Source organism: Amyelois transitella, chromosome W, assembly GCF_032362555.1.
Source record: "Amyelois transitella isolate CPQ chromosome W, ilAmyTran1.1, whole genome shotgun sequence".
Taxonomy (NCBI): Eukaryota; Metazoa; Arthropoda; class Insecta; order Lepidoptera; family Pyralidae; genus Amyelois; species Amyelois transitella.
In genome coordinates, this window is record NC_083536.1 from 178,191 (window position 1) to 466,548 (window position 288,358).

The 288,358-nt window shown below is 37.1% G+C and overlaps 16 protein-coding genes and 3 pseudogenes across 16 annotated transcripts in view; 10 read left to right on the forward strand and 9 right to left on the reverse strand.

Moving 5' to 3' along the window:
• Positions 1-419: 419 nt before the first annotated feature.
• Positions 420-1,974, forward strand: LOC132904323 (uncharacterized). The gene has a single exon (XM_060954251.1). It carries the CDS (start codon positions 1,006-1,008, stop codon positions 1,972-1,974), a length of 969 nt encoding a protein of 322 aa, XP_060810234.1. The 5' UTR covers positions 420-1,005.
• A 29,230-nt stretch (positions 1,975-31,204) lies between these two features.
• LOC132904034 (uncharacterized) lies at positions 31,205-32,005 on the reverse strand. Its single transcript, XM_060953962.1, has one exon. The coding sequence runs from the start codon at positions 31,940-31,942 to the stop codon at positions 31,205-31,207; it is 738 nt and encodes a 245-aa protein (XP_060809945.1). The 5' UTR covers positions 31,943-32,005.
• An 8,421-nt stretch (positions 32,006-40,426) lies between these two features.
• Positions 40,427-41,577, reverse strand: LOC132904324 (putative nuclease HARBI1; annotated as a pseudogene).
• A 16,690-nt stretch (positions 41,578-58,267) lies between these two features.
• LOC132904325 (uncharacterized) lies at positions 58,268-66,642 on the reverse strand. Its single transcript, XM_060954252.1, has 3 exons — positions 66,540-66,642; positions 62,897-63,583; positions 58,268-59,244 (listed from the first exon to the last, which is right to left on the reverse strand). The coding sequence occupies exons 1-3, from the start codon at positions 66,640-66,642 to the stop codon at positions 58,268-58,270; spliced, it is 1,767 nt and encodes a 588-aa protein (XP_060810235.1).
• Positions 66,643-67,905: 1,263 nt separating this feature from the next.
• Positions 67,906-143,629, forward strand: LOC132904326 (uncharacterized; annotated as a pseudogene).
• Positions 71,567-82,787, forward strand: LOC132904252 (zinc finger protein 239-like). The gene is made up of 3 exons (XM_060954179.1): positions 71,567-71,592; positions 81,506-81,709; positions 81,920-82,787. The coding sequence occupies exons 1-3, from the start codon at positions 71,567-71,569 to the stop codon at positions 82,785-82,787; spliced, it is 1,098 nt and encodes a 365-aa protein (XP_060810162.1).
• On the forward strand, positions 113,367-117,377 carry LOC132904307 (uncharacterized). The gene is made up of 4 exons (XM_060954235.1): positions 113,367-113,463; positions 113,505-114,734; positions 115,023-115,255; positions 117,309-117,377. The coding sequence occupies exons 1-4, from the start codon at positions 113,367-113,369 to the stop codon at positions 117,375-117,377; spliced, it is 1,629 nt and encodes a 542-aa protein (XP_060810218.1).
• On the reverse strand, positions 124,208-124,970 carry LOC132904308 (uncharacterized). The gene has a single exon (XM_060954236.1). It carries the CDS (start codon positions 124,946-124,948, stop codon positions 124,208-124,210), a length of 741 nt encoding a protein of 246 aa, XP_060810219.1. The 5' UTR covers positions 124,949-124,970.
• LOC132904309 (uncharacterized) lies at positions 136,627-137,625 on the reverse strand. The gene has a single exon (XM_060954237.1). The coding sequence runs from the start codon at positions 137,623-137,625 to the stop codon at positions 136,627-136,629; it is 999 nt and encodes a 332-aa protein (XP_060810220.1).
• Positions 143,630-162,391: 18,762 nt separating the features above from the next.
• LOC106139484 (putative nuclease HARBI1) lies at positions 162,392-164,526 on the forward strand. Its single transcript, XM_060954214.1, has 5 exons — positions 162,392-162,701; positions 162,840-163,030; positions 163,123-163,255; positions 163,480-163,621; positions 164,041-164,526. The coding sequence occupies exons 1-3, from the start codon at positions 162,477-162,479 to the stop codon at positions 163,238-163,240; spliced, it is 534 nt and encodes a 177-aa protein (XP_060810197.1). The 5' UTR covers positions 162,392-162,476; the 3' UTR covers positions 163,241-163,255; positions 163,480-163,621; positions 164,041-164,526.
• Positions 164,527-164,536: 10 nt separating this feature from the next.
• On the reverse strand, positions 164,537-166,212 carry LOC132904286 (myb-related transcription factor, partner of profilin-like). The gene is made up of 5 exons (XM_060954215.1): positions 165,978-166,212; positions 165,722-165,792; positions 165,450-165,582; positions 164,925-165,107; positions 164,537-164,712 (listed from the first exon to the last, which is right to left on the reverse strand). Exons 2-5 carry the CDS (start codon positions 165,781-165,783, stop codon positions 164,608-164,610), a joined length of 483 nt encoding a protein of 160 aa, XP_060810198.1. The 5' UTR covers positions 165,784-165,792; positions 165,978-166,212; the 3' UTR covers positions 164,537-164,607.
• On the forward strand, positions 166,143-167,162 carry LOC132904327 (uncharacterized). Its single transcript, XM_060954254.1, has one exon. The coding sequence runs from the start codon at positions 166,143-166,145 to the stop codon at positions 167,160-167,162; it is 1,020 nt and encodes a 339-aa protein (XP_060810237.1).
• An 882-nt stretch (positions 167,163-168,044) lies between these two features.
• LOC132904243 (myb-related transcription factor, partner of profilin-like) lies at positions 168,045-169,720 on the reverse strand. The gene is made up of 5 exons (XM_060954167.1): positions 169,486-169,720; positions 169,230-169,300; positions 168,958-169,090; positions 168,433-168,615; positions 168,045-168,220 (listed from the first exon to the last, which is right to left on the reverse strand). Exons 2-5 carry the CDS (start codon positions 169,289-169,291, stop codon positions 168,116-168,118), a joined length of 483 nt encoding a protein of 160 aa, XP_060810150.1. The 5' UTR covers positions 169,292-169,300; positions 169,486-169,720; the 3' UTR covers positions 168,045-168,115.
• Positions 169,651-170,670, forward strand: LOC132904328 (uncharacterized). The gene has a single exon (XM_060954255.1). The coding sequence runs from the start codon at positions 169,651-169,653 to the stop codon at positions 170,668-170,670; it is 1,020 nt and encodes a 339-aa protein (XP_060810238.1).
• Positions 170,671-185,684: 15,014 nt separating this feature from the next.
• LOC106142193 (uncharacterized) lies at positions 185,685-187,701 on the reverse strand. Its single transcript, XM_013343872.2, has 2 exons — positions 187,502-187,701; positions 185,685-187,424 (listed from the first exon to the last, which is right to left on the reverse strand). The coding sequence occupies exon 2, from the start codon at positions 187,353-187,355 to the stop codon at positions 186,264-186,266; it is 1,092 nt and encodes a 363-aa protein (XP_013199326.2). The 5' UTR covers positions 187,356-187,424; positions 187,502-187,701; the 3' UTR covers positions 185,685-186,263.
• Positions 187,702-240,507: 52,806 nt separating this feature from the next.
• LOC132904267 (uncharacterized) lies at positions 240,508-245,798 on the forward strand. Its single transcript, XM_060954194.1, has one exon. The coding sequence runs from the start codon at positions 240,754-240,756 to the stop codon at positions 241,948-241,950; it is 1,197 nt and encodes a 398-aa protein (XP_060810177.1). The 5' UTR covers positions 240,508-240,753; the 3' UTR covers positions 241,951-245,798.
• A 3,915-nt stretch (positions 245,799-249,713) lies between these two features.
• LOC132904329 (uncharacterized) lies at positions 249,714-260,398 on the reverse strand (annotated as a pseudogene).
• A 12,867-nt stretch (positions 260,399-273,265) lies between these two features.
• LOC132904330 (uncharacterized) lies at positions 273,266-274,444 on the forward strand. Its single transcript, XM_060954256.1, has one exon. It carries the CDS (start codon positions 273,266-273,268, stop codon positions 274,442-274,444), a length of 1,179 nt encoding a protein of 392 aa, XP_060810239.1.
• A 13,371-nt stretch (positions 274,445-287,815) lies between these two features.
• Positions 287,816-288,358, forward strand: part of LOC106133093 (uncharacterized) — a 720-nt gene continuing 177 nt past the window's right edge. Inside the window, exon 1 of the mRNA XM_013332698.2 lies at positions 287,816-288,358. This exon is cut by the window's right edge and continues 177 nt beyond it. Within this exon, the coding sequence (XP_013188152.2) occupies positions 287,816-288,358 (543 nt within the window).

Sequence of the window (288,358 nt, forward strand, 5' to 3'; positions counted from 1 at the left end):
GGCGCCATCATTCTCTTCTTCACGAAAATAGAGAAAGCAATGAGAATTCAGGTGAAACATCGGGCAATACGGAGAAGACTAAACAAACCCATGTAGCACTACATACAAACATAGAGAGCTGCGAAGAAGAAGAAGAAACTGATATTACAATGCTGGCGTCACATGTAGTTACTAAACAAAACACAGCATTATTAGCAACAGCGCTTGTGCAAGTTCGAAGCGAAGATGACAATATAACTACACTCCGCGCACTAATTGACCCAGGCTCGCAAGCGAGTTTCATAAGCGAGCGAGCTACACAACTGCTTCAAGTCAAACGGTATCCTGTTAAGGGTACAGTAATAGGCGTTGGTTCTACAAAGGATGATATCAAATATGTTACTCATGTTAATGTAGAATCAAAATGCGAATCATTTAGTATGAAGGTCAAAACATATGTTATGTCAAAGCAACTAACCACTAAAATTCCCTCACGATATATCAATGCAAAATGTTGGTCACATTTAAATGGATAAGTTCTAGCTGATCCAAGTTATTCTATACCGGGTCCCATAGATTTACTGTTAGGAGTAGATGTTTACGCTCAAATTATACAGCCTGACTTAGTAAAGGGGTCGCCAGGTTCCCCATGTGCACATAAAACAAATTTAGGTTGGATATTATTTGGGACAGTCGAAGACAAAACACAACCAACATCTGTAATTGTTATGCATCATCAAATTATAGAAGAAGATTTTTTGAGAACGTTGTGGGAGATAGATAGTGATCTGAAGAGAAAGCAGACAAAGGAAGAACAGCTGTGCGAAGCATTTTACGAAAAAACCTATACAAGAAACACTGAAGGAAGATATGTAGTCAAACTTCCTTTTAAATATGACAATTTATTAGCGCCAAATGGTAATACTAGACAAGTAGCAATGAAACGTTTGTTACAACAAGAAAAGATTACAAAAGTCCCCTGATTTAAGAGAAGAATACGAAAAGGGTTTAGAAGAGTACCTGAGAATGGGGCACATGGAAGAAGTTCCGCAAGACGAATTAGACAATAAATCTGTCTATCTACCGCATCATGCAGTGGTAAGGAGGGACAAAGAGGCTACCAAGGTTAGAGTGGTATATGACGCCTCCTGTAAAGGTGAAAATGGGATTTCTTTAAATGATGAACTGTTGGTGGGACCAGTTTTACAAGAGGACTTGCGGAGTATAACCATGAGATGGCGCATGTACAAGATTTGTTTTGTGAGTGATGTTGTTAAAATGTATCGAATGGTTGTAATGCATAAAGAACATAGAGATTACCACAGGCTGCTTTGGCGGCGAGTTACAAAACAAGCAGATAATCAAACAAATGGTAACGATGACATTAAAGATTTCAGGTTATGCACGGTTACTTTTGGTACTGCAAGCGCCCCCTATCTTGCGATCAAGACATTCATGAAAATTGCAGAAGAGGAAGGTGCTATGTACCCAGAAGTTTCTAGAATTATTCGAGAAGATACCTATGTTGATAACATAATGTCCGGAATGGACACCGTAGATCAAGCAATACAAGTTAGTAAAGATTTGATAAAGGTTTTACAACGAGGAGGTTTCAAGCTACAAAAATGGGCATCCAATAATGCAGATTTTTTGAAATCTCTAAATGCTGAACAAATCACTACTAAAGTAAATTTGGACATGAAGTTGGATGGCATCCTATCATGGAACATCGGTAATGATGAATTTCAATATCAACTACAATTAGAACCAATGACAGAAAAGGTCACAAAGAGAACTGTACTTTCAGATTTACAAAAAATATTTGATCCTTTAGGTTGGATTGCACCGACTATTGTCACCGCAAAAATTTTATTTCAAAAGCTTTGGCTAGAAGGTGTTGGTTGGGATGAAGAAGTAAAAAGAGAATTAAAAGAAGAATGGCAAGCAATTAGAGAAGATTTAGAGAATGTTTGTAAAGTAAAGATTAAACGATGAATAAACACATTGAGCTCTGAAATCAACCAAATTACATTACATGGATTTTGTGATGCATCTATAAGGGCATATGCTGCTGTTGTGTATTGCAGAGTTATTACAGAATGCAATGAAGTGAAAACACATCTGATTGCTGCAAGAACAAAAGTGGCACCTGTTAGAACTGTATCATTGCCACGTCTAGAACTGAGTGGAGCATCATTGTTAGCCAAATTATTGCAAAAGGTAAGTCATGCCATGAGAGTTCCTCCAAAGAATGTTTTTGCATGGACAGATTCCACAATTGTCCTTGCATGGTTATCTGGAGAACCAAACCGATGGAAACCATTTGTAGCAAACCGGGTTGTTGAAATAATAGAACAAGTCAGCAGCAATCACTGGTTCCATGTGCAGTCTTCTAGTAACCCAGCAGATGTTGCATCTAGAGGTTCATCTATTTCTGAATTACAGCAAAATAATATGTGGTGGTATGGTCCTGCATGGCTTCTGAATGAAAGCATTGAATTCACTAAGCCCTTGACATCGTCAACAGATTTAAAAAAGAAGAACAATATACAATCTTATTTAAATATTACAACACCAGAGGAGAAATGCATTAAATATGAGAATTAAGAATCACTTACCGAATTATTGAGAGTGATAGTACATTGTAAGAGATTTCTAAATAGGAGAAGACATCCAGACAAGTTAAATCACGCTATAACAACAGAAGAAATACAGGACGCGTTAGATATTTGTATAAAGCAAAGTCAAGAAGAATTCTTAAAATATATTAAAAGGTTAAGGGAAAACAAGATAGTAAGCAAAACAAGCAAGTTAAAGACTTTAAATCCGTATATTGATAAAAATAATATACTCAGGGTGGGCGGTCGATTGAGAAACGCAAACGTAGACGAAGATATGAAGCATCCTGTGATTTTAGGCAAAAGGAATGAACTGGTACCGTTGATTATAAAGGATGCACACCTGAAAATAATGCATGGAGGTATAAAATTAATGATTACTTACCTGATGAGCAAATACCGGATCATTGGCTGCAAAGGTTTGGTCAAATATTATATTCATAAATGTCTTACCTGTGCGCGCCAGAGAGCAAATAATACTCAGCAATTGATGGGTGACTTACCTGAATCACGTGTTACACCTGCACGTCCCTTCTCTCGATGTGGAGTCGACTTTGCTGGACCTGTTCATGTACTTAATCACAAGGGAAGAGGGGCCAAGACTAGTAAGGCCTATATTTGTATATTTATATGCATGGCGGTGAAAGCAATACATTTGGAGTTGGTGAGCGATTTGACATCAAGCGCATTCATTGCAGCGTTTAAACGATTTGTTTCGAGAAGAGGTAGGTGTCATGAAATTTGGAGTGACAATAGATCTAATTTTGTGGCATCGGATAAGGAATTGTCAGTCATGTTCAAAGAAAGTGGACTTGAGATCCCAGGTCAGGTTGCTGATAAACTAGCTAATGAGGGAACACAATGGCATTTTTTACCACCATACAGCCCCAATTTTGCTGGTCTCTGGGAAGCTGGAGTCAAATCTGTTAAACAGCATCTCCGTAAAACGTTGACTGCTAATTTGACTTTTGAAGAGTTTGCTACAGTGCTTACACAAATCGAAGCCTGTTTAAATTCTCGGCCATTGACGCCTATTAGTACGGATGTGGATGTATCAGATGATATCCAGGTGCTCACTCCTGGACATTTCATTTGTGGGGAAGCTTTGGTTACAGTTCCAGACCGTGACTACTCTCAAGCTAATATGAACTTATTGACCAGATGGCAACATACTCAAAGACTTGTTCAATTATTTTGGAAACGTTGGCAAACTGAATATTTGTCACATCTTAATCAGAGGCCAAAATGGTTAAAAAGAATGCCAGAGTTTAAGATTGGTGATATTGTTTTGTTGAAGGAGGAAAACACGCCACCAAGCAAGTGGGCTTTGGCACGAATAATGGAAAAACATCCTGGACATGATGACTTAACGAGAGTTTACACTGTACGTTACAATGGGAAGTTAACCAGGCGATCCATTTCAAAGTTGTGCCCCTTGCCTATTTCAGTACATGACGAATAGAGTTTTATTATATATTTTTTCTTACATTTATCTTTGAGCATTTTAAACTGAGCGATTGGATGTTTTGCATTTTATTTTAAGAGAAGTTACTTATATGTTAAGAAAAGGCCTCATAGCCCTTTTGGTGGGCGGTATATGTTAGTCTAGTTTTATTTGTTTTTCACATTATGTCAATGTCATTTCTGTACATCTAGTGTCAAATAGATTGTTGAGCAAAAATCATGTCTTTTATTCCAAGAAACTCAAACACAAGCAAATATACACATTTTATAACAATTTCTACAAAAGGTCTAACTCCTTTTTCTGAAAATTCGTGTCCCAGAAATTGTATTTCAGTCTTTCTAAACAAACATTTATCTTTTCTTAACACCACATTATTTTCTTCTAAAGTTTCTATCACTTTCTTCAATCTTCTATCATGTTCTTCTATATTCTTCCCATGGATTAATATATCATCAATAAAATTGATGGTTCCTTCACATCCTAACAAGATCCTTTCCAGTGTCTTTTGGAAGATTTCAGGGGCGCATGCTATTCCAAACATTAAACGTTTATACCTGAACAAACCTTTGCTCGTAATGAAAGTAGTAATGTAGCGACAATCGGGGTGTAGTTCAAGTTGATGAAATGCGTCTTTTATATCCAATTTACTAAAATATTTTGCCTCCTTCATTTTGGGTAACAGTTTGTCCATTGTTGGCAATGGGTGGTTTTCTCGTAAGATTGCAGCATTCGCGCGTCTCATGTCGACACACAGTCTAATTTCTCCGTTATCCTTTTGCACCGGCACTATTGGAGACACCCATTTAGACGGACCTTGTACTTCTTCAATAATATCCCTATCTATTAGTTCTTAAATTTTATTGTCCACTTTTTCTTCTAACGGTATGGGAATTCTTCTTCTTAATTCTCAATGGGAAGGTTGAGAAATTGGATGTATTTTATCATCAATAGATATGTTGATTTGGACACCTTTAAGCTTAGGAAACGGTGCCTCCATTTCTGTCTGATTTACCTGTAATCCAATCCTGAGAACCCCCATGCTGATAGATGTCTCTTTGCCTAATAAATTTCTCGTGCCATCTTTTATCATGTAGAAAGTTGCTTTCTGCGATTTGCTAGCAATCCTAATATTTGGTTCAAAGGACTCAATAACATTCAATGGTTGATTGCTTCCGTATCCATAAAATGTTTTATTTGGATTTTCAATTCGATTTTCCATTATTGCATTACTGTCTTTTAAAATTTTCTATGTTTTGCTTGTCACTAAATTGCATTTACAGCCTGAGTCGACTAACATATTAACTTTTGTACCCCCAAGTTCACATTCTAACTCATTGTCTTCGTCTATTCTAAAAACATAGTTTAAGCCGTCTTTCGGTTTACTCCTTGTCTCATTATCTTTATTTTGTCCTTTGAATCTCTTGTTTTCAGTTTTATAATCATTTGTATCATTATTTCTTTTTATAGGTATCTAGTCCGACAAAACTGACGAAAATGTCCTTTCAAACCACATTTTAGACAATTTTTGTCTTTAGCTGGCAGCTGGCTCTTTAGCAGTATTTGCTATCTTGAGACCCATGGTTCCTATTTGCACACCTACTACATTCAATGTTACTCCTCCGTTTTTTATAATTTCCTCCGGTACTTCGTGTTCCTTTTAAATCCACTTTGTTAACTTCTTGGCTTTTATTTGTTTCCTTGCCAAAATCTTCAAGCTGTCGGTTAACTGCCTCAAGAGCGTTAGCTTCGAATATATAGTGTCAAGTGTTATGGAATCTCCTGTTTGTAATATTTTCTTCCTCAACTTTTTTAACGAACATTTTTCCGTTATTTGATCTATAATTTGTTCATCTTTATCCTTAAATTGGCATTTATCTGCTTGTTGCCTTAGGCGAACCAGAAATTTTTCGAATTTTTCGTTTGATTCTTGCGTGATTAATCGAAATAAATGTCGTTCATAAACTTTATTTTGCTTAGGTGCAAAGTAAGCATCTAGTTTATTTATTGCTGCTTTGAATACGTCTGCGTCGTCCGTACTGGTATCAGGAATGTTATAAAATACCTCTTGTAATTCTAAGCCACCGAAATGCAATAGACTAGCTTTCTTCTTTTGGCTTGTATCGATACCCGCAGCGTCTAAATATATAGAGAGTGCTCGCTTCCAGCGTTCCCACCGTACACTAAATATATAAATAAATATATACGGGACAAATTACACTAACTGATGTTGATTCTCCTTCGCAATCGAACTTTTCAAGCATAAGATGCGACATTGTAGGGTTGTATCTGGAATGAACCAGTAAATTGCAGCTAAGCGCTGAGCTCCGAAGGGCCCGCTCGGTCGCCACAGAAAGGGCCAACAGTTCGGCCTGATACACCGTGCACATGTTGTCGAGCTTCAGCTTCTTGGTACTGGTCTCCGCAGCGCCTTCCCATACGGTCAGCGCCGCGCCGACTTTCCCATCGTGCTTGCTCCCATCCGTGTAGATGTGGAGCTGCGCGTGCTGCTGCTCGTCAACCTGCGCTCGGTCTTCCAGGCACGAAAATTTGAGTCCCAACCTTCCGGCCGGGTGAGGCGCTTCCAGAAAATCGACGGGTCTCTCTATCTCCCGGTCTCCTACCACTCGCTGAGATATACCCTTCTTCACTTCGTTAAGAAGGGCTGCCTCCCTGATCCTCATGTCCAGGGGAAGCAGTCCGGCGAGTAGCAGCGCCGCGTTCAGAGAGACGGTGCAATACGCTCTGACGATCTTCTGTGCGAAGCCTCGCTGCACCACGTTTAGTTGCTTCTGCACCCCCAGCTTGTGCGTGGCCGATGCCCACACGCTAGATGCGTACATGATGACCGGCTCGACCACCGCCACGTATATGGTCCTTATCACCTCCGAGTTCAAGCCCCAGCCAATCCTGGCCGCCCAGGACAGCTGCTTATACAAGTTTAACGCCTTTCGGCATATGTTCGCCACATGGGCGTTAAAAGTGAGCTTGCTGTCCAAGGTGAGGCCGAGGATTTTGATTTCCTGGGACATATCAATGGATACCCCGCCCATGCTCAGAATGGGGGTGTCGTATTTAAGTTTGTTGGTGAGCACCATTGCCTTTGTTTTCAATGGTGCAAACCTCAACTTATTTTCGACTCCCCATCTCCGAACATATTCGAGGGCTCCATTGGCACGTCCCTGGACTTCCTGGGCCGTGTCCCCGGAGAATACGAGGACCACGTCGTCAGCGAACGCTTGACAGTAGTCGCCCCGGCCATCTAGCCCCACAAGCAACGGGTCCAGAAGCAAATTTCAGAAGGTCGGGCCCCCTATTGACCCTTGGACACATCCCTTCGAGGTTTCGCTGACACTCTCCGCTCCGGCATATCTAACGCGAACCCTCCTATCCCCCAAATAACTATCAACCATTCGGCGTAGATTAGGAGGGCACTGCGTCTCCGCCAGTCTGCACTTAATGGCCGGCCACCACGCGTTGTCGAAGGCTCCCTCTATATCCAAGGATACCATCAGGACGAGTTTTTTATCTTTAATCCTCTGCCTGATGTGATCCACCAGGACATAGAGGGAGTCCTCGGTACAGCGCTGCGGCATGAAGCCGTACTGACGGCGGCTCATGCCGGGGAGGACGTGCCAGCGAATCCTCGCCATCAGCATCTTCTCCAAAATCTTACCGAGCACCGGTAATAATCCGATGGGTCGGTAAGACTTTGGATTTGCGTAGTCATCCTTTCCCGGCTTCCGCAGGACGGCGACCACCGCCTCCTTCCACGCAGCGGGGAAGTCACAAGGCCGCCCCCAAGTGCATCTTGTGCGCGGGGGCAGGCAAGCCGACGGGGCACCGCGTGGGGAGCAAGGCGTGCTCCAGCACGCGCCAAAACAAAAAAAGGTGAGGTGGGAAGCGGGGTGCGTCCGCGGCTACGGCCCAGACGCAGCCTGCTCGTGCGGCTCAGAGCGCCGAGGCGATGGAAACGGGGGCCTCTGAATAATTATGGCCCCCAAAGTTCTCCAGGCGAATATCAACCATTGCACTAGTGCACAGGACCTGTTGTGTCAGAGCATGGCGCAGTGGTTGATAGACGTGGCGGTGGTCTCTGAGCCGTACTTTGTCCCGCCCCGGGATAACTGGGTGCGAGACGAAGACAGTGCGGTGGCGATCGTGTCTTCGGCGAGCTCTTCGCCTCCTACATGTGTCGTGCGAGGTCATGGAGTGGTCTCGGCTCGTCTGGGTGACTTGGTTGTGGTTGGAGTTTATTTCTCGCCCAACCGTCCGCTCAACGAGTTCGAGTCATTCCTGACCCAGGTTGAGGCGCTGGTCCTGAGGAGTCACCCTCTCCCCGTGCTGGTTGCTGGAGATCTCAATGCCAAATCAACGGCATGGGGATCCCCCGCAACAGATGCGCGGGGTGCACTTATCGAGGAGTGGCTCATCACTAACGGGCTAGCGGTAGTGAATCGGGGGACGGCACCCACGTGCGTGCGATGGAACGGTAGCTCGCGTCCGGACGTTACGTTCGCGAGCCCAGTCCTAGCGCGCCGTGTCGAGGGCTGGAGCGTGTTGGAGGACGTGGAGATGCTCTCTGATCACCGTTACATACGGTTTGATCTCTCCGCGTCCTCGGTCGCTCCGAGCGGCCCAAGCCGAACTCCGAACGAGGCTGGCCCAAGGTGGCAGCTGAAGCGCCTCGACAAGGAGTTTCTCCGCGAGGCGGCCATTGTAAAAGGTTGGTCCCGTGCGCCGGCGAATGTGGTGGTAGAGGACGAGACCGAGTGGTTCCGGGGCGCGTTAGCAGAAATCTGCGACGCCTCAATGCCCCGGGCCAGTACTCGTCCTCCCAGAAGGTGGGTGTACTGGTAGTCGCCCGAGCTCTCGCGTCTGCGAGAAGCCTGTTTCAGGGCTAGACGCCAGTACGCCCGATACCGGAGGAGAAGGCGCAGGGACGAGTCCGAAGAGGCCGCTTTGTGCGCGACACTAGTGGAGGCGAAGAGATCGCTGAGGACAGCGATAGCGTCCGCCAAGGAGGCAGCACGCGAGGAGCTGCTGGGTACCTTGGACCGCGATCCTTGGGGGCGCCCATATCGACTGGTCCGGAATAAGCTCCGGCCATATGCGGCCCCCCTGACGCGGACCTTGGATCCGCAGTTCCTCGGTGAGGTGGTGGCCGCTCTGTTCCCGCAGGGAGCGGCCTTTCAGCCCCCCAGTATGGCACCGCCACTGGCGGAAAGAAGCGAGGGCGTGGAGGCGATCCCGGAGGTGACCCGGGATGAGTTTGCTGCGGCCGTTACACGGCTGCGTGCGAAGAACGTCGCCCCGGGTCCTGATGGAGTTCCGGGTCGTGCCCTCGTCCTCGCTCTGGACGTTCTGGGGGAACGGCTGAGGGGGCTGTTCATAGCCTGTTTCGAGCAGGGAAGGTTTCCCGCGGCGTGGAAAGTGGGCCGACTAGTCCTACTGCAGAAGGAGGGACGTCCGGCGGATTCTTCGACCGGGTTCCGTCCCCTCGTCGTGCTCGATGAGGCCGGCAAAATGCTGGAAAGGGTCATTGCTGACCGCCTCGTCGAGCACCTGGAGAGAGTAGGGCCGGACCTGGCGGATCGCCAATACGGGTTCCGCCGGAGGCGGTCGACGATTCACGCCGTGCTGAGGGTGAAGTCAAATAATATTGTTTACAATGTTTATGCGCATTTATTAAAGTTGTTTACAATTAGATGCACCAAGACTCACCGTAGTCATGGAATGATTTTATACTACGAGTATAATACTAATAAGGAGGGGCTCAACCTATTGAATAGATTTAAAGATTTTAAGAATCCGGATTATTAAATGTAAACATTATTGTGGTTTTCAACGATAATATAATAAAAAAAACTTCGTAAATATGTTAAAAAAAAGGAAAAAAAAGGCAATTACGTTAAGGTTTAAGTAATAAAGGATGAGGTACATTACCTACATTCCTACATGGGTAGAATGCGTGAGCGCGAACGATGAACGACAAAGATATTTAAATAGGCGTTGGGTTCGATTCCCAAGAACAAATACCCCTCGTAGGTTTTCTGCCTTTTCCTATAGGTTTCAACATTTTTCTTTTGTATGTGTATTTTTATATTGTATGTTACTCATTAAAAACAACAACAACAACGTTTCATAAGAAAAAAAAAAATTTGCTTACCACTTTTACATGAATTGGAACATTGCTGTTGAGCAACATGGTTTATTATATAATTAAATTCAAAAAAATTCAAAATTCAAAATTTTTTATTCATTATTATAGGATATTATTATATCGCTTAATAATTGTCGTATGGTTTAACAACTTGGTTGACGTCAAATAAATTACTTAAAAACTAAGTTTACTGCCGCTTCCAAGGCGTCAGTGCAGAAGAAGCGGTAACAAACTGCACTGCAGCATTTTCATCAACAACGTCAACTTCACAATATTAATAAGATGTACGAAACAAGGCAGCATTGCTGATCATTAAATTGATATGAAACATGGCAGCATTGCTGATTATTAAATTAATATAAAACAAGGCAGCATCGCTGATCATTAAATTGATATGAAACAAGGCAGCATTGCTGATCATTAAATTGATTTGAAGCAAGGCAGCATTGCTGATCATTAAATTGATATGAAACAAGGCAGCATTGCTGATTATTAGATTGATATTAAACAAGGCAGCATTGCTGATCATTAAATTTATATGAAACAAGGCAGCATTGCTGATCATTACATCATAATCTCTTTCTTAAAGTATATCCGCCGTTGTGATTCCATAGTTAGCTGAAATTCATTGAAGATTTTTTAAAAAGTTACATAGATTTATAATAATAAAACTGTTTTACTCACTTATGTTTTCCTGGGCACTTTCCCCAGTAAAACATGATGTGAGCGCTAGCTGTTTTAATAAGTATGACGGCGCGTCCAAAGATATTGTTCATTTCGTACATTCAATACTAACTGTCAAGCGTTGACAGTTGACGTAACACCGAACACTGGGGAGGCGGCCATCTCGATCGTGGCATTGTCGATTGGACAGTTGAAGAGGCAATACGTTGCGCGCGCGCCCCGCGTGTTCGGTGGAACATCTTGATTTTTTATTGTTCGCATAAAGCAATTTAACTTGTGATTATTAATTGTAGAATTAATAAAGAAGCATAACGTTAATCAATACGGTAGTTCGTAATTTCTTTTATAAACTATATCTCCTCGCCTGACTACCCACGTAAAGAAAAATATGAAACAGACACGCGAAACCTCTGATGAGCCTTTATCAGAAGTGGGACAAAGAGAGGGCTTAACACTGAGGAGACTGCCACCGCTGGTCCATCTTCAAATACAGGCTCCGAGGCGTCAAGCTTCCTGACTAGTATGGAAGCGCTCTTATCCCGTCTACTGACGCCACGCCACGCCTCAACTCATCAAGTTCGACCCAGATGAGCTGATTCGGATATTGAAGGTTGGTGTAATGTAACTGAAATAATCGTGAACAGTCGCAAGCTGGAAGGACCCGAACTGCTGCTCGCTCTCACGCATGCCCTAAAAGGGCGAGCCGCAAAATGTCTAATTAAGTTAAGTAATGCAGAGATCACATGGGCGCATGTCAAAGAAATTTTACTTGCGAAGTTCGGACGCCCTATGCTAATACAGGACTATTTTGATGAAATAATAAGATTTCAAAAAACGAACAAAGAAACCGCTAGTGAAGCTGGCTTTAGGCTCTGGAATCTCATTGAACGCGTCCCGCGGCTTGGAATGGCTGAAGATATCACTACCGGGTTTGCTATTTCATTATTGTCACAAAAGGACCCCTTGATACGCAGAGAGCTTAACTCGCACGTTGTAACTACAAGGGCTCAATTATTCAGGATACTTAATGGCGTTTCCCTCAAACGACACCACGACGAATTTGAGGCTTGCGAAACTGATACTAAGCGTGCGCGTATCACAGATTACAAATTTAACGGAAGTTGCCATTTCTGTGGTAATAGAGGCCACAAAATAGAAGACTGCCGTAAGCGCCGCGACACCATGAAACTGAAGACTTCTGATAAAGATAAAGAAAAGACCGTGACCTGCTTCACCTGCGGAAAATCAGGGCATCTTAGCCCTAGCTGTCCCGATAAGAAACTAGGAGCGGTGCAAGCAACGCGCAAGGAGGTCCAGATCTGCACGCGGCGTACAGTAAGAGGTACCCTGTCGACGTCATCTGGTGAGGTCATTTTTTTTCTTTTCGATAGCGGATCTGCATGCTCCCTTGTTAAACTCTGCTATATCACGAAACTTGCTGGTACTGAACGCGACGACATTGTGTACCTAACCGGGATCGGTGGGGAAGACTTGAAATGCACCAAACAAATTCTTAGTACTGTAACTATTCAAGATATCCCTCTGTCAGTATTATTCCATGTAGTACCCAATAACGCGATTTCAGAATCAGTTATAATAGGAAGGGATGTTTTCGAGCAAGGTATTCATGTCGAAATTGATAGTGACCATCTTACTTTTACCCTTCGTAAAGATATCAATTTATGTGAAAACATGACCGGATTTGACCTTAGTGCTATTGATACCGACCTAGTTGATGAAGAAAAACTAGCCTTGTTTAATGTGTTAAGAAAGTATAGCGAATTCTTTATCGATGGTGTTCCTACTAGACGTGTATCGACAGGTGGTCTCAGAATTGATTTGATTGACCGTTATAAGACTGTGCAACGGCGTCCATATCGATTATCTCCATCCGAGAAAGAAATTGTAAAAGGTAAAATCCAGTCTGTTCTTAAGGCAGGCGTCATACGTGAAAGCTCTTCGCCATTCGCGAGCCCTATCCTTTTAGTTAAGAAAAAGGACGGAACAGATAGAATGTGCGTCGATTATAGGGAACTTAACGCGAATACACGTCCCGAACACTACCCCTTACCCAGAATAGATGAGCAAGTAGATAGACTGACTGGGGCGCACTTCTTTTCTTCGCTTGACATGGCATCTGGATACCATCAAATTACTGTAGAATCCAGCTCGGTGGAACGAACCTCCTTCGTAACACCGGATGGACAATATGAAAATCTAACCATGCCGTTTGGGTTAAGAAATGCGGCTTCCGTTTACCAGCGCTGCATTAATAAGGCACTAAAATCCCTTAAAGATACCGTAGCTCTTGCGTATATGGACGATGTACTCTCTTTCTCGTCAGGCGTAGCCGAAGGGTTACAGCGTTTAGACAATGTGCTTGCAGCACTGTCCGAAGCTGGGTTTTCTTTTAACTTCCGCAAGTGTTAATTCTTAAAAAAGGAGATCGATTTTCTGGTTACCTGATTCGCGCTGGTGAGGTTAGACCCAACCCGCGGAAAATTCAAGCCCTCGTTGATGCCCCAATACCAGCTACAGCTACACAAGTAAATATAAATATATAAATAAATATAAATGTATACGAGACAAATTACACAGATTGAGTTTGCCTCGAAGTAAGTTCGAGACTTGTGTTACGAGATGCTAACTCAACGATACTATAATTTTTTAATAAATACTTATATAGATAGACATCCAAGACCCAAGCCAATCAGAAAAAGTTCTTTTCTCATCATGCCCTGACCGGGATTCGAACCCGGGACCTCAGGTGTCACAGACAAGCGTACTACCGCTGCGCCACAGAGGCCGTCAAAAGTGAGGCAATTCCTCGGTTTTGCCTCCTACTTCCGAAGGTTTATCCCTAATTTTGCCACACTTGCTGGACCGTTATACCCACTCACGAAGTTAAAAGGGCCCATTACCTGGTCCGATAAACACCGTGCAGTTCATAGTAAGATAATTGCTATTATAACCTGTGAACCGGTTCTTACAATCTTTAACCCCGAAATTCCGATAGAACTCCACACGGACGCGAGCTCTGATGGGTACGGTGCTATCCTAATACAAGGAGAGAATAATACACCACGGGTTGTAGCATATTTTAACCGTCGCACCACGGATACAGAGTCTAGGTATCACTCCTATAAATTTGAGACATTAGCCGTTGTGCGAGCGGTTGAAAACTTTCGTCACTATCTGTATGGCCAACATTTCACGGTTTTCACAGATTGCAATTCCCTAAAAGCCTCAAAATCTCTCTCCGCGTGTTCACCGTTGGTGGGCATATCTTCAAGCTCACGATTTTGACGTTGTCTATAAAGAAGGCCGTAGCATGGAACACGCCGACTACTTGTCGAGAAATCCGCTTCCTTTCTCTACTAAGACCTCCGATGAACAAGCAGAAATCAAATCAGTACCATCTACTTCGCGTAAACTAATTAACTTTGTTGAATTGCATGATAGCTGGCTTCAAGTTGAGCAAAAGAGAGACCCCGAAATTCTTGACCTCATTTGTAAGCATTCTAATAACGAACTCCCGCAAGCAACGTCACAAACATATGATGTCCGTGATGGTATACTTTATAGGAAAGTTGAGCGCAACAAAATCAGCTCATGGTTGCCAATAGTACCGCGATCTCTAATTTGGACTTTGATCAACCATGTCCATAGCGAAATCATACATTTGGGTTATGAGAAAACACTCGACAAAATTTACGAGCAATACTGGTTTCCACAAATGTCAAAGAATGTTCGGAAATTCGTTAACTCTTGCATAGTATGTACCTCTTCAAAGGGTGTTTCAGGAGCCCAGCAATTACGTATGCATCCTATCCCAAAGGTATCGGTGCCTTGGCACACTATCCACATTGACTTGACAGGAAAACTTAGTGGCAAAAGTGACCGAAAAGAATACGCATCGGTTATAATAGATGGGTTTACCAAATATATACTACTAGCTTTTGCCCGCGGCTTCGCCCGCGCAAATGTATTTTAGATTATAAGGATATGCCATAAAATTTCACCCATTTTTTAATCCCGTATCGTGCGGGACTGTTTAAAGTTAATATTTGATTTAAATTCATAGTGGCTTATCCCGTCTTGTCCCGTCTCTTCTCGTTCTGTTCCGTCCCGTCCCAACCTGTTGTGTCTCGTCCTGCCCCGTCCAGTCCTATCCTGTCCCATCCCATCCTATTTAGTGCCATCCTGCTTTCCGCAACTGATACGTATTTTTTACTCACCAATATTTAAGACTTCTCGCACTTCGACACCCATCAAAAAACGAAGTTTCATACAAACTTCCAACCCTCATTTTTCGCCCTTGAGATGCAGTTTTCAAAATCCAATGTTTTAATGATTATTTCATACTAACCAAAATTTAATTCTAAAATTTCATGTGCCCAACGTTAAAATTGTCGAAATTCCGCGATAGGAATGGAATTTTTAAATCTTATTACTGTATTCGAATTTTTTAATAAACAAATCTTACATTTCATGTGTCCAACATCAAAAATGACAAAGTTTCATACAAACTTACTACCCCTATAGGAATGCAATTTTCAAAATCCAATAAATGAATCAATATTTTAATCTAACCGTGAATTTAAATCAAATTAATAATTCAAAAAAAAAATCTACTAAACCAAATATTATAGAACTTAACCTACTTATAAACCTATAATACTACAGAATTGCAGATCTAAACCCTAAACATGAATACCTCTAATCCTATAAATAAGTACTATATAAATACAGACCTAAACAAATAAAAATAAACAAATTCAAATTAATATTTAAACCAACCAAAACAACAACTCAAAATCAACCAATGAACATATTTCAATTTTCAATACAAATGAACAAAACACAACGAAACGTCTTCAAGCATAAATACGAAACGACTAACAACTTATTAACTAAGGTTGAAAATGCTTTCAAAATCATAGAAGTCTTATTGATTGTCGAACGACAAACGATAGCGACTTTTACATTACATGGTGGCGCCATCTATTGCTACATTATCAAACAAATTGTTCATTGAAGGAATAAATTTTCTAATCTTTTGCATATCAAAAATTAACACTTATTAGGGTTCCGTCGTACCTTAAGGGTAAAAATGGGACCCTATTACTCGACTTCGGTGTCCGTCTGTCTGTCAGTTCGTCTGTCCGCTCACCCATCCTCCTGTCACCAGGCGTGTCTCATGATCCGTATTAGCTAGACAGGTGACATTTTCACAGATTATAAATTTCTGTTGACGTTAAAATAAAAATACATAAACTGTATACATACCAAATTTCATCAAAATCGGTCTAGATAGGCCGTAAAAACGGAACGATGATTCACCCCCCCTTTAACTGTTTTGGGGGTTATTTTTTGAAAAAAAAAGTAGCCTATGTTTGAACGCGTATCTTAATCAATATGCATTTCAAATTTCATTAAAATCCCCAACCCCCAAAATACTCAAATGGGGGGGTGAAAGTTTGTATGAAAATCATCGTTCACTCGAACATCGCTGCACTGTCAGCGGGTCAGGCGTGAAAGCGGAACGATGATTTTCATACAAACTTTCACTCCCCCCCACCATTTGACTACTTTAGGGGTTGATTTTTGAAAAAAAAAATAGCCTATGTTTGAATGCGGGTCTTAAAATATATACATACCAAATTTCATCAAAATCGGTTCAGCGGGTCAGGCGTGAAAGCGGAACGATGATTTTCATACAAACTTTCACCCCCCCATTTGAGTATTTTGGGGGTCGATTTTTGAAAAAAAAAACGTAGCCTATGTTTGAACGCGGCTTTTAAACTATATACATACCAAATTTCATCAAAATCGGTTCAGCGGTTCAGGCGTGAAAGCGGAACGATGATTTTCATACAAACTTTCAATTCCCCCATTTGACTACGTTGGGGGTCGATTTTTGAAAAAAAAGTAGCCTATGTTTGAACGCGGGTTTTAAAATATATACATACCAAATTTCATCAAAATCGGTTCAGTGGTTCGGCCGTGAAAGAGGAACAGACAGACAGACAGACAGACTTTCGCATTTATAATATTAAGTACGGATACCAAATGTAAGTATTTTTAACAGACTTTAAAAAAAGAAAGTTCTCAGTTTGATTATTAATTATTTATATTTATTATTTTTGAAAAAATAGTTAATAGTGTAAAAAACAATGCCTAGACGTAAAAGAGGAGGAGATCTTGCCAGTTCTGCAGCGAAACGGCGGCAACAAAAAGAACATCTCATCAAGAAAAAGAATTTCTACATTACATGACCGGGAAAACACAAGAATCAAGACACTTTCTTTAAAATATAAGATCATATAACTCCTGCTTCCAAATGACTTCTTTCGGAGTTACTTCGACCAACACTAATAGAAATGAATTTGAATATGTATTTTCAATTCAGGGGCAAATTTATCACAAAATAGGATCGTTACTGCCAATGCCTAACGAAGATTATACATTTCTGCAAGTATATTTCATCGGAAATGAAGAACAAGAAATTTATCAACGATGCACAAATTTTAATGGATTGAGTCGCGAAATAATCCGAAATGTACAGAAGATCTTACACAAATACAATCAATTGATTTACATATTCAAAACAACATTAGACCGCATGATTTCTGATGACTATAAAATTGTAATTCGAGCCGATAATAAAAAAGACCACCTGGAGAGCACGAACGTAGATTTAATGCACCTCAGATAGATGAAGTTGCCATCGTAATTGTAGACAATGAAAATACAAGCCGTGACATAATTGTACAACGAAGAGGAAAAGGACTACAACGCATTGCAGAGACACCGTTTCTATGATGCTCTTCAATATCCATTAATATTTCTGCACGGAGAGGACGGATACCATTTCAATATAAAACAAGTGCATCCTGAAACAGGCATAGAAACAAACAAAAAAGTCACTTCCAAGGAGTTCTATGCTTACCGCTTATTGATCAGAGATAATGAAATATACAATCACATACTCAACACTCGCCGTTTATTTCAACTATTTCTGGTAGATATGTACGCAAAAATAGAAGCAGAACGGATGCTGTACATAAGACTGAATCAGAAGAAACTACGCACAGAAGAATACATCCATCTTCGAGACGCAATCATGAATGACGGCAATATTGATGATATTGGAACAATGGTAATATTACCTTCATCATACACAGGAAGTCCAAGACATATGCACGAATGTACTCAAGATGCCACGACTTACGTAAGAAAATATGGACGACCTGATCTCTTCATAACATTTACATGCAACTCATCATGGCCAGACATCAAAGAGCAACTAAAATACGGACAAACCTCCATGGATCGACACGACATAATAGCCTGAGTTTTTCGACAAAAACAAAAAAGATTTATTAAAGATTTATTAACCGTTCGATGCTGAATGTATACAATTGAGTGGCAAAAACGAGGATTACCTCACTCGCACAATCTCATATGGCTACACGATAAAATTTATCCCACGGATATTGACAAAATCATCCAAGCAGAAGTTCCCGATCCACAAAAAGATCCGGAACTGTACAACATAGTAGTGAAAAATATGATTCACGGACCATGTGGATCATTAAACTTCAATGCACCATGCATGAGTGATGGAAAATGTATAAAAAAATATCCAAAACCATACTTGGATGATACAAAAACTGAAGAAGACGGCTATCCCAAATATAGAAGACGATCACCAAAAAACGGTGGCTTCACAGCAGAAATACGAATACAAGGCAAAGACGAACTGGAAATAGATAACCAATGGGTAGTACCATATAACCCACTACTTTCGAAAATGTTCCAAGCTCATATAAACGTTGAATCAACACTACAAGAAGCTACACTCACAGCTTCAGCTGAACAACTTCGGGAGTTATTCGCCATAATTCTAACAACACGTAACCGATCAAACCCAAAACGACTATGGTACGCTTTCAAGAGGAGTATGTCACTCATACTCCTCTTGAAAGCGTCCCATAGTAGTTTTAGGTAGTACCATATAACCCACTACTTTCGAAACTCACATAATCGTTGCAAGTTCACATAAACGTTGAATACTGCAATTCAGTAAAATCTATTAAATACATTTGTAAGTACGTAAACAAAGGTAGTGATATGGCAGTATTTCAAATAGTCCAAAATAGCGAACAAAATAACAGAAATGATGAGATTCTCATGTACCAAATGGGAAGATACATCAACAGTAGCGAAGCAGCATGAAGGATTTTTAGTTTTCCCATACATGAACGCGCACCAGCTGTGCAGCATCTAGCAGTACATTTGGAGAATGGACAAAGAGTTTACTTCACAAGAGAGTCGGCTAGAAAAATTGCAAGCGAACCACCTGAGAACACAACATTAACAGCTTTTTTCCAACTGTGCCAAACGGATTCATTCGCAAAGACATTACTGTATGTTGACGTCCCTATTAATTATACGTGGGACAAAACAAGGAAAATTTTTCAACGACGAAAACAAGGAATACCAGAGGAGGGTCATCCAGATATCATGAAAGCTGACACAATAGGTCGAGTATACACTGTACATCCAAACAATGCCGAATGTTTCTATTTCCGGATGTTGTTACACGAAATACGGGGACCAACAAGTTTCACAGATCTAAGGACTATTAACGGCTACCTATGCCAGACGTACAGAGAAGCATGTCAACGCTTAGGATTATTGGAAAACGATAACCACTGGGAATTAACACTACAAGAAGCTACACTCACAGCTTCAGCTGAACAACTTCGGGAGTTATTCGCCATAATTCTAACAACATGTAACCCATCAAACCCAAAACGACTATGGGACGCTTTCAAGAGGAGTATGAGTGATGATATATTGTACTAAATCCGACAAACTAATCCAGAACTGACTATAGAATTCAATGATGACATCTTCAATGAAACACTCATTCGCTTAGAAGATAAATGTTTAGCAATAAATAACCAGGCTTTAGTAGAACTTGGAATGCCAGCACCACAAAGAAATGCTTTCAGTGTGTTAAACTACGAAATTACAAAGGAAAAAAGCTACAACATCAATGAACTGCTTGAATACATTGCTCACAACAAACCACTCCTCAATGACAAGCAAAAAAAGTTTACAACGTTATAATGGACCGGATAATTATATGATGATTACCTTCATGATAAAAACATCTGGCTCGAGCTTGGCACAGGAACCTCGTAATTAATTGTAGTTTGATTTGAACTTAAATCAAAATTTCATTACACTCGGTACATAAATCTTTTTAAAATTGGCAATCCATAAATATATATTTTATATAATATAGTTTAATTTTTAAACAATGTATTCTCTCGTCCACATTCTATTCTAAGTATAATTTAATATTGTGAAGTTGACGTTGTTGAAGAAAATGCTGCAGTGCAGTTTGTTACCGCTTCTTCTGCACTGACGCCTTGGAAGCGGCAGTAAACTTAGTTTTTAAGTAATTTATTTGACGATATATCCTATAATAATGAATAAAAATTTTGAATTTGAATTTGAATTTGGATTTGGATTTGGATTTGGATTTGGATTTGGATTTGGATTTGGATTTGGATTTGGATTTGGATTTGGATTTGGATTTGGATTTGGATTTGGATTTGGATTTGGATTTGGATTTGGATTTGGATTTGGATTTGGATTTGGATTTGGATTTGGATTTGGATTTGGATTTGGATTTGGATTTGGATTTGGATTTGGATTTGGATTTGGATTTGGATTTGGATTTGGATTTGGATTTGGATTTGGATTTGGATTTGGATTTGGATTTGGATTTGGATTTGGATTTGGATTTGGATTTGGATTTGGATTTGGATTTGGATTTGGATTTGGATTTGGATTTGGATTTGGATTTGGATTTGGATTTGGATTTGGATTTGGATTTGGATTTGGATTTGGATTTGGATTTGGATTTGGATTTGGATTTGGATTTGGATTTGGATTTGGATTTGGATTTGGATTTGGATTTGGATTTGGATTTGGATTTGGATTTGGATTTGGATTTGGATTTGGATTTGGATTTGGATTTGAACAACACTGGTGGAATTATTTATTTGGACGCACCAGGAGGCACCGGTAAAACGTTTCTACTAAATCTAATACTGGCAGAAATACGTGTTAAAAACACATCGCACTGGCACTAGCATCATCCGGCATTGCAGCCACACTTATGGAAGGAGGACGAACTGCCCATTCTGCTTTATAACTACCGTTGAATATAGCAGAACAACAATTCCCGGTATGTAAAATCTCAGGAAAATCTGGACGGGGTCAATGTCTAAAACAAGCTAAAGTTATCTTATGGGATGAATGCACCATGGCCCATAAAAAATCACTTGAAGCAATGGACAGAACATTACAAGAATTGCGAAAAAACTCTGAAATAATGGGAGGAGCTCTACTCATACTGTCGGGAGATTTTCGACAAACACTTCCAGTTATTCCCAAGTCAACACCAGCAGACCAAATCAATGCATGCTTAAAAAAGTCACATCTCTGGTCACAAGTACAAATACTGCAATTAACAAAAAACATGAGAGTTGAATTATCAAAAGATGAAACAACAGCACATTTTGCTAAAATACGTTTACAAATAAGTAGGTGAAGATACATATCCTACTAACCAAACGACCGGCCTCATTGAACTCAATAGTGATTTCTGTAACATATCCACTACTGAAAACGATCTAATCGACAAAATTTATCCAAATATTGTTCAAAACTATACCAACGTAGAGTGGTTATTTCAAAGAGCAATTATGGCCACTAAAAATAATGTTGTTGACGATATCAATTTCAATATTCTAAAGAAAATACCTGGTGAAGAGAGAATATACACTACCCACAAAAAGTTTGGAAGCACTTGTGATTCTCGGGATTAATTAACAAATATTAATAGATTAAGTTTTAATTTATGAATTGTAATCAGGTATTTGATTAAAATAACTATCAAGCTATAACTTCAAATCAAAATATTTATTAGTACACACACAAATAATTTATAATCGATTTTCGTTTATATGACCACCCTTTGCCTTAATAACAGCGTGGCAGATTCTAGGCATTTTCTCCTATAATTTGTTCAAGTACTCTGCGCCAATTTCTTTCCAAGCTTCCTGTAGGTATTGCCACAGTTGTCTTGTATTCTTTGGCAAACGTTCCTTGGCTTTCCGGTCCAATTCATCCCATAATTTCTCAATAGGTGATAGATCAGGTGATTGTGGGGGCCACTTCATCAATTCAATAATACCGTTTGATTCTTGTACTTCTAAGAAGGCTTTGCATATTCGTGCCGAGTGCTTCGGGTCATTATCTTGCTGAAACACGAATGGTTCACCACCGTGTTTTACTGATGACACTAAACAGGCCTTAGACATTTTAATTAATTGAAATTTTCGGATCTAATAGGAGATTCTTTGTCCGCCGCAGATCAAATGAAAGGGTCATTTGATCTGCGGCGGACAAAGACTCTCCTATTAGATCCGAAAATTTCAAATTTTGATTCATCGGTCCATAACACTGTTTTCCACTGTTCAATTGTCCAATGTTCATGTTATTTTGCCCACTGCAGACGTTTCTTCTTGTGTATGGGTCGTTATAATGGTTTTTTCGCAGCGACGCACCCCTTCAGACCAGCAGATAAAAGACGGTTTGTCACGGTAGAAACTGACACTTTTTTTGTTCGCATTTTATTCAACTCCCGTTTGATGACTGGTGCTGTAAGTCGACGATCTCGCTTCGAGGTTTTTATTTATTTATTTTATTTTATTTGGAAAACATACAGTCATTATCATGTACAAAATCTTACTTAGTTACTCTAGACCATTTACATGTTTTCGCATAAGTTTATCAAAATACTGGAAATTTTAACACATAAAAAAAAACAAAAAAAAAAAATAATAATTAAAACGAAAGAAATATGGAAGGTACCAGATAGCACCTTATTATATATATATTAATTATTGACAGAATGAGAACCGTCAAACCAAGATTTGGTAACAAAATTTTTAAAACGGGTGGGTGTTGAATTGAAAAGGTCGAGCTCCGAGGAGACAACCAGCCTGTTCAACTCCTTAGCTGATCTAATAAAAAAAGAGTTTTGCCTATAGTTGGTCAAACTGGAAGGAATAGCTAGCAGTGAAGGGGCTCGAGTAGACCTATTACTTGATTTTAGTTGTATTTTTGCCAGCAAACTAGGGGTATCGAATGAACTTTGAGCAATTTTAACCAACACAGAAATATCAGCAATCCCACGTCTAATGTCAAGAGGGAGGGTGTGATGCCTACGACATATATTATCATAATTTGAATCATAATAATTTGTCTTAAACTGCACATAATTTAGGAATTTTTTCTGAATTGTTTCAAGCCTATCCACATAAATATTATATTTAGGGTTCCAAACCTGCGAGCAATACTCAAGGGAGCTACGTACTAACGCACAATATAGAATTTTAAATACTTTGATATTCTTAAATTGGGAGCAGGTTCTTTTCAAGAATCCTAGTGCTTTATTAGATTTTTTAACTATATGATTAATATGATTTTCATAAGTCATTTTTGAGTCGTGAATAATTCCCAAGTCACGAATTTCTTCCACTTTTTTTAACTCTTGACCTTTCAAATCATACTTAAAATCAATAGGTTTTATCTTTCTCGTAAAAGATATACTGAGACATTTGTTAACATTTAAATCTAATCTATTGATTGCACAATAATCGTCTAATCTACTGAGATCTTCCTGTAATAGCTCACAATCAAATATGTTATCAATTTGTTTATAGATTTTCATGTCATCAGCGTATAGAAGTATGTGTGAATTAATAAAACAGGTTTTAATGTCATTAATGAAAATGTTAAAAAGTAGTGGCCCTAATAAAGAGCCCTGAGGGACTCCTGATGGTATGCTTCGCCAGGTAGACGTGAAACCATTAACAGTTACAGCCTGAGAACGATTTTCAATGTATGAAGTGAACCATCTAAATAGGTTGCCATGAATTCCCGCAAAAAGAAGTTTTTGTAGTAACTTTGTATGGTCAATGCGGTCAAAAGCTTTACTATAGTCCGTAAATATAGCATCAACCTGGCCTCCACCATCCATACTTAAAGAAACAAAATCAATAAAATTAAGAAGATTAGTTGTGGTGGACCGTTGTTTTAGGAAACCGTGTTGCTCTTCAATGAATAATGATGATAACACATTATAAACTTGAGTGTGTACCAGTTTTTCAAATATTTTCATAAAAATACATAATTTAGAAATCTGTCTGTAATTCTTTATGTCACTTTTGCTACCACTCTTGTGAATAGGCGTGATGAAAGCACGTTTCCATATTCTAGGCACTAAGCCTTCTTCGATTGATCTAGTAAAGAGGATTGTCAGTGGTCGAATTAGGGCACTCGCACAACCTTTAATGAATTTTGAATCAATGTGATCCGGTCCTGCCCCTTTGTTAACGTCTAAAGATTTCAATAGTTTGAAAAGTGTTTCGGGATTAATTTCAATATCACATACAGAAAATCCATGAGATGGAAGATCTTCTTTACCATGCGGGTTAGAATTATTAACACTGGTATTGGATGGACTCGAGAGGAAGGTAGAAGAGAAATAATCAGCAAAGAGATTGGATACATCTTCACCGGTATAAGCGGTATTATCCTCGTAATGTAATGCTGAAGGAAGTGAATTAGAACAATTCTTATTTGATTTTATAAATGACCAAAATAATTTAGGTTGATTGATTAGCGCTTCTTCTGTTTGTTTTAAAATAATTATCATAACATTCTTGCTCTAACCTTTTACCTCTTTCTCTTAATAAATGGTATGTATCACGGTCAGCTGTATTTCCATATACTTTGTATTTCTTGAAATATTTAAATTTTTCCTTAAGCAATTTATTTAGAGGTGAAGTGTACCAAGAAGGAAACAGGCGTGATATCAACATTTTTCGTGGTACGTATTTATCTCTAATGTAATATAAATATTTGTAAAAAACATCTACTGCCTCTTCTAGGGTGTTATTGTACAAAATCGAATCCCAATCCATTTCATCAAGCGATGAATTTATGACGTCAAAATTAGCTTTGTCAAAGGAGTACTTATATCTCGGTTTACTTTTAAGCATACCATCACGTGAGAAGTTTATATAAATTTCTAGTGATTTATGATGGGGATCTTCTGGTACTAGAGGATCGTTGGCAGATGAAGTAATATTTATCCTTTCCATGCTACACAATACGTAGTCGAGAATGCGATTATTGGTGCTATTTTTAATGAAATTAAATTGTTTAAAGTTGCATTCCACTAATGTGTTAAAAAATATAAATTGTTCTTCACCCGTTATCCCACTTGGTTGCAGGCTGCAGCAATCGCCACGCCAATCTACATTGGGCAAGTTAAAGTCACCCATAATTAAAAATGAGTCATTAGGGCACGAGTTGTAAATAGAAGAAATTTTCTCGGAGAAGTTTCTCAATTGTAAATTAAAAGAATTACCAAAATTTTCCTTACACAGATAAACTGTACACACGTGTAATTTATTAAAGATCCTATTTTGGTTTTTAGTGTTAGAGGTTAAGGTAACCCATACATCTTCGGCTGATGAATGCCATTCAGGCCGTTCAACAGCCGCTAAATCACGATGAACCGCAAGAAGAACTCCACCACCGTATTGTTGCCCTGTCCTTTTATAATTCCTATCGCGCCTAAAAACAACATACCGATTATCAAAAAGCTCGCTACTGCCTATCTCATCCATCAACCAGGTTTCCGTCAAGGAAATAATATCAAAAGAATTTTGAAGGAGATTTCTTTTAAAAAAATGTGTCTTTGTACGTAGCCCCCGCGTATTCTGATAAAATACATTTAACTCATTAGAGCACATGATGTGATAATAATATATAAAAACTCAAGTGAAACCTTATAACTGAGAAAACATAAATTGTAGGCATATATTTTAAAAATACTAGTATATTTAAATTTAATATTTCTTATATTTATTGACCAACGAAATAATTGAAAATACAATATCAGGATATTAAACTGCATTATATTATGTATGATAACTGAGAAAATTACGGGCCGACGCAATTTCGTAATACATAACAGTACATTGTTATCGTAAGGCAGTGGTATGCAAAAAAATAAATACAAGCGTATGATGGTCGTGCACAATGTCAGCCTACCCCCAAGCAATAACCAACCGATAAGCAAATCGGCACAGCTAAATGATTGGAATGCAAGCGCGGTTCTCAAACTGTTTACATATAATAGAGAGTAGAAAAATGAATGATAATTTGTGTATAGTTTGGTGTAGAAAAATGAATATTGGAGGACAATAAACAATGAGATTTTTATTGGAAAGTAATAATTTATGGTTAATTGAACTTACCTAAGTGAACTTCAACCAAAATTATACGAGTTGCTGCATCCGTAGAGATTTAATAAACTTTGTAGTCCGTTTCCTGTGGTACTGCATCATCACACGATATTTAGATTTTTAAAATAAAAAATAAATAAAAGTCCTTGTATTGACCACATGTTTCGGCCGATCTCCGGTAGGTGGCGCCGTCAGCTCTGCAATCATTTATTTTAGAGAGACTGTACGTACATATCTTATCATTCTGCAAATTAAAGGGGGTGAACTTAAAATAATCTCGGGTGGGATGGGAAGTTAAATCTCTACGGATGCAGCAACTCGTATAATTTTGGTTGAAGTTCACTTAGGTAAGTTCAATTAACCATAAATTATACTTCGTTGCTGCATCCTATGAGATTTAATAAACTTTGTAGATGTTTAGCGCCAAAAATGCAGAATGATAAAATTTATTCAAAAATAAAAAATGCCTTGAATAAATCAAACGAATATTTATTATTGATAATAACCTTATTAAAATTTCAAATCAGGAAACACTTATAGTATTTTTATATACTTATAAACTAAATTATTGCACTATCTAAATTAGTTAATATCAAAAACTGCTTCAGCGAAGGCTCTGTCTGGGCCAATATCTGACAACGGTAAGTTATAGAATTTAGCAAAACAGAGAGATGAGCCAGTCCAGCCAGCAGAACGCTTGATGACGTCGACGGAGACACCAGCCCGGCGGGCCGCTGACGTCGAGGCGTGTCGCGTGCTGTGAGCTGAGAAGACACTAACGTCTAAGCCGCTGTCTCTGAGCACGCTCTTTATCCAGCGGCTTATAGACTGAGAGCTGGCGTTATGGAAAGGTTTTTTAGTAGTTAAAATAAGCCTGTCTGTAGCTGGCTCACTTCGCAAACCACTCGTCATATCTAAACAGAGAGAGCCCTCGCTGGACAAATACAGGGCTTTTCTTGAAAAAAAATGGAATTTGCAATTTTGGGTTATTTTTATTAGGTGCAGATGTCTTAAGGATCTCATCTATACTTATATCAATGCGCGTTTCGCAAATGGAAATATTACACAATTTTATTAAGGATAACGTCTGAACGCGTTGTCCCGTAGACAAAGCGAGCAGAGTCACCAATTTTTTAGTAATCAATTCTAATGTTAATGATTCGTTAGGAAACTGATTAGAAAGATATGACAATACAGTGTTAGGGTCCCAACAATTTTGATATTTAGGAAAACTTGGCCTATTTTTAAAAACGCCCTTAAAGAATCTTATCCCATAATCATTGGTACAACTTTCTTTACCAGGAATTAATGATAGCGCTGATCTCATACAATTTAATAAACTATAGCTAGCTCCATTTTTAAACTGATGTGACAAAAATTTTAGTAAAATTGGGACAGGTACCTTAAAAAAATCCAAATTGTTATTTCTAGAGAAGGAAAACCATAACTTATACGTAGAGTTATATTGTTGCAACGTATTCTTGGCTAAAGATTGTAACATTACATCTGGGCTGGGCCATAAAGGGTGAGGAGCCCTGGAAGGGGAAAGTAACATATTCCTATCGGGATACAAGTATAAAACATTAGAAACCGTCAGAGACGTAAAAAGTGGAAACCATGGTTGGCTCGGCCAGTATGGTACAACCAATAACCCGGCAGCTTCGTCATTGATGATTTTTCTAATACATTTTAATATGACTAAAAAGGGAGGAAAAGCATAAAAGAAAAATCAGCTCCAATTCAAAGTAAATGCATCAATTTCGAAAGCTTCTGGGTCTAGTTTCCAGGATACAAATTTTAAACATTTTCTGTTAATTCTGGAGGCAAACAGGTCGATATCAGGTTGGCCAAACTCTGTTACTAGGTCAAGAAAACAGGAGTCATGCAACTCCCACTCTGTGTCAATATTTGAAAATCTTGAGGCCCGATCGGCTTCGATATTATCACGAGACTTGATGTATGATGCAAAAATGAAAAGTCGTCTATCTTCGCACCATTGCCATATTTGGCTAGTTATATCATTAAGATGGGGGTATTGTACACCACCCATTCGATTAATGTAGGAAATGGCTGTAGTGTTGTCTATTCGTAAGAGAATTTCTGCTTTCTTCAATTTTTTACAAAAACATTTTAATCCCATAAAAGAGGCTAGCAATTCCAAATAATTAATATGATTTTCTTTTTTTTTTTTTTTTTTTTTTTTTTTTCATATGACCAAAACCCATTAACTGTCTGACCATTACAAAAAACTCCCCATCCTGAAAGTGAAGCATCTGAAAATATCTCATACATAAAATACCCGGTGCGAATAGGATTATCTACAATATTAATACTTTTTTCCCACCAAGAAAAATTATTCAACAACTCTTCCATTTTTGCATCATAATCTTGATAATTTAACAGAGCTAAATATTTTTCCTTCTCAAAGCGCTTTGTATACAGCCATAAAAGCCATAAGAAACGGCTGGGCAGGCTGCCGTCAAAATTCCGACAAACTTAGCGAAGTCTCGAATTTTTATTGACTTTTTACTGGAAATATTTCGGGTCATATCGTTTTCCCGTAGGCAATTCCAAAGTCATATTTTTTAAATTCAGTTGAATACCTAAAAATTTGCATTTTTGAGTAGGTAATAAACAACTTTTTTCATAGTTAATTACAAATCCTAACAATTCCAAAATATGGATAACTTCTGATACTGTATTGGTACACGAGTTATAGCTTTCAGCCATACACCAGATATTATCTAGGTATCCTACTATTCGATGTTGTGAACTGCGCAAATAGGTAAGTACCGGTTTTATCAACTTCGTAAAAACAAACGGCGCCGAATGGCAAGCAAGTTATTTATATAATACATTATCAAAACGAAAGCGTAGGTATTTTCTGTGAACCGCATGAATGGGAGCGACAAAGTACGCGTCCTTGAGATCAATGGTCGCCATGTAGGAATTATTAGATAACAATTTAGTGGCCTCCATTTTAAAATGTTGTTGTTGAATAAATTTATTAAGATTCTTTAAATTAAGAATAAATCTATTTGAACCATTACTTTTCGGTATTAAAAATATTGGGGATATAAATTGACCTTCACACGGTGAACATGACACAATCGAACCCATCTGTTTAAGTTTTTCAATCAAATTTAACATTTCATTTCTTGAATAAGGAGGATTACATGGTTCGACAACCTGTACAGGAGTTTGATTCAACTTGAGCTTGTATCCACTAACTATTTCTAGAATGTGGGTCCATTGTTATTTTTAACGAGTTACAAAGAAAATATTGAATACGGCCAGCAAAGGGTACCTTTTCTAGCGACGGCGGCTGCGAAAGTCCTGCGAGTGTCGCCGCGGGGGTGGCGGCGGAGGGCGACGCGCCGCCGTGGCCGGGGGCCTCCTGGCGGCCGGCGGCGGCGGCTCGGGGTAGTACCGCGAGGTCGATGGCTGAGCGCGCGATGTATGGGGCCCTGCATATTCGATTTTTCAATAGATTTAGATGTCTTGATGTTTTCGCCTAGATTGTCTCCAAAAAGAAATTGGTCGCGTTTCACATTCTGAATAAAATTAATAAACTTGTTGTCCAACATAGGTATGATCAATCGTCTACGACCCATGGTTTCTTCGAAATGGAGATCAAGTAATATTTGGTTCACCTCAGATATTCTTTTAATAATGAGCATTTTATCAATGTCCTTATTGATTAAATCTGTTGTAAGGTTAACCAATCCTGCGATACCAGATCCCAGCTGATTCTGCAACCTTTCGAGTCGCTTGTCCCGATTTTTTGCCGGATCGGTGAGTACTGACGCTACTTCGGGGTTTAATTTTAGTGCCTTTACAAGTTGAAAATTCTCTGGGATTATCAAAGTCTTAGTTAACAAAGTTTCCTTCTGTTCCTTTGCCAAACCCTCGATAAGGATTTTTCCCAACCGTTCAGAGACACCTTGCCTTTCCGAAGGTTTCTTCGGATTTCTTCGCTTCACCAAGTACTTCCATGATTTCATCAGGGACCGTAAATTCCTCCTCTGTTTGTGGCACCGCCGCGTCGGGAATAGGCACTGTCTTTGCATCATTCGAGTCATGAATATGCTGCGAGTCGTCGGCCATGTTTACCTCGGGCGACCGGGGTACAGACCCCGGTATTTCATTCTCCTCGCCAAGTGGGAGTACGTCGAGGTCCACTTCATCTCGATAGTCGTACGAAGAAGTGTGTAAGGAGTCCCAATCACGATCTATTTGAACAGTACAGCTAAATTAGCTTGGGTAAATATATATGTACTTTCCAGATGATATCACGTATCATCCCTTAGGAAAGTAGTCGGATTTATTTCCGGATGACATCGCGTGTCACCCCTGAGGAAATAATTATTTAATGTATACAAATTTCCGGATGACATCGCGTGTCACCCCTGAGGAAATAATTATTTAATGTATACAACAAAGTACAAAGGTATCGGGATTTGTAAAAGAAATAAACCCACCTTCATTCCGAAGGAAATTTGGAGGCGGCGTCGTCCATTTCTTTCGTTCACTCAATTCCTTTTCTAAACGTCTAATTTTCCTTTCAATTTCCTCGTCTGTCTTATCCTTGGTTCTTTCTCCCATTTTTCACTAGAAAAATTAAGTAAAAACCAACTTTTAACTCTAATTTCAGCATAAACAATTTTAATTTTAACGGAGCGCACGTGAGTGATGCAACACACGAAAAACGAATGATTGCAGAGCTGACGGCGCCACCTACCGGAGATCGGCCGAAACATGTGGTCAATACAAGGACTTTTATTTATTTTTTATTTTAAAAATCTAAATATCGTGTGATGATGCAGTACCACAGGAAACGGACTACAAAGTTTATTAAATCTCATAGGATGCAGCAACGAAGTATAACTTATATTATTTTCGTTAGATCTTTTTCGTTCTTTATAAGGAAAATAGGCGATGTATCTGACTTCCGGGCCATTATTTTCGAGTGCTTCACCCAGATGTAGCGAAAATCCTTTTCACGGGCTAGTGTTCTTGCTTTGTTTAATAGGGTTTTGTTCTTCAAAGTGAGATGATCATTAACATAAACCGGCCCCGACGCAGCAAAGCCCAGGTTGGAAAGCGTCAGCTGTTTACATTTTCGTGCAGATGCCACCAGATTCTCTTTGATGTACCGATTATTGAAAGCAATTACAATTGATTTCTCCGCACCTGCAATTCTAGTTGGTATTCTTGCTATATAGTTTATATCCTCCCTCCTAACAGGGTAGTCGCATAATTCACCGATTCTCTGAGCAAACTCGTAGAGGTTTTCATTCTTTTTTAGAGGAATCCCACGAATCTCCACATTATTGGCACGTGCCCACTGGTCCCTATCCTCAATATCCTGATTTAATTTGATAATCTCATCCTGTAAGGCAGGAACCAAGTCAGCTATCCTTTCAACGTGTGATACTCTGGCATCCAAGTCCGCGACTGTCTTCGTGAGGTTTTCCATAGTATCGTGCGCCATTTCAATAGATGCTTTCAAATCGGAAACTTCCGTTTTTATAATTTTCACGTCTTCTATAAGAGTTTTCAAAGGTACAAGTTGGAAAGCAATCTGATTAAGCTGTTCCTGGATTCTGTCTAACTGCGTAGGCATAGGGGAGGTTGAAGTAAGCGAAGGTGACGAGCCAGACTTGCATGTAGGACATCGCCAAACATTTTTCCGCTCACCCAATTTCCTATAGCCATTCTCCGAGATGCCAGCACAACCAAAATCATACTGCAACTTACAAGCACCGCAAACTGGTCCATCTGTATGTTTGAGCTTACAGCTTGCGCACGCAAACATCGTGACAAATCGAATTTACAAATAATAACAAACCAGCGCGTGCGTTCTCAAACGCTAACGAGTGATTATGCTGGTTGTTATAATAAACCGGTCTTCTGGTTCAGAAGTGATCTTTGGCCTGCCGCTCCGTTTTCTGTCCGATAAACTGCCCGTCTCCCGATGTCTTACAAGGGTATAATGTACCCCCTTAGGCGAAATACCAAGTTTTTTGTCAATTTCTCTCTCAGAAATGCTTTCATTTCTCAACGCAATAATAGCTGAACGAGTTTCATTAGGTAACTGTTTTCCTTTTCCCATTTTGAACGGAAAATATTTAAAAATATGAGTTACGAAAGAATACCGTCGTAAAAGCAGAAAAAACTAAATATAAACGCCGATTAATTAGTTTATCACAATCGGAACAGTACTCGCAATGAATACTGACTAAGTAAAACAAATACGAAGCGAAAATAAAATCATTAGAGGGTACTCAGCAAAATAAACCATAACTGTTAAATAATAGTTTTTTAATTTTTCTTAAATATTTACCGGAAATGATCACCGACTTTAATAAAAAAATTATAGAAAGATTTTAAATTATGGCATATTTAAGTATACCATAGATAAAATTGGTTATACCAAAGTTGTTTTTTTATTTAGCGAAATTTGCGGGTGCTTCCAAACTTTTTGTGGGTAGTGTTTGCGGGTGCTTCCAAACTTTTTGTGGGTAGTGTATAAATCGATGGACACGATGGTATCCAGTGAGGAAAGTGTCAACTTCCCTACAGAATTTCTGAACTCTTTACAAGTACCAGGAATGCTATTACACTGCCTTCGTCTCAAAATTGGATCTCCAATCATACTACTTAGAAATCTCAGCTCTCCAAAACTATGTAATGGAACGAGAATGATGGTAAAACAGCTATCGAATAATATTATTGAAGCTGAACTTATTTCTGGAAAGAACAAAGGACAAACAGTATTTATACCTAGAATACCACTGATCTCTTCTGAATTGCCATTTCAATTTAAAAGACTGCAATTTCCAATTAAATTTGCTTTTAGTTTTACAATTAACAAAGCGCAAGGACAAACTTTAAAATATTGTGGCATTAACCTCAAAGAACCCTGCTTCTCTCACGGTCAGCTATATGTAGCTTGCTCAAGGGTAGGAAATCCGAAAAATCTATATATATATACATATATATATACTCCAGACAATAAAATGAAAAATGTTGTTTATAAGCAAATAGTGTAAACAATGAGCGAATGTTTTCAATAATTTTTTTTACTATCGCGTCAAAGTTTATTTTTTTATTTCACCTACCGTGTAATCTTATATCAACTCCCGGGCGAAGCCGGGTATTATAGCTATTAAAGTATAAAAATTATCGAACGTAAGTAATCATAACTTTAATAAAATATATTTAATGGAGTTTTATATTGATTAGTCAAATTAAAGTCACTATGCAATAATTAACTGTGTTATATTTAGAAAAGTTACCTGTTTTCCTAATTTAAATATATAATTAAAAATTAAAGGCATACCTATAGAAGTAAAATGCGTACTAAAATATCTCTAGATATGGTTGTTATGGACAATTATGACAATATTTCTCTTTCCTCGTGTTGAAAAAAAATAAATGGGTATTTTCTCTGAAAATTAAAGCTAAGCTGAAATTGTAAATGCGCAAATTTTACTGTGTATTAAGAGCTATTTAACCAATTTATAAATAATATTCCGTAATCCCGATCTAAGATGTTGTATATTTCTGCGAGTGCCAGAATGAATCCAGTTCCTGAAAATGTCACTGGAGACGATTATCAACGACGGCTGACAACACCTACGCGAGGTCCGTCCGGAAGCCAGCAGAGGGGACCTACCTATCAAAGCAGCCGGGGGCGTAGCCGCAGCCGGGACCGTAGCCGTAGCACCCACGGCCGCAGCTGCAACAGGAGCCGCTCTCTAGAAAAGGAACTGGAGCAAGAACGAAGACGCCTTCGGCGTCTTGAAGAGCAGCTGCAAAGAAACTTCCATGTAGAGCGGAGACGACGGCACAGCGGGTCCCGTCAGCTGTCAGCGAGACCGCGCCGTGCTGAGTCACCGTCGCGCGTGGATGCTGAGAGGACTCCGCTCAACGACCGCCGCGGACATTCAAGGTCACGTAGCCCTTTTGCAACTAAAGATTTAATAACCATTTTTAATTCTTTTAAAAATGCTAACTCGTCACAACGTACAGACCAGAATGCACAATATTTTAACAAAAGCCTAGATTATAAAAATATTATTCCCGAATTTAACCCGTCTACCAAAAACCAACGGATTGATATTTGGATCAAAAAAGTAAACGAATGTGCTTCTGTGTACAGTTGGGACGAGAAAACCACGATCCATTTCGCGATGCAAAAACTCCAAGGACTGGCTTAGACATGGTACGAAAGTTTGCATTCCATTTTACAACATGGGTAGAGTGGCAAGATATGCTAGTTGCCGCGTTTCCTTGTGATCAGAACTATGGCCAGTGCTTGGAGGAGATGCTTCGTAGAAAGAGTAAATTTAATGAATCAATCGAAGTATATTATTATGAGAAACTTGCGCTTTTAAGTCAATGTGAAATCACAGAAAAAAAAGCTGTTGACTGCATTATACACGGCATTAGTGATAGAACTATGAGAGCAGGGGCGTTGGCACTCAGGTGTTCTGCTCCAGATCAACTTTTACAATTTTTGCTTAGCAACAAAGATCTAACTCAGCAAATATTCAAAAGTAGGAGTTTAAATAGTAGCTTGCCAGATAACAACCAGAATTCAAGGTCAAATTTTAAGCTGAGTAATTCTACGAGTAATTATCAGACAAATGTGTTTTGCTTTAATTGTAAAGAAAAGGGTCACCCTTATCTTAGATGCCCTAAACCCTTACTAAAGTGCAATCGCTGTCATAAGATAGGTCACAAAATCGAAAATTGCTCGACTAGTGTTTATAAAGGATCTTCAAATGATGACACGACAAAGAACACCATTTTCAACTCTAGCCCTAATTCTAAATTTGTAAAAAAAGTATTCGTGAATGGGTTTCCGATGACAGCATTTGTGGATTTTAGAAGTGAGGTTTCGTTGATTCGTCAATCTGTTTTGTCTCTGTTAGGTGTTAGTCATGATTCCCTGCCTTCTAATATGAAGGGTTTTGGCAATTGTATTGTGAAATCACTTGGTTCAGTTTTATTGACCTTATCGGTTGATGGAGTACTTGCGGAGGTTTTATGTAGGGTAGTCGATGATCATCTGTTAGGTTAACAGCTTTTGTTAGGTCAGACGTTTTCAGAATTACCTAATATTGTCGTATATAAGGATTCCAAAGACCTTCGATTTATTGATCTAGGAAATGAGATTCCCGATCCCGCCACTTACCTTTCTGAATCTGATAAACAGGAAGTAAGAATCAGTGTATCTGAACAATGCGAACTTTGTGGCATAGTCAGTGTTAAAGCTGTCACCGAACCAAAACTTACTGGTCATATTATGCTTAACACAAAAACCGTAGGTAAGCCGACTCAACAGTTAGTTGTCTACGGAGGTTTGTAACCAGTTAAAAACGGTTTAGTGTTCGTCACGATGGGACCTCTTTCAATTCCTTTTGTTCTACAGAAGCATTACATATTTTCTCGTGGTCAGAGGGTTAACCTGGTAAATCACATAAACGAAATATCGCCAGAAATATCACTAGACTTTGGAAATACTTTAGATAATATCGAAATAGATAAGCTTTGTCTGGGGAATAACGTGCCTAGTAATCTAAAATTAAAACTTGTCGACTTGCTTCAGCGTTATAAACATTGTTTTGCATCTGATCTGAAGGGACTAGGCTGCACAAACGTAACAGAAATGAAAATCGAATTTAATAATCAGCGGCCGATCGTGCATAGACCTTATAGACTATCACATCACGAGAGGGGACAAGTTCGAGAGATGGTAGGGGACATGCTAGAGGCGGGCGTCATTAGAGAATCTACGTCCAGTTACGCTAGTCCCATCATCTTAGTGAGAAAAAAAGACGGTAATACGCGCTTATGTATAGATTACAGAGGGTTGAACGAGGTAACAACTAAAGAACGTTATCCCATGCCTATAATCGAAGATGAGATCGCTAGATTATCAGGCCAAGCGTGGTTTATAAACTGTGGATTTATTTTCTGGATACTATCAGGTGCCTTTATCTGAGGAATCCAAACATCTTACAGCGTTTGTCACTCCGGACGGCCAGTTTGAGTTTAACCGCATGCAACCGTTCGGCCTGGCGAACGCACCTGCAGTGTTTCAGCGGATGATGAACCAAGTCCTTGGTTCGACGAGATATGAGAAGGCTATGGTTTATATTGATGACTTGCTGATTTTCGATACTACCGCAGAGAAATGATTGAGAGGGTTGGAGGAAGTACTGCAATTATTGGAGAGAGCCAATCTTAAGCTTAATCTCTCAAAATGCAGCTTCCTGCAATATAAAATAAATTATTTGGGTTATGAGATTACTGTCGAGGGCGTGAGACCAAGCGAGGGAAAAATACACTCCGTTGCTCAATTTCCACGACCTGAAAATGTACATGGTGTGAGACAATTTCTAGGGCTTGTGAGTTATTTCCGAAAGTTTATCGAAGGGTTCGCTCAAGTGGCTTCTCCACTTACAAAGTTGTTAAAGAAGGAATGTGTGTGGATGATCAGATGATCAAGAACATGCTTTCCAGTCATTGAAAGCTAAGTTAATCGATAGACCAGTGTTAGCATAGCTATTTTTGATCCCGCCGCGGAGACTCAACTCCATACAGACGCTAGCAAGGTTGGTATAGGTGGTATCCTTTTACAACGTAGTGGAGACAGCGAATCATTTCGACCTGTGACGTACTACAGTCGGCAAACAACCCCCGAGGAGAAAAATTTCCTTCACTCATTCGAGCTTGAAACGCTTGCGGTTGTTTGTTCCTTAAAAAAATTTCGGGTTTATCTTATGGGTCAACAATTCAAGGTTATAACTGACTGTAGTGTACTACGATCGACTTTCCAGAAACGAGACCTGTACCACGCATTGCTCGCTGGTGGCTAGCACTTCAAGAATTTAATTACACCAATTATAGGGCTGGAACGAAAATGACCCACGTGGACGCATTGTCTCAAAATCCAGTGTCAAACATAACCAGTACTTCAGCTGTTATGGTAATAGGAGATGAGGACTGGTTACTCACCCTGCAAAGGGGAGATTCTGAGTTGAACCGAATTCGCAACACGCTAAACAGTGACTTTGATTCGAAAGGATTAGCGTACATCAAAAATAATTATTTGTTAAGGGATAACAGATTGTACAAACGTGTTGGTGACGGTAATAATGATATTCGTTGGGTAGTACCTAAGGGTGCAAGGTGGCAGTTGTGCAAGATGAACCATGACGATATCGGACTTGTTGGCTTCGAAAAAACATTAGAAAAGATGAAAAAACATTATTGGTTTTCAAAGATGTCACGTTTTGTAAAAAAATATGTAAGCGCATGTATAGAGTACGCCTATGCGAAAAAGCAAAACTGTTCTCGTGAAGGACTACTACATTCAATTGAAAAGATAAAGACACCGTTTGACACCTTGCACATCGATCACCTTGGGCCCTTTGTTAAATCTAAAAAGGGTAATACGCATATACTAGTCGTGATAGATTCCTTCACTAAATTCGTATTTATAAAGCCGGTTCGGAATACAAAGACTCAGGGCGTTATCAAAGTCTTAGAAGAAATTTTTGACACTTTTCGCACGCCAAACAGACTTATTAGTGACCGTGGTAGCTGTTTTACTTCCCACACGTTTAGGAGATTCTGTCTAGATCGAGGTGTCAAACATGTTCTTAACGCAGTAGCCAGCCCGCGTTCAAACGGGCAGGTAGAACGTTATAATCGCACCATTTTGGACTCACTGACTGCGCAAAACTTAAGGGATAATGAGAAAGATTGGGATAACAAATTAGGTAAGATTCAATGGGGCCTAAATAATACTGTACAGAAAACTGTAGGTAGAACACCATCGGAAGTGATGTTTGGTACGGCAATCAATGCAGAACTTAATCCGGCTTTGAACGAAGTCATAGCCGAAACGCGTGAAAAAGTTGACCTTGCTACAATTCATGACGAAGTAAAGAATAAAATTGACAGAGTACAAGTGTACCAAAAGAATTATTATGATAAAGGTAGGCACCCGGCACGTATTTATAAGAAAGGTGACCTTGTAAAGATCACTAAAACTGCGTTTCAAAACAATGGTAGAAGTTGTAAACTCTTACCAGCGTATGAGGGGCCTTATCGAGTTGTCAAGGTTCTAGGAAATGACCGCTATAAGGTAGCTCCAATTTCCGGCTTTGAAGGCACTAAAAATAAAAGAAAAACCACTGTGGCTGCCGATAGATTGCGATAGATTGCCGATGGATACACATTAGGGCATTAGATGTTAATGATGATTCTGATAGTTTATTTATTTATTTAAACTTTATTGCACAAAAAACAAAAATGTACAAAAGGCGGACTTAATGCCGTTTGGCATTCTCTACCAGTCAACCAGCTGACCAAACAGAAAAAAAAACTTTTGGTTGGTGGTGCGATAAAGTGCACATGCATACTGACAAAATACATACATTACAAAAAAAAAAATGCGTAAATACATACAAGATATACATACAAGATATACATACATAATATACACTATAAATACATATACATACATAAAATATAAAATTAGGATATATAATTAGGATGACCCATCATTAATCTGCCGAAGAAAGAACCCCTTCACAGCATGTTTGAACGCAGAGCGACTAGGAGCTCTCCTAATCATTTCAGGAAGAGCATTCCAGAGCCTTATAGCCTGAACCTGGAAAGATTTCTCCAAAAAAGTAGACCGGAACAGAGGAGTACGCAGAGTCAGGTTGTCTGAAGAGCGAAGAGAACGGGAATGGGTGGAACTCAGAAGCGGGAATTTAGATTTTAAGTAAAGAGGAGAGTGAGCATCATTGAGTAGAGAGTACAACAAACAAAGAATTCTGGCTTTACGACGTTCAGGAATAGGAAGCCATGCTAACTGCGAACGAAAAGAAGAAATATGATCGTATTTACGGATATTAAAAATAAAGCGAATACAGTTGTTGGCTAATCTGTCGAGTTTAATGAGAAGGACTTGAGTAAGATCGCAGTAACACACGTCGGCATAATCAATAGTAGGAATGACTAAGGATTGGACGAGGGAGATTTTGGTTCTCAGAGGAAGGAAGTTCTTTAGTCTATAAAGAGAACGAAGCATACCAGTTACTTTACGGCAGACCTCAGTGTGATAGTGATAACTAAGAAATACTACTGCAGTGTAGTTTGTTCCGCCGCTTTTTCTACACATGCGCTTTGGAAGCGGTAGTAGTTATAATTAGATTTAAGTTATGTGACGTCAATAAGTGATACCTTGTATCCAATTTTGAAAATAAATCTATTCTATTCTATTCTAAGATAATGAGTACAGTTTTTCATAAGAAATTCAGATCATGTTTGTTTTAAAATTTATTGGCTTATGATTGTCGTGTACAGAAATAAATCGTATTTGTTTTCAGGTCAGGAGTGAGAATTGATTGGTTCGCACATATTTCTTAACGAGAAATTTTGGATCGGTTCGTTAAATTAGTATAAATAGCTCTAAGAAATGATTGGTTTAGAGCTCATTAGTAATATTCGTAAGAATTGATTGGTTTACGAATGATTTTTCCAAAAGGATAGAATTAATTGATGTTACAATTATGATTAACCAGAAAATGAAACCATGAATAGATGATCGATGATTGATCGAACATTTTTTTATTTTTATTGATATCATTACTTGATTTAAAATGTTATTGTTAACAACCAATTTTTGTTAGATAAATGTTTTTGGGTGTAATTTACTATTATTTTAGGGTAATAACAGAATATTGGATTTCAAAAAAATAAGCATTGTATAGATAAATATTTATATATTATAAGATCATACAGACTACCTCTTCAGCCGAGTGTAAGGTCTTCGACATATAGGTGTATGAGGACATACACGCTGTCAGGATGGACGAGTGTAAGGTGCCCTAATATTTGTCATTTAATCTCTTACAATATTTATTTTTAATTATAATAATCTAGTAGAAATTTGTAAATTCAAAATTGTAGTAGTTATTTTAAGAAAGGAAACGTTCGGCTGAAGGGGCAGTCTCTTTCGGACGGTGGTGTAGAAAAGTAAAGGAAATAAAAATATACTTAAACACTATCTTGGAGTTATTTAATATTGGTACACCTTACATATATTTAAGTCCGCATCACAGATCTGTAACAAAAATAAATAAATAATATATGTAGTGGTATAGCGGGCAACATTGTAGGCCCTTCCGGGGAGACATCGCGTCACCCTGCGCCCCCCTCGTCCATACCACGCCGTTCCCAGCGCCCGCGTCGAGGACCGCCCGTGCGCCTCATTGAACAAGTCAGTCTTTAAACAACGCGCGGACCGGTGCGGTGTGCACCTCTTATTAGCGAGCGAGTTTTGTATTTCTTTTTATAAGTTACCGAAGTAAAGTTGTTATCCCGTAGTTGGCTTTTACTTCTCAATCATCGCCCCGCTATAGTGGTAATATAAAATAAGCTTATTATGAACTTGTGTAATAAACATATAAAAGGGATACATACTATTAATACATTTCTTGAATGGAAATGTTTTCTGTTAAAATATCTTTCTTCATTTTCAGCAGGATGTACTATTGCCACATGGGTTCCATCTATGCATCCTATTACTCCAGGAATGCAAATTTTTTCATAAAACCTACAACAAACACAGATATTAACACACATTTATCTGCCAAATAAAATAAATTGTCATGTCTTAAACACAATTTACATACCTTCTTTAAATAACATTGCGTTCTGAAACGGTTTGAGGAAATTTTATGTATTTATGCAGGATTGTCGGGTGATTCAATGCTGCTGTCACATCCCTCAATCGAGATACTGATTACTGCAACATGGTAGTACCTAGTGAACATCTTGCTAGGCGTTGGTAGCTGCCAGTTGCATAGAATGAAAGTGCTACTAGTATCTGTAGACCAAAACCAATTAATTAAGCAATTAGGTACTTTTGCAAACTTGTTTGTATCACAAACTAACACAAAGTACTCACATAATTTAAAACAAAGTTACCTTGTATTTTGTACTGATATCACTTCTTCTTTTAGGCGCTTGCATCAAGGGTTTTAGCTCTTGATATAAATAATGGAACAATGCCTTGGTGACACGATAATTTCGCTTAAATTCGTCATCAATCATAGCAAATGTTTTATCGGCGGCATACCGAGCAATCCTACGCAAATTACGCGTTTCTCGCAAATCCTTTCTACAGGCATCACTGAAAATTACACTTTGCAACACCAAACGAGCCATTGTATGCACTTTTTTACAAGTAAAATGTATACGCAATTTTCACAAAGTTACTATTCCCTTATTGTGATAATCACAATAAATATTCAAGACTAACACAAGTTCAACGCAATGTCGAGCTGTCAAAATGGCTTCAAGAGTAACTAATTCCAAGTTCCAGAACACAATCTCAATATTAATTAGTTCACTCAATATCCGCCCGATTTCGCCCCAATGTGGCGCTAGTGTGAAATTCAAGAGTGCCAAATGACGTTTCTTGCATTGAGATTGGCATTATATATTGGCATTGCGAGTCGAGAGTAAGCCTGCAGGTCTTTTCATTGCGATGCATAGCCGAAAAGTTTTTGGCCAAGAGTCAAAAAGTCTATTGCATATTCGTAGATCTGGAAAAGGCCTATGGCAGAGTTGAGAGGAATGAATTATGGTCAACACTTTCTATGCATGGGGTGACCAGACTCTTAATACCAGCACTGAAATCCTTATATGAGGATTCGAGTGCTTGTGTCAGGATAAACGGAGCGCACACTGAGTGGTTTAAGATTGAGAAAGGCGTTAGGCAAGGATGTGTTGCGTCGCCGTGGCTGTTCAACCTATTTATGGATAGTTGTTTGACAGATTTGAAAGAGTCTGAAAGTGGATTAAGGATGAATGAGTTACTCGTCAAATGTCTGCTCTATGCCGACGATCAGGTTATACTGACGTCATCAGCGGAAGAGTTACAGGAGATGGTAAACTGTATGCATGAAGCTTTAAAAGAGAAAGAAATGAAAGTGAACGCAAGTAAAACTAACACAATGGTTTTTAAAATGGAGAAAGAAATGACAGCATGTAATATTTTGATTGGAGGAGAAAAAGTTGAGCAAGTGAAAGAGTTTGTATATCTAGGATCAAAGTTTATATCAGATAGCAAGTATGATAGTGATATTGAAAGGAGAGTGAACGCGAGGAACATGGTGAATGGAGCTTTGCATGCCTTTATGAGCAGTCAGAAACTATCCAAAAAGGCTCGACTGGCTGTGCATAGGGGCGTGTTGGTCCCGACATTAATGTATGGGAGTGAAAGTTGGGTATGGCAAAAGAAGCACGAAAGCAGAATAAATGCAGTGGAAATGAGAGCGTTAAGGAGTATGATGGGTGTGAAATTGAGTGACCGGATAAGAAACAGCGTGATAAGGGATTGTTGTGATGTGAAAGAAGATGTAGTTACAGGAATAGAAAAGGGTATGTTAAGATGGTTCGGTCGTGTGGAGAGGATGAATGAAAGCAGGTTGACTAAGCAGATATACAAGGAGAGTGTGGAGGGAAAGGTTGGAGTGGGAAGGCCTTTTTTTTTTTGTTACGAAGGGGAAATCCATTTACGGACGACCCTCCGGGTCTTCACCCGGGAGAGTGTGGGACTCCTGGCACCGAGTGTGCCAGACTACCGCACTAAAACCCCTCCGGCGCACTGTGGAAAATATGGGTCCGTTTCGGATCAAAAATCTGTAGAACCGTCAATTCAAAAGATAAAGCTATGAAATTTTGCACATATATGAAGTGATATATTTATTTATTTTATTTATTTAAACTTTATTGCACAAAAACAAAAATGTACAAAAGGCGGACTTAATGCCGTTTGGCATTCTCTACCAGTCAACCAGCTGACCAAACAGAAAAACTTTTAGTTGGTGGTGCGATAAAGTGCACATGCATACTGACAAAATACATACATTACAAAAAAAATGCGTAAATACATACAAGATACATAATATACACTATAAATACATATACATACATAAAATATATAATTAGGATGACCCATCATTAATCTGCCGAAGAAAGAACCCCTTCACAGCATGTTTAAACGCAGAGCGACTAGGAGCTCTCCTAATCATTTCAGGAAGAGCATTCCAGAGCCTCACAGTCTGAACCTAGAAAGATTTCTCCAAAAAAGTAGACCGGAACAGAGGAGTACGCAGAGTCAGGTTGTCTGCAGAGCGTAGAGAATGGGAATGGGCGGAACTCAGAAGCGGGAATTTAGATTTTAAGTAAAGAGGAGAGTGAGCATCATTGAGTAGAGAGTACAACAAACAAAGAATTCTGGCTTTACGACGTTCAGGAATAGGAAGCCATGATAACTGCGAACGAAAAGAAGAAATATGATCGTATTTACGGATATCTATACTTATAATAAATCTGTAGAGAGGTCAATTCTGTACATGGAATATATTTTCAAAATAACTATCAGGGGGTGATTAGTGATCGATACTGATGCTTAAAAATGCAATCAGTAAAATTTTTGTCTGTCTGTCTGTCTGTCTGTATGTTCTTTATAGAAACAAAAACTACTTGACGGATTTTAACGAAACTTGCTACAGTTATTCTTCATACTCCTGAGCAGGTTATAGTATACTTTTCATTACGCTACAATCAGTAGGAGCAGAGCAGTAAAAGGAAATGTTGGGAAAACGGGAGAAGTTACTTGATTTTTTAAGCTTCCGTCGCGTGTGCAGCCTTAATGGTTAAAGCTACAGCGAAACCATGTATTACGGAAATTTTTTACATAAAATTATTAAAAAAATATCCCAAGACAGCATAAGTCTATCTTTTATGGTTGACTCACAATAACTCCTAATAGCTTAGTAGTTCGGAGCTTTCTGATTATATTTCTTTACTCTGACGTTTATAATACCAATAACACTCACACTCATTCGTAATTCTTAAAAATAAATATAAGTACCTATTCAATAAAAAAAGAATCATCGAAATCGGTATAGAAACACCAAACTTATACATGAAATTAAAAACGCTAACAAGCCATCGCGTAAATGTAAATGCTGAATCATGCTATAAGGATTATTTTTGCGTAACGGTTGCCGCGCTCGACGCGGCGCGCGGCGGCAGGGTAGAAAAGAGGTGGGAGGCGAGCGCAAGCTTCATCCATACGCTCGCTATACGCCGCCAAGAGGCTGCAGCCCACACTGGATGCTCTACCGGGCTGGCTCTCCAAATGAAGGCTGTCGGTAAACGTCGGCAAGACTCAAGCAATCGTGACGGGGACAAGACCCCAGCCGCCTCCACTGCGACTGCTCGGCGAATCGGTGCCGTGGCGGCCGCACGTCAAATACCTGGGAGTGACCATCAACCGGCGTCTCACTTTCAAGCAACATGTTGGAGACGTCGTGGCGAAGACCAAGGCAGCCAGGGGGAGACTTTACGCAGTTCTCTCCTCCAGCCTCCCCCTGAGGACGAAGCTCGAGATCTACCAAACGTACGTCAGATCCCGCCTCACGTACGCGGCCCCGGCGTGGTACGCATACTGCTCTGAGACCAACAGGAGAAGACTCAGAGCCCAAGAGAACCAAAGTCTCAGAGCAGTCGTCGGAGCCCCGCGCTACGTGAGGAACTCGACGATCCTCAGGGACCTGAAGTGGGTGAGCCTAGACGACTTCGTGGCCCGGCTGGCCACGAAGATGTTCGAGAGGGCAAGGTCATCATACAGCCACGTACCGTACCCACCGCCGCCGATGGGAACTCCCAGTGAAGTCTTGAAGACCCAGGCCGCCACGGCCGCCCCATCGACCTGCCTACAGTCGTAGGCAGCGATGATGCTATTGAAGAGGGCCAAAAGCCCTGACCAATCTACTCCGACTCCCCTCAGGCAGTATGGCAAGACCCGAAGATGATGCAAGCTTCATTCAATATTTGGCTGTTGATGCCATCAGAGTGTTCGACTTTATTGACAGATAATAATTGATATTATTATTATAAACCGTGCTTTTCAGCGCGAATTTTAGTCTTTAAATTCATACATACATAAAATCATGCCTCTTTTCCGGAGGGGTAGGCAGAGACTACCTCTTTCTGTCTTTAAATATATAAGGGAATATTGATGATTTGATCAAGAGTATTCTTAGCTTAACCCTCGCTGCAAAAAAGAGATGAATAAGTAAAATTTTTGTCGGGGTTTTTCTTAAATTTTAAATCTTTATTGATATTATAAAGCTGATGAGTTTGTTTGATTGTTTGAACGCGCTAAACTCAGGAACTACTGGTTCGAATTGAAAAAATATTTTTGCGTTGAATAGATCATTTATCGAGGAAGGCTTTAGACTATATAACATCACGTTGCAGCTATAAGGAGCAAAGAAATAATGGAAAATGTGAAAAAAAAAACGGGAATATTATATATCCTTGAGGGCTTCAATGATGCCCAAAATAACTAACCCACGCGGACGAAGTTGCGGGCACAGCTAGTTAAAAATAAAGCGAATACAGTTGTTGGCTAATATGTTGAGTTTAATGAGAAGGACTTGAGTAAGATCGCAGTAACACACGTCGGCATAATCTATAGTAGGAATGACTAAGGATTGGACGAGGGAGATTTTGGTTCTCAGAGGAAGGAAGTTCTTTAGTCTATAAAGAGAACGAAGCATACCAGTTACTTTACGGCAGACCTCAGTGACGTGAGGAACCCAGCTAAAAGTTGAATCGATCTGCAGTCCAAGGTCTTTTACGCTGGGGCAGTAAGGGATCGTAGCATCATTAAATTTAACGGGATTGATAGCCTCGAAATTAATTTTACAAATTTGCCGGGAGCTTCCTATAATTATAGCCTGGCATTTACCCGGGTTTACAACTACTCCGTACTTAGTCGACCAGTCTGCAATAATGCTAAGATCCCTGTTAATGAGCGCAACCGAGGAGTCAATACACTCACAATCGCATGAGTGGTAGAGTTGCAGGTCGTCTGCGTATAGATGAAAAGAAGAAGAAAGGAGTAAAGTAAGAGAGTTGATGAAGATGGAGAACAGGAGAGGGGACAATATACCACTTTGGGGAATGCCAGAAACAAGGTCACGCCAACTTGAGATATTTTGCTCAACACGGACTGCTTGCTGTCGGCCACGAAGATAAGATGCGAACCAATCGAGAACCACTGGAGAGAGATTAAGGCGAGCAAGTAAAGCACGGAGAACATCGTAACCTACCGTATTAATAGCATTGGAGAAATCAATAAGTACAAGGATGGTCACCTTGCCGTGCTCCATGCCTCACCTTTCCACCAGTCAGGCGGAATCCCGATTGAAATTCACTGAGCAGTCCATTAGAAAGAACAAGAGAGGATAGTTGAGAATACACTGCTGCTTCAAGAATTTTAGAGAAAAATGGAAGAATAGAGAAGAAAAGATAGGACGATAATGATTTAAGCTGCCAGGATTGTTAGTTTTAGGTAGAGGAATCACAAATGCCTTCCGCCATAAGGGAATACACCTGAACTAAGGGAATAGTAATGATGTGAGTGAGAGCCGGAAGAATGAAGTCCAAAAGAAGAAGAATCATGCGGAGATTAATTCCATCGATCCCCATGGCTTTTGTTTTTATGGAAAGGACAATTTTTTTACGTCTTCAATGGTCACTGTAGAAAAGGAAAACGTGTCAGGTAGCAAACAAGGTAAGGAGTTTAAATAGGAAATAGTTTGCAACCTAGATGAAGAATCCAGAGAAGTAGTGGAAGTAAAATGATCATTTATTTCATCTAGAGAAAAAGAGGAATTGAATACCTTGGAATTACCCTTACCTACACCTTGGCTTTTGAGGAACTTCCACACATTAGCAGGAGAAGAATTCGATATGCTTTCATGGAAATACCGACGTTTCGCGGACCTCACCATACGATTACAAAGTTTTGGTGCCCTCTTAAATATATCCCAATTGTCATCAGAACGATCACGTTTAAATTTTAAGAACGCTCGATTACGTTTTGCCATGGCCATGCGCCCTGGTCATCCACGGACAAGGAGATCGTTTAATTTTTACACGACGGAATGGAGCATGACGATCAAAAAGAGAAACAATTGAGCTATTAAGAAGGCCGACCTTGGATTCCACGGTATCAGCAGCTAATATGGCACCCAGTCAGTGCCAGCAGCATCAGTACGCAGCGCTTCAATATCCAGCCCAGCAAAGTTGCGCATTAAAACTGACTTTGCCTTAATCTTAGTGGTGTGAATCTTGTAAGAAGCGTAGATAAGATCATGTCGAGAAAATGCTGGAGCAGGATGCTGACCATGAAGCATGATATTATCGAGTGATGAGGTAAATATGTGGTCAAGCCAGGTGTCAGGGGAGTCCTTATTGACGTGAGTGGCATTAAAAGGAAGAACCGAAAGATTGAAGGAGTCAACAATATCACGAAGTTTACAAGAAGAAGAGGTGTCGAGTAAGAGGTTAGTATTGATATCACCATAATACAAGGGAATGAGAGTATACAGAAGCAACAGGATCAAGTACTGTCTCAAGAGAAGAAAAATAGTTTATACCTGGTGGACAATACATAACCCCCAATACAATTTTCTGGTGGCTCACTTCAACTTCTATAAAGATGTATTCGGCTGATGCCGAGTAAGAAGAGGGAGATTGGAATAAAATTTTATAAGAAAGATTGCTGCGTAAATATATGGCTACACCTCCACCAACTTTATCAGTGCGGTCATTTCTTATCAGTATATAGCCAGGTAATGCAACCAAAAATGAATCAAGGCAAGGCTTCAGCCAAGACTCTGAAACCAGAATTGCTTGGAGATGTTCAACCGTTCCAAGTTCTAGGAGATCAGTGTAATGGGCTGCTACGCTTTGAGCATTGATGTGGCAAACATTAAAATATTTCCTAACGGGCATCAAATCTTTACGCACTAAATCACCAAGTGAGACGGCATCATGAAAAGAATCTTCCCTAGCCGACTCAAAAGAGTCATCCATAAATAAATAATATTAGTTATATACTACTTAAAATATAATAAGATATACCTACTTAATATTTTAAAACAGAATACAAGTCTTAAATAAGTGCACTACCACCAAATCTGCAATGGCCTGCCGGCTTACAACGTAAGTAAGTCAATTAATGTTTACATAGCAACTAACTCAATATATACATGGTATTATATATGTAACTTCCGTAAAAATAGAATACGCATTAATTTTTTTTTGTTAAGCCGAGTATCTTATAATGATAAAAATTAAAAAAATGCACGTTATTGCACGTATAGGAATAATAATATATAACGCTGAATAAAAAAAGTACTTGATAAGTTATGAAAAAAGTTATCGAAATATTATAAGCTTAGAAATAGTTTACATAAATATATCAATGTCTAAATTTTAATAACAAATTCTGCACTTCCTTCTTCTACCTGGCGAGCTTCAGGATCTGTTATAAGCTCTTAAACTTTGAGAAGATGTAGAGTATCTTCATCTAACTCCTTTACATTTTTTACATATAAAAAAAAAAAAAAAAAAAAAAAAAATTGGTTTTATTGACTCATTTCAGCAACATATTATGTACATTCATCGTTCTTATAAAAGGTGTTAATACATTTTCTAATCTGGTCCAACGCTCAGCCATCCACCATCAAACTAAGAATAAACCTGTATCTTGATTGGTAGAAGGCATCACGGAAGATCCGGTAGGATGTAATGATGTTTGTTTATTTAAGTTGAAGTAAAATGTACACTGATTTAATAATTCCCAAACTAGACGAATCTGTATTCTGGGAATTATTTTGAGTTACACAACAGTTAACTAAGGATAGAGTTTTATTAATATGAATAATTGAAGATAAACTTAAAACTATTGCAATAACGCTCTAGACCGCCTTGTGGTAACAATTTATGTACAACGATGTGAACATCGTATATATTAATAAGAAAAGATACGTGGACTAGGTATATTAAATAAATTTCATTAATTATTGATATTATTTAGGCAATAGATTTTCCGTGTCAGAGTAATTTAATGTCAAAAGCCACTCTTTAATTTTAAATTTGACAACACGTTTTGTGCAAGGGTATATTTTTAATATTTTATTGGCCTTATTATACAAAATACAGCTAATTACTTCAAAATGCCGTGCAGCAAAAACAGTCCTATGTGGTGGTGTAGAACATACTAGGTCCCATCTACGCTTTCGGGTATGTAGTGTCGGATCATACACCAACTGTGAGTGCTTACGAAGCAGCAACATGGAGATAAATAGTTGCCTGACTGTCATGATTGATATCTCTGAAAATAGTTGTTGAGTAGGGAACCGAAAAGGCTTTTTGATCATAACCTTAAGGACCGCTCCTTGCGCTCGCTCAAGCGGTAGCAGCGTTGTTTTTACAGCTCCACCCCATACTGCGATACAGTACGTTAAAATGGATTGGCATAGCGCAAAGTATACAACCTTAAGGGTACTTAAATCGGCAACAGAGTTTAAATTTCGGAAAACATAAATGAGTTTCCTTACTTTGTTTTTCAAAAAAGCAATATGTTGGTCCCACTTAAGATATTGATCTACAAATATTCCAAGATATTTAGCGGTTGTGGTCCTTGATATGACTGTGCATGTGCACTGGGAGTTATTATTGAATGCTCGGCATTTATGAGCTTTAAGTGAGAATTCATTATCTAAAGGTAGGGTAGAAGCATTTATAGCAAAGGTTATATAGTTGCTTTTGGCTAAGTTTAAAGTTAATAAATTTGAATCAAGCCAGGACATAACTGTGGACAGAGCTAATTCTGCATTTGAAAAGGCTTCACTCCAATCCCGACCGTTTATAACAAGTGCTGTGTCATCTGCATACGTGTATATTTGACAATTAGGTATGCTTAGTTTACAAAGGTCGTTAATATATACTAAAAAGAGGGTGGGACCGAGAATTGAGCCCTGCGGTACGCCGAAAACTAGTTCCTGTTCATCACTTACAATATCGTCTATTTTGACACATTGTGTACGATTTAGAAGGTAATCACGAAATATGGAGAGAGGGAGGCCACGTATTCCAATGCATTCCAGTTTTGTTAAGAGAAGTGGGATGGAAACGGTGTCGAATGCTTTCGAGAGATCGAGAAACACGCTGAGACATCTTTGCTCGTTATCTAAATATTTTATGACATTATTCAGTAAGCCATGCAAAGCGTCTTCTGTACTAAGGCTTCGTCTAAAACCAAATTGGTTATGCGCAATGATGTTTTTGGATTCCAGGTAGTTGACCAGTCGTTTATTTAGAACTTTCTCTAGTATTTTGGATAGAGTAGAAAGTACAGATATAGGTCGATAGTTTGAGACATCATCTACATCCCCGGACTTAAAGACAGGAGTAACTACTGCCCTCTTAAAGGCAGCTGGAAATACTCCTGATGATAAAGCAAGTTGGCAGATGTGTGTAACTACCGGAATAAAGATTTGACGTGAATCTTGCAGAATTCTCGCAGATATGCCATCCCAGCCAACAGAACTGTCCCTACGTAGGCTTAATAATAAAAGTTCGATCTCGCCTTCATCGACGTCTGTTAGGAAAATTGAGTCGCTCTCATATTGAGTGGTTTTAGAGGTTTTAGGTGGCTGTCTGCTGAGTATTTTGTCTGCCAAATCCTTACCGATGTTTACAAAAAATCTATTTACCTTATTAACAGAGACTCTTGGGTCTGAATGCAGTTTTAGAAGCCGTCGTGCACCGGATTTGGATTTATTAATATTTGAAATTTCTTTAATAGCCGTCCATGTATTCTTGGGATTATTTTTCGCATCTTGTAAAATCTTTCTGTGATAATTAATTTTAGTTGTTTTAAGGAGCTTGTTAATAAAGTTTCTGTATGGCTTTCTTATGCTCGTTATATACGGATCAGATGTATATAGCAGTGTATGAAACACATCTTCATATGTTTATATCTTATTATGCTCTTCGGGAACATTTTCGTGAATGATGAAGAAGAAATTTTTTAAAGTCCTTATTACGGGACTCTTGGGTATCTTCAGAAAGCTGTCCGATAGGTAAAATTGTTTATAATACTTTTCCGTGAATTAAAATTTTGTGAACAGATGATGGCATATAATACCAACTATATTTACTCACATATATTTTTGCAGTTTCCAATGCATACTCACCAAATTTCTTAGCATCTATCATTACACCAGATGATAAAGCCTGCAAAATGATGTTTAACCGTACTATCAAATCAACGTCTACTCCTGTGATATCGGCAGAACATGATGCATTGTGAAAAAATCTTCTGGCTGTATATCCGTCATTGCTGTTTCCCATTCCCTGACGTGGTTTATCAATGTTCAATCCCAGCTCTTCGTGAAATTGCTTTTGAACTTTAATTTTCTTTTCCTGCTTGAGTCTTTTTTACATCACTTGTGGCGGACCACGTTTGGAAAGATAGATTATATGATACATGTAATATCATTTCCATGCAACGATTCCAGGCATGTAAAGTGGATAGTCTGTATTGATAGGCATTTTTATTTTCAATCTTGGCTTTTACTTCCAACCCGACTTTTCGGTTTTTTTTTCTTTTAAATATGTTGATAGTGCCGTAATTGTTTTTCCGCCTTCTATGTAAGATATAATTAGCTCTCGTCTAGAATATTTAAAAGTAGACATTTTATAATAAAAAAATTGCCGGATTGCGAAACGTAAACTGAATTTGTAATGAAGACAAATTTTTTTTACTTTTATTTTTATACATTTTAGTACCGTGTGAATTATTTCAAATATCTATTTTCTCAAAGGAAATGAAACCAAAAATTATCAAATTTAATAAATTCAATTCATAAGTATACCCATATACATACAAAGCATTGATAAGACTCGTCAACCAATTAAACCGCAACTGTTGATTTTGTTCCCACGAAGAGTACTTTGTAGACGTTTTGTTGTTGTTTTTAATTTTCTTCGTAAGTAGCAGGAAGTAGCATATATAAATACAAAATAATAAACTTACATAAAATATGTACAATATATACCAAATTAGCAAGGCTTGGAAAGGTAATAATTTTTAATTAATTTTTTAAATTGGGACAGTGATTTAGAGTCACGTATCTCGGGAGGCAATGAGTTCCACAATCTAACAGCATGGACAGAGAAGGAGTTGGAGAAAGTGGCCGTACGATGCGTAGGGAATTTAAGCATGGTCCTACGATGAGACCTACATGGAGTATCGACAGGACAAGCAAAGGTGAAGCGGTTGCGCAAATATGAGGGGTAAGCAGGATTATAGAGAATATTGTAAAGAAGGCAAAGTATTCTCATATTTCTACGCAGACGAATAGGCAGCCAGTTTAGTTGCCTGCGAAACTCCGAGACGTGATCATACTTCTTGAGGCCAAAAATGAATCGGATACACAAATTCTGTAGACGTTCCAGTTTATCAAGGAGTTCCTCGGTAGCATCCAAAAAGCACGCGTCAGCATAGTCGAGGAGAGGAAGAATGAGGGATTGACATAAGGAAACTTTAGTTTGGAATGGCAAAAAATTTTGGAGACATTTCAAAGTGTGGAAGGAATAGTGTACCTTGCGACTAACCTCGTGAACGTGCTTCGACCAGCTAAGTGTGGAATCAAAAATAACACCGAGGTTCTTCGCAGTTTCCGCAAAAGATATAACCAAACCATCCAGAAGTAATGGGGGTAAGTCACACAGGTCAATACGACTGCGCAAATGCTTACCACCAATGAGCATAGCCTGAGATTTCGATGGATTTATTAATAACCCAAAAGAGCTAGCCCAGCGACTCAGCTTGTATAAGTCATCGTTCATGGAAGCCACAGTTGTCTCAACCTCATCAGCCAAGCAATGCCGATAAAGCTGCAAATCGTCTGCATAGAGATGTATACTAGAAGAAAGAATATTAGAAACAGTATTAATAAACACAGAGAAGAGCAAAGGAGAAAGAACACCACCCTGGGGTACACCAGCACTGAGCTCACGCCAGTCAGAGGAGATCTCTCCGAGGCGAACACACTGCGAGCGACCCCGAAGGTAGGAAGAAAACCAGGTAAGAGCAACAGGTGACACGTTAATAGACCGGAGAATTCCGAGAAGGACATCAAAATCAACAGAGTTGAAGGCACTGCTGAAATCGAGAAGAACAATCAAAGTTAGGGATTTGTTCTCCATAGCCCAGCGGATGTCATCGGTGACATTAAGCAAAGCCGTCACAGTACTATGTCCCGCACGGAAACCTGACTGATAAGGATTAATTATGTTGTTATGATTTAAAAAATAAGATAACTGCCTTTGAACAATCAGCTCAGAAACTTTAGATAAAAAGGGTAAGATAGATATAGGTCTAAGCTGTGAAAGTGATGAAGGATTAGAGACTTTAGGTAAGGGAATGACATGAGCTAGTTTCCAAGACGCAGGGAAATATCCGGAAGTTAGGGAGAAGTTAAATATATGAGTAACAACAGAAAGAATAGCAGGGAGAAGGAGCGTTATCATTTTTGCAGAGATCTGATCATCCCCAGCCGCGTTAGAAGTGACATGAAAAATAAATCTTTCAACTTCATCCTCAGTAACACATGAAAACTCAAAGGCAGGGTAAGGCGGAACAGGAAGTTTGGATAGTTGATTCAATGTGTCAGATTTAGAAGCGGAAGACAGAGCAACAGGCGGAAGAGAAAAATGTCTGTTAATGTCGTTTGGGTCTAAGTTACTGTGATCAAGAACCGAAGATTTACCAATACCTACAGATCTAAGAAACCTCCAGACATCAGCAGGGCTACGACCAACGAGAGAATCATGAAAATACCTTCTTTTAGCATCACATACGACTGCAGCGATTGCGAAGAACCTTGAAAAGAGAGAGATTGTGTTCAGTCGGATAACGCTTATACCTGCGCTTGGCTTTATCTCTTCGTGCCATAGTTTCTTTAATTTCGCTAGAAAGCCACGGTGCAGGGTTGCGTTTCGCCTTAATACGTCTGAGGGGAGCATGTAAGTATATTGTAAATGTTGATTACAGCATTGTTAAAGCATTCCACCTTCGCATCAACATTATCACTGTTATAAATAGGAGACCAGTCAATATTCATAGTCTCTTGATGAAATTTCTCCAAGTTTATACCCTTAAAATTACGACGGAAAATATAATGAGGAACCCTCTAAGGGGGAGAAATACAATAGGATAAATATAGAAGGTCATGATAAGAAAAAGGGGCAGTAAGTTGACCATGGCACGCCACCAAATCGCAGGAAGATACAATTATAAGGTCAAGGAGAGAGGGTTTACGGTTAGGCACGTGGTGGGTAGTCGAAAGAGGTAAAATGTGAAGATTATAGGATGTTAAAAGGTCTTGAAGTCGGTGAGTCCGTAAGTCATTTTTGACGAGGCATGTATTAAGGTCACCCATCAGAATTACATGCTTATAATTAGGGCAAAATTCATTGAGGAGATTGTCAAGGGAATCAAAATAATCAATGCGAAGGCTTGGACTGTAGTAAACTGCTAAAAGTATTTTTGTATGATGAAGATTTATTTCAATAAAAAGGTGTTCAGCAGATTCAGAGTGAGCAGGAGAGGCGCTAAGCAGTTGATAAGGAATATTATCACGTAGATAGATCGCAACACCGCCACATTGCTTACCCACTCTATCATTGCGCAACAGAATAAAACCTGGTATGACGAAGTGAGAAGAAGGGAGAGAAGGCTTAAGAAAGGATTCGGAAATCAACAAGGTGTCAAGATGAGCACAATCAATAGAGGCGATGAGATCAGAATAATGTCCAGGAACACTTTGGGCGTTGATATGTGCGAGATTGAGATTACGAGGGTAAATGGAAAAAAGGGAGGAGAGTTGGTCATGTAGACTGTGACTGTCAGATGCACGCGTGAAGGACTCGTTACCACCCGCGCTGACAAAACTATCAGATGAGGAGCAACTGAAATAGCTGTCATCAAAGTCAATGAGGATATCATCTGCCATGCTAGATAAAATATATAGAAAATAAACAAAAATATATAAAAATAAAATATAAAACAAAAATACTGAAAGCAAAAATAAAATAATAAAAACCCTGACACATTGCGGGCTGCCAAACTCACCAAATGCTCACGGGTATGTTGAAAGAGACTTAACAAAATGTAATAAAAAAAAAACACATTCATTGCCACAGTTGAAAAAAAAAAGCCAAGGAAGAAAAAAATAAAAATGACATGTCGGTGAAAAAGCATGTCACTGTCAACTAAACGTCCCGGATTATAAACAAAGTGGATACAATACTTTCATTAGTGAAACGGTTAAAGTAAAATAAATTACAAAATAAAAATATTTAAAGGTACCGTGCCTGTAGCAATAAAAGTTAAAATTACCTACTACGACGTAAATTGAAAATTCACAAAGGTAGTAAAGAACCACCCACATGGAGAAAAAGAAACAAGACAAAATGAAATAAAAAAAAATGCAACAAGTAAATAAAGATACAGGGTCCAGTAAAAGAAAACTGATGCACAGGCGAAGTATAGTAAATCACTTATGGCGCCGGGTTTTCCTATAGACCTGCTGTGAACTCTCGGTACCGCCGGTGCCAGTCATTCCTGTGGCCGATGGATAATATCTTTATATTTGTCAGTGGTAAAAGTCATTTTTGATATGCGTTTGTTCTATCATATTCCACAGTGCGGCGCTGCCTTCCTGCTATTTCGAAGGCATCTTGGGATCGACTATGCATTCTACCATGATGCCTTCTGGCTCCCCGGTGCGGCTTTACCGAGGATCTTGCATTTTGGATGACTAGTAAGTTGCTAGTCGCCCATTCTGTCCAGGACCGGTGGTCCTATTGGGGGAGTAGGTGAGCACGGTAGCGTGCTCGCCTTCTGCCACCCCGTAGTACTTCTGCCTGCGTAGGGTCCCCTCCAATTCTTCGCCCCAGACAGCGACCAACGTGTCATAGCATAGCATAGCAGATAACCGCCATCCGGGGCAAGAGGACCCCGCGGATGGCCCAATCATAGCCGATGTTCCACAGCAAGGGTCCTAGCACCGACCCCTGGGGAACACCGCAGACCATTGCCCTCGACGTTATACCACCGTCCTTATTTTCGTAGAGCACTACCCTCGCCGTGAGGTAGTGCTCCACGATCCTCCGTAGATAAAGGGGCACCCGGTGGAACCGAAGTGCCTCCTTTATCACCTCAAAGGGGATGGAGCCGAAGGCGTTGGCGATGTCAAGGGATACAGCCACGGCCCCACCCCCCCCTCTCAGTTGCCCTCTCCGAGAAATCCCTCAATGCCCCGATCGTGTCGATGGTAGACCGCCCAGTCTGGAACCCGAACTGGCAGCCCGAGATGTCAGGCCCCCTGTCTTCAAGATGCCGGATGATCCGGGACGCTATTACTCGTTCGAGCATCTTTCCGGATTCATTCAGCATTACAAGGGGCCTCCATCCGCTGGGGGAGTCCTCTGGCCGACCCTCTTTCCTCAGAAGGCAGAGCCGGCCTTCCTTCCATACCCTTGGGAACCGCCCTGTCTGGAGACAATCTTCAAACAGATCCCTCAGGCGATCCCCAAGGTGTATTAGTGCCATCGGGATGACTCGGCCCGGGACCCCATCAGGACCCGGTGCCCTTTTTGCTTCGATGGAGTCGGTCTGTGATCCGCTCCATCTCTGCGTCAGTGACTGGCGGCACTTCCATCATTTCGGAAGACTCCCGCTCCGGGGCAGCCATTCTCGGAGGGACAAATTCACGGACTTCAGGGAATAGTCCTTCCACCACGTTGCGGAGGAGCTCCGGTTCAAGGGAGGCCATCGGGGCGGCGCACTGCATTTTGTTCCGTACAAGTTTGTACAGCCGCCCCCAAGGGTCCCGGTCCAACGCGGCCAAGAACTCTTTATAGGACTCGTCCTTGGCCTTGGCGATCGCTTTGGACAGGGCTTCCTTGGCCTCCCTAAGTGTTATTCGCAGGAGCTCCTCCTCACCCTCCACAGTAGTCCTTCGCCGCCTACACCGGGTGTTTGCCCGGCGGGCACTATTGCTGGTGCGTCGGAGTACGGCGATCTCCTCCGACCACCAGTGTACCCGTTTTTTATTAGTTGCAGACGGCGACAAGCGACGCCCGAAAGCAGCAGGCTCTCTCCTCCACATCGAGGGACCGGTCTGGCGATGGTGTTCTCCAACTCTCAATCATGGCCACCTCTTCAGCTGAGTCAGCGTCGAGGCTGGCCAGGCTCCACTTGCGGAACCGGTCCCTCAGGAGATTGCGACGTTGACCGGGCGGCCGCACCGAAGCCGGTCTGGAGACCGACATCCGCACATATAAATGGTCGGAGAGGGTCTCCACATCCCCCAGGACACGCCAACCTGTGACACGTGCAGCGGCGGAAGGGGTAGCGAACGAAACGTCCACTATAGAGCCCCCATTCCACCGTACACAGGTGTTGGCAGTACCCTGGTTTAGGACACACAGCCCCGATGCCACCACCCAGTCGGAGAGGACCCTGCCGCGAAGGTCAGTGACGGGGCAACACCATACCGGAGACTTGGCATTAAAGACCCCGCCACTATCACTGGCGTGGGCGCCGCTCCCGCAACAATCCGCCCCACCTCCAGAAGCAGGGACTCAAACTCCCGTCGCGGTCTAGATGGGGCGAAGTACACGGCGACAAGAACCATGTCACCCCACCTAGCCGCAACGTAGCCCCGGCCTGCACTCTGCTTGACCAGAGGAGTCCGGTCTCCCAACCGGGGAATAGTCACAGCGACCTCTCCCTCCGTGTCCCTCACCCACGTAGGGAGTGGGGCAACAAGATACGACTCACACACAATGGCAGCACTAAAGCCCCACTCCGCCAGGTGCTGCAGCAAGAGGTCCTGCGCGCGGGCGGAGTGGTTGATATTGCACTGCAGCAGGTCAAGTGCTTGATGGTGCTGGTGTCTAGGCATCAGTGCTCCATTGTGTTGCCCACTCTGTTAAGCCCAGTAGGTTCCAGCTGCCCCCTGGTGCGCGGGGGGTTGCACGACTTCCCTCCCATGGTGTGCTTTGCCGGGAGCTTGGCGTGATGGCACACCGCACACCAGGGCTCCTTCTCTGTGCATTGCTGGGTGAGGTGCCCCATTTTCCCGCATCTGTGGCAGAGCTCCCATCTGTCCACCGGTGATGGGCACAGCGCCCTCGTATGGCCCAGACCCATGCACCTGAAGCAGCGCATAGGTAGGGGTTCCAGGACAGTGATTTTGGCGGACGACCAACCAATCAATATACGGCCGTCCGCCACGAGGGCGTTGGCCACGGCTACAGGGCAGATCACGATGACTGCCCCGGTGAAGTCCGGGGTCATTCGGATCTGCCCCACCTTAATATGTTCCGGTGGACATTTGCCAGCCTGGGACACCTCATTCCGCAGGGTCTCCGGCGTGACCGACTCGTCAAAGCCGGAGATTTTAATCTGGGCCGTTTTGTGCGGCCGCGTGACCTCAGCCACTTCCCCCACCAGCTCCCGGATTTTATCGGCAAGGTTGTCAGCAACGACGCCGCTGTCACTACCGGGAACCTCGATGATCCTGGCGGCCGTCGCTGTGCTCCTCACCGCCACATGGTCCACGCCCACAGTTGCCAGTTTTATTGTGGTAACCCTTCCCATCACTTCTTTGTAGTCGACTGTGGCACCCGACTTGAGTGTCACCACCACAGCCGTCGACTTGGGAAGGGCATACTGGCGCTTGACCGGCGCAGGGGCCGTAGGGCGAGCAGACACTCTATTCACTTCTGGAGGCGAGGATTTTCTCCCCTTCCCCTTATTTTTTCCCTTCTTAACTACCTCCGTCCAAGAGGAGGAGGGGGTGGGTTCCTCCTGAGGTGGGGCGCCAGAAGCATCCTGTGAGGGAGCTGGCGGAGCCCTTGCCGTTGCGGCTTTAGGCGCTTTTGACAGAATAGAATAGAATAGAATAGATTTATTTTCAAAATTGGATACAAGGTATCACTTATTGACGTCACATAACTTAAATCTAATTATAACTACTACCGCTTCCAAAGCGCATGTGTAGAAGAAGCGGCGGAACAAACTACACTACAGCATTTTCATAGGACGTCAATTTACAAATATAGATCTCTTAAATCTAAATCGTGGACGAATGCACATTGTCTACATTAAAAAACATGTATGAATGTAGAACTGATTATGTCAATATGAATATTTCGTCAAATAAAATAAATATAAAATTAAATATGTACATACTGTACAAATTATGTCAATATCATGTCAAAAATACACAAGCATTTAAGAGGCCATTATGTCCAGCTCGGGCCACACATGTTTATCATTAATATAATCATCCGTGCTGTAATAGGCTTTCCTACAAAGCTCAACTTTAATATACTGTTTGAATTTTCTATCATTCATTTCAAGAACACTTTTTGGTAATTTATTGTAAAATCTTATACAATTAATCAGAAATGACTTGCCTACCTTAGCCAGCCGATGTGCTGGGATCGACAACTTGTAATTGTTCCGCAGTGATCTACTAGTACATTCACCTACTTTTTTGAAAGCGTCTAAGTTTTTCCTAACATGCATGATGTTATCGAATATGTATTGGGAGGGCAAAGTTAAAATATTTAGGTTTTTGAAAAAATCTCTAAGGGAATCTCTAAGGGAATCTCTTTGTTTAAGACCGTAGATATATCGAATTGCCCTTTTTTGTAAAATGAAAATAGTTTGTATGTCTGCTGCTGATCCCCAAAGCAGTAGACCATATGACATTAAACTATGAAAATAACTAAAATATACTAGCTTAGCAGTTGCCACATCCGTCAAATGCCTAATACGACGAATAGCGTATGCTGCAGAACTAAGCCTTTTAGGAAGTTTTAAAATGTGAGCATGCCATTTCAAATTTGAATCTAATGTTATTCCTAAGAAAGTAGTACTATCAACAAAATCTAATCTTTTACTACTTATACTAATATCCACATTTGCCTGCCGCACATTGGAAAGTGTAAACTTAATGCATTGGGTCTTATTTGCATTTAACAGTAAGTTGTTGATTGTAAACCAGTTAGAAATGGCGGCTAAAGTGCTATTCACATCATCACAGATTTCGCTACGGCGGTTCATTTTAAAAATTAGTGACGTATCATCTGCAAACAACACGATGCCAGTCTGTTTCTCAATCATGCAAGGCAGGTCGTTGATATATATCAGAAAGAGAAAAGGTCCCAAAATGGAACCTTGCGGTACCCCAATTTTTACCGTCGCTCTTTTCGATTTTGTATTATTTAAATCTACCGTCTGTAATCTATCACTAAGATATGATTTAATTAGTTCAACGGCAGCAGTATCGAACCCGTAATGAGCGAGCTTGAGCAGAAGAGTTCTATGATCTACGCAATTAAATGCTTTGGTCAGATCGCAAAACACTCCGATGGCATCCTGTGAGTCTTCCCATGCATTGAGAATATGAGTGACAAGAGCCACACCTGCATCTGTTGTACATTTCCCCTCAGTAAAGCCGTATTGCTGACTATGAAATAATTTATTAGACTTAAAGTAACGCTGCATTTGATTAAGCATGATTCTCTCGAACACCTTGCTCAAAATTGGTAAAATTGACATTGGTCTATAATTACCAGGATCTGATTTTTCACCTTTCTTGAATAATGGAATTAGTTTACTATACTTCATTAAATTTGGAAATATCCCTTGGTCAACACAATTATTGAATATATATGCTAAGTCCCTAGCTATAATATTTATAATATGACATATCACAACAGCCGACATATACCAATAATCCTCAGACTTTTTCAGATTAACTTCTTTAAAGGTATTAATAATGTCAGTAGGGTCAATATTTAAGAATTCAAATTTGGAACTGCAAATGCTGACATTATTTTTAAGTAGTATTTCAGCTTCATTAGGGCATGAGTCAATATTAGAAGTTAATTCCAACGGTATATTTGTAAAAAAATGTTCAAATAAATTTACTATTTCTGTTGTAGAGGTAATTTTCCTATCATTAAATTTAATTTCATTAATATTTTCTTTAAAATTACTTCTACCAGTTTCCTTGTTTATAACACTCCAGGTTTCCTTTGTTTTGTTAGGAGCATTACTTATTTTGTTTTTAATGAACAAAGATTTTGCATGTAGACATACTTTTTTGAAAATTTTTGAATAATTCCTAACATGGTCTACGAAGCCGCTTTCAAATCGATACTGCTTTTGGGCATATAAATCGTACAAAGTCTTTCTACTTTTGTAGATGCCAACAGTAGCCCATTCATTGAATTTAAAGTTATTATTGCATTTCCGTTTCTTGTCTATAAATGTTTTAGAGTACACGTCTGAAATGGTAGTAAATAACTTATTATAATGACCATTAGGATCGCTGCCCGTGTAAGTTACTGCGCAAATTTTTTTTTCTAAAGAACTTGTAAATTTACTGATTTTATGGGCTGTGATAGGTCTGCACATAATTAGTCCATCACATGTACTACGTTTAGTGGAAAAGGTAACTAATTGACCGCAGTGATCAGAGGGTAATTTACTAAATACATTTTTATTATTTGGTTTTTGTTCACTAAAAACATTATCAATACATTTAGCAGATGTGGCAGTGAAGCGGGTTGGTTCCAAGAAGGCATTATCTAAGTTAAAACATTTAAATAGGTTAAGAAACTGCATTGTCACTGTGGAGCTAACTAATATGTCAATGTTGAAATCACCGCAAACAATTACTTTCTTATTACTTTTTGTAGCTACTATTAGAACTTCCTCCATTACATTCAGGAAATCCATAATACTACTGTTGGGTGGACTATAAATACAAATAACAATGTGTTCCTCAAGCTCGGCACAAGATACCTCAACACAGCGCTCAAGAGAAAGTCTGACTATGTCATGGCGCTCCTTACAGCGATGACCATTTTTAACATATATTACAGAACCGCCTCTGATTGCAGACCCTCTCCTGAAGCAGCTCACCGCATTAAAATTGTTAAGACTGGGCATCAGCTCACCCTCCAAGATCCAATGCTCAGTCAAACACACCATATTAACATCCATTTATTCATTAAATAGATCAATAATAAGTTCTTTGCCAGGAAGGCCCTGTATATTTTGGTGTACAATTTTTAATTCATTTGTCCTTCCTTTTGTCCTGTGGCTTAGTTTAAACCACATGTAGCGTCCACAGAATCATCATTACAAAAATTCTGTAGATTTTGTCAGATTTTGTAAACAATGTAGTTTACCACAATGTAAACTCGTCCGTTCTTTTATATTGTTTGCTATCAAAGTAGCAATTCTTTTTTTATAAAGTCTAGAAAGATAAATATTATCTTTAGTCAAAAAACAATTTTTTATGAAAAGATTTGTATAAAAAAATACAAACTTGTCATGACGACATGACATATTATGAACAATATTGTTCATCAAATGAATAAATTTATTCTTCTTTGGCGTCTGACAACTTATATAGGGAAAAGCACAAAAAAATATTTTACCTACATTTAAATTATTCAGAGTACCTTGACACCGGGCCAGGTCTTGCCGGGGGCATCAGGGTAGAACCTGCAACTGCCCCCACATTTCCAGGTTGTTTGACGGCCTCTGCTTTTTCAGCGTCTTTGGCCTTTTCAGCCTCTTTATTGCGGCGGTCAGCCGCAAGCGGTGGACGCAGCACCTCCTGAGGGGCAAAAATAGCCCTTTTCTCCAGCTCCTTAATGCGGTCGTTCACCATTCCCCCCAACGAGAGGAATAGGTTCCTGGTGAGGGACTCTCCGAACGACCGCATGGAGCGGTCAACTTGGGCCATAATGTTGGCCGTCGAGGCCAAGGGATTCGCATCAGGGGCCTTCCTCTCCGAGAATGCGGTACGGAGGGCTTTCGTCTCCTGCCTGAGCAGAGCCAATTCCTCCCGCATTCTCTTGTTGTCAGCCGCCATTTTGCGGATGACCTCAGACACTTCGCCTCGGTCCGCGATTTTGTCCGCCGCTGCAAGGATCTCTGCACAGGCGGCCTTCATTTTCGCCCAAGTTGTTCCCTTAAGGTTGCCCGACTTCTTGGCCTCCTCAAGGACGGTCCGAGCCGCCTTGCTCACCACCTCCAGCTGGCCGTCCACAGTTGAGTCCACAGTGTCGACAGTTGGGAGGGACTTGCGTCTCTCTGGCGGTAAGTGCCCCCCCCAGATACGGTGGGGCAGCCCACGCCCGAAGGCGTGGGGTGAGATTCTCCGACTCCTTGGGAGTCGGTACCCTCCTGGGGTATAGTAGTTTTCTTAGACGCTATTTCATTACTTTCCTTTTTTTTACAGGGTGAGGTCCCTGATCTCCTCCACCTCTTCAGTGGGCGCTTGGGACGGGACTGACGGAAAGGGTTAGGTCAAAAGTACCCGAAACCGCCGAGCTTGCATGAGGAGAGTTATGAATGTGGATGAAGCGAAGGAAGTATGCAGAGATCGTGGCAAGTGGAAAGAGGTAGTCTCTGCCTACCCCTCCAGGAAAGAGGCGTGATTTTATGTATGTATGTATGTGTGTTTTAATGTATGTATATATAGTTAAATAAATAATTTTGTTTACACATGAGATTGTACGTTGAGACACCATGAGTTATGTAAACTACAAGTGGGGGAAGGCTGGTTTTCTGATATACAAGCATCTGCTTAGTTCAGACACCAGTCTCACATAATTTTACCTATGTTATGTATTTTAAAAAAGAAATTCTATTAAAAAAACTATATTTAAAGTACGTATTGCAATCATCGATAGAGTTAATCATAAAAGAACAGTTAAAGTAAGGGAAAATGATCGACAATGGAAAAGGCCGGTTAAAAGACTCCCCGAAAACAACGAAAGAGAAAAAGTTTTAGAAAAATCACTTATCAGAATATTAGATGCTGAGTTTGTACGCAAAACTGAAGAATTGTGGGTTCGAGCAATGCAGCAAGAGACCTTTGCTATTGAAATAAGTGCTCTTGAAAATGGAGAAAATATTCCAAAGGACAGTAGACTTCGTCATCTAGCAATCATATTAGAGAAGTCGGTTTTTAAGTTAAAATCTAGAATTTTACATACAGAAAAAAGCAGTTGTAAACAAAAAAAACTTGCAATTTTAGATGGAAATCATAGATATAAACAGCTGTACATAGCATGGTTGCATAAGAAGCTTCATCATAGCAGTACTGAAGTGATAGTCAATGAAGCACGACAACATTATTGGATATTGAGACTTCGATCGATAACGAAAAAAGGCATTAAAAACTGTCAAGAATGTCAAATTAGAAAGGTAAAACCAACAATACCATCAAAAGGTGATTATCCCTACAATCGGTTGGCTCATCATTAGAGACCATTCACTTTCATTGGCTTGGATTATTTTGGACCACTCACTGTCATAGTTGGACGGAACCACATGAAAAGGTATGTCGCATTATTTACATGTCTTACAACGCTGTTCATTTAGAGATCGCAGCAAACCTTAGTGCCGACTCCGCAATTATGGCTCTAATACGAATGATAGCCCGACGTGGACTTCCTACAGATATAATAAATAAATAAATAACAAATATATACGGGAAAAATTACACAGAACTCAACGACACTATATTTTATAATAAATACTTATATAGATAAACATCCAAGACCCAGGCCAATCAAAAAAAAGTTTCTCATCATGCCCTGGCCGGGATTCGAACCCGGGACCTCCGGTGTCACAGACAAGCGTACTACCGCTGCGCCACAGAGGCCGTTATATGCAGACAAATAATTCAGACAATGGAATAAACTTACATGATTCGGATCGGGAACTGCGAGAAGCTCTTTGTGACGAAACTGCTAATACGCAATTATCTGGAAATTTATACCACCATCAGCACCTTTTATGGGAGAAGCTTGGGAACATCTGGTGAAATCAGTTAAAACAGCCCTTTATAAAGTTTTAGGTGAAAAAAGAAACATTAGCAACTTTACTATGTGAAGTAGAATACACAGTGAACAGCCGACCATTAACTCATATTTCAACAACACTAGAAGATGAAGAAGCATTAACCCCCAATCTTTTTCTTCTTAGAGAATCAGGAAAAATTCAACACGTAGGCACATTTACAGATACGGACTTAAAACTACGGGTTCAATGGAGACAGTGTCAACGATTAGCAAATATTTTTTGGGAATGATGATTGATAAACATGAGATAACTAAATGTAATGATCCCACGAATATTAGATAACGACTAGAATATACACTGGACAGCAAATAAACCGGGCCACCTGCTAACTTTGAACTCTAATTCGATTTTCTCAAAAAGTATGAAACTTGCAACTATCAATTTATACTTACTGAAAGTGCGTTTCATGACGATTAAAATGAGTATAAATTTAATCTTAAGTACCGTCAACTCACACTGTAATTAAGTAACAAACACAATGCTAACGATTTGCTCTGTTTTGAATAAATTCGCGTTTTGGGATCTTTTTTCTGCAGCGAGGGAAGTTGGATATTTCTTTTCATTTCTTTAGTTTTTGTGTATCGTTGGCTCAGACGCGTGTATTTTTGCTACTTTTTTCGATCAATAATGGATACGACACCTCAGGAAGCAGCTCAAGCTGTAGCGCTCCTTCAGGCAGGTATTGGGCAACGTGAGGTCGCTCGAAGACTTCGAATCAGCAGATCTTCGGTGCAACCAGTTTATAAACGATACCTAGAGACTGGAGCATTCAATCGCCGCCCAGGTACGGGCAGACCTAGGGCTACATCAGCAGCAGATGATCGTTATATCCAACTTACTGTTCTACGAATTCGTCGCCTCAACGCAGTTCAGGTTCAACAAAGTCTGCGTGATGAACGCCAAGTGAGCATAAGTACAGATACTGTAAGGAGGAGACTTGCTGAATGGAACCTGACTCCAAAAAGAGCTGCTACAGGTCCAGCATTAACCGTAGCTCACCGTCGAGCACGACTTGAAGTTGCTCGAGGGCATATGGATTGGACGTTAGAGCAGTGGGGTAATGTGCTCTTCACTGATGAGACCAGGGTGAGCCTACATGGTAGTGATCGACGTCAGAGAGTATATCGTCGCCTTGGAGAACGTTACTCTCAGTGTTGCATCGAAGAAACTGTTGCATATGGAGGAGGATCTCTAATGGTCTGGGGCGGCTTCTCGTTAACCGCACGTACTGCGTTGGTTTTCAACCGATGGGCCATACACGTGGACTAACGTCGCATCGGTACATTACTGAAGTCCTCGCAGACAATTTGGTACCTTACGCAGGATATATCGGCCAGGATATGCAGTTGATGCATGATAATGCACGGCCTCATGTTGCTCACGTGGTGACCCAGTACCTACGCGACGTCGGCATTCATACGATGGATTGGCCAGCTCGAAGCCCAGACTTGAATCTGATAGAACATTTATGGGATGAGCTGAAACGTCGGGTTCGAGCCCGGGTACCTGCTCCAACAAGGCTTCCAGAGCTGCGAATCGCAATTGAAGAGGAATGGAACGCAATTCCCCAAGATTTCATCGTCAGGCTCGTGAGGTCAATGAATACGAGGATGCTAGCAGTTGTCCGAGCAAGGGGAGGGAACACTGAATACTGACCAAAAACTTTTTTTCACTTTTTTCTTTGTTTCCGGATTAATTTTTGTTTTTTAACTTGTAATTACTTACCATTTGTATGACTACAAAACGACACTTCTTTGTAAAATCTTTAATAAACACTTAATTTGATTAATTGATTACAATGTGTTTCCATTTATTTTAATCGTCATGAAACGCACTTTCCGTAGGTATAATTCGAAATTTGTATATGTTATACTTTTTGAGGAAATCTAATTAGAGTTTTTAGGTAGCAGGTGGCCCGGTTTATTTGCTGTCCAGTGTATAATGGTACCGCATCCCCTCAGAAGTCAGTTGCATCAATCAGTTGCATCAATCAGTTGTATTAAGCAGTTGCACTCAGTCAATTGCAATATAACAGTGTCATAAAATAGTAGTGTATACCTAAGTGCTCACAATATAACTCTAGTAAGTATTGTTTAAGTCAAAGTGTAATTCTTGAATATATTTATAGTGATAAACGTTCAGTGTCTATTCACTGCAAGCACTTTCCCACACACCAAACCATCGCCAAACCGCTCGGGCCATTACAAATTGGTGTCTAGAAGTGGGATTGCTTCGAAAATAGTCCTGCTGAATAATCTTCGAGTGCTGGTATCCAAAGTGATCCTGCGAGCTTCATACCAAACACTACGCGTTGGTATCCGGGAATCCTGCGAGCCGTACTCACCTTGGACGATTCGGTGACCATCACTAATCGTTACATCGTTAAGAAGATTTCATTCAAGACACTATGATAACAGTAAGCAGCGTAAAGGTGTTATTCACGTGAGTACTTTGCCTTCTGTTAAAAACCCCGTAAAAAAAAAACCCTCCTGTACACGGAATATTGCCAGTAAGAGAAAAACCAAAATTGCCAAAATAAAGTGAAGTGAAAAAAGTGTTCAATCTAGACAAAAAAAAATAGTGTTCAACCCTACAAAATACTTAATAAGAACTATAATACATATTAAGCCGTAACCATGTCGCATTCCGAAAGCGTATCTACTTCTAAAAATAGCTGTTATATTTTTTTGGAAATGGCAGAAAGAATGTTAACCAAATTTGATGGCAATAAGGCGCGTATTCACAAATTTTTTGACAACTGTGACACTGTTAATAATTTAATTAATCCAAATTTAAAAGGAGTTGTTTTAAAAATAATAATAACCAAAATTACCGATAATGCTAGGTCCATGATTAGAAATAGAGAATTTTTAATTTTCGATAATCTAAAATCTTATTTATTAGACACTTATACCAAAAAACGAACTATAGGACAATGGCAGCTCGAATTGAGTAGTTGTAGACAAGAGCATAATGAAAATGTCCTAGGTTATGCAAAAAAAAGTCGAAAATTGTTATATAAAATTAATAAACTCTTTAGATTTGACCAACCAAACAATTGAAGCCCGTAAAGCATGTATCGAATTACTCAAATCACAAGCTTTGAGTGTATTCATCACAGGTCTTAATAAAGATTCAAACTTAAAAATTAAAGCCTTACAACCCAAAACATTAGAGGACGCTATTTCCATGGCAGTCTTAGAAGAACAACAATAGGCTATTTGACTGTTTTTTAGAAATGGTTTAAAATTATTCTTTATGACATAATAAACACACTTTATTTATATTTCCGAGAAATACGCAGTATCCATATCCATACATATAATAAAACTGTAACTGAACATTGTCTGTACATTGAAGATATTTAAGAAAAAATATTGTAAGGGATCTTTTTAGGGTCAATAGAAGCCAAAACAATTTTTTTTGATTTTTTGTCTGTCTGTCTGTCTGTCCGTCTGTCTGTCTGTATGTTTGTACGCGCATCACGCAAAATCTACCGAACGGATCTAAACGAAATTCGGCACAGATATAGTTAGTAACCTGGATTAGAATATAGGCTACTTTTTATCCTGAAATTCTATCCCAAGGGAATGAAATAGGGGGTGCAAGTTTGTATGGAACTTCGTCATTTTTGAATCGATATAAAAGCTATAAATAATTTATTATCATATTTATTACTAGCTGTGCCCGCGACTTCATCCGCGTGGAATTGTTATTTTGACCATCATTGAAGGATGGATAATTTTCCCCGTTTTTTTTCCACATAGTCCATTTTTTGTTTTCTCGTTAAAGTTGCAGCGTGATGTTATATAGCCTAAAGCCTTCCTCGATAAATGGTATATTCAACGCAAAAATAATTTTTCATTTCGAATCAGTAGTTCCTAAGATTAGCGCGTTCAAACAAACAAACTCTTCAGCTTTATAATGTTAGTATAGATTATGCAAAAAAATTGATGTACCTACGTGAGTGCCTGTTTGAGGATGCTATTCAATCACGCAAATTCTATTGGATAGATTTTGATGAAACTTACGTACACGGGAAGAATAATGCCTGGAATAGAACATAGTTTATTTTTCTTACAAAAGCAAAGCTCGGAAGCGCAGCTGTTAAAAAACGAATAAATTCTAAAGACAAAAAAAGGAAATTATAATAATGGAAAGTTAAAGTACCTATCTCTTTGTTTACAACATTTGCTGTCTTGCCCATTGGAGACATCACAAATTAACTGTCACAGCTGGTGACCCGCGAGCAAGCGACGTAGAGCTGTCCGTGTGAGAAGCAAATCGTCCTGAGGTCGACTCCGGCTGCTCCAAGTGTTTGACCTTGCGATTTGTTAATTGTCATCGCGAAACATATAGCCATTGGAAACTGTACACGCTTAATTAGAAATGGAAAGTTGTTGGGAATGAGGGGAATGCGCGGTATAAAAACAATTTCACCAGCTGCACAACCAGTAAGAATTTTAGCTTCTATTATAATATTATGAAGCGACACCACTTTAAGGCAGTCCCATTACAAAATGGAATGTCTACTTTTAGAGCAATTGTATGCGCGGGCAGTCCAGATGCCGAAAGTGAATTAAGGAACTCTACCGAATAATTATCTAATTTTGCCAGCGACTACAATCGCGTTATTTCTTAAATTCTCGAGGCGCCATCTCGTATCGGATGGTCAAAAAATAAATATCTAAACCACGGGAACTAAATCAATGGTGAAATGGTAAGTACTGGCGTTACTACATGTGTGTTATTCCTGCTAATCTTGAGGAGCGCAACCGTCGCCGATGCGGGGCGCGTCAAACTACCTACATAAAAAAAAATTCTTCTCAAAGATGTGGTGAAACGGTAAGTGCTGGCGAAACTAAATCAATGAATAAAAGAAGTTTAAATTTTTTTAATTAATTTTTAATTTTTTTTTAATTAATTAAAAATTTTGCCAGCGGCTACAATTGTGTTATTTCTTAAATTCTCATGAGGCGCCATCTCGTATCGGGTGGGCAAAAAATAAATATCTAAACCACGGGAACTAAATAAATAAACAAAGCATAATTAATTTAATCAATAAAATGCTATTTTTTCAATCATCCATACATATAATAAAACTGTAACTGAACATTGTCTGTACATTGAAGATATTTAAGAAAAAATATTGTAAGGGATCTTTTTAGGGTCAATAGAAGCCAAAACAAATTTTTTTGAATTAACAAATCGCAAGGTCAAACACTTGGAGCAGCCGGAGTCGACCTCAGGACGATTTGCTTCTCACACGGACAGCTCTACGTCGCTTGCTCGCGGGTCACCAGTTGTGACAGTTAATTTGTGATGTCTCCAATGGGCAAGACAGCAAATGTTGTAAACAAAGAGATAGGTACTAGTAGATGTTTATTGGGAATTCTGGGACACTTTTGTGTCCCAGAATTCCCAATTCCCAATAAACAAAATTCGATTCATTCTAAACACAAAACATTAGTCGAATGCACTCACCTGACTCCATTATAAAATTGATAAGAATCACCCGCGAGCTCGTGAAAAGATCACACACCGAACACACTTTTTACACATAACTGTTCACCGGTTGGAAGCACCGTGGTTAGTAAGTTCCTGCGAGCCCTTGGTAAGATCACGCACCGATAACACTTCCTAATTCCTAACTGATGATCGGTTGAAAGCACCGTGGTAAGTAACTTTCTGCGAGCCCGTGGTAAGATCACGCACCGACCACACTTCCTAATTCCTAACTGATGATCGGTTGAAAGCACCGTGGTAAGTAACTTTCTGCGAGCCCGTGGTAAGATCACGCACCGACCACACTTCCTAATTCCTAACTGATGATCGGTTGAAAGCACCGTGGTAAGTAACTTTCTGCGAGCCCGTGGTAAGATCACGCACCGACCACACTTCCTAATTCCTAACTGATGATCGGTTGAAAGCACCATGGTAAGTAACTTTCTGCGAGCCCGTGGTAAGATCACGCACCGACCATACTTCCTAATTCCTAACTGATGATTGGCTGGAAGAAACCGTGGTAAGTAAACTTCCTGCGAGCCCATGGTAAGATCACGCACCAACCACACTTCCTAATTCCTAACTGATGATTGGCTGGAAGAAACCGTGGTAAGTAAACTTCCTGCGAGCCCTTGGTAAGATCACGCACCAACCATACTTCCTAAGTTCACTTTGTTTAACAATAATAGCAGAAACTTTAAATTATAAATAAACAGACCGACATTATAATCTTAATAAATTATCACACACAACACAACATCACAACTTAGTTCTTAGCAACAAAATGGTCAAATGTACGAACGAGTGAAATACGCAAAGTAAGCAGATACACAGTAATTAAGGGTGTTTACACACTTACTGAGTAAACACTTTTATATCAATTGTAATTTGTTTGAAAGACAAAACCACCTTCAGGTATGTACTCATAGGTATATGTACTAGAATTTGGGCTACATTCCAGCTTTCTTATGGTTACGTACTATTGCTATATCAAGCACCGTGTTAGTTAAGTCTACGTAATCAATATTATTATTAGAGAATAACATGAATCCCTATTGAAACTTGTAGATGTAATTGGACAACCGCTACCTACTTAAGGATTTCATAGGTATGTATGTAACACAGAATATCAATACCATACTTTGAGTTTGTAAGTAAATTAAGTGTGTAGTCGTCCTAATAACAATATGCAAACATGCAAATGCAATATAATAAAAATTATGTTTAAGCATTAGCGGATGTGCTTTGTAGAATGACGATGATCGAATATCAAAGTAAGTTTTGTAACAAAATACATAATTTGTTTATACCGATCTCTCATCCGCCGTGTGGTTCCTGGCACCAATGAAAAATAGGACCTCTCCATCTCTTTCCCATGGATGTCGCAAGAGGCGAGTAAGAAATAGGCTTCAGCGTGGTCTGTCAGCCTTTCAAGGTTGTTGGCTCTGTCTACCCCGTCAGGAATGTAGACGTGATTATATGGATGGATGGACTATTTCTCATTAGAGCGTGTTCCTGGTTGCATCCTCAAGGGTATGGCTTGGGAGCCCGGGGTCCGCTACATTTTGTTTATACCAATATTAAATGTTTCTCAAAGCTTTCAACGCATACATTTCACATTAAAACCTTATTCATGAATTTCTTCATTTTAATCTAATTATTATTGATTTTGAATGGGGTATGGTAATAATTATAAATCCTATGTCTCCATCGTTCTCATAAATTATATAATCTATATTTTGAAAAAATTGTGGGCTCTGTCTACCCCAAAAGAGATATGGGCGTGATTATACATAATTATGTATGTATATCCTATATAAATCGGTTGAATAGTTTATGCGATAAAAATATTTTCTATTCATAACAAACAATATTATCTATGATGACTTGCTTTAGGAAAGAATTAGGCTAATAAAGTTGGAATTCTTTTTGTATATTATGAGCTATCAACTTGCTACTATTTGAATCTCTATTCTATCATAACCCTTACAGTTAAATGTGACCTTTCAGTCTTTTTAAATCTGTTAGCTCTGTCTACCCCTGATTAATGGTTACTAACATAGTTTACCCATTGTCAAAGACAACGACCAGGGTTGAAGACTTTTTTATGTTCAACCTACAATGTCTAATACAAGAAGAACAGCATCCGATGACCTCCCCCTTAATCACCTCTTACAATGCCCGCAGGCAGATATAGGGTGGTGTTTTTCTACTCTGTCAGCACCACACGATTCCTGATATTTTAATATTATTCTTGTACAGCAAATTATGTAGTCATTGTATTCGAATGCAATGATGACCCTCGTGACATATAGTCTAAGATCCGGCTGCAAATGTGAGTTTGATTAACTACGCGATGAACGTAGTGAACGTTCATCGCGTAGTTAATCAAACTCACATTTTAACATACATTTATGAATAGGATAATACATAGATAATAGGGTGCCAGTCAATAAGTGGCCGCAAGTAATTTTAATTAAATTAATGTCAATTAATTTTCCAAAAAAAATTTCGTTCACTTGTTTTTTAAATAAAATATCATCCACATCATAGAAATGTATGTAAAGAATTCGAAAATCAATGGGTGCCGTTACACACTCGGCCGCAACTACTACGCAGCCAGGTGTAAACAGGTAATATTTTGGTCTATTTATACGTTCATGTCGTACACGCATGTTTTTTATATCAAATTAAAGCTAATTTTTTTTTAATATGATGATATATCGCTGCCTGTGAATAAATGGCCGCAAATTAAGGTTGCTAGCTGTTAAAAACTCGAGGTATCCGAGATAAAGTGAAAGAGAGTTAGCGCGTAACGCCACTTCTTAGACAAGGATGGCGAGTACCAGCTGTGCGAGTATTTGAAGCCATTGCGCACGCGTCAATAGATTGGTTCTCAGCCAGCGATGCAAACAGTAATACGAACGACTTTACATTTACTCCAAAATTATAATTAAGTAATTAATATTCTGCAAAAAAAAATGAAAATAAGAAAATATTTATTTCATAATAAAACATTGTTTATTGATCAAGTAAAAATGAAAAAAGCGTACTTATAAAGAATAGAATTTTGAGTATGTTTTATTTTTTTTTTACAAAAAAGATGACTGTTGAGAACCCTATCTATACGCGTGCGCAATGGCTTCAAATACTCGCAGCTGGTACTCGCCATCCTTGTCTAACAAGTGGCGTTACGCGCTAACTCTCTTTCACTTTATCTCGGATACCTCGAGTTTTTAACAGCTAGCAACCCTAATTTGCGGCCATTTATTCACAGGCAGCGATATATCATCATATTAAAAAAAAAATTAGCTTTAATTTGATATAAAAAACATGCGTGTACGACATGAACGTATAAATAGACCAAAATATTACCTGTTTACACCTGGCTGCGTAGTAGTTGCGGCCGAGTGTGTAACGGCACCCATTGATTTTCGAATTCTTTACATACATTTCTATGATGTGGATGATATTTTATTTAAAAAACAAGTGAACGAAATTTTTTTTGGAAAATTAATTGACATTAATTTAATTAAAATTACTTGCGGCCACTTATTGACTGGCACCCTATTATCTATGTATTATCCTATTCATAAATGTATGTTAAAATGTGAGTTTGATTAACTACGCGATGAACGTAGTGATTTTGCAGCCGGATCTCGTACTAATAGTGGTTAACAAGTCTGCCCGTAACTTGAGGTCTCGGGTTCGATCACAACTGAATTAAGATATACTTACATTTTTTTTTTTACATTTAAATATCTGGATCTGGGATTTATATATTCTGCTTACATTATGATTCGATTTTATCTTCAAACCAAATGTTGGAGATAAGTATTTTAAAAAATAAATTGATAGTTGACAATATTATCATCTTTACTTAGTACTCAAATTATAAAAATTAAAATATTAATACATGTATCGGTTTGAACTACGTATTTTTTTTAAAATATAAACCTTACTTTTTTATCAAGTATTAAAAAAAATATATACCTTCACCGTTAGTTGTTAAGGTTCACATTAGTCTAAGATATTGATTATCAATAATTAACCCTTTAATTCGCAGCGTTAGATATACATAACACACACATTTCGAAAATTCTACCTTCAAAACAATATCGATTCTACAGCGGTTTTTTCGATAAGTTAGTTAAAGACATCACTACCCACCCATAGCAAAATATAAAACGTTATTAAGTTGTAAATTTTGAAATTGAGGTACAAAATAGCGTCCCGACCACGAACTGCTCCCGCGCACATGGTTAGAAATATTATTTTTATTTAATTAAAAGCATGATTTTTCGTTATATTTTACATTAAATATGTTTTTATGTTTGCATTCTACAATTATTAGTACAAAATATTACTAACAAAGTCATTTTGTGTTTTCTATAACATGTAAAAGTGGAATGTTAGCTACAATTAACATTGCGAAGCTAACGGTGATTGAGGCAAAGTTACGAATGTTAACAATAACTAACATTGCGAAATGATGAGCAATGTATTTAGGCTTTTTTATTTTAAATAACCATGGTGTTGGAGGGTGTTTGCATGAATGGTGGCTTGATTTTGTTCTAGCATAAGTTGCGCTTAGAGCGTGTGAAGAAGATTCTGGTCCTCATCTCTCTGGATAGCAGTATATCAGACGGTGACAAAGAGATAGTAAAAGACGAAACTGTTTATAGTTCTGCACTTCCCTCTCTAGATTCCTCTTTGGAACGTCTGAATATTATAGACGAGTCACATGATGATACGCTTTTGCCTGAAGACGTGATACCATCCACTCCGTCTATTTCCGAAGTTCTCGCATCACATAATTTACCACAAGATTTGCCTGCCATTCAATCAATATCATCTGTCTTGTCAGTTCCACCAACTCCTGAAGCTTCAAGTGTGCCCAAGATCACTCGTTCAAGAAAGAGACCTTTACCAACCTTGTTGATAAAAAAAAGACAGCATTCATTAAAAAAAACCCTTGAATTTTGAATGGGAAGGCGGCAGATTTAAATAAACTGCAATTTTGGATGAAATAACTTTTATTGAATTTGGCTCTGAATCAAAGTCGCCATCTGAATACTATTTCGATTTCTTTAATGAAGATGTTATAAAAATAATTATAGAAAACACAAATTTATATGCCGTTCAAAAATTTCTAAAAAGTTTCAATTTCAATTTGAGTTTAAAGCGTTATGAACAGATACGTCAATTTTTACACTTTGTCGACAATACCCAACCAAATGATGATCGTTATTTCAAAGTTCGGCCGATTTTTGAAGTAATACGTCAAAACTGTCTTAAAATAGAAGAAGAACATTGGTACAGTGTTGATGAAATGATGGTGCCCTATAAAGGAACCAGAGCAAAAAAGCAAAGAAGTGGGGTTTTAAAATATTTGTCAGGGCAGAAGTATCTGGTAAGTAAAAAAAATCAAAAGCCGACGGGACCGAGGCCTTCTGATGCAATTCGCCGTGACCTCGTGGGTCACATGCCTGACTTCATAGCAACTCCAGGCAGATGCAAATTTTGTAAGAATGGTATGACAACTGTTATATGTTCTAAATGTTATTTGAGATTATGTTTTGAGAAAAAATGCAACTGTTTTAAAAATTTTCATGATCAATAATATTTTTAGGTTCATGACAGTTTTTAAAAGAGTTCCATTAAACCATTCTATATTTTTGAAGATATAATAATAATAAATGTTTAAAAAAAATCAATAGAAATTTTATTTTTATTTTCCTGTAGCTTTCGCATTGTTAAAAATACATAACGGTATTTTTGAACACTTAAATGCTGGCCACTTCGTAATGTTACGTATTTTAAACATCCATTTATTAAAAAAATAGGGTAAACCAGAGAGTGATTGCCCACAGGCAGTGATTGCCCGTTTTTAGAAAAAAAATCTGAATCAAAGTTTGTGTTCTCACTTGTTTCGAATATAATTTACTAGGTTACTCTATGGTCAATTTATAGTAGATTTTAAAATTGATAAGTGTTAACATTGAAGAAAAAAAAACAGTAATGGTAGATTTTGTCAAGACGGGTGAACGTCTTACTCAAACAGGTAAGCATTTTAGCAATTTTCTTAAGGAATTACTTGCATAGAGGTTAATTTTTTTTTGCATTTTATTTGATATTTCATTATTGGTGTATGGTTATGACAAAAGCATAAGTGTTATGTTATGTTTTTAATGAAAATATTTGCAATCAGATTAGATTGAACGGTTTTTTAATGGTGGGCAATCGCTGTACGTATTTCGGCATATTTTTAGTTATTGCCCACCATAATTTTAGTGATTGCCATGGTTAATATGTATAGTTATTGCCCAGGGCAATCATTATCGGCAATTTTTTGATTAAGTCAGTAATGTTGCCGTCACATTTATTAGCTTAATGCAACGCGCAATAATATTGTTACAATAATATTGTCAATATTTTTGCCAAACACACGCAATAATATTGACAATGTAGCAAATATTGTTAGCATTATTTCGTAGGTGCGGGTAGCCAATGCTATGCACATCTTAAGGCAAATTGCTGAAAAATACTGTGATCCGAGGTCCAGTGTCCGCTACTATACAGGGTGACATAAAACAACTGCATCCTTTTAAACATAGACTATACCCGTGCTTCTGAGCCGTTTGAGTCTATTTTTATTTAAATTAAAAATCATCATTTTCACATTTAAAAAAACCCTCAAAAACACACGCTTTATTATAGACCAATACTACAAAAAGAAATTAAAACTAAACATGTAAATAAATGTCTTAAAAATTAATTATTTTTCTAGTATCAAGATCGAGTAAAGTACAGAGTTGTCGAGATCGCTCAGCTGAATGAATTGTGTCGTTGACCTCTGAATCTTACGCGTCGCTTTTCCGCCGGCGGGGGTGATATTACGTATTTAGGATCGTGGATTTTGATACTTTTATTTTTTTTCGTACTTTTTGAAATATGAACCGATATTTTTCTTTTAACGTTTTTAAATATCCTTAAGATGAGTACACTTAACAGTTAAATTTATGCAGTTGAATTAAAAGTCACCCTGTATTAAAAATCTGGGACATAAAACCAGTTTAGGAATGTAGGGATCACATTTAAATAGTTGTAAATACTATAAATAAATAAAATTTTATGTTAGTAACAAACGGACAACCGTATGTATAAAATCTCATACGCGGAACTCCTTCGTCCCGCCATAAATTCGGTGGACAAGTAAATTTTAAAATGTCTGTTTGACAAGAGTCAAGTTTATTGAATTTTTTGGCCCGTTTGTTCCTATACACTTAAAAAGTAATTTAAATCTTTCATTTTATCTTATATCCTTTCCCCTCTTCTCTTACTCTGACTGCGCTTCAACTTCAATTAAGTAAGCTTTAAATCTATTGCTACAGGACCATCTATACTAATCTATACTAATATTATAAAGCTGAAGAGTTTGTTTGTTTGTTTGAACGCGCTAATCTCAGGAACTACTGTTTCGAATTGAAAAATTCTTCTTGCGTTGAATACACCATTAATCGAGGAATACTTTAGGCTATATAATATCACACTGTAACTATAAGGAGCAAAGAAATAATAGAAAAGGTGAAAAAACGGGGAAAATTATTTAGTCTTGAGGGCTTCAATAATTCCAAGATAATTATTCCACGTGGACGAAGTTGCGGGCACAGCTAGTCACCTATATTAACTGTCTGAAGAAAGTCGTTTGGAGGATTGGATAATAATATCGGCTAGAAAAGGATTTCCTCGAAATAGACATTTTAGACTCCGTGCAAAAGTTTTTGGAAGAAAACCCGCGCCCTAATTAGTTTTTTTTTTAAATAGGCCAGGTGATGGTTGGTGGAAGGCATTTTTGAAGAACATCAGAAGGAGTGACAAAAGTTCAAAGTCTAATTTATCATTTTAAGGTACTGGGCAATTACTGTGCTGTGATGTGGGCAATTAGTGTAAGCAATGGGCAATAACTGTACATTTTTGGATAATTTTAAATTTGTTTATTTATTTTCTAAGCCATGTAAGTTTTAACTAAAAACTGTTAACACTTTGATGGAGATCTTATTTAGACATAAGAAAAAAATTATAAATGGTTGAAACTTGTAATACTTTTTTTATTGTTTGAAGCCAAAGTGTTTGAAGTCCTTAAGTGGGCAATAGCTATACGGTTTACCCTATATATAATTAAATTTTTTAAATATTTTTTAGATTTAGTATATACATACATACATACATAAAATCACGCCTCTTTCCCGGAGGGGTAGGCAGAGACTACCTCTTTCCACTTGCCACGATCTCTGCATACTTCTTTCGCTTCGTCCACATTCATAACTCTCTTCATACAAGCTCGGCGGTTTCGGGTACTTTTGACCTGACCCTTTACCAGGACGTCCTTAATTTGATTTGACGTTCGTCTAGGTCTTCCCACTCCGACCTTTCCCTCCACACTCTCCTTGTATATCTGCTTAGTCAACCTGCTTTCATTCATCCTCTCCACATGACCGAACCATCTTAACATACCCTTTTCTATTCCTGTAACTACATCTTCTTTCACATCACAACATTCCCTTATCACGCTGTTCCTTATCCTGTCACTCAATTTCACACCCATCATACTCCTTAACGCTCTCATTTCCACTGCATTTATTCTGCTTTCATGCTTCTTTTGCCATACCCAACTTTCACTCCCATACATTAATGTCGGGACCAACACGCCCCTGTGCACAGCCAGTCGAGCCTTTTTGGATAGTTTCTGACTGCTCATAAAGGCATGCAAAGCCCCATTCACCATGTTCCCCGCGTTCACTCTCCTTTCAATATCACTATCATACTTGCCATCTGATGTAAACTTTGATCCTAGATATACAAACTCTTTCACTTGCTCCACTTTTTCTCCTCCAATCAAAATATTACATGCTGTCATTTCTTTCTCCATTTCAAAAACCAGTGTTTTAGTTTTACTTACGTTCACTTTCATTCCTTTCTCTTTTAAAGCTTCATGCATACAGTTTACCATCTCCTGTAACTCCTCCGCTGATGACGCCAGTATAACCTGATCGTCGGCATAGAGCAGACATTTGACGAGTAACTCATTCATCCTTAATCCACTTTTAGACTCTTTCAAATCTGTCAAACAGCTATCCATAAATAGGTTGAACAGCCACGGTGACGCAACACATCCTTGCCTAACGCCTTTCTCAATCTTAAACCACTCAGTGTGCGCTCCGTTTATCCTGACACAAGCACTCGAATCCTCATATAAGGATTTCAGTGCTCGTATTAAGAGACTGCTCACCCCATGCATAGAAAGTGCTGACCACAATTCATTCCTCTCAACTCTGTCATAGGCCTTTTCCAGATCTACGAATGTGCAATAGACTTTTTGACTCTTGGCCAAAAACTTTTCGGCTATGCACCGCAAGGAAAAGACCTGATCAGTACATCCCATTCCCTTTCGAAATCCCGCTTGAGCATCCCATATTTTGTCATCAGTTTCATTCCTGACTCTATTAATCAATACCTTAGCATACAATTTGCCGACGACGCTAAGCAGGCTTATACCACGATAATTTTTGCAGTCCAGCTGTGACCCTTTTCCTTTGTAAAGTGGCACGATAACAGCCTTACACCAATCTTTTGGTACTCGGCCGCTTCTCCAACACAAATTGAAAAGGCAGTACAACTGACTAGCTACTACGCCTTTTCCTGCTTTAAGCATCTCGACCGACACTCTATCACACCCAGCAGCCTTTCCCGCTTTCATACTCTTAAGTGCTTCCACAATTTCGAACATTTCAATTTCGCCTTCCATCTCATTCTCTTTTTCTTCGCTATAGCAGAAATCTTTCTTATTTCCTTCCTTTTTTTCAAATAAACTTTCAAAATAGTCCTTCCATATCTTTAGTACACATTCTTCTCCTTTCACAACGCTACCATCCTGGCATCTGATCCTAGTCAGCTCTCTGGTTATAGTATTTCCTCGGGCTGACCTTACGGATTTCCAGAATACTTTCAGATTTGACTGAAAGTCTTCTGATAGCCTTTTATCAAAATCCTCTTTATACTCTTCTTTCTTTCTAATCACAGCTTTCTTAACCAAATCTTTCATTTTCTTATATTCCTTACGTGCTTCATTCACATCTTCATCTATAACCTCTTGCATTCTTAAGTTAGCTTTTGCTGCTAACAAATCCAGCCATGCTTTCTTCTTTAATCGCACAAGTTCTTGCACATCTTTACTCATCCACGCATTTTTGTGATTTTTTCCTTTCCTTCTTCTACTTACACCACACACTTCAACAGCTACTTTCACAATTCTTTCTTTAAATTCCTTCCATCCATCTTCAATATCGCTCATTTCCTCTAAATCTTCAATTTAGTATATTACATTACTAAATCAAATAATTAAAAAAATATAACAATTTTTAATACAATTCTTGTTGCGAACTAAAGGGTTAAATTCAGAATCAACCTACGCTTGACCAATTTTTTTGATGAGCAAGTGATATTTTCTGTTTAAATAGTCGAGCAATGAAGAAAATTAAATTATTATTTGTGAGTGCTCCGGAACCGCTGCGCCAAAAGAACTGCTATATAAATACTGCATATTTTTCATAAATTTGAAAAATGTTAGTAAGTATTAAATATGTATTTTCATCTTTGGTGAAATTTACATTTTTATTTTTCAGGTACTTAAGAATGTATCAAAACTTAAAATTTTAATATCTTTTACAGGTCTGACTCAGAATTCGAAGCCTCGTCAGTGTTATCTGCTGTAGCTCCCCCAAAGAAAGCGAGCAAGAAAACGAGCCAGCGCAAAACCGTTGCTGCGAAGCAGACCCGAGACATATCGCCTTATCCAGAAATTGTTCGTAGCTTGGCTGCTGGATCGAAGCGCAAAGCTACGTCACCACCACCTGATTTTCCCTCAACGAACAGGTAAATAATATAACTCCTTTCTTTTTTTGTCGCAAAAACATCGATTTACATTTGTTTCATCATTACTTTATTAATTTATTTTCTTGTTTAGGGAAAAATGTTTATCTTCATGCAGAACGAATAGAAGCCGGTCAGGGCTTGTTAACTCAACACAGTTTTTCCTATGTCTCTTACTTGCAAAAAAATAATTATTAAAATATTTTAAAAAATTATTGAACGCCCTTATCAATGTACGAAATGTGCCAAGTCCTACAGCCGCCACGATCAGTTGTTGCAGCATATGAAATGGCATGATGGGATCAAGCCCTACATTTGTAGCTTCTGCAGTAAAGCTTTCAATCAACTTTGTAGTCTAAAAGATCACATACGGACGCACACGGGCGAGACTCCATACCTCTGTTCTGAATGCGGCAAGAGTTTCACCAACAGTTCAAACCTGCGGCAACATTTGATGCGACACAGCGGGGTTAAACCGTTCAAATGCAATTTGTGTCCAAAATCATTTACAACCAAAGGTCAGATGACATCCCACTTGACAACTCACACCGGAGTCCATCCTTATAAGTGCGAACAATGCGAGAGTACATTCACTAAAGCTAACTCACTGAAGAAACACAAACTCATACATTTGGGAATAAAACCCTTTCCCTGTGACAGTTGCAATATGCGTTTCTCATGCAAGGAACACCTAAAGCGCCACAATCGTATACACACGGGCGAGAAACCCTACAAGTGTCAGTATTGCGAGCGCGCCTTCTCCCAGAGCAACGACCTCGCCAAACATATCCGCACGCATGTTGGACAAAATATATACCAATGCACAGTCTGCAGTATGAGATTCAGACTGATCAGTGAACTGAAACAACACTATCCTACCCACTACGTCAACGGAGATGACATTCCCAAAATACCCATCAGCAAAGGAGTGGAAGCTCCCGTACTGATGATCAAGCCTGAAGAATCTACGCCCGTAGTGACATGCGATCCGAGAATAACGATTACTATAAATAGCAACGGTCTGGATAAAAATGGTTTAGCAGGTGACATTACTATCGATTTGTCCCCTGGCAAGAGTTAACAATTTTTGTTGGTATTTACCAACAAAAATTATTAACATTAAAATTTAAAATGTTATTAACATATTATTAACATATTTATGTTAATAACATTAGTTTTAAAAAAAGAAGGCAAAGGCTAATGGACTTAAAATTCTTCTTTTAGGCGATGGGTAAGCAACCTGTCTCTATTTGAATCTAATTCCATCATTAAGTCATACAGCTGAACAAAGCCTATCAGTCTTTTCGAATATTTGGCTCTGTCTTCTCAGTAAGGGACAGATACGTGATTATATTTATGTATATACGTTAGGTAGTATAATGATTTAAAATACAATTAATGAAAATGATAAATAATATAATTTAGCTGTGAATATGTGTTATAAAAATATGATGTGTTTAATGAACATTTTTTGTGATAACTCGAATATAGTTACTAGATTTTAAATTAGAGGCTATATATTTATGTACACGATTTTAATTAGTTTGAAAATTATAAGTTCTTAATGCGAATCAGATTGAGCATGGCGCAATCTGAACATCTGAATAATATTAGTAAACATTCAATATTCAAAGGCCCATACTAACTTTTATTTACATACCAATACAATACATCACTACGCTATTAATATCTTTGAAAACAAAAGGAATCGAACTACGACAGTGTGGCGACGGAGTCTATGGCGCTTATTGAAGTTAAAAAAACTGTTTGCACTTGCACTATGTCGAAAAGGCGCTTGCTTACAGAACTTCCTTTCGCTTCATTTTTCCAGGGACAACGCTTGATTGCATACAAGTTGATGTAAAATAATAAATAAAAGAGTATGTTACAGTTAACGTGGCTTAAAAGTATTTTCATGTCGGTTGGCTCAGTCTACCCCGCAATGAATATAGACGTGACTATATTTATGTAAAAGAATGAAGAATATACAATCCATTCCCTTCCTTCAGTTATCAGCGGGCTTGTAATTTATTTTCAAACATTTATCGTCCAATTTTTACAGTTTAACTTAACGAAGTTCTCTTAGTGTAAATAAGTATCCAAGTCGTCGGAATGCCTTATTTACAATATATCTTAAAATGTAAACTTTTAAGAACTAAGTAGATAAGTACTAGGTATTTTATTCGTTTTCTTAGACTGATCAAAATTGTATTTACTTTTATGCTAAGTAGTTAAGTATACTTACTTACATTGAAGGCTGCTTTGAAAAAAGTTACGACGGAAGAATTATCCTTCGAAATAATAACTGCCGCCATTATATAATTATAAAAGCTTTGTGTCATTGAAATAAAAGTTTACTACAATTAAAGATATTGACAAATGCCAATCTAAGGTCTGCCGCGCCGATGGATGCATGGCTAGGGGCGAGCCTAGTCTCGAGCGTGCCACTTCCGCCATGGGGTTGGGCGACCCCCAGGTAATGGCTAGCCTTACCCTGGCATGCGGGGCTCTGCTGGGGCGGACAAAATTGTTCCCTTGCGTCTCGTGGGAATCGCATGGATGCAAAATTTTTGAAAGAGCACCTAAATGGCGGCGATGGTGTCCGCACCCCATCACGTCTCGTTCCCGGCGGGAGCGGTATGCGGTCTGCTGAAAGCCGCTTTGCGACGATGAATGTAAGAGGAGGAATGAAGGATAAAATTGAGGAAGTATGTCAGATGATGGATGAAAGACGGTTGGATGTGTTGTGCGTGAATGAAACGAAGCGGAAAGGATGCGACGCGACGCAGCACGGCCCTTACACGGCGTATTGGTCTGGAATTTCCAGTACCAGCCGAGGCTGTCAAGGGGTCGGTCTAATCCTTTCTGCACGAATGGCTGAGTGTGTGAATGAGTATGAGTGTGTCAGCCCTCGTCTTCTATGGATTAGGCTGAAAGTTGGAATCACTCGGATCTTCGTTTTAGGTGTTTATGCACCGTGGGATGTGGGTTCGAGGGGTACAACATCAGCAAAAAGCGAAAACGAGGAGTTCTGGAATAGTGTAAGAGAAGTATTGAAAGTTACCAAGCCAAATGAGAAGATTATTATGTTAGGTGATTTTAATGGATGGGTGGGGGTAAAGCGTGATGGATATGAAAAGGTGCTTGGTGCGTTTGGTGACGAAAAGGTGAATGATAATGGAAGAAGTGTATTAGAAATTTGTCTAGAGTGGGATCTTTTTGTGTCGAACTCAATGTTTCAACATAAAGAGATCCACACCTATACAAGAGTGGAAGGTATTTTAAAAAGTATGATAGACTTTGTGATTGTGGATGAAAGATTGAAGAACAAAGTGCTGGATACCCGTGCATATCGCGGTGCTGGCATTGACTCGGACCATTTACTGGTGATATCCCGGATAAGGGGTATCTTCAATCGCTGGCGGCACAGGGTAAGGGAGCAAACCAGCGCTTTGGAAAGAGTGAAAGTAGAAAATTTGCAAGATATGGATGTAGGTAAGAAGTATATTAATAGACTGAAGGATGAAATTGAAGATTTAGATGAGAGGAGCAATATTGAAGATGGATGGAAGGAATTTAAAGAAAGAATTGTGAAAGTAGCTGTTGAAGTGTGTGGTGTAAGTAGAAGAAGGAAAGGGAAAAATCACAAAAATGCGTGGATGAGTAAAGATGTGCAAGAACTTGTGCGATTAAAGAAGAAAGCATGGCTGGATTTGTTAGCAGCAAAAGCTAACTTAAGAATGCAAGAGGTTATAGATGAGGATGTGAATGAAGCACGTAAGGAATATAAAAAAATGAAAGATTTGGTTAAGAAAGCTGTGATTAGAAAGAAAGAAGAGTATAAAGAGGATTTTGATAAAAGGCTATCAGAAGACTTTCAGTCAAATCTGAAAGTATTCTGGAAATCCGTAAGGTCAGCCCGAGGAAAAACTATAACCAGAGAGCTGACTAGGATCAGATGCCAGGATGGTAGCGTTGTGAAAGGAGAAGAATGTGTGCTAAAGATATGGAAGGACTATTTTGAGAGTTTATTTGAAAAAAAGGAAGAAAATAAGAAAGAGTTCTGCTATAGCGAAGAAAAAGAGAATGAGATGGAAGGCGAAATTGAAATGTTTGAAATTGTGGAAGCACTTAAGAGTATGAAAGCGGGTAAGGCTGCCGGGTATGATAGAGTGTCGGTCGAGATGCTTAAAGCAGGAAAAGGCGTCGTAGCTAGACAGTTGTACTGCCTTTTCAATTTGTGTTGGAGAAGCGGCCGAGTACCAAAAGATTGGTGTAAGGCTGTTATTGTGCCACTTTACAAAGGAAAGGGTCACAACTGGACTGCAAAAATTATCGTGGTATAAGCCTGCTTAGCGTCGTCGGCAAATTGTATGCTAAGGTATTGATTAATAGAGTCAGGAATGAAACTGATGACAAAATATGGGATGCTCAAGCGGGATTTCGAAAGGGAATGGGATGTACTGATCAGGTCTTTTCTTTGCGGTGCATAGCCGAAAAGTTTTTGGCCAAGAGTCAAAAAGTCTATTGCACATTCGTGGATTTGGAAAAGGCCTATGACAGAGTTGAGAGGAATGAATTGTGGTCAGCACTTTCTATGCATGGGGTGAGCAGTCTCTTGATACGAGCACTGAAATCCTTATATGAGGATTCGAGTGCTTGTGTCAGGATAAACGGAGCGCACACTGAGTGGTTTAAGATTGAGAAAGGTGTTAGGCAGGGATGTGTTGCGTCACCGTGGCTGTTCAACCTATTTATGGATAGTTGTTTGACAGATTTGAAAGAGTCTGAAAGTGGATTAAGGATGAATGAATTACTCGTCAAATGTCTGCTCTATGCCGACGATCAGGTTATACTGGCGTCATCAGCGGAGGAGTTACAGGAGATGGTAAACTGTATGCATGAAGCTTTAAAAGAGAAAGGAATGAAAGTGAACGTAAGTAAAACTAAAACACTGGTTTTTGAAATGGAGAAAGAAATGACAGCATGTAATATTTTGATTGGAGGAGAAAAAGTTGAGCAAGTGAAAGAGTTTGTATATCTAGGATCAAAGTTTACATCAGATGGCAAGTGTGATAGTGATATTGAAAGGAGAGTGAACGCGGGGAACATGGTGAATGGAGCTTTGCATGCCTTTATGAGCAGTCAGAAACTATCCAAAAAGGCTCGACTGGCTGTGCACAGGGGCGTGTTGGTCCCGACATTAATGTATGGGAGTGAAAGTTGGGTATGGCAAAAGAAGCACGAAAGCAGAATAAATGCAGTGGAAATGAGAGCGTTAAGGAGTATGTTGGGTGTAAAATTGAGTGACCGGATAAGAAACAGCGTGATAAGGGAATGTTGTGATGTGAAAGAAGATGTAGTTACAGGAATAGAAAAGGGTATGTTGAGATGGTTCGGTCATGTGGAGAGGATGAATGAAAACAGGTTGACTAAGCAGATATACAAGGAGAGTGTGGAGGGAAAGGTCGGGGTGGGAAGACCTAGACGAACATATCTTGATCAAATTAAGGACGTCCTGGTGAAGGGTCAGGTCAAAAGTGCCCGAAACCGCCGAGCTTGCATGAAGAGAGTTATGAATGTGGATGAAGCAAAGGAAGTATGCAGGGATCGTGGCAAGTGGAAAGAGGTAGTCTCTGCCTACCCCTCCGGGAAAGAGGCGTGAGTTTATGTATGTATGTATTAAAAAATTAAAAATATTTTTTTTTTACAGAACAAAAAAGAACATTTTTAACATCCTCCAAGCAGAGGAAGCCGGTTGCAGCAAACCAAGGAATCGCGGTGGAGAAGTAACGTCAAGTTTCTCCAGCAAAGTTTCGACGGGGACCTCTCGACGTGCTTTGAAGACCGAGGGTGATTATTTTATGGATCTTAAGGTCTACAAAACACAGGATTACGTGAACAACCCTGCTGATGCTCGTTATAAAAAGGCTCTTATAACGGTGAAGCTACAGTGTGATGAATCCACAAAGTCTTGGGAATCACTACAAGCCTTCCTAGGTCGAGCTTGGAGTTTATTTGAGGAGGTAGAACCCGTGTACTATAGTCACAAGGTTAATTTTAAGTAAAAAATAAGATTCTTTCCTTCGGCATAAATTACCTATTACTTTTGTGTTAATTTTCGTCTTAAATGTTTTCAATGTCAGTAGTGTAATAAGTAATAAATCATTAATTATTCCTTTATTTTGGATTCAAGTTTCATCAAAAATCCTTTAACATGCCTTTCTGTACTGTGTGTAACTCATCTATACACAATAAATCATGGGTTGGTCATTTGAGAAGCAATTTACATAAAAAGAATAATCATACTATAAAATATGATGATGGTATAGAAATGGTCAGCACTGCATTTCGAAATCGTATTTTAACTTACAAGATAATAGCGAATACTGAATCTCAATCATCCTCTTTAGATGTATTTTTTAATGAAATTCATGATAAGTTAAAATCGCTTTTAGATAAATACCTGGGACAACACACGTGTGTGAAAGTGAATTTTGAATTATTTGGTACATTCGTACAATTCAAAGATAACTCGCAATCAGTTAAGTCATTTATTACCAAAAACAAAATATTATATTTTGATTATGATTTCAACAAATTGTATTTAGAGACAGTTTTGAAATTTAAAAAAAGTATTGAGGAATTCGAACATCGCGACAGTGGGTGGTCATTTTTAAACATTTTATATATGGAGGTCAATCTTAATACCAACCTCTAGCCGGTTCCAGGTTTATAAGTTTACCTAAATCAATTCAATCTAAAAAAGCATGTTTAAATATTATAAATAAGGATCAGTATTGCTTTTTATGGTGCGTGACAGCAGCTTTATATCCAACCAAGAAACGGCCTAACCGAACATCGTCATATCCACATTTTTACGATCTTTTTGATACAAGCGGTATGTCATTTCCTGTTACTTTTCATGACATAAAAATTTTTGAAAAAAATAACTCAAATATTAAGTTTATCATATATGGTTTAAAAAATAACAAATCTATTGTAGGCCCTTTATACAAATTAGAAATGGATAGGAACAGAAATTTCAAAATTATTCATTTACTCTTTTTAGAAAATAAAAATTCCTCTCATTATTGTTTAATAAAAGACTGTTCTAGACTTTTTAGAAGTCAAATCACATCATATCACGGTAAGGTTTATTTTTGTGATTTTTGTTTACTAAATTTTGGGACTTTAGAAGAAGTTGACACTCATCCATGTGGAGGTGTAGTGACCGTTTTGCCTGACAACGGGTCACTGATACAATTTAAAAATTATGAGCGTAAACAAAATATGCCCTTTTGTATTTATGCTGATTTTGAATCCATGCTCCAAACTAACGCTGACATAAGCTGCTCTTCTAATAACACTATGACTTTGAACAAACACATACCTATAGCGTTTGCATACCATATTGTTTGTTGTGACAATACTGACTATAATAGTTACGTATCATACCGCGGCCCAGATTGTGCTAGAAGGTTTGTAGAGTCTATTATCAAAGACGTAAAGAAAATATATGACATAGTTCCAGTCCAGTCCCAATGATATTTACTGATGATGATAAAACGGAGTTTATCAAAGCAACTCGCTGCCATATTTGTAACAACTTTGTATTTTCGGACCGGGTACGCGACCATTGTCATGTTACCGGTCGCTACAGAGGACCTGCCCACCCACAATGCAATTTGCAATTTAAACGTCCTTCGTTTGTACCCATCTTTTTCCACAACCTAGCCGGTTATGACTGTCACTTATTCATTAAAGCTTTGGCTGAAGTTCCTGGTGACATAAAAATTATACCCAAAACTAAAGAAAACTATGTTTCATTCACCAAATTTGTACCGGTTTCAAATGATCAGTTTTATCAGCTTCGTTTTGTTGATTCATTTAAATTTCTAGCTACAAGTTTAAGTAAATTATCAGACACTTTGAAACCAGATGACTTTAAATACCTTAAAAAATTTTACCCCTGTGATGAGAAATTTCAGTTACTTACTCGTAAAGGTGTATATCCGTACGAGTACATGAGCTCATGGGAACGTTATCAAGAAAGTCAACTTCCACCAAAAGAATTATTTTACAGTTCGCTGAATGACGAACATATCTCCGATGAGGATACCAGTCGTGCGAATTTAATTTGGTCAACCTTTAAAATTTCTGACCTAGGTTCATATACGGATCTCTATTTGAAAACTGATGTGCTATTACTATCAGATATTTTTGAAAATTTTCGTCGGACTTGCAAACAGCATTATCAGTTGGATCCAGCATTTTATTTGACCGCACCTAGTCTATCTTTTGATGCAATGTTGCTTAAAACAGGCGTTCAGTTAGAGCTTATCAATGATTTATCTATGATTCGAATGTTACAACAGGGCATTCGCGGCGGTGTGTGCTTATGTTCCCATAGACATGCTAAAGCAAATAATTCTTTCTTACCTGATTACAAACCCTTAGAGTCTACATCGTATATTACTTATATCGACTGCAACAATTTATATGGGTTCAGTATGTGTCAATATTTACCATTATCCAATTTTAGGTTTCTTAATCAAAATGAAATCAATACATTGGATATAATTCAAGTAGAAAATAAAGGTTTTTTTCGGTAAATAACAACTTTGATTAGAAATAATATTTAGTTTATTGCAAACACAAATATAGTTCGGTTACAAGTACCGCGGGAAGAGAATACAACATGGCAGACCATTTCTATCGTACCATAGACAGTTGGCGCCACGTAGTGGCAGCTACATGAACTAAACAAGGGTTGCGTTCAATTACTAACATCCACCCCTGAACGCAAGCCCATTCCATTTACACAAAACAAGAGCTTTTCTAAAGTTGTACCCTTGGTTAAAATATCGGCTACCATTTCACTACTTTTACAAAAATTAAATTTAACTTTACACTTATTAACTTGGTCTCTGAGAAAATGATACCTAATATCAATATGTTTGGTTCTTGGCAAATAACAATCATTATTAGCTAGTCTTATTGCACTTTGATTATCACAATTAATAATGATCGGGCTGGCCTGTTGCTGTCCAAGCTCCACATGTAGTTGCTGCAGCCAGAGAGCTTCCTGGGTGGCAGAGGACATGGACATGTACTCTGCCTCAGCTGTTGAGAGTGCCACAGTTGCCTGCTTGCGTGAACACCATGAGATAGCACCATTCTGTAAAATAAAAACATTACCAGTGTATGACTTGCGGTCATGCATGTCACTTGCCCAGTCAGCGTCGCAGTATGCTGCAATTGTTCCATCACCATCTTTGGTGTATACTAGCATTAAATCTTTGGTGCCCTGTAAGTATCTCAACACTCTTTTGACAGCAATCCAGTGTCCTGTCTTAGGTTCTTTATTATATCTACTTAACATATTGACTGTAAATGATATGTCTGGTCTTGTACATTGTGCCACATATAAGAGTGATCCTATTGCCTGTTGATATGGATTGTCACATACACTGTCATCTTCAGAGAACTTTAATCCCACTTCTACAGGGGTTTTTGCAGGCTTACAATCAGTCATTCCAAATTTAGCTAAAATTTCTTCAATATATTTCTTCTGATTCAACATAACTGCATTTCCTTTTCTTATTATGTGCAACCCAACACAATTATTGGCACTCCCAAGATCTTTCATATCGAAGTTAATTTTTAATTGTTCTTTAATCTTGTTTTTCACGGACAATTGAGATGTAAATAAAATCAGATCATCAACCCATACAGCAATGAATGTATTCTTTTCCATATTATAATAAACACATGGGTCTGTTTTACATTGTAACATTCCTATTTCAAGCAAGACTTTATTGAGTTTTATGTTCCAAAGTCTACTTGCTTGTTTTAGTCCATAAATGGATTTGTGCAAATAACATACTTGGGAACCTTCATTATATAATTCTGGTTGTTCCATATATATCTCTTTATCTATTTCCCCTTGTAGGAATGCAGATACGGCATCCATCTGATCAATATCAAAATTAAATCTAGCAGCCAGAGCAAATAAGTAACGCAGAGTAGTGTACCTTGCTACAGGTGAATAAATTTCTTCGTAGTCTATTCCTTTACGCTGAATATAACCTTTTATGACTAGCCTCGCCTTGTATCGAACAATATTGCCATCTTGATCTGACTTGGTCTTAAACACCCACTTTGAAGGCAAAGCTCTTTTGCTAGGAGGAAGATCAGTCAAGGTCCATGTCTTGTTTTTAATCAGTGAGCTATATTCCTCATCCATGGCCTTTCTCCACTGAGAAGCGTGTGGTGACGACAGTGCTTCCTCTACAGACTGTGGGTCAGACAAGTCAGTAAACATACAGTACATATTACTTTCACTTACATGCTTCTCTGCTTTGTTACGATTTCTCAGATTCATACGTCCAATTTGCTGAGGAGATATATTCTTTGGAGGCTGATAACTCTCATCAAGGTCACCAACATCAGTCTCATATTCACTAGAGTTGTCTTCATCAGCCTGCCCAATGCCGGAGTAAGTATCTGACTTCAAATCAAATCAAATCAAATCATTTATTTGTTAGAATACATTTTTTTACAATCAGATGGTCACGATATAATTAAGTAGGTACATGCATTCTGCCTTATAATCAGGCGTACAAATATTTGGATGTCAGTTATCTAAATCCTAATTTACAATCAGCGCTTAATTAATTATGTTACAAATAAGTTAAATAATTTAAAATGTCATCTTAATATCAATGTTAACTACAATAATATCACCGTTGGCGCCATTGGAAAAACTCATCAATAGTGTAAAAACATTTCTCTATGAGCCACAACTTTAGTTCTTTTTGAAACTTTTTTATAGGAAGTATTTTGATATCGTTTGGAAGTGCATTGAATATCTTTCCACACATTGCATAGCAGCTTTTGTTGTAAAAGACTGTTCTGGGTACTATAGGTAGCACTATTCTATCCGGATTTCTTGTATTTCTAAGATTTAAGTCCTTAGCTTTCACAAATAAGTCCCAATTCAATTTTACAAATTTACAAGTTTCAAAAATATACAGGCATGGCAACGTCATTAGTTCAAGGTCTTTAAATAGAGTCCGGCAGGAATCCCATGGAGCTTTACCACATATAGCTCTAATACACTTTTTTTGTACAATGAATGCTCTATTCACTTCCGTGGAATTACCCCACAGTATCAGGCCATACTTTAGTACTGAGCAGACATATCCGTAGTATGCGGTCAAGACTGTGCTTCTTGTAGATTGCTTTGCTAGTTTCCAAAGAACATATACAAATCTGTTGAGCTTCTTACAAACTTGGTCAATATGAGCCTTCCAATTACAGTTTTCATCCAATACCAGTCCAAGAAAAGTGGTCGTACTAACGTCAGAAATAACGTTGTTATTATAATTAATATTTAATTTGTCAACTTTTTTCTGAAAATAATGAAATTGTATTATGTTCGTTTTCGTGAAATTTATTTGTAAATTATTGTCCGTTAGCCATTTTGTCACTATGTCTATTACATTTTCAATGTCAATCGTATTAACTTTATCTGGAGATTTAATTATTATAGAGATGTCATCAGCATATAAGATACAAGAGTGCGATATTTTTTCAGGTAGATCATTAATATAAATGTTAAACAACAATGGTCCTAACACACTACCTTGTGGGACGCCGTATTTATTTGTTTTGTACGACGATTGAAATGATCGAATTTCCTTATTTTCCGTCATATTTGAAATTTCTACACACTGTATTCTATCTTTTAAATACGTTAATATCCAGTTCAAAGCTGGACCCCGGATACCATATTTTTCAAGCTTTTCTAGTAAACGCTCATGTGAGACTAAATCAAAAGCTCGGGACATATCGAAAAATAAAACTGTAGATGCATATCCCCTATCCATATTATCAAAGATTTGCGTAACAAGATTGTAAGCAGCAAGTGTTGTTGACTTCCCCTTTGTGAAGCCATACTGCTCTTCAATTAATATTTTATGTTTATTTAAAAATTCTAGCATTTGGTTACGGAAAGCTGCCTCAAATATCTTTGAGAAGATAGAGACCAGTGTTACTGGTCTGAAATTGTTGAGCCTTGTTCTGTCTCCCTTTTTAAAAATTGGTTTTACAATAGACAATTTGAGTAAATCCGGAAAGCATCCCTCAGAAAACGATAGATTAATAAGGTAGGTCAATACTGAAACAATTTCATCTGAGCAGGTTTTTACTATCCGTGTAGAAATCTCATCGAAACCGACCGCAATCGTATTCTTTAATGACATTATAATTTTTTTCGTATCTTCCTCATTAATAGGTTTTAAAAATATGCTGTTACATTTACTATCCTTACATGTATTCCGTGTCATATTATTTTTATTAGTTAGATTTATTAGATAATCATTAAAAGCATTAGCTATGTCATTAGGATCTGTAAGTTGATTTCCGTCTAAATTAATTTTACTTATAAAATCGCGTTTACTTGCTTTTTCAGATTCCTTCTTAATTAAGGTCCATGAAGCTTTACATTTGTTACTTGACTGCGTAATGAATTTGCTATTATAATTTTTTATAGAGCAGTCAATGCATCTTTTGAGGAGTTTACTGTAATTCCTATATTTCTGTTTTTTATCATTAGATCGATCTTTATAATACCTACAACGCAGATATCTTTTTGTCTTACAGCTTTTTTTAAGCCCTTTACTAATCCATTTATTTTTTTGAGCTCTATTGGAAATCTTTACCCTTATTTTAGGAAAACACAACTTGTAGAATAAGGTAAATAATTCATTAAATTTATTGTATGCCAAATTTAGAGATGGTTCATTGTAAACCTCTAAAAAAGAAACATTCTTTATGCAATGCCTAAATTTTTCAATGTTTTCCTGCGAATAATCTCTTAAGTAGATATAATAGTGATCATTAATTTTTGATTTTTGAGTTATAGGAATATTCACCATTTGTGCAGTATTATGATCAGATAAGTGTAAGTGAAGTAGTTCTCCTACACCATTACTGACATTACTTATAATATGGTCAATGCAGGATTTCCCTCTGGTAGGCTCTTTTATGTGTAGTATCAGATTAAAATTGCTTATCAATTCTATAAACATTTGAATACTAGTATCTGACTTCAGAGTATTTATGTTTATATCACCCGCTAGTATGATTTTTTTTGTACTAAATTTACAACGTAGCTTGGTGAGCAGCCTTTCCAATTTATTTAAAAAAACATACACATTTGAGTCCGGTGTCCTATATATTCCGATCACCAACATGTTTTGGGTTGGTATTTGTATTCCACAACATTCAAAAACACTTTCCATTGCAATATCGTCATACCTTAACTCATAAAAATCTATGCCGATCTTAATAAGAACACAGACACCACCTCGCTTTTTATTATTTTTCCTATAATAAGATGACGCCAAATCATATCCGTTAACATTTACCATACTTTCACATTCCCTTGTTACAAAAGATTCCGTTATTACTATTACCTCGGGAATTTTTTGTATTTTTTCCAGCTCTGTTAAATGAATTTCAAGTAAATTACTCTTATTAATTAAGCCCGCCATATTTTGATGCAAAATTCTAAAAAAAGTTACATCTACACTTTGAGTTTCGAAAAAACGTGCTTTCCGTGTTGGTTGTTACTACATAACTAGGTTCTGTATCAGTTTGGGTACTTTGGTCTTTAAATTGTGGTTCAGATCTTATCAATGCACTTCTTTTACCATAACTTATTTTCCTACTCAAACCTGACATATTTCTGCGTCCTGTTTGTACGTTTTTTTTAGGATTTGATGCAGTTTTTAGCATAAAAGGTAAATACTTCATATAGTAGTCATGTTTATCTATACAAGAACTTATTTTACTACACATACTCTCTAAAATATACAAATCATTATTCTCTTCAGTAATATCAACAAAAATAGAATTTGAGAATTGGTTACAAATGTTTTTTTTCATATTATTTAGTTTGTATACATTCAAGCTTAAATTATTCATTACTTTTAGGACAAATACAGGACATGACAGTGTTTTCAAAAAGGAACTTAATTCTGTCATAACTTTAAAGGGATTTATATCATGCTCGCCGACACATATGATTACCCTATCTCCTGTAGTTATATTGAATATCTTACAGCTAGTTAAAATGTCTTCAGCCCTTGCATTAGGTTTTACTACAGAAATGAACTTATATTTATTGTACGGATTATTAGTTCTATATTTTGTAATCGCTGCTGCAAGTCCAATGCACTGTTGTCCTCCAAAAATAAGGATTTTCTTCTTGTTTTCACAATGTTTCTCTATATATTTTTCCTTTAGGGTATTGCCTTCTATATTTATTCTATACTTATTGGGAGATGGTGAAGACACAGCTGACTCTTCGGAGTGATCATCCAATGGTGGATTGATGTTGGTAGCTTCTTGTGTTTTATTCTGTAATTTTTCAAAGAATATTACATCTCTACTAATGAGTATTTTACTTGATTTCAGATCAAATAAACGATATCCTTTGGAAGTCTCACAATACCCAACTAATATCATTCGGTTTGATTTTTTGTCCCATTTACGCCGTTTTTCCTTTGGTATGTGTACCATAGCTTCTGACCCAAATATTCTCATGTGCGACAGATTGGGTTTTTTGCTAGTCCACATTTCATAGGGTGTCTTATATCCTAAAGATTTGGTAGGAGATCTGTTAACAATATAAGCTGCAGTAGCTATGGCTTCAGCCCAAAAACGTTTGTTTAGATTTGCATAAAACAACATGCATCGTGCTCGCTCAACAAGGGTGCGGTTCATTCTTTCTGCCATGCCATTATGCTGAGGCGTATAGGGTGTTGAGGTTTGATGAGTTATACCACTGTTAGATAAATATTTTTCAAAGTGCACATTGCAATATTCTGTACCATTGTCTGTTCTAATGGTTTTAATTTTATAGCTTAATTTATTTTCTGCTTTTAACTTAAAATCCTTAAATATTTCCAAAACATTCAATTTATCTTTCATAAAATAAACATGCACCATTCTGGTATAGTCATCAATAAAAGTTATGAAATATTTCATACCTGCATGTGACAAGTTCTCCATGGGCCCACATAAATCCGAATGAATAACTTCCAAAGGTTGAGTTGCCCTGGTACCTGTATTTTTAAATGGCAGCCTGGCTTGTTTACCTTCACAGCATTGGATACATCTGGTGACATTACTACTAGCTGGAGTCAGAGTCACACCATCTGCACAGTCTGGTAATTTGCTTACAGCGGAAACATGCAAATGAGCCATCCTGAAATGCCACAAATCAATGCTATTAATATTTTCTCCATCTGAAGTTAAGTGAGCTGTTTCACAGTTACTTTTGGTTTCTAGTACATACAACTTGTTTTTCAATGTAGCAGAACACACATATTTTCCACTTATATCATGTATATCCCAGCCTGTGTCATTAAATCTTACTTTATGACCACATTTAACTATGGTACTCACAGAAAGCAGATTGGTTGCCAATCCAGGAACATATAGGACATTTTTTACCTGTATCTTATTGCCCTGTGACAGGTAAATATCTATGCAACCAAGTCCTTTTACCGGCAGTGGTTCTCTGTTGGCCACTGTGATGCTATTTACTGATGGTGCTGTGACGTTGTACATCCAATCAGCTCTGCTTGTCATATGCATGGATGCACCGGAGTCAATATACCACTTATCTTTCTCTTCTCCTACTGTAGCTGAAAAAGCTGCGACAAAACTTGACCTCTCTTCACTTTTGTGCTCATTTTTATTTGTTTTCTCAGCGCTCTTACAAAACTTGGCAAAGTGCCCATATTTATTACATTTGAAACACCGAGGGCCCTTATATTTTGATGGCTTTTGATTGTTATTGGTCTTCTTTGAGTTTGTAAAGAAAGCAGCGCTATTATCAGTTGTCTTTATTTCTTGTAGAAGTTTTGTTTTCACAAGATCAGCACTTATTTCAATACCCGAACTCTCCAGTCCCATGATCATGGGAGCATATACATCTGGAAGGCCTGCCAGCATGAGGGTTCCGAGCCACTCATCGTTTACTTCAAAGCCAATATTCCTGAGCTTGTGTGCTGTAGTCATGATTTTGCTTATAAAGTCTTCAACACCGCTGCATGACTCTAGAGATGTGTTGACTAAATCTTTTAGGAGACCAACTTTTCTGGTCAGTCCTCGGTCATCAAAGGCCTTAAGTAGATTATCCCACACTTGTTTGGCTGTTTGGCAGTTCTGTACATGTACATATATCTGTGGATCCAGAAGTAATATCAACTTAGCCTTGGCCTTGACGTCTTTGGTAGCATTCACACTTTTCTCGGGACCCGGTTCAACACATTGCCACAAATCTTCATGTTCTAAATAAGTTTTTGCTGCAAACTTCCATGTAGCAAAGTTTTCACGTCCAGTGAGTTTCTCTAAATTGAACATTTGACCATGAGAGCTCATCTTGAAAGATACTGAAAAAATTTCACACGTGTCTTGTCGTTTTTTCTTAACCTCAACTTGAACTCGGTAACTGTTTTGCCGGTAAACTTGCGGAATATCGTTATTTCTTATCTTTGTTATTTATTACAGAACTACGCTCTGCTACCATAAAGGTTTTTTTCGGTAAATAACAACTTTGATTAGAAATAATATTTAGTTTATTGCAAACACAACTATAGTTCGGTTACAAGTACCGCGGGAAGAGAATACAACATGGCAGACCATTTCTATCGTACCATAGACAGTTGGCACCACGTAGTGGCAGCTACATGAACTAAACAAGGGTTGCGTTCAATTACTAACAGAAAATGATGCTGACTATGGGTTTATACTAGAGGTAGACCTAGTTTATCCTAAGCACTTGCATAATTTACATAATGATTTACCATTTTGTCCAGAAAAATGTATTCCACCTGGTGGTAAAAATCACAAACTCATTCCGAATTTATATGATAAATTTTATTATGTAATTCATTACATTCATTTAAAAACTTGTTTAAAACATGGACTGATTTTGAAAAAGATACATAGGGTAATAACATTTAGACAAAGACCGTATTTAAAACAATATATTGATTTGAATACTACTTTAAGACAAAAAAGTTCATCCGCTTTTGAACAAGATTTTTTTAAACTATTGAACAATAGCGTTTTTGGAAAAACTTTAGAAAACAATGAGAAGCGAGTTAATGTGCACCTGGTTAATCAGTGGGATGATAAAGAAAATCTTACTAAAAAAAGAAATTGTGCTCAAAAACTTATCGCACGTCCAAATTTCCACAATGCAACAGTTTTTTCTGATAATTTAGTAGCTGTTCAATTAAACCCTGAAGAAATTATTTTGAACAAACCCATTTACATTGGTTTTACTGTTTTAGAACTTTCTAAAAGTCATATGTATGATTTTCATTACTCAGTTATACAACCCCAATACAAAAGTCATGTTAAGATGTGTTACACTGATACAGATAGTTTTATATATCATATACAAACAAATAACTTTTATTATGATTTAAAAAAATACTTTTTACATTATTTTGATACTAGTAATTGTGAAAGTAATGAATATAGTTTACCAATTCAAAATAAAAAAGTTCCTGGTCTATTTAAACTTGAAATGGGGACTAAAGTTATAACCGAATTTGTTGGACTTCGATCGAAGTTATATTGTATTAAAACCACCAATAGCACAATAAAAAAAGCAAAAGGAATTAAGAGAAATATTGTGCGTGATTTTAATGTATCGGATTATGAAAAATCTCTGCATGAAGGTAACGTAATTCGTAAAACAAATATTTTATTTAAATCAATTAAACATGAATTATTTACATGTGCCGTAAATAAAATTGCTTTATCAGCTGATGATGATAAGAGAGCCATATCAAAGAATAAGATTTCGACTAAAGCATGTGGGCACACAAGTATATTTAATTTTTAACAGGTTTTGAAAATGGATACTTATTTGTTAAATTTAAATGTTTTAAAAGAACATACATATTTGTAACATATTTCATATTTTGTTTATATTCTAAGTCAGAAAATGTCTGTATTGTTTGTAAATATGTAGGAAAAAGAATAAAATGGGTATAATAAAAAAAAAATTGTTTTATTAATTCATATTTTTAAAATAAAAAGTTTTATAAAGAAACTAATAACGAAAGAATACTATGAACATGCTCACAAGGGATAAATTACATAGATTGAGCCCTACAGTAAGTTGTAAATTTGAGTCGCAAAATACTAACTCAACAATACTATATTTTGTTGATTCATGTATAGAAAACCATACTCGGGACAAACTGAAAAATCAGTTCAGCTTGATAACCGCTGAGCCACGGAGCTCGTCAAACCGCTGTGTGGACGAAGCGTTCTGTGCATGTATTCATTGTAATAAATTTTATTGATAGACCTTGGTATCTAATTACAATATGAATGAACGTGTTCTAACGTGAACAGTAATTTGAACGACTATGACAGAAAACATTTTAGCAAGGACAAAATCGCGCTGCGCATGCATTTTTATTTGAATGCAGTGCGCAAACTGTATGTGACATGTATCACTTTTGTACGATCAAGCGCATAGTCCACACCACAGGACGTTGCTTCCAATAAATTTAAGTATTTAAAAACTAAAACAATGGTAAGTTGCTTTATATATTTAATTGTTTCTTATAGATATAAGATTGATTTAATATTATTCTAAATTTATGTTTTTTTACAGACGCCGCAATACGTAGATGATGTGACTGCGAATTCAGATAATGAAACATTTATTCCCGATTCTTTTGAACATGCTCAACGTCTATCAGATGGATTGACTGAGGAATTAATTAAAATACAAGCTTTCGAAAAATCAAAAGCAAAGGCGCGTGAACAGAAGGTACCAAAAAAATTCTTTCTTTATTATTAATTTAAATAAGATAAACACTATTTTTCCATGTTAGCCTGGTCGGGGATCAAACCCGTTTTATTGGAATTATTGTTATGTGTATTTTTATTTTTTGTTACAGACAACAGGACGCGATATCGCTATCTTTCCAGATAGTGAAACATTAATACCAGAGTCATTTCAATGTCCTCGAGATTCGTTTGGATTCTCCGAAGAACTTTTCAAGATACAGAGTCGTCCCACCGAACAATCAAAATTAAGTACTCATAAACGGAAAATGAAGTTAAAGGGGGGTTGCAATAAGGTAGATTTTTCCAAAAAGATTGTCAAATCACATGTTCCCCATCAATCGTTTGTGATAAAAAGTGCTCCCCACAAAGGTCTTAGACTGATCAAGATTCAAGTGCTTGACTTAGAGTGTAATCAATTAATAAGTGACTGTCTTCAGGACGATAGGGTCTTATTGAGCTCTCAATATGTGGTAAAAGATGTTGGTGATGAAATTATGGACCAGACGGAAAAAAATATTAGTAATATTTCAAAAAAAATTTGTAACTATAGTTATACCAATTGGTTTTAAAATTATATATAAATGTATGTCAATTAATGTAATTTCCTTTATCAGTTTTCATGTCATTGTGTTATTTTTTACAGATTTGTGTTATTTGCCTAGTATCAATAAATGTAAAATTTAAAAGATATGTGCCTTTATTTTATAGTTTAATTAGGAACCATAACCTAAATAAATAAAAAGAACACAGTATATTTTATTCAGTAAAATATATTTATTATTCGAAAAATCTTATTATAATTTAAATAAAGAATTAAACACAAAATTGTCTAGACGCCACTTTTATAAACAGAGTGCATTTTTCAAAGCACACCTTTTTTTATGATGAACACAATTTAAGACCTGATTATTCTCCTCACAATAATCCTCATATAATTTAAGTAATTTAGGACAAAGGAGCCTAGTCTCGAGCGTGCCACTTCCGCCATGGGGTTGGGCGACCCTTACCTAGCTAAGCTAATGGCTAGCCTTACCCTGGCATGCGGGGCTCTGCTGGGCGGACAAAATTTTTCCCTTGCGTCTCGTGGGAATCGCATGATGAACCGTAAAAAGCACCTAAATGGCGGCGATGGTGTCCGCACCCCATCACGTCTCGTTCCCGGCGGGAGCGGTATGCGGTCTGCTGAAAGCCGCTTTGCGACGATGAATGTAAGAGGAGGAATGAAGGATAAGATTGAGGAACTATGTCAGATGATGGATGAAAGACGTTTGGATATGTTGTGCGTGAATGAAACGAAGCGGAAAGGATAATATCCTGTAATTTCGTAGTTGTTCAACTCAGTCATATCTCTGAGCTGTTCAGATATACCAACAACATATTGATCTCCGATTATTATTATTTTAGGTTTCCTTTTCTTGTTTTGTTTGTCTGTATTTAAGCTTGTTGGTATTTTTGTATCTTTCGCCAAAATTTCGTTTGTAGCTGAGTTGTTAGCATCAGTCGCTTGTTTGGTAACGCTATAGGTTTGTGTGTGTAATATATTCGTTTGTCCGCTTTTAGAAATTGGAGTGCTTTCCAGCAATTGACAAACAGCCGGTGAGTACTGTATGGGAGAAGTTCTTGGGAAACCCATTTTGTAGTAATTTATTCTTTGATTTTGCGGAGTATGAAACATTGCAACGCTACGTGTTTGCTTGATTGTAGTCCTTCTATTTATTATAATGTCAGAACTTGTTACCTTTTTGTATAAATCTAGTTTATTTTCATACATAGATATTTTTCTTTTTAGGTTTTGGTTTTCTTCGTTGAGATTAGATATTTCTTCATGGGCTTGGTCCAATTCTATATGTAAATGTTCTATTTGTGATTTGAGAGCTAGTGTGTCGGAACTTTCAAGCATAGAAATATTTGGCTCGCTGTTAGGCTGTGTATCATCAATTAAAGTTGAGTTAGCTCTGTTGTCTGTTTTGGGTAAATCAAAGGAACACGATTGGCAGAAAACTAACGGCAAAGAATAACATAGGCAGTAAATATAATAAGACAATAGAAATTGACAATGTTTCTTTTCACGCTTTTATTGATTTTGGCAGCGAATGTTGCATGATTCGCATATCTGATTACAAAAGCATTCCAAACTATAGTGATTTTGACACTGAAGGACTACCATGTCTAAAAGGTTTTGGAAATTCGTCAGTTCAAGCGCTTGGTAAGCGTCAAGTCAGTATAGTTATTGATGAGGTAGAAGCTGAGGTAGAATTATTCGTTGTACCTGATGAAGTTATGACCATTCCAGTCATGATAGGACAATCATTCACAGAACAGCCTCACATACTTGTGTTTAAAACGAGTGAAAAACTACAACTATTACAGATTAGCGACGAAATAAGACATAATCCAAAGGTCAAACTTTTATGTAGTAATGATGTGACATTATCTGGAGGCACATCTGTAGTAGAGGTGAATTCTTGTCCTAAAATGGTTGGCGAGGTATATGTAGAAGGCAGCTTTCGAATATTAAATAATGTAAGGTTCTCTGTCCCCTCGGGGTTATTTTATTTAAGTGAAAGAGGTATTGGCAGAATTTTAGTTAGTTCCTTCAGATAAGACTGTTTCCTTTCCGAAGGGACATTTAATCGCTCGTGGGCGTATTGCAAGGGAAGAAAGTAACAACAACGGTACTGCCTCTAACCCGTCAGTTATGAAAGTATCTGAGACTGAGGGCAGTACAGGTATAGTTGGTAGTGACGTTAGAATCGGTGATAGGATCTCTGAGGAAGAAAGAAAACAATTGTTAGACCTTCTTAATAAATACCGAAAGTGTTTTGCATACAATTTGTCAGAGTTGGGCAAAACCACGGTAGGGGAAATGACAATAAGCTTAACTGATGATGGTTCAGTAGTTTACAGGCCATACAGGTTGTCTTTCAAAGAAAAGGAGGTTGTGCGGGATATGGTTACAGAGCTTCTAGACAATGGAATCGTACGGCCTTCTACCTCATCATACGTGAGCCCCATCGTCTTGGTACGAAAGAAAACCGGTGAATACAGGTTATGTATAGATTATCGTGCCCTCAATAAAAAGACTGTCAAGGAAAATTACCCTATGCCACTAATAGATGATCAGCTGGATGTTCTAGCTGGTCATCAATTTTACAGTACGCTTGACTTGGCATCTGGCTGCTACCAGGTCCCAATTCGAAATGCACATCTTGTGCACAAAACAGCGTTTGTGACGCCGGACGGTCATTTCGAGTTTACCCGAATGCCGTTTGGCCTTGCAAACGCTCCTGCGACCTTCCAACGCATTATGAACCAAGTGCTAGGTTCTGCGCGTCATAGAGAAGCTCTAGCGTACTTGGATGACGTCATAATTCCGGCAAAAGATTTCCCAGAAGGATTGAATAGACTAGAGAATGTATTAAAATTATTTTTGAATGCAGGACTAACTCTTAAAATGTCAAAATGTATGTTTTTTGGTAACAATGTCGATTACTTAGGGTTTGAAGTCTCTCGCGACCGGGATCTAAGAAGATCGAAGCTGTAAAACGGTTCCCAACTCCAATAAATCAACATAATGTAGAGCAATTTTTAGGACTAGCTAGTTTTTTCCGGCGCTTTGTACCTGGGTTTTCTATTATAGCCAAGCCACTTACACAATTGCTTAGAAAGAATGTAACATGGAGTTGGGGACCAGAACAAGAGAATGCTTTTCAGACTTTACAAGATAAATTGACTCAGAAGCCAATATTGGCCCTTTACGACCCAAAGGCCTTAACTGAGTTGCATACCGATGCTTGCAAAGTAGGTCTCGCGGGCACTCTCCTGCAGCGCAACACTGATGGTCTACTTTGCCCTGTTGCCTATTTTAGTAAACAGACTATCCCTGAGGAGCAGAATTACTCCTCTTATGATCTGGAAACTCTTGCGGTTGTGTCTTCTTTGCGTAAATTTAGAGTTTACTTAATTGGAATTAAGTTTAAGATAATTACAGACTGCAACTCCCTCCGCGCAACCTTCCAAAAACGCGATATGATACCACAAGTAGCAAGGTGGTGGGAGTTGATGCAAGAATTTCATTTTGATATCGAATATAGGGCCGGAGTTTCAATGGCACATGTTGACGCGCTTAGCCGTAACCCAGTTTCAAATAATTCAACGGATACATATCTTATTAGGAATATCAATGAAGAGAGTTGGCTTATTACTGTACAAAACGCTGATTCAGAGAAGTAGATGTTTATTGGGAATTCTGGGACACTTTTGTGTCCCAGAATTCCCAATAAACAAAATTCGATTCATTCTAAACACAAAACATTAGTCGAATGCACTCACCTGACTCCGTTATAAAATTGATAAGAATCACCCGCGAGCTCGTGGAAAGATCACACACCGAACACACTTTTTACACATAACTGTTCACCGGTTGGAAGCACCGTGGTTAGTAGGTAAGTTCCTGCGAGCCCTTCCTAATTCCTAACTGATGATCGGTTGAAAGCACCGTGGTAAGTAACTTTCTGCGAGCCCGTGGTAAGATCACGCACCGACCACACTTCCTAATTCCTAACTGATGATCGGTTGAAAGCACCATGGTAAGTAACTTTCTGCGAGCCCGTGGTAAGATCACGCACCAACCATACTTCCTAATTCCTAACTGATGATTGGCTGGAAGAAACCGTGGTAAGTAAACTTCCTGCGAGCCCATGGTAAGATCACGCACCAACCACACTTCCTAATTCCTAACTGATGATTGGCTGGAAGAAACCGTGGTAAGTAAACTTCCTGCGAGCCCATGGTAAGATCACGCACCAACCACACTTCCTAATTCCTAACTGATGATTGGCTGGAAGAAACCGTGGTAAGTAAACTTCCTGCGAGCCCTTGGTAAGATCACGCACCAACCATACTTCCTAAGTTCACTTTGTTTAACAATAATAGCAGAAACTTTAAATTATAAATAAACAGACCGACATTATAATCTTAATAAATTATCACACACAACACAACATCACAACTTAGTTCTTAGCAACAAAATGGTCTAATGTACGAACGAGTGAAATACGCAAAGTAAGCAGATACACAGTAATTAAGGGTGTTTACACACTTACTGAGTAAACACTTTTATATCAATTGTAATTTGTTTGAAAGACAAAACCACCTTCAGGTATGTACTCATAGGTATATGTACTAGAATTTGGGCTACATTCCAGCTTTCTTATGGTTACGTACTATTGCTATATCAAGCACCGTGTTAGTTAAGTCTACGTAATCAATATTATTATTAGAGAATAACATGAATCCCTATTGAAACTTGTAGATGTAATTGGACAACCGCTACCTACTTAAGGATTTCATAGGTATGTATGTAACACAGAATATCAATACCATACTTTGAGTTTGTAAGTAAATTAAGTGTGTAGTCGTCCTAATAACAATATGCAAACATGCAAATGCAATATAATAAAAATTATGTTTAAGCATTAGCGGATGTGCTTTGTAGAATGACGATGATCGAATATCAAAGTATGTTTTGTAACAAAATACATAATTTGTTTATACCGATCTCTCATCCGCCGTGTGGTTCCTGGCACCAATGAAAAATAGGACCTCTCCATCTCTTTCCCATGGATGTCGCAAGAGGCGAGTAAGAAATAGGCTTCAGCGTGGTCTGTCAGCCTTTCAAGGTTGTTGGCTCTGTCTACCCCGTCAGGAATGTAGACGTGATTATATGGATGGATGGACTATTTCTCATTAGAGCGTGTTCCTGGTTGCATCCTCAAGGGTATGGCTTGGGAGCCCGGGGTCCGCTAAATTTTGTTTATACCAATATTAAATGTTTCTCAAAGCTTTTAAAGCATACATTTTACATTAAAACCTTATTCATGAATTTCTTCATTTTAATCTAATTAATATTGATTTTGAATGGGGTATGGTAATCATTATAAATCCTATGTCTCCATCGTTCTCATAAATTATATAATCTATATTTTGAAAAAATTGTTGGCTCTGTCTACCCCGTCAGGAATGTAGACGTGATTACATGGATGGATGGACTATTTCTCATTAGAGCGTGTTCCTGGTTGCATCCTCAAGGGTATGGCTTGGGAGCCCGGGGTCCGCTAAATTTTGTTTATACCAATATTAAATGTTTCTCAAAGCTTTTAAAGCATACATTTTACATTAAAACCTTATTCATGAATTTCTTCATTTTAATCTAATTAATATTGATTTTGAATGGGGTATGGTAATCATTATAAATCCTATGTCTCCATCGTTCTCATAAATTATATAATCTATATTTTGAAAAAATTGTGGGCTCTGTCTACCCCAAAAGAGATATGGGCGTGATTATACATAATTATGTATGTATATCCTATATAAATCGGTTGAATAGTTTATGCGATAAAAATATTTTCTATTCATAACAAACAATATTATCTATGATGACTTGCTTTAGGAAAGAATTAGGCTAATAAAGTTGGAATTCTTTTTGTATATTATGAGCTATCAACTTGCTACTATTTGAATCTCTATTCTATCATAACCCTTACAGTTAAATGTGACCTTTCAGTCTTTTTAAATCTGTTAGCTCTGTCTACCCCTGATTAATGGTTACTAACATAGTTTACCCATTGTCAAAGACAACGACCAGGGTTGAAGACTTTTTTATGTTCAACCTACAATGTCTAATACAAGAAGAACAGCATCCGATGACCTCCCCCTTAATCACCTCTTACAATGCCCGCAGGCAGATATTGGGTGGTGTTTTTCTACTCTGTCAGCACCACACGATTCCTGATATTTTAATATTATTCTTGTACAGCAAATTATGTAGTCATTGTATTCGAATGCAATGATGTCCCTCGTGACATAGTGGTTAACAAGTCTGCCCGTAACTTGAGGTCTCGGGTTCGATCACAACTGAATTAAGATATACTTACATTTTTTTTTACATTTAAGTATCTGGATCTGGGATTTATATATTCTGCTTACATTATGATTCGATTTTATCTTCAAACCAAATGTTGGAGATAAGTATTTTAAAAAATAAATTGATAGTTGACAATATTATCATCTTAACTTAGTACTCAAATTATAAAAATTAAAATATTAATACATGTATCGGTTTGAACTACGTATTTTTTTTAAAATATAAACCTAACTTTTTTATCAAGTATTAAAAAAATATATACCTTCACCGTTAGTTGTTAAGGTTCACATTAGTCTAAGATATTGATTATCAATAATTAAATTCAGAATCAACCTACGCTTGACCAATTTTTTTGATGAGCAAGTGATATTTTCTGTTTAAATAGTCGGGCAATGAAGAAAATTAAATTATTATTTGTGAGTGCTCCGGAACCGCTGCGCCAAAAGAACTGCTGTATAAATACTGCATATTTTTGATAAATTTCAAAAATGTTAGTAAGTATTAAATATGTATTTTCATCTTTGGTGAAATTTACATTTTTATTTTTCAGGTACTTAACAATGTATCAAAACTTAAAATTTTAATATCCTTTACAGGTCTGACTCAGAATTCGAAGCCTCGTCAGTGTTATCTGCTGTAGCTCCCCCAAAGAAAGCAAGCAAGAAAACGAGCCAGCGCAAAACCGTTGCTGCGAAGCAGACTCGAGACATATCGCCTTATCCAGAAATTGTTCATAGCTTGGCTGCTGGATCGAAGCGCAAAGCTACGTCACCACCACCTTTTTTTTTTTTTTTTGTTACGAAGGGGAAATCCATTTACGGACGACCCCCCGGGTCTTCACCCGGGAGAGTGTGGGACTCCTGGCACCAAGTGTGCCAGACTACTGCACTAAAACCCCTCCGGCGCTTCCTTCCTGCCATTTCGAAGGCATCATGGGATCGGCTATGCATTCTACCATGATGCCCTCTGGTTCCTCGGTGCGGCTTTACCGAGGATCTTGCTTTATTGGGCGACTAGTAAGTTGCTAGTCGCCCATTCTGCCCAGGATTAGTGGTCCTGTTGGGGGAGTAGGTGAGCACGGTAACGTGCTCGCCTTCTGCCACCCCGTCCACGTCTATGTGAGGGCGCGTTTGGATCTTCCTCCCGCGCCCTCTCAGCAGCCTCCTTCTGCGAGATGACGGTCTCACAGAAGGAAGCAACCGCCACCCAGTTCCTCTCGCTGCATAACATCCTGTCAACGACGTTATGCAGCGAGAGGTCGCCATCCCCCAAAACTTCTACCAGGTCTTGCCGTTGCGCCGACCACCTTGAGCAGTCTGCCAGAGTGTGTTGGGCCGTGTCGTCCGGCTCTCCACACTCATGGCAGACCTCGCTCCCTTCCTTTCCAATACGGTACAGGTAATGACCGAAGCAGCCATGCCCGGTCATTACCTGTGCCAACCTGTACGACACCTGGCCGTGGCGTCGATCCAGCCATTTGTCCAGCGATGGAAGGAGTGCCCCGATGGTGCGAACTCCGAATTCGGAGTTTTCGAGGTCACTCCTCCATCGCTCCCGTAATCTAGCCACGACCAGGTCCCGCGTCTCCCTACCTCTGCCGTCCGCTTCTCTCGCGGCGGCAGGCAAAGCTCGCCACCTTGCCCTCTCCTTATAGGCCTCCATTTGGGCCAGCGCGTCCAGTTCCCACGGTGGGGTGCCAGCCAAGGCGCAGGCTGCCGCCCACGCCACCGTTATGTAGGCCCTGCATATTCGGATGGCTACCACTCTTTGTGGCCGCCGAAGCAGGGCCTTGTTGGCAGCGGAGAGCCTGTCCGCCCATATCGGTGCCCCGTACAGTGCCATGCTGCGAGTGACATTCGCATACAGGCGACGGCACGGGGCACCCGGCCCTCCTACGTTGGGCAGCAGTCGGCTGAGTGCTGACGCTGCACCAACGATTCGGGGAGCCATTCGCCTAAAGTGCTCCCCGAAGTCCCACCGTGAGTCCAGTATGATGCCGAGATATTTGATATTCGGCATCATCCGGACTCTTTCTCCATCTACCAGAATGGACGCGCCAGCCGGAGGACTCCAACCTCCTCCGCCGAAGGCAATGTCCTCTGTTTTGTTCAGGGCCACCCTCAGTCCCAGCAGCCTGATGCGGTAAACCATCAGGTCTGCCGCAACTGCCGCTCTGCGTAGGGTCCCCTCCAATTCTTCGCCCCAGACAGCGACCAACGTGTCATCCGCATAGCAGATGACCGTCATCCGGGGCAAGAGGACCCCGCGGATGGCCCAGTCATACCCGATGTTCCACAGCAAGGGTCCCAGCACCGACCCCTGGGGAACACCGCAGACCATTGCCCTCGACGTTATACCACCATCCTTATTTTCGTAGAGCACTACCCTCGCCGTGAGGTAGTGCTCCACGATCCTCCGTAGATAAAGAGGCACCCCGTGGAACCGAAGTGCCTCCTTTATCACCTCAAAGGCCAACTCCTCCCGCATTCTCTTGTTGTCGGCCGCCATTTTGCGGATGACCTCTGCCTCTTCGCTTCGGTCCGAGATTTTATCCGCCGCTGCGAGGATCTCGGCACAGGCGGCCTTCATTTTCGCCCAAATTGTCCCCTTGAGGTTGCCCGACTTCTTGGCCTCCTCAAGTACGGTTCGAGCCGCCTTGCGCACCACCTCCAGTTGACCGTCCACTATTGAGGCCTCACTGGTGTTCTCTTGGGGATCTTTTAAATAACCCGCCGCTCTGTCCGCCTCATCTTCGAATTCGGCGAATTCCGACGCCATTTGAGATAGCCTGGCCTTAGCCTGGCTCAGCCCCGCACTGGTCGCCTTTGCAGGCGCACGCCCCCCCTTGGGCTCGCCAAGTTTTGCACCCTTTTCAGGGAGCGTGTCCTCCTCAATGTATTCGGCCCTCCTCTTTGGTGGCGAAGTTTGTGTTCGCCGACCAGCGTGACGGCCCCTTGTGGCTGTATTGGCTTTGGGGCCTCGCGATCTTAGTGTAGGCCCCTCCAGTGCCTTCCGTTTGCGGGGAACACTGCCCCTGCCGTTCTTGAGGTCTTCCGTCGCTGTGGCTTCCGGAAGGCTGTCGTATTCCTCGTCGGATGTCGGCGCGAGGATTAGCGACCCTCGGCTCGTCGACCGTGTCGACAATTGGGAGGGACTTGCGTCCCTCTGGCGGTAAGTGCCCCCCCCCCAGATACGGTGGGGCAGCCCACGCCCGAAGGCGTGGGGAGGGATTCTCCGACTCCTTGGGAGTCGGTACCCTCCTGGGGTATGATTGTTTTCTTAGACGCCATTCATGAAATTCCTTTTTTAACAGGGTGAGGTCCCTGATCTCCTCCACCTCTTCAGTGGGCGCTTGGGACGGGACTCCCTCCCCGCCATTCATCCCATCGGCACGCCCGACCTTGGGATTAGGGTTATTTTTTATTGAGGTTTTCTTCCTCGCGACAAACGTCCTCGGCCCCATCAATTTGGGGTAACGAGTTGCCCGGCGCCGAGCCGAAACCTGACGCCGCGCGAGCCACATCCACTCACTGTCTGAGGGCAGACAAGAGGGAGCAACTGGTAGACGGACCTGGACGCAAAAGCGTCTGCCCAGAAGCCGGTTAGGCTATTCAGCCCGTCCATGTGTCAGGACATTTGCCGATGGATAATAAGACCCCTAATAGCGGGGAGTTATTAACCATCGCCCAGGGTGCACCAGCCCAGTGTCTTGTCAGCCCGCCGCTATCACCGGATCAAAGATCAAGCAACAGAAGCAAAGCTTTCAAGGTACTGAGCCAACGTGGAGGTTTCCTGACCGTAGCACCCCACGTCACCACCACCTGATTTTACCTCAACGAACAGGTAAATAATATAACTCCTTTCTTTTTTTGTCGCAAAAACATCGATTTACATTTTGTTCATCATTACTTTATTAATTTATTTTCTTGATTAGGGAACAATGCTTATCTTCATGCAGAACGTATAGAAGCCGGTCAGGGCTTGTTAACTCAACACAATTTTTCCTATGTCTCTTACTTGCAAAAAAATAATTATTAAAATATATTAAAAAATTATTGAACGCCCTTATCAATGTACGAAATGTGCCAAGTCCTACAGCCGCCACGATCAGTTGTTGCAGCATATGAAATGGCATGATGGGATCAAGCCAACTTCCACCTTCAAGAAAGTCAACTTCCACCAAAAGAATTATTTTACAGTTCGCTGAATGACGAACATATCTCCGATGAGGATTACAGGCATGCGAATTTAATTTGGTCAACCTTTAAAATTTCTGACCTAGGTTCATATACGGATCTCTATTTGAAAACTGATGTGCTATTACTATCAGATATTTTTGAAAATTTTCGTCGGACTTGCAAACAGCATTATCAGTTGGATCCAGCATTTTATTTTACCGCACCTAGTCTATCTTTTGATGCAATGTTGCTTAAAACAGGCATTCAGTTAGAGCTTATCAATGATTTATCTATGATTCGAATGTTACAACAGGGCATTCGCGGCGGTGTGTGCCTATGTTCCCATAGACATGCTAAAGCAAATAATTCTTTCTTACCTGATTACAAACCCTTAGAGCCTACATCGTATATTACTTATATCGACTGCAACAATTTATATGGGTTCAGTATGTGTCAATATTTACCATTATCCAATTTTAGGTTTCTTAATCAAAATAAAATCAATACATTGGATATAATTCAAGAAGAAAATGATGCTGACTATGGGTTTATACTAGAAGTAGACCTAGTTTATCCTAAGCACTTGCATAATACAATACAATACAATACAAATTATCTTTATTGCCCATAAAAAAAAATACAAACGTAGTAAAAAAACATACATTATGAACATCGCTCCTTCAATACAAAAGCACCACAAGTCAAAAAATTTCAAAAACGTTATTTTTGCATAAAATGCATCTTAAACGATGAAACTTTAATATTTCGCGAAAACAGCCATTGTTTTATGACTATAAACACCCGTAAACGCACACACGTTAGTTTTGTTTTGTACCGTTTTTGAAACTGAGTTCCGCGAAAAAGTACCATATTGTCAGTTGTCAGCAGTCATTCGGCACAAGCACACGCTTTTTTTGTGTAAAACTACCACATTCCAAACAACTGCTAAAAGACGCGTGAAATCATATATTTAAAAGTGCCACATTCAAAAATAATTACCTTTTGCAGATCACATACACGTAAGTATCTTATCATTTTTATATGCAATAGTACAATGTTTGCAAATTGGTTAGTTTTGAATTAATACATGTGGTATTTGCTCTTATTTTTGTATACAATACCACCATATTTTGAATTAAGTGAGTTTTGCAAATAAAATTCTTTAAGCTAAAGTATCGTATTTCGAAATATGGCATTTTAGTATTTGAAAGTAATCTCTAAATAGATGTTATTTTTAATTAAAAAGCAATGTTTAGTTTTAATGCTGCTATTTTGTCTGAAAGTTTTTTATTGTACACTATAAGCTTCAAGTGACAAATCCCACTTTCGTTGCGGGCTATACCTACTCGTTCCGTGTAGGTATCGCGCAAGCCGCAGTAGGGTTCAACAACCTACCTACTCACCTTACCTTTTTTTTTGTTCAGCATGACATCAAGAGCGTACCGTATTTTGAACTTGGTACCACCTGAGGAATATGATGCTGATGAGATAGAAGATAGCAAATCATCCGTACCAGATAGTCAATTTGATTTAGATATTCTCAACTCTGATGAAGAAAATGAAGATATTCCAGAAACGCCTCCAAAACACAGAACATTCAATAAACCATCTTTAGTCATCCTAGAAACAGACTCAGACAGTAACTCTTCATCTGATGAATCTTCTAGCTCTTCGAGCAGTTCTTCAAGTAGCTCCAGTTCTACAAATAGCCATAAAGATTTCTCATCCGATGATAGTGTCAAAGATCCTACGTATGAAGATCCATTTATTAAAAAACGCAAAACCCAGTCAGATTCCGAAGAAGAGCAACAACCACAAGCGCAGTTACCTGGCATTCAAGATTTTCCACAATCATCAGCCGTAGATAACCAGGAGTTATTCAAAATTAAGTCACCATTACCAAGAGTTGATGACCAGCCACCTAGCGTTGACGAGCACCCATCTAGCGTAGACGAACAGTCTCCTAGTGTTGATGTTGAATCGCGCCGTAAGTGTGGTAAAAGAAAAGCAGAACCGCTTTTATGGAAACGAAACCAGAGCAAGCTATTGAAAAATAAAGGTATGTCCTATACTTCTATGTCCAAGTCCAAAAAAGTTTATAATGCCAAAAAATTGGGTCCTGTATGTTCCGATAAATGTAAATTGAAATGTTCTACAGAGTTTACGTTTGAAGAAAGAGAACATATCTTTGAAAAGTTCTGGGATAGCGGTGATCTGGAAATCCAACGACAGTTTATTCACAATCACATGACCAAGATAGAACCAAAATATAGATACGTTCGTGAAGGTACCAGTCGCAAAAATTGTAATCACGCATTTTATCTGACTCGAAATAATATAAAAACTCGGGTATGTAAAGTTTTCTTCATGAATACCCTTGCAATCTCAGATACTGTAATTAGAACCGTTGTCAAGAAGCAGTCCGAAACTGGCGTGCAACTTAAAGATAAGAGAGGAAAACACGACAACCATAAGAAACTAGACGCAGAGCTGACCGATGGTGTCAAAGCACACATTAATTCAATACCCCGCATAGAAAGTCATTACTGTAGGGCGCGATCGACTCGGGAGTATATTGAGGGAGGGCTTACAGTCGCGGCGCTATATCGACATTATCTGGAGAAATGTGAATCTGAGAGTGCACAATACGTTTCATATCAAGCATACTACAACATATTTACACATGATTTTAACATATCTTTTTGGCAGCCTAAGAAGGACCAATGCGAAGATTGCATGGCTTACCAAAACGCTGAAGATAAATCGTTACTACAAGAGACATACGACGAGCACTTGAAGCAAAAGACTCTTGCTAGAAATGAAAAAGATAGAGATAAAGAGCTTGTGAGTAATACCTTCGTCGTCGCTGTGTACGATCTCCAAGCGGTGATGCCTTGTCCACGGGGTGATGTATCTAGTTTTTATTACACGTCTAAATTAAATTTACTTAATTTCACAATAACTGAGCTCGGAACAAAGGACACAACTTGCTTTGTATGGCATGAGGGAGAAGGCGCCCGAGGTATTAATGAAATTGGTTCCTGTGTTTTAATGTATCTGAAAAAACTGAATGATAATGCCACGGAACCTTGCGATGTAACTTTCTATAGCGATAATTGCTGTGGGCAACAAAAGAACAAATTCATGCTTGCAATGTACCAATATGCGACTCAAGAATTGCCAAACATCAAGAGTATTACTCATAAGTTCCTTATAAAAGGCCACACACAAAATGAAGGAGACTGTGTTCATTCGGTCATTCAACGTAATATTACTAGAGCATTAAAATCATCTCCAATTTACGTTCCAGACCAGTATATCACTCTGATTAAAACAGCGAAGAAAACTGGAAAGCCTTATACTGTTGAAGAACTGACACATGAGAATTTTTTTGACCTCAAATCTCTGTTTATAGGAAACTACAATATAGATGATAATGGCAATAAATTCAAATGGGCTGATATAAAGATTCTGAAGACAGATAAAGTAAGCAATGGCATATTTTTCTTTAAAACGTCCTACGAAGACGAAGAGTTCAAATCGGTATCTACGTTGAGAAAACGCCGCACGAAGTCGAACCCAGTACCTGATAATAATTTGACTCTAAACCAACTTTACACTGAAAAGCTTACTGTTCCTGAAGCAAAAAAGCAAGGGATTCTAAAGCTAATCCAAAAAAATGTCGTGCCAAAATTTTATGAATCTTTTTATAATAATCTCTAAATTCGTGCATAAGTTACTGTTGTGAACTGATTTTTGATGTTTTGTTTAAGTTTTTTTTATACCTTTACGAGCATTACGCTCCATGTAGTTGTAAGTCAACCTTTTATAAAAAATATATTTTTGTAAGAACACTTCTATACCACGTTTATGTGCTTTATACGGTTGTGATTAGTGTAGAATGTAGATTAGGGAAATAATTTTGGAGGTGTCTACTCCATAAGTAAAACAATACAAATTAGTATTATTCCATTGAAAAAGTCTGATTTGATCGTGACTAGGTATAGCTTAAAACATTATATTATTAAAGTATACTTATTTTTTACTTATTATTTCTTTAATCGGTTGTTCAAAGAGGTTTCAGTGAACGTAAAGTGAGAATAATTACAAGTACCTACATTGTTGTAACTGATAGTTGTTAAGTTTTAGGAGGCTAGTTAAATACCTGGATAGTGTATTTACTATTACAATAATTCTTATTATTTGTTTTGTTAATTCTATGCAAGAGTTTTTTGTTTTTATAGCTTAAAAGGTTTGTTTTGTTTGTATTAAGTTAAAAACTTAAATTTATTCCTCTTACCTACTAAAAAGGTAATATATTAATTAGAAGACTTAAATATTGATCTCATGGTATGTTTATTTAACTTGAAAACTGATAATAAAACTCAAATTTTCCTTATTATGTTGGTTTCATTTATAAAATTTGAATGTTCTTGAAGTCGAAGTCTATATACAAAACTAACTTATCTGCATTTTTTCGAGGATCTATTTGAGGTATGGTTAAGATTGCTTTATTTAAAAATAGTCTATTTAATTACGCGTCTTTTGATACCAAAAACATTACTTAATTACCCATAGATTATAAAAAAAACACAAAATTATCCAACTTATTTTTTCAAATGCCTCTCCTGAACAATTTGCTTATTTTGACTTGTGGTGCTTTTGTATTGAAGGAGCGACATGTTGAGCAAAGGCGGACTTATCGCTAAGCAATCTCTTCCAGCCAACCTTTGGGTAGTGAAAGGTAAAATCCTGGAACCGGGTGGGCAGCATACTTAAGATATGTTAGTAAGTGTATAATAAATAAACTACACACATACATAAACTATAAATATAAACTTACACAGACTACATACATAATATTACACAAAATAAATAAATACATAATAATATACATACCTATATAAAAAAAAAAAATATTGATTAAAATGAATATTACCATGAATAAAGTTAAGAAGAGAGATAGTACTTCTTCAAGTTCGTTTTAAAGGTACCTATTGTTTGTGAGGTGCGTATGTCAATGGGTAAAGCATTCCACAGACGAACGGCCTGAACTGTAAAGGATTTAGAGTAGGCTGCAGTCATATTAATGGGAGTATTGAGGCGAAGGGCAATTAGACTACGGGAAGTGTGACTGTTATTCTGATGAAAAAAGGTGAAGCGCTCTTTAAGATACTGAGGAGTAGAAGGGATGAAAAGTACAGAAAAAAGCAGTGTGAGAATGTGATAATTGCGACGTAACCTGATTGGAAGCCACTTGAGTTGTGCACGGAAAGAGGAGATGTGGTCATATTTGCGTAAGCCAAATATGAACCTGATACAGAAATTTTGAAGGCGCTCAAGTTTATTAAGTAGATCTTCAGAAAGATTGAGATAGCATGAATCAGCATAGTCAAGGACAGGCATAAGTAAGGATTGGGCAAGTGAAATTTTAGTTGCAATGGGTAAGAATTTTTTTAGTCTTGTGAGTGACCTTGCTGATGCGAATATTTTCCTGCTAACTTCCGCCACTTGAGGGGACCATGAGAGCTGACGGTCAAAGAGAACACCTAAATTTTTGACCCTTTCGCTATAAACAATGTTTACACCATTAAAGGAAATAGGAGGGAGGGAAGACCAATCAATTCTTGAAATCTGCCACGGGGAGCCTATAATGATTGCTTGAGTTTTGGTGGGGTTAACAATAAGCCCGTGATCCCTGCTCCATTTGGATATATGAGACAAATCGCCATTAATTTTTCCGATGCCGTTTGATAGGTCACTTAAAGAAGAGTGGCAGTAAATTTGAAGGTCATCAGCATAGAGATGATAGGAAGTGCAGAGCTGAAACGAGATGGAGTTTATAAATAACGCAAATAAGAGAGGAGAGAGCACACCACCCTGAGGGACACCAGCCACGGTATGGCACCAAGAAGAAAACTCGTCCTCAATGCGCACCCGCTGGCGGCGTCCGCACAGATAAGATTGAAACCAGTTAATAGCTGAAGGAGATATGTTCAGTGATTGCATCAGACCTAAGAGAACGTCAAAGTCCACAGTGTTGAAGGCATTACTGAAGTCCAGAAGAGCCAGGATTGTGACTTGTGAATTTACAATGCCATATCGGATATCATCTGTGATTTTTACTAAGGAGGACGAGCTGGCCAAGTGCCAAGCGTTGGAGAAGCGCTCGCTGCCGAAGAGGATCCGCGCGGAGCAGAAGGCGCGCGAGATGATGTTCCGCGAGTCGCTGCGGATCTCCGCGCCCGCCGCGCACGGGGACGCCGACCGGGAGAAGCTGAAGAAGTTCCAAGAGAACGAGAAGCGCCGCTACCGAGCGGAGCAGGAGAGACTCGCCACCAAACACGCCAAGGCCAGGGAGGAGCTGAGGGCGGCCGGGGAGGCGCAACTTCGGGAGCTGGAGCAGCTGCAGAACGAGAAGCGCAAGGCGCTGACCAACCACGAGAGCAACAAGATCAAGGCGGCCGAGGAGAGGTACTCCGTGGAGCTGCGGGAGTGGCGCGCCAAGCTCGGCGGCAGGAAGGCGGCGGTGGAAGAGGAATTCGCGGCTCAGCTTGAGGAACAGGAGAGGCAAGCCGCCAAGGCCGCGAGGATCCCCACGGCCATGCCTCAACACAGCTCCGCGCTGCACTCGTCCAGGACTAGCCTGGCGTCAAGCCATTACGACTAGCGGCTAGTCATCGTCATTGTAGCGTGTTCCCGCTCACATGATTACCATTTAAATGAAGATATCGAGAATAAATCATCGGAGTAACTTGTTATCGTCACCACAGTTTGTTCAAGTAGTTTACACGTCTTGAGATTATGTCATTCGAGCTTCGAGCGATGTTGCTTTACTGCCCGGGGTCTATTAATAAAATGATTAGACTAGGTTATAATATTGAGATTATATCGTATTAGGGTGGAAAAGAACATTTTAGGACGCACTGAGAATCTGTTTCTTTGTAGTCTGGTCAAAGTTAAATGACTATCAACGCAATTAATTCGTTTCATGAAATCATACAAGTTTAATGAATGGAAAAGCGATGAGGCGCTAGCGTCTGTATTTTATTGACGGTAAAGAATTGAAGCTACGAGTTATTTTACTCATATATTTTTATTTAGAAATAATGCGTTTTAAAAAATCTGGCAAAATGATATTATCAATGTGAAATTGCGATGAATTTGTATGTAGATAAAATTATGTCAAAAAAATATATGAAATGCGATATTTACTTATTGCACCTACAACAAAAGTTACTTAAAAGTCTCTAATTCAAAAAGGTATATTCCCGCCGTATATCAGCCGTGTGGTTCCCGGCACCATTACAAAAGAATAGGACCACTCCATCTCTTTCCCACGGATGTCGTAAGAGCCGACTAAGGGATAGACTTGGGATTCCTCTTTAATGTAAATCCCTGCCAATCTAAGGTCTGCCGCGCCGATGGATGCATGGCTAGGGGCGAGCCTAGTCTCGAGCGTGCCACTTCCGCCATGGGGTTGGGCGACCCCCAGGTAATGGCTAGCCTTACCCTGGCATGCGGGGCTCTGCTGGGGCGGACAAAATTGTTCCCTTGCGTCTCGTGGGAATCGCATGGATGCAAATTTTTTGAAAGAGCACCTAAATGGCGGCGATGGTGTCCGCACCCCATCACGTCTCGTTCCCGGCGGGAGCGGTATGCGGTCTGCTGAAAGCCGCTTTGCGACGATGAATGTAAGAGGAGGAATGAAGGATAAGATTGAGGAAGTATGCCAGATGATGGATGAAAGACGTTTGGATGTGTTGTGCGTGAATGAAACGAAGCGGAAAGGATGCGACGCGACGCAGCACGGCCCTTACACGGCGTATTGGTCTGGAATTTCCAGTACCAGCCGAGGCTGTCAAGGGGTCGGTCTAATTCTTTCTGCACGAATGGCTGAGTGCGTGAATGAGTATGAGTGTGTCAGCCCTCGTCTTCTATGGATTAGGCTGAAAGTTGGAATCACTCGGATCTTCGTTCTAGGTGTTTATGCACCTTGGGATGTGGGTTCGAGGGGTACAACAGTACAGTTTTAGGGGTCTTGGTGTTATTTTTTCCAACTCCTAGCGATCTAAGAAATTTCCAAATTTTGGCTGGGTCACCATTTTCGACGGATTTATGGATATGGCGGCGCTGTGCTTCCCTGCATTTCCTATTACTACGGTTACGTGCCTCCATGTATTTGTCCCGATATCGATCAGGGTCACGTTTAAATTTTGTTTTCATGATGTGCTTTATGTGGATAGCATTTTTGACATCTTCAGTGAGCCAGGGTGCGGGATAGTGTTTTACTCTTATCGGACGGATAGGAGTATGCTTATCATAAAGTTCTATAATCATGTTGTTGAAGTTTTCCACCTGCTCGTCGACAGAAGCTAGGTTGGATATCCTTTCCCAGTTAGTGTTGTTAGCGTCAGCCCGTAGAAAATCCACATTCATTGAACCAAAATTTCTTTGCATTAGGACTTTAGATCTGGCTTTGGGCGGGCGAAGTTTATAAGAGAGAAACAAGAGGTCATGGTAAGAAAACATATCAGCACTGTGTTGCCCGTGTCCTGCAACCAGATCAGCAGAAGAAACTAGGATGAGGTCGAGGAGTGTGGGTTCCCTGTTAGGGAAATGATGGGTGGCTTGAAGTGGAAGAACAGATAAGTTGCAAGAATTAACAACAGATAGGAAACTAGAAGAACGATGGTCATTCCTAAGAAGGCAAGTGTTAAAGTCACCCATGATGATGACTTGGCCGTAAGATGGTGCTAAATCTTCAAGAATGGTTTCGAGAGTTACAAAATAACGGATTGTATCGGACGGGCTGTAGAAAACACCTAAAAGAACTCGAGTGTGATTAAGAGTTGCTTCAATAAAAAGATACTCGGCTTCACAAGAAGGATTTGTATGTTGGGATACTCGGATAATATTGTATGGGATATAAGAGCGCAGGTAAATCGCAACACCACCACCGGTCGTATCTGTGATCCGGTCATTTCTAATGAGGATAAAGCCTGGAAGTGAGTAAGAGGTAGAGGGTAAAGCAGGATTAAGCCAAGTCTCTGAGACAAAAACGGCATGAATGTGTTTACTGTCGAAGGTGGTTAAGAGATCAGGGTAGTGTGCCGGAATACTCTGTGCATTAATATGAACCGCATTAAAACACTTACGTGACTCGGAGAAGGTATTGTGCAGAATTTCATTTAAGGGTGTGGGGATAGAATAAAAACTGTCCTCAGTTGAAGTCACTGTTCCAAAGCTATCATCACGATCAATATTCATTGTATGATACATACATACATACATAAAATCACGCCTCTTTCCCGGAGGGGTAGGCAGAGACTACCTCTTTCCACTTGCCACGATCTCTGCATACTTCTTTCGCTTCGTCCACATTCATAACTCTCTTCATACAAGCTCGGCGGTTTCGGGTACTTTTGACCTGACCCTTTACCAGGACGTCCTTAATTTGATCAAGATACGTTCGTCTAGGTCTTCCCAATCCGACCTTTCCCTCCACACTCTCCTTGTATATCTGCTTAGTCAACCTGCTTTCATTCATTCTCTCCACATGACCGAACCATCTTAACATACCCTTTTCTATTCCTGTAACTACATCTTCTTTCACATCACAACATTCCCTTATCACGCTGTTCCTTATCCTGTCACTCAATTTCACACCCATCATACTCCTTAACGCTCTCATTTCCACTGCATTTATTCTGCTTTCATGCTTCTTTTGCCATACCCAACTTTCACTCCCATACATTAATGTCGGGACCAACACGCCCCTGTGCACAGCCAGTCGAGCCTTTTTGGATAGTTTCTGACTGCTCATAAAGGCATGCAAAGCTCCATTCACCATGTTCCCCGCGTTCACTCTCCTTTCAATATCACTATCATACTTGCCATCTGATGTAAACTTTGATCCTAGATATACAAACTCTTTCACTTGCTCAACTTTTTCTCCTCCAATCAAAATATTACATGCTGTCATTTCTTTCTCCATTTCAAAAACCAGTGTTTTAGTTTTACTTACGTTCACTTTCATTCCTTTCTCTTTTAAAGCTTCATGCATACAGTTTACCATCTCCTGTAACTCCTCCGCTGATGACGCCAGTATAACCTGATCGTCGGCATAGAGCAGACATTTGACGAGTAACTCATTCATCCTTAATCCACTTTTAGACTCTTTCAAATCTGTCAAACAGCTATCCATAAATAGGTTGAACAGCCACGGTGACGCAACACATCCTTGCCTAACGCCTTTCTCAATCTTAAACCACTCAGTGTGCGCTCCGTTTATCTTGACACAAGCACTCGAATCCTCATATAAGGATTTCAGTGCTCGTATTAAGAGACTGCTCACCCCATGCATAGAAAGTGCTGACCACAATTCATTCCTCTCAACTCTGTCATAGGCCTTTTCCAGATCTACGAATGTGCAATAGACTTTTTGACTCTTGGCCAAAAACTTTTCGGCTATGCACCGCAAGGAAAAGACCTGATCAGTACATCCCATTCCCTTTCGAAATCCCGCTTGAGCATCCCATATTTTGTCATCAGTTTCATTCCTGACTCTATTAATCAATACCTTAGCATACAATTTGCCGACGACGCTAAGCAGGCTTATACCACGATAATTTTTGCAGTCCAGCTGTGACCCTTTTCCTTTGTAAAGTGGCACGATAACAGCCTTACACCAATCTTTTGGTACTCGGCCGCTTCTCCAACACAAATTGAAAAGGCAGTACAACTGACTAGCTACTACGCCTTTTCCTGCTTTAAGCATCTCGACCGACACTCTATCACACCCAGCAGCCTTTCCCGCTTTCATACTCTTAAGTGCTTCCACAATTTCGAACATTTCAATTTCGCCTTCCATCTCATTCTCTTTTTCTTCGCTATAGCAGAAATCTTTCTTATTTCCTTCCTTTTTTTCAAATAAACTTTCAAAATAGTCCTTCCATATCTTTAGTACACATTCTTCTCCTTTCACAACGCTACCATCCTGGCATCTGATCCTAGTCAGCTCTCTGGTTATAGTATTTCCTCGGGCTGACCTTACGGATTTCCAGAATACTTTCAGATTTGACTGAAAGTCTTCTGATAGCCTTTTATCAAAATCCTCTTTATACTCTTCTTTCTTTCTAATCACAGCTTTCTTAACCAAATCTTTCATTTTCTTATATTCCTTACGTGCTTCATTCACATCTTCATCTATAACCTCTTGCATTCTTAAGTTAGCTTTTGCTGCTAACAAATCCAGCCATGCTTTCTTCTTTAATCGCACAAGTTCTTGCACATCTTTACTCATCCACGCATTTTTGTGATTTTTTCCTTTCCTTCTTCTACTTACACCACACACTTCAACAGCTACTTTCACAATTCTTTCTTTAAATTCCTTCCATCCATCTTCAATATCGCTCATTTCATCTAAATCTTCAAATTCGTCCTTCAGTCTATTAATATACTTCTTACCTACATCCATATCTTGCAAATTTTCTACTTTTACTCTTTCCAAAGCGCTGGTTTGCTCCCTTACCCTGTGCCGCCAGCGATTGAAGATACCCCTTATCCGGGATATCACCAGTAAATGGTCCGAGTCAATGCCAGCACCGCGATATGCACGGGTATCCAGCACTTTGTTCTTCAATCTTTCATCTACAATCACAAAGTCTATCATACTTTTTAAAATACCTTCCACTCTTGTGTAGGTGTGGATCTCTTTATGTTGAAACATTGAGTTCGACACAAAAAGATCCCACTCTAGACAAATTTCTAATACACTTCTTCCATTATCATTCACCTTTTCGTCACCAAACGCACCAAGCACCTTTTCATATCCATCACGCTTTACACCCACCCATCCATTAAAATCACCTAACATAATAATCTTCTCATTTGGCTTGGTAACTTTCAATACTTGTCATTGTATGATATTTATATATATATAGATAAATACCTAGGCAGTATAATATAATATAAACCTAACCTTAAAGTATATATAAATATTATTTTATTATTTTATTAATAATTACCTAATAATATAGTGTAATATTCTATATTATGTATTCATATATCTACCTGCCAGCATAAGGGAAAGATTGCGGTGAATCATTACTTTGACAATTCAGCATTTTAAATAAACATAACCTTTAGAGTAGGGTAAGCGAAAATATAAAAAAAAAGGCATTACAAGTAATGTCCAATGCCATATCCACACTTTTATTTGATGGCACTTCTGACAATGATCAAATGTCATTGTCAAAGTCAATGCAAAAGAATAATTAAAAATATTTATAAGCAAATAAGCCAAAACGTATATACGGTGTGAAATAAACAAAATAAAAAGTGCTGTGAGTTAGGTACCTAAGTTGAAGTTATAAAAATAATGTGGGTACAATATAGTTGCCTATTTAACATTGGGCTATTACACAAAAAGTATACACAACGAACACTAAGCACAGTAAATAAATTAGGTACCTAGCTAATAACTTAGGAAAGTCACTTCTTGGCGACCACTGTTGCTTTCGGGGTAGAAATGGCACCGGCGACGAGACCACCGCCAGTCTCAGCGTTCGAAAATGAAAGGCTCAAGTGTTTTACCTCTGCACAGGAGTTCAGATGATGCCTCACCCCATCAGGAGTGACCACAAACACATAGCCATCCCGAGTCCAACACCTGTTTACGCCGAAGCTTTCACGTGCCGCCATAAATGTATCATGCCGCCCTTTAGTGAGAAATTCAGACATCGTCACACCGGCCCCCTTCAGTTGCGTTTTGGCAGCCCAAAACTTGTTCTTTATTGCAAGGGTACAAAATTCCACAAGAATAGGCCTTGGCTTTTGTCGAGATGCCTTGCCTAGGCGATGAAAACGGCAAAGATCATCTTCCCTGAAGTTGGAAAGCTTTAGCTTATTTGCTGTCAAACCAGAGATTATGGATACAATATCCTCCTTCGGGCTCTCAGACACTCCATGCAATAGTAGGATTTTCCGGCGTCCTCTCATCTCGAACTGGTCTTGTTGTATCTCCAGACGATTCTGCTGCTGGGCCAACAACTCAAACTGTTGCTGAAACTCCCTCATCATCGTAGAAACAAAATTCTTGAAAGCAACAAAATCAGTGGATAGTGCTTTGAGTGTCGGAGTGGGGCTGGCCTTTTGTAAATCCTTTTGAAAATCCGCCATTTTTGTGTTGAAATGCTCCATCATTTGTGCCATTGATTTTTGCAATGATTCCATAGTGCTAGATATGAGTACAATATGCCAGCAGGTAAATTAATTATTACTTATTAAAATTTCATTAAATTATTACCTAAAATACTACAAATATTATTTTTAATATATTTAAATTTAGAGAGTTTTAAAAATGCGTATTTAAAATTTAACTGCTACCCGCGAAAAAAAAAGTAATAATAATTTACATAATGATTTACCATTTTGTCCAGAAAAATGCATTCCACCTGGTGGTAAAAATCACAAACTCATTCCGAATTTATATGATAAATTTTATTATGTAATTCATTACATTCATTTAAAAACTTGTTTAAAACATGGACTGATTTTGAAAAAAATACATAGGGTAATAACATTTAGACAAAGACCGTATTTAGAACAATATATTGATTTGAATACTACTTTAAGACAAAAAAGTTCATCCGCTTTTGAACAAGATTTTTTTAAACTGTTGAACAACAGCGTTTTTGGAAAAACTTTAGAAAACAATGAGAAGCGAGTTAATGTGCACCTGGTTAATCAGTGGGATGATAATGAAAATCTTACTAAAAAAAGAAATTGTGCTCAAAAACTTATCGCACGTCCAAATTTCCACAGTGCAACAGTTTTTTCTGATAATTTAGTAGCTGTTCAATTAAACCCTGAAGAAATTATTTTGAACAAACCCATTTACATTGGTTTTACTGTTTTAGAACTTTCTAAAAGTCATATGTATGATTTTCATTACTCAGTTATACAACCCCATTACAAAAGTCATGTTAAGATGTGTTACACTGATACAGATAGTTTTATATATCATATACAAACAAATAACTTTTATTATGATTTAAAAAAATACTTTTTACATTATTTTGATACTAGTAATTGTGAAAGTAATGAATATAGTTTACCAATTCAAAATAAAAAAGTTCCTGGTCTATTTAAACTTGAAATGGGGACTAAAGTTATAACCGAATTTGTTGGACTTCGATCGAAGTTATATTGTATTAAAACCACCAATAGCACAATAAAAAAAGCAAAAGGAATTAAGAGAAACATTGTGCGTGATTTTAATGTATCGGATTATGAAAAATCTCTGCATGAAGGTAACGTAATTCGTAAAACAAATATTTTATTTAAATCAATTAAACATGAATTATTTACATGTGCCGTAAATAAAATTGCTTTATCAGCTGATGATGATAAGAGAGCCATATCAAAGAATAAGATTTCGACTAAAGCATGGGGGCACACAAGTATATTTAATTGTTAACAGGTTTTGAAAATGGATACTTATTTGTTAAATTTAAATGTTTTAAAAAAACATACATATTTGTAACATATTTCATATTTTGTTTATATTCTAAGTCAGAAAATGTCTGTATTGTTTGTAAATATGTAGGAAAAAGAATAAAATGGGTATAATAAAATAATAAATTGTTTTATTAATTCATATTTTTAAAATAAAAAGTTTTATAAAGAAAGTAATGACGAAAGAATACTATGAACATGCTCACAAGGGATAAATTACATAAATTGAGCCCTACAGTAAGTTGTAAACTTGAGTCGCAAAATACTAACTCAACAATACTACATTTTGTTGATTCACGTATAGAAAACCATACTCGGGACAAACTGAAAAAAAGATCGGGGATCGAACCCGAGGTCTCCGTGTCTCAGTTCAGCTTGATAACCGCTGAGCCACGGAGCTCGTCAAACCGCTGTGTGGACGAAGCGTTCTGTGCATGTATTCATTGTAATAAATTTTATTGATAGACCTTGGTATCTAATTACAATATGAATGAACGTGTTCTAACGTGAACAGTAATTTGAACGACTATGACAGAAAACATTTTAGCAAGGACAAAATCGCGCTGCGCATGCATTTTTATTTGAATGCAGTGCGCAAACTGTATGTGACATGTATCACTTTTGTACGATCAAGCGCATAGTCCACACCACAGGACGTTGCTTCCAATAAATTTAAGTATTTAAAAACTAAAACAATGGTAAGTTGCTTTATATATTTAATTGTTTCTTATAGATATAAGATTGATTTAATATTATTCTAAATTTATGTTTTTTTACAGACGCCGCAATACGTAGATGATGTGACTGCGAATTCAGATAATGAAACATTTATTCCCGATTCTTTTGAACATGCTCAACGTCTATCAGATGGATTGACTGAGGAATTAATTAAAATACAAGCTTTCGAAAAATCAAAAGCAAAGGCGCGTGAACAGAAGGTACCAAAAAAATTCTTTCTTTATTATTAATTTAAATAAGATAAACACTATTTTTCCATGTTAGCCTGGTCGGGGATCAAACCCGTTTTATTGGAATTATTGTTATGTGTATTTTTATTTTTTGTTACAGACAACAGGACGCGATATCGCTATCTTTCCAGATAGTGAAACATTAATACCAGAGTCATTTCAATGTCCTCGAGATTCGTTTGGATTCTCCGAAGAACTTTTCAAGATACAGAGTCGTCCCACCGAACAATCAAAATTAAGTACTCATAAACGGAAAATGAAGTTAAAGGGGGGTTGCAATAAGGTAGATTTTTCCAAAAAGATTGTCAAATCACATGTTCCCCATCAATCGTTTGTGATAAAAAGTGCTCCCCACAAAGGTCTTAGACTGATCAAGATTCAAGTGCTTGACTTAGAGTGTAATCAATTAATAAGTGACTGTCTTCAGGACGATAGGGTCTTATTGAGCTCTCAATATGTGGTAAAAGATGTTGGTGATGAAATTATGGACCAGACTGAAAAAATTATTAGTAATATTTCAAAAAAAATTTGTAACTATAGTTATACCAATTGGTTTTAAAATTATATATAAATGTATGTCAATTAATGTAATTTCCTTTATCAGTTTTCATGTCATTGTGTTATTTTTTACAGATTTGTGTTATTAGACTAGTATCAATAAACGTAAAATTTAAAAGATATGTGCCTTTATTTTATAGTTTAATTAGGAACCATAACCTAAATAAATTAAAAAAACACAGTATATTTTATTCAGTAAAATATTTTTATTATTCGAAAAATCTTATTATAATTTAAATAAAGAATTAAACACAAAATTGTCTTGACACCACTTTTTTAAACAGAGTGCATTTTTCAAAGCACACCTTTTTTTATGATGAACACAATTTAACACCTGATTATTCTCCTCACAATAATCCTCATATAATTTAAGTAATTTAGGACAACCCTTTTCACCCAGTTCTATAATTTCACAATCGTTGCATAACTCTTGAATCAATACAATCTTCTCATTTCCTTTAACTAAAGACATTTTTACTTTTTAAATATGGAATTATAACTCGCCGGAATTCTCGATAATCGATAAACCCTTCATACCAATGTAGTCCCCGATTATTTTCTAACCATCGAACTCGCTTTTTTTCTTCATCAGAAAGAGTTTTAAAAGAATAAGGTGCTTTAACCAAGAAAGTTTGTGTGTATTCCTTAGTTGCAATCGAAAATTCCTTAACAATAAAATTATTTTTCAAATCCTTAAACCCTTGTAAATCTATGATTATTGTATTAGCATTCATGATAACTTCTTAACAATATTGCTCAATGGCTTGTATTCAAATATGCAATCGTTTAGTATCAGACAATATGCAGCCGTTTGATCGGGTATGTCTTGGTCAGATTCGAATTCAACTCTCACATCAATTGATCCCTTTAACATTTCATGCTGTCGTGAACAGTCTATAACAAATAACGGAGCTATGTCTCTAAATTCTTTTAATCCCATCAACGGCTCCGCTCGGCGACTATGATAAGACTGATGAAATCTTGCGTATTGTTCATATATTAATGAATATCTGTTGTCTGCGAAACTAATATTTAAACCTTCATACGGATAATATGAAGAATTTAGAAATACTCTTACGTCTCGAATATGACAATGGTCGAACTCTGCCATCGACATTGTTGCATTACTTTTACGGTTTGTTTGTAAAGCAATAATAACAAATCTTGGTTTCTCCAACTGTGATGAAGTTTTAATGGACCAAGTATGTTTCCTGGTTTTGGGTAACAATGGGTACTCATACAAATCCCAGTTACGAAACGCTAAGGTTATCGCTCGATCTTTTTCTAAATGTTTAAGTAAATTGATTCTTTCACGGTCCGACACTCGAACATGAGGAACTCGCCAAACTATTTTATTTATAATTATATCTTCGACAATTTCTCCAGAACTTAGTAATAAGGAATTGAGATTTGTATTACTTCTCAATAGTACTAATTCATGTTTACAGTTCATTATGATTTTTTCATAATCTTCTGCAAAACCTAAAATTTTATTTAACGGTATATACACAGAAAATCCCCCATCAGAGGTAATGCCTGAAGGAGACCAACCCCAAACTTTTGCGCTTTTGGATTCATTTTCGTTCAATGATAGATAAGATTTAATTGTTGTGGTAATACCTGCATTTTTAATCTTATCTATTTCTATCCCATTTAGTTCATATCTTATATCTTGAAATAGAAATAGTACAGGGTTGTTTACGAAATGCACACTCGGTACTTTTTCTTTGCCAGCGTTATTTTGTTTATACACATCAACTCGGCCCTCAATATACAAACAGCTGAATGCAGGCAACACATACAAGTCTTGTTGATTAATCGGTATCCGTATTTCATCATTTTTGTTAAAACTTGATACATAAGGCTTATACGAATTATATTCAAAACTTTCTATGATATTGTTATAAGACGCGGGTTGGCATATATTTAAAATGTTCATATTAACAAACCTAGTAGCCTTAAAAAGTCTTTATTTTTTATTGTTAGTTTTTTTTTTAATCGCAGCGATGTTTCTTTGTGAGGTGTTTTTGGTTTAAAGTGCAAATACAACTGTACTTCTTCACCGCGTAAGTTAATTTGCTTATTTTCTGCGTCTAACAACCTTATATTGAGTGAATTTATTGAGCTCTGATTGACAGGAAAGTAAATTAAATTCTTAGGTATTTCAATAATTCTGTAACCAGGGGGTACGTTAGGCACAAATTCATAAATAATATGGCTTGCTTTTCCGTTTACAAATGATCCGCTGATAACATCACATTCGATGCGTACGATAGTTGTTGCTAAAATGCTGACAGGATGCTGAGATTCAGTACTTATATTAGCTTTGATTGATTCTCTATTAAATCCTAATATTTTTCCGATTGAATTATTTTTATTAAAGTGTACATCTTTGGAACAAAAAATTCTTGTTTTTAACGTATTATTATTACAACCCAATTTCAACGCTGCATTCTTTATGTTACTTTTCAGATAATCACAAATATCTTGAAACTCATACGATCCTTCAGGAATTTCAATAACTTCATCTTTTCCATAGTAAAATTTGTTATTTTTTGCGTCTATGTTAGGTATAGAATTAAATGTAGAAAAATACAAAAGCCCACATTCGTACTCTCCATTCAGTTAAATAAAATAAATAAATAAATATATACGGGACAAATTACACAGATTGAGTTAGCCTCGATGTAAGTTCGAAACTTGTGTTACGAGATACTAACTCAACGATACTATATTTTATAATAAATACGTATATAGATAAACATCCAAGACCCAGGCCAATCAGAGAAAGTTCGTTTCTCATCATGCCCTGGCCGGGATTCGAACCCGGAACCTCCGGTGACACAGACAAGCGCACTACCGCTGCGCCACAGAGGCCGTCGTAAGTAGTAGTAGTCGAGAGTTGTAATGTAGGGGAATAGTTAGTTGTTAAAAATTCTCCTCTGCCTGTTATTGACACAGTGAAAGACATTATTATACTGATACAAATATATTTTTATTACATCCATCCATACATATAATAAAACTGTAACTGAACATTGTCTGTACATTGATGATATTTAAGAAAAAATATTGTAAGGGGTCTTTTTAGGGTCAATAGAAGCCAAAACATTTTTTTTTTTAATTTTTGTCTGTCTGTCTGTCTGTCTGTCTGTCTGTCTGTCTGTCCGTCTGTCTGTCTGTATGTTTGTACGCGCATCACGCAAAATCTACCGAACGGATCTGAACGAAATTCGGCACAGATATAGTTAGTAACCTGGATTAGAATATAGGCTACTTTTTATCCTGAAATTCTATACCAAGGGGATGAAATAGGGGGTGCAAGTTTGTTTGGAACTTCGTCATTTTTGAATCGATATAAAAATCTATAAATAATTAATTATCATATTTATTATGATTGAAAAAATAGCATTTTATTGATTAAATTAATTATGCTTTGTTTATTTATTTAGTTCCCGTGGTTTAGATATTTATTTTTTGCCCACCCGATACGAGATGGCGCCTCATGAGAATTTAAGACATAACACAATTGTAGCCGCTGGCAAAATTTTTAATCCATACATCCATACATATAATAAAACTGTAACTGAACATTGTCTGTACATTGAAGATATTTAAGAAAAAATATTGTAAGGGGTCTTTTTAGGGTCAATAGAAGCCAAAACATTTTTTTTTAATTTTTGTCTGTCTGTCTGTCTGTCTGTCCGTCTGTCTGTCTGTATGTTTGTACGCGCATCACGCAAAATCTACCGAACGGATCTGAACGAAATTCGGCACAGATATAGTTAGTAACCTGGATTAGAATATAGGCTACTTTTTATCCTGAAATTCTATACCAAGGGGATGAAATAGGGGGTGCAAGTTTGTTTGGAACTTCGTCATTTTTGAATCGATATAAAAATCTATAAATAATTAATTATCATATTTATTATGATTGAAAAAATAGCATTTTATTGATTAAATTAATTATGCTTTGTTTATTTATTTAGTTCCCGTGGTTTAGATATTTATTTTTTGCCCACCCGATACGAGATGGCGCCTCATGAGAATTTAAGACATAACACAATTGTAGCCGCTGGCAAAATTTTTAATCCATACATCCATACATATAATAAAACTGTAACTGAACATTGTCTGTACATTGAAGATATTTAAGAAAAAATATTGTAAGGGGTCTTTTTAGGGTCAATAGAAGCCAAAACATTTTTTTTTAATTTTTGTCTGTCTGTCTGTCTGTCTGTCCGTCTGTCTGTCTGTATGTTTGTACGCGCATCACGCAAAATCTACCGAACGGATCTGAACGAAATTCGGCACAGATATAGTTAGTAACCTGGATTAGAATATAAGCTACTTTTTATCCTGAAATTCTATACCAAGGGGATGAAATAGGGGGTGCAAGTTTGTTTGGAACTTCGTCATTTTTGAATCGATATAAAAATCTATAAATAATTAATTATCATATTTATTATGATTGAAAAAATAGCATTTTATTGATTAAATTAATTATGCTTTGTTTATTTATTTAGTTCCCGTGGTTTAGATATTTATTTTTTGCCCACCCGATACGAGATGGCGCCTCATGAGAATTTAAGAAATAACACAATTGTAGCCGCTGGCAAAATTTTTAATCCATACATATAATAAAACTGTAACTGAACATTGTCTGTACATTGAAGATATTTAAGAAAAAATATTGTAAGGGGTCTTTTTAGGGTCAATAGAAGCCAAAACATTTTTTTTTTTTTATTTTTGTCTGTCTGTCTGTCTGTCTGTCTGTCCGTCTTTCTGTCTGTATGTTTGTACGCGCATCACGCAAAATCTACCGAACGGATCTGAACGAAATTCGGCACAGATATAGTTAGTAACCTGGATTAGAATATAGGCTACTTTTTATCCTGAAATTCTATACCAAGGGGATGAAATAGGGGGTGCAAGTTTGTTTGGAACTTCGTCATTTTTGAATCGATATAAAAATCTATAAATAATTAATTATCATATTTATTATGATTGAAAAAATAGCATTTTATTGATTAAATTAATTATGCTTTGTTTATTTATTTAGTTCCCGTGGTTTAGATATTTATTTTTTGCCCACCCGATACGAGATGGCGCCTCATGAGAATTTAAGAAATAACACAATTGTAGCCGCTTGAAAAATTTTTAATTAATTATATAATTAAAACTTCTTTTATTCATTGATTTAGTTTCGCCAGCACTTACTGTTTCACCACATCTTTGAGAAGAATTTTTTTTTATGTAGGTAGGGTTTGACGCGCCCCGCATCGGCGACGGTTGCCATGCTCCTCAAGATTAGCAGGAATAACACACATGTAGTAACGCCAGTACTTACCATTTCACCATTGATTTAGTTCCCGTGGTTTAGATATTAATTTTTTGACCATCCGATACGAGATGGCGCCACGAGAATTTAAGAAATAACGTGATTGTAGCCGCTGGCAAAATTAGATAGCACCGATGCTTGCAGCATCGGTACTTATTCGGTATAGTTCCTTAATTCACTTTCGGCATCTGGACTGCCCGCGCATACAATTGCTCTAAAAGTAGACATTCCATTTTGTAATGGGACTGCCTTAAAGTGGTGTCGCTTCATAACATTATAGTAGAAGCTAAAATTCTTACTGGTTGTGCAGCGGGTGAAATTGTTTTTATACCGCGCATTCCGCTCATTCCCAACAATTTTCCATTTCAAATTAAGCGTGTACAGTTTCCAATGGCTATATGTTTCGCGATGACAATTAACAAATCGCAAGGTCAAACACTTGGAGCAGCCGGAGTCGACCTCAGGACGATTTGCTTCTCACACGGACAGCTCTACGTCGCTTGCTCGCGGGTCACCAGCTGTGACAGTTAATTTGTGATGTCTCCAATGGGCAAGACAGCAAATGTTGTAAACAAAGAGATAGGTACTTTAACTTTCCATTATTATAATTTCCTTTTTTTGTCTTTAGAATTTATTCGTTTTTTAACAGCTGCGCTTCCGAGCTTTGCTTTTGTAAGAAAAATAAACTATGTTCTATTCCAGGCATTATTCTTCCCGTGTACGTAAGTTTCATCAAAATCCATCCAATAGAATTTGCGTGATTGAATAGCATCCTCAAACAAGGACTCACGTAGGTTCATCAATTTTTTTGCATAATCTATACTAACATTATAAAGCTGAAGAGTTTGTTTGTTTGAACGCGCTAATCTTAGGAACTACTGATTCGAAATGAAAAATTATTTTTGCGTTGAATATACCATTTATCGAGGAAGGCTTTAGGCTATATAACATCACGCTGCAACTTTAACGAGAAAACAAAAAATGGACTATGTGAAAAAAAACGGGGAAAATTATTCATCCTTGTGGGCTTCAATGATGCTCAAAATAACAATTCCACGCGGACGAAGTCGCGGGCACAGCTAGTTATTTATACAAATCATGTTTCCAAATTTCTTTTAAAAACTTTAAACAAAGGTGTCCGCAGTTTATAGTACCATAAGATTGATATTGCAAATAATTATAATTTGTAGTTAAAGGACTTAAATAATTTACTAGTTCCAATGGTGGTTTTAAATCACCAAAACTATCAAAATATTCACAGTAATTAATATATTTAACGTAGGCTACCCAATGTGTTCCAGGATTGTCAGAACTATCTAAATTTAATACAGCACACTCAATTTTTTTTGGTTTCCGAGGAAGAGTATCTCTCATATACACTCCGCGAAAGTAAGGAATATCAATAGCATGTTCCATTATATCTAAATTGGTTAGTGCTCGTCTGGGTAGCCGCTTTTTCAGTTTTTTGAAGGACTTAGATATAATCCTGCTCCCTTTTTATATGGTTTTATATACAAGGCCTTTCCTAAAGCAACAGATTCCATCATCTTGTTATGTCGTTTAGACTCTTCAAAGTTTTTCTGAGCTACTTTGTAATCATTAACAGCCTTTGCTATACCTGCCGCGCCACCAGCAAGTGAACCTAAAGCTGACAGACCGGCAAAGATGGGAATGAGCGGTAAAAAGCCTCCACATTTAGGAATGGGTATACATCGTGGTAAACGTGTACGTGATCCGTTATTTTTAGAAAATAGTCTTTTTGCGGTTGCATATGCAAAGTTTATAGTTGAACGCTTGTCCTTTGATTTAATATTTTTAAGCTTAGATTGTATATTTTTCACTACTTTCATAAATGAACGAACTCCAGCGCCAGCTTTGAGTTTTGCTTTCATTGCATTTTTTACAATCCATGAAGCCAATTTTTCTCCTTTTCCAGCACTCTTCGATTTTATTCTTTTCTTAGCCATATTCAAAAGGTCTAAATCTGCTTTATGTCGAATGTTTAAATCCTTATTATTGTATGCAATATCGTGGTACATACAAGCTTCATCCAATTTATTTATACCTCGCTCACCTCTTAATAATCGTTTTTGAAGTTTAGTACCTGGTCCACAAAACTGATATCCAGGAATATGTAGTTCGAAAGGTAAATTATTGATGACGTTATTTAAAATACCTCTTCCCTTCTTCATAGATATTCTTGAAATGAAGATATTTATTATGACGCTCACTTTATATTACAATAGTAATGCATTCTTGTCCACCCAACTATTTTCTTTTTCACTTAAACCTAACCACTTTACATAAAGTTTATGACCTTTACGTTTAATAACTCTTTCAATAAGATAAAGTTCTGGAAATTTCGTTTTTTGTAATTCATATTCATAAAAAGCTCCCAAAATTTTCTGTTTATGTTTGTCTTCTAATAGGTATGTTGGTGGATTCGTATCATTTACCTTGACAATAACGAATATTTCTGTCGACCAGTTGGGAGTGTATCCTTTATAAAAATCACCTTTAAATTTACTTATCCGAACACTATCACCAACGTGGAACGTAGGCTTGCGGTATAAAACTCGCTTTTGTGCACGCAATATGTTACATCTAACATGTATCTGGTTTACTTTATTTACGTCGACTGGTTTAAATTTAGTAGTACGGTGAGTAGTATTGTTATATTTGTCTACAACGGAATTTAAATTTGGTCCTAACCATTTATAACAACCATACAAACTAAACATTTTGTAAAGATTACATTTTATTGTACGAATAACTCTTTCCACAATAGAAGCTTTTTTGGTGGAGTAGGTGGAATAATGATTAATGTCATATTTCTTACACAATTTATTAAAAGCATCATTATAAAATTCTTTGCCTAAATCAGTTTGTAAATTTATAGGTTTTCGTTTTGAACGAGATACAATTTCAAACATTGCTTTTGTCACACATTTTTTGTTTTTTGATTTTATAGGACATGTCCACACATATTTTGTAAAAGTATCTATTACAACTAAAACATATTTATATCTTTTGTTAAAATAAGAATATTTCTGAAAATCCATAAGATCAGCTTGCCATAAGTCGTCTATTCCTTTTATAATTGTAAATCGACGAGGTAAATTTCTTCTTGCTGCTTTATGAATTTCATCCACTATGTTTTTTTTGCTCATTGTGTTGGTTCAATTTAAGTTCAATCAAATTATCTATTTCTTGTTTTGTATAAAACGATTTTGACAAACGGTCTGATGTAGCTTTTTCCAATTTTTTTAAATATACTTGTATATTATCATTAACCACTCTTATTTCTTTTCTTAACTCTTGTAGTATATTATCGACGTATGCTTTGTTCACTGCTTCATCGGCTTCATTTGGAGATGAAAGACCTTTTAATTTAGATGTTTTCAAATCATAGTGTCCAGCATCAGTTTTCACCAATGTATCGTTTAAAGTGTCGATAAATTCCAATAATCGCAAACGTTTATGGACGTGATGACCGAACTTATCTACATTCATTGCTGTCTAGATGATTAGAGATCTCGAATTATACTGGTCATTTTCTGTGGCGATAGCTGTTTATGTTCTATATTTATAATTCCAGCTTCTCGTAATTCTTCTATGACTGCAATAATTTCATTATCTACACCACTATTGCCAGCCGCTCGTGATCCTAACAACAATTTTAATCGTTCTACCAGTTCGTTGGGATCATCCCAATAAACATAATCAGTATATTTTTTAACTTTTTTCAGAAGTGGAATACCTTTTCCTTGAGGGAGACTTTCTACACTTGAAGTCATATTTTTTGAGAATTTAAATAAAGGCTTAATGACATTAATGTATTTAAAACCTTTGTTACTGTTTATTGGTTTAGATGACTCATAATTACGTCGATGTGCATTAGTATCAATTAGTAACAATTTATAATTTTGCAAGTCCTCCTCTCTGACTTTTTCTAGATCAGGTTTCCTTTTAAATAGTAACTCTCTTAAACCATCTGTCTTCTTTAAAATTCGAGTTCCTATTTTCAGAATGTTATCATTCTCGAAAACACGAATATTGCCAAGCATTAGTTTTCCCCGCTCATGTCTTACTCCAAAAGGTATAGCATCCATTACTTCTGATGATGTAGACCACGACAAAGTTTGACGATTATCTGGAGAAGACGCAATAGATTTGAACGAACCTTCACTGACATTATGATCTTCAGAAGGTGTGGAAATTAAAGTTTTGTTGTAATTATTAGGAAAGTCGCTTTCAGAAACAGTGTCATTCGATTCTTCATTGGATGAATAAGACGATGTACTTTCATTTTTACATTTTTTCCCAACAGAGGGAATGTAATTATTTTCATTCTCAACCCACTTTTCATTATTTTTATTGGCTATCAAATTAAGGGGATCAACAATAGGTTTGAAAATTTTCTCCAGTGCCATATTATTTACGTTTTTTGTATCGTTAATCATCCCCACTTTTCTTTTAACAGCTGCTGCTGACTTAACTATTTGTTTTTTAAATGTTTTTTCCATTTTACTGCTTGATATTGTGTTCAGTCGCAGATCACACTTTAAAGTGACCTTTCATTATCACTACATTGTATTAAGTATGTTAATCTAGAACTATAAAAGTGTCAAATGCTGACCTATAACATCCTTTGTTTTTATCACAATCCTTATTAATAACAAGATAATTAAAAGGCTTTTTCCAAACTTTTGAACACATTTCATGAAATTGATTCCATGACATATCAGACCCAACATGCTCATCATAAACATGTTTCAAATTAATGTCATCTTGTTTAAATAATACAATCAAATTGGAATTGTCTCTCACTAGTTGTTTAGGTATTTTTGTATATGTTTGATTAATATAAAAACAAATTTCCAGTACCAGCCGAGGCTGTCAAGGGGTCGGTCTAATCCTTTCTGCACGAATGGCTGAGTGTGTGAATGAGTATGAGTGTGTCAGCCCTCGTCTTCTATGGATTAGGCTGAAAGTTGGAATCACTCGGATCTTCGTTTTAGGTGTTTATGCACCGTGGGATGTGGGTTCGAGGGGTACAACTTCAGCAAAAAGCGAAAACGAGGAGTTCTGGAATAGTGTAAGAGAAGTATTGAAAGTTACCAAGCCAAATGAGAAGATTATTATTATGTTAGGTGATTTTAATGGATGGGTGGGTGTAAAGCGTGATGGATATGAAAAGGTGCTTGGTGCGTTTGGTGACGAAAAGGTGAATGATAATGGAAGAAGTGTATTAGAAATTTGTCTAGAGTGGGATCTTTTTGTGTCGAACTCAATGTTTCAACATAAAGAGATCCACACCTATACAAGAGTGGAAGGTATTTTAAAAAGTATGATAGACTTTGTGATTGTAGATGAAAGATTGAAGAACAAAGTGCTGGATACCCGTGCATATCGCGGTGCTGGCATTGACTCGGACCATTTACTGGTGATATCCCGGATAAGGGGTATCTTCAATCGTTGGCGGCACAGGGTAAGGGAGCAAACCAGCGCTTTGGAAAGAGTGAAAGTAGAAAATTTGCAAGATATGGATGTAGGTAAGAAGTATATTAATAGACTGAAGGATGAAATTGAAGATTTAGATGAGAGGAGCAATATTGAAGATGGATGGAAGGAATTTAAAGAAAGAATTGTGAAAGTAGCTGTTGAAGTGTGTGGTGTAAGTAGAAGAAGGAAAGGGAGAAATCACAAAAATGCGTGGATGAGTAAAGATGTGCAAGAACTTGTGCGATTAAAGAAGAAAGCATGGCTGGATTTGTTAGCAGCAAAAGCTAACTTAAGAATGCAAGAGGTTATAGATGAGGATGTGAATGAAGCACGTAAGGAATATAAAAAAATGAAAGATTTGGTTAAGAAAGCTGTGATTAGAAAGAAAGAAGAGTATAAAGAGGATTTTGATAAAAGGCTATCAGAAGACTTTCAGTCAAATCTGAAAGTATTCTGGAAATCCGTAAGGTCAGCCCGAGGAAAAACTATAACCAGAGAGCTGACTAGGATCAGATGCCAGGATGGTAGCGTTGTGAAAGGAGAAGAATGTGTGCTAAAGATATGGAAGGACTATTTTGAGAGTTTATTTGAAAAAAAGGAAGAAAATAAGAAAGAGTTCTGCTATAGCGAAGAAAAAGAGAATGAGATGGAAGGCGAAATTGAAATGTTTGAAATTGTGGAAGCACTTAAGAGTATGAAAGCGGGTAAGGCTGCCGGGTATGATAGAGTGTCGGTCGAGATGCTTAAAGCAGGAAAAGGCGTCGTAGCTAGACAGTTGTACTGCCTTTTCAATTTGTGTTGGAGAAGCGGCCGAGTACCAAAAGATTGGTGTAAGGCTGTTATTGTGCTACTTTACAAAGGAAAAGGGTCACAACTGGACTGCAAAAATTATCGTGGTATAAGCCTGCTTAGCGTCGTCGGCAAATTGTATGCTAAGGTATTGATTAATAGAGTCAGGAATGAAACTGATGACAAAATATGGGATGCTCAAGCGGGATTTCGAAAGGGAATGGGATGTACTGATCAGGTCTTTTCTTTGCGGTGCATAGCCGAAAAGTTTTTGGCCAAGAGTCAAAAAGTCTATTGCACATTCGTGGATTTGGAAAAGGCCTATGACAGAGTTGAGAGGAATGAATTGTGGTCAGCACTTTCTATGCATGGGGTGAGCAGTCTCTTGATACGAGCACTGAAATCCTTATATGAGGATTTGAGTGCTTGTGTCAGGATAAACGGAGCGCACACTGAGTGGTTTAAGATTGAGAAAGGTGTTAGGCAGGTATGTGTTGCGTCACCGTGGCTGTTCAACCTATTTATGGATAGTTGTTTGACAGATTTGAAAGAGTCTGAAAGTGGATTAAGGATGAATGAGTTGCTCGTCAAATGTCTGCTCTATGCCGACGATCAGGTTATACTGGCGTCATCAGCGGAGGAGTTACAGGAGATGGTAAACTGTATGCATGAAGCTTTAAAAGAGAAAGGAATGAAAGTGAACGTAAGTAAAACTAAAACACTGGTTTTTGAAATGGAGAAAGAAATGACAGCATGTAATATTTTGATTGGAGGAGAAAAAGTTGAGCAAGTGAAAGAGTTTGTATATCTAGGATCAAAGTTTACATCAGATGGCAAGTGTGATAGTGATATTGAAAGGAGAGTGAACGCGGGGAACATGGTGAATGGAGCTTTGCATGCCTTTATGAGCAGTCAGAAACTATCCAAAAAGGCTCGACTGGCTGTGCACAGGGGCGTGTTGGTCCCGACATTAATGTATGGGAGTGAAAGTTGGGTATGGCAAAAGAAGCACGAAAGCAGAATAAATGCAGTGGAAATGAGAGCGTTAAGGAGTATGTTGGGTGTGAAATTGAGTGACCGGATAAGGAACAGCGTGATAAGGGAATGTTGTGATGTGAAAGAAGATGTAGTTACAGGAATAGAAAAGGGTATGTTGAGATGGTTCGGTCATGTGGAGAGGATGAATGAAAACAGGTTGACTAAGCAGATATACAAGGAGAGTGTGGAGGGAAAGGTCGGGGTGGGAAGACCTAGACGAACATATCTTGATCAAATTAAGGACGTCCTGGTGAAGGGTCAGGTCAAAAGTGCCCGAAACCGCCGAGCTTGCATGAAGAGAGTTATGAATGTGGATGAAGCAAAGGAAGTATGCAGGGATCGTGGCAAGTGGAAAGAGGTAGTCTCTGCCTACCCCTCCGGGAAAGAGGCGTGAGTTTATGTATGTATGTATAAAAACAATCAATTTTCTTATGTCGACCCATAGCAAAATAATCTCTAATTCTGTTCTGATTTTCGCAAGCTACATCATCAAATATTATAATTGAATCAGGTAGCGCTTCGTGAGGACTCAAAATTTCACAATTGTGATTGTATTTATGAAAGGTTGTACCAGAAACCATGTTCATAACTTTCTCTAAAAATAAGTATTTTGCTTGATATAAAGATTTTGAATAAACATATAAGTTACAAAATCGTGGACCATCTGTATGTAACAATAAACTTATTACTAAGTTGATTTTTCCACAATTTGATGGACCACAAACGATACAACGTATTGTGTTCGGCAGAAGGTTTCCGTGTCGTTTTGGTTCTTGTGATGAAGCAGGACAAATACAATCTAATTTTAGTGAGTCTTTTTGTTTCACAAATTTCATTTCTAGTTATTAGCATGTGCTTAAACTCGTCTGCAGTACTCAACGAATTTGAGCGAAATGAATTTAGGTTTAACGAATAAACACGTTTTATAATTTAACATGTAAAATCTTGTTGGTAAAACAGGAATCAGGAAAGCACAACAAAATAATGTTTGATGGTTAGAATGAATCATGTGTAAAAAGTGTGTTCGGTGTGTGATCTTTCCACGAGCTCGCGGGTGAGTGCATTCGACTAATGTTTTGTGTTTAGAATGCATCGAATTTTGTTTATTGGGAATTCTGGGACACAAAAGTGTCCCAGAATTCCCAATAAACATCTACTGGTACTTTAACTTTCCATTATTATAATTTCCTTTTTTGTCTTTAGAATTTATTCGTTTTTTAACAGCTGCGCTTCCGAGCTTTGCTTTTGTAAGAAAAATAAACTATGTTCTATTCCAGGCATTATTCTTCCCGTGTACGTAAGTTTCATCAAAATCTATCCAATAGAATTTGCGTGATTGAATAGCATCCTCAAACAGGCACTCACGTAGGTACATCAATTTTTTTGCATAATCTATACTAACATTATAAAGCTGAAGAGTTTGTTTGTTTGAACGCGCTAATCTTAGGAACTACTGATTCGAAATAAAAAAATATTTTTGCGTTGAATATACCATTTATCGAGGAAGGCTTTAGGCTATATAACATCACGCTGCAACTTTAACGAGAAAACAAAAAATGGACTATGTGGAAAAAAAAGGGAAAATTATCCATCCTTCAATGATGGTCAAAATAACAATTCCACGCGGATGAAGTCGCGGGTACAGCTAGTTTATAATAAAAAATGAATTATAAAGTTTGAAATTAAAAAAAGCGCGCTAAAAACGCTCTCAAAGTAATGGCGGACGCTGTGTGACGTCACACGCAAGCAAACTGATGATTTTGATTATAATTCTCTCAATTTATTAAACAAAATTGTTTAAAAATGGTGTGTAGTACCACAATGTACAAATACTTCAATAAAAAACTCCGCAAAAAGTGTTTGTGTCTATTCCAACGAATCCAATAAGACGAAAGAAGTGGTTGCAGTTGGCTCGAAGAGATCCAAAGAGTATTTTATCGCATTCAAATGTTTTTATGTGTGAAGATCATTTTGATGTAAGTATGCTGGCAATATTTGAGTTATAGCAGCAATATTTGAGTTATAGCAAACAATAAAACAAATAAAACATACATACATACATACATATGATCACGTCTATATCCCTTGCGGGGTAGACAGAGCCAACAGTCTTGAAAAGACTGAATGGCCACGTTCAGCTATTTGGCTTAATGATAGAACCGAGATTCAAATAGTGACAGGTTGCTAGCCCATCGCCTAAAAGAGGAATCCTAAGTTTATAAGCCTATCCCTTAGTCGCCTTTTACGACATCCATGGGAAAGAGATGGAGTGGTCCTATTCTTTTTTGTAATAGTGCCGGGAACCACACGGCACAAACAAACAAATAAAACATAACCTATAAAATAAAATTCTGCGAAATTTTTTCGTGAAATGAAAGATTTCTAAATAAATAATTTCTTTAAAATACTTACGCAGCTGTTTTTACATTCTTAAGTTCTGCATCATAATAATCCGCGTTGTTTTTGAAGAAAAGTGCAACCATAAATGCATCAATCTCAGGTAGGTTTGTGTTGTCGGCACGCACAAAATATTTGTCCATTTTGAATACAAACACCAGGAATTTATTTCACTAAAGTAATAAAATGAAGCTGAAATAGTTCACTGTCACGAAATAGCTCAATATCTGGGATAAAACATTAATAACACACAAACTACACAGGAGGAGTTGACGTTTACTTGCGTGTGACGTCACCGGAGTTGTAACCAATCACAGAGCGTTCGGTCTTTCAAAAGTATTTAAAAATTATTGTATTTTTTAAACGATAAATCGCCAAAAATATGCTTATATTAGTACAAATGAAAGTAAAACACGTTCTGTTTTATTATTATCTAATAGGATTACCACAATTCGTAGCATATTTTCAATAGTGTCAAATAGCCTATTAAAAAGCAAAGCCGAAATAGCTAAGTTCCAAAATTTAAACATTTCTAATACGAAACATTGCTACCGATGTAATAAACCTGGTCATACCGTTATTAATTGTAAAATTAGAAGTTTCTCTGGACCACCAAACCAAAAATTTTGCAATTATTGCAAAAAGAAAGGGCATATCAAGGATGAATGTTATCATCTCAACAATAAAAATAAATTTGGAAATAAATCAAATGGATATAATAAAAGCAACTCAAACACGCGTTATAAAACTAAAAATCAAGTGAATGAAGCGGGTTCGTCTCAACAAAAAAAAACTAATTAACTCCAATGGTGTGAGCCAACCAGAGGGTGATATTATTATAGATGGGCTCATTACTAGTATAAGTAGTTGCTATACCGCATCATTGCAATTAAAAAACGAGTTACGAAATACTACTCTGTCAAGAAAGTAGCAGGAAAAGATCAATAATACACAAACTGTTTGTTATTCATCCAAATTTATTTTATCAGCTTCAAAATATGCTCCTTTAGAAACGATACACTTACGCCAACGAATAATCCAATCATCAAAACATTTTTTAAACGCTGTTTCCGGAATTGAGGTCAGTTCTCGCCGCGAATTCTCTTTTATGTCTTCTACCGATTGAAAACGGGTGCCACGAAGTGGTAATTTGAGTTTAGGAAAAAGAAAAAAGTCGGCTGGAGCCATATCTGGTGAATATGGTGGTTGCTCGATGGTATTTGTTGAGTGTTTGGTTAAAAATTCGTTCACAATGATGGCCTTGTGCGAAGGTGCATTATCATGGTGCAAAATCCAAGAATTTTCTTTCCACAAATCTGGCCTTTTTCGTCGGATTTGCTCTCTTAAACGCCGCATAACACTCAAATAATATTCCTTATTTACCGTTTGACCTTCCGGCAAGAATTCCGAGTGCACAACACCGCGATAGTCAAAGAAAACAGTCAACATTACTTTGACTTTTGAACGACTTTGGCGTGGTTTTTTCGGTTTCGGTTCAGTTGGAAGGCGCCACTCCGAAGCTTGTTGACTAGTTTGCATGTCAAACTCGTAAACCCACGTCTCGTCACCAGTAACAATGCGTTTCATGAATGTTGGGTCGGAATTGACTCGTTCTAGCATGTCCTCAGCGACTCTCATGCGATTGAGTTTTTGAAAAAAATTCAGGTCTTTTGGGACTAGCCGAGCGGCAACATGTTTCATACCCAAATTATTAGTTAAAATGGTACGGATCGACTCGTGAGATACAGAAAGTTCGGTGGCTATCTCTCTCAAAGTTGAATGAGGATTTTCAGTCACTATTTCCTTCACTTTTGCGATGTTAACTTCAGTTGCAGACGTTGATGGCCTACCAGAGCGAGGCAAATCTTCCATCACATCTCGACCGCTTTTGAACGCTTTGTACCACTCATAAGCACGAGTTTTTGATAAAGTCGATTCACCGTAAGCCTTCTGTAACATTTTCAGTGACTCCGAACACGATATTCCATTGGCAATGCAAAATTTAAGACAAACTCTTTGTTCGATGTTTTTATCCATTATGAAATTAGCAATACACACTAGATATGATATAACTAAAAATAGCACTGTATTTAATGTAAACAACAGATGCAACTCAAACTCTGCGCCAAAATGGAAAACAGTTGTGCCAATCTAACAACAACAAAAAAAACAAAAATTTGAATTTGGAACCATAAATAAATAATCCATTCCCGATACTTTTCTGACTGAATGTATTAATTTCTTAATAGACACTGGTGCCACTATTAGCTTGATAAAACAAAGCCTTATAAAAAGGACGCTAAAATTTATCATAATATTTTAGCTAACCTTCAAGGGATAGACAAAGTAGACAAACCTACCAGGACATTAGGTTGTGTCGAATTATTATTCATTGGAGATCTAAAGTTAAGACTCCATATAGTTAATGATGACTTTCCCATTGACGCTGATGGTATAATAGGGAGTGATATATTAGAATTTTATAAAGGCACAATTGATTATAGCACTAAAATATTAAGTCTCGGTGATAATGAATTTAACTTAAATTCAGAACAACAAAGCGAAAAAAATAAAAGAAATAAGTCAGATTCACTTATAACAATTAAAGCTAGAACGGAAAGTGTAATTCCGATAAATATTAATAATGAAGTATACATACATACATACATACATAACATCACGCCTCTTTCCCGGAGGGGTAGGCAGAGACTACCTCTTTCCACTTGCCACGATCTCTGCATACTTCTTTCGCTTCGTCCACATTCATAACTCTCTTCATACAAGCTCGGCGGTTTCGGGTACTTTTGACCTGACCCTTTACCAGGACGTCCTTAATTTGATCAAGATACGTTCGTCTAGGTCTTCCCACTCCGACCTTTCCCTCCACACTCTCCTTGTATATCTGCTTAGTCAACCTGCTTTCATTCATCCTCTCCACATGACCGAACCATCTTAACATACCCTTTTCTATTCCTGTAACTACATCTTCTTTCACATCACAACATTCCCTTATCACGCTGTTCCTTATCCTGTCACTCAATTTCACACCCATCATACTCCTTAACGCTCTCATTTCCATTGCATTTATTCTGCTTTCATGCTTCTTTTGCCATACCCAACTTTCACTCCCATACATTAATGTCGGGACCAACACGCCCCTGTGCACAGCCAGTCGAGCCTTTTTGGATAGTTTCTGACTGCTCATAAAGGCATGCAAAGCTCCATTCACCATGTTCCCCGCGTTCACTCTCCTTTCAATATCACTATCATACTTGTCATCTGATGTAAACTTTGATCCTAGATATACGAACTCTTTCACTTGCTCCACTTTTTCTCCTCCAATCAAAATATTACATGCTGTCATTTCTTTCTCCATTTCAAAAACCAATGTTTTAGTTTTACTTACGTTCACTTTCATTCCTTTCTCTTTTAAAACTTCATGCATACAGTTTACCATCTCCTGTAACTCCTCCGCTGATGACGCCAGTATAACCTGATCGTCGGCATAGAGCAGACATTTGACGAGTAACTCATTCATCCTTAATCCACTTTTAGACTCTTTCAAATCTGTCAAACAGCTATCCATAAATAGGTTGAACAGCCACGGTGACGCAACACATCCTTGCCTAACGCCTTTCTCAATCTTAAACCACTCAGTGTGCGCTCCGTTTATCCTGACACAAGCACTCGAATCCTCATATAAGGATTTCAGTGCTCGTATTAAGAGACTGCTCACCCCATGCAAAGAAAGTGCTGACCACAATTCATTCCTCTCAACTCTGTCATAGGCCTTTTCCAGATCTACGAATGTGCAATAGACTTTTTGACTCTTGGCCAAAAACTTTTCGGCTATGCACCGCAAGGAAAAGACCTGATCAGTACATCCCATTCCCTTTCGAAATCCCGCTTGAGCATCCCATATTTTGTCATCAGTTTCATTCCTGACTCTATTAATCAATACCTTAGCATACAATTTGCCGACGACGCTAAGCAGGCTTATACCACGATAATTTTTGCAGTCCAGCTGTGACCCTTTTCCTTTGTAAAGTGGCACGATAACAGCCTTACACCAATCTTTTGGTACTCGGCCGCTTCTCCAACACAAATTGAAAAGGCAGTACAACTGACTAGCTACTACGCCTTTTCCTGCTTTAAGCATCTCGACCGACACTCTATCACACCCAGCAGCCTTTCCCGCTTTCATACTCTTAAGTGCTTCCACAATTTCGAACATTTCAATTTCGCCTTCCATCTCATTCTCTTTTTCTTCGCTATAGCAGAAATCTTTCTTATTTCCTTCCTTTTTTTCAAATAAACTTTCAAAATAGTCCTTCCATATCTTTAGTACACATTCTTCTCCTTTCACAACGCTACCATCCTGGCATCTGATCCTAGTCAGCTCTTTGGTTATAGTATTTCCTCGGGCTGACCTTACGGATTTCCAGAATACTTTCAGATTTGACTGAAAGTCTTCTGATAGCCTTTTATCAAAATCCTCTTTATACTCTTCTTTCTTTCTAATCACAGCTTTCTTAACCAAATCTTTCATTTTCTTATATTCCTTACGTGCTTCATTCACATCTTCATCTATAACCTCTTGCATTCTTAAGTTAGCTTTTGCTGCTAACAAATCCAGCCATGCTTTCTTCTTTAATCGCACAAGTTCTTGCACATCTTTACTCATCCACGCATTTTTGTGATTTTTTCCTTTCCTTCTTCTACTTACACCACACACTTCAACAGCTACTTTCACAATTCTTTCTTTAAATTCCTTCCATCCATCTTCAATATCGCTCATTTCCTCTAAATCTTCAAATTCATCCTTCAGTCTATTAATATACTTCTTCCCTACATCCATATCTTGCAAATTTTCTACTTTTACTCTTTCCAAAGCGCTGGTTTGCTCCCTTACCCTGTGCCGCCAGCGATTGAAGATACCCCTTATCCGGGATATCACCAGTAAATGGTCCGAGTCAATGCCAGCACCGCGATATGCACGGGTATCCAGCACTTTGTTCTTCAATCTTTCATCTACAATCACAAAGTCTATCATACTTTTTAAAATACCTTCCACTCTTGTGTAGGTGTGGATCTCTTTATGTTGAAACATTGAGTTCGACACAAAAAGATCCCACTCTAGACAAATTTCTAATACACTTCTTCCATTATCATTCACCTTTTCGTCACCAAACGCACCAAGCACCTTTTCATATCCATCACGCTTTACACCCACCCATCCATTAAAATCACCTAACATAATAATCTTCTCATTTGGCTTGGTAACTTTCAATACTTCTCTTACACTATTCCAGAACTCCTCGTTTTCGCTTTTTCCTGATGTTGTACCCCTCGAACCCACATCCCAAGGTGCATAAACACCTAGAACGAAGATCCGAGTGATTCCAACTTTCAGCCTAATCCATAGAAGACGAGGGCTGACACACTCATACTCATTCACGCACTCAGCCATTCGTGCAGAAAGAATTAGACCGACCCCTTGACAGCCTCGGCTGGTACTGGAAATTCCAGACCAATACGCCGTGTAAGGGCCGTGCTGCGTCGCGTCGCATCCTTTCCGCTTCGTTTCATTCACGCACAACACATCCAAACGTCTTTCATCCATCATCTGGCATACTTCCTCAATCTTATCCTTCATTCCTCCTCTTACATTCATCGTCGCAAAGCGGCTTTCAGCAGACCGCATACCGCTCCCGCCGGGAACGAGACGTAATGGGGTGCGGACACCATCGCCGCCATTTATATGCTTTTTAAGGTTCATAATGCGATTCCCACGAGACGCTAGGGAAAAATTTTGTCCGCCCCAGCAGAGCCCCGCATGCCAGGGTAAGGCTAGCCATTACCTGGGGGTCGCCCAACCCCATGGCGGAAGTGGCACGCTCGAGACTAGGCTCGCCCCTAGCCATGCATCCATCGGCGCGGCAGACCTTAGATTGGCAGGGATTTACATTAAAGAGGAATCCCAAGTCTATCCCTTAGTCGGCTCTTACGACATCCGTGGGAAAGAGATGGAGTGGTCCTATTCTTTTGTAATGGTGCCGGGAACCACACGGCTTTCTCTTTTACATAACATAAACCTAACATATAATCTTGTCTTTTCCCTGCTGCCTGAAGGCCATGTTCAGCTGTTTGGCTTAATGATAGAATTGAGATTCAAATAGTGACAAGTTGCTAACTTGTCACTATTTGAATCTCATTACCTATCCCATCACCTAAAAGAGGAATCCCATGTATATAAGCCTATCCCTTAGTCTCTCTTTTACACCTTATATCTAAAATAAGAGGGGGAAGATAAGACATAATGTTCTATCATGAATAAAGACCCAGGAATGTAAGAATGTTGCTTAAAACTTGTAAATGGAATAAAGAAGTATCTATAGTTAATATATTGGATGGCAGAATAACAAATTATTAAATAATAAATGGGAACTTTACAAAAATAATTGGTGGTACCCACCTTTTTTCAAAACTTTTCTACAAGTAGGACACTTTCTTCCACCTGTTTTCAGTGCAGATTCTATGCATTTTAAACAAAACACATGGCCACATATTGTAGATGCCATAGTTTTATTTGCCAAACTGTCCATGCAAATAGGACAGTCGCCATAATTTTTCACAGGTGTTCTATTAGGTGAGGCTGCAACTGCTGTTCTAGTTTTTAGTCGTTTTGAAGCTGGTGATTTTCGTTCTTCATTTCTGCTATAATTTGACTGCTGAATACTTTTATGAATAGTGCTATTAGACCTTGAATTAGTTGGAAAATAAAAATGATGTTCACTGGTTGAATGATGTGCACTTATGCCATGCATGCATCTAGGGCAATCATAATGTATATAAGTCGAATATAACAACATTTTTTAATAAGCTAGACCAGCTGTTGAGACTTTTAACTAAATGTAACAAAAAAATTGAACTGGCTGGAGATTTCAACATTAACAATCTGGAAGACACTAAAGAAACATTAGAATTTAGATCACTTTTATTAAATTACAATCTCAAGCTCAAATTAAAGCAACCGACAAGATTAAAAAACAAAACTTGTCTGGACAATTTCGCTCATAACTTAGACCAAAAATGTAAGGCAGAAGTCAAAGAATTGGCTTTATCTGACCATACAGCACAGATACTAAAATGCCAAGTTCAGCGAAAATACCTGATTAAATCTAAGAAAATCAAACGACGTGACTATAGTGTAGAAAACATGACAAAATTTTTGAATTGTATTAAAGAATTAAAGTTTAATGACATTTATAACACAAATAATCCAAATGACGCATTTTACTTATTTATTGACGAATTTAAATTATTCTATGACTTATGCTTCCCTATAAAAGTGATTACTTAAGTGGATTTCAAGGGGCATTAAGCTGTGCTGTAAAAGAAAACGGGAGAATCTTTTTTTTTGGCGGCTGGCAACCCCGGAGCGTAATTGTCATATTCATTGCTCCGTATTTAAAATTTGTAAATTTAATTAAAATACACTAAAAATAAGTTAAAAATAAAATAAATTCATTGAATGCACATAGTGTAATTGTAATATTTAATTTTTAAGGTCAAATTCGGTGTATCTTGTGAAAAGATAGTGTTCAAAGTTGACGTTCTGTGGGTAACTGTTGCCGGTTTTATTTTACAACTTTTACAAGGTAAGAACTGTACAATAGTTACTTTTCCTCACGAATTTATATCAATCACCGCGTCCTTGTGCACTGTTTTGCGTAATTTTTATTAAATATCTTACGAAATCACTTATTTCCTATACCGAATTTGACGTTTGTTTACTTTTGAATTAGGTTAGGTTTTAGTACGGTAGTCGGTTTTGCTGGTATTATTTTACATACATCAAACTCTCATTGTCTTCCTTATACTTATAACATCTTATTTTGTAAAATATGTCGTCCTCAACCCGTGCTGTGACCGCTCGTCAGCTGGAAATGCAACTGAAGGAAGCCTTAGTTCAACTCAAGGCTGAGAAAAAGGACAATGAGCAATTATTACTGGAAAGGGAAGACAATGAACGTGAATATGAATTGATGCGCAATAAAAATCTAAAGCTCGAACAACATCTTGCTGAGAGTCTTAATAATTGTGATGACTTAACCGGGCAGCTTAACCGACTTAATTTAGTGGTAGATTCTTTCCGCCAATGCAGTGATACGTATGAGCAGACACTCAGACGTGTTACTGAATTAGAAAGGGAGCTGAGTGAGGCATATGAGCTGATAAATAGACACGAGCAAGATGCCCAGTCGCATCAGTCAAAGGAGGTGTCCAGCCTCTTTGATGAGCTCATTGAAAGTAGACTTATGTCACCCTCAGTTGATTCCTCAATTATTGATCTCACTAGTGACACTTCTTATGATAATATGTATAAAAACAAACCAAAACTTGATATGAGCCATAATAAATTAAAAAAATACCTAAAACTCTCTAAAAAAATTAGGAAATGTAAATATCAATTAAAAAATAATAACATAAGGAAATCATGCTTAATAAAAAGCAGTTCATTGAACTGTAGGTTACAAAGGGAAATCAGCTCTTGCAATCAAAAAATGGTTGAAAATCAAGAGGCATATGAGGTTGATAGGATCAGATTGGAGACTCATGTCATAAAATTACAGGATGACTATTCTAAACTGTTTAATAAATATGATAAACAAAGACAGCAAAATACTGAGCATCTGTTGGCTGTAGAAAAGTTGATTCATGACAGTACATTTAACCAGGAGACTCTTGAATTCTTATCAAAAGAATGTACCTGCGGGCAATTCAACAAGCCCGATATCAATGATTCTACCTTGCTTTCACCCACTCCCAGTGCCGGTAATTTGCTTGATACTTATTCCAACTCTGCACCCTGTAAACCTCATTATAATTATAATACAGTGCTATTTTCAGACGGTATTGGTAGCAATATGGGTAAATATTTTTGTGATACCCTAAATCAGTCTTTTATAAATTACTGCATGCCAAATGCATCTTTTACCCAAATTATTGAGAGAATTAATAATGTAAATTTAAATAATAAATCCAACATAGTAATATTAATTGGTGATAGTTTTAAAATTGGCAGGAAAGATATAATTAACTGTTTTGAATCTTTGAATAAATTAAAAGTTAACCAAATAATTTTATGTGCTTTTCCATATATGAGTTGCCAGTCTCCAAAACTTAATAAAAACATTCACCTACTCAATAATTTTATGCATTCGTTGACATGTCGTCACAGTGACAAATTTGTGTTTTTTGACACAAACAATTTCATAGGTGATTGTTTTAAGACCAATGATAGAATATTTCTATCCAGATACCATAAGAACAAAATTGCTACATTGGTAGCTAGTAATATTAATGTTTGGACGAGTTTACATTGTAAGCGAAATATTAATTATAAGTTGACTACAGAATTGCCAACTCTGTGTGATGGTAACTCTGTTGACTTGACAGTTAATTTAAACTGCACACTCAGACAACGGGAAACCCTCGAGGGTTAAGAATTATCCATCAAAATATACAAGGTCTTCCCGGCAAAGAATTAGAAGTACAACTAGTTTTAGAAGAATTAAATGTGGACATTTTATGTTTGACTGAGCATTGGCTCATGGAGGGGGAGATGATGTTCAGCCTAAACAATTATAATATTGTGAGCTGCTTAAACAGAAAGTCTGCAATTAGAGGTGGGTCTATGATATTTATCAAATGCGGTCTTCGCTGTAAAGAGCGAACAGACATAACCAGACTTTCGGTTGAGCGGTGTGCCGAAGTGACCTGTGCCGAGCTAGATCATCATATAATTGTTTGTGTGTACAGTCCCCCAAACAGTGAATTTAAACAATTTTTAAAAATAATGGATCAAGTGTGACATGTTACCTCAAAATGTAATAAAAAATTAATTATTTGTGGTGATTTTAACATTGACATTTTAGTTAAATCAACTGCTAGTATACAATTTATTAATTTGTTTAAATCTTATAATTTAGAGTATGTTTTTTTCGAACCAACCCGAATAACATCTACATCTGCCAAGTGTCTGGATAATTTTTTTTGCAATAATCTTTATATACGGAAATCAATTATTCACAAATTGCCCTCGGATCACACCGGTCAATATGTTACCTTTGAGAAAGAGTCCTTAAACAATTTAAATAATGATAAAATTATGTGTAGACCTCTTTCTTCCAAAAACATAAGAAAATTTAAAATAAACATTGCAAATCAATTAAATACTTTAACATATTCTGGAAATAATCCTAATGAACATTATAACAATTTATTTAATATGATTTCTGCTGAATACTCAAAAAGGTTCAAGCAGAAACAAGTCAATATTCGTAATAGATTACAGTTCAGTGAATGGGCTACATTAGGTATTCACAAGAGTAGGAATAAGTTATCTGACTTGTATGCCCAGAAACAATACAATTTTGACCCCAGTTTTGTAGAATATGTCAAACATTATTCAAAATTATTTAAAAAAATTTGCAGGCAAGCCAAGTCTTTTCACATAAGTAGTAAAATAAACAACGCACCAAATAAAATTAAAGAAACATGGAACATTATTAATAAAGAATCTGGCAAAATCAAAGATAGAGACAGTATTAAACAAATTTCATCCGGTAACAAAAGTATTTCTAAAACTCAGGACATAGTAAATGCTTTTGATAATTTCTTTGCAAAAATCCCTGTGGAGCTAACTTCTGACGTTGACTCTTGTCCATTGCGCGCTGAAACCCTACTTAATAATAACACAACTCCCATCAAATCTGTCTTTAAATTTAAATATGTTAACTCTGATAATATATTAAAGGCGTTCAAACAACTTAATTTGAAAAAGTCTGAAGACCATTGGGGTATGTCTGTTAGTATCATAAGTCAAATCATAGATATTATTGCATCTGATCTAGCTTTTATATTTAATGAATGTATTGATGAGGGTATTTTTCCAAATTTAATGAAATGTAGCAAATTAATACCTCTATTCAAAAAAGGGGAGAAAACAGTCCTTGGCAATTATAGACCTATTTCTATATTGCCAGTTTTGAGCAAGGTGTTTGAGAAGATGATGCTTAATCAAATGCAACAATATTTTAAAATCAATAACATTTTCCATTCCCAACAATATGGGTTCACTGCCGGGAAGTCCACCACTGATGCGGGAGTAGCACTTGTTACTCAAATCTATGACGCGTGGGAGAGTTCACAGGATTCAGTTGGAGTCTTTTGCGATCTCTCTAAAGCATTTGATTGCGTAGATCATCAGACACTTTTGCGTAAACTTCGTCAATATGGGTTTGACCACAAATCAACTAAATTAATGGCATCCTATTTGACTGATAGGCTTCAAACTGTAGATATTAATGGAGTAAAGTCAAGCGGATCAAGCGTCTCAATGGGTGTTCCTCAGGGCTCAATTTTAGGACCATTCCTCTTCTTGGTATATGTCAATGACCTGCCTTTTATGGTGGAAAAACAGGCGGGTATAGTGCTGTTTGCCGATGACACTTCTTTAATATTTAAATTAGACCGCCATAGCGAAAATGTAAGTTCGGTTAATAATATACTGTCGGCCATATCTATCTGGTTCTCAACCAACAATCTTCTTTTAAATGCTAATAAGACCCAATGCATTAAATTTACCCTTCCAAACGTAAGGCAGGCCAATACTGACATAACACTGGAAGGCCAGAAATTAGAATTTGTTGAAAATACAAAGTTTTTAGGAATTATAATTGATGCAAAGCTACAGTGGGGTGCTCATATTTCTAAACTATCCAATAGACTTAGCTCTGCCGCTTATGCTGTTAGGAGGATCCGACAATTGACAGATGTAGCTACAGCTAGGCTTGTTTATTTCAGCTATTTTCATAGCTTGTTATCTTATGGTTTACTTTTATGGGGTAGCGCGGCTGATATACAAACTATTTTTATAATTCAGAAAAGGGCCGTTCGCGCAATTTACGGCTTAGGACCAAGAGACTCGTTAAGACAACTCTTTAAGAAAATAAACATACCTACAGTAGCGTCCCAGTACATTTTTGATCTTATAATGTATGTTAGGAAAAATACCTCTTTTTTTCAAAAAGTTAGTGCCACAACTGATAGAAATTTACGTAATAAACATAAATTAGTCATGCCGTTTCATAGGCTTAGCAAAGTCAGTAAATCATTTATGGGGAACTGTATACGATTTTATAATAGGTTGACGGAGTCTGTTCTTGATATGCCCAACCGAAAATTCAAAGAGTATGTAAAGAAAGTACTTTGTGAGAAGGCTTATTATAGGACTGATGATTACCTTAATGATAAAAACATCTGGCTCGAGCTTGGCACAGGAACCTCGTAATTAATTGTAGTTTAATTTGAACTTAAATCAAAATTTCAGTACACTCTGTACATAAATCTTTTTAAAATTGGCAATCCATATATATATATTTATATATTTATATAATATATTTATTTATATATATATATATATATATTTTTCTTTTTTCAATATTAAATCTCATAAATATATAAATCTCCCGTGAACAATGTATTCTCCCGTCCACATTCTATTCTAAGTATAATTTAATATTGTGAAGTTGACGTTGTTGAAGAAAATGCTGCAGTGCAGTTTGTTACCGCTTCTTCTGCACTGACGCCTTGGAAGCGGCAGTAAACTTAGTTTTTAAGTAATGTATTTGACGTCAACCAAGTTGTTAAACCATACGACAATTATTAAGCGATATAATAATATCCTATAATAATGAATAAAAAATTTTGAATTTTGAATTTTTTTGAATTTTGGAGCTTTTATGGCATTATAGACATAAACCTACAAATCTAAATAAAATGACATTTCAAAATTATACAAAAATATTGAAAAAAATTATGAATCTTACAAAGAAAGCCCAAAATATAAACAAAATTAACATATCAACAAACAAGACAAAAGCAGTGTGGGAAATAATTAACCAGCATAAACAAAATTTGCCTAAAAATGCCATTCAGTCAATAAAGCAAGGTCAAAGTGTTATAAAAGACCCTAAAAGCATCTAATTAAGCGGGTTATAGCCGCAGTTTTCAAAAAAAAACCAAAATCTTTTAAACTATTTAATAATGAACTAAAGAATTACATATATTAATTTAAATATTACTACAATGTTAAAATATATCAATACAAGTGAGACCGAACCGATGTGAGGATACGGAATGAGTTCTCTGAAGTTGCCGGGCGGTCGGACGATGGACGTTGCGCAACCCGTTCCCATGCAGCGACAACGGTGGCCGGAGTACTCGGAACCGCGGGTGCTGCGTCATGACTTCACATAGCTGAAGTGTTCGTGACATCTCCCCCCGTAGAACAGCGACTATTGAAGACTTTGGTCAAGAAAGGAGCTGGATGTTGAGCAGGATCTATTCTGGTGCTATTTATAGTAGCATTCATTTCATGCATTTCATTTTGTCCCAATGCGATAGTGTTAGCAGTCATTGCAATTCGATTGGCACGGTACTTGCGATATATTAGGACAATAATTAGTGCAGTTGCACCGAGTAACACAGTGTAGATTGGTATCGTAGTATGGTATAACCCATTGTCATTGGTGCTGTTTATAGATATAGGTGGTTGCATAGAGATCTTCGTGCTGACAGCGTGTAGCTCATTGAGATTGATAGAATTCAGCTTGAATGCAGGTGATGGTTGTAGGCTTGGCAAATCTTCAGGAATGTCGATAATTTTTAGTGCTTGTCCTTTCAGGTGATCATCCGTATTCGTGATAATAAAATCAGTGGTTGCTAGATAACAGCTGTGCGGGACGACAGCTAGGTAGCTGCCTTGTAATTCCTTATATAGGTCTTGTCCACAAGATAGATGAACTTTAACAGGGCGTGGAAAGCTAATAGCGTAGTGTCTGTTGTCTAATTCTTCGAATGCTGGTCTTTGAAGCGTGATCATAGTTGGTTTGCAGGTCTCTGATTTCTTCTGAGTAGTTATGAGTTGCTGGATGCAATCCGGGGATGATTGACTTTGCATGTTGTAGTCTTGTTCACAAAGATACCACTTATGGGTCTTCGGACATTCTGTCCCTATGTACCTGAAGTCTTTCTCATATATTGCTAAGAAACGGGAAGGTGGAACTAGGATTTCAGAGTGATTATTTGGGATAATAGACAATTTATATAAATCATACGTTTCAGAAAGGACAATAGGAAATTTATAGACTATAATAATTTCATTTTGTAAGTAGTAGGATCCGACTTTAATAATGTTATAATATTCTCTCGAATCTATGTCCATAATTCTACTAGATCCATATAAATTCCGTAATTTATCTATTAGTTCATGTTAGACTTAAAATAGAGTGGTGCATGGTGCGGGCTCTTATAAAAGCTAAAACGTTTTGCAACTTAACTAGCTCTTGTGCAATATAATCAACGTTATCTCCTAAAATAAGAAACATTTGTGCTAGATGTGCATATTTAACTAAATCGTTATCCCTAGTGGCAATCGATTGACTAATCTTAGAAAAAAGTTCTTCTATCCTATTCTGATTACTTGTTATACTTTCTATTATTTTACCATAACGGGCCATCCAGTCCTTAGTAAGGCTGACATGACTATTGTATTCCATAGCAATTTTATTCTCATTGTCTTCTAGAACTTTAATAGCTTTGTTATATCGTAAAGCATCAGTATAATCTAAGTTACCGGTGATGCTTTTCACCACAGATCCAAGCCCATCAATTAGTCCTCTTTTTACACGGTTAGTTTCAAATGTTTCTAACTGATCAGAGACACTTTGAAGCTTATTTTTTAAGTAAATGACATGAGGCTCAAATAATGATAGGGTTTTGTTATTTAGTTCAGGACTCATACTAGTTATCTGACTCTTTACTGAATTTACTTTTTCTTGTAATTCTAGAAGATTTATGCTCTGAATAAAAGAATGATGATGAGATGTTAGCTTAGTGGGACCCAACTTGAAGGGCAGTATACCGGGGCTACCTCCAAGGTTTTCAAGTTTTATCTCCTGTGTGAGGGCTGTGCGAAGAAGAAGCACCTGAAGCATCAGGAGGATCCTGCAACAAATTTGCACTCCTTGGTACTCTTTTTAATCTAGATTTAGCAACGGGACCACTTTTCTTACGGGTGTATATATGAATAGGAAGATTAGTCATGACTTTGTCAAGTGTATAGCGTGGGGCCAGTTTTTGTCTAGACGCCATCGGATTTTTCACAAAAATCTGCTGGTCTGGGGAATAATTGACTTCTGCTTCACGGGATTTATTATGCCTATTAGTTATCTCTGCGCGAGATGAGACACCAGCTTCATGAATTAAATCATAGACTATCTTCATTCTATTCTTATGATTGGTAATGTATTGTTGTAACAAATGAGCAGATAGATCGATGTTAATAGGGTCTCGAGGGTCAAAGTGCCCAGTGATTAACTCTATTGGTTTACATTTAGTAAAACTATGTATACTATGGTTGTAACCTAGAAGGGCGTATGGCATTAAATTAATAGTAGATTCATTCTTATGCTGGATTTTTAAAATACGGAGATGTTCAAGGATTGTTGAGTGGAACCTTTCCACTATACCATTTTCATTTGGAGTATGGGGTGCTATCCTATGATGCTGAATTTTATGAAGTTTTACAAATTCTGAAAGTAACTGATTTGTGAATTCCGGCCCATTATCAGAAACTAGTGTTATAGGTATACCATGGTGAGTAGAAAACTTTAGTAATGCTTGAACTACGCTTACCGCAGTACCATCTCTCAAGTAATAGACCTGAGCATATTTGGAAAAGGCGTCTATTATCGTCATAAATTTTTCATTTTGTATAGATAAAAGATCTACGTGAACTAATTCAAAAGGTTTGCTAGCAGGTGGGACTACACAGAATTTTTGTTGTACTGGATTTCGATCGTACTTAGCTTGCCCACATATTGTGCAATCATTAATAAATTTAGTTATGTGTTCGCGCATTTTTGGCCAATAGTACTTGTGAGATAGTGCTAAAAAGCATTCGTTTATACCGCGATGGTTCGTCTTTCCATCATGGTATTTACTGATAATTTCTTGTTGCTTAAGGTATTCTCTAACATTCTCTATTTCTCTTTTAGCTAAGACAAGGTTCATAGCTGAATTTTTGAAGGTATTTTGTATTATAGGTATTATAGAATACATAGCTGTAGGTGGATGAATTAATAGGCCAGTTTTAATTTTAGGGTGAACGTATTCACGTATAGCGTTTATGACGTCTTCCTGAAGGTTGGACTCTGAAATTTGTATAGAAAATCTAGAATGCGTATCAAATGGTTTGGTAGCGACTGTTTTAGCTTTAATATCGTTAACCACAGTAAGAACCATTTGTCTAGTGAATTTATTTAAGGGGTCATCTGTGATCGGGACTTCCAAGATGGGAGCTTCTGCATCTGTATGAGCTATGAGAGTTTCAGAACCAGCAATTTCCGGTACTGTTACTGTATCAGGTCCATCGAGAGGGTCTTGTTCCGATGGGTTAACAGCTATTGAGCTAGCGATCTCATTATTAATCTCAACGCGAGATAATGCATCTGCGTTAGTGTTGCGTGTTCCTGGTTTATATGCAACTGTGAAATCGTATTCACTCAATTTTAAACGCCATCTTGTAAGTCTCGAGTTGGGCTCTTTTAGATTCATTACCCATTGTAAAGGCTTATGATCAGTTAAAATTTTAAATTTTCGTCCAAATAGATAAGGTCTAAAATACTTAGTTGCCCAAACTATAGCCAATAGTTCTTTTTCTATAGTACTGTAATTTAGCTCACTTGAGTTCAATGTGCGTGAAGCATATGAAATTGGTTTATCGGACCCTATTGGGCCTTGTGATAGAATCGCGCCTATTGCGACATTAGCAAGAATTCCTTATTAAAATCGGGGTACTGAAGAATGGGGTCATTTGTTAAAAGGGTTTTACACTGTTCAAAACAACGTGTATAATTTTGATCTAAAGTAATTTTGCTACCTTTTTTTAGGCACTGAGTTAGGGGCTTTGTGACACGAGCAAAATCAGGGATGAATTTCCTATAATACCCTAGTAAACCGAGAAAACGCTTGATTTCGGTAGTAGTCTTAGGCAAGGGATATTTAGTTATGGCTTCAATTTTACTAGGATTAGGTTTCACACCATCTGCGCTAATTACATGACCAAAAAACTCAGTCTCTAACTTCAAAAATTCGGACTTGTCAAGCTGAATCTTGAAATTAGAGTCTCGTAGTTTTTTGAATACTTTTTCTAGATTTACCATGTGCTCCTGAAGGGATGTACTATACACTATTATATCATCTAAATAAACTAGGCACACATCGTTTTGAAGATCCCTGAGCACATTATCCATCACCCTTTGAAAGGTTGATGGCGAATTTTTCAATCCCATGGGCATCCTCAAGAATTCGTAATGCCCATTTTCAACGTTAAATGCAGTTTTATGGATATCCTGAGCGTTCATTTCAACTTGATAGAAACCACTAGCCAAATCTAAGGTAGTAAAATATTGGCACTTGCCTAGCTTATCCAATACATCGGTTATATTTGGGATAGGGTACTTGTCATCAATTGTTTTCTCGTTAACTTTCCTGAAATCTACTACTAATCGCCATTTGGTCTTGCCTGAAGCATCGACCTTTTTGGGAACAACCCAAATGGGTGAGCTCCAAGCGGACTCAGATGGACGTATGATATTCTGCTCTAACATTTTAGTTATCTGATCTTTAACTTCTTGTCTATGCACAAAGGGATATCTATAACTCTTAGTATATACAGGAGCCTCATCCGTGGTTTTAATGCTGTGTTTTATCTTATTAGTGAACGTTAAAGGTTCACCTTCTAGGTAGAATACATCGGCATAACGCTCACATAACGCTCTTAAATTAGCTAGTTCTTCAGGATTTAAATGTTCAGTACGGAGTTTAGGTAAAACTAGTTCGGCGCGTTTAGCTATTTCAGTATAATCGTTACTAGTAAACTCAACATTAAATAATTCTATTGACACGGGACGATCCATAGAGAAAATGACGTCATTACCTGTTGGATTAGTGACCTCAACCCAACCACGACTGTCTTTTACTTCAGTTAAGCAATCCGATATTAAACAGTTACACATAGTTTGGTTAGACACTAATACATCACCATCTTTGGCGTTAATTGGTACTCTTACTAATTTTGAAGACTGAGCCGGGATTATATCCTCATAAAGATTAACATTACGCGAATCATATAATTTTATAGGTATATTAGCATTCTTAGTAGATAATATATTGTTCTTTAAATCTATATTAGACTCCCAACTATTAAGTAAATCTAGTCCTATAAGGCCGTCAAAGAATTGATGGAAGTCGTAAACAAATAGGGTAATGTTATCTTGTTCATTAAATTCCGAAAAACACGGTAATGTAATGGAATAGTTATTTTTACTAGTCGCATGAATACTGGTCACTTCGAAAGGTTCATAGTTTAATGGCCGCTAGGTGGCGTAACATCAACACAGTGCTCCGTAGAATTTTTAATTTTTAAAATACTTAATGTTATTGAACTAGCCAAGTGACAATATAAATTTGATTCTTAAACTGCAATAGCCAAGTGTGAGTGTTTGTGACACAAAATACCATTGGATTATGGAAATAACGGGACTTTCAGATAAGTTACTATAACGTCAGGGAATGAACACTTTACATTAACATTTTTGTGTATATATTAGCAGTGACTTATACTTGAACTGGATACACACTATCAATAAACTTTAGAGCAGTGAAACATACATTAATTTTAAATTTTCAATATTAACGTATTATTTACTATAGCGGCGCCATTAACTTTTCGCTACTCCACGGCAGAGGGCGCTGATCGTGAAGATAAATTTACCGCCATCTACATTGTATTGTGAGAACTAAGATATAAGTGGTATAGGGCAGATATTTGCAGTCTCAGTCATTCACTCACAGAGGGCGACACTGGTATAAAGTAAATCCATAAAATGAAACCGTCATCGTTAAAGTCCACCATGGCTGAAAACTGTGCTGCCTGTTCAAATTCATTGTCGAAGAAGGAATATCTGCGCTGTGTACTTTGTAAATCGGCATATGATATAATTTGTTTAAATATAAGCGTTCAACGTTACCGCTCATTTTATTCTGCGGATTCAGAGAAAAAGAAGACCTGGAGGTGTCCTGAATGTGTAAATAAAATACCAAAACAAGGAAACCTTACTACTCCTGGGGGCTTAGACAAAGTAACATTTTGAAAACGATGACGAAGTTCGGCAATAAAAAAATGTATGGGATGACATAAGCCTTCGCTAAATCACGTGATCGATCGAGATCGATAACAAAATTGGTAGACAATGTTTACATTCATGTCGAAAACGAAACGAAATCGTCAATTAGCGAATTGTTTATTCGCCTATTTCAATACAAATGCGTAGCCAAGCGGCACTTTTGACGTTCGCTTTCTCTTCGGGAGCGATCGTTCGATTCGACATGTGTTCGCCATAATAACGAAAGCTTGGGGGCTGACGATATCGCTACAAAATGGCCGAAAATTACAGTCAGCTGTGATTTGTGTACAAGGGCTACGTTGCGTTAATACAGTTTTATTTATATAAAAATGCATTCTTTACGTTTATTGTGGGCTGCACATAATGAGAATACGTGGGTGAGGCGTCAAAGGCGATTTTCATCAAGAAGACATATGGAAACGATTGAAGATATGCCGGAATTGTTGTTTATACAACATTTCAGGCTTGATAAAAAAACTTTTCGACGATTATGCGACGAACTAAAAAGATATACTGGATTGAAAGGATCCAATGAAATTTCCCTGGAAGTGAAGGTAAGAACTTTCATAAGGATTAACCTCATAGGGAAATAAGTATACTTATCTCTAAACTTAGAATACTTATAGAAATTTCTATAGTCTAATCCTATAAAGAAAACCACACGAGTATGCAGAGACATTACTGTTTTTCAGGTGCTGTGTACTCTAAGCTTTTTAGCCACAGGGTCATACCAGACAATTGTAGGTGTGGGACAATATTTGACACAGCGGACTACAAGTCGCTGTGTCAGGGAGGTTGTGAATTCTTTAAATCACAATTGGATGGTCAGCAGGTGGATAATGTTTCCACAAACACCACATGAGAGATCTTTAATCAAAGAGAAGTAAGTGTAATTATAAAGATATAAAACCTTTCTTAATATTTGTCACCTAGGCCTACAGCCAGTATTTGTTATAAAATTGTTAACATTTCCAGATTCCATATAAGACATAATTTGCCTGGAATTATTGGGTGCATTAATTGTACCCATATAGCTATAGTAAGACCAGAGGAGGATGAATATTCATTTTTTAATAGAAAAGGATATCATTAATTAAATGTTCAAGTGGTAAGAAACTAGACTTAATTTTTATTATCAAAACACCTAAATATACTACTCTTTATATGTTGTGCAATAAAGTGTTAATTCAATTCAAATGGCCTGAATATACCTGTCAAAGGTATCACATGTAAATAAATATATAGGGACAAATCACACAGATTGAGTATTATATAACTTTTAATCAATTGTTATATCCCCAAAACAAATTGTTTTGTATATTTTTTCCCCAGATATGCGATTTCGATTTAAAAATAGTTAATGTCAATTCAAAATTTGGTGGTGCTACACATGACTCCCACATATGGTCCGCTAGTCATGTAGAGACTTTCATGCGAGGGCTTCATGAAAGTGGTGAACATGTTTGGTTATTAGGTATGTAAGACATTTTTTCTTATATTTCATTGCAAACCATAATAGATAAAAAACTTATATGGAATAAACATATGTAAAGTATTTCATTTAAATAATACATCTACTTCTATAAACTATTGGAAATCAACTAAATTAAATTAGTATTCATTGTTTGCCACCCAAGTATACATTATAGTTCTTCAATTTATTTTGAACTAGAGGCCGCCCGCGACTTCGTCCGCATGGAAACCCTATCAATTCGCGGGAATTCTGGGATAAAAAGTAGCCTATGTGTTATTCTGGGTCTTCAGCTACCGACATACCAAATTTCATGGTAATCGGTTCAGTAGTTTTTGCGTGAAAGAGTAACAAACATCCATACAAACTTTCGCCTTTATAATAGTAGTAGGATAAAATATTTATTGAGTATGTAATTTCAGGGGATTCTGGATATCCACAGCGACCTTGGTTGATGACGCTTATACTAGATGCTGAACAAGGGTCCCAAGAAGAAATATATACCAGACGTCATGTGCAAGCCAGATCTCGCATAGAACGATGTTTTGGATTACTGAAGGCTCGTTGGAGGTGTATGCTTTGACACCGTGTTCTTCACTATCAGCCTTACGTGGCTAGCAGAATTATTAACGCATGTTGTGTATTGCATAATATTGCAATACATGCTAAACTACCTGCTCCAACAGATATGCCAGCTGAGGCTCTTGATGGTAGTGAAGATCAAAGTATACAGCATAACACCTCTACAACCAACACTAATCAAAACGAGTTAATTCGAGGAAGGGCTATGTGAAATTATCTAGTCAGTAGAATGCAGCATTCTACTGACTAGATAATTCTGTCTGTATATAATTTATAGTTTCATTTTATTTAAGCTTAAGTATATTTTCTTAAGTTAGTATCAAATGAAAAAGAAAATAATAATAATAATATAACAATTTTAATAAGTATCCAGTCTTTTAACTTATCAATATACTTATCTACTTATTTTAATATTTAACCACACCACCACCATAGTCCACATATACTGGATCATCTTCTTGGGCAACAACTGCAGATGATTGAGAGGGTGCAGGTGCAGAAGATTGAGGTCTCTGAAAAAGTTATTATGGTGATATTTATTGAATATGTAGATACTTAATTAAATAGTATACTGTTTTATCTAATTATATATGTGTAATGGCTAAAATTTTTAATTTCTAATATTCAAGTACAATATTTATTCAACAAGATTTACCTAGTTAGTATTGATTTTTAGCTAATAATTTTGTTACATGAGGTACTGGAAAATAAGGTTAATACATACACTAAATCCAAGCTCTTGTATAGAGTCTTGTCCTTCCACTGCTGTTGGGCCGATAATAGCCAGAACCCTTTCCTCCAAATGCGACAAGGATTTCTGACTAGCCGGTCCACCTCCAGTCCCTCTGGCATGTTGTCGCAAGGTCAGACCTTTTTTCTTAGTCTTGGATTTTAAATCGGCCCATACCTTTTTGGAATTATCAGTCATAAGTATGCATACAACCACATAAGTTGAAAATTGGTCTCCACACTCCACTGGACCGAAAAATTCCTAACATCCCTGTTACCTCTTCTTGCACATATGTGATAATAATATATGATATTCTAGGTGCTTGATTTGCACATCAAAGCAGATTGTAACTTGTGACTTTATCTATACCAGATCCACATCCAAATTGCTTGGCATGTAATATGTAGAAAAGATTATTAAATATAACTAAATATCTGAGTAATTTCCATAGAAAGAACTTATAATCACAAAGACTCTTCAAATACGGCTATTGGAATAGAATTGCTAGTCATTACTTACTTTTTTCCACTTGTCTGTTGTTTTGTTGACACCACCACCAACGGAATTTAATATATTAGTAAGATCAGACCATAATTGGTCTGACCGTACTCGACCTTGTGCCCCTGCAACAGGCCTAGCCAGGTCCCCATGACTGTAACATAAGCAACGGTTCAATACACAAATGCTTCATTGTTATTATCGCGTCATTGTTTACATTAGCGATTGAAATGGTACCAAAGTTTTGTACGATTGAATTTAAAAGAAATGGAAAATAACTTGGATTTACCTACCTTTCCATATACTCCAGTAGAGTTGAGAGTTGTTCGGGACTTGCCCTTACCCTAGAATCCATTCTTTAACACTAAAAATAAAAAAAATAACTATATTTATTTTGAACAGTTACAATCACGATGATTCTATTTAATTTTGAAGAAATCTACGTAAAAACTATGTAAAAACACTCTAATAATTTAACACTATCAAAGTTTTGCTATAAGATTATTAAAAAGCGTCAAGAATTAATAATATCAATTAAAAACGACTCACCACACTCACAGTAAACACTCACTTAAACTTTAGAATAATCCCGCTTTGTTTGTTCCAATTTGAAACTGACAGCTAAATTTTCGTTACCATAGCCAATATTCGTTTGTTTATCGAACGATCCGTTCGACACAACGATCGCGACAATTGCGTTACATTGGCTAGGAAATGTTTATCGTTATCTCTAAGACGAAAAAGAACTTCGACATCGTTTCGTTAAGAAGCGATACTACATTGTCTAAGCCTCCTGTCCGTGTACAGCAGTCGATACCAGTCAGCAACAGTGATGAGAGTATGACGACCTCTACGGGCCCATCTGGTGACAACCAAAACGTGACACTGAGGATGAAACCTACACCTGCTGTGGAGGAGTTCGTATTAAATGACTCAAGGGACGAATCTATAAACTCACAGGATCCTATGACGGATGTGAAGGCATTAGCGGAGGAACTTCGAGCTATGCGACGAGAGATTAGCAGGATGTGCGATAAAATCGACAAAATTGACTCTTTTGCCAACACAGTCAATATGCGAATGGACAGGATGGAGGCGAGAATAGATTCTCTTGAAAACAAGAAAACAGAATTTGAAAGTTGTAGAATAATTGCGCTAGAGGAAACAGTGTCTCAACTAAAATTAGAAATTCAGGATCGGGATCAAGAGGTACTCGGAAACGATATTGAAATCGCTAGCTTCCCAGAGGGAAAAAATGAAAACACGACCCATTTGATCTTGACAGTAGCCAAAAAGCTAGGCGTAGAACTGGAAGAGCGTGATGTAGTTAAGGCGCAACGAGTGGGGCCGGTGCCTGCGCCCGCGGAGGAAGGCGCGGTGCGGCGACCGCGGCCTCTCGTGGTGCGGCTGGCGCGGCGCGATACCCGCGACTCGCTGCTGCGCGCGGCGCGCGTGCGTCGCGGCGTCACTACGGAGGGCATGGATCTCCAGGCTCCGGGTCCATCACGTAAGTTTTATGTAAACGAGAGGCTCACCAAAGTAAACAGACGCCTATTTCAAAAGGCGCGAGAGGCGGCAAAGCGCGCAAATTTCAGATTCGTATGGACCCGTGAGGGTAAAATATATACAAGGAAAGAGCAGGGAACGGCAAGTATCCGGCTTCGCACGGATTGTGACATAGTCAGGGTTTTTGAAGACTGTAATGTTGGGTCCGAATATGGAAATATGCAATAACATAGTATTACTATTTTTTAACAAAAACAAAGCTATTTTTCTGGATACTATATGTTTCATGTTAATTTGTTTTAATATTTTATTGTACTGTTTTGTGGGTTTTTTGGGAATTTTGTTGGTCTACTTTAAGATATATTTTCTGATTGATGTATTAAAAAATGCTTATACATCCGGTATATGTGTTATATGTTTGTTATATACTTATATTAGTAATATTTTTTTGAACAAGCTTCATCATTTCCTACGTTGTCTCTCACAAAATATTGTTTGCCTAATATTGAGATGCATGTTATTGACGGTCTATCCACGGCTATGTTATTCCAAAAGAGTATATGAAATCACAAGATATGATGAACTAATGTTATATGGACTGTTATATTATAATATGTATCATACTATATATTATACTACGTATTATACTATGTATCATAATATATATCAGGGTACCTTTTTTATAATAAATATATATATAATAGTTGTATCTATTTATCGTCTTATTTGGCGCCACTTAACGGTTTTAAAATTACTCCTAGATAATTGCTTTTATATACAGCTTTCGTTTAGTTTTGTTATAAGGTTTATACAGCGGAAAAATTTCACAATAGGACTTTTGAACCCTGGTTCACTCGGAAATCGACGTAAGCATGACGAGTTACGGGTCGCTATACAGCGACATGCAGTCGACGTACTGGCCATAAATGAAACGTGGATTTATGAAGGCGAAGATGCACGCGCTCCCAATGTACCTGGGTACAGACTACGACACGTGCCGCGCTCTGTGTTTGCCCCAAAAGACAAAGGAGGCGGAGTCTATAATTTATAGTTTCATTTTATTTAAGCTTAAGTATATTTTCTTAAGTTAGTATCAAATGAAAAAGAAAATAATAATAATAATATAACAATTTTAATAAGTATCCAGTCTTTTAACTTATCAATATACTTATCTACTTATTTTAATATTTAACCACACCACCACCATAGTCCACATATACTGGATCATCTTCTTGGGCAACAACTGCAGATGATTGAGAGGGTGCAGGTGCAGAAGATTGAGGTCTCTGAAAAAGTTATTATGGTGATATTTATTGAATATGTAGATACTTAATTAAATAGTATACTGTTTTATCTAATTATATATGTGTAATGGCTAAAATTTTTAATTTCTAATATTCAAGTACAATATTTATTCAACAAGATTTACCTAGTTAGTATTGATTTTTAGCTAATAATTTTGTTACATGAGGTACTGGAAAATAAGGTTAATACATACACTAAATCCAAGCTCTTGTATAGAGTCTTGTCCTTCCACTGCTGTTGGGCCGATAATAGCCAGAACCCTTTCCTCCAAATGCGACAAGGATTTCTGACTAGCCGGTCCACCTCCAGTCCCTCTGGCATGTTGTCGCAAGGTCAGACCTTTTTTCTTAGTCTTGGATTTTAAATCGGCCCATACCTTTTTGGAATTATCAGTCATAAGTATGCATACAACCACATAAGTTGAAAATTGGTCTCCACACTCCACTGGACCGAAAAATTCCTAACATCCCTGTTACCTCTTCTTGCACATATGTGATAATAATATATGATATTCTAGGTGCTTGATTTGCACATCAAAGCAGATTGTAACTTGTGACTTTATCTATACCAGATCCACATCCAAATTGCTTGGCATGTAATATGTAGAAAAGATTATTAAATATAACTAAATATCTGAGTAATTTCCATAGAAAGAACTTATAATCACAAAGACTCTTCAAATACGGCTATTGGAATAGAATTGCTAGTCATTACTTACTTTTTTCCACTTGTCTGTTGTTTTGTTGACACCACCACCAACGGAATTTAATATATTAGTAAGATCAGACCATAATTGGTCTGACCGTACTCGACCTTGTGCCCCTGCAACAGGCCTAGCCAGGTCCCCATGACTGTAACATAAGCAACGGTTCAATACACAAATGCTTCATTGTTATTATCGCGTCATTGTTTACATTAGCGATTGAAATGGTACCAAAGTTTTGTACGATTGAATTTAAAAGAAATGGAAAATAACTTGGATTTACCTACCTTTCCATATACTCCAGTAGAGTTGAGAGTTGTTCGGGACTTGCCCTTACCCTAGAATCCATTCTTTAACACTAAAAATAAAAAAAATAACTATATTTATTTTGAACAGTTACAATCACGATGATTCTATTTAATTTTGAAGAAATCTACGTAAAAACTATGTAAAAACACTCTAATAATTTAACACTATCAAAGTTTTGCTATAAGATTATTAAAAAGCGTCAAGAATTAATAATATCAATTAAAAACGACTCACCACACTCACAGTAAACACTCACTTAAACTTTAGAATAATCCCGCTTTGTTTGTTCCAATTTGAAACTGACAGCTAAATTTTCGTTACCATAGCCAATATTCGTTTGTTTATCGAACGATCCGTTCGACACAACGATCGCGACAATTGCGTTACATTGGCTAGGAAATGTTTATCGTTATCTCTAAGACGAAAAAGAACTTCGACATCGTTTCGTTAAGAAGCGATACTACATTGTCTAAGCCTCCTGTCCGTGTACAGCAGTCGATACCAGTCAGCAACAGTGATGAGAGTATGACGACCTCTACGGGCCCATCTGGTGACAACCAAAACGTGACACTGAGGATGAAACCTACACCTGCTGTGGAGGAGTTCGTATTAAATGACTCAAGGGACGAATCTATAAACTCACAGGATCCTATGACGGATGTGAAGGCATTAGCGGAGGAACTTCGAGCTATGCGACGAGAGATTAGCAGGATGTGCGATAAAATCGACAAAATTGACTCTTTTGCCAACACAGTCAATATGCGAATGGACAGGATGGAGGCGAGAATAGATTCTCTTGAAAACAAGAAAACAGAATTTGAAAGTTGTAGAATAATTGCGCTAGAGGAAACAGTGTCTCAACTAAAATTAGAAATTCAGGATCGGGATCAAGAGGTACTCGGAAACGATATTGAAATCGCTAGCTTCCCAGAGGGAAAAAATGAAAACACGACCCATTTGATCTTGACAGTAGCCAAAAAGCTAGGCGTAGAACTGGAAGAGCGTGATGTAGTTAAGGCGCAACGAGTGGGGCCGGTGCCTGCGCCCGCGGAGGAAGGCGCGGTGCGGCGACCGCGGCCTCTCGTGGTGCGGCTGGCGCGGCGCGATACCCGCGACTCGCTGCTGCGCGCGGCGCGCGTGCGTCGCGGCGTCACTACGGAGGGCATGGATCTCCAGGCTCCGGGTCCATCACGTAAGTTTTATGTAAACGAGAGGCTCACCAAAGTAAACAGACGCCTATTTCAAAAGGCGCGAGAGGCGGCAAAGCGCGCAAATTTCAGATTCGTATGGACCCGTGAGGGTAAAATATATACAAGGAAAGAGCAGGGAACGGCAAGTATCCGGCTTCGCACGGATTGTGACATAGTCAGGGTTTTTGAAGACTGTAATGTTGGGTCCGAATATGGAAATATGCAATAACATAGTATTACTATTTTTTAACAAAAACAAAGCTATTTTTCTGGATACTATATGTTTCATGTTAATTTGTTTTAATATTTTATTGTACTGTTTTGTGGGTTTTTTGGGAATTTTGTTGGTCTACTTTAAGATATATTTTCTGATTGATGTATTAAAAAATGCTTATACATCCGGTATATGTGTTATATGTTTGTTATATACTTATATTAGTAATATTTTTTTGAACAAGCTTCATCATTTCCTACGTTGTCTCTCACAAAATATTGTTTGCCTAATATTGAGATGCATGTTATTGACGGTCTATCCACGGCTATGTTATTCCAAAAGAGTATATGAAATCACAAGATATGATGAACTAATGTTATATGGACTGTTATATTATAATATGTATCATACTATATATTATACTACGTATTATACTATGTATCATAATATATATCAGGGTACCTTTTTTATAATAAATATATATATAATAGTTGTATCTATTTATCGTCTTATTTGGCGCCACTTAACGGTTTTAAAATTACTCCTAGATAATTGCTTTTATATACAGCTTTCGTTTAGTTTTGTTATAAGGTTTATACAGCGGAAAAATTTCACAATAGGACTTTTGAACCCTGGTTCACTCGGAAATCGACGTAAGCATGACGAGTTACGGGTCGCTATACAGCGACATGCAGTCGACGTACTGGCCATAAATGAAACGTGGATTTATGAAGGCGAAGATGCACGCGCTCCCAATGTACCTGGGTACAGACTACGACACGTGCCGCGCTCTGTGTTTGCCCCAAAAGACAAAGGAGGCGGAGTCGGCTTTTATCTTCGGCGTGGAATAAATGCGCGTGTGTTGGATCATCCTTATTGTCAAAATGTAGAACAGATGTGGATTAGTCTGAAACTAAATGGTTATAGAATCGCTATTGGTACCGCTTATCGTCCCCAGTGGATGAAAGTTGATATGTTTATAAATGCAATGACCGAGTCATTAAGTTCATTTTCACAATTCGACCATATAGTTTTAATTGGAGATTTTAACATAAACTTACTAATACCTACTGAATGGGACTCTAAAATACTCCTCAATTTTGTTGATTGTATGAATCTTCGGCAATACGTGGAGGAGGCGACGCATTTCACTGATCATTCGGCCAAACTATTGGATGTTGTGTGTAGCAGTGCAAAAGTCTTCAATGTTGTAGTGGACTATATACCAGAGTTAAGTCACCATGCTTTCATCTCATTCGAATTAAATATAAAAAAGCCTAAAGTAAAGCCTCGCTGGATAACTTATCGCCCTCTCAAAGATATTAACATTGAGGACTTTAATGCTGATGTGGGCACTATACAATGGGAAAAATTATTGTGTGACAATGTCAATGATTCGGTTACCGCCTTTACTGATCAAATCAATGCTTTGTTTGACCTTCATGCTCCCGTAAAAACCTCTTATATTAAAGAACAAAGTTACCCTTGGATAACTCAAACTATAAAGGACATGATGTGGCTTAGAGATGAGGCACATTCCAAAAGCAGGAAAACTAAATCGGATCAAGATAAATCAGCATATAAAGAGTTGAAAAAAGTTGTAAATGAAGCCTTACAGAGTGAAAAAACTGCTTATTTTCGATACAAAATAGATCAGAATTTGGGAAATTCTCGTACCTTATGGAAAAATATTAAACGCCATATTGAGTTTAATAAACAGCATACAGATTTACCTAGAAGTATTAGTAATCCAGATCTCATCAACAAGCATTTTCTTGATGTCCCTGGTAGTAATCATCCCATAAATATCGAAAAATTAACTCATTTGTGGTTCCATAGATTTGGTTCCACGGTTTTTAGTCTGAAAACCGTTGACGAGGAGACTGTATTTAAGATCATTAAACAGATTGATACCAACGCTCAGGGCGTTGATGGTATTTCGCTGAACATGATAATATTAACCTTGCCGCGCATTAGTTACAATAACCGCTATTATAAATAAGTCCATTACAAGTGGGGTTTTTCCAGATCTATGGAAAAATGCCATAATCGGGCCACTTCCAAAAGTCAGTAATCCTAAGGACTTTAATGATCTTCGTGCAATTAGTATTTTGCCATTTTTGTCTAAGATATTAGAAAAAGTCGTCTGCAAGCAAATGGTGGAATATCTGGTCAACAATAATATTTTACCATCTAAGCAATCGGGTTTTCGTTCTGGCAGAAGCACAGGCACGGCACTATTGGATGTGGTGGATGACATATTGACTGGAAGGGATGAGGGTAAGGGCTCGATTCTGGTGTTGCTAGATTATTCACGTGCTTTTGACACAATCAATCACACACTACTCATGGCTAAACTGGTGTACTATGGTTTTGATTCTCTTGCAATAAAATGGTTTTCTAATTATTTAACTGGTCGATTTCAGCGGGTACAAATTAACAATAGTGATGGTACTAAACTACTTTCGAATAATGTGTCTGTGAATAAAGGTGTTCCTCAGGGATCAATATTGGGGCCTATATTGTTCATATTGTATACTGCTGACTTGCCTCAATATATCAGTAGCAGTCAATATCATATTTATGCGGATGACCTACAAATATACCAGTCTTTTAAGCCGAGTAACACCATGACCGCGGTGGAAAATATAAATAGGGATCTTAAGAGGGTGGCTGAGTGGTCGGATGATAATGGTCTCGTACTTAATCCAACCAAGACTAAATATCTAATCATAGGTACTAAAGCACAGACCACTGGTATAAGGGAATGTGATCCAATAATTAAATTAAAAGACACCCATATACAAGAGGTATCTGAGGCTAGAAACCTTGGTGTTTTGATGGATAGTGATTTTCATTTCGAGAAACATGTTATTGAGACCATTAGAAATTGTTATTACCGGCTGAAGGTGCTGTATCAGATTCGAGAGCACTTAAGCACAGAATCACGTATCTGCTTGTGCGAGTCACTAATTCTGTCCAAACTGAACTATGCTGATGTTGTGATGGGAAAGTGTTTACTGGCCCGTACAAGAAATCTGATTCAGCGTTTACAAAACTCCTGCGCTCGATACTGTTTTTCTATCCCCCGTCGAGCTCATATATCACCTTATCTAAATCAAAACAATCTTCTTAATATGGAATCTAGGCGCAATCTTCACTTGGCTTCTCTTATTTTCGGTGTAATTAAAAACAAAAACCCATCATACTTGTACGATAAGTTAAAATTCAGTCAAAGAGCTAGAGTTGCAGACCGCTTATTATTTCCCGCGCACAGGACTGCTGCGTTCCGAGGTAGTTTCAGGTACGCTGCGACGCGTTGTTGGAACAACATTCCACCGCCTATTAGGCATTCTATGACCATTAAAACTTTTAAAGTTAAATTCAAAGAATACATTTTAAATGCTCAAAAGTCTTAACGTGCAGCGTTTACCTGAAATGCTTATTTTTTTCATAATATTAGTATTATCAGTATCGCGTCGCACGCGCTAGCGGACGGTCGCTGATTCACGAGCGAAGTTGCATTTTTTTACCAAAATGTCAACAACAGTGAAATGTGTGTCATGCAATATTGTGATTAATGAAGTGCTGGCTTTCATTTGTAATAAAATGGACATTATGGATGAAGAGAGTATCAACCGTATATGTGTTACAGCTTTCTCTCAAAGTGATATTGTGACAGCAAAGCGGTTACTGTATGAATCCTTATCGAAGACAATGAAAACTAGAAAACGTGATGGGAAAACTGTAAGAGACATTGAAGACATCCTCTGTACGCTAAAGGAAGCTGATCCTGAAACCTTGCCAATTTTCGTCGCAAGAGAATTACAGAAGCTACCCCCGGTACTTTTTGATCACGTCGATGTAACGCAAATTCTTAAGGACTTAGTAAAAATGCGTCAGGACATCAATAACGTGTCTCAGTACTATGCAAGTAAGGAAGATTTAAGCAAATTAAAACATGACATTGAAATCCTTAAAGGGACTACGGATGTGAACAATTTCCCTAGAAACATAAACGTAAATCCAAAAAGGGGTGCCTGTTCATTAGAGGGTTGCGAATATAGCAGTGGACCTATGGGGTTACCGCCTGTTGATAGTGAAAAGGATTTCTGCTCCTCATCTTCACCAAAACTAAAAAACCGTTACCAACATCAGCATCCGAAAGAAGGTATAAGTGAAAATAAATCTCCGGCCGTACAGATGCATAACGATGTGTCACCGTCGAACGTCATCAAATCAGCTGTGAGTGGACGGGTGGGAGTGGTAAACAACACAGAGTCGGTGACGAGCGAGTGCATGAGTCATGCGCCGCCTGTACCTACGCTTCCATTACGGACGGCCGGGCCTATCTACAATGACCGCGGGCCGCAGGAGAAAAAATCTTACACTCAAGTTTTGGAACAAGGTGAATGGAAATCTCAGGAAGAAAATAAGGAATGGGTATTAATACAAAGAAAGAGATTGAGAAATAGATTTATTGGTCAGAAAGGAAAGGCAGTTGTAGAATCTAATATGAAATTTAAAGCAGCCGACATTCGAATCCCGTTATATATTTACAACATAGCGAAGAATGTAACAGAGACAGATATTCAAAATTATATAAAAAATAAGACAGAAGTGCCTGTTGAATTGGAAAAGATTGTTATGAAAACGCCAAAAGAGTATAATGCATATAAAATCTATGTACCTAAAAGTAAGTTATCATACTTTTTGCAAGATGAATTTTGGCCGGAAGGAGTAGCTTATAGACGTTTCATAGATTTCAAGAGAAGTCAACGAAGTGGCCAAAAGCCAAGGACAGTTCATCAAAAACAATAAGTATGGCTGTTACAACTAAACTAATTAGCTTCAATTGTAAGAATGTACACCGGTCTGTTCCATGTTTGAGAAACCTGTGTCGGACTGCTGACATAATTGCATTACAAGAGACGTGGCTCTTACCACATGACCTACAGTCTCTGGGAACTATTGATGAAAATTTCGCGTTCACTGGCAAATCGGCAGTAGATACTTCCCAGGGTATACTTCGTGGGAGACCATACGGTGGAGTGGCACTATTGTGGAGGAAGTCTATATTCCCGCGTGTTTCGATAGTTGAGTGTAACAGTGTGCGTTTGGCGGCTATTATAATACACCTCGATGGTGGTAAGTCGATGCTAGTGATTACTGTGTATATGCCCACGGACTTGGCGGTGAATCTTACTGAGTTTACAGACTGTATGGGTGAAATAAGTACCTTAGTGGAGACATGTAGTATCGAATCTGTTTTTATTCTCGGGGACTTCAATGCACATCCCGGTGAGCAATTTTCACATGAGCTTTTAAATTTTTGTTACGAGAACTCGTGGTCGTGTATTGATATGGAACTTCTGCATAACGATACCTATACTTTTGTGAGTGACTCACACGGCACTCGCAGTTGGCTTGATCATTGTATTGTTACTAGTGCCGCGCGGAATTCTGTACTTAGTGCATCTGTATTGTACCATAATGTCTATTGGTCAGATCATCTACCTTTATTAATTGAGTGTAATATAAATAATATTCAATGTAAAATTTCGCTTTCCTCACAATCTTTAAATAAAATTAAATGGGGTGAAAGGGACAGAGAACAAATACAGAAATATACTGATATTTGTAATAGTAAATTGCGATTAATTGACTTTCCTGTAGATTTTTGTGCATGCGCTGACAAGTTGTGTTCTAATGTTGACCATAGAGTAAATTTGGAAGCTATGTATTGTGAGATAATATATATTTTGAGAGACTCAGCAAAATGTTGCTACAAGGATAAAAGAGTTAAGCAGCATAGGTACATTACAGGCTGGAATAAGCACGTAGGTACCGCTCACAGGGAGGCTCGGTTTTGGTATCAGTCGTGGTTGCAATATGGTAAACTGAGTTCTGGTTTTATTTATGATAAAATGCGCGAATCTAGGAAAATATTTAAAAGTAAACTAAAATACTGCCAAAACAATGAAAAACAAATAAAATTAGATATTATTGCTCAAAATCATGCTGATAAAAATTTTAAAAAATTTTGGAAAAACACTAATAAACTGAATCCGAGGTCGAGTGTCCCTGCGAGCGTAGATGGTAAGTTCGATCCAACCGATATAGCGAATGCTTTCCGTAACCAATTTAAGGTGGGGCCTTCCCTCCCTCAGGAGTCGCAGGTGTTTGGTGCTGGGTGTCGCGACGGGGACTCAACCGTCAGATTCTCTGCGCGCGAGGTCGCCTCGGTCATAAGTGGCATGGTTAGAGGTAAATCTCCCGGTCACGATGACCTCAGCATCGAGCATCTGAAGTACGCAGGGGTACACTTGCCGCGAGTTTTGTCCATGTTTTTTAATTTATGTATAAGTCATTCTTTCTTACCGAGTGAATTAATGTATACTATTGTGGTGCCTATTATAAAAAATAAAACGGGGGATGCCTCAAACTTGTCCAATTATAGGCCTATATCTTTAGCTACGGTTATTGCTAAAGTGCTGGACGGTTTGCTTGACAGAAGATTGGCCGAAAATATTAAAATCCATGATTTACAGTTTGGTTTTAAACCCAGTCTGTCAACGGAGAGTGCCATCTTCTGTCTCAAGCAAACTGTGCAGTACTACACGGCGAGGAAAACTCCAGTCTATGCGTGTTTTTTGGACTTGTCGCATGCATTCGATCTGGTGTCCTACAATTTATTGTGGAAAAAGCTACAATGTGAAACCAGTATACCTCCGGATATCATATCAATATTTCAATATTGGTATGATAACCAGAGGAACTGTGTCAAATGGGCTGGCTCGCGGTCGGATGAGTACGGGTTGAAATGCGGAATGAGACAGGGGGGTTTGACCTCGCCCAAGCTTTTCAACTTATACATTAACAGGCTGATCGAGGGACTCAGCAGCACCTACATAGGATGTCATGTAGGTGGGACGTGCATTAATAACATCAGCTACGCTGATGACATGGTGCTGCTGAGTCCATCGATGGGTGCCTTGAAGAAGCTTTTGCACATGTGTGAAGAGTATGCAGTGGCACACGGGCTCAGATATAACTCGCTTAAAAGCGAGTACATGGTTTTTGGAGCTGGGGCCGCGAGGAGTCAGCGCAGTGTGGCTTGTGTTACGTTAGGAGGTACTCAGTTGAAAAGAGTGGAAAAATTCAAATATCTGGGTCATTGGGTTACTGAAAGCTTGTCGGATACGGTTGATATTGAGAGAGAGCGTAGAGCGTTATCTGTTCGCTGTAATATGTTGATTCACAGATTTGCACGCTGTAGCAAACAAGTCAAACTAACACTTTTTAAAGCATACTGTCAGTCGTTCTACACGTGCGGCCTGTGGGTCGACTTCACGCAGCGGGCATATGGCGCACTGCGCGTTCAGTACAATAACGCGTTCAGGATGCTGTTCGGTCTGCCGCGTTTCTGCAGCGCGTCATCTATGTTCGCTGAGGCGCGCACCGATTGCTTCTACACAATCATCAGAAAGCGGTGCGCGTCGTTGCGGGCGCGAGTGCGCGGCGCGGCGGCACCGTCCTGAGCGTGTTGGCTGACCGATGGGACTCACCATTGTTTTGCCGCTGGATACAGCTTCTTGCTCCTGCTACTAGCTACCAATGTCTATAGTACAGGAATATCATTGGAAGCCAATTGTGTTACTTAATTATATAATATTCAATTTAAATGAATTGTTACTAACCCTAGAATAAGTTAAAATTAATTTTTACTAACATAATATGGATGCAAAATCTGAAATAAATTATTTTATTATTATTATTATTATTTGTCACACACACCCATTTATGCTTATATATATCTATATTGTATATAATACATACAACTACAATTTCATACTATATATTATATAATTGTATATATTATATATATACCTATTTATATATTTTAATTATTAATACCTTGTAAATTTTATTGCATTAAGTAGACACAGTGTGCTTGTTTTATCTTTTTGTTTTAGACTATTAGTGTATAATTTTAATTTTTAAAAAAAGGTGTCCTCGGAAGACCAGCGTTGTGGTTACCACCGCAACATTATGCTGAGAGGAAGCCTTTTTGATATTCACAAAAACGCACAAATTGTAAAATCTGTTACTTAGTATAGTTAAGTTTGTGATATCAAATAAAATATTTTTCTTTCTTTCTTTCTTTCAATGGGATGTTGCCAAAATACTTTTCTATCGCTAAAGGACTTATAAAAGATTGATTAGCACCAGTGTCTATTAGTAATTTAAGTGGGGGTTCATTAATCTGGACATAAGCAAGTTGCCTTTGGGTTTTGAGATTAACTTCTATTTTGGCTTTTCGGATTTGGGGACCTTCGGAAAATTTTCATCATTTGCAGAAATCGGATTAGAGCTTATTTCTTCGACAATGGTAGATTCGGCATAGTTAGGGTTCATAATTATCGGCAAGGTAATATTCAGGCTGATACTCGTAATCATTGTTCATAGCATCATAGTAATAGTCATTGTTATAGAGTTGTTCATAATCTAAGACATCAAACGCATTATCAAATTCATTGAAATTGACTTCACGAGACTTGAAATAATTTGAGGGTGGCGGATTACCTGATTTACGCCAGTCATGCCCTGATGGTGGTAATGGTTTAGTGGCAAAGTGACTGACTCCACTCATAGGACGCGGAAAGTTATTAGCATTAGATTGCTGTGGTTGCGGTTTAGGGGGCAACCGGAACATATTACTCTGGGCCCTATAATTTGGAGGGGGCGCGCGGAAAATCTGTTGAGTACGGCTAGGGCCAGCAAAGGGAGTTTGATTAGGTCTCCAGCCCTGAAACTGATATGAAGGCGGGACCTGCCTTGATGGACCGGGCGCATTAAACGGATTATTTTGTTGTTTAGGCATTTGAAATCCTTGGTTTCCAGTAGGTTTAGGCATAGTAAAATTATTCAAAGGTAAATTAAATTGTCTAGGCTGGTGTGATTGCCAATCGTTCTTACTAAAACCTCCTGAGTTGCGCTGTTGTAAATAGAGAGTATTTAGCTCATCCTGTACAAACTCTAATGCTTTCTCCATGCTCTCAGGTCTCATGCAACGAATTCTAGCTCCTAATGGATCTTTAAGGCCTCGTAAATAACACTGGAGAGTTAGTTTTTGATATAATTTACGTTTAGCTTCAATAGTAGTCTCGATAGTTTCATGTAGATTTATGTAGGTCATTATAGTACTAAAGAGGCTTTGACAACGCTCATAAAATTCTTGGGGACTGCTTGACCCTTGAGTCTGTAGTGATAAGTCATTGTAAAGGGCTGTTTCATCGCGATGGTCTGCAAAGTTATTAATAAGAGCTTGTCTAATGCTACTCCAATTTTCTGGTATGCCACTAGAGTTAATAAGCCTAGCAGCTTGTCCTGTGACTTTATTTAATATTCCATTGATAAGCGCTGAGTTCGTTAGCTCATGACTGGGCGCTACACTAAAATATTTAACTACTAGTTGATCGCATAAGTTAAGAAATCGTGTAAGTATGTATGGATTTCCATCAAATTCTGGTAATAACCTCAAGGATTTATAAATAATATCTACTCCGTCATTAGCCATGGTTTCACTAATATTAATATTCCTATGCCCGTCTAGCAAATTTATTCTATTAGCACTTCTCCTACTAGGACTAACACTTCTAGATTCGCGAGGATGAAAGATGTTTGAACCGGGCATTAAACGATAGCATATAATTATATATAAGGAAACTAAAGCGTAAAACTACACACATAAAATATAAAAGGATTATTCTATGGGATAATCTATTAGGAATAGGAGTTAGCAAATACTTGAAAGATTCAAAGTACTTACAGCATGATTCTGGTATCTTTGATGATCGATGTCTGGATCACTGCAGCTTCCTCCCGCACGTAGATAACAAAGTCACGCAGCGGCTATGCGGAGCCGACAGGATTCGATTTTAGAGTCCTTTCGCGCCACGCACTGCGTATATTTTGACTATCCTACCGACTGCGCCAATTAAGCGGGTTATAGCCGCAGTTTTCAAAAAAAAACCAAAATCTTTTAAACTATTTAATAATGAACTAAAGAATTACATATATTAATTTAAATATTACTACAATGTTAAAATATATCAATACAAGTGAGACCGAACCGATGTGAGGATACGGAATGAGTTCTCTGAAGTTGCCGGGCGGTCGGACGATGGACGTTGCGCAACCCGTTCCCATGCAGCGACAACGGTGGCCGGAGTACTCGGAACCGCGGGTGCTGCGTCATGACTTCACATAGCTGAAGTGTTCGTGACAATCTCAAAAATATTTAATGATTATTTTGTTGATAAAATTACACCTAAACCGAGCTATGGCCATCAAGTAACAAAAAATATAGAACATAGTGTTAATTCAATGTTCATGGCTCCTAGCCTACCTAAGGATATATTGACCATAATAAAAGGTCTGAAGAACAAAAATTCAGTGGGTGTTGACGAAATATCGACTAAAGTCATTAAATTTGTTGCAGAATACATATGCACACACATTAGTCATATTATTAACTTGTGTATCATTAGTGGTATATATCCTGAGAGGCTAAAGGTAGCTACAATTAAGCCGATATTTAAAAAAGGAAACAAGGAATGCGTTGAAAATTTTCGACCAATTGCAATTCTCTCAATCTTTTCGAAAATTTTTGATAAATATATAAGGTTATTCAATAACACCGTCAATAAAACACAATTGAGTTTCTCTGAAATGAAAGTAGTTGTTTATTTTACATTGTAAACTAAATAATACGTATTCACATTGAATATCATATTTACATACCTGAAATGAAAGAAACGACATTTAATGTTTATAATACGGTGTCAGTTTCTGTTTTTCCAAATTATTTAAAAGTGCAAAATATCGAGTCGGTTATGAAATGTATTTTCTTCATATAGACAAATCAAATGACGCGGCTCGGTGACATTGACGTATGTTATTCGCGGAAAAATTTGAAATAAGAAAAGTGCCTATAGGTGATTTTCTTTACATCTCCCCTCCAAGAAAAGATGATACAACGGGTGTCCGTGCATGCATAGGAGCTGGCGTTAACTTCGAGATGTGGAAGAAGTTTGACTCAGATTTCCTATAGTCAGTATCTATCTTGTAAATTGAGTCTGATATTTTTTCTATGATCTTGTAGGGTCCAATCTTCAATTCATCAAGTTTTTTCCTATTTAGTTTGTTACCATTTTCCACAAAAACAATATCACCAACTTTGAAGTCTTTATATCTTCGATTTTTGTCATAAATTGTCTTGTTGTAGTTATGTGATCGGATTGTATTTTCCAGAGCTCTCTTCCTGTCTTGAATTAAATCACATTCAGTTTTTTTCTGTTTCAATTCATTTGGCAGAATTGTAACATCTGTGCCATAAAGTAGGTACTCAGGGGCATATCCAGTGACTGTGTGCTCTGTTTCATTATATTTCTTTACACAGTTTTGTGCTATAGTTGACCATGCTACTTTCCTGTCTTGATCATTTATGTTACATCTGATTTTGTTTACCAATGTTTGGTTTAGCCTCTCATTTAGGCCATTTGAAAAAGGCGAGTTTACTGCTGTAAATATTATTGGAATTTTCTTTTCTTTTAAAAAATCTTTAAATTCCTTAGAATTGATTCCCGGGTATTGATCTGATAGTATCATTTCAATGTCATCAGCTTCTGAACATTTTTTTATGAGTTTGATGAAATCATTTGCATTTTGAGTACTGGATGTCAATATATATGCATATCTAGTAAAGTGATCTGATAGTAGATGTAAGTATCTCTTTGTCGATCTGGATCCTCCGAAACCTCCAATGGTGTCAATGGAGCATATTTGAAAAGGTTTTGTTGCAGGACCTAAGTGAGACATCAATCCATATTTATTTTTTCCTCTCGATTTGTTCTTTAAGCATACTATACAATTTTCACATACGTTTTTTATATTATTTGTCATGTTTTCTGCTGTATATATGGAGCTAATCATTCTCTGCATTTGTTTAATTCCAATATGACCCAGTTCTGTATGTACGTTATGTATTAGTTGTATGCTGAATTTCTCTGATATTATTATTTTGTCTTTTTTCTTGACTGTCTTATAGTACACATTGTTTTTCATTTGTAACTTGTCTTTTCTACACTGTATATATTCATTTTCCACTTGATCTTGTAGGATATCTTTTAGTGTTATTGTGTTTACTACTTTTAACTGTTCCTCTATATTGTCTTCTGGTTCAAGGACTGGATTCCTGCTTAGGCAATCGGCTTCAATGTTAAATTTACCTGGACAATATTTTACTTGGAAATCATATTGTGATAAGTAATGTGTAAGATCACCTAATTCTTCATCAGTTCTAGATTTTATGTTCATATTCTCCAGTGGCTTATGGTCTGAAAATACAATGAATTTTTTACCTATTAACAAATGCTGCCAATACTGTATACATTCTTTGATTGCAAGACATTCCAGATATATTGCTTTCTTTCTTTTTTGTACTTCATTTAATTTTTTTGAGAAGTATGCCACTGGCTTTTCTTCATTGTTTTGTTGTGGTTGTTTCAAAACTGCTCCTACTCCTAATATACTAGCATCTGTGTATATGTGGATAGGTAAATTTGGATCATAGATTGTTAATATTGGCTGAGAGCATAATATTTGTTTCATTTCTTCAAATGATTCTTGACATGCTTCAGTCCAGTTAAATATTTGCCCTTTTCTCAATAGGCTATGTAATGGTTCTAATTTTATTGCTATATTTGGCACATATTTATGATAAGTTTATTTTTCCCAAAAACTGTCTCACATTTTTCTGAGTTTTAGGTGTGGGGAAATTTTTTATTGATATCAAGTTATCTTTCAGCGGTCTGACTGAATTATTCTGTATTACATGACCCAAATATTTGACTGAGTCTTTTGCAAATGTGCATTTAGAGAATTTGAGTTTCATGCCCTCACTTTTAATTGCTTGAAATAGTTGTCTCAGTTGTTCGATATGTTCTGTGAATGTTTTTGAATATAATAAAATATCATCGATGAAACAAACTGTGAACTCACTGAGCTTGTGCTTCCGTATAATATTACACATTATCCTTTGGAATATGGCTGGAGATGTCTTCAAACCGAAAGGCAAACAAGTCCATTGGTAATGGCCTTCCTGAGTCACAAATGCAGTCTTGTATTTATCTGTAACACGTAAAGGTATAGACCAGAACGCTGAATTTAGATCTAGTGTTGAGAAAAACTTGCAATCTCTTGTTTTTACTATGAGATCTTCAATAAGGGGGAATGGCTGTGACTGAGGCACAACTATTCTATTCAAGTCTCTGAAATCTATGCATAACCTTGATTTTTTTTTTTCATCTCTTTTATAAGCCAATGTAACTGGTGCTGCAAATGGGCTGTAAGATTCTTCTATTATATTTTTTTCTAGTAATTTCGCAACCTGGTTCTCAATTTCCTTCTTGTCTTCCAAAGTGCAACGATATGGTCTTTTACTGCAATATTTTTCTATTTGAAGATCAATCAATACATCGAGATCATCAAGGCGGCGTCGGACGGCGACCGCCAGGCCATCCTCCAGATGTCTCGCCAGATGAAGTTCCTCACGGGATACGAGTCGAAGATAATGGAAGAAACCCACGTGGACACAGTAATGATAATGGGCGAAGTATTCACAAGCGAAGTTTCCGGAGAATTCGACTTTGGTGCCCAGAAAACCACACATCGGATCCAAGCGTTGGTACCCACCATTTTGAACCATAGACTTTGTCCTCCTCCCGAAGAAATTTACTCTCTACACAGAAAACTATCCGGCGTTTTCTTGCTGTGCTCAAAAATGAAGATCAAAATGAATTGCAGGAATATGTTTAACGAGATTTATGTGCAATATAAGAATAACAGCATTAGGTAAAGATAATACGAATTTACGTCGCCAGAGCGCGCCACTTGGGTAAAATTTAATAATTGCCATTCTCATTCCATTTTGTCTATGGGTTATTGCTATTACTTTTAATTCGCTATAATTTAATATCTATATATAATCTTTACGCAAAGTCTATTACAGTTTAACCCAACCCAGAATGATAGGTTTTTCAAACTGTATTCAAATGTGATCATACTATCATTCCACGATAAAGTGGCGACCTCTGGTGAAGATTAACAAAAACTAACGATTTTATGAACGTATCCTCGATAGGTATCGCAAATTCACAAAAATATATATAATTATTAACTAGCATCATTATTTTGTCACATTTCTTTAAGGCTCAAGTTTCGGTGCTCCACTCCGTTGGCTTAACATCTTATTCCTAATTCCGGGCATAAGATATCCTACGGTCAGTATAGACTGGTCACATAATTCCTTTAGCTGCTTTTTAGTATTATTTTAAACCAACCTAATAAGGTAAAGCTTAAAATTAATGCAATATTTAGTATAAATATCATCATTTTAATTGCCCCTTAAGAGCTAAGGCACCTTAAGTTAATGGAACTCGTATATCGCAAATGAGTTGACCATTATATGTTTATGTATACCTATTTTGCAAGATTTCTAGGTTTGTTTGTATTGTTTATCTGTGTATTTGTACTTAATAAAAATATGTTTTAACTACGAGTCCAGCTATCGAAGCTTTTAAGATTGACGCTTTCACGCACAATTGTTCCGATTTTGATGAAATTTGGTGGATAACCAGATATTGAAAAAGGTCATGTTTATTGTTAAGATGTATAAAAAGTGCCGTGTGGTTCCCGGCACGAATACAAAAAAGAATAGGACCACTCCATCTCTTTCCCATGGATGTCGTAAAAGGCGACTAAGGGATAGGCTTACAAACTGGGGATTCTTCTTTAGGCGATGGGCTAGCAACCTGTCACTATTTGAATCTCAATTCTATCATTAAGCCAAATAGCTGATCGTGGCCATTCAGTCTTTTAAAGATTGTTGGCTCTGTCTACCCCGCAAGGGATATAGACGTGACTATATGTATGTATGTATGTATGTTGAAGATCAATGTGTGCTTCATAGTCACTGACCTTTCCTATATCATATTTATCCTTTGCAAACACAGATTTGTTACATGATATTAAATCTTCAATCACTGCTTGTTTAGTATAATCTAGATGGTTAATGCAAATTACAAATTTTTCTCCTCTGATATCTTCATTATAGTTTACAGAATTTTCAAATTTTGTTTCCTTATTATCAATATCTGTTTTTCTTGTTTCCTTAGAAACTATTTCACATTTTTGTTGAGGTATTTTTTGACAAATGTTTAACTTCTCATCTTGAACTAGGGAGAATTCTTTAATACAGTCTAGTCCCACTAGGAAGTCGTAATCGAAATTTTCCTCATCTATTACAAAAACCTTCATTTTTTTTTCCATATCAAAAATAGCTATATCTAGTTCTACCATTCCTTTTGCTTTTTTAACGCCATTAATTGTTTTTAAATTAGTATTATTGGAACATATACCTTTCATTGTTTTTATCTTTAGCAATTTTGAATTGATCAATGATACATTAGACCCTGAGTCATAGATCCCAAATACTTCAACATTTTTATTAAGTACTAATTTAAGCTTAATCAATGGCGGCACTATTAGTTTTTTTGGTCTTCACACTGCAATTCACATTCTAGTTCAGAATTGTTGACAAGTTTTATTTGCTTCTTATATTTTTCAGTATTTATTCTTTGCTTAAACCAACAGGAATCTTCTGGATGATATCGTGTACCTTTATTTAATTTTTCGCAAATTGTACATTTTTCTTTATTTGGCTTAGTGTCTTCTTTCTTTTTAATGTATTTTTTTCTTTGTACCAAATGTTCTAATTTGCCTAGTTCATTAAATAAGTCTCTAACATGAGAAATTTCTTCTTTGTTAATCCGGTCAGTTATAAAATCTGGTAAGCCCGCTGCAATTATATCGATCAGAGTCCCTTCATCAATTGTTTTTCTTTCTTCTAGTAATAGTCTCTCTTTTTTTATTGCATAATCTAACAAAGACCCTAATTGATACTTGAAAGTTAAAGCATATTTGCTGGAAGTCCAACCTTTATTGGTATAGGTTTGCAGAAAACTGGATTTCCATTCTGACCACTCTGAATCCAAACCATATCTTATCATCATAGATGAATACCACTCAATGCATGATTTTTCTAAAAATAATCTGAAAATTTCTATTTTTTCTTCATCTTTAGAAATACTGAACCTTGCATATTCTTTTTCCAATATTTCCATCCACTGATATGCACTTGTATTTTTTCCATTATATTTTTCAATGACAAATCTCTCGGCTAACTTTTTCATATTTTTTTTTTCTACATTTTGTTTATTTTCTACTAATTTCTCCAAAATTTCCACAATAGGATCTTCCGAAGACATTTCTTGTGTAGTTTCCTCTAGAAATTGATCCGAAAAAATCATGTTTCTATCCTCATCAACATATGTTTCTAATATATCCTGTGTCGCTTTTATCCACACATTTCTTGTTTGATTCCTTTTTTTTAATGTACTTTTGACTGTAGCATAGTTTTTTGTACATAGAATCTGTTTGTGAAATGATATATGTTGATGCTTTTCAGGAATGAGATATACTTTGTTATCTTGCGTGGCGATTGAGGTTATGGCAATAAAGTTTGACTTTCCATCCACTGTTGGTTTTACTTGGAATGTAAACCTTAATTTTTCCATTTTGTGACAATAAATGTCGTTTTATAAGGTTATTCAATAACACCGTCAATAAAACACAATTGAGTTTCTCTGAAATGAAAGTAGTTGTTTATTTTACATTGTAAACTAAATAATACGTATTCACATTGAATATCATATTTACATACCTGAAATGAAAGAAACGACATTTAATGTTTATAATACGGTGTCAGTTTCTGTTTTTCCAAATTATTTAAAAGTGCAAAATATCGAGTCGGTTATGAAATGTATTTTCTTCATATAGACAAATCAAATGACGCGGCTCGGTGACATTGACGTATGTTATTCGCGGAAAAATTTGAAATAAGAAAAGTGCCTATAGGTGATTTTCTTTACAAATATATTTGTCAAGAAATTCAATCATATTTAGAAAAACAAAATATATTAGTGAGAGAGCAAAAAGGATTTCGGAAAAATAAAAATATTGACATGGCTGTTTTCGACTTCCTAAACGCTATAATGACAAACGTAGACAAGGTTATTCCTATATGTGCTATATTCTGTGACATGACTCAGGCCTTTGACTACGTAGACCACAATATATTGACACAAAAATTAAATGCTTATGGAATAAGAGGGAATGTCGCTGATCTAATTACTTCGTATCTTAGCAATAGAACACAATATACTGAAATTAACAAACATTGACCCTAATAGCGTAGAAAAAAGTTATCTGTCAAATGAACGCAAAGTTAAATTCGGAGTCCCTCAAGGTAGCGTATTATCCCCATTATTATTTATTATTTATATAAATGACCTGCCGAAAGCAATAAAACACCCTATGTGTCTTTTTGCAGACGATAGCACAGTAACTATTGAATATAATGACTCGAAAAATTATGAGAATGACATTAATAATACATTATTAGACATAATTACATGGCCGTGTGGTTCCCGGCACTATTACAAAAAAGAATAGGACCACTCCATCTCTTTCCCATGGATGTCGTAAAAAGCGACTAAGGGATATGCTTATAAACTTAGGATTCCTCTTTTAGGCGATGGGCTAGCAACCTGTCACTATTTGAATCTCGGTTCTATCATTAAGCCAAATAGCTGAACGTGGCCATTCAGTCTTTTCAAGACTGTTGGCTCTGTCTACCCCGCAAGGGATATAGACGTGATCATATGTATGTATGTATGTATTACATGGCTAGACAATAATAACCTCAAAATAAATATAAATAAAACATACATAATACAGTTTAGCCAAAGAAAGCCAACGAAAAATATTAATATCACCTACGCAGGCAACACAGTTACGGAAGTATACGACACTAAGTTTTTGGGGCTTAGAATAGACAAAAGTCTAAACTGGAAGGAACATACACAAGAATTGAGAAAAAGAATTAATAAAACTGTGTATGCTCTTTATAAACTGCGGCCAGTATCCGATATCGAGACACTACTTACTGCATACCACGGCATGGTCGCATCGATATTAAGATACGGCATAATTTTCTGGGGAAACTCCACAAATAAAGAAATCGTTTTTAAGGGCCAAAAAAGGTGTATAAGAGCAATGTTTAATTTAAAACAAACGGATAGCTGCGTTCCATGCTTTAAAAAATATAATATTTTAACCACACCTGCACTATACATATATGAAGTGGCAGTATTTGTAAAAATAAATCCATACCTATTCCCAAAGCTATCAGACGTAAACAACCGCAGAAGAAGAGATAATAGCAGACTATGTATCCGGCAATGCAATACGAAACTAATGCAAAATAGTATTTTTGGTGTAGCGCCGAAAATATATAACAAATTGCCTTTAGCATTAAAAGAATTGCCGATACATAGATTTAAAAAAGGGCTCAAAATTTTTTTAATCAATAAATGTTATTATAGTCTTAATGAATTCCTTAATGACAGGGTGAATTTATAATAGTAATGATAATATTGACAATTAATTTATTATTCCTTAAATTTATATATTTACCTTTTTTTGTTTTATTGACGGTTGCTATAGTTCATGTATGCATGTCATAATATAATACTGCATGTATAAATAAATATTTTGTATGCCGTATGGCCAAACATGTTCAGTCACAACAATATGCTTCTTCATCTGCAATACATGTATGTACCCATTTATATGTATGTAATGTAACATGTTCTACAAATAAATAATCTTGAATCTTGAATGAAGTAGGAATAAATCATGGGATTGTTCCACGTCTAGAGATAACTCCGGGAGTACTCTTATGTCCAAGATTAATCAATGTTAAAGATAACAAGGGCATTACGACCGTGTTAAATTCTAACGATCGCGATGTAACTTTCTCTATCCCTAATATAAAATTAGAAGATACAAACATTGATCTATCTATCCTATACTATCCTACAATTAAAAGCTAATAAAGGTAGTATTTTTAAAAATGAAAATTATGATAGCGAAAGGCTCAAAAAACTTGAAAAATCTTTAAGAGTGAATCATTTAAACAAAGAGGAGAAAAAATCATTGATTCAATTATGTAAGGAATATAACCAATTATTTTATTTGGACGGCGATAAATTGAGCTGTACTGATGTAGTTATGCATGAAATTCATACAAAGTATGAAACTTCTATTAATACAAAAAGTTATAGGTATCCAGAAGCTTTAAAGGGAGAAGAAGATAAACAAATAAATAAAATGCTTAAAGATGACGTTATCAAACCATCAAATAGTCCATGGAACTCACCTATTTGGGTGGTACCAAAAAAGATAGATGCATCAGGACAAAAGAAATGGAGAGTAGTTGTTGATTATAGGAAATTAAATGAGGTCAGCATTGGTGACTCCTATCCTTTGCCTCAAATAAACGAAATATTAGATCAACTAGGTCATTCAAAATATTTCACGACTTTAGGTTTGGCTTCAGGTTTCCATCAAATCAAAATGCATCCTAGAGATTCTCCAAAAATAGCATTCACTGACCCTCAGGGTCATTATGAATATATTTGTTGTCAAAAAGTTGTCAAACAAGATAGACGTGTAAATTTTGCTCTTGGTGATCATAATTAATAAAAGGACATCTAACAAGTTTTTAAGGAGGGAACATGCTGGATTATAACCTTCATAACCGGCAGTAAGTTACGATCACATTTTTAACACATATAAACACTGCACTTGCACCAAATTTTGAAAAACAAATTGTTGAATAAGAATAACCGAATTATTTTGAAAATTACTGTTTTGATTTTAAGAAGACAACGACCAATTAGAGGTAATTACATCCACTTGTAAACTAGCAACACGACGTCTACCTACAACAAATCAAAACAATCAGCTGTCAACTGACAATCATTTGAGTTTGACATATGCATTTTGATTTTTGACATTGAAGTTATAGAACTGACATTTGATTTATGCTTAGACAAATAATTTATACAGCCAAGATTTATGAAGTACATTATAACACACCTACACAGATTGACTAAAGTGCTAAAACATGGATATTTCAAAAGATTAAGGAACCATGGCTATTATTTATATATAAATTGGTAGAGTGTACAAAGTGTTTGAATAAAGAATAGACGGTAATTTGATTTGTTCCATATCTATACGTTAGCGACTCAACCCAAACCAGCAATATGGATAACGAAAACGTAACATTACGTAAACGTCATCTAATACGGTCAAGATCAGTTGAATCGCTGGATAAAAATGAGTCATTAAACACTACATTATCAGAAGACAACATTCTGGGTAGAAGTCTAGACCTGTCAACCAATCTACAAAGTATTCACATAAATGAAATGAAATCGGAAATAGCTCAGTTAAAGTGTAACCTGATTAGTACTCAGAATTAGCTTGATAATGTAATACTCGAAAACAATGTACTAAAAAAACAAATTGCCCAATTGATGCAAAATAATAATGTTTTAAAAAACTTATGTCGAAGTCCAGTATCCTCTGTTAGGAAAGACATTTGTTCAAGTCAGAAAAAAAGCCTTAGACGCAGACTAACAGACAGTTTTATGGATAGTCCATCACAAAATATACAAGATAAAAAATTACAAATGATTGAATCAGAAAACTTAGAGACCCAAGAAGAGAAAAAAGCAGTATCAAGAGCAAGCTCCTTACTATCTCAGGAAGAAACATCTACTGCAGCCATTAAGGATCAGAAAAATGACAGCAACCGAAGAACTGAAGCAGATGATGACAAGCATAGAATCTTTATCTTCGAAGGAAAGCAATGCAGTGGCTTGGCGCTTGCATTAACAAAACTTAGACTACGTAATCCTTATAAAAATTATAAAATTATATCCATTGTAAAGCCAAATGCTAAGACAGAGGATATTCTTATATGTAGTAAATTGTTTGATATTACTATTGACGACAGGATTATTATAAGCGTCGGTGAACATGACACAAATCCGACAAAAATTATGGCTGAATTAAGTAATTTCCTAAAATCAATAGTCTGCCCAGTCTTTATTTTGCAGATTCGAGAAAAAAGCCAAGCAACTATAAAATAAGAAATGAAAACACTGGTAGTTACAAAATAAAAAATAATAATAGGCCAACCAAAGAACAAGGCACGCAAACAGACTTGTCTTTACAATCAGAGACAACACTTAGTGCAAACAATTTTTTTCGTGCCACGAAATGTAGATGGAACTATTTTTAGGGTTCTTCACCAAAATATCAATGGATTAATAAACAAAATTAATTTATTAGAAATCTCTCTGTTCGAACTTACTTCCCAAGACAAAGAACCAGATGTAATTTGTGTAACTGAACACTTTGTATCGAAAGAAAACGAAAGCATGGTAAATGTTCAAGGGTATAACTTAGCAGCTATATATAGTAGAAAAAATACAAAAGATAATAAAAATAGAGGCGGTACTTGCATCTTACTAAAAGATGGAATTGCGTATAAAAAATTAGAATATAAAGATATAACTATGGAAACAACATTTGAATGTTGCGGAGTTCAAATTCCTGATCTCAAAATTTTGATTATTTGTCTATACCGAACTCCAGAATCAAACGTCGATATATTTTTGAACAAATTGGAAGTTTTACTAACAAGATTACGTAATAAATCTGATCTTACTAAAATTATACTTGCTGGCGATTTAAATATAAATACCTTAAAAACGGGCATTAAAATTCAAAAGTTCTTGGACATAATAAGTAACTTTAACTTAATCTTACATATAAACGACCCCACTAGACAGGACTCGTGTATTGACCATATTATTAGTAATATAAAAAATGGAGAGGGGGAAGTTTTGCAGCTAAATTTATCTGATCATAACACGGGGCAAATGATGAGCATTCCCACAACAAAAAATGCTATGTCTGAAAGTTATTATTACATTTATACATACATACATACATACATAAAATCACGCCTCTTTCCCGGAGGGGTAGGCAGAGACTACCACTTTCCACTTGCCACGATCTCTGCATACTTCTTTCGCTTCGTCCACATTCATAACTCTCTTCATACAAGCTCGGCGGTTTCGGGTACTTTTGACCTGACCCTTTACCAGGACGTCCTTAATTTGATCAAGATACGTTCGTCTAGGTCTTCCCACTCCGACCTTTCCCTCCACACTCTCCTTGTATATCTGCTTAGTCAACCTGCTTTCATTCATCCTCTCCACATGACCGAACCATCTTAACATACCCTTTTCTATTCCTGTAACTACATCTTCTTTCACATCACAACATTCCCTTATCACGCTGTTCCTTATCCTGTCACTCAATTTCACACCCATCATACTCCTTAACGCTCTCATTTCCACTGCATTTATTCTGCTTTCATGCTTCTTTTGCCATACCCAACTTTCACTCCCATACATTAATGTCGGGACCAACACGCCCCTGTGCACAGCCAGTCGAGCCTTTTTGGATAGTTTCTGACTGCTCATAAAGGCATGCAAAGCTCCATTCACCATGTTCCCCGCGTTCACTCTCCTTTCAATATCACTATCATACTTGCCATCTGATGTAAACTTTGATCCTAGATATACAAACTCTTTCACTTGCTCCACTTTTTCTCCTCCAATCAAAATATTACATGCTGTCATTTCTTTCTCCATTACATTTATAAAAGAGATATTTCCCAAGAAAACATGAAAAAGTTTAAAGACTGTATGAAGAGCCTTTCTTTTTCCGAAATATACGATGAATCCAATCTTGATCCAGCATACGAAAAATTTCATATGTTGATCACGTTATTTTACGATTTATGCTTCCCCATATTAAAAGTTAAAATATCCACAGTAGCTCGAAAAAAAAAATGGATAAGCAAAGGTATTCGAATAAGTTGTAAAACAAAAAGAGGTCTTCGTTACAAATATTACTCCGACAAATCTAGTACTAACCTAAAAACATATAAAAAATATACTAGACTCTTAAGAAATTGTATCAATTTATCTGTTAAAAATTACAACTATAAATACATCAAAACTTCTACAAATAAATGTAAAGCTTCGTGGAAATTGATTAAAACTGAAACTGAAACCATAAAAAAACTGGAGTATATAAATAATATCACATTTGATAAACAGACCATAACGGATCCAAATACAATAGCCAATATATTTAATGAATATTTAATTAACCTGACTAATAAAGAAAACAAGACACGCGCTACATGCAAGGCAAGCAATTGTAACAGCATTTTCCTTAAACCCATTGACGAGAATGACACTTATAAATTTATTATGTCGTTAAAAAACACAAATGCAGTAGGTTGGGACGAGTTAGCTACTGAAGTGCTCAAAGAGTGTTCCAAGGAACTAGCTCCTGTACTGACACACCTGATTAACCTATCATTCTCAGAGGGATGTTTTCCCACACTACTTAAAAATTCAATTGTAAAACCAATCTTTAAAAAAGGGGATAAGTCTGACGTTTGTAATTTCCGACCCATAACATTAAATTCTATTATATCCAAAGTTTTTGAAGGTGCATTTCAAGTACAGGCATTAAAATTCTTTAACAAACATAAAATATTGAGAGACGAGCATAAGAATGCAACTACAGTAGTATTTTTCGACATGACCCGTGCATTTGATCTAGTTTCTCATAACAGACTTCTAGAGAAACTAGAGAAGTATGGTATCAGGGGCCCAGCACTTAAGTGGATAACATCTTATCTAAGTGATCGATCACAATGCGTAGAAATAGCCAATCTGAATGAAAATAGAGAAGTCAAACTAGTTAGGTCTTCATCCAAAATAAATAAATTTGGAGTACCACAAGGTAGTGTACTAGGTCCTCTATTATTTAACATTTATATAAACGACTTACCAGAAATAACCCCCCACCCTTGTATTTTATATGCTGACGACATTTCCATTATTATTAAATCCCCAAAGAATCCAAATGAAATTGACATAAAAAATACAATTGACAAAGTAAACGAATGGCTTGAAAACAATAATTTACAAATTAATTTAACGAAAACTAACATAATGCAATTTCATTTTTATCAATCCAAACGTAATAAAATTAGCTTAAATTATAATAACAATATTATTTCGGACGTAAACAAAACTACATTTTTAGGAATTGTGCTGGACAAACACTGTGACTGGAAGGCCCACATTGAACAGGTTTGTAAGAAATTAAATAGATTTGTGTATGTACTATATCGATTATCAAAAACATCAACTCAAAGCACAATGTTGTCGGCTTATCATAGAATATGTCAGCTCTGTTCTTAGGTATGGTTTAATACTTTGGGGTAACTCTACAGAAGTAGAAAAAGCTTTCATCGTGCAGAAAAAATGCATAAGAGCTATGTGTGAGGTAGCCCCATGGCACTCTTGTAAACCCTTATATCAGAAACTTGGTCTTCTTACTCTTCCCTGCTTGTATATTCTTGAATTGAGTAGGTTTGTCAAACTAAACCCTGAATTATTTGTTAAAGCTAGGGATATATACCTAAGAAATACTAGAAATCCAGACAGACTAGTTCTACCGAAACTTCCTCAAACAGCTCTATATTTGAAAAGCTGTTATGTGATGTGCATCAAAGTATTCAATGCCCTTCCGGCGGATATCAAACGTCTCCCAATAAAGAAATTTGACATAAAAATTAAAGAATGGCTAATAGAAAGATGTTTTTATAATGTAAAAGAATTTTTGGAAAGACGCAACCTATAGGCATTACTAGTATTATAAAAAAATATATATTTTATTATTATTGTTATGGACCTAGTATCTGGAATTTTGACATTATTGACATGATTTTATAATATTGACACTTATTCTAGCACAAATTAATAAGAAATTATAATCTGTAATATATTTAATATTTGCAAGCAGAACATGTATTAGGACTACAATTTACTGTGACATCTTTTATAACCATGTTTTAAGCAAATAAATGAATTGAATTGAAAAAAAAAAAAAAAAAAAAAATCGAATGCCATTTGGTTTGAAAAATGCACCAGCAACATACCAACGTTTGATGAATACAGTTCTAACTGGATTACAAGGAAATCATTGCTTTGTTTATTGTGTATTTATCCAGATATAATTTTTCCAGATTTTAACCAAACCTTCAATTTAACTACAGACGCTAGTAATTACGCTATAGGAGAAGTATTATCTTAAGGACCAATTGGAAACGATTTACCTATAGCATATGCTAGTAGGACATTCAATAAAGCTGAACAAAACTATTCAACCACTGAAAGAGAACTTATAGCAATCATATGGTGCGTCAAACACTTTCGCCCATATCTATACAGTCGGAAATTTAATCTAATTACCGATCATCAACCATTAACTTATTTGTATAGCGGGGGCGAGATTGAGAAGTAAAAGCCAACTACGGGATAACAACTTTACTTCGGTAACTTATAAAAAGAAATACAAAACTCGCTCGCTAATAAGAAGTGCATACCGCACCGGTCCGCGCGTTGTTTAAAGTCTGACTTGTTCAATGAGGCGCACGGGCGGTCCTCGACGCGGGCGCTGGGAACGGCGTGGTACGGACGCGGGGGGCGGAGAGTGATGCGATGTCTCCCCGGAAGAGCCTACAATGTTGCCCGCTATATTTGTTTAATTCGAAAAATGACGGTGCTAGAATTTTCAGATGGCGATTGCTTTTAGAAGAATATGAATATACAATAATTTATAAACCAGGTAGATTAAATACTTATGCCGATGTGTTAAGTAGATTTACTCCAATAAGTGAAAATAAAATATTAAAAGCCTCAATTTCTGAAAATCTAGAAAGTTATAAAATGTTTTTAGAAACTATAAGAAAATCAATTAATAATAATATTTGTGAAATAAATGAAGAATTGAATATGAATAAAGGTAATATTTTAGCAAAGGTAAGTTTTTAATACCAATATCAGCAGATAAGCAAATAAATGATACTGGACTGAAGAAATTGGTCAGTGATTATGATCATTTCAATAAAATTGGTGATATAAAATATAAGAAATTGCTATAATCGAAGAAAATAATGCAACATTCTATTATATTTGCACAAAAGAAAACTATTGGGATAAAGTTAATTATGAAACTTATTACGAATTATTATGTAATGTTAAAGAGCATTTATTAAAGAAAAAAGAAAATGAATTAAACTTGACTAGATTAGGAGATAAATATGATCATTTAAATTTTAATAAGTCTAGGACAATATTAAGATATATATTTAGGAAAACTAATATTAAAATTAACATTTATAATAATACTTTAATAAACCCTTCTCCAGAAGAAATTTAAGATATATTGAAAGAAATGCATTGTAGTCCTATGGCAGGTCATGCAGGTTTTCATAAAACATATAAAAGGATTAAAGAAATGTATAAAAGGAACAATATGAAAAAAAAATCCAGAATTTTATAAAAAGTTGTAATTCTTGCCAAGAAAATAAATTAGAGCGCAAAAAACATCGAGAACCCATGGTAATAACTACTACTGCGAGTGAAGCGTTTGAGAGAGTTAGTCTAGATATCGTAGGACCATTCCCTATGACAATAAACGGTAATAAATATGTTTTAACACTTCAAGATGATCTCACTAAATACTCCCAGGCATACGCTTTACTTGATCACACCGCAGAAACTATAGCTGATATTTTCGTTAGAGAATTTATATGTAAATTCGGTATACCAAAAAGTATTCTCACCGACTAAGGTACAGACTTTATTTCAAAACTATTAAAAGAAGTTTCAAAATTATTTAAAATAAAACAACTAACGACCACTGCGTATCATCCACAAACAAATGGTTGTTTAGAAAGAAGTCATGCTACTTTGGCAGAATATTTGAGACATTTTATTAATAAAGATCAAAGCGATTGGGATAAATGGATAGATTTCGCTATGTTTTCTTACAATACAGCTGTCCACACTTCCACTAAATTTATGCCGTACGAATTGTTATTTGGTACTAAACCAAGATTAACTAGTTCTATTACCGCTCAACCAGAATTTAAATATACATACGATGATTATATGGATGATCTTAATTTAAAATTGAAAAATCTAGAGAAATTGCAAAAGATAATTTTAATAAATTCGGAATTTAAGAATAAGGAATATTATGATAGGAAATGTAAAACAGAAATCTATAAGCTAGGAGATAAAGTATACGTAACGAATGAAAATACATAAAGAGCAATGGTTTAAGTTACATAATGAAAATATGTGGATGTTTGTAACACCGAATAAAGTTACTATATCTTGTAAAAAAACAAGATCCTTTATATATTGATCTAATAAACACAGGTATTTTACATCTAAATTCAAATTGCAAATTGTATTCACCTAATGTAATATTATATTCTAGTAATGTAGACTCTTAGTCTATCTATAACTCTGTACTTCCAAATTTTGATATTATTAATGATGATTGTTATAATAAATTAAGAAACAAAAGCATAGAAGATAAGATAGAATTTATACCTATAAATAAATTTAATTTAAATCTTGACGATTTAAACGTCGCAAGTCATAAAGTCGACAAAATAAATGAATCCTAGATGAAATGGAAAATAATAATGTTTTTCACAAAGTTGTTAATAATGCTTACTTTATATATATAGTATTTCTATCATTGTTAAAAATTGTAGCTATTTACGTAATCTACAAAATAGAAAAATATCTGATACAAAGAAATTTCTTTTGTACTCGGCGTAATAGAGTATTGGCTATCGAAGACTCTCGATCATGTTGTGATAGGATAACAAATTGCATCACATTTAAGGCGCTACATTCAGATTACATGTACCTCGATGCGGGCGAGAGGCTCACCCCGCGCGGGGCTCACCCCCGACCACGCTTGCCCCGCTAGATCGCCGCCGCACCGTAGCCGCTGGCGCGTGACCTCACGTAACCCGAATAAAGTTTGCGAATGCAATGGAGTCCGCATCAGAATATTTTATTGTTTTTGATACAATAAAATTATTTTACAAAAAACATACATATATTAAATTACATTATAAGCAATGATATAGTTGCGGATGTATGCAAAAATTTTGTATAAAATGAATAAGTTTGTAATGGTTTTAAAAAAACTACTCGTAATTACTTATTCGATTTCGTTCAATCAAAGGTAATTTACATAGTAATGTATATCATATATTTTTAGGGTTCCGTAGCCAAATGGCTACGGAACCTATGGTTTTCTATATATGGTTTTCTATCTTGGGTTGTCGTTGATGTCGGCGTCGGAATAATGCCATGACTATCTAAGTCCATAATATCAACTGTCGACTCCACACCATCCGCACTTCTCTGTTCGGACATTGTCAACGACGATATCGGAGACAATTTATTTTTCCTAAAAATTAATAACAATCAAATAATGGGATAATGACTGTGATCGTGCCAAATGAAGAAAGCGAAGAAAAATAAACCCTGCGACGTCTTGCAGCTGAGGAGGTACCCTGAATAATACAGTTACCTAGGAGTAAGTACCTATAGAAAAAGACAGAACAATCATCCAGTAAAAAGTACTGTTTCCGTAGGCAAAGACCAGGGCAACAACTAGTGACAGTATAACCGACGGCGGCGGAGCTGTTGTTTGTTGTTGTTTTATCTATCTATCTACCTACTGCCGCCCCGCCACAAGCCGGTATCAAATGAAATATTTTTCACCTTCAGTGTTTGCGGAGAAAATCTCAGTAGGCATCTATATGTCTATCTATTAGTAAGTGTAATTAGTACCCACCATCTTAATTGTCCCATATGGGAAGCTCTTTCAAGGTTTTTTTTTAACATGCTAACATTTAACATGCTATCATGACGTAAAATTATACACCTATTTACACTAAACGAAACAAAAAAACTGTATTAAAAACTAACCTAAACTATCTATAATAGGTATATTTCAGAAAGTACCAAAAAAAAAAAAAGTATCAAAATCCACGATCCTAAATACCTACGTAATATCACTTCGTCCGGCGGAAAAGCGACGCGTAAGATTCAGAGATCAACGACACAATTCAATAAGCTGAGCTGACAATTATGTACAGAAATAAATTCAAACAAAATGAATGTGGGAAATTAAATACTTCGCAGAATATTTTTCAACGACGCTCGGAGCGATTGGCACAGGTCCTGCGTCGGAGAATGTGATCCGCGGAGTGAAGGCACGCTTACAAAGGATAGCGCTTTATCCCACCCGGTCGTGTAGGAAAGAGACAGAGATAAAGTGTCAACACTCTACTGTCCAGTACTATTGTCGCAACAATTTTAATTCCTGTTTTCATCTATTTAGTTTAATTACGTCTAAACAAAACATCCAATCGAAATTTCATCTTCCAGAAGTTATTATTTTTTAATGATCTTCAATTTGGTACAAAATTCAAATTTTAAATCCTTATAGTTTGAGATAAATAATCGAAATCTAGACTTGTGTTCCTGAATTTTTTTGATCGAGGATTTTTGTTCCAATCGTGTTTTCATCTTCCACAAATATAATTGAATATATTTACTTTCATATCCAAAAATATTGAAACGATGCAAGTTATATTTTATGAGAAAAAACCAAGTGAAAATGACCCAAAATCTATGATGTATCGCCTTAATATAAATCGCAATAACGACATTGCTAATTAAAGTTGTGATATTGAACTAAGTGATATTCAAACTCCAGAAGCAGAATGCTCTACACCGTTAAGACGATCAGCTAGAATTGCTTAAATAAAATCTAAATAAGTAGAATAAGTACACATTTTGCATTATATTCTGTTAGAAATAAAATAAGACAAATGTATTAATTTTAACAAAATTTTGTGAGTTTATGTAAGTTTATTGTGTGAATAATTTTTCAAATTATTCCCATTTTAAGGAGGGAGGTGTAAGGGATTCATGGTATTTCCTAAGTCCAATGCTGCGGACGTGATTTGTTCATTGATCTATCAACTAATTTGTGTATCTCATATTTGTATATCTCATTGAGTAATAGTGTTTATCCACTAATGAATATTTGTTCCTTAAAATGAAAGATATCTTATGAATTGTTTATATCTGAATAGTTGGCAAACATGAGATAACTAAAGTAATGATCCCACGAATATTAGATAATGACTAGAATATATAATGGTACCGCATCCCCTCAGAAGTCAGTTGCATCAATCAGTTGTATAAAATCAGTTGCATCAATCAGTTGTATTAAGCAGTTGCACTCAGTCAATTGCAACATAAAATAGTAGTGTATACCTAAGTGCTCACAATGTAACTCTAGTAAGTACTGTTTAAGTCAAAGTGTAATTCTTGATTATATTTATAGTGATAAACATTCAGTGTCTATTCACTGCAAGCACTTTCCCACACACCAAACCATCGCCAAACCGCTCGGGCTATTACAGTATGGCTGGAATCAGAGTGGATCCATTAACAGAGGAAAATAATTGAAGTCATGTCAAAATTAATGTGAAGGTATGTACAATTTTTATAATTGTTACTATTTTGTGTACTTGTAGGCACATACTGCAGTAACATCTGAACCTACATCACAGTCCATTTTGACAAGGGAAGGTATAAAAGAACCTTCACTAGTACAACTCGAGGTGTTTGATGATGATGCAGGACCTTCACATGAAGTGGATAGGCATATGGACACTGAGAAAGCCATATTGGGGGATCCCTTTCTTGCGGTAGTTGAGCGGGAGAGCGCAGAGAGAGAAGAGCCAGAATTATTGGCACCATCTCTCCAGCCAAGTGGACGCCGCAGCCGCAGCCGCCATGTTTTATCTTGGGAGGACGCTAGGAGTCTTCTCGTGCAGTCGGCCCAAGAAAGAACAGAGGCCAGTGTGCGTAGCAGTAATGCCATGGAGGGTGTGCAGCGAAGCCTGGCACTTATTGTCAATAGTCTATTAACGATACAAGATGATATACGGGATATAAAAAGGTAATGACAACATACTTTTCATCAAAAAATTAAAGTATTTTTAGATGACTAAAATACATATTATAAATTTAATATAAGCTATAAGTGTTATTCTGAAATGAAATCTAAATAAAATAAAAATTATAACTTATTTCCGTATACTTCATTTTAGTAAGTAAAAATCCAAATACCTATGTATTACTAAGAAAATAAATAAAATAATAAGCACCAAAATTTTAATTATATAAAATATGTTATTAAAAGTACTACATTATTATTTTCAGCATAACGTCTACCGCCTTTCCCAGAGCCGCTGAATGAGAGCGTTCCTCACGGCCACACCCTGCTGAAGTGCTATGTTACCACGCCCTCCTTCCGTCACTGGAATACTACTACGTGCAGAATAAATTGCCACTAATCGAGATTCTTCTTGTCTTTCTTTTGTAGTTAACTCTCGCGGAGGTAGCTTGGCTCCATTGCACATATTATTTTATTTTATTGTCTTAGGAAGACCAACAGCAACAAACAACAACACAATAGTAAATAAGAATAGTTACACTGAAGCCAATTATAGGTCCTCACAAATAGAAACGGTATATGTTAACAAATGAGTTGAACATTAAAACACGCTACCAAGAGAAAAGAAAATAATAAAAAAAATGTTATAAGTAGCTAGGTATTTGTGTAAAACAAAATTAACAATCAACAAGAGTTAACAATAAGGAGATAAAAAGCAAGCACTACGAATTCTACTCAATAATAAATTTAAGCAAATAAACTAATAACACTTAACAAATAAGCCTACAGTGGTTCAGTAGATACGAGAGAAATCGAAATAAAAATACAAACCTATCCAAAATTTTACTGGAGCAAATATTAATAAAGTAATCGCTTAGCTTTCAATATGCCTGTAGTAAATAGATCAATGTCAATATTTTTCGAAATTTTGTTGAAATTACTACCCGCAATAAACGAGTTCTTGCGATATTTAGTAGATACTACTGGAATGTAAAAAGGGGGATTAAATCTGAATAATCTATGAGGAGCATTTATCATGATTTTGGAAAGCAGTTCAGGAGAATCAACCTAACTAGAAGCTATTTTCAACAAACAAGTAATATCCGCAACATCACGGCGAATTTTCAGTGGAACTAAGTGGTGTTTCTTACATAATTGATGATTAAACGAACTTACCTGTACGTGAAGTTCTATCACAATTATACGAAGGCTTCGTCCGAAGAGATTAGCATAGAATAGTAACACTTGTAGTACCGCGCAGTGATCACCACATTCGCACTTTATTGAGAGTAGGTAGAACAAGAAAAAACTTTTGACGTCTACCTCTCAGTCGTTCGTTCACCGATCCAGCACGCTTCATTTATAGAGTAAGATCCCAGAGCCGTAAGACACAACTTATTTTCTAAAGAATGGATCTTTCAATTCTCAGTAGTCTTTCATGTACTTTTAATACCTGCATGTTTGTGAGACTTGCCCGGTGACACCTGCGCAGGTACCAGGCGAGAAAGGTAACTAAAAATCACAGTTACTTAACTTAAATTTTTATGACTGATTTTTATATATATTTTATAGACTATTACTCTGAAGTCATATCAGAGAAGTCAGACGCTTTCCATGCGCCCGAACTTTTGTCAGACGCTTTAAAGCTCTATCAAAAAAAAATTAACTTAATTTATTTTTAAATGTCTGACTTTTATATATGTTATTCAGATAACTATAACAAAGTTGTATTAAATCAGTCAGACAGTTTGTAATGACCAAACACCCCTTAAACACAAGAATTACTCAGCCTCGAGTATGAGCGCGATAGCACAATGCGCATGCGCGTCAGAGTAAAATATCTAATATTTGAAAAGTACTTACTGTTTTCAACTTCATATTTTTGCATATCTATTCAAATACGATGAAATTTATAATTAAAATAATAATTAATCATTTTTAAAATAATATAATATATTGCATACTAGCTATTGCCCGCGACGTCGTCCGCGTAAAGTTCGAGTTGAATCTTAATCATACAGTCTGATACAGACAGACAGACAAAAATGTAAAAAAAAATTCTCTATTTGTTTCAGTCAAAATATTAAATGTACAGACAAAATATTTTTACCGTATGATTATATGTAGTATTTTGATTTTCAGTTTTTTTAATAAATACTCAAACAACACAAAAAAAAAATATTTTTAATAAAAATTAATATAGGTATATCTTGTTATTGTTGGGACTCGAACTCGGACCGCCAACTTCACAGTCTCACGCGCTAACCACTGGACCATCGAAGCCGTTGCGGTGGTGTCGAATTAGTAGACTACATACATATGGTCACGTCTATATCCCTTGCGGGGTAGACAGAGCCAACAGTCTTGAAAAGACTAAATGGCCACGTTCAGCTATTTGGCTTAATGATAGAATTGAGATTCAAATAGTGATAGGTTGCTTGCCCATCGCCTAAAAAAGAATCCCAAGTTTGTAAGCCTATCCCTTAGTCGCCTTTCACTTATATTTATATGTTATAGGTTTACTATTACTATACTATTTTTTAATTGTTTATGATTTTATTTTTACGGAAAATTCTGCCAGCAACGACAATCTAACTGATGATGAGGACGATGACTGGAGTGGACAGTATAGAGATTTAATAAATGATGAAAATTCAAATGATTATTTTGATGATGAAGATGATAAAGAGACAATAAAATAATTATTCAATTGATTAATCATAATTAATTATTTTTTTATTGAAATTATTATCATAGATATATTTTTTTAAATAAAATAAAAATCATTCTTTTTGAAAGGCTATTGCTACAAAAAAATTCATTTTCCCCTATTTATATGCAATATATTATATTATTTTAAAAATGATTAATTATAAATTTCATCGTATTTGAATAGATATGCAAAAATATGAAGTTGAAAACAGTAAGTACTTTTCAAATATTAGATATTTTACTCTGACGCGCATGCGCATTGTGCTATCGCGCTCATACTCGAGGCTTGTGTAATTCTTGTGTTTAAGGGGTGTTTGGTCATTACAAACTGTCTGACTGATTTAATACAACTTTGTTATAGTTATCTGAATAACATATATAAAAGTCAGACATTTAAAAATAAATTAAGTTAATTTTTTTTTGATAGAGCTTAAAAGCGTCTGACAAAAGTTCGGGCGCATGGAAAGCGTCTGACTTCTCTGATATGACTTCAGAGTAATAGTCTATAAAATATATATAAAAATCAGTCATAAAAATGTAAGTTAAGTAACTGTGATTTTAAGTTACCTTTCTCGCCTGGTACCTGCGCAGGTGTCACCGGGCAAGTCTCACAAACATGCAGGTATTAAAAGTACATGAAAGACTACTGAGAATCGAAAGATCCATTCTTTAGAAAATAAGTTGTGTCTTACGGCTCTGGGATCTCGGTCTATTAGTTCAGAGCCAAAATAAAAAATATTTCACAAGGGGCAGCTTCGTATAATGTAATTGCAATTAGTATGGGAGGGCGGGATGCTAATCTCTTCGGACGAAGCCTTCGTATAATTGTGATAGAACTTCACGTACAGGTAAGTTCGTTTAATCATCAATTATACTCGGCTTCGTCCTCTTAGATTAACATAGAATAGTAACACTTGTAGATGTTTAGAGATTTTGTGAAATATTTTTATAATTTTAGTTTTCAGTAAAAATACATTAAACCAAAATAAATTTAATTCCAGTATCTATAATTAAATTAAATATATAATTATTACCTTTAACAATCACTATAAATTTAGGTTTAGGATGTAGGTAATCTATATTACAGATGAGTTGTTTATTACAACTCGACCAAAGCTATCATCAGCTGAACTGGCATCTAGAGGTCTATAATAAAACCACAAAAATTAAGATTCGACAAACCAGCCAGCGGTCCGTCGGATGGCCTCGACACTGAGACCAGATCGCAGCGCAGCCGGACTGGCGGCGTGCCGCGCGCTGTGCACTATGCCTGTGCGCGTTTATAGATAGCACGTTTATAAATTGGTGCACCATGGCCTCATGGTGCACAAATTTATAAACAGATTTTTGATTGAGTCCCGTAGGTAACTTGTTGTTGTGTGGTTACATTTGAATAACATTATAAAGCTCTCGCTGGACATATGGCTGGTCTCTAGTGAAAGAAAGGCAAAATTAATAATGGTGCAGGTGACCCAATGCACAGTGGGAACTTTGACTACTTTTCATCTCATAAATCCATAACTTTTTTGTTAATAATGATATCAACGTGATTTTTTTTCCTGATAATCTTCGATATATGTACAATTAAATAACATACATTTTATAATTGAAAGTTTATTAATAGTAGTAATAAAAAATTTAGAACAAAAATAAGTACATAATTTGTAAACTTACATCTATGTTACAAGAAATATGAATAGAAATAAAATAAAATAACTTCGTCAAATATCAAGACAATATAAAAATATAGCTTAACAGTCACTCAAGAGCTCTATAGCTTCATCAAAAAGTTCCAAATATTTTTTATTGTAAGGTTTTCTCAAACATGAAATATATGGATCAGAGGTATATAAAAGTGTGTGTAAAACATCTTCGTTTGTAGCTGTCCTCGAACATTTTCTTGCATGATGAAGCCTGAACTGCCTGTAGTCTTTGTTTCGTGACTCCTGAGCGTCTTCTGAGAGTTGTCCAAGAGGCAAAACTGAGAAATGTCGTATAATACTTTCACCATGTATTAACACCTTGTGCACCGAAGATGGCATATAATACCATTTATATTTATTAACATACAGTTGTGCTGTATCAAATGCATATTGACCAAATTTCGTGGCATCAATACCTCTACCGCTTGACATAACCTGAAGTATAATATACAATCGTTTAATTAATTCCTCATCTATACCAGTGATTTCTGATGAACATTGGTAATTTTGAAAAAATCTCCTGGCCGTATTACCATCATTAGTGTTGCCAGTAATTTGTACTTTGGTTTATCTATATTTAATCCAAGTTCTTCTCTGAACCTACTTTGTACATAAGCCTTCTTTTCCTTTTTTAAATTTTTGTTCTCTGTAGTTGTGGCAGACCATTTTGCAAATCCTAAATTGTAAGATAAGTGTAAAATAAGTTCCATAAATCTGATCCAACAATGCAAAGTTGAAAGTCCATATTGATAAGAAGCTTCGTCGACAGGTTTGTTTTGAACTTTTTCTAAATTGTTCATCTCTGTTGGTCTTGCACCGCAAATGGTACATACAGCACTCGATGAAGTTTCTGATAAAACCTGAGCCACTTTACCGTCAATCATAGTTAAAAATAACGTGTGTTTTATTTCAATACCTTCTCCATTATGATTGATTAGGGAAGGACTTAGACCTGAAATTTGAGTATTAATTTCATCGACTACTTGTTTCGTCTTCTCTGGAGTCTCTTTTGAAAATTCTATCAAAATAGGTCGGCAAAATCTGACTGATGATGGAGCAGGATTACACCACAAAACTTCATTAGTATTGGTATCAATAAGTCTCAGGGGCACAAGGGATGATATAAATAAATTAGTCTGAAATCAACTCACTCTCTTCAGGCAGGACTTGTTTGTATTCGCTTTGTGCACTTGATCCATCACAGCCCCATTTGGAATGTAATGTTAACTGAGTTGAACCAACTTTATAAACATCACTAATTTTTAAAAGCCTAGCTGAAGTGTGATCTAAAAGATCTTGCAATTTGATGTTTGCTTTGATGTTTGTTATTTCAATGCTCGATTCTAGCGGATAGCACATCCGTTTAGCTTCACGAATCAACTTGTATGAAGGAAATAATAAGCAGTTTTTTATGATCAAACAATTCCTCATATTTTCATACTGTGATTTACTCAGATTTAATTCTGTGAAGATGCTGAGAGCTTCTTCTTTTGAATAAGCAGTTACCTGTTCGTTAAGGAGACTCTTGCGTATTTCACTCTTTTTTTCTGCCGGCAACATTCGTAAAACTTCAACAATGAAGGCTTCTTCTACTTCGCCTTGAGACCTTAAGCCTTGTTTGTATGAGTTGAATATAAAATCGAGCCCACATGTATCAAGCAATTCCTTGTTTTTACGTTTCTTTGTACTTTCTGAACTATCTTCATACGTTTTAGAAGGCCTTCCCCTTTTTCCTGCTGATGTCGAAGGTTCCGATTGGCATGTAGGATCTTCTAGCTTCACAGTAAATTTACCATCCAGCCAACTACTGTTTTGACTTAAAAACTGATCTTTCTTTCGACCCGCTTTAGTATAGCGTTGTCGAAACTGAGTTGTGAAAGACTTTTGAATACTAGCAATGATTTTTCCTATGTTTGCTTCTGAAGATTCGGTGAAATTGTTTCGTATATAATTTGATAAAGAATCAACATAATTTGTATCACTATCAATCAATATGAGACTTAAGTCGCGTCTGGTGCACGAAAATTCACTCATTATGGAGAGTAAGTATTAACAAACTTTTGCGTATGACAAAAAATAATGACGAACTGTAACGTTTCAAGAACAAGTCCCTATTTTATATTAAATAATGAAGGAAGACGTGTACAAAAGTATTTGTTAAAAATTTATTTATCATAATGCGGTTATGCGGTTTTGAATGGTTCTGTTTGGGAACGGAACAAAATACTGTGAAAAATAGGTGATAAAAATACCGCAAAATATAAAAACATGATCTAATATTTGGGTCACATTCGTTTTTTGACTGTCCAGACTGAGAATCATAACGAAGGAAAACTCTAAGTAAACGTACTCTAAAAAAATCTTACCTGATCTTACATATCTTATGAGATTTGACTGTGTTACGCATTAAAACTGCAAAAAAAAACTTTTTGCCGTGAAATTATATAAAATTTACTAATATATAATACAAAAAATAGAACTTCGGCAAGCTTCGGCAACTGTCAAATTTCCAAGTAAAGTTTGAAGAAAGTAGCACAAATAATGTATACTATATGTTTTTTTTTCTTTAATAATAGTTCACTAAATTGGCTCATTCTTTTTTTGTGATAAAGTAGACATCTTAAGCTATCTGAAATGGTATCACACTTATATGATTTCTAAAATTATAGTACTATAAAATCATACCAAACAAATCAGAGTTACACAGCCGTTTTTGTAGTCTTCTCATTCTTTAACTTTAGATGCTCTGTTCTATGAAATATGAATAGGCAGATATTAGAATCCTATATATAATGAAAGAGTAAGTATTTAGCTATAACCTAAGGTATAATACATGCATCCCCGCATACTTATGAAAAAACCATTTATGAGATGTGTCTCTTAGGGCGGTTCCCATAGTGCGATGGAAGAGGCCTCGCTAGGCGGGTCGAAGTATTTTGTTTTGATGAAAGATGACTTCTCAAATTATCGATTTGTTTATTTCATCAAGAACAAGAGTGAAACTAAAAAGTGTATTGAGGAGTTTCTGAACAAGGCGGAAAACAGTACAGGAAATAAGGTTATATTGTTCAGAACCGACAATGGTTTGGAGTTCATAAACAAGGAGGTCAAAGAGCTATTCTCAAGTCGTGGGATAACACATCAACGATCTGTACTATACACACCAGAGCAAAATGGTAAAGCCGAAAGGGAGAACAGAACATTGGTGGAAGCTGCCCGAATGATGTTACATTCGAAGAATTTATCCAAACAACTATGGGCTGAGGCGGTACATACAGCGGCTTATATGCTTAATAGAACCGGGAAGAGTAAAACTGAAGGAAAATCTCCTTTTGAAGTTTGGACAAATAAGACATTCGACATTAACACATTGAAAGAGTTTGGCATTCCAGTGTTTACGCATATTCCTAAAGAAAGAAGAGTTAAGTGGGATAGAAAAAGTGAAAAAGGATTGATGGTGGGATACAGTGAGGATGTGAAGGGGTATAGGGTATATTTCCCTCAGAAAAGTACAGTGGAAATAAAAAGAGATGTGGTTTTCATAGAAAATGAAGTAAATAATCCTCAGAAATCATCTGATTTAACAGTTTTGGGAGACCGACCATCCCTGGAAAATAACACTATTATAAACGAAGAAAATAGCTTCTTGAATACACCTGGTAGGGAGAGTGACGAGGAGGAGTCATATATGACAGGGTCAGATAGTGGCTATGAACCAAGTGCAGATGACTCAAATCTTAATGGTTCTGACGATAATGCTCAGTGTAATCTGCGTAGTATATCTACAAGAACAAGGAAACAGTCTTCATTTTATATGTGTAATTACGTGCATAGTGACTGTGATCCCGTGACATATATGGATGCAATGAACAGAAGTGATGCTTCTAAATGGAGGGAGGCCATGGAAAAAGAAATAAAAACATTGCATGAAAATAATGTATGGGATGTGTGCAATGTACCAGTTGATCCAACTAAAATTGTAAGTAGCAAATGGGTTTTTAAAGTTAAAAGTTCGAATGAATATAAAGCCAGGTTAGTGGCTAGGGGTTTTGAGCAAAACAATATATTTAGTGTCCAAGACATTTATGCTCCGGTGGCAAACCTTTAGAATTTTTGTTGCTATTGCTACCAAGTTAAATTTACAAATTTACCAATTGGATGTAACCGGAGCATTCTTGTATGGAGATATCAATGAAGATGTGTACATTCAGTTGCCAGAGGGGGTTTATGATAATAATAAAAGCATTGTAAAACTGAACAAATCTTTATATGGCTTAAAATGTCTCCAAAATGTTGGAACAATAAGTTCAATAATGTAATGATTAAGGAAGGTTTTCAAAGATCTAGTTGTGACTCATGTTTATATAAAAGGTATAATGGTAAAGATAAATTATTTGTATTATTGTATGTCGATGACCTATTGCTATTTGGAACAAATACAGCTGAAATTAACCGACTTAAAACTGTATTAAATGAAAAATTTAAGATGAAGGATTTAGGGTTATTATCTGACTTCTTGGGTATTAATGTGAAACAAAATTTAGAGTCTGGCATTACTGAATTTAATCAACAAAGTTACCTAGAAAATGTACTTAAAAGATTCCAAATGGAAAATTGCAAGCCAATGGCCACACCAATGGAATGTGACTTTAATTCTGAGATTTTAATAAATAAATATGAAGATAAAAATTTGGAAAAATTGTGTAGACAAATAATAGGCAGTTTGATGTATGCTGTACAGGGTACAAGACCAGATTTATGTTTTGCAGTTACAATGTTAAGTAGATATCAAAATTGTGCAAGTAATGAGTTATTAACCGCTTTAAAAAGAGTACTTCGTTATGTGAAAAATACTTTAGACTATAAATTAATATATAAATGTACAGATGCTGGTTTGAAAGGTTTTTGTGATGCAGATTGGGGTGGGGATTTAAAAGGGAGAAAGTCTACAACTGGGTACATATTTAAATTTTCAAATTGTTTGTTAACTTGGTGTTCTAAAAAACAAGCCTCAGAGAGCCTGTCATCAACTGAGTCTGAATATGTTGCTATGAGCATGGCTGCCAGTGAAGCTTGCTGGATAATAAATATACTAGCTGACTTTGATTTCCAAAATATTTGCCCAGTAAATATCTTTTGTGACAATCAGTCTGCTATATTAACTGCATCAACAGAGTCAATTAAACGCTTAAAGCATGTAGACATACGTTTTCATTTTGTAAGAGATCTTATAAAAAGTAATAAAATAATTGTAAGTTATATAAGTTCGAGTGAACAACCAGCTGATGTTTTTACAAAACCTCTAAATAAGGAATTATTCATAAAATGTATCAAGTGTGGATTAGAATAAAAGTTGTTTTTTGTAAAATCAAATTTCATTGTTGTATGTTGAGTAATACTCTTAATAATTGTAATTATATTGAGAGGGGGTGATGAGATACAATATAATTACATAGTTGGCAATACTGTTTTTATTTGTCAATGTTGTCGCTCTTAACTACTTCCTGTTTTGTGACGTGAGCGCACTACGTACCTTGTCTTGTGAGTTTTAAAAGTTAAAAAAATAAAGCATTTGTACGTTCATCAAACAGAAATATTTTATTTAATCATAACAAAGGTTGAAAATGCTTTCAAAATCATAGAAGTCTTATTGATTGTCGAACGACAAACGATAGCGACTTTTACATTACATGGTGGCGCCATCTATTGCTACATTATCAAACAAATTGTTCATTGAAGGAATAAATTTTCTAATCTTTTGCATATCAAAAATTAACACTTATTAGGATTCCGTCGTACCTTAAGGGTAAAAATGGGACCCTATTACTCGACTTCGGTGTCCGTCTGTCTAACAGTTCGTCTGTCCGCTCACCCATCCTCCTGTCACCAGGCGTGTCTCATGATCCGTATTAGCTAGACAGGTGACATTTTCACAGATTATAAATTTCTGTTGACGTTAAAATAAAAATACTTAAACTGTATACATACCAAATTTCATCAAAATCGCTTTAGATAGGCCGTAAAAGCGGAACGATTATTCACCCCCCCCCCTTTAACTGTTTTAGGGGTTATTTTTTGAAAAAAAAAAGTGCATTTCAAATTTCATTAAAATCAGTTCAGCGGTTCAGGCGTGAAAGCCGAACGATGATTTTCATACAAACTTTCACCCCCCCCCATTTGACTATTTTGGAGGTTGATTTTCGAAAAAAAAAATAGCCTATGTTTGAATGCGGGTCTTAAAATATATACATACCAAATTTCATCAAAATCGGTTCAGCGGGTCAGGCGTGAAAGCGGAACGATGATTTTCATACAAACTTTCACCAAAATCGGTTCAGTGGTTCGGCCGTAAAAGAGGAACAGACAGACAGACTTTCGCATTTATAATATTAGTACGGAAGTACGGATATCTCCTCGCCCGACTACCCACGTAAAGAAAAATATGGAACAGACACGCGAAACCTCTGATGAGCCTTTAAGTATAATTTTCAAATGTCTCATAAAACCTTTTATACAACAAAAGTTATATCAAAACCTACTTAAAATTACCTAATTGATCTAGCACTTATTCAGTAAATAAAACATAAATAAAGATTGTGATGATACTTGCCGTAGTAATTACGGCGTTTGATTGATTGACGCCGCAGATACACGCGAGCGCGAGCGAAACATGCCTCTGTAGCGCACACAACACGATAACTACCTACATCGTGCAACAAAATGTGTCAAACGACATGCGTGTGTGGGGCGATGGGAAACAAAAACGGCTAAGCGACGTAGTTCAATATTATCTTAGAAATCAAAATGGGTCAAGCGACCATATCCTATAAAAAGCGAAAAGGCAAATTGGCGCAACCGCCTCTGATTTTCAAAATAGTATGATGCAATGTAATCCATACGCCTTGACACAAAAATTATGATAAAAGTCAAAAAGATTTAAGTGGCAGGTCTACAAATTTACCCAAATCTTTGTCGTTTAGATCAATGACCGCCAAAATGAGACCCTTTTTTGCGGGTGTGTCAAGCGCCAAAAATTGCTCAGAAAAATTTGAGAGTGAGCTCAAAAGACGGAGAAAAATTCGCAGATTCAAAATATGTATATAACTCAATATCGCAAAAAATGTCGCTTGACACAATTAGCCTTTCAACCGTCGATATGAAGACTATTGGATTCAGAATGGTTTATTGTTTAAAGGCCCTGAGGGACTATTGGTAGTGCCAAAAAGTATGGAAATGCAGTTGATTCAGGAGGCACATGAGAATGGTCATTTTGGCAAAAAGAAAACCATTTAATTGCTTCAGAAAGATTATTATATCAAGAATTTAGACAAGAAGGTCACAGAGTATATACAAACATGCATACCTTGTTTGTTAGCAAGCCGGAAAGCGGGAAAACAGGAGGATTTCTTAACACCAATCGAAAAGGGTGAGTTACCACTCGATACTCTACATTTGGATCATATTAGACCGTTGACAGAGACAAGAAAACAGTACAATTATATCCTAACAGTAGTTGATGCATTCACCAAGTTCACATGGATTTTTCCTACAAAAAGTACAACAAGCAAAGAAGTCATAGACAAGCTTAAAATTCATCAACAGACTTTTGGTAACCCGAGGAGGATGATAACAGATAAAGGTACTGCTTTTACCAGTAATGATTTTTTAAAGTATACCAAGAGGGAATGGACAGGTAGAAAGAATTCAAACAATAATAATTTCAGTATTAACAAAGATGTGCATTGAACAGCCAGCTAATTGGTATCGACATGTAAGCCGTTTACAACAAGCTCTCAACAGTACATACCAAAGAAACATTAATTTGACGCCATATGAGTTACTTACTGGAACTAAAATGAGACTAAAACAAGACTTGCAAATGTTGGAGTTAATTCAGCAAGAAAATAATAACATTTTCATGAATAGCAGAGATGAACTGAGGAAGAAGGCCAAAGAACAAATTTTGAAAATTCAAAACGAAAATAGAAGAAGTTATGATAAAATAAGAAAAAAGAGTACAAAGTATCAGCTGGGTGATTTAGTGGCTATAAAACGGACACAATTTGGTGTAGGTTAGAAACTGAAACCTAAGTTTTTGGGCCCTTACAGTGTACACTAACATTATGTTGTATAATTTAAAGATTTTTTTTTCTTGTTACTTTTCACTCTGTATCTATTATTTACGATTGTTAGTCTGGGGTCAGACTAATAGCAGGATGGCCGAGTTGTAGGATTGTATTGGAGTGAAAGGGAAGTAAAGAAGTAAAGCGAGATGGATATATGTGACGTATGAATGACGTAGGAAGATGGCCGCGTGTGCTAAGACGATAGACGTGTCGATCAGTGTATTATTCTTGTTATAAAATAATAAAGTGTTTAATCGGTTCTCGAAGCATTTAATTTATCCCCCACATACATATACTTTTAATAAGCAGCGTATATAGGCTCTGTCTAATTATGATCATTTTGTCAATATTTCAATGTCAAATAATAATAATAACTCCACAGGGCAGCTTGTGGCGAGCTGTTGGGGAGTAGCGACCCCAAGGACCTGAGTGCTCCCAGGGGAGGCCCCTGTTCCTCGCCTCCGATCTTCCTTCGCCAAGGTCGGAGTGGAAACCAATGAGGGACAGGACCCCTACCTCTGGCTTGCCTTAACCGGCCGGTCAGAGTGGAGTCGCGAGAGCTATACGCTCGAAGGATGGAAGTGTAAAATGTCATAACGCCGGGGGTGCCTGACTGGATCACCACGATTTCACGCCCCGCAGTCTCACCTCTCGACATCCTTAGCCACCCACGCCGATGTTGCCCCTTTGTTGCTTATCATGGTGACTGATTTGAGGGGCCCATTTAGTGAGTGGCGAGTTACCACCTGCCACATAATAGTCACGTATTCATGATTATGGCAGGTGTCCGAACTTCTCCAGCAATAGCCCAGTCTAAATCCATCCAAACGTCAACTCCATAACCCATCATCCTTTTCCTTATTTTGTAATAGCTCCACCTCCTGCCGAGACCTGTTCATGGACATATCGTCTATTGATATGGCCGGGAACGGGTTTTGGCAGGAGAACAACATAACATCAACTTCTCCAAAGGGCCTCTACGTGTTGGATTTATATCCCCACGCAAGCCTCTCAAAAATCAGGGGTGTATAGACCCGTGAAATCCAAGCGGAGAAACATTAAAAAAATAAAAATAATAACATACATTCATACTCATATGGTCACGTCTATATCCCTTGCGGTGTAGACAGGTTGCTAGCCCATCGCCTAAAAAAGAATCCCAAGTTTGTAAGTGTCAAACTCACTACGAGGCTAACTCAATCTGTGTAATTGTCCCACATATACATACATATAATCACGTCTATATCCCTTGCGGGGTAGACAGAGCCAACAATTTTGAAAAGACTGATAGGCTACGTTCAGCTATTTGGCTTAATGATAGAATTGAGATTGAAATAGTCACAGGTTGCTAGCCCATCGCCTAAAAGCAGAATCTCAAGTTTATAAGCCTACCCCTTAGTCGCCTTTTACGACATCCATGGGAAAGAGATGGAGTGGTCCTATTCTTTTTTGTATTGGTGCCGGGAACCACACGGCACTGCCGGGAACCACACGGCACTTGTCCCGTATTTGTCCCGTATATATTTATTATTTATTTATTTATAAAGACTTTCCCTTAGTCGTCTTTTACAACATCCATGTGAAAGAGATGGAGTGGTCCTATTCTTTTTTGTATTGGTGCCGGGAACCACACGGCAATAATAATAAATTTGTCAAATTATAATATTAAAAAAAAAGTTAAATGTCATAAAAATAAAACATCATTGCTACATTTATTACATAATTTAATCATTTAAAAATTCCTCTAATGAATAATAACATTTTTCAATATATTTTTTTTTTGTAATCTAGTCTTGAATTGTTTAATATTTTGATTTTTAATACTGTCGGGTAGATAATTATATAGTTTTGGCCCAACATATATATTTATGCCTTTATGAGCAGTCAGAATCTATCCAAAAAGGCTCAACTGGCTGTGCATAGGGGAGTGTTGGTCCCGACATTAATGTATGGGAGAGTCCCGACATTAATATCGCGATGAATAGGATTACCAAGGGTCATCTCTTTTTTAGGAGACTCGCCAAGTATATCCTCATCTAGAGGCTCGACAGCATCAGCTGATAAATAATCTCGAGGTTCTACTAAATTCGTTTGAATTTGTGTATTAGGTGGCACTTTTGAAGGTAGAATTGGCGATGCTGTTCGCGAACATGGTACTATATGTATATGTACAATTAGAGGAAGAGGGTAAATTTGGAGATATGAACCTCTCTGTAGGTCTTTTTAGATAAATATTATCTGTTAAATAGTAATTGGATATTTTTGTTCTCGATAACGATAACTATAGCAAACCATGACAGAGGTAGCCCCACAGGCAGCTCGCATCACATAACAAACCTTGACAGAGGTAGCTCCATAGGCAGCTCGCATCACATAATAAACCGTGACAGAGGTAGCCCCACAAGCAGCTCGTATCACATAATAAACCGTGACAGAGGTAACCCCACAGCTCGCATCACTATAAATGAATTAAGTAGAATTGAAAGACGTCTGTCGGAGGTGCGCGGCGAAATCAATCTTACTGAATACTACAATGCAATCGGGCTATATGGAAGTCCCCAAAAGTGCTAACATGCACAAAAATTAGTTATAGGTACTTAGTATTTAGGTATTTACATAGGCGACTCTGGTAGAGGGTGATTGCATGACCCCTCCCTCGTTGAGCGCGAAATTATCCGTAGGGCGATCTTGAGAACTAGGATGATTTCGCGTAAAAGTAAGCATAGAGATTTATATCTTATTATTACATACAATGAAAAGCCTACAATTACGCTTATATATGTTACAGTTAAAACAAGTTTTTAGATAGAACGTGTTTTCCCTAGTTAGAACTAGTTTTTACTAAATGCTTTTGTTAAAACTAGAATTAACTAATGCTCAAAATTAAATATCAGTTAAAACTAGTTCTTCCTAGACAACACGCGTCTTTCTAAAGAGAGCCAGTTAAAACTGTTCCAGTTAAAATTATATTGCAGGTATGTAACTATGTATTATTTAATTGTTTTAACATATAATTATATCGCGATTAGATAAAAGATGACTATTTTAATTTGATTTTCAGGTCAGAATTCAACAAGTGCAAAGAAAAAATTTTGCTTGAAGTAGATGTTCCGAATAAAAATTTACCTTTGAGAACTGTTGCTAAGGAAGCAGCCATAGGAACAGGGCAAGGATTTATGCGCTGCGTATGCAAAAAGGATGATGTCAAAAAGGTGTCTCTGCAAGAAAAATGGTTGCCTTTGTAACTCACAGTGCCACGATAGTTTGTCTTGTAATAACAAGTAGATCCTCATCCTTTTTATAAATTTAAGATTGTTTAATTTTTATACTGTATGCTAACCAAAGTTCCTTAAAAATTTTCCTTTTTAAACTTATATGTTTGTGTAACAGAACACCCAAAACTTGTTTGATTATGATGGCATATAATATTTAATTTTAATTATTATTATCCTTGGCAACTACTTCATGTCGATGTGCCCTAAAATGTTCCTTTAGTGTAGTGTTGAATTCTGACCTGAAAATCAAATTAAAATAGTCATCTTTTATCTAATCGCGATATAATTATATGTTAAAACAATTAAGTAATACATAGTTACATACCTGCAATATAATTTTAACTGGAACAGTTTTAACTGGCTCTCTTTGGAAAAACGCGTGTTGTCTAGTAAGAACTAGTTTTAACTGATATTTAATTTTGAGCATTAGTTAATTCTAGTTTTAACAAATGCATTTAGTAAAAACTAGTTCTAACTAGGGAAAACGCGTTCTATCTAAAAACTAGTTTTAACTGTAACATATATAACAGCACCGTATATACGCTCAATGATTTCACTAAATTTCCCCTTTTTATTCACTTCAGCACTAACACTAAACTTTAGCTTTTCGTTTAACTACTCCAGGTTCCTGAAGTCCATTTTTTCTAGGTTTACAGGTGAAATCTGCAGAACATTGGTAGAGATAATAAAATAGGTAGATGTTCGTAGGTTACAGGACTCTCGCTGCGATGAAACTTAAAGTATAGTACCTGGTTGACCGAGCTTTGCCCGCTTTTTTGTGTTTGGTAGAACGTGTTTTTTGAAAATTATATTTAGTATGAATTGCATACTGATAAAATATGAATAATGTTCTTCGATCTTTCCGACATAATAATTTAAGTAAACTCGTGAGTTTAAAAGACACATTTGTCAATAGTTCAAGTAAACAATTGATTTTCTTGGTCTAACCTCAAATCAAATACTTCTTCTTTGTTTTCCACGCAAGAAGTACGAGGAATTCCGCCATCTATTGAGGAGTAAAACAACCATAATAGACACGGAAAGCAAATGCATCCGATAGCAAACTTAGCTATAAGAAGTACGACAAACGCCATCTATATTCTTATCTATTTCTAAGCATGGCTGTGTAAGTGATCTGAGCTTCAAACTCTTTGATAATAAAAGAATATATTTAGGAATGATAATAAAGGTTTGTTCAAGAGAAGGATTATATATAGGTAAAGGGTACAATTTATAGTATGTATATTGCTCAATACTAACGAGCGGTACTTCTAACAAAAATACCATCTTATCTTATTTAATATATGACTTAACAGTAATAGAGCGTTCTATTTCGACTAAATTATAAAAGTTAGGTGTATACAGTAATTTATCGATATTATTTACAATTTCTAAGAACTTTAACAATTCGTTAGGGTTCATAATAGACTTGTGATATTGGAGCGAACGGTACACGTGAAGTGAAACACTCGGATGCTCACAATAGACTCAACTCTATTTGAATTTAATATTTCCTTAAATACTAATTGGTTGCACGTGACTACATATTTTAACCCATAAAATATATAGCATGGCGGATGATGACTTATGAGAATTTTCCAGTGCACCTATACTTTGATTATGATATGCAGTTGATGTAAGTTTTTTAATTTGTAATAATTTACATACCTCTTGGAATGTTGCGGAGATAAACTCGGATCCTCTATCTGTAGCTAAAATATCAGGAATCCCATACCGAAGAATAAAATTTTTGACAAATGTCTGCAACTTCTCTAGAACTTTTTGTTCTTAGCGGGTAAGCTTCTATATACTTTGTTAATTCACACTGCAAGGTTAAAATATAGGTAAAATTTTCGTCATCTCTTTCAACTGGTCTGACTATATCCAAATTTTTTTTTGAAATGCTGATGTAGCTGTAGTCGTTATGGACATTGGTTCCTTAATAGCATTTGAGTGTTTTTCTTTTTGACATTTTGTGCACTTCCTAACATAATTTTTTATATCATTTTCTAACATACATACATACTGTCTTCGCTTGACACATTGGAGCCAATAAAAACTCAATTTTCTTGCAATTTTGTGTATTAAGATAAATTTAGTTTTACAAGTTTTTAGAAAGAGCGCGTAATGCCGGTGAAGCCACCAAAAGAAAAAAAAAAAATTTTTTACAATAAAAAAATGACAGTGACATTTTGTTTCTTTTAATATTTTGGCAAAGGCTTTGCATTGTTGTCTTTGGGCATCATTCGGCCTAAACATCTTCCCGCCCGTTGAAAGGGTTCTATCAACCGAGTTGATCATCTGCTTCGGGTGCCACCAGCGGGCACGGGCTCTTCGTACGGATCCTCTTGTGGTGTCAATGTCCGCTACTCTGCAGACTCCATTATTCCCAGGAAATAGTCGGGAGACTCTACCAAGTCTCCAGTTCATAGGTGGTATGTTGTCCTCTTGTATGAGTACCATGTCACCGATTTGTAGTTTATCGCAGTTAGTTTTCCACTTGCTTCTTTTGTATGTTGTTGTGCTCTTCTTGTTGTAATTCAGAAATATACTCCCGTTGCCATTTGTTCCAAAAGTGCTGGCGGAGTTTCTCTAAGCGTTCATATCTTCTTAATGTGATCTCCTTGCAATCAAGCAAATTTGGAGGGCAGCGATACCAACGGTCTTCCAATAAGAAAGTGTCCAGGAGAAAGTGGGAGGAAATCGTTAGGAGAGGATGAAAGAGGATACAAGAGACGGCTATTTAGTATGGCTTCAACTTGCGCAAACAATGTTGTTATCTCCTCAAATGTTAGGTGGCTGTTACCGTTATACGTTTTACCGTTATACGTTTGATATGGTGTTTCGCGGATTTTATCCCGGCTTCAAAAATACCACCGAAGTGAGGAGCGTATGCCGGACTAAAAATGAACTTAATATTTTCTTGACTTGCAAACTCAACAATTGGTTCCGAATTTTGCTTTAAAAATTGACCGATGTCCTTGGCCGCAGCAACGAAATTTCGTCCGTTATCGGAAAATACTTCCACTGGCCTTCCTCTACGAGCTATGAATCTACGAAAAGCCATCAGAAAGGCATCTTTCGATAAGTCACTGACAGCCTCTAAGTGAACACATTTATAGCGTAAGCACACAAATAGGCAAAGGTAGCATTTAATGAGCTTACTACCGCGACCTCGTCGATTTAAAATTAAGAAGGGTCCAGCTAGATCCATGCCCACAGATAAAAAAGGATGATCTGGAGTAATTCTTTGAATAGGAAGGTTTCCCATTTTAGGACTCAAAGTTTTGCCTGCAATACGTTTACAACGCACACAATTATTAACCACTCGTCTGGCTAAGCGTCTACCATTTATTGGCCAAACTCTTTCTCTTACCACAGCCAACAATAGCTGTGGACCAGCATGCATGTTACGAACATGTTCCTGTTCAAAGAATAATTTTGTGAAATGATGAGAGGAATGGAGCAGAACTGGGTGCTTTTTCTCATAAGAATAGTCAGATGCATCCAGTCTACCACCAACGCGGATTATGCAGTGATTATGGTCAAGAAATGGCGATAGTGACAAAATCTTGCATTTATAGGGCAATGGTTTATTTTTTACCAATGTATCATATTCATGTTTAAATGACTCGCGTTGTGCTAGGGCACATAATATATAAAATGAATTATTTAATCTTCTACACTTAAGCTACCAATAAATTTATTTTGGGGATGCTGGACATTGTTGATAAAACGTTTTACGAATGCAAATGTTCGTACTAATATATTCAATTTAGAGAAATTCTCAAATGTGATTATTGGATCAGAAATATTAATAATTGTATTACACCTGACCTCAATGTCTGGCAATTCACAATTTTTGTAACCTTTTAACAAAGGCCATTGTGATTCAGGTTTAGATAAAAACTATGGGCCTTGCCACCATAAATTCATTGACATTAGCTCATTCCCATTTACGCCACGGGAGATCAAGTCAGCCGGATTTTGATCAGTCAGAACATAGCGCCAGGACGAAGGTACAGTAAGTTCCGTTATTTCAATTATTCGATTAGCAACGAAAGTTTTTAATTTGTTAGGATCATTACGAATCCATGCTAGAACGATGCTTGAGTCACACCAGTGAACGATCCGTGACGGTGAGTATTTGAGTGCATCTGTTACTGATTTACACAGTCGCGCAGACAACAAAGCAGCACACAATTCGAGACGCGGCATCGTCGTGGGTTTCACTGGGGCTACTCTAGATTTTGCGCACAACAATCTTACAGTGACTGTACGCGCTTATAGATCGCATGTACACGCATGCACCGTAAGCATGTTGTGAGGCATCGCTGAATGAATGCATTTCAATTTCTACAGCATCATCACTCAAAGTTAGCCTTGGTATATGTAAATTACGCAAACTAGGTACGGTCGCGGTTATAATTGCATTCATAGTTCGCAAAACTTTATAGCTTGCACCGCTGCTATCACTCACACATTCACACAAATAACACAATAAACAACAAGCGGTGAAGCGTTGGATAGCGCGCCATTAATTTTATTTTTATTTTTATTTATTTAAATACACATAACAAATTGTAGTAAAAAATATACATTGTAGTAAAATTATAAAGTTACGATCTACACTACAAATTCAAAAACAGTGTACATACGAAGACCATATAAGAAAAATGCAAACAGTTAAGAGATACAATAATTATGATAACGATATAGATAAATATTCTGTGTAAAAGTATCTGATTTGACCTGTTGTAAAATATCCTATTGAGTCTAAGGAATCATACAACTGTGTTCATTAAGACAAACTGTAGACTACAGACCATAGCAATCTATGCTATAGACTACATAGACAGTTCACGCTTGACGGCTCTGCGATACTGGAACAAATTTAAACGAAATATGTCAAAGTCACTGTCACTGCGACCGGCGAGAATGTCATTGTATTGGCGACACATGTTCACTAGAGGGTTTTAATATGAAGTATTATTTTATGAAGTATTATTTACATAAACATTAAGATGGAAAGAATTAAAGTTTCGGTTACGGGATCTAAAACGTGTGTTAAAATTTAAAAGTGATAAGAGTTGTGGAGAGTCAATTTTGGAGTGCACTATCTTGTGCAGAATAATCAAGGAACTCATTTTACGACGAGATTCTAAGGAAGCGACATTAAAGTGAAACAACCTGTCTTTATACGATCTCAGCCTGCGGCTCAAACCACACCGAAAAGAAACTATCGCTAAAAGCCTTTTTTTGAACTCTTTCTATTCGCTGACAATGAACGTCATAAAAAGGCGACCAGACAACTGAGTTATATTCCAAAATAGATCTTATCATTGTAAAATATAAGTAAATAAGACTACGATGTTTTTTAAAGCCACGGGTCAATCTAGAAATAAAACCAACTAACTTATTTGCTCTATCAATCATGTGATCATATTGAGCATGAAAGGTCAGCTTGGTGTCAAAATATATACCTAGGTCCTTAGCGACAGTTTTACGATTCAGAACATGACCGTCAAGACTGTAATTATAGTCAATCGTGTGAAATTTCCATGTAAATGTAATAACAAAACATTTCCCAACATTAAGGTACATTAAATTTTGCTCATACCAATTACTAAGTACATTCAAATCATTTTGAAGTCTAATTGCATTATTCGATTGTATGATGGTAAAAATCTTAAGATTGTAGGGGTACACACATACATGGTACCTATTGTTCATTGTCAGCAAATTCCTGTAACGCGAACGGACGCCAGTCGCCCTCCGCCTGCCTCCATTCGCACTAGTGGATTTCTGTCCACATATTGTATCGTGTATCTAAAGTTATGTGAAACCGTATTTCTGTGTCAGTTATCGAACAATATATTCGGACTTTCGTGAACTGCATCAAGTCGTTTTACTGGAACCTTAAACCCTTCTGATAAAACTATGGTGTGTAAAGACAGTGACACATGAACATATACATACCAACAACAACACATATTTACATACATAACAGTGGTGACACCCGTGTGCAGTAAAGTGACTTTGTAAGTTATAACGGTTCCATAGGGGGTGACTCAATTTAACGTGGTTTGGAGCAGGCGCGGTAGAGTTTTCTACCTTTAAGTTCACTCTTCGCGGACAGTGAAAAAGTACGAACTTTTAAAATGCCGGACGAAGAGAAACCGGAAATCGTGTTAATATCAGTGTCGTCGCGCATCCCTGAGTTTTGGACCGACCAGCCAGCATTGTGGTTCATCCAATTTGAAGCGGCGGTAGCACCTCAGAAAGCCAGCGATCAAGCTAAATTCCAGCTACTCATTGCTAAACTGGACAAACAAGTTATACAGCAGGTAGCTGCGTTTTTGGAATCTCCACCAGGCGAAAACAAGTATGACGCGCTTAAGGCGCACCTGCTCAACATCTACGAGGAGTCGGAGGTCAAGCATATTCAGAAACTCATGGGAGAAATGCAGCTAGGAGATCAGAAACCTTTACAACTTCTCCGGAGGATGCAAAGTCTAGCAGGAACGCGCGTAACAGCACAAACGTTATTGGTTTTGTGTCAAAATCATTTACCTACAGCAGTGCGTACCGTGTTGGCGGCCACCACCTTGGACGACGCAGACAAACTCGCTGAAGTGGCAGACAAGGTCATGGAGACAACGCGGCCTATGGAAGTAGCAGCTGTCTCACAAGAACCTCACAATAGTTTAGCGGACATCGTAGCGAAACTAACTTTGGAAGTGGCCGAGTTACGCAAGGAGAGACACAATGTGCGCAGCCGCAGCAGGTCAAATCAGAGGCGAGGACGGCGCAATTTCAGCAATAATAGACAGAAACCAGGTACAAAGAAGGAAAACTACCTGTGTTTTTTCCATTACTGTTTTGGCAAGGAGGCACGCAAATGTAAGGATCCTTGCGCATGGGAAATGACGGGAAACTAGCAGCCGTACAGCCGTCGACGGGAAGCTGTGTCGGAGGAATCAACCGTCGCTTATGTATTACGGACAGAGGTAGTAGGCTAAGTTTTTTAATAGATACAGGGGCCAATGTGTCAGTTTTACCATCTTATATTTATAAACACAAGTATGAGGAAAAAGACAATGGTTATGTGTTGTTCGCAGCAAACGGTACTCAAATTAAAACTTTTGGCACTCGCACATTGACCCTGGACCTTAGTCTCAGACGTCCATTCCGTTGGACCTTTATAGTAGCCGACGTAAAGCAACCTATTATAGGAGCAGACTTTCTAAGCCACTATAATTTGTTGGTAGATTTAGGCAATAAGCAGTTGGTCGATAATCTTACGAAATTAAATACTATAGCTAGTGTGCAAACTTGTAACGATGTATCTATAACGACGTTATCGCAGAGTCATCCATATCATGACTTGCTTAAACAATTTCCAAGCATAACAAAACCTATGTCTTTTAACGAACCTCCACAGCATCCTGACAAGCATTACATCGAAACAACTGGTCCACCAGTCCACGCTAGGCCAAGACCTCTACCTCCGGAACGCCTTTTTAAGGTAAAGGAAGAATTTAAACTTATGCAGGAGCTAGGTATTTGCAGGCCATCCAAGAGCGCGTGGTCGAGTCCACTTCATGTCGTTCAAAAGAAAAATGGGGACATTCGGCCGTGTGGTGATTACCGGCAGCTAAACGCCGTCACCAAACCTGACAGGTACCCCATACCTCGCTTGCATGATTTTACTTATATTCTCACAGGCAAGAAAATTTTCTCAAGAATCGACATAAATAGATCGTACCATTTTGTACCGATTAACGAGGATGACATTGAGAAAACTGCAATTACCACGCCTTTCGGACTATTTGAGTTCACAAGAATGACCTTTGGACTACGAAATGCAGCGCAATCCTTTCAACGGTTCATGCAGCACACCGTACTACAGGGTCTGGATTTTCTTTCGAGCTATATTGATGACGTCATCATCGCGAGCGAAAACGAGCAACTTCACCGTGAACATCTGCAGTTACTATTCGAACGATTAAGTAAGTATGGTTTAACAATTATTCAATCGAAATGTTGTTTTGGAGTGTCAGAGTTAGAGTTTGTCGGTTTTCAGGTGTCCACTGAAGGTATAAAACCGTTACCTGAGAAGGTGCAAGCAATCTTCAATTTTCCAAAACCAACAAACGTCAACGAATTGAGACGATTTTTGGGCATGGTTAATTTCTATAGGAAACATATTCCTCATGCAGTCGAGAGTCAAGCGATTTTGTCAAAATATTTACACAATGCAAAGAAGAACGACAAGTCACCTATCGCATGGTCGCAGGATGCAGACGCAGCGTTTCAAGAATGTAAGTTACAATTGAAACAGGCGGTCACGTTGTCACACCCGAGCAGCGATGCTACGTTAGCGTTATTTACAGACGCATCAGACACGTGTACAGGAGGTGTTCTTCAACAACTGGAAAAAGGTGTGTGGAAACCTCTTGGTTATTTCTCTAAGCGTTTGTCAGACACTCAACAGCGTTATAGCACGTATGATAGAGAATTATTGGCTATCTATATGGCTATCAAATATTTTCGTAAACTTTTCGAAGGAAGACCATTAATCGTGTACACAGACCATCGACCTTTGGTGCACGCTTTTTCTAAAATAGGCACCGAGTCAGAAACACCACGGCGAGCAAGACAACTTTTATTCATTAGTGAATTTACGACGGACATTCGACACGTGGTAGGTAGCGACAATGTAGTTGCAGACGCGTTATCACGCGTCGCGACTATTTCCTGTCCCACAAGCATTGATTTCGAACAACTAGCTGAGTCGCAGAAACACGACGATTACTTAGTACAGTACGAGGCAGGAAATAGGAGTAGTAATAACAACATTGTAATCAAACGGATAGAGTTACCCACTGTCGGGAAAGAAGTATATTGCGAAATTTCAAATTCAAAAATAAGACCATATTTGACAGAACCTTTTAGACGTTTAGCTCATGAATGCTTTCAAATAAGCATTCATGAGCTCAGTCATCCAGGCACTCGTGCAACTCGCAAGTTAATTACAGAGAGATTTTTCTGGCCAGGCATGACTGCTGACATTGGCAAATGGGCCAAAACCTGTGTCAGCTGCCAAAAATCAAAAGTTTATAGGCATACAATTTCGGAATATGGCTTATTTCAACAAGCTGATCGTTTCGATCACATACATGTAGATTTAATAGGGCCATTACCCATATCATCTGAGGGATACAGGTACTGTGTAACCATCATAGACAGAGGTACGCGGTGGCCTGAAGCGATTCCAATCAAGGACATAACAGCGGAAACTGTCGCTAAAGTCATCTACGATAACTGGATAACAAGGTATGGATGTCCAATCAGATTGACGACAGACCAAGGTCGCCAATTTGAAAGTCAACTTTTTACAAATTTACTGAAACTTTTAGGAGTACAAAAAATCAGGACCTGCAGTTACCATCCCCAGGCCAATGGGCTGGTGGAAAGATGGCACCGCACTTTAAAGGCAGCGTTGATGGCACGTCTAACTACGATGTCGTGGGTGGACGAGCTACCAACGGTACTTTTCGGCTTACGAGCAGCTGGACGCAGCGAGAGCGGCGTAAGCGCAGCCGAATACACGTTTGGTAAACCATTAAGACTCCCAAATGATTTTTTCAGTACATCGAAAACTATACTTGACGACGACGCCTGCGTGGAAAATATTCGCCAGGCCATTGACAAATTACGACCGATTTCAAATGTACATCGAGACAATCGTAATTGGTTTATCCATCCAGATCTCAAGGAATGTACTCACGTGTTCGTACGAGACGATTCCGTGAGGAAACCATTAAAACCGCCATACGACGGGCCTTTCAAAATTGTCAAAAGAAATTCGAAAACATTTGAAATACAATTACAAAATCGTAAATCAGTTATTTCGATAGACAGACTGAAACCGGCTTACATTCTTAATGATAGCGAGCAAACACCGGAGTCAAGTATAGTATTCGACACGGGTAAACAGAGGACGCAATCGCGGGCGGAGGCAACGCAGCCCAGCAACCCGACGATGCAACGAGCTACGCAGAGCGGCCGTGTCATCAAAAACCCCGTACGTTTCATGTAGTTTTAAGCACGTAGAATTATCTAGGGCATAAATTAGCATTAGTAAGTGCAATCTTCAGAGTTATTTTCTTCACTGAATAAATCAACTTTCTCATTCATTTTGATATCGTGAGTTGTTCACTACACGCATACATGTTGTAAAAAATTGTGACCAAATAAAATCATGGGTCAATACTCAACCAAAGTAGAAGAAGTTAAATATACTCAGAATAATATAAATCAAGTTAATGATTTAAAATCCCAGTTAGATCATTTCGGTGTGATATTAATTTGCATAAGTATCAGTGTAATCATATGTATTCTCCTATGCGTATGTTTTTGTTGCCATAAATGTACGGTCGCGTTCATAATTGCAGTCATAGTTCGCAAAACTTTATAGCTTGCACTCACCGCTATCACTCACACAGTCACACAAATAACACAATAAACAACAAGCGGTAAAGCGTTGGGTAACGCGCCATCAAGAAGAGGGTAGTGTAAGTAAAAGGCCGTCGTCCGCTAATCAACACAGCGACACGCCACACAGCGGAGATCCATGGTGGAACAGTACGAAAATAATGGCTTCATACCGACTAGAACATTTGCGGAACAGTTCGACACATCAGTGGTTACTGTTCGTCGAGTTTGCACCGTGAGGGACTACACCACAGACAGCCAGCAAGAAAGCCGTTTTTATCCGAAATAAATAAGCAAAAACACTTAGAATTTGCTCGGCAGTATTTGGATTTTGACTGGAAAAAAGCAATATTTACGGACGAAAAGTTCGTTTACGTCATTGCAACACGGTAGGCTTCATTTATGGCGAAGAAATGCAACTCGGTATGAAGAAAAAAATATTGGGCCAAAGATAAAGTATGGACGCATATCTATAAATATGTGGGGCTAGATGAGTGCTGCTGGACCTGGGGAACAGGTGTGGATAGCAGGACGCGCTACAGCTGCTCATTATGTGCAAGTGCTGGAAGAAACCATGTTAACAACTGTGCGGTGTATTTATCCGATTGATGATATGCCAACAATATCATTTGTGCAAGACAACTGCCCTGTGCATCGAGTCCATATAGTGCGTGAAAGGTTCTGCCAGTTTATATTAAAACTACTAATTACTTAGTGTTTTAAGGACAGCTTCAATATCTTTTCTTTATGAAAACGAATAATTAAGCTGTAACCTTAATAACAGGAGATAAGTAGATGATACAATTAGTGTAATATGCTGTATGTATAGCTTTATATAATCATCAATATGTAAACAAAACTAAAGGTAAACTGTTTCAATAAAATTTACTAATTTTAAGTAATTATTGAATATTTTATTTTGCTCCCTCTTGTTTAATATTTTTTGCTGACACCGTGTTTGAAGACACGGGTATTGTAATTCTTAGACATCAGTTAGCTAGTTAGTCAGTCAGTTACTTAGTTCAAATGGCACCTTGAAACATTAAAAATTGTCAGTAACACTAATTTTATTTTTTAAAAGACAAAAAAAATCCTTGAATAACTTCGGAATCCAAGTAAGGCTAGTAACTAGAACAAGCGAGTGTGAGCAAGCGAGATTATCTAATATATCTTAGATCTCACTTGTTCACACGAAGTAATAAAATTGCTACCCAATCACTTTCAAAGGAACCACTACCTATGTTAGGATCGTGTGCAGACAAACTTTCAACCTTATTGAAATGACATAAGTCTGGCAGTCGCAGGCTTCCCTCTATAGGCAAATCTTATGCAAATAATGAGAGACGACGATATCTCGATCGACAATTATCGGGCCCAGTTCGGCCATCGTTGATTACCGTCTCTTTCTGTTTTGTTATGTTATATGTCATAGAATAATAAACTGTTTTACTAAGTAATCATTGGTATTAAAGACCGTATTCATTTGATGGAATATTTATTCTTTTTAAATATGCATGGGTGTGTGGATCTAGTGGAATCACAGTGCACGCTATTTTAACCCGTAAGAATTTTAAAACTATGACTGCAGATATGAACGCGATCGTACAAGAAATACAAAAAGATGGCTCAAACGACAGTTGACAATAACTCTGGAGGAGGCTGTGGTACATCCACCACAAACAGCACAGGCAGATAAAGGGAAACAAAAAGTCTTATTTGCATGACGTCAACATCAGTGATCTGCCTGGAAATAGTTTAAGTATAACCTTTAGTTTTTTTGTATGTTCACAATAAAGAATTTCATTTGACAAAATGTACTTGAGATAAGTGTTGAATGAAACATATAAAACCGTTTTTAGTTTAAATATGTAAAAATATATTATCTTTATTAAAATCAACATTAAAGACCATAGTTTCTAAATATATCTTTTCAAAATTATATCTGTTTAATAGTGTAAAATAATTTTACTAATAAATTGAATTAAATACCTATGTTAAAATGTAACGCACAATCTGAACATTAATAACCTATAGTGAATGTGTATTGTTTCGTACTAAGTAGATGAAATAAGCTGACTTATTGTGTACAACTTATTAGAACACCAAGCCTTATCATACATTGCATTGTATAGAGTCAAATTATAGTAAATACAGAAGTGTAGCTAACAATTTTTGTTTGTTTTGTTTAAAATTTGTCGATTTTTTTCTTAAATGTAACAAATTTTAGGAGGGGTGTGATGTAGGGGTACACACATACATGGTACTTATTGTTCATTGTCAGCAAATTCCTGTAACGCGAACGGACGCCAGTCGCCCTCCGCCTGCCTCCATTCGCACTAGTGGATTTCTGTCCACATATTGTATCGTGTATGTAAAGTTATGTGAAACCGTATTTCTGTGTCAGTTATCGAACAATATATTCGGACTTTCGTGAACTGCATCAAGTCGTTTTACTGGAACCTTAAACCCTTCTGATAAAACTATAGTGTGTAAAGACAGTGACACATGAACATATACATACCAACAACAACACATATTTACATACATAACAAGATCATCAGCATATAATAGGCAAGGGCTTGAAATTCGTTCTACAAGGTCATTTATGAAAATAATAAATAACAAAGGGCCCAAGTGAGACCCTTGGGGAACTCCAGATTTTACAATAACAGTTCCAGATAAATGACCCTTAATAGCAACGAGTTGACTCCTCATAGAGAGATAGGATTTAAGCCACTGTAGCAAATTGCCATGAATTCCATACGCTACCAATTTTGAAAAGAGGACAGAGTGACACACCTTGTCAAAAGCCTTTGCGAAGTCTGTATATACAGAATCAACTTGAAGACGCTCAGCAAAGCATGACACAAGCAATTTTTATATTCCAATAAATTACTTGTGGTGGATTTATTTGGAACAAAGCCATGTTGACTAGCTGATATGATAGGCTTGAAATGGGAGTATAAAACATCAAGAACCAAGGATTCAAAGAGCTTAGCAAAGCACGATAATATACTTATAGGCCTATAACTTTCACAACGAGATCTATCACCCGACTTGTAAATAGGAACTATATGTGCCAACTTCCGTTTAGTGGGAAAATGGCCCGCCTGTAAAGATCTATTAAACAATATATAAAGCGGTAGGGATAACTCATTGCTACAATTTTTGATGAATCCAGGTGGTATGCCATCCGGACCAGGGCCCTTGCTAGAATCCAATTGTCTAATTTTTTGCAGGACATCATTTAAATCAATTGTAAAATAGCTCAAAGTGTCATTATACTTACTCTCTACATTACCCAAAGAAGATCCGGTAGTTTCATGAGATTCATAGACTGAGCCGAAATACCTTGAAAAGAGTTCACAGACATCCGCTGCATCGGTGGCTGAATCATCTCCAAATCGCATGTTAACAGGTATAGAGTTACCCCCCTTTTTACTGCCCACATACCTCCAAAAAGCTTTAACGTTTGATGCCAAAGAATCCTCAACAGTTGAAAGAAACCTATCATAACATTCTTTTATAAGTATTTTGCTTCTATTCCGCAACAATGAAAAAGTATCGTAATCTCGAGGATTACCATGTTTCTTATACCGTTTGTGATATTTAAATTTCTCATCAATACAACTTATTACTGAAGAACTAAACCAACATGGAAATTTATTCGAATGTAATTTACAAAATGGAGTGTGAGAGGATATAATTTTATTAAGAGTGTCATAAAAGGCTTGAGTAGCTGTATCAATGTTGTCGGAAGATAAAACATCCTGCCAGTCAATGGCAGCAAGTTCAGATTTAATAAGGGTGTAATTACTCTTGTGATAATTCAAGCGCTTCATCTTAGAGGTGTTAATCAATTTAGTATTGTCGGCGTTATAATCGATATTAACATCAACTAATAAAGCAGGGTGATGTCCATCAAGGCGGCTTAGAACATCATCACCACTGACCCGAACATAGTCCAGGGTGCTCAATACCAAGTCCAGAAGACGATTATTTTTGTTAGGTAAATGGTTGAATTGATGCAAACTACAGGCAGACAAAGTGTCTGTCAGCAAAATGGCCTTACTATCAGAAGGATGACTATAAGTAAGTTGGGCTGAAATTGGGACTCTAGTTCAATCCAGACTGGGAACGTTGAAATCACCAACACAAAGAAACTCATTGTCCTCGCCAGTCTGCAAGATAATTTTCTGAAAATTGGTATAAAATGATTTTAGCATGTCCTGCGGGAGATCCGGAGGCAAGTAACAAACACAAACGTTCAAAATTGTTCCATTCCTACAGTTAGGTAAGATAGTAAACCACAGATCTTCTACATTAGATTCCCAAGATGTCTGACGAATGACTCTCAGACCCTTTTTTATAGCAATGGCAATACCACCGCCTTCAGGTTTATTTATATCAGAGCTGTCGCGATCTCTACGAAAAACTGTGTATCGGTCATCAAAGACTTCAGCATCATGAAAATCAGAATTTAGATTGGTTTCCGTCAGACAAATAAGATCATAATTACTATTAAGTACATTTAAATAGAATTCAGTAAGCTTGCTACGAATCCTGTTGACATTTTGATAAAACAAAAGCATTATGAGAAAAATTTTAAAAGAAAAGAAAATTAAAAAAAAAGAAATATGTAAATATACTATAAAAATTAAATTCTTTACAAGTATAAAGTGATAAATTTAAAAAAATAACAGTTACAATTTTTCAAGTGTATTCAAACCCTTAATTAAAACACTATTAGCACTATCGTCTTTTCTTATATATACGCCCGTACTTCACCCATACATATTTATATTCATTTTCTTTAGCAAACTTTCTGGTAGCAGCATGTAATAATTTGCAATCAGGAGACAAGTGTTCTGTGACGTAGACTCTTTGCGAGTCGCCAGAAATTCCAAGATGGGTGGAATTGAGTAAATCTTTTGGATGACCCTTATTATATCTATGAACTGCAGACTGCAGTGAATCCCTTAAACGCGGCGTTGACAGGGTAACCAGAATATTTCTGGGACGGTTTGACTTTCTGTCCATTTTTGCGACACGACGACAAGCCTGGATGCTGCTGTCATCCAAAGTAACACTTACTACGTCACAAAGTTGTTTAAACAACATCATAACATTCTCATTCTTAGATTCTGGGACGGCTTGAATCTCAATATTGAGGTTACGAGAAGATTTCTCAAAGGTTTTCAACCTGCTGTCCAATTTATCAACGTCCCCTTGCAATCAAGCACACTCAGACTCCAGCCCCTGTATTCTTTTCTCCTTCTCAACTATCTCAGTTTTTAAAGTCGCTTGCTCGGAGCAAAGAAAATCAGTGGATGAGCTAACATCATTCTTTAGTTCCTGCGCCAAGGATTGTACTTCAGAACGAACCAATTTTCTAACATCCTCCTGAATGGCACAACGAAAACTGTCCATGAAAGAAGACAACGAGTCCTTCAATTTAATATCCAGGAGGGAGCTAATTTTGTCCATTGTGACTACCTCATTATCAGCCTGTTGAGTAAGTTGATGCAACGCAGGAAGTACACCAGAGCCACATGTGGATGTAGAAGTGTTAGCAGGAACGTGAACAGAGAAGTCATAAGACATATTCATAGACTCATCGGCAGCGATAGGCACCTGTGTACGACGGACTGGTGTATTAACATTGCTATTAGCTCGACGTGTAACATTGCTGCACGCAGGACATGTCCAGGATGACTTAAATTCAGGAGTAAGTGTAAGGAATAGTTCATTCTTTATTCCCAGGCAATCATTGTGAAACGTTTGTTTACAGCCAGAGCATTTCAAAAAACCTTCGACGTTGTTGTTTATGGGATTTAAACAAGCTGAGCAATCCATTGTGGTAAAGAAAAATAAAAAAGATATATTGAAAAAAATAAGATATGATGATTTCTTGTCATCAACACAAAAGATAAATATTATTTAAAACGCCATCTGTTGGCGCAGGAGTGCTCCAAAATGAGAAAATCTGATCATTAAGCAGTTCAAAAGTGTGTATTGAGTGCAATTAATATCTGAATAGATGTCGCCACGGTCGCATGATTAAAATCTTTTCATAAAATTCCCAAGAAAAATGCACACTTCACTTATTGTCTGTAATCAACTGTGGCGTAATGTAAAACGTACAAAAATAAATAAAGAATGATGTATTATTTGCCACCAGAATTCAAAAAAGGTAGCGGGTGAAAGGCGTATATTTATTTACAGCGCCATCTATAAAACTGCAGGCACAACACTCACACAAATAAACAATGTCAAAGGAAAAGTCAATAAGTTAATACGACATTAGATCAACAGATATCATTAGTGTCTTTCTCTAACGATTTAAGAATTCTAAATTAAAACAACTACATAACATGTTCGAATATATTAAATTATCACAGTATTATTTTAGAATGGCTGAGTGTGTGAATGAGTATGAGTGTGTCAGCCCTCGTCTTCTATGGATTAGGCTGAAAGTTGGAATCACTCGGATCTTCGTTTTAGGTGTTTATGCACCGTGGGATGTGGGTTCGAGGGGTATAGACCGAGATCCCAGAGCCGTAAGACACAACTTATTTTCTAAAGAATGGATCTTTCGATTCTCAGTAGTCTTTCATGTACTTTTAATACCTGCATGTTTGTGAGACTTGCCCGGTGACACCTGCGCAGGTACCAGGCGAGAAAGGTAACTTAAAATCACAGTTACTTAACTTACATTTTTATGACTGATTTTTATATATATTTTATAGACTATTACTCTGAAGTCATATCAGAGAAGTCAGACGCTTTCCATGCGCCCGAACTTTTGTCAGACGCTTTTAAGCTCTATCAAAAAAAAATTAACTTAATTTATTTTTAAATGTCTGACTTTTATATATGTTATTCAGATAACTATAACAAAGTTGTATTAAATCAGTCAGACAGTTTGTAATGACCAAACACCCCTTAAACACAAGAATTACACAAGCCTCGAGTATGAGCGCGATAGCACAATGCGCATGCGCGTCAGAGTAAAATATCTAATATTTGAAAAGTACTTACTGTTTTCAACTTCATATTTTTGCATATCTATTCAAATACGATGAAATTTATAATTAATCATTTTTAAAATAATATAATATATTGCATATAAATAGGGGAAAATGAATTTTTTTGTAGCAATAGCCTTTCAAAAAGAATGATTTTTATTTTATTTAAAAAAATATATCTATGATAATAATTTCAATAAAAAAATAATTAATTATGATTAATCAATTGAATAATTATTTTATTGTCTCTTTATCATCTTCATCATCAAAATAATCATTTGAATTTTCATCATTTATTAAATCTCTATACTGTCCACTCCAGTCATCGTCCTCATCATCAGTTAGATTGTCGTTGCTGGCAGAATTTTCCGTAAAAATAAAATCATAAACAATTAAAAAATAGTATAGTAATAGTAAACCTATAACATATAAATATAAGTGAAAGGCGACTAAGGGATAGGCTTACAAACTTGGGATTCTTTTTTAGGCGATGGGCAAGCAACCTATCACTATTTGAATCTCAATTCTATCATTAAGCCAAATAGCTGAACGTGGCCATTTAGTCTTTTCAAGACTGTTGGCTCTGTCTACCCCGCAAGGGATATAGACGTGACCATATGTATGTAGTCTACTAATTCGACACCACCGCAACGGCTTCGATGGTCCAGTGGTTAGCGCGTGAGACTGTGAAGTTGGCGGTCCGAGTTCGAGTCCCAACAATAACAAGATATACCTATATTAATTTTTATTAAAAATATTTTTTTTTTGTGTTGTTTGAGTATTTATTAAAAAAACTGAAAATCAAAATACTACATATAATCATACGGTAAAAATATTTTGTCTGTACATTTAATATTTTGACTGAAACAAATAGAGAATTTTTTTTTACATTTTTGTCTGTCTGTCTGTATCAGACTGTATGATTAAGATTCAACTCGAACTTTACGCGGACGACGTCGCGGGCAATAGCTAGTATGCAATATATTATATTATTTTAAAAATGATTAATTATTATTTTAATTATAAATTTCATCGTATTTGAATAGATATGCAAAAATATGAAGTTGAAAACAGTAAGTACTTTTCAAATATTAGATATTTTACTCTGACGCGCATGCGCATTGTGCTATCGCGCTCATACTCGAGGCTGAGTAATTCTTGTGTTTAAGGGGTGTTTGGTCATTACAAACTGTCTGACTGATTTAATACAACTTTGTTATAGTTATCTGAATAACATATATAAAAGTCAGACATTTAAAAATAAATTAAGTTAATTTTTTTTTGATAGAGCTTTAAAGCGTCTGACAAAAGTTCGGGCGCATGGAAAGCGTCTGACTTCTCTGATATGACTTCAGAGTAATAGTCTATAAAATATATATAAAAATCAGTCATAAAAATTTAAGTTAAGTAACTGTGATTTTTAGTTACCTTTCTCGCCTGGTACCTGCGCAGGTGTCACCGGGCAAGTCTCACAAACATGCAGGTATTAAAAGTACATGAAAGACTACTGAGAATTGAAAGATCCATTCTTTAGAAAATAAGTTGTGTCTTACGGCTCTGGGATCTTACTCTAGTACAACATCAGCAAAACGCGAAAACGAGGAGTTCTGGAATAGTGTAAGAGAAGTATTGAAAGTTACCAAGCCAAATGAGAAGATTATTATGTTAGGTGATTTTAATGGATGGGTGGGTGTAAAGCGTGATGGATATGAAAAGGTGCTTGGTGCGTTTGGTGACGAAAAGGTGAATGATAATGGAAGAAGTGTATTAGAAATTTGTCTAGAGTGGGATCTTTTTGTGTCGAACTCAATGTTTCAACATAAAGAGATCCACACCTATACAAGAGTGGAAGGTATTTTAAAAAGTATGATAGACTTTGTGATTGTAGATGAAAGATTGAAGAACAAAGTGCTGGATACCCGTGCATATCGCGGTGTTGGCATTGACTCGGACCATTTACTGGTGATATCCCGGATAAGGGGTATCTTCAATCGCTGGCGGCACAGGGTAAGGGAGCAAACCAGCGCTTTGGAAAGAGTGAAAGTAGAAAATTTGCAAGATATGGATGTAGGTAAGAAGTATATTAATAGACTGAAGGATGAAATTGAAGATTTAGATGAGAGGAGCAATATTGAAGATGGATGGAAGAAATTTAAAGAAAGAATTGTAAAAGTAGCTGTTGAAGTGTGTGGTGTAAGTAGAAGAAGGAAAGGGAAAAAACACAAAAATGCGTGGATGAGTAAAGATGTGCAAGAACTTGTGCGATCAAAGAAGAAAGCATGGCTGGATTTGTTAGCAGCAAAAGCTAACTTAAGAATGCAAGAGGTTATAGATGAGGATGTGAATGAAGCACGTAAGGAATATAAAAAAATGAAAGATTTGGTTAAGAAAGCTGTGATTAGAAAGAAAGAAGAGTATAAAGATGATTTTGATAAAAGGCTATCAGAAGACTTTCAGTCAAATCTGAAAGTATTCTGGAAATCCGTAAGGTCAGCCCGAGGAAAAACTATAACCAGAGAGCTGACTAGAATCAGATGCCAGGATGGTAGCGTTGTGAAAGGAGAAGAATGTGTGCTAAAGATATGGAAGGACTATTTTGAGAGTTTATTTGAAAAAAAGGAAGAAAATAAGAAAGAGTTCTGCTATAGCAAAGAAAAAGAGAATGAGATCGAAGGCGAAATTGAAATGTTTGAAATTGTGGAAGCACTTAAGAGTATGAAAGCGGGTTAGGCTGCCGGGTATGATAGAGTGTCGGTCGAGATGCTTAAAGCAGGAAAAGGCGTCGTAGCTAGACAGTTGTACTGCCTTTTCAATTTGTGTTGGAGAAGCGGCCGAGTACCAAAAGATTGGTGTAAGGCTGTTATTGTGCCACTTTACAAAGGAAAAGGGTCACAACTGGACTGCAAAAATTATCGTGGTATAAGCCTGCTTAGCGTCGTCGGCAAATTATATGCTAAGGTATTGATTAATAGAGTCAGGAATGAAACTGATGACAAAATATGGGATGCTCAAGCGGGATTTCGAAAGGGAATGGGATGTACTGATCAGGTCTTTTCTTTGCGGTGCATAGCCGAAAAGTTTTTGGCCAAGAGTCAAAAAGTCTATTGCACATTCGTGGATTTGGAAAAGGCCTATGACAGAGTTGAGAGGAATGAATTGTGGTCAGCACTTTCTATGCATGGGGTGAGCAGTCTCTTGATACGAGCACTGAAATCCTTATATGAGGATTCGAGTGCTTGTGTCAGGATAAACGGAGCGCACACTGAGTGGTTTAAGATTGAGAAAGGTGTTAGGCAGGGATGTGTTGCGTCACCGTGGCTGTTCAACCTATTTATGGATAGTTGTTTGACAGATTTGAAAGAGTCTGAAAGTGGATTAAGGATGAATGAATTACTCGTCAAATGTCTGCTCTATGCCGACGATCAGGTTATACTGGCGTCATCAGCGGAGGAGTTACAGGAGATGGTAAACTGTATGCATGAAGCTTTAAAAGAGAAAGGAATGAAAGTGAACGTAAGTAAAACTAAAACATTGGTTTTTGAAATGGAGAAAGAAATGACAGCATGTAATATTTTGATTGGAGGAGAAAAAGTTGAGCAAGTGAAAGAGTTTGTATATCTAGGATCAAAGTTTACATCAGATGGCAAGTGTGATAGTGATATTGAAAGGAGAGTGAACGCGGGGAACATGGTGAATGGAGCTTTGCATGCCTTTATGAGCAGTCAGAAACTATCCAAAAAGGCTCGACTGGCTGTGCACAGGGGCGTGTTGGTCCCGACATTAATGTATGGGAGTGAAAGTTGGGTATGGCAAAAGAAGCACGAAAGCAGAATAAATGCAGTGGAAATGAGAGCGTTAAGGAGTATGTTGGGTGTGAAATTGAGTGACCGGATAAGGAACAGCGTGATAAGGGAATGTTGTGATGTGAAAGAAGATGTAGTTACAGGAATAGAAAAGGGTATGTTGAGATGGTTCGGTCATGTGGAGAGGATGAATGAAAACAGGTTGACTAAGCAGATATACAAGGAGAGTGTGGAGGGAAAGGTCGGGGTGGGAAGACCTAGACGAACATATCTTGATCAAATTAAGGACGTCCTGGTGAAGGGTCAGGTCAAAAGTGCCCGAAACCGCCGAGCTTGCATGAAGAGAGTTATGAATGTGGATGAAGCAAAGGAAGTATGCAGGGATCGTGGCAAGTGGAAAGAGGTAGTCTCTGCCTACCCCTCCGGGAAAGAGGCGTGAGTTTATGTATGTATGTATGTATGTTATTTTAGACCGCTGTGATACGCACAACACGGGATAAGTTCACTGGGTACTATCTCACAAATAAGTCATAACCCAAGCGGCCACATAGTCACTTGAGTTCACAGAATTCACAATGTTCGACACAGTATATGTATGTATATATTTAAGACAAAGTTCCATACAACAAAAACAAACATTTACTGTCACTGATGCAAAAAATGTCAATAAAGTACTTCAAAACTTATTTATAAACAAGAGCTTATCACAAGTTCTTATTATTATTATTCGTTCTTATTGTTCTTATTATTATTATTCTTATATTTCAAGAGCTTATTAAGAAGAGGGTAGTGTAAAAAGTCGGCCTTCGTCCGCTAATCAACACAGCGACACGCCACACAGCGGAGATCCATGGTGGAACAGTACGAAAATAATGGCCAGAATATTTGCGGAACAGTTCGACACATTAGTGGTTACTGTGTGAGGTTAGACTAAGTACCTATTTAATCTTCTATTATGTTAATCTTTGTACCACCTATATAATTGTGTTATTCCTTCAAATATAGTAGTATTATTCGAGCATTCACTCGTTTCATTTACCTGACTACGTCACACCCTTATATGGCGACCCTGCCTATGGAATCTTCCACCGCGCCGCGAATTTGAGACGTTACTCGTGTAATCGTTAATAAGGACAATGGAAAAGTACCAGTTCTATCTTTGTTTCGGACTAAACGCTAGTGTACACGTGAATAAAAAATTTCACAAAAATAATGGGCTCCCCACAGTCTAAAGAAGAAACCCTGGTCATCCAGAATGCTGCGGCTGGCGATAATAAAGCAACTACAGAACAAATTCGTTTTCATATGAGCACCACAAATATTATCCTGTGTGTTATCCTGTTAATTATACTGTGTGGCGTGCTGTTCTTCATATATCGACTATATAGAAAATGCCATAGAAAATGGATTGTTAAGGAGATAAATCGGGCGACTATAAGAAGATCACTTTTCCGGCGACAGTTGGAAGACCTTAACCCACCCCAAAAAATCTATTCAAAAGAAATGGTGTAAAAAATAAATAAAAATAAAAGTGCATAAATATATTTCAAAAGTGAAAATTTATTATATAAAAATAAATATTAAAAAAAAAAAAAAAGTGAAAATAATAAAATACAATAATCTACTTAAAAAAAAAAAAAAAAAAAAGTATCTTAAATATATAATCAAATATCCTAATAATAATTTTATGTACGAGATATAGGTCACCGGTAAGGAATGCAGCGACTTTCCATATACGGACGGACGGATGATGCACTGTGACTGAACTTTGGACTTGATAGTGTTAATTGTAATCGCGATTATATTTTAAAGTCTATTTTTATTTATTTTTTAATGTGTTATGTTCTTTATGTGCACAGGTACAAGAATATTTTACTCTACGTTATGGTGGTAAGTGACTAATGGAAACTATTATATCATTGTATGAGGAATTAAAGAAAATTAGAGTATATTTAATTAAATTAGGAGCCAGTCGAAGAACGGAAAAAGTGTTAGTAAACAAATTAAATGAGATTAATGCAATCTATGAGAAATATGAGACGTGGCTGATAGGTTTTGAAGAAAAACTTAAGAGAAAATATTATAGTTCGGATGATATTATATTAATCAAAAATTATTGTAGTCGATTTTTAGAGTTACATGAAAATATTTTAGTGTTGTGTAATAGTGATAAGCCGAAGTCATCGTTCAACATGAATTCTTTTGATTTAAAAACGGCGTTAAATCTTTTACCTATTATGACAAATGAGGAGTCGAATACAAAACAGTTGATTGATAACATTGAATATTATAATACTTTATTGAAAGAAGATACATGTAAACAAAATTTAATTAATTTCGTATTAAAAAGTAGGCTTTCTCCTGAAGCTAAGTTAAAATTAAAATCAAAATATGAATCAGTTAATGAGTTAATTATTGATATGAGAAATGTATTATTGTGTAAGAAAGCTGCAACGGCAATACAAAATAAATTACAAAAAATTAGACAAAATGACTTGTCAATTGCTGACTATGGTAAAGAAATAACGGAACTATTTGTTGATTTAACGATAACGCAAGCTGACGGGAATGATCAATGCTATAAAATATTAAAACCTATTAATGAAAAAATGGCTGTTAAGCAATTTGCTGACGGCTTGCGTAATCGTCGACTTAGTACGATTATTTCTGCCAGGAATTATAGTTCACTTAAAGATGCTGTACAGGCAGCCCAAGATGAAGAAGTATCAATTCCTTCAACATCTGGAGAAATCATGGGTATGTACAAGAAACCATACCATAATAAATATTTCAACAATGGTTCAAATTATTATAGAAGCTGGCGTGGAGGACGTTGCCGCTATCCTGTACATAGAGGAAGAGCTCGAGGACAGCAAGCAGCTCATCTAGCTTCTCGAGGACAAGGGTCACGAGGTCAGTACACGCGAGGAAGTAGCGGAGGTCCACAGCAGAGAGGTAAATTTTTTAATTCAACTAGAGGAAATCAAGGGATGCGTAATAATCGTAATATTCATTTAATGCATGATAATGATAATAATAATTTCGAAAAATTTGAAGAGTCAGAACTTTCTTTGAATCAGTTTTTTCGTGAGGAATAGTGAAAAATTTATTTTAGCCAGTGATAGTAATTGTTATATTTCTTTACTTTCATCATCATGTAATAATTATAACAAAAAATATTTTTTAGTAGATTCTGGAGCATCAATATCGGCATGTACGTATAAACATGCTATAGAATGTAACATTCCAATCCATAAGGAGAATGTAACAATCAACGGTTTAGGTGGAAGTGTACAAGCAATAGGATACTTATTTTTACCATTAACTTTTAATAATGAAACATTCAATCATAAGTTTTTTGTTTTTCAAAATTTACCAATTAAAGGAAGTGGAATTTTAGGCCGTGATTTTTTAAATAGATGCAAAGCTCAATTAGACTTCAGTAAAAATACTTTGACATTATTTATTAATTCGAAAATTACTTTACCTTTAATAAATACATGTAATGTTATTTTTGAGATCCCAGCTAGAAGCGAGTCAATACATTTTATACATACGGACATTAATGAAGATTGTGTCATATTATCTCAAGAAATAAAACATGGTATATTTTTAGCAAGTTCCATATGTTCACCAAAAGATGGATTGATTCCTGTTAGAATACTTAATGTTACTGAAAATGATGTTCAACTCACAGAAATAAATCCAAAAATTGATAAAGTTAGTAACTATAATATTTGTGAATTTGAAAAGTCAACGACCGATTCAAATAGAGTGAAAAAACTTTTCTCATTAATGAAATTGCAACATTTAAATATTGAGGAACAAAAAACTATTGAGAACATTTGCGCTAAATATTCAGATATATTTTACCTCCCTGGTGATAAATTAAGTACTACTGATGTATACACACATACTATTTCTGTCAAACCTAATACAAATCCAATCTTTTCAAAACAATATCGTTTGCCATACTCTCAAAAGGACGAAATTAAACGCCAAATTGATAAAATGTTAGAGGAAGGGATAATTGAACCTAGCAAGAGCGATTGGTCTAGTCCAATACTGTTAGTACCTAAAAAATCAGATTCAACAGGAGACAAAAAATGGAGGCTTGTCGTAGATTATAGGAAATTGAATAATCAGATTGAAGACGATAAATTCCCACTACCAGATATTACTGAAATTCTGGACTCGTTGTCAGGTAGCATTTATTTCACACATTTAGACTTGCATCAAGGATACTATAATGTTAATTTAGATGAAAACAGTAGAAAATTTACAGCTTTCCATTCAGGACAGTATCAGATGACACGTATGCCAATGGGACTTAAAACTAGCCCAAGTTCATTTTCCAGAATGATTACATTGGCAATGGCTGGTCTAAATTATGAAAAATGTCTAATTTATTTAGATGACTTAATTGTTTTTGGCCGTAATTTAACAATTCATAATAAAAATTTACAAGATGTTTTTGAAAGATTACGTCAGGTCAATTTAAAATTGAACCCAGTAAAATGCGATTTTCTTAAAAAAGAAATTTTGTATTTAGGTCATGTGATTTCTAATGAAGGTATAATGCCGGATCCTGCAAAAATATCTGCAGTACAAAATTATCCAGTTCCTACAAATTCAGACGAAGTAAAAAGATTTGTAGCTTTCACGAATTACTATAGAAAATTCATACCAAAATTTGCAGAAATCGCATATCCTTTAAATAAATTAACTAGAAAAGGCGTACCATTTGAATGGAATACCGAAAGTCAAAACTCTTTTGAAAAACTAAAAGAACTACTAATAAGCCCACCTGTGTTACAGTATCCCGATTTTTCGGAACAAAATAAATTTATAGTACAAACTGATGCTTCAAATAATGCTATAGGAGCAATTTTATCAAACAAAAATGGACGACCAATAGCTTATGCTAGTAGGAGCTTAAATAAAGGTGAAAAGAATTATCCAGTGATAGAAAAAGAATTGCTAGCAATAGTATGGGCTGTGAAGTATTTTCGTCCATATTTATATGGACGCCCATTTAAAATACTGACAGACCATAAACCACTAGTATACTTGTTCAATATGAGAGATCCTTCGAGTAGGCTCATGAAATTTAGAATCATATTAGAGGAATATAATTTTGAAGTAGAATATGTTAAAGGTTCTGAAAATGCAGCTGCAGATGCATTGTCTAGAATCACATTAAATGATTTAAAAGAAATGCACGAAAGTGTTATTAATGTTATGACAAGAGCGGGCGCAAGAAAATTAAATAAACTAGATTCATCGGTAGATATGGATGCTTTAGACTTGAGGCCTGATCAACCAAAGGTCGTAAGTACCCATATAAGACCGAAAGAATCAGTAGAATTAAAACTTATTGATATTAAGGGACTAAAACAATTTAAAAAAGAAGGAATTATCACAAAAGAAAATAAAATATTATGCTATATTGAAAGTAAAAGAACAATTTATGTGAAATTTCTAGATTCTCAATCACAAATGACGCGAGGCGAATTTGTGAGAGATTTAGATAATTTTTGTAATTTATTAAAGTTAGAAGAAATATACATATTAAAGAGTAAAGATAATGAAATTTTTATAGAAAAATTATTAGATAAAATAAAAAACGATAAGAATAGGTCCGGACCGCGTATATGTATTTTAAGTAATGTAAAAAGAATTGAGAATAAACATGATAGAAAAATAATTTTAAATGATTTTCATCTCTTGCCTAGCAGTGGCCATGCTGGTATGAGAAGAATGTCAAACAACATAAAGAAATATTATTTCTGGCCTGGTATTGATAAAGATGTTAGAGAATTTGTAAAACGTTGCGACAGTTGTCAACGTCAAAAACATTCAATACCAAAGAAAGAACCAATGGAAATTACTAGTACAGCGCATACTGCATTTGAAAAAGTATTCTTAGATCTTGTTGGTCCTTTGGAAAGAGATAATGATAATTATTCTTATATACTAACGTGTCAATGCGAACTGACAAAATATGTAGAAGGTTATCCCTTAATTTCCAAAAAAGCTGATGAAGTAGCAAGATCGTTTGTTAATAATTTTATTCTCAGGTATGGTGTGCCAAAATGTATAGCTACAGATAGAGGGAAGGAGTTTTTATCAGAAATTTTTCAAGAGGTATGTAAATTATTAAATATTAAACAACTCAACTCAACAGCCCACCATCACGAGTCCATAGGAGCTCTGGAAGTCACTCACAAACATTTGAATGCGTTTCTACGTATTCAAACAGAGAATCACCCGGAGATGTGGAGTAAGTGGATTCCTTTTTGGTGTTTCTCTTACAATACAGGAGTTCATACTGAAACAGATTTCACCCCGTACGAGTTGGTGTTTGGTAAGAAATGTTCTCTCCCTAGTAATCTGACAAATGATGTAGAACCTCTTTATAATTATGAGAGCTATCCACATGAATTGAAATACCGTTTGCAACTTTCTCAAAAAGAGGCTAGAAATAATTTGTTAAGAAGTAAGATAAATAGAAAGTATGTGTATGACAAAAATATTAATCCTGTAAGCTATAAGGAAAATGATTTAATTTTAGTAAAAAATAATACACCTAGTAATAAATTAGATAATATATATTTAGGCCCTTATAAAGTTATTAAGGACATACCACCAAACGTAGAGATAATAAATAAGTATGGTAAAATAGACATTGTACATAAAAACCGTACAAAACCTTATTATAAAACGTAAAAAATAGATTATATTTTATCAATTTGACTGTAAAAAAAATATATTATATAAATTCATTTTTTTTTTCAATAAGTGCGGTGATGTGAGGTTAGACTAAGTACCTATTTAATCTTCTATTATGTTAATCTTTGTACCACCTATATAATTGTGTTATTCCTTCAAATATAGTAGTATTATTCGAGCATTCACTCGTTTCATTTACCTGACTACGTCACACCCTTATAACTGTTCGTCGAGTTTGCACCGTGAGGGACTACACCACAGACAGCCAGCAAGAAAGCCGTATTTATCTGAAATAAATAAGCAAAAACGTTTAGGATTTGCTCGGCTGTATTTGGATTTTGACTGGAAAAAAGCAATATTTACGAACGAAAAGTTCGTTTATGTCATCACAACACGGTAGGCTTCATTTATGGCGAAGAAATGCAACTCGGTATGAAGAAAAATATATTGTGCCAAATATGGAGTCTGGACACATATCTGTAAATATGTGGGGCTGGATGAGTGCTGCTGGACCTGGGGAACAGGTGTGGATAGCGGGACGCGCTACAGCTGCTCATTATGTGCAAGTGCTGCAAGAAACCATGTTACCAACTGTGCGGTGTTTTTATCCGATTGATGATATGCCAACAATATCATTTGTGCAAGACAACTGCCCTGTGCATCGAGTCCATATAGTGCGTGAAAGGTTCTGCCAATTTATATTACATACATACAATACATACATAAAATCACGCTTCTTTCCCGGAGGGGTAGGCAGAGACTACCTCTTTCCACTTGCCACGATTCCTGCATACTTCCTTTGCTTCATCCACATTCATAACTCTCTTCATGCATGCTTGGCGGTTTCGGGTACTTTTGACCTGACCCTTTACCAGGACGTCCTTAATTTGATCAAGATATGTTCGTCTAGGTCTTCCCACTCCGACCTTTCCCTCCACACTCTCCATGTATATCTGCTTAGTCAACCTGTTTTCATTCATCCTCTCCACATGACCGAACCATCTCAACATACCCTTTTCTATTCCTGTAACTACATCTTCTTTCACATCACAACATTCCCTTATCATGCTGTTCTTTATCCGGTCACTCAATTTCACACCCAACATACTCCTTAACGCTCTCATTTCCACTGCATTTATTCTGCTTTCGTGCTTCTTTTGCCATACCCAACTTTCACTCCCATACATTAATGTCGGGACCAACACGCCCCTGTGCACAGCCAGTCGAGCCTTTTTGGATAGTTTCTGACTGCTCATAAAGGCATGCAAAGCTCCATTCACCATGTTCCCCGCGTTCACTCTCCTTTCAATATCACTATCACACTTGCCATCTGATGTAAACTTTGATCCTAGATATACAAACTCTTTCACTTGCTCAACTTTTTCTCCTCCAATCAAAATATTACATGCTGTCATTTCTTTCTCCATTTCAAAAACCAATGTTTTAGTTTTACTTACGTTCACTTTCATTCCTTTCTCTTTTAAAGCTTCATGCATACAGTTTACCATCTCCTGTAACTCCTCCGCTGATGACGCCAGTATAACCTGATCGTCGGCATAGAGCAGACATTTGACGAGTAACTCATTCATCCTTAATCCACTTTCAGACTCTTTCAAATCTGTCAAACAACTATCCATAAATAGGTTGAACAGCCACGGTGACGCAACACATCCTTGCCTAACGCCTTTCTCAATCATAAACCACTCAGTGTGCGCTCCGTTTATCCTGACACAAGCACTCGAATCCTCATATAAGGATTTCAGTGCTCGTATTAAGAGACTGCTCACCCCATGTATAGAAAGTGCTGACCACAATTCATTCCTCTCAACTCTGTCATAGGCTTTTTCCAAATCCACGAATGTGCAATAGACTTTTTGACTCTTGGCCAAAAACTTTTCGGCTATGCACCGCAAAGAAAAGACCTGATCAGTACATCCCATTCGCTTTCGAAATCCCGCTTGAGCATCCCATATTTTGTCATCAGTTTCATTCCTGACTCTATTAATCAATACCTTAGCATACAATTTGCCGACGACGCTAAGCAGGCTTATACCACGATAATTTTTGCAGTCCAGTTGTGACCCTTTTCCTTTGTAAAGTGGCACGATAACAGCCTTACACCAATCTTTTGGTACTCGGCCGCTTCTCCAACACAAATTGAAAAGGCAGTACAACTGTCTAGCTACGACGCCTTTTCCTGCTTTTAGCATCTCGATCGACACTATCATACCCAGCAGCTTGTTTGGCTTGGTAACTTTCAATACTTCTCTTACACTATTCCAGAACTCCTCGTTTTCGCGTTTTGCTGATGTTGTACCCCTCGAACCCACATCCCACGGTGCATAAACACCTAGAACGAAGATCCGAGTGATTCCAATTTTCAGCCTAATCCATAGAAGACGAGGGCTGACACACTCATACTCATTCACACACTCAGCCATTCGTGCAGAAAGAATTAGACCGACCCCTTGACAGCCTCGGCTGGTACTGGAAATTCCAGACCAATACGCCGTGTAAGGGCCGTGCTGCGTCGCGTCGCATCCTTTCCGCTTCGTTTCATTCACGCACAACACATCCAAACGTCTTTCATCCATCATCTGGCATACTTCCTCAATCTTATCCTTCATTCCTCCTCTTACATTCATCGTCGCAAAACGGCTTTCAGCAGACCGCATACCGCTCCCGCCGGGAACGAGACGTGATGGGGTGCGGACGCCATCGCCGCCATTTAGGTGCTTTTTACGGTTCATCATGCGATTCCCACGAGACGCAAGGGAAAAATTTTGTCCGCCCCAGCAGAGCCCCGCATGCCAGGGTAAGGCTAGCCATTACCTGGGGGTCGCCAACCCCATGGCGGAAGTGGCAGGCTCGAGACTAGGCTCGCCCCTAGCCATGCATCCATCGGCGCGGCAGACCTTAAATTGGCAGGCATTAAAAGAGGAATCCCAAGTCTATCCCTTAGTCGGCTTTTACGACATCCATGGGAAAGAGATGGAGTGGTCCTATTCTTTTTGTATTGGTGCCGGGAATCACACGGCACCAATTTATATTAAAAGTACTAATTACTTAGATAGTATTTTAAGGACAGCTTCAATATCTTTTCTTTATGAAAACGAATAATTAAGCTGTAACCTTAATAACAGGAGATAAGTGGATGATACAATTAGTGTAATATGCCTACTATATATGTATAGCTTTATATAATCATCAATATGTAAATAAAACTATAGGTAAACTGTTTCAATAAAATTTACTAATTTTAATTATTGAATGTTCTATTTTGCTCCCTCCTGTTTAATATTTCTTGCTGATTTCCGTGTTTGAAGACACGGGTATTGTAATTCTTAGATATTAGTTAGTTAGTTAGTCAGTCAGTTACTTAGTTCAAATGGCACCTTGAAAATTGCCAGTAACACTAAAATAGACAAAAAAATCCTTGAATAACTTCGGAATCCAAGTAACGCTAGTAACTAGAACAAGCGAGTGTGAGCAAGCGAGATTATCTAATATATCTTAGATCTCACTTGCTCACACGAAGTAATAAAATTGCTACCCAATAACTTTCAAAGGAACCACTACCTATGTTAGGGTCGTGTGCAGACAAACTTTCAACCTTATTGAAATGTTATAAGTCTGGCAGTCGCAGGCTTCCCTCTATAAGCAAATCTTTTGCAAATAATGAGAGACGATGATATCTCGATCGACAATTATCGGTAATAAACTGTTTTACTTAGTAATCATTGGTATTAAAGACCGTATTCATTTGAAGGAATATTTATTCTTTTTAAATATGCATGTGTGTGTGTATCTAGTGGAACCACAGTGCACGCTATTTTAACCCGTAAAAATTATAAAACTATGACTGCAGATATGAACGCGATCGTACATTGTTCTGAAAGCTGTTCCAAGACAATTCTATGTCCTTTGGAACGGGCTGATCCCAATCTATTTTGTTTAGCCATAGTTTTTGTAGCATTATCTTTGGAATAATTATAAATGGGCTAAGGATCCCAAATGGATCGAAGATTGACATAAAATAAATCTTTTAGTAACAACTGTATTTTGTGGTATATCAATAGTAGGAAAATGTAGGGTATCATTAACCGGGTTCCAACCTAAACCTAGGGTACTAGTAGATTCGCTGAACATTAGACTTTCCTGCGAATTTAAACTAGAATTGATATCTTGAACTAGACAGGGCAGATTACTTTTGTATTTTCTTAGGTTAAAACATCCAGAACTCAGTACATTAGCAATTTTGTTTTCAATATAATGTAATTGAATTTCATTATTACAACCAGTTATCAAATCGTCGACGTAAAAGTCTGATTGAATTATATTTTTGATCAATTCATCTTCAAATTCTTCACCCAATTGATAGACACACCTAGTACTTAAATAACTCGCACTTGCTGTGCCGTAAGTTAGTGTATTTAGTTTCAATATTTTAATGGGATCAGATTCCCTTTCTCTCCATAGTATCAATTGTAAGTCACGATCAGGTTCAGTGACTTCTACCTGACGATACATCTTCTCAATGTCGCCAGTCAGTAGATATTTGTATTGTCTAGCTCTAACTAGGATGGAGAAAAGGGAGTCTTGTATGTTGGGTCCCGATAAAAGAATGTCGTTAAGAGAATAACCGGATGTGGATGGCGCTGAACCGTCAAAAACCACTCTTAATTTAGTTGACTCACTGGTTTCCTTGAGTACAGCGTGGTGACATAGAAAATAACAAAATTCTGGTTTAGTTGTTATTTCTGTGAAATGTCCTAACATTTTGTATTCATTAATGAATTAAGAATACTCCAATTTAAGAGTTGGATTTCGCTTAAATCTTTTTTCTAAATTAATAAAACGTTTTTTAGCCAATGCGTAAGTATCACCTAAGCAATCGGGTTCATCTATTAAGGGTAGCTTCACACAAAATCTACCATTTTCTAGCCTTGTGGTATTAAGTAAAAAATGTTTTTCGCAATATTTATCCTTATCGCTCAATTTAGTTTTATTGGGAACCTCTTCGAGATTCCAAAAAATAAGAAGCATTCTATGTATTTCATCGTCTGCATTTTGTAGAACAGATGCGTGATTACATTGAACGGAGTTGTAGTTTACTTTTGTATATATGGGACCGGAAATCAACCAGCCAAATTTAGAACTATGCAGTTTTGGAAGATTAGGACCTAAATTTCTTTGTTCTCCCCCAAGTACGTGCCAACATAGATCAACTCCTATCAAGACATCAACATTAGATGGCTGATAAAATGTAGGATCGGCTAAGATTATAGAAGATGGCAATTTTAGTGTCTTGATATCAATGGGAGTTTTAGGTAGTCCACTAGTTAACTCGTTTAATACTAAACAAGACAACTGAACGCTAAAAGGCGTGTTTATAGAATTAATTTGAATAGTGCATGACTCAGTCACATTATTGCAGTTGCTATTGCCTATACCAATAATTCGCAAATTATCTATACGAGTTGAGTTTAATGCCAACTCGTCATTTAGAGAAGAAGAAATAAACGAAGACTGGCTTCCTGAATCCAGGAGAGCTCGAACCTCCGATGTTGCCCTTATCACTGGGTTGCAAACTTCTATAAGGGCGGTAGACAAAAGTACTTGTTGCTGATTTTGTGAAGAATGGTTTACCGCGATATTATATTCAGTAGTAGCTGACGTTTTATTAGAGTCAGGATCGTGAAGCAACGTATTGTGGCGTTTTTTGCTTTCACGACACGGTCCCATTCGACATTCATTAAGCGGATGACCTTGATGAAGACAATTAGAGCATAGTTTAAATTTCTTAACATCACTTAAATTATCTTGGACACTCTTCGCCTTAAAAATTGCACAATCATAAATTCGATGGTTGTCACCGCAAATAATGCATACAAATACGTTTGTCCGCTCTGAATTTGTACTAGCAAAAGATTTTGTATAGGAAATATTTTTAGTATTTTTATTATTAGCACTATTTGTCTTTTGAGACTGAGGGCTGCGTGCAAATGTAGGTGCCCTTTTGTTTGAGGAGTTAATGTCGTAATTGGTTATATTTATAGCCTCTAGTACATCTGCACGATTATTAAAAATTGTTTAAAATTATTTAAATTAGGAATATCTTCTAGTGTATTTCGATATTCTTCCCACTTAGTTAGGGTTTGGCTATCTAATTTTGATGAAAACATGAATATAAGTAACATATCCCATTTATCTGTAGGTTGGCCTAAGCTGGACAAGGCGCGTAAATTTTTGTCATGTGGTCTACCAGGAAACGTAGTGACTTCTCGGACTCACGTGTAATTGGCTGTATATTTAATAATGAATTTAAATGATGATTAGTTAACAAACGTTTATTGTTGTAACGGTCATAAAGAAGTTTCCATGCTTCCGAGTAGTTTGCTGATGATATTTCTAGGTTGGATATTATTCGTGCTGCCTCTCCTTTTAAGTAATCAATTAATTTTTTTGATGCTGCAATATTAACAACAAACTCATGCTCAATATTTTCTCGTTCATCAATTTCGTGAGATAAATTATCAGAATTTAAAACCTCAATCTGAGATTGCAAGTCATCAAAACGCAATGATAGTGCTTCAAACCTACTCAATTTGACAGATAGTTCTGCAAGTTCAAGATTGGATAAGTCCTTGCTCTGACTAACATTATAAAGAAAATTTTTATATTTTGTTATTTGCCCCTTAACTGAGCTCCGTTTTATGTATAATTCTCTTAGTTCCTTTGATTGGTTTTTGCTTGACTCAGTTTCAGAAGCAGGGTTAGGCATTATGAGTTTATAATGAAATTAAGTAAAGTAAAAAAAATAGAAATCAAAATTGAATGAAAATCAGAACAAGAAATTATTGTAAATAAATAAAATGAATTGGCTCACGCTCCTCGCTACGCTGATACTCCCTCTGTGATGAATACCCCCTAGGTAGGGCTGAGCCTGCTGTAGGCAGCGCACTGTTGCCAGCACACAGCGACGCAGATAGCTGAAATAGTCAGCGGAATAATCAGAAAGGTGAAAGGATTGGCGCGATAAATTAGTATTTATTGTTTAAAGTATGGGTCACCAAACTAGGAATTTAAAGTTATTTTTATGTATTGTTATTAAAGTTTATGAAAACACACAAAATATACCTAGTTAAATTTATTTAATGAGTTACTATTAGATATATTAAGAAAGTAAGTAAATAGTAATTTAGTTAAATGAAATAATGATGTTTTGGAATCAATACTTACTTGCTAATTATTTAGTTTATTTAGTTAAGAAGAAATAGATTTTATGTAGAATGATATTTGCCAACTTATAGGAGTTACAATTTTCACATTACTTTCCGTAGTCTTTCTAAAATTTGTATTAAATTTTTATTATGCATTTCTTAATTCCTTCCAAATACTATAATATCGTCGTCTAAATAAACGAAACATTTTTCATATGTAAGTCCTGACATTACCAAAGTTATCATTCTACTAAATGAATTTGGACTCGTTTTGGGCCCTATAGGTAGCCGTGTCATTTGGTATTGACCTGAACAAAATGCAGTATACTTTCTTGAACTTTCCTCTAATTCTTGTTGATAATACCCGGAAAATAAATCAAGATGACTGAAATAAATAGATCCCGACAATGAATCTAATATCTCTGTTATATTGGGAAGAGGAAACTTGTCATCCTGAATCCTATCGTTTAATTTTCTGTAATCTATTACTAATCTCAATTTTTTATTACCCGTTGAATCATTTTTCTTTGGCACTAGTAGAATTGGGCTTGACCATTCACTTTTTGTTGGTTCTATTATTCCATCATCAAGCATTTTATTTATTTGATTATTTATTTCTTGTTTTTGTGAATAAGGTAGTCTATAGTTTTTTACAAAAACAGGATCTGCATCTGGTTTTTATTGAATAGATTGTTTATATTAGTTTGTAACGGATAATTTATCGTTTTTCCTATTTCCAGTTGTTCATCTGAATTTAAATGATTTAATTTTAATTGTGTAAACAGTTCTTTTACTCTACTCGCGTTTACTAAAATATTTTCAACATCACAGCAATTTTAAATATCCAGTTTATGAATATTTTGTTTAATTTCATCTAATTGTATTTGTTTGTAGTATTTAAAATTGTAATTGGTATAGTTCCATTATTTGGACTAACCATGGTATTGCCTATAAAAATTCCATCTATTATCTCCTCACTACATACTACACACTACACACACATACTACACACTACACTCACTACATACTACTTGCCTTGGGCGTGGAGACATACACGTCCATTAACCCGGCCCCTGAGAGAGTAGATTCACCTTCTCTACTCTTCACTTGGGTAATTCCTGTCTGGCGCGTCCATGTCGCGGGGGACATCTTATACTCCAGTAGGCCGGAGTGTGAAGATGGCCAAGTACAGCAGGGACTCAGTTCTGCGGGGAATAACGTGGAGCCTGTGTCCAGGGTTACGGGTGAAGACCTCAACGGTGGATTGGGCGGAGACAAGGGATGTCGGTACGGTCAATGCAGCGGAAGAAGCGAGCCACAAAGGCTTGGTTTCTGAATCCTGATGGAGGGCAGTGGCAGCCATCAGTACTGTAGTGAAGCGTAAAGAAGTTTAATCTGGACCGGTTCATTAACAGAATTCTACGGACACTGAGTTTGTAGTTCCGCGATGTAGAAAGCAACGGGATGCTACTACATTATTTATTCCCACGAGAGTTGAATGATGAAAATGCAAAACAATATAAAAGTACGTTTGCTTGACGATCCGCGTAGCGACCGGCGCTTTGAGTTTTCCGGGACTCAAAGTGTGAAATTGGCTGCCGGCCGAGGGGATGTAGGCGACCAGGCTCTCCTTGAAAATTATGCTACTGGAAGAGAACAAATCCATCCACACACATCCACAATTGCGCAAAAACATCCGTATAGGCACATGGAATGTACGTGGACTCTTCGATGAGGGTAAATTACACATCTTAGATCATGAGTTCCACCGATGCGGCACCATAATTACCGGTTTAAGCGAGACTCACTGGAAAAGAAGTGGCCACCGAGACTTGGATAATCATACCATCTATTATTCAGGAGACGATACTAGCAGCTACGCTGGAGTGGCCATTGTAATTCTTAAACAGTGGACTAAAGCGGTCCTAGGTTATAAACCCTGTCAGCATTAGAATTATAACAATGAAACTCGGTACATCACCCACTCCTTTAAATATTGTGCAGGTGTATGCACCCACCAGTGCGGCGAAAGATAAAGATGAAGAAACTTTCTACAATGACATTGAATCTTCAATAGCAACAATACCAAATAGAGAACTGCTGATCATACTTGGCGATTTCAACGCTAAAGTGGGTGATACACGTATGAATGTGGGTCTGCGGAATATTGTAGGCAACTATGGTCTCGGCCAAAGGAATGCTCGAGGGGAGAGATTACTCCAATTCGCAGCCGACAACAATCTCACTATCATGAATTCAGTATTCCAGCATCACCTTAGACGACTATACACCTGGACGTTCCCTGATGGCCAACACCGCAATCAGATTTACCATATACTCATAAGAGCCAGATGGCGAAGTTCAATTATAAACGCACACACACTGCCCGGGTCTGACTGTCAATCTGACCATCAGCTTCTTGAATGCAACCTCAAACTTAAGTTGTGAAAGTCTTTACATCGTAAAGTTAACAAGAAGCTCGAAATAATAGACTAAACGGCTTTTATGAATCAATTATCAGCCGATAGCAGCACATGGAGGTCAAGAGCACTAGGTAATGATTCGGACTCACTCTGGCAATCCGCAAAAAAGCAAATAAAAGACACTGTTCGCTCGACCCAACCTGCCTAAACTAAAGGTAAACACCAACATTGGATGTCAGACGATACCTGGTGTCTTGTGGAGCACCGTCGTGAGATGAAATCCAAAGGTGCATCTGTTCAGGATTTAAACTTGATAAGTACTAGGATCCAATCTTCTTCTCGCAGAGATCGAAATAACCATCTCAAAAATATCTGTTTAGAGTTGGAAAAAAACGCAGAACGCTATGAAACGAAAGACCTGTTTAAGAAGATACGTTTCATAACTCGTCAATTCAATCCCAAAACCTGGGCTATTGATGATTCAAATGGTGCGACCGTAACGAAAATCAAGGATATTGTGGGTGTATGGAGAGAATATTGTGAGCAACTTTTTAGCGATGACAGTACAACACTATCATGTAACACTAGTAAAATTACGAAAACTGCATTGAAACCATCTATACTGAAGAGTGAAGTACGAGCCGCAATCGATCACTTGAAAAAGAACAAAGCTGTGGGAGCTGACCACATTCCGATCGAGATCTTCAAAGCAAGGGGCGAATACGGAATTGAAATGTTGCATGTTATCTGCAATCGCGTTTGGGAGACAGGAAAATGGCCTCAGGACTGGGCACACTCCGTTTTCAAAAAAAATCAAAATCAAAAAATCTTTATTTTTCTCTACAATCTATAAATACATTAACAAAGTAAACAATATGTTGCAAATTACATTAAAGATTGTGAGAGACTAGTGCCTAAACTAAGCAGAGCTAGTATCTCAGAACACTAGCCTCTCCCCACTTGGTGTACATAGTGTCATACGAGGTCTGGCTATTAAATAACGAGACTGCGCGAGCAGAAGGCGTCCTAGAGGGGTAGGGTGGGAAACGAATGCAGCATTGGATAGCTGGAAGTGTCTACTATTCCAGTACGAAAACACGTTTTTGTCGCTGTAGTAGTATTTTTTGTGTAGAGGTTAGAAACGAACGTGTTTTTTTTCTCGTGCCGATAACGATGTGTGACGAAAAACACGAGCAGCGGATCAATGTGAAATTTCTCGTTACATTAAAAAAAACTCCGACTGAGTGCTATAAGTTGTTGAAAGAGGCCTATGGTGAGAATTCTCTTTCTCGTGCGCGTGTTTTCGAATGGTATAAAAGGTTTTCTGAAGGCCGAGAGAGCACCGAAGATGACCAACGTCCAGGTCGACCTGTCTCTGTTTCAACTCCGCAAACAGTGACCAAAATAAATGAAATTGTGCGCGGAGATCGTCGTATGAGCATTCGGATGATTGCTGAGACTGTAAACTTAACTATTTGAAAGTTTTGGCAACGCTGCGAGAGCGAGTTCGTAAGAAACGGCCGGAGTTGTGGAAAAGCAAATCGTGGATCTTGCACCAGGACAACGCACCTGCCCATAACGCGCTGTATGTGAAGCGTTATTTAGCCGCTAGAGGCACTCCAGTGCTCGAACACGCGCCGTACTCGCCTGATTTGGCACCCTGTGACATTTTCCTATTTCCGAAGATCAAGTCTGCCTTAAAAGGAACCCGGTTCGAGTCGATGGAAGAGGTGAAGCGAAAATCGGCGGAGCTCCTAAATGCTCTTACAAAAGAAGACTTCCAGCATTGCTTTGACCAATGGAAAAAACGAATGGAACGGTGTGTGGCGAGGGAAGGGGAGTATATTGAAGGGGAGCATTCGATTGTAGAATATTTTTTAAAATAAAACTCTTTTTCATAAGCAGTCTCGTTATTTAATACCTCCTATTGTTATTAAAAAGTATCTTTAAACCAATAGGGTATATAGACATATGTCATCAATATGGCTGCCATATTGATGACAAATGTCTAAACAATATTAGTTATGCGGACGACATGGCTCTGCTGAGTGCCTCTCCCTGCGGCCTCGATCGGTTGTTGAGTGTGTGCAAGCGATACGCCACCAGTCATGGCTTATTATATAATGAGAAGAAGAGTGTATCTATGGTCTTTCAAGCTGGAGGGAAAAATCCGGTCACTATTCCACCAATAGTATTAAATAAGACGCCCTTACAAAGGGTATATAAATTTAAATACCTTGGACACTGGTTGACCTCTGACTTGAAAGACAATACAGACATTGAAAGGGAGCGTAGGGCGCTTTCTATGCGTGCTAATATGATAGCCCGTAGATTTGCTCGTTGTTCTAGACAAGTAAAAATAACTCTCTTTAGAGCATACTGCACATCCTTCTACACGAGCAGCCTATGGGTACAATATACAAAGAAGCAATTTAATGCCCTACGTGTCCAATATAATGATGCCTTCAGGGTGCTGTTGGGGTTGTCCCGACGTTGTAGTGCGTCGGGGATGTTCGCCGAGGCACGAGTGGATTGTTTCTACACCACTATGCGCAAACGGTGCACATCCCTGGCTAACAGACTTCGGGCTAGCTCCAACAGTATTCTGAATTTGTTCGCGACACGTGTCGATTTTCAGTATGTGAATCATTGCTTGATGATTCACATGCTGAAAAATGTACAACTGTAGTGTAATGTCCTGTTTTGTATTTACTAACATTAGGTTTTAAGATTTCTGTGTTACTAACAATAAATGTAAGTAAGTTTATTTGCGTTAAAAGTGGTATTACAGGTCAAAGTACATTTATGTTTCTCACTCTTAACCTAAAATAGGCATGCAAATTTCTGATTATAATATTATACAAAAAAATATATAGATTTAGCTAAGTATTTTACTTGGTCACATTATCGCTTGTCGATGTGTTCATAAATTTCCTTGTCACATAAAAAGTCTTTTACAGAATAATAACACTTTTGAATCAGAATGTTTCTTAGTCTACTTTTAAATATTGGTAAGGGTAAATCCTTCAAGTTATCCGGCAGTTTATTGAAAATTAGAATAGCCATCGGATAACAACTTTCATGGTATAAAACCGTTGACATAACTGGTAGTACTAATTTGTTTGGGTATCTACCACGGTATCTATTTGTTATATCAGAATTTCGCCGAAATAAATACATTTCCCTTAACAAAGCAACCTATCTCATAAATATATAACGATGGCAATGTCAATAAATTTAATTTTTTGAAATACTGTACGCAGCTTGTCATTTGAGATATATTACATAAAGATCGAATACAGTTTTTTTGTGCTATGAATACTCTATCCAAGTCAACTGCATTTCCCCACACTACTATTCCATATCTAAGACTTGCAGCTACATAGCCGTGGTATGCCAGTAATGCTGTTTTTTGGTTAGTTATATTAACAAGTCGCCATAACGCATAAGAGAAACTATTAATTTTACTCCGTAAGTATTTTATGTAAGGTTTCCAGGTACAGTTTTTGTCTAATGTTATTCCCAAAAATTTAATTTCATTACACTCTTTAATTAATTGGTCATTATGCTTAACGGTAATGTCAGTTTTTTTATTATTTCTCTGGTTATGGAATTGAATAAATTTAGTTTTTTCGGAATTCATTTTTAAATTATTGTTATTTAAATACTCATTAATGTCATGTAAAGTTTTGTTAATGTCATTATTATACTCAATTTTTGAATTATTAATATTAGGAATTACTACAGCTAGATCGTCTGCAAATAGAGAGCAAAAATGTTCTGTTGCTCTAGGAAGATCATTTATATATATTATAAATAGAAGGGGCCCTAAAATGCTTCCTTGAGGCACACCAACATTACTAGTTAGTCCTTTTGATTTATATGATAATTCATTATTGTTATTGTCAAGGTTTGTTATAACTACATATTGAGTTCTGTTATTTAAATATGATTGAAGCCAATTGTATACATTACCTCTTAGGCCATACCTCTCACATTTAGCTAATAACAATTTATGCGAAACGAAATTAAACGCTTTACTCATGTCAATTTACCGTGTGGTTCCCGGCACCATTACAAAAGAATAGGACCACTCCATCTCTTTCCCACGGATGTCGTAAGAGCCGACTAAGGGATAGACTTGGGATTCCTCTTTAATGTAAATCCCTGCCAATCTAAGGTCTGCCGCGCCGATGGATGCATGGCTAGGGGCGAGCCTAGTCTCGAGCGTGCCACTTCCGCCATGGGGTTGGGCGACCCCCAGGTAATGGCTAGCCTTACCCTGGCATGCGGGGCTCTGCTGGGGCGGACAAAATTTTTCCCTAGCGTCTCGTGGGAATCGCATGGATGCAAATTTTTTGAAAGAGCACCTAGATGGCGGCGATGGTGTCCGCACCCCATCACGTCTCGTTCCCGGCGGGAGCGGTATGCGGTCTGCTGAAAGCCGCTTTGCGACGATGAATGTAAGAGGAGGAATGAAGGATAAGATTGAGGAAGTATGCCAGATGATGGATGAAAGACGTTTGGATGTGTTGTGCGTGAATGAAACGAAGCGGAAAGGATGCGACGCGACGCAGCACGGCCCTTACACGGCGTATTGGTCTGGAATTTCCAGTACCAGCCGAGGCTGTCAAGGGGTCGGTCTAATTCTTTCTGCACGAATGGCTGAGTGCGTGAATGAGTATGAGTGTGTCAGCCCTCGTCTTCTATGGATTAGGCTGAAAGTTGGAATCACTCGGATCTTCGTTCTAGGTGTTTATGCACCTTGGGATGTGGGTTCGAGGGGTACAACATCAGCAAAAAGCGAAAACGAGGAGTTCTGGAATAGTGTAAGAGAAGTATTGAAAGTTACCAAGCCAAATGAGAAGATTATTATGTTAGGTGATTTTAATGGATGGGTGGGTGTAAAGCGTGATGGATATGAAAAGGTGCTTGGTGCGTTTGGTGACGAAAAGGTGAATGATAATGGAAGAAGTGTATTAGAAATTTGTCTAGAGTGGGATCTTTTTGTGTCGAACTCAATGTTTCAACATAAAGAGATCCACACCTACACAAGAGTGGAAGGTATTTTAAAAAGTATGATAGACTTTGTGATTGTAGATGAAAGATTGAAGAACAAAGTGCTGGATACCCGTGCATATCGCGGTGCTGGCATTGACTCGGACCATTTACTGGTGATATCCCGGATAAGGGGTATCTTCAATCGCTGGCGGCACAGGGTAAGGGAGCAAACCAGCGCTTTGGAAAGAGTAAAAGTAGAAAATTTGCAAGATATGGATGTAGGTAAGAAGTATATTAATAAACTGAAGGATGAATTTGAAGATTTAGAGGAAATGAGCGATATTGAAGATGGATGGAAGGAATTTAAAGAAAGAATTGTGAAAGTAGCTGTTGAAGTGTGTGGTGTAAGTAGAAGAAGGAAAGGAAAAAATCACAAAAATGCGTGGATGAGTAAAGATGTGCAAGAACTTGTGCGATTAAAGAAGAAAGCATGGCTGGATTTGTTAGCAGCAAAAGCTAACTTAAGAATGCAAGAGGTTATAGATGAAGATGTGAATGAAGCACGTAAGGAATATAAGAAAATGAAAGATTTGGTTAAGAAAGCTGTGATTAGAAAGAAAGAAGAGTATAAAGAGGATTTTGATAAAAGGCTATCAGAAGACTTTCAGTCAAATCTGAAAGTATTCTGGAAATCCGTAAGGTCAGCCCGAGGAAATACTATAACCAGAGAGCTGACTAGGATCAGATGCCAGGATGGTAGCGTTGTGAAAGGAGAAGAATGTGTACTAAAGATATGGAAGGACTATTTTGAAAGTTTATTTGAAAAAAGGAAGGAAATAAGAAAGATTTCTGCTATAGCGAAGAAAAAGAGAATGAGATGGAAGGCGAAATTGAAATGTTCGAAATTGTGGAAGCACTTAAGAGTATGAAAGCGGGAAAGGCTGCTGGGTGTGATAGAGTGTCGGTCGAGATGCTTAAAGCAGGAAAAGGCGTAGTAGCTAGTCAGTTGTACTGCCTTTTCAATTTGTGTTGGAGAAGCGGCCGAGTACCAAAAGATTGGTGTAAGGCTGTTATCGTGCCACTTTACAAAGGAAAAGGGTCACAGCTGGACTGCAAAAATTATCGTGGTATAAGCCTGCTTAGCGTCGTCGGCAAATTGTATGCTAAGGTATTGATTAATAGAGTCAGGAATGAAACTGATGACAAAATATGGGATGCTCAAGCGGGATTTCGAAAGGGAATGGGATGTACTGATCAGGTCTTTTCCTTGCGGTGCATAGCCGAAAAGTTTTTGGCCAAGAGTCAAAAAGTCTATTGCACATTCGTAGATCTGGAAAAGGCCTATGACAGAGTTGAGAGGAATGAATTGTGGTCAGCACTTTCTATGCATGGGGTGAGCAGTCTCTTAATACGAGCACTGAAATCCTTATATGAGGATTCGAGTGCTTGTGTCAGGATAAACGGAGCGCATACTGAGTGGTTTAAGATTGAGAAAGGTGTTAGGCAAGGATGTGTTGCGTCACCGTGGCTGTTCAACCTATTTATGGATAGCTGTTTGACAGATTTGAAAGAGTCTAAAAGTGGATTAAGGATGAATGAGTTACTCGTCAAATGTCTGCTCTATGCCGACGATCAGGTTATACTGGCGTCATCAGCGGAGGAGTTACAGGAGATGGTAAACTGTATGCATGAAGCTTTAAAAGAGAAAGGAATGAAAGTGAACGTAAGTAAAACTAAAACACTGGTTTTTGAAATGGAGAAAGAAATGACAGCATGTAATATTTTGATTGGAGGAGAAAAAGTGGAGCAAGTGAAAGAGTTTGTATATCTAGGATCAAAGTTTACATCAGATGGCAAGTATGATAGTGATATTGAAAGGAGAGTGAACGCGGGGAACATGGTGAATGGAGCTTTGCATGCCTTTATGAGCAGTCAGAAACTATCCAAAAAGGCTCGACTGGCTGTGCACAGGGGCGTGTTGGTCCCGACATTAATGTATGGGAGTGAAAGTTGGGTATGGCAAAAGAAGCATGAAAGCAGAATAAATGCAGTGGAAATGAGAGCGTTAAGGAGTATGATGGGTGCGAAATTGAGTGACAGGATAAGGAACAGCGTGATAAGGGAATGTTGTGATGTGAAAGAAGATGTAGTTACAGGAATAGAAAAGGGTATGTTAAGATGGTTCGGTCATGTGGAGAGGATGAATGAAAGCAGGTTGACTAAGCAGATATACAAGGAGAGTGTGGAGGGAAAGGTCGGAGTGGGAAGACCTAGACGAACGTATCTTGATCAAATTAAGGACGTCCTGGTAAAGGGTCAGGTCAAAAGTACCCGAAACCGCCGAGCTTGTATGAAGAGAGTTATGAATGTGGACGAAGCGAAAGAAGTATGCAGAGATCGTGGCAAGTGGAAAGAGGTAGTCTCTGCCTACCCCTCCGGGAAAGAGGCGTGATTTTATGTATGTATGTATGTATGTACTCATGTCAATGAACATTGCCATTACTTGAGAAGACTTGTCTACATGACTCAAGATTTCCTTTATCAGCTTAAATGTTATAATAATATAACATACACACTAATATAATATTTTTTTTTTGTATTTATTTCTTAATTTAAATAATAATTTGTCAAGTCTATCCAAGAAAATATATGGGTCTGTCAAAGGGTCTTTTGAGGATTCTGGAATTCTGTAAAGACAAATCAAAACACAATTACAGAGCGAGATTTCTATACCACAACATTCAAAATATTTGTCTATGGACATTTCCTTTAAATAATTTATTTTTTTATATTCCATATCATTTTTACAGAGTATACATACTCCGCCCCGTCTTTTCGATTTTCTGGAGTAAGCGTCTGCTAAAACATATTCGGGCAGTCGTAAATGTTTTTCATCTCCTGATAGAATAAATGTTTCAGACAAGCAAATGACGTCGATATTTCTAAACGAATCCGAAAGTTCCTGTAAGGTTACTGTAAAAATGTCAGATTTTTCCAATATACCAGCAATGTTTTGATGCAGTATTACCAATCTATTCGCCTCGAAAAAATTGTGCATTCTCAATTTCTCTAGGAGAAATATTATAGTTTTCCTCCAATGGCCTATTTTTTTGCCTTATTTGGCTAAAGTAATCAAGAATAGTTTTATTCACAGTTTTTTATTAATTGAGCCTTTCTTCACACTAGGAAAATAATCTGTTATTTTACTGCAAGAATATTTTGACCTGACTGAAACAGTGTTATTATTCTGTTGCATACAATTATTTTTTAACAATTTAGATATATTTTTTATAAATTTATTATTATATTCCTCATAGTCAATTTCTACATTTAATCTTAAAATCAAATCATTAATGTCATAATTATGAATATGGCCAGTTTTTAAAAATTTGCAATTAGAATAATTTTGTGATATCATTTGTAACTTGAAATTTAATTTTTTTGTATTTATATAATCATTACAGGGTACGTCTAATAATATTATTTTATTTTTCTTAAAATTAGTCAATACATTACACAGTTGTGAAATCACGTGGTACGGATTTTTATCATGCGAGCCTACCGAAAGAACTATAATGTCATCGTTTGATAATTCAGGTAAGCTAAAACAACTACTCAAAATTTGTGCTGAGGTACCATTTGGTTTCACAAAAGCATTAGCGTCATAAATGTCGTTCCATTTGCCAGATCTCACTTTTGTCATTCTTTCTGCAAGGCCGCAGACTCTTTTTCCTCCAAATATATAAATTTTTCGTTTTTTCGAACCTTCTACATGACCTGAAGTAGTTTCCTTATGTTCACTGCAATCCAAACTGTTTTTCTCTGGCGTTCTTGCAATTCTACTAGTAACGCCATCTGTTGCATTTTCTTCAACAACTTGCGCATCAGATTCCATTAGAATTTGGGATTCAAGATTTGGTTTTATCGAATTGTTCTTGTCTTTTTGTTTAATTTTCGATGGATCTAGGGATTTTCTTATTTTACTAGTTTTAGGTGTTGACTTACATATACTCTCCAGGTGTTTAATTTTTATTTCGCTGTGTGATAAATTCTTTTTGAGCTTGCTATTTTCCAATAGTAGTTTTTCAATTTCTGCATCGGCCGTTTTTATTTTGTTCTCCAATTCTGCAATTTTATTTTTCATTTCTTCTGTTTCTTCCCTCTTGTGTATAAATAGCTCTGGGCAGCTCCTATTCAGGGTGTCGTTTCGTTTAGCCCAGCCATCTAAGCATTCTTCTTCAGAGAGTGATCCAATCGAATTCTGTGTGGGTATATTATATTTTCTTTTAGTAACATTCTCCGTTGATAATTCTTGAATTTTGTTTTGTTCGTTTCCAGACAATGCCACGTTTTGAATTTGAATTGGTGATTTATGTGGGAGTTTAGACGACGATGCCATAGCTATGTCCGAAGATTTCATTTTTCGTATTGGAGTGCTCGTGTTATTTTTCAATTGAGGGTTATTACACGCGCATTTGTTACATAGCCACTTGGCTTTTTTTTCTTTATCCATTAAATTATACAATTTTTCTGTATTCGTGCACGCCAGATCGAACGTATGTTTACATTTTGAACATGTCAGGAAATGTTTATCTTTTATTATCTTGCGACATTTGTCACATATTTTTTTTGCGTAGTTGACATGTTCCCTTTTGTTTTTTAAGCTTCAATTGTTCAAAAATTGAATAAATTTTTGAACAATTGAATTTTGAATATTTGTCGTGTTGGTGATACTGATATTTCTCACTAGATGTCTCCGCTTGTTATGGAATGTTGTTAAAGGAAGATTAGTTCCTTTTTCATACAACAGGTGTCACTAATTACAAAAAATGTTTTACATATATGGTCTGAGATTTGAACCAGCGCACTTCAAATCAGATTCTAAATCACACCGCCTTAGCCGCTGAGCTAACTCAATATGTAGGTGACGTTCGAAATTTCGTATTGTATTGCGCGTATGTAACTGATTGAGCGTTAAATAATGAGTCACATAAGTTTAAAATGATTGGCTCATTTGTAGACAAAGAAGTCTTTGCATTAAATATGATAAAAATAGATTGTGACTTATATTTTATAATCACAGAATGTCACTGGTTTTTTGCACTGTGTAATGTTTACAATGTTTATTTATGCACTTCACTGTTCATTATTATACTTAAGTTTTTGTTTAATGTCAAATATGAAGTAAAATTTCTATGTTGTTTATTGTTTTTGTGATGCAATAACGAGTTTAAATTCAGTCTATAATACTAACACTTATGAGTCACAGTTTATACTTCAATATTTTATCACTTATCACTCAAGTTATTGACTTATTCTATTTTAAATTATTTTTTTACTACAGATAATCACTTAATCAGTGTTTCTATGGCCACTAGCGCCATCTTTATGAATGTTCTAAAGTTGAAGAAGAATGATCTAAAGTTGGTCAAGAAATAAATAAAAATATTATTATTATTATGTTTTTATGCAATTTTTTACACCCTTTTCAGGGGAATTGAATATTTTTACGGGCTTTTGGCCAAGCAAAAATATTTTATAGAAATAAGTGGAGGAAAGAACAAAATTTTAGTCAAGAGAAAGGAATTTTCTGACTATTCTGCAGGTATTAAGGATTGCAGCTTTCTGTAGGAGAATATAAGTAAGAGGGTGAATTTGTAGGCTTTCTAAACTATTAAGGAGAGTCGTAGGTATAACGCCAGTAGCTGAAATAATTATTGGGATAGTTTTTACGCTGTCTACACGCCATTGTGTTTTTAATTCGATAGCTAGATCTCTATATTTTGTTAGTTTCTCAGTGTGTGTGGATGTGAGGTTATGGGTATTTGGAACGGCTATGTCGATAAGGTAAACGGTTTTGCTATTTTTATCAAAAAAGGTAATATCAGGTCTATTGTGGTGAATAGTCTTATCGGTAATGATTGTTCTGTCCCAGTATATTTTGTATTGCGCATTATCTAGTACAGTTTGTGGGGAGTATTTATAATAAGCTGTTTTTTCAGGAATCAATTTGTGTTTAAATGCAAGATATTGGTGGATGATAGCTGCAATTTGGTCATGTCTGTGTTTATAATCTGTTTGTGTAATGGATCTACATGCGCTGGTAATGTGCTGTATTGTTTCTGAAGCACTGTGACAATGGCGACAAAGATCGGATTGGAGGTTGAGGTCACGAATTATATGTTTCTGATAGTTTTTGGTATTTACAATTTGATCTTGGATAGCTAGCATAAATCTCTCTGTCTCGGGAAACAGTTCGCCCCTCTTCAACCACGCGTTCGACGCTGTTTTGTCGACGTTAGGGTTGGTGAGGTCGTGACGGTGTCTCCCGTGTAGGGATTTTTGCTGTCATGTCTCAATCTTTTCTTGCGGGGTAGTAATATTTTCGTTAGGTTGCTTGGATGAATCTCGAAGATTAAGGGGTGTGTATTTATCGTCTGCTTGAACTATGGCTTTGTGTAATGGTGAAATTTGAGAATGAAAGAATGAACGAAGTGTGGTTATTTGTTTGTTGTGCAGGTTTTGTATAATACCGCGGCCTCCTTCCTGCCTGGGGAGTGTTAGGCGTTGGATGCATGATTTCGGGTGATGTTTTCTATATTTCGTTAATTGAGTATTAATTGTCCGTTGGTGCTTTTTTAAAACAGTTTGTGACCAGTGAATAATACCAAAAGAGTAGGTGAGTGTAGGTATCGCAAATGCATTTATAGCTTTAGTAGTGTTTTTTGAATTTAAATGAGTGTTCAATATTTTATGGAGTCTAGTTTTGAATTTATTTGATAATGTTGTTTTAGCTTCTTTTTCCTTAATTTGACGTGTCTGATAGTAACCTAAATACTTGTATCCTATTGTATCGTCTATTGGTTCTATATTTTCTCCGGTAGCTAGTTGATAAGAGTTATTGACAACTTTTCCCTTTTGTATTGATTGAATTCCGCATTCATCTATGCCAAATGTCATTTTTATGTAGTTGGAAAATTCTTCCGTTATATTAGCTAATTTATTAATTTCATTTAAATTACTAGCGTACAGTTTGATGTCATCCATGTAAAGCAAATGTGTTAGTCTAAAGTATGAATTGTTATGTGGGATTTTATAACAACTATTGCTATTATTAAGTAAATATGACAGTGGGTTTAAAGCTAAGCAGAACCAAAGTGGGCTTAACGAATCCCCTTGGAATATGCATCTACGAATTTGTATGTGATCTGTTTCAATTTGATGTAGTATTATTTTGTGGACCAGTTTTGCATAGTATGTCTTAAAAATTGTACGAGAGTTGAATTGATTTTGTAGTGTTGAAGGATATATAAGAGCCAAGAATGCGGAACAGAATCAAAAGCTTTTTTGTAGTCGATATACATGGTGTAAATATTTCTTTTCTTTCGGATAGCTTGTTTGGATACTATTGCATCTATAGTAAGCTGTTCCTTGCAGCCTTGACTGAATTTTCTACATCCTTTTTGTTGCTCTGCTAAGATGCTATTAGTCGCTGTGTGATTGTAAATAATTTGATAAGATGTTATAATTTTATAAATATTTTGAAGATATTATAAATATTTTGAAGACATGTTATTGGTCTGTAATTGGCTGGGTTACGTGTATCATTCAGATTTTTAGGCAGCATGTAAGTAGTACCTATTGTTACAAAACTAGGCATTGTGTGTGGTGACTGTATAAATTTATTAATGTGTTCAAGCAAAAATGAATTTGTACTATGAAATCTCTAAAACCAATAATTATGAATTTTATCAGAACCCGGAGCTTTCCAATTGTGTGTTTTTGAAATAACTGATTGTAAAAGTTCTAAATTTATCATTTCAAAGCTCATTTCTTCAATATGTGTAAATCTTTTCTTGTCTTCTTCAATCCAAGGACCTTCTTTGTGGTCAACTGGTTTTGACCAAATACTAGACCAAAACTCTTGGAGTTCTGTAGCGTTTGGTATCATTTCGTTGTCGGAACTATTAGTTGACGAAGTGTGCGTGTTCATTCCAGAGCTATTGCTACTATTGAGTAAACGATAGAATGATTTTTCATTTGAATTAAATTGCTTGTTTTGTGATTTTCTAAGAGTAGTTAATTTATATCGACGTAATCTACTGGCAAGAGCATTGAGCTTTTGTTTTAATGTGTCAAGAAAATGTGTGATATCAGTATTGTCTTGTTCGTGTCTACTATGTGTTTTGTAGCAATTTTTAATAGAATCTACCTGTTTTTGTATTGTTTGGCTTCTATTACCATTTTTGTATTCCGTAAGTAGTGCTATTTTAACTCGAAGGTCTTCTATCTTTGATTGTAACCGCTTTTGCCACATGGGTTCGTGTTTATTATGAAGATGGGTAGGGGATCAGTCATATATTTTAGATCCATTATAAATGGAGGCTGTGTAAGCAGCACAGTATATTATGTTATGTAGGGCGTAAAAGTCGTTATCATGATTTAAATACCTTGGTAGGATAAATGAGTTTATCAAGTTAACAATGCGTGTAAATTTTTTGGAAGGTTTTTGTTTGGGAATAGAGGGTTTCATAACGGGATCGATATCTTAAACTTCTCCAAAACGGACTCAAAATAGCTTTCGATTTCATTTAATTGTACAAATGTACTTTTATCTAATTCGTTTTGAATAGTATGATCTATATTAGTTGGTGAAGATTGGTAAGGGTGTTCAATGGTTTGCTGATTATTTGCAGAATCAGGTGAACTTAAATTAAGACTAGTATCCTGTGTTAGGGGGTGTTTCTCGGATGTTATTATTAATTATACGTGGATCATTACATTGTCTATTTAACTGTTGGGCTACTTCTTCGCGGATTTGTTGAATTCTTGTACCGTTTACCATTTTATTATTAAAAATAACCCTACGTTGATCTGATATTCTCTGTTCTGAGACATGGGCTATTTCAGGATTTTCTGGTATGACATATTCATGTAATCGGGGTCTGTATGAAGTCAGGTTCGTTTCTAACTCAGTTACAGTAAAGTAACCACGGATTATCGATTCATTAAGCTTATTACTCCATCGCATCCTATTTTGTGATTCGTGGGAATGTATTTGCAAAGGTCTGGGTTCAATAACACTGGTCAACAAAATTTTAACTTTGTCGTGCCACACGGACTTTTTTGATAATTTTTACTTTAATTGGTGATTGTAAGAAAAAATAAACATTTAAAAAAATTTGCTAGACAAGGATTTTATTCTATTGAGTAATTTAAAATATTAAGGAAAAACACAGATCTCGTAAATCAAAAGTTATTTTTTTTTATAAATGACTTAATAATCTAAGATTTTCTTGAATATTTAGCTTCTGGTTGGTCCCTTTTAATTGTCCAGCAGTAATCTGCTAACATATTTGGGCTCCATTTGCCCTGGTACCGCTTTTCCATATTAGAAATGTCCTGATGGAACCTCTCACCGTGCTCGTCGCTGACAGCCCCTAAATTGTCAGGAAAAAAATCCAGGTGCGAGTCTAAGAAATGGATCTTAAGTGACATGTTGCAACCCAATGCTTGATATGACAATAATAGCTCGCTAACCAACTCTCTGTAGCTGTCACTCTTGTGGTTACCCAAAAAATTTGCAACAACATTTTTAAAAGCCTTCCATGCAGATGTTTCTAAATCGCTTAATTTTTCTTCAAATCTTGAATCTTTTATTAACTCCCTAATTTGAGGGCCAACAAAAATACCCTCTTTTATCTTTGCATCACTTATTTTAGGGAATTTTTCTTTTAGATACAAAAATCCACTCCCATTGCGATCCATTGCCTTCACAAAATTTTTTATTAATCCTAATTTGATATGCAATGGTGGTAGAAGCACATTATTTGGCTGTACAAGGGGTAAATACTTTACGTTTTTTTGCCCAGGAATTAACGATGCACGCGTAGGCCATGTTTTTTTTATATAGTGATTAGTTCTGTCTCGGCTATCCCATTCACATAAAAAGCAGCAAAACTTTGTATAACCCAGCTGAAGTCCAAGTAATAGTGCAACAACTTTAAGATCACCGCAGATTTTGAAGGAATATGTACTGTAATTTATTTTTTCAAGTAAAAGTTTCATATTTTCATAAGTTTCTTTCATATTTGCAGCATGGGCCAGAGGTACAGACGGAAACTTATTTCCATTATGCAATAACACTGCTTTTAGACTTGCTTTCGAAGAATCAATGAATAAACGCCACTGAGAGAGATCAAAATTTATGTCCAACATTTTCATAATCTCATTTACGTTATTGCAAAACACCAAATCTCCATCCTGAGAAAAATACGTTCTGAAGTGTTGATCACGGTTTCGAAAATAGCTAACTTTTGTATTATGATGTAGCAAATTCCATTCTTTTAGACGTGATCCTAATAGTTCTGACTGCTTTTTTGACAAATTTAAATCCCGAACCAAATCATTTAGGTCTCCTTGAGTTATCAAATGTGGCTCGTTTACAATTCCTTTTAACTCAAAGTCATCATCCCCGTCAACACATTCACTTGAAGTGGACGGTTGTGAATTGTTCTCAACAGAAGTAGTTGCAACTGGTATTAGTTCTGGCAATTTTTTACAATGAGAGACTGGTCTTATAGCCGAAGATAAGTTAGGGTAAATAACTGTGGTTTTTTTCTTGTAATTTATACCTTTTATGTCTGTGAGACAAAAATAGCAATCTGAAACGTGATCTCGCTGTTCAGTCCATATCATGGGTACAGCAAACGGCATAGGTCGTGCACCTTTCTTCCAGTCAGTTAAATTTTTCACACACGTTATGCAACAGACATGAGGGGCCCAGGATTTGTCTTGATGGGCGACAGAAAAACCAAAACATTGTTGATAACACTCCAACACAAGATTCGTAAAATTTCGTCGTTGTTTTTTGAATGTTAGTTCTCCGCAGACATAACAAAAAGAGTTAGGATCATTATTACACTTTCTCGACATATTCACAGGGTTAATAAATCACAAAAAAGGGTTCAAATTCAACAACAAATATTTTTATAAGGATTTACTTGTAAGCGTTTTTGTTAATTTACTGCCGTAGTACTAGTTATGAGTATTACCGTATCACAACAAATATGAGGCTAATAGACATATCACAGCTGTGATTTAATAATGAGGGTAGACTGATAAAACAAAATTAGCTATCAAAGTTCGTGTGGCAAAACCAGTGTTGACCAGTGTAATTAGTTCAGCTTGGACTTCCGCGCGAATTTGACTTAATTTTTCGGGTGGTAAAAGTTTGTTGTTAACTATGGCTCTCCTTTGGTCTCCTATTCTTTGTCTACTGACTTGTATTTCAGGGAATTGTTGGACAAATTTAGCATGTAGTTCAGGAAGGTAAGTTCTTGTATCTGATTCTAGGTTAGTAATTATAAAATATGTGCGGATGATGAAAATATTCATATCGTCCGACCATTTCATTCGCACACGTGGGCCAGCTGTGGTGGGTACAGGATTGGCGGCGTCAGGTGCCTCCTGTACAACAGTCACAGTGGTATTTAAAGGTACTGCTTCTACTAATGACGTAGGCGAAGATGATGTTTCGCGCTCTAAGTATGAAGGCGGAGAAGATGGTAAAGAAGGGAATAGCGATTCAGGTGAAGAAGAAGGAGAAGAAAGGGAATCGGCTGTAATCAATTGTTCGACGGGAGCCCGCCTGCTCAACTCCTCGTCGCCGATGGTTTGCATGCTGTGGCACTCAGCACCGGCTCCAAGTGCGCCCCGGCGACCCCCGGGAAGCGGCCGTAAATTATATCTGCGATTTTCTCTACTCATTTTTAGGCTTTTGGTTTGGGACCGTTAGTTAGGAGAGGTTAATAACCCGTGAGTTGTGGGTAAATATTGTCTCACCTTATTAGGGTAAAGTCGAGATGTTCTGACTATCCTTTAAGTACCTCTCCGTAAGCCCCCCCACCACGACAATGTGGTCCCCTGGGGGGCGGGGGGGGGGGGGGGGGGGGGGGTTATTATTATTCTTATTATATAACACAGGAAGAAAAGTTTTTTTAAATGATTTATGTAATTTCTCAAATTAAGCAATAGGCTGATTTGATGATTGTATTCAAGATAAAAAGTTGGCGAACAGTTAGCACTTGCGACTCTTGATAAAGGACTGTCGGAAATAGGATCGGTTTGAAAAAGCATACTTTCAAGAGTGCTCTCTGAGCACGTTCAAGTCTAATCAGATTGGTCTTGCAAGCACCACCCCAAGTAACGATTCCATACGTAAGTATCGATTGACAGAGTGCAGTATATACCATTTTGACGATGCATGGTTCAGCAACATGCATGCCGTAATTTCTTAAATATATACATTAGTTTACGGACTCTGCCAGTCATCACACTGATATGGGCCTGAAAAGACAATCTATTGTCAAGGGTTACACCAAGATATTTGACAATTTTTGAGCAGTACAGGGAAGGACAGGAGCAGGATTCAGAAGATGAGCAAGAAAAAGAGTGAGCTGTAATCGTAAGAGGAATTGAGTTTTTAGGAGGAGAGTATATAGAAAATGTAAGGTAACATGTCGTATTTCCGGTTGTCAAAAAGTGAACACCGTGACTGAGTGCTCCCAAATAATATTAAAGTTAATTAAGGACATACAGCGTTCTAAGTGATACGAGCCGTTAAAACATAACCTCCACGAACAGCCGCTAAGGTACGACATTCCATTACTTCACTTAGTAACAGTATAACATCAAAAACACCACAAATAACTTTGGTCGTAATTTATAACTGAAATATTTTTGAAATCACTGTTGTTATGATTTTAAATACTGACCAATAAGAAGAATAAAACATTCTACATCACAACCGGCTTTCACAATCAACATCAAATAACAAATGTCAATAGTATGACATGACAAATAGAATGACATCTGACATTTGAACTGAATTTGACGTATACAGTTTCTTAAGCACAAGAGTACTAGTACATACAGCCAATTATATTCTTGCAAGATACACTTATAATACGAGATACAAGTTGAAATAAATAAAAGAACTTAAATGGCTACTAAGGAAAATAAGTTTAGTGATAATGAATAAAGTTGCAATTAGTGATAATGAATTTATGGAATGTAATAAATGTGAACGACCTTTTGACATTTTATGCGCGAATTTTACCAGCGTATCTTTCACCACTTTATCGCGGGAGTTCAAAAATTCTTGGATATGCATAGAATGTCGCAGTAAACTGCCCAAGGGTGATAACTCACATACACCAGTACGGCAAACGTTACAAATGCATGAACATCATAATAAAATAGTAAGCCCTAGTCCTGAAACATCAATATGTTTTGAAAATGTGACTGTGCGTGCCCCAACGCGCTTTGTCCACTCAACCCAAAATACCGCAATAGTATTACACAATGATGACAGTAATTTAGGATGCTCACAATTTGATGGAGATACAAGCACTATACCAAATTTATCAGATAGTGAAAATGAAGACAAAATTCTTGATATGAAGAGACAAATAGAAAAGTTGACGTTGGAACTGAATTCGGCAAACACTCAAATTAAAGCACTAACACTGGAAAATGACACACTTAAAAAAACAATCACGGAAATGAACCCTAAAAAAAACAGTGAAACAAATACGGCAGCAAAAAAGAAAAAACGGCGATCTCCTAAGAAGAACAACACCTTGCACAGCGAAATATTAAAAAAAACAGAGCCTACTAATATAGGAATGAAAACATCACATTTAAGTAAATCATACAGAGACACTACACAGTGTATGCCTAAATTATGTATGATTAGCTCAAATAAACACAACAATATGACTACAATAGCACAAAATACTTTTAGTAATTTTCATATATGTCATTATTTATATCCGAATTGCGGAATAACAGAATTAATTAATAATTTAGATAAAAAAGTAAAAGACTATACCAAGAAAGACTATTGCGTAATTTTTATTGGACCTGAAGATTTCAAACAAACAAATAATTATTTTGACATAGTATTGAAATTGAGACAAACATTGCAATTAATTACAAATACAAATATAATATTATGCGTGCCGACTTTTATAGTTAATGATTTTTCGACAATATTCAATTGGAGAGTTGAATGCTTTAATAATTTGTTATACTTGGACATACATTTACACAATTATGCATATCTTTTGGATTCGAACTTAAATTTAACATATGACTATGATATGTTCGAAATATGCGCTATTTCGATTATCTCAGAAAGTCAAACTTGAAGCTGTCTTAGTAGCATATCATGGACTAGTGACACCCACTTTACGGTATGGTGTAATATTTTGGGGCAACTCAACCGAAAAAGAGAAAATTTTTAAATTACAGAAACGTTGTCTCAGATCAATGTTTGGTCTAAAAACCACAGACAGTTGCGTGCCTGTATTTAAGAAGCACAAACTATTAACCTTGTCATGCATCTACATTTTTGAAATTTGCATTTTTGTGAAAACAAACCCTCATTTGTTTTTCAAATTGTGTGAGACGAGAAAGAGAGTAGACAAAATAAGACCTCAATATCAACATAAGCTTGTAGTCGGTGGCTTCAAGACAGCGCTGTTGACCAAAAGTGTTATGTGCATGGCACCGATTATTTTTAATAAATTACCTGACAATCTTAAACAATTAAATCTACTGACATTTAAAAAAGAACTTAAATTATTATTGGCAAATGAATGTTATTATGGTATTGATAATTATTTAAATGACACCAAATTATTTTGACTACTTTTGACCTAAATACTGTTATTATTATTATTTTTTGATTTTTGTTTCTTTTTATTTTTGCAAGTGCTTATTTTGATTTGTATTAGTAATTAATTGATCTTTAATCATATTATAAAGGAAATATTGTACGTCCATATGGGCAGGACACAGTGATACCTATAATTTTATTGTTGACCTATTTTTTTTTTTTTGTTTTTACCTGTGTTTCACAATAAAGATGTTTGATTTGATTTGATTTGATTTATTGACATTCAGGGTTAGCAGATTGGATCGCAGCCAACACGACACACTATCAAAGCCGGATTGTGCGAAGCTGAAGGCTTGATTCCAGGTATCAGCGGAGAATAGGAGTGCAGTGTCGTCTGCATAAGAAACAATTTTGCAATTAGGAATTGTGAGAGAGCAAAGGTCGTTTATATAAACCAAGAAAAGGGTAGGGCCGAGTATGCTACCCTGCGGAACTCCATAACTGATTGGCAAATATGAGCTAGAGTGACCATTGATGACCACTTTTTGGCTACGATCACTAAGGTAACTGTTAAACAATAAAAGCTTATTACCCCGGATGCCTAATGTTTCCAATCTGTCCAGAAGTATTGGAGCCGAAACCGTGTCAAATGCTTTCGCAAGATCTAGGAAAATTCCTAGGCACTTCCTGCGATTATCCAAACTCCCAACAATATGGTCAGTTAGTTCATTCACAGCATCAGACGCTGACTTCTGTGCTCTGAAGCCAAATTGATTACATGAAAGTTACTTCTTGTCCTCTAGAAATCGCATAAGACGTTTGTTGATTAAACGCTCTAGGATCTTCGACAGCGCGGGGAGAATAGAAATAGGTCGATAGTCGCTGACACGGCTGCGGTCTCCGCTTTTGAAGATGGGATAAACAATCGCCCTTTTAAACGCAGAGGGGAAAACACCTACTGAGATACTAAGATTGCATATGTGGGTTATTGAGGGGGCTAATACTTTGTTATTACGAATTAACAGAGCAGAGGAAATGTTGTCCCAACCAGCACTACAGTTTTCTTTTAGTGATAAAATTCAAAAAAAATTCAAAATTCAAAATTTTTTATTCATTATTATAGGATATTATTATATCGCTTAATAATTGTCGTATGGTTTAACAACTTGGTTGACGTCAAATGAATTACTTAAAAACTAAGTTTATTGCCGCTTCCAAGGCGTCAGTGCAGAAGAAGCGGTAACAAACAAATATAGATATATGGTGTTTTCCACTTCCTCGATCGTACTTTCAAGTAAAACAAATGATTATAGGGGGGGGTGAATTGTTACGACTAGGGGAATTTGGCCTGTGATAACTTTTAGACAAAATGTCTTCAGCAAGTGACTTGCCGCCGCCCGAGAAAAAGGTGTTAACATGATCTACAGATTTTTTTGGTGTAGACATAGATTGGAGAAGGTCAGAAGGTCTATGTAAGCCTTTGTTTAAATTTGTGACGTCTTTTATGGCATTCCACAACTTTTTTGTATTAACTCCTGCGTCTTGCAATAAAGATTTTTCATAATTCTTTTTAATTTTCTTTAGAAGAGAATTACAGAAATTACGGTATCTGTAATAAGTACATACATACATACATACATATGGTCACGTCTATATCCCTTGCGGGGTAGACAGAGCCAACAGTCTTGAAAAGACTGAATGGTCTCATTCAGCTATTTGGCTTAATGATAGAATTGAGATTCCAATAGTGACAGGTTGCTAGCCCATCGTCTAAAAAAGAATCCGAAGTTTGTTAGCCTATCCCTTAGTCGCCTTTTACGACATCCACGGGAAAGAGATGGAGTGGTCCTATTCTTTTTTGTATTGGTGCCGGGAACCACACGGTGTATCTGTAATAAGTTGTGCGTAAAATTGTATTTTCAGGATGAATTTTAAGTTTTTTGTGCATTCTATCTCGATTGCGGATGCATTTGAGGAGACCAGGTGTCATCCATGGCTTTAGAGTTTTCCGACGGTGTGTAGATGTCACTCCGACTGTATGATTAGAAATAGCTGTTTGAAGAATTTCAATAAGGTTGTTTGTTGCCTGTTCAGGATCAGAAGAGCTAAGAACGGTTGAAAAGTCAGCAATAGCAAGGGATTTAGAGATAGCATCATAATCTACTCTTTTAAATTTTTTTGGCGGAGAAATACATTTTTTTATATCGAACGATAGCAATACGGCGCTGTGATCCGTTAAAGATGATTGAATTACAAGAACTTGAGCACTGCTGGAAGTTTTAAGTATGGCATGATTAATACAAGTACCAGTAGGAAATCTAGTAGGGAATGTATGTGTCGGAAGTAGACCATGGTGAGAGGTCATATTCAGATAATCCTCCGCATCAGAATCAAGTTCATCGGGAATAATATTTATATTAATATCACCCATCACCAGAATATTTTTAAATTTTTGCAGGGATTCAAGTAATGTGTTTAAGGAATTTATGAAATTAGTTTTATATCTATAGGCAGGTGGTCTATAAATACCTATAATTACAGTTTCAGGATTTAATTTAATCAAAAGAGCACTAGCCTCAGATATCTTAGGTTCTTCTATGGATATTCCTGATATGTTATTTTTATAGTAGACTAGGGTACTCGACCCCTTCGTTTTTATTGATAGGATTTGTTGAGGAAATAGAAGAAAATCCATGAAGTGGCGGAAAAATCGGATTTGATTCTAAAAAGCACTCGGTAAGAATTATTATATCAGGAGTATCAAAATCATTAAGTAAAATTTCTAGATTATTCTTCTTATTCTTCTTATTATTATCTAGATTGGCTGACAAACTCCGTATGTTTTGTGTCAAAATATTTAAAATTTTATTTTGTTTCGATAAATAACCTTGAACATCCTGGGGGTCACATACGAAAGAGGATGCAATCGAGACACTGTCTATACTTTTTAGTAATTGATTACTATTTGGATCGAATTTTGAGTCTAATATACAGATATAACTGAAATGTATGCACTGTGTAAGTAGGGATTATAGAAACAAATACAATTTTAACAGAGTTAGCGCATACGCATAAAGAATGGTTTTTGGTATTATTAACTTTACGCACAATAGAATAAAATATTGGAATTTTATCGTACAGTGTAATATCATATATGGTGAATAAGTCATATTTTGTTTATGTATAGAATATTTTATAAAAATGTAAATTTTGTTTAAAAAAACGTAAAATATTGAGTCAATTGTATTGTCCATAAACATGCCTAAAGTAAGAAATTTTTCAAAATAATAACTAGAGAACAAAAATTTGTTACTTAAGAATATTTCTCTAAATAACTGTTGATTTTTTTAGCTTAATTATAGCTTAACCGAACAGCAGCACAGTCGCGCCAGCTAACCCTAGTTTTTTGACTGGGGTCCAGAAAGCTGACCTTCAGAGGTAACCATGACGACTTTTGTATTGTCCGCATCTGTTGCGATCCGATCTGCTGCAAAAGATCATCATACCTTAATGACAAAAATTCAAAAGATTTTTCTGTTTCACTTTGCGATGACAGTATTTCCGTATTCTGCCTCAATAGATCTTCCACCGAGGTCTTTATATCAGATAATTTGGAGTCGGTTTCTTGCCTCCACATAGTGATTGTATTGATAAATTTATCAATTTTTGACTCCTTTGAATCCTGTCCTCCGCATTCACACCTCTTCCTTTTTAATCGCTGTGTTATGTTACAATCGGAAGATACATTATCTCTTTCTACTTTAAGGTTTGGGGCAGATCCGTAATGGGATTTCAATTTATTAGTATAGCAATAATAAGTCTTGCGAGAATAGTTTAAAAACGTAAACAAGTATTGTTTGCGTAGGAGTTATGCAAGCGATGACGTTTCCTTTGAGCGCTTTAGAGATGCGTTGCAGTCGCGCAGTCTGAGAGAGCGCGTGACAGTAGTATATTTATCTCACTCACTTCGATAAGGCCTTCCTTGTTTTACCAACGCATTCGCCGCCGGCCGGCCGTCCGTTAACTTGTATCCTTAAAGTTTATGGGCGCCTGGTACTCGCAGCACTTTAACTTGTGTACTTTATTTTAAGATTATCATTATCATTATATATAATAAAACTAAGTTGATAAAATGTGTGTGCCGATAAAACTTAAAAATGATTCCCGATACGATAAAGGGACTTATATAGTGCAATAGCCCTTTATCCCCCCTCGAACAAGAAAGTTCCCGTTTTAACTTAAAGGGCGTATTTTTAAAGATATAAGGGCTTTTCCAATTCCTTAACTTGAAAATTAAGTGAAGTAGTGGCGCCATCTGTTGTCGAGTAGTTGAACTCCATTCAGAACAACGATTATTTGAGTTGCGTTTCGAAAGGCGCTGCGAGCAATTACAGCATGTGTAGCAATGGCGCAAAATTTAAAATTCCAATTTCAACAAAGTCTTAAATTACAATTGTTTCTATAATAAAGTTATTAAATTTTGTGTATTTATACAGCATTAGGTAGCTTTTATTTTGGAGTTGAAGTGAGATAAATTTAGTTATTCAAATTATTAATTCTGAAAATAATTTGAAATTTAAGTTTTCAAATTTCGCGCCTTTACTACTTATGCTAAAGCTGCAGAACTTATTGTTACGGCGGATAATAATGTCGAGTATATTCTAGAAGGTGTAAAAGAATATATTCTCGAACTTTTCCGAATATCCTAGAGCCCAGCTCTCTGAATATATAAGGGCCCGGTATCACCCGCTAGAGTTAGTTCGATTTTGAAAGCGATTGCGAAAGGTAATGAAAGAAGTTATCTGTGAGCATTTATTTTGAAGTATCACGTGTCAGTATTTTTAATAGTGTGTTTAATTAATTTTAAGAAGAAAAAAGTCGTCTGTGAGCCTTTATTGTGAAATACCAAATGTAAGTATTTTTAACAGACTTTAAAAAAAGAAAGTTCTCAGTTTGATTATTAATTATTTATATTTATTATTTTTGAAAAAATAATTAATAGCGTCTTTAATTAATTAATAGCGTCTTGAATTGAGGAAGTATGTCAGATGATGGATGAAAGACGGTTGGATGTGTTGTGCGTGAATGAAACGAAGCGGAAAGGATGCGACGCGACGCAGCACGGCCCTTACACGGCGTATTGGTCTGGAATTTCCAGTACCAGCCGAGGCTGTCAAGGGGTCGGTCTAATCCTTTCTGCACGAATGGCTGAGTGTGTGAATGAGTATGAGTGTGTCAGCCCTCGTCTTCTATGGATTAGGCTGAAAGTTGGAATCACTCGGATCTTCGTTTTAGGTGTTTATGCACCGTGGGATGTGGGTTCGAGGGGTACAACATCAGCAAAAAGCGAAAACGAGGAGTTCTGGAATAGTGTAAGAGAAGTATTGAAAGTTACCAAGCCAAATGAGAAGATTATTATGTTAGGTGATTTTAATGGATGGGTGGGTGTAAAGCGTGATGGATATGAAAAGGTGCTTGGTGCGTTTGGTGACGAAAAGGTGAATGATAATGGAAGAAGTGTATTAGAAATTTGTCTAGAGTGGGATCTTTTTGTGTCGAACTCAATGTTTCAACATAAAGAGATCCACACCTATACAAGAGTGGAAGGTATTTTAAAAAGTATGATAGACTTTGTGATTGTAGATGAAAGATTGAAGAACAAAGTGCTGGATACCCGTGCATATCGCGGTGCTGGCATTGACTCGGACCATTTACTGGTGATATCCCGGATAAGGGGTATCTTCAATCGCTGGCGGCACAGGGTAAGGGAGCAAACCAGCGCTTTGGAAAGAGTGAAAGTAGAAAATTTGCAAGATATGGATGTAGGTAAGAAGTATATTAATAGACTGAAGGATGAAATTGAAGATTTAGATGAGAGGAGCAATATTGAAGATGGATGGAATGAATTTAAAGAAAGAATTGTGAAAGTAGCTGTTGAAGTGTGTGGTGTAAGTAGAAGAAGGAAAGAGAAAAATCACAAAAATGCGTGGATGAGTAAAGATGTGCAAGAACTTGTGCGATCAAAGAAGAAAGCATGGCTGGATTTGTTAGCAGCAAAAGCTAACTTAAGAATGCAAGAGGTTATAGGTGAGGATGTGAATGAAGCACGTAAGGAATATAAAAAAATGAAAGATTTGGTTAAGAAAGCTGTGATTAGAAAGAAAGAAGAGTATAAAGAGGATTTTGATAAAAGGCTATCAGAAGACTTTCAGTCAAATCTCAAAGTATTCTGGAAATCCGTAAGGTCAGCCCGAGGAAAAACTATAACCAGAGAGCTGACTAGGATCAGATGCCAGGATGGTAGCGTTGTGAAAGGAGAAGAATGTGTGCTAAAGATATGGAAGGACTATTTTGAGAGTTTATTTGAAAAAAAGGAAGAAAATAAGAAAGAGTTCTGCTATAGCGAAGAAAAAGAGAATGAGATGGAAGGCGAAATTGAAATGTTTGAAATTGTGGAAGCACTTAAGAGTATGAAAGCGGGTAAGGCTGCCGGGTATGATAGAGTGTCGGTCGAGATGCTTAAAGCAGGAAAAGGCGTCGTAGCTAGACAGTTGTACTGCCTTTTCAATTTGTGTTGGAGAAGCGGCCGAGTACCAAAAGATTGGTGTAAGGCTGTTATTGTGCCACTTTACAAAGGAAAAGGGTCACAACTGGACTGCAAAAATTATCGTGGTATAAGCCTGCTTAGCGTCGTCGGCAAATTGTATGCTAAGGTATTGATTAATAGAGTCAGGAATGAAACTGATGACAAAATATGGGATGCTCAAGCGGGATTTCGAAAGGGAATGGGATGTACTGATCAGGTCTTTTCTTTGCGGTGCATAGCCGAAAAGTTTTTGGCCAAGAGTCAAAAAGTCTATTGCACATTCGTGGATTTGAAAAAGGCCTATGACAGAGTTGAGAGGAATGAATTGTGGTCAGCACTTTCTATGCATGGGGTGAGCAGTCTCTTGATACGAGCACTGAAATCCTTATATGAGGATTCGAGTGCTTGTGTCAGGATAAACGGAGCGCACACTGAGTGGTTTAAGATTGAGAAAGGTGTTAGGCAGGGATGTGTTGCGTCACCGTGGCTGTTCAACCTATTTATGGATAGTTGTTTGACAAATTTGAAAGAGTCTGAAAGTGGATTAAGGATGAATGAATTACTCGTCAAATGTCTGCTCTATGCCGACGATCAGGTTATACTGGCGTCATCAGCGGAGGAGTTACAGGAGATGGTAAACTGTATGCATGAAGCTTTAAAAGAGAAAGGAATGAAAGTGAACGTAAGTAAAACTAAAACACTGGTTTTTGAAATGGAGAAAGAAATGACAGCATGTAATATTTTGATTGGAGGAGAAAAAGTTGAGCAAGTGAAAGAGTTTGTATATCTAGGATCAAAGTTTACATCAGATGGCAAGTGTGATAGTGATATTGAAAGGAGAGTGAACGCGGGGAACATGGTGAATGGAGCTTTGCATTCCTTTATGAGCAGTCAGAAACTATCCAAAAAGGCTCGACTGGCTGTGCACAGGGGCGTGTTGGTCCCGACATTAATGTATGGGAGTGAAAGTTGGGTATGGCAAAAGAAGCACGAAAGCAGAATAAATGCAGTGGAAATGAGAGCGTTAAGGAGTATGTTGGGTGTGAAATTGAGTGACCGGATAAGGAACAGCGTGATAAGGGAATGTTGTGATGTGAAAGAAGATGTAGTTACAGGAATAGAAAAGGGTATGTTGAGATGGTTCGGTCATGTGGAGAGGATGAATGAAAACAGGTTGACTAAGCAGATATACAAGGAGAGTGTGGAGGGAAAGGTCGGGGTGGGAAGACCTAGACGAACATATCTTGATCAAATTAAGGACGTCCTGGTGAAGGGTCAGGTCAAAAGTGCCCGAAACCGCCGAGCTTGCATGAAGAGAGTTATGAATGTGGATGAAGCAAAGGAAGTATGCAGGGATCGTGGCAAGTGGAAAGAGGTAGTCTCTGCCTACCCCTCCGGGAAAGAGGCGTGAGTTTATGTATGTATGTATGTAGATGAGACGGCGCAAGTGTGTCGACACAAGTAGCATCCCACACCAAAGGCCGCTCCAATCTCCAGGGTACCAAAGTCATACCATCCGGCCTCTTGGCATCATCCCGAGCCAGACCGTTTGGTTCTAGAACGGCTGGAACATGGATGGTGGCAAGAGCACGGAGGATTATATTATTTAGGGCGGCATGGCGCCCTAAACGGCCGGCACTCCTAGGGCATGAGAGGCCGTGGTGTCCATAGCCGTCAACGGTATCCCCGCAAGGACTACTATTATTAAAGACTAACGGTATTTCATGTGTTGAGCATTCTAAGATAAAGCAGGTATACTACCCTAGCCACGTACACAATTTAACAGAGAGACAGATGTTGTCTCAAGGTTTAACTAAAGTATAAATGAAGGGACTGGGTTTCATTATACTTATATGTATATTTTATATTTTGAATTCAAGTTAAAATTACCGACAGAACAATATTTTTACTTATATTACTGCTACACAGAGTATATACGAGACGTGCTTATGCATATTATGACGCTTGCAACTTTTTGCATCGTTAAATCTCAGAAACGGTAGCTTTATTGAAAAAAATTATTGATTCCTCTTTATAGATAACTTTATGATCTACAATCTATGTCTGAGGTAATTTTCCGATAAAACTTACCGTTTTGAAGAAAATCGTGAAAAACCCATTTTTTTACTTTTGACCTTTGGTACCTAATTTTTTTCTTTAAACTTTTTTTTTCTTAAATTTTTTTTGGTCTAAATTGACCGGACTACTTACTACAGAACGCGAACTCAACAGCAGTAGCTCAATAGAGGGATCTCCTTAATTATTATAGGCCTAGCCGTAATTGGGTCCAATAGATATTTATAAGAGGTCATTGTCAGAGTTACTCAAAATAGAGAAATAAACCATCCGACCGACATCCGCGCGGACGGAGTCGCGGGGGGAAGCTAGTTACTAAATATAATTTCTACAAGGCAGATTATGATGGTATTGAATTGATTGGAAAAAAAAAAAATGTTAATATGGTGTGTTTGACTGAGCATTGGATCTTGGAGGGTGAGCTGATGCCCAGTCTTAACAATTTTAATGCGGTGAGCTGCTTCAGGAGAGGGTCTGCAATCAGAGGCGGTTCTATAATATATGTTAAAAATGGTCATCGCTGTAAGGAGCGCCATGACATAGTCAGACTTTCTCTTGAACGCTGTGTTGAGGTATCTTGTGCCGAGCTTGAGGAACACATTGTTATTTGTATTTATAGTCCACCCAACAGTAGTATTATGGATTTCCTGAATGTAATGGAGGAAGTTCTAATAGTAGCTACAAAAAGAAATAAGAAAGTAATTGTTTGCGCTGATTTTAACTTTGACATATTAGTTAGCTCCACAGTGACAATACAGTTTCTTAACCTATTTAAATGTTTTAACTTAGATAATGCCTTCTTGGAACCAACCCGCTTCACTGCCACATCTGCTAAATGTATTGATAATGTTTTTAGTGAACAAAAACCAAATAATAAAAATGTATTTAGTAAATTACCCTCTGATCATTGCGGTCAATTAGTTACCTTTTCCACTAAACGTAGTACATGTGATGGATTAATTATGTGCAGACCTATCACAGCCCATAAAATTAATAAATTTACAAGTTCTTTAGAAAAAAAAATTTGCGCAGTAACTTACACGGGCAGCGATCCTAATGGTCATTATAATAAGTTATTTACTACCATTTCAGACGCGTACTCTAAAACATTTATACATACAAAAGAAACGGAAATGCAATGATAACTTTAAATTCAATGAATGGGCTACTGTTGGCATCTACAAAAGTAGAAAGACTTTGTACGATTTATATGCCCAAAAACAGTATCGATTTGAAAGCGGCTTCGTGACCATGTTAGGAATTATTCAAAAATTTTCAAAAAAGTATGTCTACATGCAAAATCTTTGTTCATTAAAAACAAAATAAGTAATGCTCCTAACAAAACAAAGGAAACTTGGAGTGTTATAAACAAGGAAACTGGTAGAAGTAATTTTAAAGAAAATATTAATGAAATTAAATTTAATGATAGGAAAATTACCTCTACAACAGAAATAGTAAATTTATTTGAACATTTTTTTTACAAATATACCGTTGGAATTAACTTTTAATATTGACTCATGCCCTAATGAAGCTGAAATACTACTTAAAAATAATGTCAGCATTTGCAGTTCCAAATTTGAATTCTTAAATATTGACCCTACTGACATTATTAATACCTTTAAAGATCTTAATCTGAAAAAGTCTGAGGATTATTGGGGTATGTCGGCTGTTGTGATATGTCATATTATAAATATTATAGCTGGGGACTTAGCATATATATTCAATAATTGTGTTGACCAAGGGATATTTCCAAATTTAATGAAGTATAGTAAACTAATTCCATTATTCAAGAAAGGTGAAAAATCAGATCCTCGTAATTATAGACCAATCTCAATTTTACCAATTTTGAGCAAGGTGTTCGAGAGAATCATGCTTAATCAAATGCAGCGTTACTTTAAGTCTAATAAATTATTTCATAGTCAGCAATACGGCTTTACTGAGGGGAAATGTACAACAGAAGACTCACAGGATGCCATCGGAGTGTTTTGCGATCTGACCAAAGCATTTGATTGCGTAGATCATAGAACTCTTCTGCTCAAGCTCGCTCATTACGGGTTCGATACTGCTGCCGTGGAACTAATTAAATCATATCTTAGTGATAGATTACAGACGGTAGATTTAAATAATACAAAATCGAAAAGAGCGACGGTAAAAATTGGGGTACCCCAAGGTTCCATTTTGGGACCTTTTCTCTTTCTGATATATATCAACGACCTGCCTTGCATGATTGAGAAACAGACTGGCATCGTGTTGTTTGCAGATGATACGTCACTAATTTTTAAAATGAACCGCCGTAGCGAAATCTGTGATGATGTGAATAGCACTTTAGCCGCCATTTCTAACTAGTTTACAATCAACAACTTACTGTTAAATGCAAATAAGACCCAATGCATTAAGTTTACAATTTCTAATGTGCGGCAGGCAAATGTGGATATTAGTATAAGTAGTAAAAGATTAGATTTTGTTGATAATACGTCTTTCTTAGGAATAACATTAGATTCAAATCTGAAATGGCATGCTCACATTTTAAAACTTTCTAAAAGGCTTAGTTCTGCAGCATACGCTATTGGTCGTATTAGGCATTTGACGGATGTGGCAACTGCTAAGCTAGTATATTTTAGTTATTTTCATAGTTTAATGTCATATGGTCTACTACTTTGGGGATCAGCAGCAGACATACAAACTATTTTCATTTTACAAAAAAGGGCAATTCGATATATCTACGGTCTTAAACAAAGAGATTCCCTTAGAGATTTTTTCAAAAACCTAAATATTTTAACTCTGCCCTCCCAATACATATTCGATAACATCATGCATGTTAGGAAAAACTTAGACTCTTTCAAAAAAGTATCTGAATGTACTAGTAGATCACTGCGGAACAATTACAAGTTGTCGATCCCAGCACATCGGCTGGCTAAGGTAGGGAAATCATTTCTGATTAATTGTATAAGATTTTTTTAATAAATTACCAAAAAGTGTTCTTGAAATGAATGATAGAAAATTCAAACAGTATATTAAAGTTGAGCTTTGTAGGAAAGCCTATTACAGCACGGATGATTATATTAATGATAAACATGTGTGGCCCGAGCTGGGCATAATGGCCTCTTAAATGCTTGTGTATTTTTGACATGATCTTGACATAATTTGTACAGTATGTACATATTTTATTTTATATTTATTTTATTTGACGAAATATTCGTATTGACATAATCAGTTCTACATTCATACATGTTTTTTAATGTAGACAATGTGCATTCGTCCACGATTTAGATTTAAGAGATCTATATTTGTAAATTGACGTCCTATGAAAATGCTGCAGTGTAGTTTGTTCCGCTGCTTCTTCTACACATGCGCTTTGGAAGCGGTAGTAGTTATAATTAGATTTAAGTTATGTGACGTCAATAAGTGATACCTTGTATCCAATTTTGATAATAAATCTATTCTATTCTATTCTTGGAGATTGAAAACACTAACTGGTATGAACTGCTCAACCACCTTCCATCAGAAGACGCAATTGAGGTTTTTATAGATGCTTTAGATAGTATAATCAAACCACACACTCCGTGTTAGCTAGTACTAGACGCTCTTCTTATCCAGTCTGGTTTTCTAATTCTTATATTATATTCATATAATATAAGTTATATTCATATAACTCCTGCTTCCAAATGACTTCTTTCGGAGTTACTTCGACCAACACTAATAGAAATGAATTTGAATATGTATTTTCGATTCAGGGTAAAATTTATCACAAAATAGGATAGTTACTGCCAATGCCTAACGAAGACTATACATTTCTGCAAGTATATTTCATCGGAAATGAAGAACAAGAAATTGATCAACGATGCACAAATTTTAATGGATTGAGTCGCGAAATAATCCGAAATGTACAGAAGATCTTACACAAATACAATCAATTGATTTACATATTCAAAACAACATTAGACCGCATGATTTCTGATGACTATAAAATTGTAATTAGAGCCGATAAAAGACCACCTGGAGAGCACGAACGTAGATTTAACGCACCTCAGATAGATGAAGTTGCCATCGGCTTGTATTTTCATTGTAGACAATGAAAAAAATTCATTCTGCCTTGCGCGTTCGTTGAGTGCAGCAGTGTGCAATAGTGGCTTTATTGTTGTCATTATATGTCTAAGTCAACGTCGAGTGATCGGTGTAATCTGTGGGTATTATAATTCAGAGACCATTTTTTAGTAAATCTGTCTGGATCTGCTCGTAATGGCATTGCAGCATACACCACCTGGAAGATTTGCTTCGGATACGGATATACCTGCGTCGCTTTATGAGAAGGATGTTTTTCCCAACTTCCGTAAGCGTAGGCAGCCTCATCACGACATAATAGATTTTGAAGATAAATTTAATAGTCAATTATCCATGTGGGATCGAAAGATAACAGACTGTGTGAGTAAGGCTGTTTGTTCGTCGGTTTCTTGCGAGATGGCGTCAATCTCATCTAAACTCATTGAGATAAATTCCAACATCGTCGAACTTAAAACAGACAACATTAATATTCGTAAATCGGTGGATGAAACCAATCAGCGATTGAGTGAAATGGAGAAGGCTCTTAACTTCTCTATTGAGCGCCAGGAATCATTTGATGGGAGATTAAAGAAAGTTGAAGAAAATATGACACAAGCCAGCGATATTAATGCCCAGGTTCAGGCGCTTGAGCTCAAATTGGCATTAATGGAACAGCAGGCCAGGCAATGCAACATAGAAATCTCGAATCTACCTGAGAGACGTAATGAAAATCTTATTGGT

What these genes read in the sequence shown, in the direction of transcription:
- LOC132904323 (XM_060954251.1), top strand. Translation starts at nt 1,006, where the DNA reads ATGGGGCACATGGAAGAAGTTCCGCAAGACGAATTAGACAATAAATCT.
- LOC132904034 (XM_060953962.1), bottom strand. Translation starts at nt 31,942, where the DNA reads ATGCCTACGCAGTTAGACAGAATCCAGGAACAGCTTAATCAGATTGCT.
- LOC132904325 (XM_060954252.1), bottom strand. Translation starts at nt 66,642, where the DNA reads ATGAGGCCGTGCATTATCATGCATCAACTGCATATCCTGGCCGATATA. An exon ending in CAGTAATGTACCGATGCGAC is followed by an intron (nt 63,584 to 66,539) that starts GTTAGTCCACGT and finishes ACTATACCCCAG; the next exon opens with GAGGGTACCGACTCCCAAGG. An exon ending in AAATGTGGGGGCAGTTGCAG is followed by an intron (nt 59,245 to 62,896) that starts GTTCTACCCTGA and finishes TTCTGTCAAAAG; the next exon opens with CGCCTAAAGCCGCAACGGCA.
- LOC132904252 (XM_060954179.1), top strand. Translation starts at nt 71,567, where the DNA reads ATGTACGAACGAGTGAAATACGCAAA. An exon ending in GAACGAGTGAAATACGCAAA is followed by an intron (nt 71,593 to 81,505) that starts GTAAGCAGATAC and finishes TATCTTTTACAG; the next exon opens with GTCTGACTCAGAATTCGAAG. An exon ending in GATTTTCCCTCAACGAACAG is followed by an intron (nt 81,710 to 81,919) that starts GTAAATAATATA and finishes ATTTTAAAAAAT; the next exon opens with TATTGAACGCCCTTATCAAT.
- LOC132904307 (XM_060954235.1), top strand. Translation starts at nt 113,367, where the DNA reads ATGAATCTTCTAGCTCTTCGAGCAGTTCTTCAAGTAGCTCCAGTTCTA. An exon ending in TGAGGGAGAAGGCGCCCGAG is followed by an intron (nt 114,735 to 115,022) that starts GTATTAATGAAA and finishes TTTACGTTCCAG; the next exon opens with ACCAGTATATCACTCTGATT. An exon ending in AAGACGAAGAGTTCAAATCG is followed by an intron (nt 115,256 to 117,308) that starts GTATCTACGTTG and finishes ACACCATTAAAG; the next exon opens with GAAATAGGAGGGAGGGAAGA.
- LOC132904308 (XM_060954236.1), bottom strand. Translation starts at nt 124,948, where the DNA reads ATGGAATCATTGCAAAAATCAATGGCACAAATGATGGAGCATTTCAAC.
- LOC132904309 (XM_060954237.1), bottom strand. Translation starts at nt 137,625, where the DNA reads ATGGAAAAAACATTTAAAAAACAAATAGTTAAGTCAGCAGCAGCTGTT.
- LOC106139484 (XM_060954214.1), top strand. Translation starts at nt 162,477, where the DNA reads ATGCATTCTTTACGTTTATTGTGGGCTGCACATAATGAGAATACGTGG. An exon ending in AAATTTCCCTGGAAGTGAAG is followed by an intron (nt 162,702 to 162,839) that starts GTAAGAACTTTC and finishes ACTGTTTTTCAG; the next exon opens with GTGCTGTGTACTCTAAGCTT. An exon ending in AGATCTTTAATCAAAGAGAA is followed by an intron (nt 163,031 to 163,122) that starts GTAAGTGTAATT and finishes TAACATTTCCAG; the next exon opens with ATTCCATATAAGACATAATT.
- LOC132904286 (XM_060954215.1), bottom strand. Translation starts at nt 165,783, where the DNA reads ATGGATTCTAGGGTAAGGGCAAGTCCCGAACAACTCTCAACTCTACTG. An exon ending in CTACTGGAGTATATGGAAAG is followed by an intron (nt 165,583 to 165,721) that starts GTAGGTAAATCC and finishes CTTATGTTACAG; the next exon opens with TCATGGGGACCTGGCTAGGC. An exon ending in CAACAGACAAGTGGAAAAAA is followed by an intron (nt 165,108 to 165,449) that starts GTAAGTAATGAC and finishes AATTCCAAAAAG; the next exon opens with GTATGGGCCGATTTAAAATC.
- LOC132904327 (XM_060954254.1), top strand. Translation starts at nt 166,143, where the DNA reads ATGTTTATCGTTATCTCTAAGACGAAAAAGAACTTCGACATCGTTTCG.
- LOC132904243 (XM_060954167.1), bottom strand. Translation starts at nt 169,291, where the DNA reads ATGGATTCTAGGGTAAGGGCAAGTCCCGAACAACTCTCAACTCTACTG. An exon ending in CTACTGGAGTATATGGAAAG is followed by an intron (nt 169,091 to 169,229) that starts GTAGGTAAATCC and finishes CTTATGTTACAG; the next exon opens with TCATGGGGACCTGGCTAGGC. An exon ending in TACAAGAGCTTGGATTTAGT is followed by an intron (nt 168,221 to 168,432) that starts GTATGTATTAAC and finishes TAACTTTTTCAG; the next exon opens with AGACCTCAATCTTCTGCACC.
- LOC132904328 (XM_060954255.1), top strand. Translation starts at nt 169,651, where the DNA reads ATGTTTATCGTTATCTCTAAGACGAAAAAGAACTTCGACATCGTTTCG.
- LOC106142193 (XM_013343872.2), bottom strand. Translation starts at nt 187,355, where the DNA reads ATGGAAAAATTAAGGTTTACATTCCAAGTAAAACCAACAGTGGATGGA.
- LOC132904267 (XM_060954194.1), top strand. Translation starts at nt 240,754, where the DNA reads ATGGAAACTATTATATCATTGTATGAGGAATTAAAGAAAATTAGAGTA.
- LOC132904330 (XM_060954256.1), top strand. Translation starts at nt 273,266, where the DNA reads ATGAATAAAGTTGCAATTAGTGATAATGAATTTATGGAATGTAATAAA.